Source organism: Lygodium microphyllum, chromosome 5 (assembly GCF_053477565.2).
Source record: "Lygodium microphyllum isolate KBCC chromosome 5, Lygodium_microphyllum_v1.1.10, whole genome shotgun sequence".
Classification (NCBI taxonomy): Eukaryota; Viridiplantae; Streptophyta; class Polypodiopsida; order Schizaeales; family Lygodiaceae; genus Lygodium; species Lygodium microphyllum.
In genome coordinates this window covers 106426858-106715215 of record NC_141139.1, presented here as the reverse complement: position 1 = coordinate 106715215, position 288358 = coordinate 106426858, and the positions used below count along the sequence as shown (strand labels likewise).

The window sequence follows — 288358 nt, the reverse complement described above, 5'->3', positions numbered from 1 at the left end:
TGGTTTTTCTACCATTCCCTTGCTCAATTTGCAGAACAAAAAAAGAGAGAGAAAAAAAAACAAAACATATCGGTCATGGGAGAAAAAGACTTAGGTCCCTGTCATGCCGACCTATTCTTCGAGAAAAGGTGGAAACACCCTCGGGAATAGGGGAAAATTAAAAAAAAAAGAGAAAAAAAAACAAAGAAGAAAAAAAAAACAAAACGAATCTGTTATGAGAGAAAAGGAAGCAATTCCCTGTCATAGCAGGCCTCGTGACAAGAAAAGGTGATAAACACCCTTGGGCGAGAAGCTAGCTGTGGAAAAGGTGGTAACACCCAGCAGTCCAGAAAGTGGATTCATTGATTGATATTCCCAGGATCCAATTCCGAAGCTGCCTTCCTTGGTACGCTGTGTCCTGGGTCTCTTTGCAAAGTGACTACCTGTCCTCTAGCAGACAACATGTTCCTATCCAATACAATAATCGATTTGATGGCTACCTCCCTGGGTACGCCTCTTCAACAACTGATGACGCGATCCTCATCGACAAACAATCGAGTGACGTGAGCTTTCATCCTAACCGGATGGGGAAGTGAGTATGGTTGCCCTCTGTATCTATCAACAGAGAGTGAGACAGAGGGTGGGTCGAGAGACCAGTCTTTTCCCTTCAAATCAAATGAGAGGTGAGAAGTGTGAATGAAGTGTTGCACGCATGGGATGGGCCTCTCAATGCACAAAGCACAATTTGTTCCTGTGCACTGTACCATAAGGCTCCCTGGCCTTCCTTCTCGCACCATATGCCGGCACAGGGCGGGATGCACTGTTGCACCATCAAATGCGCACAAGGCATACAATCTTTGCACAAGTGACTGTGAGGATTACATCAATGGGTTTCAGGAAAAGGCTGCCCTCCTGTATCTATCAACAGAGAGTGAGATAGAGGGTGGGTTGAGTGTGACTGGAGTTTCTTCAATCAATTACCGAGAGGTGAGATTGAGGGACGTTACGACACTTGGAGTCAGGTATGTTCCCGTTTCCCTATGCACCCACGGGATGGGTCTTTACCGTCATCACAAGACACGCCACCCTGTTCTGTACATTGCACTGTAAGGCTCCCTTGCCTTCCTTCTTGCACCTATGCCAGACGGGTTGGACGCACTAATGCACCATCAACTGTGCACCCTGACATACTCCTTCTGCACCATTCCCCCTTGTCGATTCCTCAACCGGGTATGAGATATGGGTTTTAATCATTCTTCCTCGAGTGATATTAGTCATGGGGCGAGTGATTGTTCTTTCATTTCGTTTGAGTGATTGTGAGTTGAGTGTAGTATCCCTCATTATCATCGACGAATTTCCTGCGCTTCCTTCCATCAGCTACCTCCCTGGGTGCTGCTGCGTGGTCCCTGCCATGACGAACATGTGCCGAGAAGATGCCTTGGTACCTCCAGAAGCCGGCAACCACATTGGACGTGCCGTCGACACTCAACCTTGATTCTTGACGAAATGGGGCAAGTTCTTCTAACCCTACATCCTGTTTCTTAGTGATGTTCATGTTTTAAGTGTGGGGAAGTTAGTGGATGGTCTGTGGCGTGGTCCTAGGTCCCTGTTGCTCGGTTAACCCTATCCGTTAAGGTTTTAAGTGTGGGGACGCGTCCCTGCGCGTCTACATTGTATATCCTCTGCATATGCCTTACCCTGTTCCTGCATGTATGCCATGACTTGCTTTCACCCTAATGGGATCCCTTCCCAACCACCCGGTTATGTTCCACCCACCCTTGGGGCTGTTCCCTTGCAGTTTTCCTTCATTCCCTGATTATGAGGTTTTTCCATGTGAATATACTCTACGTTCACCAAAATCCAAATCCAACCTTATAGCCCTGTTCCCCCCATTGAACTGATCATTTTTCCTTTTTACCTACCCCTGTTCCGGTGCACAGTTTTTGAGTTATTAATTTTTGAAGCATTTTGCGCAATTTAGCCAATTTTCCATGTGAACGCACTTTGCTTGCTTCGAAACCGTGATCTGACGTCATAGCCCTGACCAGCACTTTTCCCCTGACATTTTTCCTTTTTATTCCACATTATTTCGATACACGGTTTGTCCGTTATTAATTTTCCGGTTTTTTAAGACTTTTTCATGCGTATTTTTGACATTTTTCCATGTGAACCTGCCCTGTTTGCATCGGAATTCCAATTTGATTTGACAGCCGTGTCCCCTGTGCCTTCCCCTACCTTTTTCCTTTTTCTTCCACCCTTTTTCGACTTCCGGATTTTTATTTATTAATTTTTAAATGAGTTTTCGGGAGTATTTTTAGAGTTTTTCACATGTGAACCCCTCCTACTTCCGCTGGAACTGCGTTTTAACGTGATAACCCTGTGCCACCCCTTCCTGCGGACATTTTTCCTTCTTACTGCATGTCATTCCGGTGAACGGTTCGTCCGATATTAATTTCTGCTCCCATTTTCGGGTTTGTTTTTTGGGTTTTTCCCATGTGAACACGTCTTATCTCCGTCGGAATTATGTTTTGATGTGATAGGATTGTCGGGCACATCTTTCTGCACAGTTTTCCTTTTTTCTGCACCTCATTCCGATGCACGGATTTTTCAATATTAATTTTTAAATTGCGTTTTTGGTTCGTTTTTTGTGTTTTTTGTACGTGACTGGCCTTTCCCCCTCCCGGAACCTCCATCGCATATTTTCCTTGTTTTCCCCCTATTGTCCAGCCCACTTTTTGTTTTTACGCTATTTCGTTTTGATGTCCGGATTGGGAGTTATTAATTTTTCTTTATTTTTACGTGTATTTGCGCGCCCGTTTTGCGCGTGACCGCGCCCTTTTTCGCTTTTACAAGTCTCTACGCGCCCCGGTCGTGTCCGCATACTCCGTACCGTCTTCCCCGCGTCATTTCAATCCCGTCACGGCAAATTTTTTTACCCCGTCCCGCGCACGAGCGCGGGACGGGGGTACGCGCCCTTGCCCCCACACCTTTCCCCTAACTGCCCACCCCATGGCCCCCACCCCCTTTCCTCTAACTGCCCACCCCATGGCCCCCCCCCCCCCTTTCCTCTAACTGCCCACCCCTTCCCCCCAACTGCCCGTTTCTTTCTCTCTCTCTCTCTCTTTCTTTCTCTCCTCTCTCTCTCTCCTTCCTCCCCCCCGACGTCCGTGCCTTCTCCCTCCCTTCTTCCTCCCGCCAGCGCCCTCCCGCCCTTCTGCCCCCCGCCAGCAGCGCCAGCCCCCGCCGTGCTCCTCCCCGTCTTCCCCTCCCGCCCTTCTGCCCCCCGCCAGCAGCGCCAGCCCCCGCCGTGCTTCTCCCCCTCCCTCCCGCCCTTCTGCCTCCCGCCAGCGCCCTCCCTCCCTTCCTCCTCCCGCCATTCCTTCCGCTCCTTCTCCCTCCCGCCAACGCCGCCCTCCCGCCCTTCTGTCTCCCTCCTCTACGCCTCTGCCCGCCCCCCTGTTGCAGTCGCGCTGCCGCGCCGTGGAGCCGCCCCGCACCGTGGAGCTGTCGCCGCCGCCGCGTTCGTCGTCGCCGCCAGTCGGGCCACCACCTCCTCCTCTCTAACCCCTCTCTAACCCTAGGTTAGTTAAACTAACTCTAATTTACTTAACCTAACCCTAATTAAGTTAATCTAACCCTAATTAACTTTCACTAACCCTAAAGTAGTTAGTTTAACCCCCCTAGGTTCACCTAACCCCCTAGTCACCCTAACCCAACCCACCCCCTAACCAACTAACCTTAGGTTAGTTCCCACTAACCCTAGTTAGGTTCAATTAACCCCCCAGGTTAACTAACCCTCCTTAGGTTAGTTCCCACTGCCCAAACTTACCCTGACTAACCTAACTTAGTTGACTAACCTAACTTAGTTGACTAACCTAACTTAGCTGACTAACCTAACTTAGTTGACTAACCTAGCCTAGCTGACTAACCTAACTTAGTTGACTAACCTAGCCTAGTTGACTAACCTAAGCAACCTTGACTAACTTGACTTACCCCCGCTAACCAGACTTACCTGACTTATGCCTCACTGACTGATCTGATTAATGTGATTTAGGTGACTTAATTAATCACTACATTAATTTTTCCATAAAAAAAATTTAGAAAAATTTCTAAAAATTCATTTTGCCTTTTGCCAATTTTTGGGAATTTGTCTGCTGGCAATTGCCTACCCTAAAATTTCAGAAAATTAAATATTTCCTCATTTACTCCCCTAAATTGCCAATAAATGTAGAAAATTCATTTAAAAATTCTAAAAAAATTCTTTAAAAAATTCTAAAAAATTCCCCTCACCTCCCTTCATCATTTTCCCTTTATTCAAATATAAATAATCACAACTTTTTTAAAAAAAATCTATAATAATTAAAATAAATAAATTAAAAAACCCATAAAAAATAAAATACAATAAAATAAAATAAAACTAAACAACCAACACAAACCACATCCACCCATCCGCTAAGGTGTTGTCATTGTTGTTTCATCAGTGGTCTTTACTTTTCCTTTACTGGATTCACTTCTTTTGGGAGACTCTTCTGTGCGCATTCCTGCATTACATACACACCCCTTCCAGGTATTTATTTTATGTGCTTTATTTATTTTTATTTTCCCTTTAATCACAAAATTAATTGTTAAAATGAACCCTTTAATTCACCCACAATTTCCACGCGCATTCGCGCTCAACACACATTCTTTTTAATTAAAATAAACCAGCCGTTCACTTAGCACGCGCTACGTGCGCTAAAGAGGCACTTTAATTTTTTAATTAAAATAAACCAGCCGTCACAAGAGCACGCGCTGGCAAAAAAGCGCTCCACATCACCTTAATTTATAATCAATGAATTGCATTTAGAGACCCAGTCGGGAATCGAAGTCCGGGAATCGAATAACTGCACCGTTTTAACCTAATAATTGGTAATTAAATTTATAATAAGGAACCGTCGTTTTCTTGCTAAGGTTTATCACCTAATAAAAATTCACCCATTTTTAATAATTGATTAAAATCAACCCTTCATTCAATTAATTCCCCCCTCACTGCACTTAATTTCCCTTTTTAATGAACCGTTTCGTGGGATGGGTATGCGCAGTCATTAGAGTTATTTTCCATGGTCCAGTCTTGGTTTATCACAGATGTCGTATTGATATGTGTCGGATGTGGTCTTATTTTGGTTTCATGTCTTTGTTACGGTTACGGGTACGGTATGCAATTTTTTCTTTTATTGCCTGATACGGGGTTCAGGGTGTTTGTCTGATGCATCGCATGAAGCTTTCGGTCGCATTTGTCTCGAGGTCATGTCAAATTTTTTCTAGGCTGTGGTTTGCTTGGGGTTAGTTGGTCGTGTCACGTTTTATTGGTAATTCTCTTATCCTTGGTTTTTGTCTATTGCTTTGCAGGCATTCTCCTTGATTGTCTGTGTTTGTGGTGTATGTGTAACCATCTGAATGGCGCCTTCTCATGCTCCTTCCCCTATCCAGTACGTCCCACTAGTTAGTAGGGATTACTCTTCCCTACTTACTTTTGAGCCTCTCACGAAAGCGGGACTTGCTGCTTTTGTGGCCACTCCTTTTCCATTACTTCCAGAGGATCCGTCCTTATGTGATGAGTTCCTGGCCTCTTACAGCAAGAAGACAGGCGTAGTCCAAGGAATGTCTATGACTTTGACATCTCGAGGCTTAGGGAAGGCTCTGTCTTTACCCTCCAAAGGAGAACCATTTGTAACCACTCGTCAGCTCTTCTCTAATGAAGAGATTCTCAAGCTGTTGCAGAAGCAGACAAGGGAAATCCTTGATGTTAAGAAGGTGATAAACTCTTCAGGAGTTTCCTTTTCTATGATCACTGATCCCGTATGGAAGACGATCTGTCAGTTCCTTCAGGACAGGTTTATGCCTGCCAAAACGCCATCCCACTATTTGTCCAAAGAGCTTTTCACAGCTTCCAGGATGGTGCTGAAAGGAGTTGCTATTGATTGGAGCACTTACCTCCTTACTAAAATGGATCAACATTTTGTTAAAGTCACCAGGGGTAATGTTACCAATGTTACCTACGGATCATATTTGTCTGCCTTCTTGACCTATTCAGGTTTACAGAAGACTGTGCCTCCACCTCCTCCATCAGATCCAGTACCTCCTCCTCCACCTTCAGAGAAGTCAGAACCCATTGACATTGAGGATGATGATTCTCCGCCTCCCCTGGTCATACAGCGCAAACGCTTGAAGAGGGTAGCGGATAAAGCCCCTTCTGTACTTCCCTCCGTACCTATCCCTGCTACTTCTGGCAGTGAACTCCCTGGGTATCTCACTTGCAATAACCTGTTCAGAGCACATCGAGAAGGATCTTTGGAGATCTCAGTTCCCTCCCTAAACAGTCTCGTCTCAGGAGATGCCATTCCTTTCCTCTGCAAGGATATTCAAAGTTCCATTGAGTTGTCAGTGACAGCCTGTGTTCAACAGCTGTACGCATCTTTTTATGAAGAGCTCATGCAGTCCAAAGACCAGTTGCATAAGGCAACATCTGAGTTAGCTTCTGCTAAGGATACCCTAGTAGATTTATTTAAGCAAATGGAACAGCAAACCCAACTGGTTGCCACTCAAAGCGATGAGATTTCTTCATTGAAGACCCAGTTATTCGAGGCTCAGTCACAGGTTACTAGCCTTTCAGAGGAGAAGGAGAGGATGTCCAACGAAGCGAAGGAATTCCAAGCTATCTTAGATGACAAGCTTTCAGCTTTACGGATGGCTAATGACACAGTGGCCAACCAAGCCTCCCAAATCCAGCAGTTGCAAGATCAGCTTGCAAAGTCCCGCTCTGTTCCTCCAAGCCCTCCTGTTCCATTGATTCCTTCTCTTTCACAGCAGGACTTGGCTGCCCTACAGAGACAGGCTACTTTGTGCCCTCTATTCCAAGACAAAGTGGAAAGATTGCAGTCCAGAATGGACTTGTTATGGTCTACCTTTGAGCAGTTTCAGGAATATGTCTTACCAGACCATTCTTTCTTTGTCCACTACCACTTACAGAAGTTGGTCTTCTATATGAAGCTTTCCACGATGGATTTACCTTTTCCAGAGGATGGCTGGAGTGGGGCTTGGTCTGCTGAGTTGTTGACAGAGGTAGTCAGAATGGTCTTTGAAGATTCTGTCACGCCAGATACCATGTTGATGTCATACATGTATCTCCGAGGAGATTTGTTAATTCCAGATGAGGTAGATATGGCATGGTATGTGGGGGATGTGGTCTTACAGGCTGTTTTATATGTCAATCATTTGGAGTTGCGCATAGCTGATATGTTCCAGAGTTATTCCTCCAAAGTAGCTGATTGTTAGGATAATTCATGGCATCCCATGATTGATTCAGTGGTCCTAAATCAAAGACAAAACACAGCTCCTACCTTTGCCCAGAGTACTACCCAACTGAGGATGGATCTCTTAACCTATCTTTCCAAACATAATCCATTTGATGCTCCCTTCTTTGATGCCTATCATAGACGATCTCTCTTGGGACCTTCTGTTCCTACCCTCCTCTATTACCAACAAATGGCTCACCGCTATGCTATATATTTTTCCCTTTGTCAATCTAATTCCACAATTATTTTACCACTTCTTTTCCAACCTTTAAATTTCCCTCAAATTCCTATTTTCACTTACTATTCCTTTATTGAGGATAGGGTATTTTCCCCTTCTCCACCCTGTTCTTCACCCCTCATTAATGTACCCTCTACATTTCCTATTTATCAGTTAACACCGTTCCTTAGTGATTCCTTCCAAATTTCTGCCACTCCTTCTTTAACATTTTCTTCTTTTTATGATTTTTCCTATCCTTCCCTACATCCACTTTCCCTTATTCCATTACCCTCTCCTCACACTTCCATATCTCAACCACCTCAGTTGGTTAGTGACTGTGACGGGTTTGATAATCAGATTTCCAGAAGAAGGGGATGGAGTTCGGATGATTGCCTTACAGGACCGCAGATTAATTGGCCAGTAATTCTAGGAGAATGGACAGCTTCCAGTCAAGCTTATCAAAACTATGTTCATTTTGCCCAACAATATTCACAGTCTGCAGATCCCTTAGTGAGATTAACTGCTCACTTTGCTTGGTACCTGGAGTATATGCATATGCACTCTCATACTGATTCAAAGCCTATTCCAAAGTTGTGCATGAATGTCAATGTTAGCATTGATTCTCAACAGCTGGAGATACTGTATTTTCATGCCCTCTGTTTGCCTAGCAGATACTTGGTCCTGTTGGAAAGGATGTGTTGTCTCCAATTTTTTCAAAATCCTCCTAAAAACTTTGTAGATGAATCCTTATCTATGGATCGATTCCGACAACATCAATCTTTTAAGAGGGATCATCTTCATTGATACCTTTCCAATGTATGGTGGAAGCTTTTTAATGAACAACTCTCTTTTTGAAGAAGTCATTCAGATGGTTGTGTTGTGTATTAGTGTTTGTGTTGTGAGTTCATTTATGTCAAACGAACGTGGTGGTTTCCTATTGGATTTCGTGTACGAGCTATGTTTTGGAGATTTGTAGAGATGGGTTCGTGGATGGAGAGTTGAAGCTGATGCTGATGAAGACGAAGCAAACTTTTATATCCTTTACAAATTTGTTGTGATTTTTTATTTAGTTTGATAAGAGGTGTTAATGTATAAAGTGTTTTCCTTTCTTTGTATTTTTATATCAGAAACAGGTTATAAGTTGGGGTCGTGGTGGATGGATTCTTTGTGAAAAGATATTAAAGATCAAAGTTGAGCTTTTCAATGAACTTGTATTCCCTTTTTCCTGGGTCGCGGGGACGGTTCCTTATTAAGTGTGGGGATATGTTGAGTGTTGAAATGACTTGTTTTTTGGCTGATTTTTGTTGTTTTTGAGAGCTGAATGGTTGATTTTATGGGATGATTGATTGATTTAGAAGTGGTTTGAGAGTGTTTTAGATGATATTGATTGTGTTTTGGAAGTTCGTGATGTTTGTTGGTGGTTCTGTGATGTTCTGATAGGTTCTGAATGGTTCTGTATACCTTCTGTTTTGTTCTGTTTTGGTCTGTTTTGTTCTGATTGTCTTCTGTAAGGAGGGAAGGAGTATTGATTGATGAAGATTGAGAGCTTGAGAAAGCTTATTGAATGGTTTGTGAGAGTTTGAAATGGTTTGAGAGTGAGTTATGTGGTTTTGATGATCTTCTGTAACCTTCTGTAGGTCTTCTGTAGAGCTTCTGCTTCTGTTCTGCTTCTGTTCTGTTCTGTACTGTAGCTGTTCTGGTACTGTTCTGTAGACTGTTCTGTATGCTTCTGTAAGTGTTCTGTGAAATGTATATGTGACTTTGGGAAAGTTTTCTAACCTTGGAAAGAGGTGAATACAAGTGCAAAAGAGCTGAAAGAAGTGGAAGAAGTAGCTGCTGAAGACTCAAGAGAAGACTAGAGTGAAGTGACAGTAGTGAGCTGTGAAGAGACACTGTAGTGGCTCTGGTGACTCTTCATATCAGACATACCTCTTGGGAGGGGTATCCACGACCTAAGAGTGATTATTGAGAGTAATTTTGAGAGATTGTAGTGAGGATATGATGTATTATTGATGGAGTGTGAGAGAGAGAGTCAGAGATAGCCAATTCTACTCAAACAGAGTGATTGTGTATGAGAGATTGAGAGAGAAGACTATGAAGATATTGAAGATGAATACTATGTGATGTATTTCCATTAAAAGATGGTGTATTCTTTGCTTTCTTTGTTCTATAGATGGATTTTATGAAGATGTTGAAGAATATGGCTGATTCTATTAAATCCGTGGGAGATCTACATGATGCTGCATGAAGATTTGTTGTACCTGGTGTTCTTTTCTTCATTGTGATCATATGAAACATGATAAACAAGCTTGTTGATGTTACAAGATAGATTTTCTTGCAAGAGAATTCCCTTTTCCTTGGTGTTCCTCTCGGGGCTCCATATACTCAACGATCCAAGTATATTCGAGGATATAATAATGTAGAATGAAGCATTTGTCTATATGAGTAATTTTAACAGTTACTTTAAATTATTGAAATAAAGAAACTAAGGTAAGAGTTTTAATTTGAAAATTTAGGGTTAAAAAAGAACCTTTATTTAAAACCCTAGATACATAAAAGCTTTAACTCCAAACTCATTTTCACTTTCATTCTCTACTTCCCTACACTTGTGCTCTCCTTCCTTCTCTCTTTGCGTGTCATGGCTACTACTCTTGCCTTCATCACATGGATTAGCTCCACATGCTATGCACACATATGAGACTAGATATACCTTAGGTTTTGTGCAACCTTGAGTCTAGAAAGCTCGCTTTTCATTGTAGACCCTAGCTCTAATATATTGGCATCATTTTGTGATGCGGCAAACCCTTTCACCTACTCTATTGCAAACTCTACTCTCATATGGATCCCCATAGATTTATTATATAGTTTACGTGTTGGATCAAGCCATGCAAAGGTAATAAATCAAGCCCTCGTGCATGTGGGGCAGCATCTCCGCACCACAGCGGTGCCCACCTCATCCCAGGACCACGCCATGATGGATCTCATCGAGCATGATGCATCATTTGCCATATATGTTTTGTGCACTGAGGTACAAGAGGATAGTGAGGAAGAAATTGACGCACCCTCTCGGCCACAACTAGACTATTTCAAGAGGGAGCAGGAGGAGATCACACTCGATCTGAAAGTAGAGGTAGCACAAAGCTTAGCCATTGTGCACCCACCTCCTTGCCCTGTTGAGACGTCAACAAGTGATGAGCCACCCCTCACTTCTCTCTATGCTATCATCATCGAGGGGATGGAATATTTAGTTATGCAGGATGTACTAGAAATTGGAGCTAAGGGAAGAAGAGCTATATTGTATCATGGTGCGTGATGCACCTGATGATTTTATAGATATACAAGATGTGCCAGCATATGTTGATGAGGTGGCTCGATATGATGGCATGAGTGTCGATGACATGTCTACCATTGTGAGCATCCAAGAGCAAATTGAGAATGCAGCACCATAGTATGAGATCTCAGATGAGGAGTTTGTGTAGTTGCAAGAAAACATTTTTGGACCTCGACTCGCCGACTATGCAGTATCTTCCCAAGAGAGAGACCAGGGTGGCCCAATTGCAGGAGCAAACCTGGGTGCTCCAGATAGATGATGTAGAGAAGGTAATGTTATCAGATTTGTGTAAAAAATTCACCACTAGGGCCTCTAGGGCATCAGGAGTGAGCACATAAAATTTTGTTGGGATCTGGCCCCTATAGCAGTTTGGCCGGAGGCTTGTGTTTGGGGGCCTCAATCTGCATGTGAGTCTTCAGCCTAGGTTGCTCTGGGCGCCCGATCCTGGCAAAATTTTATGTGCACACTCTCGATGCCCGAGAGGCCCTATTAATAAATTTTTACGCGAATCCGATGTATATATCTTTAGCACACTCCATGCATACTGAGTTTGACACAGTGAGTCTAACACTGAACTTGTGTGATGCAGGACATTGTTTATGTAGATGAATTTTCATCTAGACAAGGTGGCCGATTTGGTAGCCAAGAAAGGGTGCAAGAATCGGCATTGAAGGAGTATATGGGCCAGCTTGTGAGCGACGTTATTGTATTCCATAAGACATGCTCTCCGGTTTTTACTGAGAACTTCTTGAAGTTGAGGGCACTAACAAAGGCTAGGCCCTTCAACACCATCCCAATGAACTCTAGCTTGGAGAAAGTAGTGTTTCTTTGACATTCGAAGCTCCTCTACTTAGTCTCTAGTACTAGGTCCAGGCCACTTTTTTCCATGGTGGCCCATGGCATGGTTGCTGGTGTTGAAGACCCCAATGTCATTAGGCAGGAACTACTAGGGCAAAATGTGTTGTTGCCTATGATCAAGAATAGCTCTGACCATGGGGATTCTAGCTCAAAGAAGCCTAGGAGAGAGTAGATGTACTTAGTGCCAAATGATATCTCATCACCAATGTAATGTAATTTTGTAATCTTCTCTTGAAGTAATAAAAACCGATATTTGTTGGATTTTCGTGCAATGTAGTTTATCATATGCATCGTTTATTATTATTATTTACTTGAATGTTACATTTATTTATCAAATTATATGCAACACAATTTGTAACCTAAATTTAATACATAGTGCTTTATAGAGTTCATGTGCAACATATATTCGTTCGAACGCATGTAACAATAACTCAAAGACGTGTCAAAAAATTTGTATTCATATTCATAAAATTTTACATGGGATCCATTACAACCGACGTTTTACAAAATCTCTTTGGAAGCTACATTCCGTATATATTTTGGTAGTACACCCCTATCATTGTTGATCTCCACAAGTTCTATCCTTCCATCATTGAAAGAACCTCACTATCCACAAATCCCTATCGATGACGGTGACTCTCCTTGCATGTACTGTTGCATAGACCGAGTCTCTGAACAAGTCGATGACATAAGCTTCGGCAGCTTCCTGTAGTGCAAGGAGAGCTTGGGCAGTCTAGTGATCGGGTTGTTGCAAGGATGTTCCTTCTAGGACGTGCCTCCTGTTGTTCTTAATAAGTATATTGTCCATAATCTCATGCACTAGCTTCTGGAATGGAGCCTTTGGTATCAGGAGGTGTGTGGTATTTTGGTAATGGTGGATCTCACGAAGAGCTAATGTGCCTGACTTCCATCGACGCTTGGGATGTTGGCATGGTGGTGGTGGAGCTAGGGGAGGTGGCCTATGCATAGGATTTCTAGGGGGTGTCTCCGGGCCGCTTGCTTGGTGCGTGCCATGTCTTCTAGGAGAGAAAACTCAAAACTCAAAAGTGAAATGTGTAAAATGAGATGAAACTTTAAACTTATAGAAAAACCTAAATTAATGTGTCCAAGCTTTGGAAAAATATGACCACTGATCCAATTGATGTGAAATTTTACATGTGGACTCCTCTAGGGTACATCAACTACAAAAAAAAAAAAAAGGACTCATCATAAGTCTCTGGGACACGAGCCTCCGGACAAGAGTGTCAGAGACTTTTGATGGGGCCAATTTTTTAATACCCATGAGTTTTTATGATGCTCGACATGTGGGTGAAGTTTCACCAGATTTTGATTTATAAAATTGATGATTCAATCATTTTTTGAAAATGCATTAACTGGATTATACTTCACTGATAACAGAAAAACTCACAACCACACCGAGTGTGTGCAATTGCATATTAAATGTGTGGTCAACTAAACTATGTGAAATATTGGAAACTTAAAAATTCACAAAAAATAAGTCATAGGTCAAATGGAATATCACATATCGGACATAGTGTTGCCAAACCACTATACAGATATAGTGCATCAGCCCATATACAACTGATCACTGATGTGTGCATGATTGCATATTGAATTTATCCTCAACAAAACTACTTTCAAAATTAGAAACTTGGAAACACACACAATGCAAATAATGGAAAAATAGAATATCAAATATGAGGTTTGGAATTACGAAACCATGAAATACACGGTAGATAGTGCATTGCACCAAGTATAACTAGAGCTAGGCAAAATTTAGCTCCATTTTGTAGACCACTGCTATCAAATACTTGAAGGTCTATTGGAAAGATAAACCAAAACTAAGCTCCTTACAATCTACAACCAACCTAAGCTGAAAACATAAATCCAATTACAAGGTAGCTTCTCAAAGCCTATTGTTGACATTAAGATTAAATGCATCCTTGTTGTTGCGGATCCTACGAACGAGAACAATATATATGGGCTTAATAGTGATATGTCAGGCATGAATGGCTAAAAGTTGGGAATCACCCATTAGATTAATCAAGTAACTTTCAGTTGCTTCTTGGAGAGCAAGCAAGGCTTGGCTTGACCATCGCCCCACATTCCTTGCCTGGTTCCTTTAAAAGAACTTGTGATGATGCCCTAACTGCAAATCTTGTAGTATTTCTCGCACCAACCTAAAGAATGCTGCCTTAGGAATAATCAAGTTGGCACTCTTCTGGAATTTCCTTATCTCACGTAGTGCAACTGTTCCTTATCTCCATCTTCGCTTCTTATGTGTTGGAGGACGTATATTACCAAATGGAGTAGTAGTGGGAGGTGGAGCAACTGAAGCATGTGGATCACCATTTCTGGACAATGGCAAACCATCATTATTGACCACACTAGGGCCACCATTGTTGGACACAGAAGTGCCACCATTATTAGCTGCAGTAGGGCCATTGTTATTGGCCACCAAGGGACCTTTGTCACTCACAGTACACTCACTAGATTCGGAAGAGTGTTGAGTTCTTGCTCTTGCAGGTGCCTTCTTGATAGGAAACTTGGAATGTGCCATGGTTGTGATGATGAAGGATAGAAAGTTGGAGGGTAGAGTGAAGAGTAATGGAAAAAAATGAAAGGAGAGACTTGACTTAAGTACAAAAATTTAAACTTATTGTGGTGTAAATGAAATTTAAAATTAAAAAACATAGTTCGAAATTGACTTTGAAAAACATAGTGACAAGCCTTCGAAAATTTAAACAAAATTTGCAAGACATCTTATGTTAAAGATAGGAGTATTGATGTGTCATATCCTAGGTACCTATGCTCTCTTGTGAACTCTAAATGCATCAAAATTATTATCTTTATCTAGGTCTCCATTTCTTGCAATCTCTCTCTTGGGTTGCGAACCATTTTCTGTGTGGTGTTGTCTAGATGTGTTGTTTTTATACCTTGCTTTTCTCACTTCATATATTGCCCTACTTATAAATTCTGCTCGAGTGGTTTTGGACTTCTTTTCTTTTTCCTCGTATTGTATCTCTAATCTCCTATACCACCATTATAATAATTGCCTCATAGAATTGGAATCATTGATGCCACCTCCATGATCAGTTGCCTTTTGAAAAGCACATCGAGCTTGCCAATGAGATCGTTCCATGCCTTAAGTTGACCATACTGCCAAACTTCCTTAATCTACAAAGTATGGACCATGTGCTTCAAGTATATGCTGCACAAGAAGAGAGATTAGAAACACAAACTAATTCGAAATGATGATATTTTTTTGTAATGGTGACAATACTGACCATGTAGTGTGTTATACTGTTTGTAGTTCATGTCTCCACCATGGACTTATGAAATTTAGCAACTGTCTCTTTAAATATATTAGCATCACCATCCCTAAACCTCAACTTTTGTAAGAGAGATGCTAATCTATCTAGGTGTATCCACACTTCTGTCTTTGCAATCCTCGTTCGTCCCTCATTGCTCCAATCTGGAACAATAAGGTGCAACTTTTCCATGCTTCATACTTCTCTGGTTGTTTTACAAGTATATTGCCTTCCTCATCTCGATGTGGAGATATAAACTTCATAGCCTTGGGTCTACCAAAGTATAGTTTACAAGGGATATTTCCACTCTTTCCTGATTTTCTCTCATCCTTTTTTATTTCTACTTGGTCCTCGTGTAATCCAACTTCAGAGAAGACTTGTTCTACCTTCTTGCATGTAGCATCGGCTTCTAACACAAGCTGCATCTTGTATGCAAAGCATATATATTCATATACTAGCTTCTCAATTATTCTAACCAAACAATGCAATGTGCAAAAGCAAACCCTTGCTAGTGGTATTTCCAAAATAGGGCATTGGTTTGGATCCACTGGAATTAGCATTCCATTTCTCATGAATTTTTGATCACATGTTGGAGCACCTTGTCCTCCTACATTGGCAAGCCATTTTTTTTTTCCATCTTTCCCTTTTTTCCTAATTTGCATTCAGTATATGCGCGAAAATTTTGCATTCGCTGCATTTGATAAACCAAACATACAGTTCAATGTTTTTAAATCACCTACAAGATGCCATTCAACTTGATAGTCCCCAAACCCCTTGATGTGTAAAATTGCTCCATTATTTTGTTGTTGAATAACATTGGGTATATTAGTGAAGGTTAAAAAAACTTTAAGTACTTCATGGTCCTCCTTTGGTACTTCAAATATTGCAAGCCACCATATTTCATTCTCTAACTGTACACTGAAGTATAAATGATGGTTTTCATTGATCCAATGCTCGATTCATAAGTGTTATACTCACACGTTTAAGTTTTTGCCCCTTAATAATCTCACTCTCATCAAGTTTGACGACACTTGCATCTACATTATTCCATAGACATATTGTAGAACTTGACCATAGCAATCTGAACCCTACATATATCCAATACAAAATTGTTGTATACATTCAATACAAATGCAACTTCTTTGGAACCATACTTTAATATTTGTGTATTTTCCAAATGTGTTGGCTCACCAATTAGTTCCAAAACTTTCTCATTTAGTTGTTTTCGAGCCTTCTTCATGTGAAATGGTTTTGGCAAAGGCATTACTTGCTTAGTTTTAAAGACTTGCTTAAATCCTATATCCAATTGTTGATAGAGCATACTATATGACTCAGAACTCATTCCCACCTTGTCACATAATCCCTGAGCAATTGTAGCAATAAACAAGTTGCTCACATCCCTATGATTTTCACTTGCGACACCATCTACAATGTCTCTGAATTTACGACTTTCCAATGCATTTTTTACCATATCCTTGCTTAGAACTTTGGCAACAGTATCATTCTCTGCATGAGGAAACATATTTTTCATTGTAGTAGATTGAGCATATATCCGTCTATGATATTGTCCACTTCCTTTGGTTAATTGATGAATTGGTTTAACTAATTGTATGCGCCGACGTGCTTCTTTGGTTTTTAAAGTGGGCCCAATCTCCAAAGTTTTTGTGAGCTTCCTCTTTATGTTTCGATTCTCCTTCTCCAAGTCCATAACTTTAGACTGTAACTCCATATTTTGCACATGTGTAGTCTACATAACATCTTCAATGACAAACATTGCTTGTTGTAGGCTCTGGTTCTCCCTATCCTTCTCAGCCAATAATCTATAATTTTCCATTAAAGCCTACATATTCCCTTGTAATCTTGTACGTATATTTGTCAAGGCTTGATGAACCCCTACTAATCCTTGTGTGACAAGTCTTCATGTGTATCCATACAATCCTTCATTGCCTTCACAAGCGAACTTTACAAATGATGTAAGCCCTTCAAATTATGGTGACCTTTGAGTGACTGGATCTGGTGGATAAATGCACCCATCAACCCAAAGGTCCACGTTTTTTTTCCTTGCATTTCTTTCTTGTTGCATCTTGTATCTTTTTGCATCATCCCTTTCTATAGTTCTTTTGAACATTGGTGCATATTCATCCTCCAATTGAAAGTGACTATCTCTCTTTCTCTTGGTATGTCCTACACCTGCATCCTGTGAAGAAAAATATATGCCAATTTTAACTTGGATTAACATTCAAATCACATAGTTACACCCCTTTGATTCACTATATATGTGTTCTTTTTTACCCAGTTGGATCTTGTTTCTTTCTCTTGATTTTGGTCATGATAGACCCTAATCTGCCTATAATCCTAGCTTTTAGTGTACCTCTAGTCAGCACATCGAATCTTATCTTATGTTCTATCCAAAATATTCTCTCTCTCTCTCTCTCTCTCTCTCTCTCTCTCTCTCTCTCAAGAAGAATTGATCAAAGATATTTAAACACATTTATACTGTGGGAGCTTTCACTCAACCACCAAGACCCACAGACCGCTTATTGTTTCAAGCATTCCAAGCTGAGCACTAATGGCTACCTCTCACATAGCCGACGCGCCATCCATATCTACAGGTGTAGTGAGATTACCTCCATGTTGTTCGAGTTACCTCCTCTCCCGCGCACTTCGGTGGCTCCATGATCCAAGTGCAAGCTTCAAGCAAGCTCTATCCTCTAGCTCTACACTGCAAGCTCCATCACCTTGAGCAAGAGAAGAGAAGAGAAGAAGGGAGGAGAAGATGGAGAGCTTCTCCACCCCACGGTCCCTCACCCTCACACACTCACTCCCTCACACTCTCACACTCCCTCTCTCAAGCACAAGCTCAAGCAAGCAAGAAGAAGAAGAAGAAGAAGAAGAAGAAGAGAGCCACTTTTTGCCACACACAAGAATGAGCTTCTCATTCACTTTCCAACTTTATATACAAAACCCTAAATCCCTTTTGGGCGATCATTCCCTTTTCCCCTTTTTTACATGGCCGACTGTAGCCTAGTGGGCCATTTTTCTCATTGTCCTTCTATATTCCTAGCTTCCTTTCCACCGCCCGTCTACATTTACAAATTGCACGGGTGAGAGCCTGGCGCTCCTTGAATTAAACCATGATGCGCTTGCGCTCTTTTACAAGAGTTTTGTCTTGCGCTTGTCTTCCATTTTAGCTTTTCGAATTTTCCACCGCCTGGCACTCTTTTACAAGATCTCAGGGTGCGGCTCTGTATTTTAAAATGCACTTTTCCCCTTTTTGCAGCTGCCTTGGACTTTTACGTTTGTCCTTGCGCTTTTGGCCTTTTCTCTTCTTCTTTCTTCAGTTGAGCTACCTTTTTTCCGCCTTTTCCCTGCATCTTTTCTATTTCCTTTTGCTTTCTTTGTGTTGGGGTTAACATTACCCCCCTCCTAGATGAGTGCCAGTCCCATGGCACTCACCGTCGTAGGTAACAGGCGTTAGCAAGCACTGAAGACGTGGGTGGCAAGGACGGCGAGGGTTGCCATGGCAGAGTGTCGGTAAAGGTGGGGAGAAAGGTCACTGGGGGCATGTTGGTGGGTTAAGTTGTAGGTGGTAGGGCAATGGGTGTTGGTGGTAGGGCTGTAATTTGGGGGGGTTACAGGGATGGAGTACAAGTGGCAATTTGCTGGGGATTCAGTGTATGATGATTCTGGGTAGGTTTACAGGGTGATAAGGATAGGAATTCAGAGTTGAGTGTTGATGAAGAGCGAACAACACCTTTGTTGGAGTCATCAATACCTGCAATTGAAAAACCTCCCATGTGGTCTCTCCCTAAGGGTAGTGCTAGTCTTTTTATCATGCGCAAGACATATTTTGATTAGGTTGGGAGATAGGTCGAACTCTAAGCAAGCCTGGAGTATTGTCCTGCACTTGAGGACCCAAACTGTGTATAGACTTTTGTGCAGATATTATGTGAGTGTCCGTGCATACTTAGATATTATGTAGGTAGAAGACTGCGGCCTGGTGGCTCAGAACGTCGTGTGGATGAAGCAGAGTGGTCCATGGTGTAAAGAAGTACATGTGAAGGTGGGTGCGCCGTTGTGTGCATTGTGATTGTAGACGTAGCAGGATAGGGCACAGGAATAGTATACGAGCCGGAGGTGGGCGACATTGGCCTGTGGATGAGAACGGTGTACCGTTCATGGCCCTTTGTGCGGTGCGTGCCCCAATTGGTTGCCATGGTTTTAAGACAGAGGGTGAGAGGGAATTGTGGGAATGGTGCAGGGTTACAGGTTTAACCACAGGCGAGACAAGCTTCCTAGGGCTGTCCTGCTCTTGATGTGCCCTGAAGTATTGTGGGTGATGTTAGGGGGCTAGGGGACTAGAGACGGAGCCAGCCGACGAAGGTCACTGGACGCACCTAATTTTGAGGACCCATAGGTACGGTGATGTGCACGTGGGTGTGTTTTTTATTTTCTCTTTTCTTTTCTTTTTCTTTTTCTTTCTTTCTTTCTTCTTCTTCTTCTTCTTTTTTTGTCCCCAGTACAACCATTGCAATATGCGGGGGCTGTGATCCCTCACCCTCACACACTCACTCCCTCAAGTACTCATAAGCAAGCAAGCAAGAGAAGAGAATGTGAGAAGAAGAAGAGTCCACTTTGCCACACACCAAAGAATGAGCTCTCATTCACTTTTTGAACTTTATATACATGCCCTAAAATTCCATGGGCATCCATCCCCCTTTTTTACATGATTGGCCATTGTGGCAAGGCCCTTTTTCCCATTCCCTTCTACTTGGCCTATTTCTTTAGTTTATGCCGGTCTACCCTTTTACAATTTGCACAGGAGCGAGTCTGGCACTCTTTTACAAAAATTTTGGGGTGCCTTTCACTTAAAAATGCACTTTTACCTTTAGCTTGATTTTAGAGGCTATCCTTGCACCGTTGCTTCTTCTCCATCCTGATTCTTCTCCATTGCCTCCGTATTACACTCATTTTTCTTCAGTCCCAAGTTGAAGTTAACATTACCCCCCTCCTAGTATAGTGCCACTCCCATGGCACTGATGTGAAGTGGTAGGAAGGAGGGATGGGTGTAGCCAGGATGGATTTTTTGAGTGTGTAGAAAAGCCCTTGCACAGGGTTTGGTATTGGGTGGACTAGCCCTTGAAATTGGAGATGAAATTGGGTGGGTTCCTCTTTTTCGTTGGCTATGAGGAGATTTGTCATTTAACATTGAATATCCTGTTGAATGGATCCCTATGTGGAGGGAGGCTGATGGGCGGATCCATCTTTAAAATTGAATATGGTGTTGGACATATTCGTCATTTGGCCCTCTGTGGTTGCCTTCTCCTACAATATTCCAAATGCACCTCTTCATTCACTTTTTGACTAAGTTTCCTCTGTCTGCCTTGTTTGCTTGTATGGTGACATTGCCTTATGAGATGACCCCATTCTTAAGCAGGTGTTGGTTCCAGGACACTTGCGATTTTGAGCTAGTGAAGGTTTGATGAGAAAGGATGGACATGCAAGTCGATGTTGATGGGATCTTAGGGGAATTGGGCTTGGGAAGAATTGGATTACCCAATTAAGGTGGTGTAGGCTGAGAGTGCATTACATGGATGATGGGGTCTCCGAAGTTGGTGGTTGGGGCCTTTGTGTGTATCTGAAAAGAAAAGAAGGTGCATTGGGGGTGTGCTTGGTTTTCCATGTGGTGCATTGTGCTTATGCAAGTGGAAGGGGGAGCTAGGCCAAAGCCTAGGGGTTGCCCCCAGTTGAGGACCCAATGTGTGCATAAGGAGGTGTGGTGCATGTAGCTTAGGGTGACATGTCTCTAGTGTTACCTCCCTAGGTATGTCTTGCCCTTGAAATGCCCTAAGTGTGTGTATAGTGGGGGATCAAAAAGGGCTAGGGGGTTAGACACAGAGCCGGTCGACTGAGGCCACCAGACACACCTAACTTGAGAACTCCTAGGTACAATGACTATGGTCGTTGTGCAGCTCGCAGTGTCTTGTGTGATATCTTTAAAAAAAAAAAATTACATAGTTGTGACAGAAGCTAGTCTTCATCTTTTGAGTGAGGCAGAGAGGGAGGCTTAATAGAATTGTTAAGGAATTGGCAGCTTTGGAGATACCTTTGAGGTCTAGATAGACTTGAAGGGTGGTGGTGGAGAGAAATGGATGATTGCAGCGGGTGAAGCGACTATCATTCATGTCTTCTAGAAGAGCTAAGAAAAACGAGGGTAGTAGAGTGGCTCACATCATTAATAAATCCATCATGCAACTATTTATAGTATTAGGATCAAAATGGAGGATGGGGAGGCCACATTCTTGGGGAGTGGGGTCCTACCTAAGGAGTATCCTAAGTAATCTAAGGTAATTACAAGTGGTAATAAAAGCGGGGTTAGGGCATGAAGAGAACTCATTAACAAAGTGGATTAGGGTATCATACAAATTTTTTGATGTGAAAACAAGGGAATCTTCATATGAAGTACAATGTAGATTATAAATTATTGGGAAGTCATAACAGTTGTGGACACTGGAGTCAAAATCCACTCCCACCCTTTGAGGGTATGGCATGAAAGTTGGGTCATTCCGCTCCAAGGGTTGAATGTTGCAAAAGGCCATCCAAGTGTCTATGTTGGCGTCATAGATTCGCCTTCTCAATGTAGGTTGGCATTCATAACTAGACACAAACCTTGGCACCTCAAAAACTTTGTTTTGCCAAAATTCTGCATCTTTAATGCCCCATAGTGTGGAGTTCTACTCTCTCTCCTTCAGCCACTTCTCCCCGAGCTTGCCTCCGATATGAATCACCTCCTCCACCACCTTGATGGGAAAAACTCTATGCAGGGTAGTGGAGAATTGGAATTTAAAGCTGAAGGGGTTCTTGGCCATTTCTTTCCTCTCCCAGATTACAAGGTCAGCGTGGAAGCTCATTAGGGAATCTTCCTCACAAGAGGGAATAGGTGTTGATGGTGCCCTTACTCCCTTGGCATTCCATTTTCTTCGTATTTCCTCCACCATTTGTTTTCTTCTTTCTCTCAGTGCCGCCTTCCTTTTTGCGGATGCATTTGCCTGATGTTGCTCATCAGGTTGTGGAGAAGGAGGCAGTGGGACAAGCTCTTCCTCATGCGGCCCCATTGCAAAGTTCATGTCTGCCTCCTCCTCCTGCCTTGGCTCCTGCTGTTCTCCTTTGGTGAGTCCAAGCGCATCCACTTCTTGTTCTTCTAGGCTAGGGCCAACTCCCACAGGTTGTGGCGGCTTCTGCAGGCCTGCTCTAAGGGTCTTGCATGCTTTTCCCAGCTTCTTCATGATGGCTTCTATGGACTCTCCCTCTTCTGCTTCTGTGACATCCAATAGGGTATTCAGGAAGGTGCATTGATGTGTTTGGAATCCCACCTGGGTGGCCTCTGCTCTGCTTTCAGCACGAATTTTGTCCTTCTCTACTTAAGCTAGACAACATGTTAGGGCTCTCGCCCTCCCTTCATTGCGGGTTGCCCACTCTTCTGCTCTCTTTGTCATCTCCTTAGTGCTCTCTCCCTGCCTCTATGTTAGGACTGTTAATTGTGTTGTAGCACAACCATCTCCTAGTTCTCATTTCGAGCTGTTCTCTCCAAGTTTTCTCATTTTTTCCCGGCGATGAGCTTGGCCTTTAGATCACTAATTTCCTTTTGGTACATGGCCACCTATTGAGTTTTTTCCTGTTGGCAGGCCGCCACCAACTCTTTCTTGACTTCCAACTCAGCCACTTCTATTTTCTTCCTTAGCCTTCTACAGTTTAGAAAGTAGCTTTGCAACGTAATCCTCGTAGTTTTTAGCGAGTGGCATCACAATTGTGGGGATGGTAATCATGGAGGCTCCCACCTTTTGCCGCTTAGGGTCTTGCCTTAACTCGACATCTGTTGTTGCTGCTACTGGTATTTTTTGCCCTATAGACGGGGCTTCCATACTCTTTGCATGAGCTAGTTCTTTGTTAACAAAATATTGCACCAGGCCATAAGATTAGTGGCATCAACCATGGTCGGGTTGCTTTGGGTGGGCATTGTCATTGTGAGGGTAGGCACCATGAGGGCTAGAATGGGATGGATGGGAGCTTTGCCCTTGCCCTCCTACACTGTGGTTGACATGCCTTTAGGTACTTGAGTGCTTGAACCTAGGCCCTCCTCTCTCCTTGGGCTCAAGGTGTCCATCTCGGCCTATTCGCCTTACTGCTCCATTGATCTTCATTTGGCTAGCTCAATGTCTTCCTCTTCCTTCTTCCTCAACTCCTCCTCTTGCTCGGTGGATTTTCTCCTTCTCTCTCCTTGGCTCTTATTGACTTATTCTTGGCTTTTTGTAGATCCACTTCCTCCTACTTATTCTGCGTCATCTTCTTCTTAGGTATCCTTGCCTTCCTTCTGTTGGATTGAGTTTCTTGCTCTCCCTCCTCTTCACTAATCGTCCTTTCACTTGAGTATTCTTTGTTGTGATGAGGAGGTGACCTATCAGGTGTTTCATATGCTTCCTCTTCTCCATCCTGTGCCTCTTTTATCGCCTCTTGGATAAGGGTGGTAAAAATTACTCCATACCCAATAAACGGGGCTTTGGATGAAGGATTCTTCCTGTCAGTTCCTTTCGATGCTGGGGACTCTCCACCCTCTAGTCTGCTTCCAAGGGCTAGTGCTTTAGTGGATTGGTCTATGGTCTTTTGCACGTAGCCATTCCAATCCACCTCATCCAGCAAGTGGGCCACCACGCTCTCCAGTGCACGGGTACGTTGATTCTATGCATAAGTAAGTTGTACCTTTGGTTGGAGAAGAGGGATTGGATCACCTTGGCCTACAATCTAACTTTCGCATCGGGGATGTCCTAGATGCTTATGCCATTGTTCATCAAGATGCTCTCCTTTCTCATCCTCAGCATGGCATAAATGTCTCTTTTCTGCCTCTTTTCCACTTTCGATTCCAATCCTAGTGCCTTCTTCTCCAAGGCCTTACTAAGTGGGACATGCACCTGCTTGATTCCTTCTATGCTTCCCATGGACACTGTCCCACACTCCTTGTTGGGATTATATATCCTCGAGAATTCCACACACTGTCTGAACTTTTTGATGTACTTGGTGAGGTTGCACTGGTCTACAATTCTCCTGACGGCCTCGTCACTGGTCACTACCTCTTTGATGTTGTGAATACTCTTGAATTTGATCTAGTTGTATGTCTGTTTTTGACGGAGAGGCTATACTTTGCTCTTTCCTCTTCCATGAAGGGAAGGCAATGGGCTCGGTCTTGCTGCGACATCTTCAGGTTTTGTCATAAGCCATGGTTTGTCATTAGTGCTTTTCAAAACAGTCAACTATTGGAAGAAAAAACTTGATGCTTTTGCTGAATTGAGATGTTTTTAGCATAGAAATAGACTTACCTTCCAAGCTTCATTTCAAAGGTTATGACAATTTCCTCAATCACTATTTAATTTTTTCCTTCCTTTCCTATTCTTAAATGTGGATTGAGGCTTTTAAGATGTGTTTTTCCTTTCCTTATTTCCTTAGGTATTTGATTTGGTTTTGATTCCCCTCACCCCCCTTCTCCTTTTGAAATGAGAAGAATCCTCCCTAGGATTAGAGGGTTAGAGGATGAAGGGCCTTTAGCATGTTATCTGAGTATTTTACTTTCACATGAGCCAAGTATAGAAATTCAAATTATATTCTAAATTAGCATAGCCATCCATGTCAAAAGGGAGGATGCCTACATGTGTAATGCAAGTGAGGACATCAAGCAAGAAGTCACCAAATTCCATTTTGCTAGCAATGTGTAGCTCCTCCTTGTTGAGGATGCGATCTAAATAAGGATGTCCCTTAACGTGTTCTTCCAGGGGTCGATTACGGATGGTAGTTGACACCCTATAGGAAGTTGGAGCTACATATGTTGGATCATATTCTGATGCCTTGATTGCGCATTGTTGCTAAACATTGGTCATTATTTTGCCTCCCTCTAGCTCCCATTGCAATCAGAGAGCATACCATTTTCACAAGAAGGAGGATTTGTTTGTCAGCAAGCTGTTTCAACTTCTTGATTTCTTGGTCTGTGGCCATGATTGCGGTCCTGTTATATGACATAATGAGACACTATTTGATTGCACATTCTTTGGATATCTCAATTGTAATTAACTCTTTAGCTGCTTCACGAGCATTTACGAATACAAATTCTGACTCCTCCCAAGAGCAAGGGAGTGTTCATACTTCCATTACTATAAGCTATTCCAAGAGACCTAAGTCTAGCTGTTCGTAGCTTTTAGTCAGTGTCATGAAGGTAGCGTCCAAGCATTTTAGCCAAGCAACCATGTCATCCCCCGTATTTTCAACTAAGTCTGCGGCCAAGTTTAGAATTGATCACTGCTCATAAGAGGGTCTAAAGCCAGCCAGGTGCTTGAGGTTTGATAGAACTAGAGAGTTCAGTAGCTAATGGTTGCTACTTGGTTTACTCTTGAGGTTGTAGCTTGGCCGCATCAATACTTATTTAGATCAGAAGCCCCTAATAGCACCTCAGAAGCCCCTTAGACCTAAGATGCAATCTAAATGTGTCACACTACTAGGTGCTTCTGAGGTCTAAGGGGCACTAGTAGCACTAGATTTGGGCGATTTATTAGTAACAAGCTCTGGTTTTGGGTGATAGATTGGTTTAGGCCTTGCTGGTCTAGGCTTTGGAGGTTCTATGGACTTAACGGCCCGATTCTCTTGTGGCCTAATTGCTAAACTTGCTAGGATGGTTCGTGTGGTCAAGTTTGAGGGTGGATTTTGAGGAGTGCCTTTGGCCATCTTGGCTTTAGGTACCCAGACACATGAGCATTGCCCTCATAGTAACCTTGCACTTGCAATAAGGTCTTTGGGATATATCGTGGCTCATTTATCGTCGATATCAATAGCTTCAGCTATGTCTCCTAGGCTTTGAGTGCAGGTCCTTAGCTTTGCGAGGTCATGAGTGTCTGCTCCTTGGTGGCGGTCCTCGATGTTTAGGTACCCATTTGAACTGGGGTTCATGGGCTTCAACATTGGGTTCAGCTAGTTGCTAGCATCGAGGCTTGGTGGGTTGTGACGAGTCATAACCCCCCTCCTTAGACTTGACAGTGGATTTCTTTACATCTATATAGCTGTGTGGACTTGGAAGGAGTAATGCCGCCCATGCTGAAAGCTGTAACTATGCGGGTGTTGCCCATGGCTAAGTGAATACATTGGAATGAGCTTGCTTCTTAAAGTTTCGTCCTAACAACGACTTTGTGCTTGCATATTTAGTGTTCGGCTACAAATAGAAGATCATGTGCATGCTTTCACACTCGATAGAAATTGGAGCCCTGCACTTTCCCAATTGTACATACGATTGGCCCCCATATGGGTTGAGCTTAGTGTTAGTGGGCTATAACTCTGCTTTGCCAATTTGGGTCCAATGATCATGATTAAGACATTAAAGTCAGCTCCCTCATCAATCAATGCATTGATGGTGCATGTGTGCTTGGCAATGATAGTTATGCTAAGTTAAGCTGGTTCCACAGCTTCCTCATCCTCATCGTCCATCTCATTGATAGTGGGCACTCGTACTTTGAGAGGGGATGCTAGCATTGGAGGTTCATGTAGTGGGTGCATGGGAGAGGGAAGTATTTCTTAATGCGGCTCCCATTGAAGAAGCCTATACCCTCACCTTCGAGGGTTTTGAGTTCTATGTTGCCAATTCAACTGATGGTTCAAACTTTGAAAGGGCCTAGCCCCCGAAACTTTATTTTCGTTTATGTCCCTTGACTGGGTACAATAGTACTAAGTCACCCTATTCGTAGTCTTGTTGCTTGACATGCTTGTCAAACCTATTTTTACATATTGCCTTCTAGCATATTAGCACATGGGGGGCTAGAAGCTGAGTTTTCGATAAGTGTGCGAGCTCAACCAGGTGTTTCGTCCATACCTCCTTCCCATCCCATCTCTCTTGAAGGGCTATCCTCATGCTAGGAACAAATAACTCAACGGGTAGAATTGTCTCATTTTTGTAGGTCAACCCAAAGGGAGTTTGACCCATAGCCATTTTATAAGCTAATTAATGTTGATGGTATAGGGGAGATGAGATTGATTATGAGGGCATGTGCAAGAAGGCATCACGAGTGCAATAACAAGATAGGAATACTACTATTACGGAATTGAAAGGGGTTAGAAGGATGGAGGGAAAATGATATGCTCAAGGGCATTCACTAGAGGAATATGTGGAAAGCTTTAAACCAACCATAGAAAAAGGTTGGTAAAAAATACAATTTTAAATTTAATGTTTATATTACTATTTTCATTAAAAAATGAAATTAAGGTTTTTGAGGATAATAAAATGAAGAGGAGCCAATTAAGATGCCAGACAAACGGGAAATGGCACAGCCTACGAGATTCTTGCGTGTTTGAAAGGATGTCACATGTGTAAGAAGGTAGAGGAGATGCAGAGGAAGCGGCACACAATGGGCTGACAGGCGGTGGTGGATTAGGGTTTCTCCTTGTCCATCATCTTCTTTTTCTTTTCTTCTACTGCGTCTGAGATCCTGGCTATGGCCGCATGGGGGGGGCAAGACTTTGTGTGTACACGATGTTTCTCTCTCTCATTTGTTCATTTGTCCAAAGCTTGGAATCAGCCTATTAATGTTGAGTCTCACCTTAAGGTTTATCATATCCCTACTCCTGTACAAGCAGCACTTTGCTTGAAGAGGGTTGTGAATCTTCAAGATCCTTACATAGAAGATGATCTAAGGGGCACTAATAACGCTAGATTTGGGCGGTGTATTAGTAACAAGCTTTGGTTTTGGGTTATAGATTGGTTTAGGCCTTGCTGGTCTAGGCTTTGGAGGTTTTATGAACTTAACGGCCCGATTCTCTTGTGGCCTAATTGCTAAACTTGCTGGGATGGTTCGTGTGGTCAAGTTTGAGGGTGGATTTTGAGGAGTGCCTTTGGCCATCTTGGCTTTAGGTACCCAGATACATGAGCATTGCCCTCATAGTAACGTCACACTTGCAATAAGGTCTTTGGGATCTATCGTGGCTCATTCATCGTCGATATCAGTAGCTTCAGCTATGTCTCCTAGGCTTCGAGTGTGCAGGTCCTTAGCTTTGACAGTGGGTTTCTCTACTGATATAGTTGTGCGGACTTGGAAGGAGTAATGTCGCCCTTGTTGAAAGCTGTAACTATGCGGATGTTGCCCATGGCTAAGTGAATACATTGCAACTCGTTAGTCGACATTGCAACGAGCTTGCTTCTTAAAGTTTCGTCCTAACAACAACTTTGTGCTTGCATCTTTAGTGTTGGGCTACACATAGAATATCATGTGCATGTTCACACTCGATAGAAATTGGAGCCTTGCACTTTCCCAATTGTGCATACGATTGGCCCCCATACGGGTTGAGCTTAGTGTTAGTGGGCTATAACTGTGGTTTGCCAATTTGGGTCCAATGATCATGATTAAGACATTAAAGTCAGCTCCCTCATCAATCAATGCATTGATGGCGCATGTGTGCTTGGCAATGATAGTTATGCTAAGTTAAGTTGGTTCCACAGCTTCCTCATCCTCATCGTCCATCTCATTGATAGTGGGCACTCGTACTTTGAGAGGGGATGCTAGCATTGGAGGTTCATGTAGTGGGTGCATGGGAGAGGGAAGTATTTCTTAATGCGGCTCCCATTGAAGAAGCCTATGCCCTCATCTTCGAGGGTTTTGAGTTCTATGTTGCCAATTTGACTTATGGTTCAAACTTTGAAAGGGCCTAGCCCCCAAAACTTTATTTTCGTTTATGTCCCTTGACTGAGTACAACAGTACTAAGTCACCCTATTCGTAGTCTTGTTGCTTGACATGCTTGTCAAACCTATTTTTACATATTGCCTTCTAGCATATTAGCACATGGGTGGCTAGAAGCTGAGTTTTCGATAAGTGTGCGAGCTCAACTAGGTGTTTCGTCCATGCCTCCTTCCCATCCCATCTCTCTTGAAGGGCTATCCTCATGCTAGGAACAAATAACTCGAAGGGTAGAATTGTCTCATTTTCGTAGGTCAACCCAAAGGGAGTCTGACCCATAGCCATTTTATAAGCTAATTAATGTTGATGGTATAGGGGAGATGAGATTGATTATGAGGGCATGTGCAAGAAGGCATCACGAGCACAATAACAAGATAGGAATACTACTATTACGGAATTGAAAGGGGTTAGAAGGATGGAGGGAAAATGATATGCTCAAGGGCATTCACTAGAGGAATATGTGGAAAGATTTAAACCAACCATAAAAAAGGTTGGTAAAAAATGCAATTTTAAATTTAATGTTTATATTACTATTTTCATTTAAAAAATGAAATTAAGGTTTTTGAGGATAATAAAATGAAGAGGAGCCAATTAAGATGCCAAACAAAGGGGAAACGGCACAGCCTACGAGATTCTTGCGTGTTTGAAAGGATGCCACATGTGTAAGAAGGTAGAGGAGATGCAGAGGAAGCGGCACGCAATGGGCTGACAAGCCATGGTGGATTAGGGTTTCTCCTTGTCCATCATCTTCTTTTTCTTTTCTTCTACTGCGTCTGAGATCCTAGCTATGGCCGCATGGGGGGGCAAGACTTTGTGTGTACACGATGTTTCTCTCTCTCATTCGTTCATTTGTCCAAAGCTTGGAATCAGCCTATTAATGTTGAGTCTCACCTTAAGGTTTATCATATCCCTACTCCTGTACAAGCAACACTTTGCTTGAAGAGGGTTGCGAATCTTCAAGATCCTTACGTAGAAGATGATCTAAGGGGCACTAGTAGTGCTAGATTTGGGCGGTTTATTAGTAACAAGCTTTGGTTTTGGGTGATAGATTGGTTTAGGCCTTGTTGGTCTAGGCTTTGGAGGTTTTATGGACTTAATGGCCCGATTCTCTTGTGGCTTAATTGCTAAACTTGCTGGGATGGTTCGTGTGGTCAAGTTTGAGGGTGGATTTTGAGGAGTGCCTTTGGCCATCTTGGCTTTAGGTACCCAGATACATGAGCATTGCCCTCATAGTAACCTTGCACTTGCAATAAGGTCTTTGGGATCTATCGTGGCTCATTCATCATTGATATCAGTAGCTTCAACTATGTCTCCTAGGCTTCGAGTGCAGGTCCTTAGCTTTGCGAGGTCATGAGTGTCTGCTCCTTGGTGGCAGTCCTTGATGTTTAGGTACCCATTTGAACTGGGGTTCATGGACTTCAACGTTGGGTTCAACTAGTTGCTAGCATTGATGCTTGGTGGGTTGTGACGAGTCATAATCCCCCTCCTTAGACTTGACAGTGGGTTTCTCTACTGATATAGTTGTGCAGACTTGGAAGGAGTAATGCTACCCTTGCTGAAAGCTATAACTATGTGGGTGTTGCCCATGGCTAAGTGAATACATTGCAACTCGTTAGTCGACATTGCAACGAGCTTGCTTCTTAAAGTTTCGTCCTAACAACGACTTTGTGCTTGCATCTTTAGTGTTGGGCTACACATAGAAGATCATGTGCATGCTTTCACACTCGATAGAAATTGGAGCCTTGCACTTTCCCAATTGTGCATATGATTGGCCCCCATACGGCTTGAGCTTAGTGTTAGTGGGCTATAACTGTGGTTTGCCAATTTGGGTCCAATGATCATGATTAAGACATTAAAGTCAGCTCCTTCATCAATCAATGCATTGATGGCGCATCTGTGCTTGGCAATGATAGTTATGCTAAGCTAAGATGGTTCCACAGCTTCCTCATCCTCATCGTCCATCTCATTGATAGTGGGCACTCGTACTTTAACAGGGGATGCTAGCATTGGAGGTTCATGTAGTGGCTGCATGGGAAAGGGAAGTATTTCTTAATGCAGCTCCGATTGAAGAAGACTACGCCCTCACCTTCGAGGGTTTTGAGTTCTACATTGCCAATTCAACTGATGGTTCAAACTTTGAAAGGGCCTAGCCCCCGAAACTTTATTTTCCGTTTATGTCCCTTGACTAAGTACAACAGTACTAAGTCACCCTATTTGTAGTCTTGTTGCTTGACATGCTTGTCAAACCTATTTTTACATCTTGCCTTCTCGCATATTAGCACATGGGTGGCTAGAAGCTGAGTTTTCGATAAGTAAGCAAGCTCAACCAGGTGTTTCGTCCATGCCTCCTTCCCATCCCATCTCTCTTGAAGGGCTATCCTCATACTAGGAACAAATAACTCAACGGGTAGAATTGTCTCATTTTCATAGCTCAACCCAAAGGGAGTCTGACCCATAGCCATTTTATAAGCTAATTAATGTTGATGGTATAGGGGAGATGAGATTGATTATGAGGGCATGTGCAAGAAGGCATCACGAGCGCAATAACAAGATAGGAATACTACTATCATGGAATTGAAAGGGGTTAGAAGGATGGAGGGAAAATGATATGCTCAAATGCATTCACTAGAGGAATATGTGGAAATGTTTAAACCAACCATAGAAAAAGGTTGGTAAAAAATGCAATTTTAAATTTAATGTTTATATTACTATTTTCATTTAAAAAATGAAATTAAGGTTTTTGAGGATAATAAAATGAAGAGGAGCCAATTAAGATGCCCGACAAAGGGGAAACGGCACGTCCTACGAGATTCTTGCGTGCTTGAAAGGATGTCACATGTGTAAGAAGGTAGAGGAGATGCATAGGAAGTAGCACACAATGGGCTAACAGGCGGTGGTGGATTAGGGTTTCTCCTTGTCCATCATCTTCTTTTCCTTTTCTTCTACTGCGTCTGAGATCCTAGCTATGGCCGCATGGGGGGGCAAGACTTTGTGTGTACATGATGTTTCTCTCTCTCATTCGTTCATTTGTCCAAATCTTGGAATCAGCCTATTAATGCTCAGTCTCACCTTTAGGTTTATCATATCCCTACTCCTGTACAAGCAGCACTTTGCTTGAAGAGGGTTGCGAATCTTCAAGATCCTTACGTAGAAGATTATCTAAGGGGCACTAGTAGCGCTAGATTTGGGCGGTTTATTAGTAGCAATCTCTAGTTTTGGGTGATAGACTGGTTAGGCCTTTCTAGTCTAGGCTTTGGAGGTTCTATGGACTTAACGGTCCGATTCTCTTGTGGCCTGATTGCTGAACTTGCTGGGATGGTTCGTGTGGTCAAGTTTGAGGGTGGATTTTGAGGAGTGCCTTTGGCCATCTTGGCTTTAGGTACCCAGATACATGAGCATTGCCCTCATAGTAACCTTGCACTTGCAATAAGGTCTTTGGGATCTATCGTGGCTCATTCATCATCGATATCAGTAGCTTCAGCTATGCCTCCTAGGTTTCGAGTGCAGGTCCTTAGCTTTGCGAGGTCATGAGTGTCTGATCCTTGGTGGCGGTCCTTGATGTTTAGGTACCCATTTGAATTGGGGTTCATGGACTTCAACGTTGGGTTCAACTAGTTGCTAGCATCGAGGCTTGGTGGGTTGTGACTCACAAACCACATTTGCATGCAATAAAAAAGAGAAGAAAAGAGATGAGCTTTTTGATTTGCAGCCTTAGGAATGAATTGCATTAAGGTGTTTCCACTTTATATATGACCTTTGGATTTAAACATTGGGTAGGGCGGCCTAATCCTTAAGGGTGCCTACTACTCATAGCTCTATTGAAGCCCCCATCTTTAGGTTTGTGTAACCTGTGGGACTCCGATTTTTTAAATCTTGACTCACTCCACTCATGCATCATTAATTATGTATTAATTTACAATTTTTATGAGAACGAGCTCGATGATCACGAAAAATTAATTTAACATTCTTGCTCAATAGGCCACTTGATGTCACAATGTTAGCACACTTCTGAGCTTTTTTGCTACACTTCAGACTTCTTTGGCCTTCTTGTTGTCTTGCCTACATGCATTCTTCAAACTTTTACTTTTTTGAATTTTATTGGCATCTATCTTTTCTCCAAATTTTCATGATTCTAGGCCATTTTTCTACTCCAAACTTGTAATTAATTAACATTACTATAGATGCTTTGTGCTAAATTGCACAACTATTATAAAACCAAATGGATCAAGAGTGTTAAAGAGCATACGAAGCCCTCAAAAAGGCTCTAATTACACCATCTATTCTACAAGTACTAAATTGGAAGGTTAGATTTCATGTTGACATTGATGCATAAAAAATTATAATTAGAATGGTACTTTTCCACCATAACAAAATGGGTAGGGCTAGTTATGGTACATGCCATAAAGAGATCAAACCATTATTTGCTTGCTACCCCCTTCACCTTCTTTGTACACTATCAACTCATATTGTATTGGTGAACAACCTTGTGCCAATGGTAGAATAATGAGATGGCTACTTCTATTGCTAGAATTTGATCTCAATGTAGTTGTGAGGAAGGAAAAGTAGGACTACATTGATCATACATTTAACAAGTGGAGAAAAGGTGACTAGAATCAATGATCACATTCCCAACTCCCATTTGTTCATGGCGAAGCAAGAGGCTCAAATTGTCAATGTTGATTTGATAGCCTGTTGAGTGGATGCCTTGTGCAAATACTAAGTGTCCAATAGAGATGATGGCCAACCCTCTTCAAACACTACAAGGAGTGCCAACACACCAAAGTGCCTATAAGAAAAGCGGATGAAACTCACAATTGCATTGGCCTATCAACCCTTTGAAAAAGGGGCAGTTGACTTCATGGTCCAATGAGCCCTACAACACAATACTCATAGGCCTATCATATGATAGTTGCAAAAGAAAATATGACAAAATATGCTAAAGCTAGAGCTCCATGCAAAACTGATGCTAAAGAATATCCAAGTTCATGTGAGACTAGGTCATATCAAGGTTTGGGTATCCCATTTAAATCATTTATGACTAAGGGATCCATTTTGTGAATAAAGTTGTGGGACATTTTCTTTCCACGCCTTTTTGGTCATCCATTGAAAGCTAGCTCTTTGTTACTTATAAGAAAATGTTCAAGTTGAGTTAATTATTATTCTAACAATGATACTTTCCAAATCATGTGTAGATTGGGGTAGTGACCTCATGGTTACTCTTTAAGCATACACAACAACATATAAAATCACCATGAGTTAATTAACAGCATTCGAATTGACCTATAACACCGATACCATAATTGCCATTGAGTTCTTGATCCCTAATCTATGGACATCTATGCAGAAGTGATGGGAAGAAAATAAAGTTTAGATTAAGTACCTCATTGAATTGGCGAATCCTCACAAAAAACTAAGCTCTTGGACACACACACACACACATTATTGGAAAGGCCTATCAAAAGGCTTGGCTCAATAAGTATGTGCAACAAAGAATAATCATGAGAGGGGACTTAGTCCTCCTATATGCTAAAGTTTAGGTGATTATGACCCTGCCAAGTCATACAATCAATCAAATTAGAAATATGGAGTGGAAACCTTGAAAGGGGAAGGAATTGGGCATTTTAATGGAAGCTATATTAAGGAGTTTTACCCCTTAGGACATCGTAAGTATGGATATCCCTTAATGTCAATAAAGTTATGGATGACATCAATACAATGATAAAGCCTTCACACCAAAATAATGATCACCTAGTAGAACTACTGAGCTTCAAAGTGAGGGTGGTGACAAGAAACAAGTTTGGCTCACAAATGAGAAGCAAATCATTCCATCTTCCTAGTAGTGAGGGTGGTGACAAGAAACAAGTTTGGCTCACAGATGAGAAGCAAATCATTCCATCTTCCTACTTTAGAAAGAGTTTGACTGGTCACTACTAAAAAAGTCAAGGTTGACAACCTTATGCTGAAAAGGATCTGAATTCAATAGTTTATCCTATTGATTTTATAATCAATTAGGCCAACCATCACTTGCACCAATCAACAAAAAACTTCATTCATATGGTATCAAATCCTACTTATTGGGCAAATGCTAACTTATGGTGGTAATAGAAATTGAAAGCATACTTGCCATCTTCTACATTTTTCCAAATAGAGAAGATATAGGGTGTGATATCCTATTAAGCTATCCATTGAAGCATCATCAAGCACAATCTAATGTAAACTATGTTAGAAGATGCATTCACTTGACACTTCCTAGAGCCACAGTGATATTTGCAATCAACATAAGAGAAATGGTGAATAATCACAACCCATCAAACCTACTCCACCATTCTCACTTAGAAAGGAGAATAAAAATCTGTTGTAATTATTAGAGGCTCAAGAAAAGAAGCTACAATTGATAAGTAGTAATAGACCCTCAGAGGAGCTTTACAAGGGGAGGACCAAAGTAGAATTGGATGAGAGAAGCATCTTCTTTTACGACCACTTTTACACACCACATTCTTCAATGAGAAATGAGGAACCTTGCCTAACCTTTCCCTTCTAGGTTTCAAGAGTGGAGAGTAGTCATTGCTAGATTCAAGATAAGCAAGTGTTACATGTGCAAAATGTTTTACAAGATGCAAAAATACCTAAATCCCAGCATTTTAAGAAAAAAAAAGAAAAATATCTATTTTTATGCCCATAGCCCTTTTTGTGGAGTTCTTTTCTAGCACTCAATTCATGACCTCAATGTTCATAATGAAGGGGTGAGAGACAAATAATATTGTACAGTTTGTGGATATAGGCTAGAATATAAAGGCACAAGATGAAATCACTTGCAAGGTGCAACTAGATTTTGTTGTCTGTAAGCATATGATTCCACCTCAAAACTTCATCATCACATTTTTTACAAAGGATGGCACCATGTTTGTGGGAAGTTGGTGCCATATACTAAGACATGAGGTAATTTTCTAGAAATTCAATACAAGATATTGATATTTGGATGCACGATGAAATTTTGATCAGTATGAAGCTAGGATCAATGTGCACATTATAAAAATTGAGGATATACTTGCACAATGAAGACAACCGGCTTCCTATTTTGTTTACCTTCTATGTTGATGATAAAAATGTACATTATTATTTGCATTGTTAATTTTTCTTTACATTCTCTTGATGCCTTCCAAGTTGTGATATGAAAAGAAAAGAGCTTTAAGTGTAAGGAGATAATAAACAATATTGTTCATCGGCTTTACAAAGCCATTAGTTTGACTTGCGAACTTGTATTTATAGAGGCCATTACACATACATTTTCAGATAAGAAAGACAAACATTTCATAAGCCTTTTATACTCAAGAAAGACAATACCACTAAATAAATGCAATCAACAAGTTTGGAAATATGAATGAGAACCTCTCTCTTTTTTTACATTTCCATTTTCGCATGACTTATTTACAATGTGATGAATGAATAGGTCATTGCAAAATTACATTGTGTCAAGGCCTTGAAAGCCATGCTAGGTCAATAGTTTTCTTAAGGGTGGGAGGTGGTTGTGTGGGTGGCAAGGTTGTGGTTGGGATTTATGGTGAGATTGTGGATGAAATTGGCAACATTAATGTGCCACTTCCTCCATATCATGTCACAATGCTTCCAATCTCTACAATCCCCTCTCCACCCCATGCAACCTATTATCCATTGTATCTGACCCCCTCTCCATAGCCTCCTCTATTCCAACCATTCCTCTATATTTGTGGTATTTATTGCATGGCCTCTTCATGCACTTGCACAATCCTTACCTAGGCTTCTTCAGCATTGCATCTCCTCTACTCTCTCTCTCTCTTTCTCTCAAATTCATCTCATATTTGGCAATTGATGATACAAAATCTTGGAAGGTAATAACTTTCAATTTTTTGACATCAAAATGTGAGTGCGTTAATACATTAACATCCTATGCAAAAGAAAAAGTTTAAAAATGCGATCTTGGATTGGAAAAACAAGTTTACATTATAAAAACCACTCACATTTGGAAGGTCATATATAGACTTCAAGAGAAGATATATGTTAAGGCACATTCTCCACCCACAAATTATGACTTGAGCATGCTATTGTAGGACTAGCACAATTCGTATAGACATATTAATTATAATGTTCCCCTCAAAAAGGTTGAAATGGCCTAGGAAGGGGTACTACCTACTCTAGCTTAGCCACACATTGGTTGAGAATGTTACTAAGCTCATGATTAAGAGAACGCTCCTCTTCCATCAGAATTGGTAGTTGTCAATGTCTGGGACAAGATAAAGAAGAGGCCTTGGCTTGTACCAAGGAAGAAAGTGAGGATGAGGTGGCACAATCGCAAGTTGGGGCTCAATCTAGATCTGGTGGGGCTTGGTTTGGGGCAGAGGGCTTGGTCTAGAGGGGCTCAGGAGGCGAATAGGGCTCTAGCTTGATCTAGTGGATATTGGTTTAGAGCTAGTGGGGCTTGGTCTAAACTCAAGCTCAATCTTGGGTTGGTGGGACTTGAACTCATGCTTAGTCTAGGGTAGGTGGGGCTGAGACTCCATTTAGTGGGGATCCATCTATGGCCAATGAGGCTTGGTATGGTTGGTGGTCTAGTGGGGGCTCATGGTAGGTTTGCCTTGGGCTTGTTGACCTTTGCCTCAAACTCAGGCTCAACTTAGGACTAGTAGGAATATTCATAAAGCAATATTTGCATATATGCACAATTTCTTGAGAATATATAACCATATTAACTATAGAATTACTTAGCCTGATCACATTTTCATTGGCAAAGGAAGCATGTAAACCACAACCTAATTTATGGGAGTGGTGATTATTATCTTGCAATCCCTTTGATAACATAGGAATTTTTTCCTATTGGTAAGATCACATTTGAAAAGTATCAAAATGAGCTATGAAAGTCTCACAAAAGGTAAAAGGCAAGAGGTGGTGCTATGAAGACTTCATTAGAAGAGTCTGCACTAAGTCTAGGAGTTGCATCTTAGCTTGCAATTTGTGTCTACAAAGAGGTGGTCTTATGAAGAATCCATAAGAAAAGAACACACTAAGTCTAGGAGTTACTTCATAGCTTGGAATCCTTGTCCATAAAGTGTAGGGTGTTGTATCCTATATTGCCTAGCAACTATTTACAGATTATATACCAATAGATCAAGAGAAGTAGTCCCTTTAGATGAAAGTTCTAGTGAGAATTGATGCAAAAACTCTCTCATATAGCCATCAAATATTTCATCCTAGAGGAAAGAAGAATTAAAACTCAATTGTAGCTTATTCAAAAGGCATAAAAAGGGATGAAATTGGTGCTTGAGCATCCTAAACACCAAATGCTGACCAAATGTAAGTGATCAAAGAGCACATAGGATTGCAAAACTTGAATTTTGAAAACCTTTGGAAAAAGGAGTCATCATGCATGACATATATGTGATAAAAATGGCTCCAAGTTTCCAATATTTCACCGAAGGAAAGATGTAACTATAGTGGTCAAGTGGAGATAATCAACCATAGATCCTATTTCAACACCAACTATGGAAAATATTCTAATCCTAGCATTCATGCCCATCCATTAATCCATGTATGGAGGTAGAATGAGATGGATCCACACACATATTAAAGTCCCCTAAGATTAGGCCTTCCAAGAGAAAGGCATGACCATAGCTACAACCATAATTTGCAACAACTAAGACATCATTGAAAGCATACAATACCGATGAACCATAATACTTTCCCATCACAAATAATCTCCACAACAAGGAAACTACTAGGCGCATGTTTCTTAATCAACAATAGCTTAAAATTCTCATGGATAATTAACAAAACACATGAATGAGATTCTGTACAAACACCAATGTAAAAGAGCTTAAAACCATGAAATGTAGAAACACCATTAACTACAAACTTGAATGAGATCCTACAAGAACACCAATGTAAAGGAGCTTGAAACCTTGACAATGTAGGCTTCTCATTGCTTCTTTGTGACTCATATGCTTCGTAGTATACAAAGCATCCCACTCATTGGAGTGTAGAGTTTTTCACATAGCATGTTGTGTGCTATGAGACCGAATACCATGGACATTCATTGTAGCCAACTTCAGGAAGAATGATAAGAAAGTCAAGTTTGAGGCTAAAAATGCTTCCCTTTGGCCTCATTTGCTAGGGTAGCAAAAATATATTTATCCAAGAAGTTACTGAGACAACAAAAGGATTATTTCGATGACTATGCACATCAGAATTCAAGGGCTAAATTAATAAGTCTATGATGTAGATATCTAAAATTCCAAGGAGTAATCACTTTACCATGTTTACCAAAACCAAGATATTTAGGAGGATTCTTTTCAAGGCCTCAAGTTATAAGTCATCCTAGAATCTAAAGGTGTATCACTAACTTAAAGAGAAGATTTATCCTTGTGATGTGTGTAGATATGCAAAGTATTATATACATATACCAAGAATCCATTGCTCAACACATAATCATTGTTTCATATTCATGTTCCAGACATGACCATCCTATTGCATAGCAAAAACATAATTCATGTGATGAGTCTCATCTTTGTTTTTGGAACACTTTGCCATAAAATGGCCTACTTGGCCAAAAGTGAAACAATATCTTGTAAAATCCCCCATTTAAATGAAATAATAGAGAAAAAATATTCAGAGAATTAACACACAACCAAGCAGGATGCTTCCAAGAAGTATCCCTAAGCGTGCAAATTCTATTTCTATTGACATCATGGATATCGAGAAAAACTAACGTCTTGTCAATCTCATCCATTGCATCAACCGAAAGAGCCCTATACACAATCGAATGGCCCTCAATCTCCACCCAAATTAGGCATTCTTGCTAAGTAGTCTTGTAAATTCATACATTGGCCTCCATGGAAGATGCACCAGCTTGGGATCATAAAATGGTAGCAACTTGCCTAAAAGCACATCTACCACACTCACGAGGGGGTTGACTTTCTAAAAGATATCATTGAGATTTTGGTAATTAAAAATAGGATGACCCCTTTTTATGAAAGGAGTGAAAGGAACACATCACCTTCTTCATATCCACACTAATATCTAGAACATTGTTTTCATCTAATTATGTTGTACATAATTATACTGCCCAAGAAATGTATATGAAAAATCCAAAAAATGCTCCCAATCCAATTCTTGGGAGTCATCTAGCTGCCTAGCTACTTGAGCATAAGATAATGTTTGGGATTTTCAAGGAAGTGATGCATTTGTCTAACACATAGAGGGAGCCTCAACATACTTGGTTTGCTTGATAACTGGTTCAACATGTTCAAAATGAGAGCTTGGTACCATCTCATCCTCACCCATATTAGAGCCCAAGGCCTCCGCTCCATGATCAATGAAGACTATACTAAATTCAACCATAAATTTGATAAGGGCTTATTACATAATATCTCTCCAACACACACGCACACACGTGCACACACGCACACGCACATGCACACGCACACACACATGCACACGCACACAAGAATTGTTTGTAGACTCTAGACCTGATTACCTACGCAATCACATGTGGAATCTCAAATTTGCAATTTGTCTACTATTTGTGAGTTGTCTACATGTTTGATAGTTACATCTACTTCTTATGAGTCACCAAGTTTATACCTCTCTCTCTCTCTCTCTCTCTCTCTATATATATATATATATATATATATATATATATATATATATATATTTATTTATTTATTTATTTATTTATTTATTTTTTTCACATGGAGTCTCACTACTTACCTCCATGCTTCTATCACAATATAGTGACAAATTGAGTCTTCAAAGTATTATATATATAATGTCTCTTTTGTATCTACCTAGCAATATAAGACTTTTAGCTTATGAACTTTTGTAACTTTTTCCACACCTTATTTTAACCTTTTAGTAAGACACACACATTACACATTTATGTGCACACATACAAACATTTGTATATATAAATACCTTGCATGTATGCAATATGATTATACATATGCCTATATACATAAGTAGTTTTAGTTATTTCAATTCACCTTCTTTAAGTGGATTGCTAAGACCTCTACAAAACTACTAATTTGAATATTTTTTTTGGAACCACTATGATTAACCTATGGGGCACAAAAAGGTATATCATATTACATATGTATTATTAGACTAAGCTAGAACACTTCATTCTACCTCCTTAGAATGCATGTGTAATTGTTATCACCTTGTTTTCTTGTGTGTGTAAGACATCAAGAACTTCACCCCTCTTTTCTAGGAACCCCTGAAAGTCAATTTGTAAGGGGGCTCTTTTTTTTAATTCTTTAAATATTGCTTATGCAAAAACAATAGTGAATCACTATGGATGGATGCAATGTAGCATATCCAAATTGGCATTAATGGGAGCTAGTTAGGCACATTCAAATTTGATTATATATAAAGAATAATCAAATAAAGAAATGTTGGATTATATAACTGAAGTATGAGAGCTAAGAGATAACTTGTTAAACATCTAATCTATCGTAATTGACATAGCTTACCTTGGCTCTAGCACCATGTTGAGAACATGGTGATCTAAAGCCTTGCAAACCTATGTTGGATATGATAAGTGAAACACACAAACATTACTACCTAGCAATGAAGTACTTTGTGTCAAACTAATTAACTCTACAATTGTTTGATAGTTGAGGCATAGAGAATTTTGACAAATATCACTTGATCCTATTGAAATTTAAGTGACGTACCTCAATACACTACCCTTAGATTTCCAATAATTGTGTATGTAACAAACCATTAAGTTTTAATTATGGCAAATATTATAAAAGACAAAGAAATTACTTTATCGATAAAAATGTGAACACATATTTTCATAGTTTGAAGATCTTTTATTTAGCCAAGAGATGCTTTCCATACTCCCTAGGAGGCAATTAAGTTGAATGCCACAATGGGAAAGTTACTTGGATGACCTGCATCTCTCAAAGCAAGCTCGTCAATGAATATATGCATATCCTTTACTAGTCACAATGATCAAAGGCAAAAAATTATTAGATAATAAAATTGTACGTTGTTCCTTATTAAGAGATATTTATGTGGACTTTTTTTTTTTGAAAAAATTGTCTTTCAATAGAATTAGAGGCCTTCATCATGAGTGGACAATTGGAAACAATAGCGGTAAGATGAACTTTATGAATGTCATATTATTCCATACATCAACTTTTATTCTCCAACATAGAGGTTCACATTCTTTCCGCCAAGAGGATCTTTAGGTATCTTTTAGCATATCAAATAACATGGAAGGCAAAAAAGGTACCTTCTTAGAGAAATAGTTAGATCTAAGGATGTTCCACAAAGTCCCATAACGAATACCTTAAGAAGTACATGTTACCTTGAAAATCTTATCCATGGGCCCACATGTGGTATTAATAAGGAACCAAAATTGTTGGAGGACTGTGGTAAAAAAGAGTACAAGAAACCCATGGTGTCCAATCCTAATTACAAAAGAATGATGCAGAAATATCTACAAGAAGGGGCAAGTCCAAATGCCCAACCAACACTACAATTCTATCTAAAGTCTCATTGTTATTTTTCCATCCACAAGGGGTGGCCACTTTCTATAACATATCTTATAATGTGAGCTAATTGACATGCAATTTTACTTACTATACAAAAATTATTTTATAGCTCAAGGCCAAAATGTCAAAGAGAGCAAAGTATATGCACAAGATCTTTAATAAAGGACACCCATCTACATTTAGGATATGAAAATCACCTCAATGATGTGTATAAGGGATGATTATACAAGAGCTTGAATATATGGAAGATAGATGAAGGCATGTTCAAGGTAGCAAAACAACATATCCATGGCATGCTAACAAGCATATAGCAACATGCATAGTCATGCATGTGGACACAAATATGCATGTGTGCATACATGCACACACATGTGTGTACGCATGTGCAAACACATGTCCACACACACACACACACACACACACACACACACACACACACACACACACACACAAGTATGAGACTATGACAAAATGTATACATCATACCATGTAAAAGATTGGCTTGGTATTAGCAAGCTATATAAATATAAGTAGACACTTTTTAATGTCAAAATAGTGTAGATATTTTATGCTTGTAAGCATATGTTAACAAACATAAAAGCTACTACCATGAACATGCTTTCATACATATAAATATATTCATGAGAATTACTCTACCTTGAGGCCACTCTTTGCTTTATACGCATACTACTTAGCAACATTTAAACCTAACATTCTATGTATTCCACATACTTATCTTTCATCATTTATTTGTCTTATTACATTCACAAGATGTGGTGCTTTAAGCTTTTCTTTTTGCTTAATTCAATTTTAGCATCAAAGTAATCAGCTATTGCATTGTAAATTTCATCAATTGCCTTTGATTGCTAACTAGACTCCTCATGCACTCTTTGGCAATAACTAGTAGGTGGCACAAAATTGGGATAGTCTCCCTCTAATTCCTCCAATTAAAAGCTTCTTAGGCACATCTCTATCATCCCTTTAATCACAGGTAATCCAATCTTTCATAAATCCTTCATTTCAAGCACTTGAGCATGTGGCTAGTTAGGTTTCTAAGTCCAATTAAGCATACATATAAAAGCAACTCTCAATTATCTTTTAAAGGGCATACACTTTTCTCACATAAAAACATTCACATTTTGAATCTCATAATTCACAATCGGCCAAGGAAGGAGATGCATTTTAAGTATTTCCTTTTTTTCTTGAGTTTGAGTATACAAGCAAAATAGTCTCCCCAAAAAACCATTTATATATGAAAGGCTTAGTCTAGTGAGATAATTTTGAGGTGACAATAAAGATCACATAGAAAATCATAGTGTTGATGTATATACAAGGCTTGATATAGTGACATGGATAATTTTGAGTTGATAATAGAGAAGACATAGCAAATCATAATGCTAAGGCATTCCCTAGATAGTAAATCATGTCTTCTAAAGTGCAATCAAGAAGTCATTATTATGCACGTCTTCTCTTTCCCTTCTTTAAGCTAGTACCATTTCTTAAAAAATATCATTCTTAAAAGTTGGAAGCTTAATGAAGCCAATTAGTTTCTCCTCATAAGAAGAGTTCTTACTGAGAGAGGATTGTGTGTAGGAACTTTTTATCATTTTTGAATATTTTATGTTAGCATTTTCCATTTCTTCACATACTCTTATTACAAGCCTCATTATAATATTTGAGTCATGGCATCATCTTGGGTACTCCTTGCAATTAGCTTCAATAAACCATTTGAACATATTCATAGACACTTACATCACGTAGAACTTGTTTCTCAGCAAATATTTTTAAGCTAGTAGGCTTACCAAATGTAACTCATTTTTCAAAGTAGTTTTTGTTGGAACAAGTTTATATTATTTTTCTCCCAATCTTCCACTTCTTTGCTTAGCAATCGATAAAACATTATTTTGTATGATTGTGCTAAGAGCTACAAGAATTTAGCAATGCATTGTATCTCTACTCAATCAAAAGTAAAAGAGAACAAAACTATAATGCCACTATCATAAGTCTGAACATGTATGTTTACTTTTTATGACTTCTTTGTTCAACACCTCAAAACAAAGCTTTTTGAACCTCTCACCTTTCAAATCACCTTTCAAATGTGGTATTTTTAAAACAACAAAATGAAAATTTGTTATCATGTCAAGATATCCGTGTACATTGAATCAAGTATCAAGATCCTTGTCAACATCTATACAATGCAGGTAGTGGCCGCCCATCATTGTCACTTTGTTCTTTATTTTTACTATGATGATAGAATAAGTGAAGATAAGTCACACATTGTGATTGTTAGAATTCCTAGATACTGTCTTGCTCTCTCTTGCTTGAAGCTCCATAATTCTTGCTTTTGCTTATGCTTATGTTTTCACTCTTGCTCCACCTTTCAATTAGTATCAGAGTAGGCATTCAAGGAGCTTCAACTAACATTGCATTTAGCTCAGAAAGAGAGCTTGACTTACAACTTTCATGGCAGCCCCATTTCAATCCATTTAAGGCATGCATTAGCTTCCTTACCTTCAACACTTATTCTAGGCTAGTTGAGGAGCTTTCCAAGGCTTTGTCGAGCCTTGTTGAGTGCTTATTGAGTTGAGAAGCAACCGATCTATCCTTTTTGAGTGAATACAAAGCATGCTATAGAAGCCATTGATAGTTATGGTAGCTTGACAACACTTTTGTATTTTGGCCATAATTTTGCGATAGGATATCGAATTGAGGTGTTATATAGCTAGAAACAAAGATGCAACAAGAAGTACAAATCTGAGCACTCAACCAAAGAGAGTTGACTCTTTGCATTTTTTTAGTTCTCTGTTTTACATACAATTGAATAATAATGGTTTGGATAGCAAGCTTCTAGATTACATAGCTTTATGTATTACATGCTTAGATGCTATTGGAGTCTTCATATGCTTATGTACTACATGTCTAGATGCTATTCAGGTCTTCTAGATTACATAGCTTTATGTATTACATACCTAGATGCTATTCAAGTCTTCATATGCTTATGTTGATGCTTGGGATTGATATTTATACATGGATATGTTTATGATAACCTTTAAAGCTTAGATTTGAGCTCTCTTGGATGTATATGAGTATTAGCTATTTTCTTCATTGATTCTTCACTTACGGGTTGAAGATATATTAGATGTATATTCTCTCAAATATCTCATTGATGTGCTTGGGCTTCCAGGATGTTATGTGCTCCATGTATTGAGTTTGGTTGTGCTCTTGGACATCCTGGATTTGCTTGAGGGCCATTTGTATTTATATTGTAGAGATTTGTTCTTTGAGTCATTGGGATGCTCTTTATGCTTTTTTGGTTTATGCTACATTGTTCATTATAGAGATTCATGACTGTTGGCTAATTTGTTTTTATCTTGGAATACCTATCATTGTAAGTGGGTTGTTAGTGGTGGATACATGCTTGATATGTATTGTTGTATGCATCTATGTATTTGACACCCTATATGTTTTAATGATTTTAGTACTTGGTTGTTACATTGCTAGTTGCATTTCATATATCCCAATTGCTACCCCCAAATATTCCTAGCAATAGGACATACTCCTTTGGTCATATGCCTATGGATGTATAGTCATTTATTGTAGTTTTGTGGACAACACTATTTGTGAGCTGTTTCTGCCTTGTTTCAGCACTCTACCACCTAATGTTTTTACTCTTTAGTTTCCCACTTCTTGCCCTCATGTTTGACTTAGTTTTAAGGCTATTTTTCTATAATTACAACAACCCATACTCTTGTACTTTGCAGTCCTTTACACACATAATGGTAAGTGCTTCAAATATATCTAATGACAGTGCTATTTTGGACATTGAGAAGTTGAATGCAACAACTTTCAATATTGAAAGATACAAATATGGAAGGTATTAGTGCCAAAAAGTATGTTAAGCCATTGAAAGGTAAGGGTATAAAGCCAAAAATTGTAAGGGTATAAAGCCAGATGAGTTATGTAAGTCTATTATCATATTATCTTTGTCTAAGCAAGTGTACTTCAATGTTATTTTAACTAATGGTGGTGCATATGATATAGAGAAGAAGATATGTGATCTTTATGAGCAGAGTCATGCATCTCAGTTGGATTGGTTGAAGAATCTTATGGACCTTACATGGAGAAATGTACCCCTATGTCTACTCATTTGAATGAGTTCCACTCTATTTTAGCTAGCTTACCTCACATGCATTCAATTCGAGAATAACATAAAGTATTTGTTTTTGTTTGTCACACTACTAAAGTCATGGGATACATTCTATACTTCTATGAGTGCTAATTCTCTTGAAGATGGCTTTAAATTCAATGATGTAGAGTGCTTTACTTATAGAAGAAGAATAGGAAGAATATCAATGTAACCCAAACTTCTCATGCATTTACAATGAGAGGTAGAAATGGTGAAAATGGGAATAATAACTGTGATAGAGACTCACAACCCAATAGGAGCAAGTCGAAGTCTCATAGACAATCATATGGTAAGTCCTACAGTCATAAGCCCTCTTTAACATGTCATTATTGTGGGCAACAAGGTCACATTGGGCCATAGTGCCATAAAATATGCAACGATAGATGCAATGAAAAAGGCAAAGAAAAACCACAAGATAATGCCAAATCTTTTGATAATCGCAACATTGTTCCTAATTTCAGTGTGAAGATAGAGGAGATAATTGCCTTGGAGTACAATTCTAATGATTACATACTTATTACGTCATCACTTGATGCTACTCAGTTGACCAATGCTCTGTTTTCTTACTCTCAATGTTGGCTTCTTAATTCGAGGGCTTCATTCCATGTTATCCTAAACTGCCATTGGTTTCATAGCTATTGTACAGTTAGACTAAGAGATGACAATGCATTGGATATATTTGACATAGGTAATGTTAGACTGCAATTTGGTACTGGTGCTCCTTTTGTGCTTCATGATGTACGTCATATCCCAACTTTGACAAAATCCTTATCTCAACTAGACAATTGGATGATAAGGCATACCATGTATTTTTTGGTGATTCTGTATGGAAGATTGTGGTAGTCTTATTTTTACTTGAGATGCCAAGGCTGGCAACCTCTATCCCTTGCTTATCTCTGGGTCTATTGATCATGTTGTGGCTGTGATTGATCATCTATATATATCTATTGAGCATTTTCGTCTTGGTGGGTATATATCCATGAAAGAAATGAAAGTACCTATTCATTTGTAGTATCTTTCGCCTCTTGATTACTCATGTTTTGATTCATGTGATTTTTGTCTTCATGGTAGGTAGATAGATAACTCTCATTAAAAGTTTAATTCTATATGTATGGATAGTGAGCCATTGGCTCTTGTGCATTCAAATGTTTGTGGTCCCATGTCTTGCTAGTCATTGGGTGGCATGAAGTACTTTGTTACATTCATAGATGATTATTCATATAAGGTTTGGACCTATTCTATTAAGCAAAAATGGGATGTTTTGTCTACATTTTAGCACTTTCTTACTATGGTTGAAAACCAATATAGGTATAGGCTAAAATACCTACGATTTGAATATGAGGATGAATATGTCTCTAAGGATTTTGAGTAGCTTTGAGATGAGAGGGGTATTAAGCATAAGTTAACTGCCCCATACACCTCATCGTAGAGTGGCATTACAAAGCACATGAATAGGATTATTTTGGAAAGAGATTGTAGCATGATATTAGGTAGGCTTACCATGATACTTTTGGATTGAGGCAATTACTATTGCAATTCATTTGATTAATAGATTCCCATGCATTGCTCTTGGTGGTCAAGTTATAGAGGAGGTATGGGCAAAGTATACTTGAGAGTCTTTGGATGTGAAACTTTTTACCATATTCCCAATGATAAACCCAATAAGCTAGATCCCAAGTTTGTCGAATGCATATTTTTTGGATATGGTGATATAAGTGAGATGGGCTATCGCCTTTGGGATCCACAAGCTCAAAATGTTATCCATAGCCATGATGTTATATTCCATGAGAAAACGATATATATGAGACCAGAGCAGGTGATCGAGGTACACATGGTTATCTTTCAGGAGAAGCCTCTTGTTACAGTACAAGCATTCCAAGTGAGACAACTTACTATATCTATTGATAATGTAATGGATTAGGATCTCAACTAGTAGTGCAAAACAATGCATAAACCACCACCGATGGACTGTCAAGACATCCAAGGTATTAGATATATAGATGCATACAATAATGCATATCAAGTATGTATCCACCATTGACAATCCATTGAGAATGATAGGTATATTCAAGTGAAAATTAAGATTAGCCCACAATGATAAATCTTTGTATGGACAATATTTACATAAACTAAGTAAGCATAAAAAGTTTCCCATGGACTCAAATGAACCAAGCTTTGTAATGTAAATACAAATATCTCCCATTGTAAGCAAATCAAGAATGTTCAATAGTACAACATGGCTTAATTTATCAAGCACATAACATCCATAAAACCCAAGCACATCAGTGATACATCCAGAAGCATATGCATATAATATGTCTTCAATCCACAAGTGAAGAATCATAGGAGTAAATGGCCAATGTTAAAATACATTGAAGCTCAAATCCAAGCTTCAAACGTCACTCTAAATATATCCAAGCATAAACATCAATGTTGACCATCGACATAAGCATATGGAAGATCTAAATAGCATGTAAATATATAATATATAAAGCTTTATAACCTATAAGCTTACAATCCAAACCAAATTTTTTATATTCTATATAAAATATAAAACTAAAAATTGCATAAAAATCAACTCTCTTTGGTTGAATATTAGATCTATAGTTCTCATTGCACTCTTCGTTTTTAGCTATACAGAACACCTCAATCTGATATTGTATGCAAAAGTTATGGCCAAAATGCCAAAGTGCTATCAAGTTATCAATAGTTATTCATGACTTCTACAACATGCTTTGTATTAGGTCAAAAGGGATACAATGCTGCTTCACAACTCAGTAAGCACTTAATAAGTCTCAACTAAGCCTTGGAAAGCTCCTTAACCAACCTAGAATAAGTGTTGAAGGTAGAGAAGCCAATAAATACCTTAAATGGACTGAAATCAGACTGCCATGAAAGCTGTAAGTCAAGCTCTCTTCCTAGGCCAGATGCAATGTTGGCGGAGCTTCTCAAATACCTGCTTTGATACTAGTTGAAAGATAGAGTAAGAGAAGAGTAAGATGGTATGTGAGAACTCCAATAGTCATAATGTATGACTTACCTTCTCTTATTCTATTGCCACTAAAAGAATAAAAAATAAAGTGATAGTAATGGGCATTCACCACTTGCAGTGTATAAGTGTACAAGTACAATGTATAAAGTAAATATAAGTGACTAGGCATAGATGCCTTTCACCCTAAACAACCCATCATTGTCACTTTACTTTATTTTCCTAGAAAATATCATATTTTGTCACTAATATCTTAGAATAGGAGATCATAACATTTTAGCTATGAAATAGAGACCTCAACACATTTACCATCACGTGTACAATTGACTTGCTCACCTTGAGTGGGAACAAGTGTAGATGGCTCAAGTATGGATTTTATGGTGGTTCACATTTAAACCATTTCACTAGGATATCAACCTTTAGCTTACGAATAAATATCAATCACTTTTATTTTACAAGTGAGGACTATATTTAACCTTTCTTTCACTTCTAAATAGACACACCTTGACAATGTTAATAACTAGTCGTGCTCAAACCCATTGTTAAGGGTGTTCTCATATTAGTGTTTCTAAAATTTAGGGCACCACCATCTATTCTTATAATATGAAATGGAGGTCCATATTATTTCCACTTCGTTCATGGCTTTGGTAGTTCTTTGTTTTGCTCCAACATTAAGAGTTATTTGTATTAGCTTTGTTTTATCACAAATATAGATTGCATTATAAGATACTCATTAGCACAATAAATTTTCACTTTTGGCACATCCAAGCAAGAGTGATTATAAACCATGGTAACTACTATTAAGAAACTAGCCGTATGAAGTCCATTCTAAGCATATGTAGATTTTTAAGGCTATTTTACTGGCCCTAATGAAGAAAATACTATTTATACTTAATCATTTTTAACTATTTTCTACCTAGAATCTTTCCACTCTTTCTCTCTATATAAGAATGTGAAAATGTGTCCCCAATGTATGTAAATATCACAAAAATGAAAAACATGTCACTATTTAACTAACGTGATATCATACATTTGTAAAAAGTGGCCATCTTGGATATTATCCTTCCATGTGCTTCTCAATAGCTTTACAAAAGCATGTCCCAAAGCCATTAAGGCCATTTTCTCAAACCCTAATAACCTTCACCACTTTCTAGATGGCTCTAAGAAGCTCATCCAATCAATCTTTTAGGTAATGAGCTCATTAGATCCAAGAGCCTAGTATAACCTCCATTGGTAAAGCAATAGTAGTTCAAGGAACTATTGATGTCATGATTTTACTCTAAAACCCTATTACCTATAGATCTTGCCACATTATACAAGACTATTTTGTGTGACTTTTGCTTACTTAGTCATATCACTATAAGTTCTTGAACAACTTCTTATGAGTCTAAAGTCCCTTGCCTTGCAATAACAAAGACTTGAATAGCCCTCCACTCGGTTTGAGGAAGATGTTAATATCATAATACCATTGGTAGGACATTGTAGATGTTGGGGTAAAGACCAATGGCCAAAGGCCAAGCGGGCATTGTGTATATAAGTACACACTATATAGTTATATATAAGTAAAGATAATGAAGAACAAGGATATAATTGTAACCACAAAACCCTCTTTTGTGCTACCTCTCTCTTACCCTCTTGCACTCTCACAACTTTGATTTCGCATACCACCATAGATTCCCCTTCAACTACTATCAAATCTCCATCCGAGAGCTTGTGGTTGGAGCAAGGAGGCCCATCACGAAGTCAAGCTTTGTTGCAAGGTTGGGGATTGGAGACTTAGTACAACGTTCATGCTTGTTGTCTAGATTGGAAAGAGATACTAATCTCATTTATCGAGCTCTCGCTTTAGGTCTGCTCAACTTTGGGAAGCCATTGAGGCTTAACTCGAGGGATGCATTTGGATAGCCAATAGTGACTAGATTCGAGGCAAAATAGCTTGGTTTTGGAATTGTTGAGAAGAGGTTTCGGTCTATGTATTCAATGTATGCAAGTACAAGAGTTGCTTAAGCTTAAGAACAACTTGGTTTTCATAAGTAGGGAGTTAGCTTGTGCTCCTAAGCAAGGGGCCTACTTATTGGACTATGTAGCAGCTTGCTAAGTTCAAGGCATGCTTGTTAGAAGCAAGGGGTCCGAACTTGTCGCATAGGAGAGAAGAAAATGAGAATTTTATTGCTTGTGGCTTGCAAAATAGCCTTTAAAGGCTCAAAAACTCATTGCCTCTACCACTTGAGTATACCCTCATTAGAATCTTCTTTGGCACTTAGAAATCTCTTTGCATTTTTTAAAATAACACCCCCTATTTGCACTTACCAAAATTAAGGAACTTGCTATTTTGTAGTTGAATCCACACTTACAATTTCTCTAAACTGGTTCAATCTTGAACAACTTGGCAAAAGAACTACATTTACACTCCAAAGTACATGGACCAATAATTATGTGGGCTACTTATTGAAATTGTTTTCACCCTAATGATCTAAATTGGTTATTTTGTAGAATTGTTTTGGTTGTATTATGTGTACAGTGCAATGATTAAACTGGTTGTATTGGAGATGTAAAGAGCTATTCATATGTAGTTGACTTGGCAACTATTCCATGCATGAAAAATGGCTGATTTTAAAAAAAAAATTACAAAAAAATGTATGCATTGGAAAATGGTTGGATATCAATATCGCATTAAATTCGGAGCATGTTGATGTTGCATTAGACATCATTTGTGGCAATTTTAGACCCTTTTGATGCTACATTAGCTATTGTTTGTGGCAATTGTGGTGGCACTCGAATTCTAATCATATTTGTCTCTTTGGATATGTAGTTGACAACATCTTAATTACTTAATGTTTGGCACATATTGCAATGGAAATGGTTTCTTCCTCTACTTCTAAAAATGTTTAACATTGAAAAATGGAATGGTATGAAGTTTTCATATTGGAAAAGTAAATTTACAATGTATTGTAGGTAAGAGGTAGATCAAGCCAATTAAATTACATGGTGCAAAGACTTGAGGACAAAATCAAGGATGCATGAGATGAAATGGATGAGCTTGCACTCTCTACCATCATGGTTACTCTCTTAAGTCATTATATCTCAATTGTAAAGAATACAAAAGTTGTGCATTTGGAATTTGGAAGAAGTGCCAAATTACAAATACATTGGCTTAAGAGACACATTGATCTTTCTAGGGAGAGGGAACTTCTATGTCCAATAATCTCAATGAGTTTAATACCATTTTTTGTCAGCAAACAATACAAAATATTACATTTCATGACTCAATGAAGATTGCATTTTTACTTGTCACCTTACTTGAAAGTTGGGATACTTTCAAAACATTCATTAGTAACTCAACACTTGCAAGTGGATTGACTAATACAAAAGTGAAAAGTAGTATGCATGAAAAACAATGCAAGTTTTAGGAGCTCCAATAAGATTCAATGCAAGAGAGAAGTCTTGTGATAGGGGAACTTGAGGAGTAAATCTTGCACTAGAAAGGGCGTTGAATGAAGGGAAACTCAAGGAGAAAATCTTGCAAGAAATGAATACTACTCCTACTACAAAAAGGATCATATCAAGGATTGTTTCAAGTGGAAAAGTAATAATAAAGGAAAGTAAAAAGGTGATGAGAATGGCAAGAAAGGTGAAAAAATGAAGGCAAAGATTGACGAGGTCAACACAATGAGCAATGATGATAGTGATGTGCTTTATGTCTCTTCACTTGGAGATGCATTCTTGGTTGCTATTGATGGTGGCATGTGTCAAGATTGGAATCTTGATTCTGAAGCATCATTTCTTATTACTTTCCATATGAAATGGTTAACCACATATGATGATGGAAGAAAGGGATGCGTCCACATGGGAAATAACTTTGCTTGTAGCATTGGTAGAGTTGGAGATATGCACTTGTCATTGGCTAATTATTCCTTGACCCAACTTGAAGAAAAGTCTAATAAGTACTAGACAACTGAAAAATTATTACTACCATGTGATCTTTGGTGATCATGCTTGAAATATGTATAAAGGATCTGTTATAGTTACCATAAGGCCAAAATCCTACACATTGTAGTCTTTGCATATATGTAATGTGAAAGATCATATTGTAATTGTCACCGAATCACTATCTATATCACTTTTGCACCACCATTTAGGCCACATGTACTATTAGAATGAAATTCTCTTACATTTACCGTATCTCTAGCCATTTGACTTTTCTGCCCTTGAAATGTGTAAGCATTATTTATATAAGAAATAGACTAAAAGTTTCATATAAAAAGGGTGTAGATACTAGAAAGTTTAGATGTTGGAAATTGGTACATAGTGATATATGCAGACCTATGCCTACACTGTATTTTCCATTTGTAAGAAGAGAGATGTCTTTGTTACATTGCAAAAGCTCTTGATCTATGCACAATATTAGTTTAGAAAGAAGTTAAAACACTTGGCCAGTAATGGAGGATAATATACCTCTCATGCATTTTCTAACTTTTGTGATATACATGGCATCAAAAGAGAGTTAGTAGCTTTAGGAAAACCAACTCAAAATGGAGTGGCTAAGAAAAAAATCAAGAAAATCCAAGAAAGGTTCATAGTGTGCTATCAAATATTGGTATCACTTATGGTTTTTGGGGTTAAGCTATTAAGCCAACTATTCATTTGATTAATTGGTCTCTTAGCAAGCCATTGGATAGCAAGATTTTAATAGAGATGTGATTTGGCTAGAAAGCTTACGCACACTTGTAGGTATTTGGTTATGAGACTTACATGGATATCTCTAAGGGCAAGCGAAACAAGCTTGATTCTAAGTCTAATATGAAGATTCATGTGAGATAGGTTACTAACTTTGGGATCTTGAAGCTAAGAGAGTAACATTCAGACATGATCTTCAATGAGAATAAAATGCATAAACAACCCAACAAGACAATCAAAATATACAAGATAGTACTCCAACAAAATGGGTACGAGTAAAATGTACATGTTCCACAACACAATGCATGGCTTAAATAGCTAAGTAATGTGGAGATGCGATTGGCATAGATAGATGGACAACCTTGCATTGGACAAGATAGCCAGTTGGGACAACCAGGAACTCAGGTTGAGCCAACATTGAGATATTCTAAGCAAGTCTCTAGATACCAAAGAGATACATGCCATCTCTTGATTATGTCATGGTTAGAGATTGTGGTAAGTCGTCATGCTATTTTGATACTATGACTAAGGATGACAATTATAAGTAGATGAAGGCTATACAATTTGAGATGGACACTCAAGAATGCTACTTGTGAGTAGATTTCTTTGGCTAAGTGTAAGCATGCATTACCATGCAAATGGGTCTACAAGTTGAAACTCTCGATTTAATGCATTGTTTAAGTATGATGTACAATGGGTAGCCAAGGGATTTAAGCAATAGAATGGAATATCATTTAGTGAGATATTTCGACTAGAAGTCAAGATGGCCACTCTTTGTGCAGTACTTACATTAGTTCCAAGGAAGATATGGAGTTTTGATGAGATATTCTCACCAATGGTCAACATGACCACATAATACTTTCATTGGTTCCAAGAAAAATATGAAGATTGTGTAAATGGATATTAAGACAACTTTCTTGCATGAGGATATTTATATGTAACAACCAAAGAGCTTTGTTATGAAAGGCAAGTTTAATATGCACAACCTCCATAATAGCTTGTATGAACTGAGACAAGCTCTTAGGAAATGATATCATAAATTCAATGCCTTCATGCATTTCAAGGATACACACTGAGTGAGATCAATTATTGCTTATGCGCATAGAATGCTATAGATTATAATCTTATGATCTTGACACCTTATGTGAATGGCATGCTCATTGTTGGGAGGTCACTTATACATGTAGATTCATTGAAGAAAAGGTTGTGTTAAACCTTTGATATGAACTTAGGGGATGCTCTTGGCATGAGGATTATGCAAGGCAAGGATGAGAAGATTATCTATCTATATTATGTTAGATATGCTCAATGCCCCATCCTCGTATGGTGCAACTAATGATCCATAGTGCTTTAAGTTGTAAGGCTCCCATTATGAGGAGAAGCCATGTGTGAACTTAGACATTGGTTGGCTCGTGACTTGTATGTTAGAAGAGGTTTGCCTGACCAAATGACAAAAGAGTGACCTTTGTGAATCTAGCCTCAAGGTTAGATTGAGTAATGTTGGTAGCAACTCCAGGGCATAATGCATCGAGTTGTGGAGTGTCGGAGTTATCAAGGACAGCCTATTTTGGAGTATGGGGACCACAGAAACGGCTCCTAATTGAGGGGTCTTAGGGAGGCCAATAGTCCCCCTAACAAGGATCGAAGGACAACGCCCCTAGCTTGACAGTAAAGGGAATATTCCTTGGAATGTTGCTTGGCCGACTAGGAATGGTTCATAACACATACTATATGGTTATATATAAGTGAAGAAAATGAAGAATAAGGGTAGCTCTAACTATACATCCCATCATAACTTTTCCCTCAACAAATATCGAAAAATCCTTAGACCACAGAACTTGAGTTTCTAAACACTTGTAACTCTCAACGTCTTACAGTCGAATAAAAATCTAATTCTGAACAACACATTGATAATAAACCTTACAACTCCAATATATGTATGCATAAAAGATTTGGGAGATCCAAGCCAAAAAACTCATATTGTACACCTACATTGTAGTATTGTTTATCAGGTAAGTCTTCAATGACAACTCTTCAAATGAAGAAGACTTTTTTGGTGGTCTGGAGAAAACCACATGAACCTGAAGATTCAAATATATATTAACGTTAGAGAGAGAGAGAGAGAGTTGTACGTGCTTCACGAAAAAAAAAAAAGAGTTTTACGTGCTACATCTCACTATTTTGTAATATTGATGAGAGAGAGAGAGAAAGAGAGACCTGAGTGTCAGCCTGAACACTTTTAGCAGGCTTGTCAAGTTCAGCTTTGGCTGTAAGGGAGAAGACCTTGCCATCTACAAAAGCTGTGTTGAACCAAAAATAGAAAATTGGCTGCACGAAGAGAAGATCCTTAGTCTGAAATCTACATGTAAAAATGTCGATAGCTTCTTAGAGGGGTTTCACACGGAGTGTTTCTAAACCAAAAAACACATTAATTAATATTTCATAAAAAAGCTTTCACACGCTGATTTGAAGGGTGGTTTCCTCGATTTGATGGTCTATTAAATTTGTGCATCGCAAACGGCAAAAGTTTGAAGCTTCTCCTTGTCAGTTTTGATGATAGCTAGTACGCCTGTCTGCAGGTAGAAACTTTATGTTGTGATGCTTTGCTCTAAGTGAAGAAAGTAGATAATGGGAAGCTAGTAGCTACCATGAAAGCTGTGACATATCTCATGTGATATGTCAGAGAAAAAACTATTGTGGGCTTGAATAAAACCAGACTTACACTCCGGTTTCTCACAGCCAACGATCAGATATATCAACAAAGTAAAAGTTTAAAGAAGCTTGTAAGTTCCTGGACTCAGTTGGAACCCAGCAGCAGCTGCTGTTGAAGTGCTGGCAGCCCTCTATCGTCCAGTGTCACCACAGTTTTGCCATCTTCAGCCCACCTTCTCATCTCTTCTCCCTTGTGCGGACCCCCACCAGCCAACCCGCCCCTCCCCCCCAAAGCACCAAAACCTCCTTCCAGCCTACCCGTGCAGCCCCTCCTTCCTCTTCCCACCCTGCCTGCTCCGCCCCTTCCTGTCCGTGCAACCCCCCTGACCCTCCCAAACAAGCCCTGCCATGCAGCCTCCTCCTGTTATTTCCTCCTCTGCAGCCCGCTCCATGGACCAAAGCCATAGAGATAGCCAGCGGTATGGTGGAGAGTGGTTAGAGACCTCAAACCAGCAACCAATGTGGTGGCACCTTAGCCTCACACGGCCTCTATAGACACTCCTATGGTCACCCAGGAACTAAATCCCAAAACCCCAAGTAGCAGTAGTTGCTCGTGTTGTGGCAACGCAGCTCAACAACTCAAAGGCAGTGACACTAGTAGCCCCTTATGAGGTGCCGCAGGCCAAGGGTAGCAGGCCACCATCTCTAGCACTCTTTGGTCATGGGACATAGCCCACGGAGCTGATTTCATCTCGGGTCTACAACACCCAGCAGGTTGGGATGGTAGAGGCGACCCAAGACAGTGAACAGGAGATAGAAGACTTGAATCCATATTTTGAGGGCTTCCCCCCCTTACATGCAGCAACAGAGGTAGTTGAGAGGAGAATTGAGAGGGTGTATACTAGGAGGTAGCAATGACAACCATGGTTTGTGGAGCCACACCAGTCTGAGAGACTTGACACACCCCGTGAGGATCCTCTCATGGAATGTACAAGGCTTTGAAGGATGACATTTCAAGCACAACTGAAACCTCATGAGACAAGACTTGCACAAAGCATTACAAGGAGAATCAATAGATTTTCTCTTGTTGCAAGAGCATCTCTTGGTAGCATTGGGATATCCAATGCTGTGGCATGGTATTGCTAGGATAGAGCCATACTTAATGGCAGTTGTGGCAGTCATCGAGATTCGGGATGGAGTGGGCATGTGTTGGGGAGGAGAATTGAGAGGGTGTATACTAGGAGGTAGTAATGACAACCATGGTTTGTGGAGCTACACCAGTCTGAGAGACTTGACACACCCCATGAGGATCCTCTCATGGAATGTGCAAGGCTTTGAAGGATGACATTTCAAGCACAACTGAAACCTCATGAGACAAGACTTGCACAAAGCATTACAAGGAGAATCAATAGATTTTCTCATGTTGCAAGAGCATCTCTTGGTAGAGAGGATATCCCAATGCTGTGGCACGGTATTGCTAGGGTAGAGCCATACTTAATGGGCAGCAGATGTGGCAGTCATCGAGATACGGGATGGAGTGGGCATGTGTTGGGGAGCAGTGGACCAATTGCCAGGCTAGGGTATTGTGATTTCAAGGAGAGCTGTGTGTGGATCTCTGCAAGTGTAGACAATACACATCTCGATCTACTAGTCATTTATGCCCTAAATGGCTTGTGAGCTAGGAGTCCATTTTGGACGGTCCTCAATCTACCATAGGTTGATCATTGGATAGTGGGGGCGACTTCAACATGGTGGAGCCATTAGAGGATAGGCAAGATAGATACATTGAGACCAGTAGAGGAGGAGAGCAAGCTTCCAGGGAGGAGCTTCTACTTCAGATTAGGGGATTGGACCTATGGTTCATAGCACTGTTTTGCAAGTTCATAATGGGTTTAAATGCTTATGCTATTAGGTATATTCTGGAAAGCATTCATCTATGCTAAGATATAAGCACCAATAAGATCATGTACTTGCTTAAATCTCTCCCATAGCTCATACTCTTCCAGGACAAAATATCACATGCATCACATCTCTTAGTTATGATTCCGCTATATTAAGTGAACCAATCACCCCAAAAATAAAGCATTTGGTGCTACTTTGCATTAGCTAGTTGAGGCTACAACTCTCTTCTCGTATGTGTCAAAATGCCAAAGCGATGGTGCTTGGAGACTTCTTGGGAGCTTTTTGTCATTGATAATAAGCAAATTTGAAATATTGCTTCATATTAATTTCCTTAGTTGGACACCATCATTCTCTTTTGGAGGGAACTACTGTTAGGCTAGTGCCCAAGCTACTGGGATCTTATCAATTGTAGATCTCATCTAAGCTTTCAAGGAGATTATGGTATCAAGGGTTATGCCAAAGAGACTTTCCCAAGGACTGATTAACCTCATTTTCACAGGAAGTGGAGACAAATTGGAGATCACGTAGTGGAGGTCGATGGCTTTGCTTGGAACTGTCTACAAGATCCTTGTAAAGGTAATCAATCTCATACTAGACATTGTCTACCCCACCTAGACAGTTTTTGTTTGAGAGCACAGCATCTTAGACATCATCTTCACTTTTGAGTGTCCACTGCTCTTGCTCGTTCAAGGAACCGGAATCTTATTGTTGTTCTTCTCGACTTTGAGAAGGCATATGATTTTGTGGACCCGAGTTCTTGGAGGGCACAATACTGAGGATGGGATTCCTAAAGCTGTGGGTTAGGGGAGTAATGGCTCTTTATTCCTTAGCACACAGCTAGGTTACGACTAGTGTGGCCAGAGGAGAGATTCAACATCCAAAGATCAGTGAGATGAGGCTGTCCACTAGCCCCCTTCCTGTTTCTATTTGTTGCAAAGGCCATGAGCTCCTTGAATGACAGATCCATAGGTACTAGAGGCATTAGGTTACCCATCCTTGAGTTTGAGCTCCTTATATGGAGTTTGCTGACAACATAGCAATTTTTTTAAACAGGGATGAGAGTAACTTTAGGGCCTTTGTAGTGGCCATGAAGACATTTTGCAGATCAGATCATGCCTTAATTGATTGGCACAATTCCTATGGATTCTGGATATGCGACACTAGGCATCTAGAATGGTGACCTCATGAGGATCTCACTCTAGTTCCCTATAAGACCACGGTGAGATATCTTGGATGCCTTTTGGGGATTGACATTATTTCAGAGCAGCAATTGGCACCTGTTCTTCTGAGCATCAGCTAAGCTCCTTTATTGGAGCTCCACAAGGCTTTCATTAGCAAAGGAGAGTGATGGTAGTCAACCAAGTTCTTCTTACCACCATGGGTACATCAGTTCCTGTTGGGCATTTGTAGGTCATACATTAGCCAGGCAAAGTGCCTCATCCCAACTAGAGTGAAATGTCACCATCATAAAACTGAGATCTAGAGGACGCTTGGGGATCATAGGCTTAGAAAGCTAAAGCAAAGCCTTGTTGGCTAAGCTCATTGTCAGGGATCTTCTAGGCAAGGAGCCTTGGAAGAAGCTTTTGATAAGGAGGCTCAAGTTTATCACACCCACACATGAAAGACCATCGCAGCCCAGCATTCATTTGATTTTTCTGGAGGACCAGAGACTTTTTGAGGTTAGATTTGCAGCTGAAAGTAAGAAACATAACAAACCATTAAATAAAGGCTTTTCAGGTGCCACAGCAGTGTACACTTACTGCACATTCTTCCAGTGAGATTCTTGTTATAAAACATTCGTCATACCTTTTTGGAGGAACTTGTATCATACATAGCTATTTTGACATCTCCTGAGATTCTTACTTTGGAGAAGCAGAAGGTTGTATTTTTCCCATCTTGGATGAGGTCCTTTAAGGAGCCTGTATGCTGGAAGAAAATATTTTCATAACTCAAACAGGTTTGTGGTTGATATGAGAAACTTCTAAAAGAAAGTGAAATGCCTAAAATATCTAGAAACATGGAATCTAAACCAGTAAAGAGCTAACAAGCTATTAAAAATCATTATTTGTATCAAAGCATGAAAGAGTCTTTGCCTAGCATTGCACCACTGGTGCAGCCCCTAGTCTGGAACTTTCTCCTGGTCAGATGCTTCTATATCCTGCAATTGGGTTCTAAAAGTAGCTCAGGGCCAGCCAATTTCTCAACACATTGGCTTTCATTCTCAGTAGCTTTCCACAGACATAGACTCATTCAGGTATGTCATTTCTAGAATCCTTTGAAAATGGACTGAGTTATGCTTGAGGTGGTACTTATACACGGAGACAGCAGGCGACTTTTAACATTTTGAAGGTGTACTTATACACGGAGACAGCAGGTGACTTTTAACATTTTGAATGATGAACAGCTTATAAGATGGATTTTGGGCTAGTTTCAACCTTCAGCAGTCCTATTTTATTTTGCACAAAGACTGTCAGAGATAAAGGAGATCTTTTGGCAGAGCTACAACAAAATGGCCCTGAGACTTTTTAACCAAAACATCAAGCATGTATGCTATCAAAAACATACGGGACTGAACATTTGCAAATAAAGTATAATGTCTTGGCATGCAAAGTCATTTTGCTCTTGACATATTCTCAGTAAAGCAGCCATGGACAGTTGTAACAAAGCATCTGTACAACATCGTTTAGGCTGAAGCTATTGGACATAGAAACTTATCAGATTTGGAAAACCTTGATGGGCTGTGTTGATCATAATTATGCATTTACATCAAAACTTATTAATAGTGCGTTGGGCATGCAGAGACCCTTGATTCTGGGGAAAGCACAGCCCAGAACTTTTCAGTACACTTTTCTCCTCCACCACAATCAGACTTTTCTTTTTCCATGAAATGAAATTTCTATTAATAACACCTCGGCGAAAAGCTTGAGGTAAAATACAAAGTACAAGGAACTCTGTGAAGAGTAACTAAGTACATCACAAATACAAGGGTTGTGTGAACAACGAATCTGGTGGGATGTAATGCCAAGCCATATGATGGGCAGTATGGAAACTGCCTGAATTTCATGTCTGCAAAAAAGCCTCTCTTCTCTTCCTCATCCTCTCAAAGCTGCCCTGCATCCTCTCCCATCTCCTACAAAGAGTGAATGATCTCTATCCAGATCCTTGGTAGTGTCTCCATTCTGGATATATCCAGAAGGTCAATAGCGTGGCTGCATCTTGCAGTCCAAATATACCAGGCTATGATACTGGCAATCAACTCCCTTCTATGGCAATGTCCCTGGGTCCACTAATGCTACAAGTAATCTGTAGTAGGGATCCTGCTCTAATGTTGTCCAATGATAAGAAAAGAAAAGCTCTCTTGAACATCCTTACAGCCACATGCTGGGTCTCTATCTGTGACCCATGAAACAACCCCCCTAGGTTGCCATTTGTGCCGTGAAATATCATCATACGGCTCTCCTCCAAACTTCAAGGGCTCCGGTGAAGTCCCATAGGCAATGTCTTTGTGTCTCCTTTGGTGTGCCGCATCTCCCACATGGTACTAGGTCATTGCCATATCCAAGCCACGTGCCAATTGCTAGGCTCCTGTGAGCTACAAGCCATAGGAAGAGAGATATCGTCCTAGGCCTAAAGCTGTCATGTGGCCTTCTCCAAAGTCATGTAGAAAGTCATCTATAATTCCCTCTTTGGGCCAATGGGGGGTGGCTGCTGGCTGTGCTCTAATACTACCCATTCATATTCTCCTCCCTACACTGTGTGGCCCATCCAGAGAATGTGCAAGTTTAACGGAGGTGGATGTCATGAGACTATAAGTTCAGTGAAGGAAAAGCTAGGAAAAGACATCCATGCAAATATTTTAAATATGTGCTTATAGATTACTTAAACAGGAACTTTACCGGATTTTCAAGGAGCAAAACTTGTCTATCAAAATAGTTTGAATATCCATTATTAAGTTCTAATAACTTAATAAGAAGTTTGGCTAGATTAAAATACATCCAAGGACTTACCTTAAGTGGTACAAGTCGTCAAAACCCAAAAATCTAAAAAAGTCGTGCATTTTACGAAAAGCAGAGTTTTTGGCTATTTTGAAAATATTTTTGTAATTCTTTCCGCATTAACTTATAGATTAAGGCTGTTCCAATCATTTTGAGTACCTAGATGACTATATTTGGAGTTCGTATAACAAAGTTATGGCCAAAACAAGTCGTAGCTAGACTCATAGCTTGCACAAAAATGAAAACAAGGAAAAGCAAAAAGCAAAGCATAAAAGGCAAAAGCCTATACTTTTAGCATGAATAGCAAGGCAATGAGCTTTTATATTGTTGAGACGGCAAGCTCAACACATGCGGACATTAATGATGGACCGCCTGGCTAGATGAGTTTGCACATCTACACTTAGCACGTTGGTGGTCATTATGATACTCACATGGCCACTGACTTATCACTTATTATATTTAGTTTGTTACACCTACCTACAGCTGGCAAAGATATAACACTAGTCGATTAGTGTAGTCGGTTATACACTGTTTGACTTAGAAGGCCACTTTCCTTTATGTTGTATCTTATCTATACTTTGTGTACATTGTATAGTGTGTGGAAGAAGAAGAAAAATCAGCAAGAAAACGTTTTGGTCTCCATCTCTCTTCTTGTGTTCTTGAGTGAGCTTCCTCGTGTATACAGTGTGTGTTTGGCACAGCAACTCAAGCAAATTCTCCCATCAAGCGATTCTTGACATGTTTCCTTTATGTTGTATCTTATCTATACTTTGTGTACATTGTATAGTGTGTGGAAGAAGAAGAAAAATCAGCAAGAAAACGTTTTGGTCTCCATCTCTCTTCTTGTGTTCTTGAGTGAGCTTCCTCGTGTATACAGTGTGTGTTTGGCACAGCAGCTCAAGCAAATTCTCCCATCAAGCGATTCTTGACATGGTATCAGAGCTGCACCACTGAGAAAGGTTGATTTCGAAGGCTGAAGTGAAGGAGAAAAAGCAAGGTTCAAGCAAGCAAGCAACGGGTAAGAAGCTCTCCCATTCTTTCACTCTCTCTCTTGGATAGTGTCTGTGGAGGCACCGAAAACAGGGTCGAGCAAAAATCTCAGATTGCTGTGAGATTTGGTGTGTGAGCAGAGCACTATATATTCTGTAAATTAGCCCTTTAGGGTTTTTCCGCAGTTATTTTGGGCATCTGAGGCCATTTCAGGCCCTATTTTAGAGCCGCAAGATTGCGGACAGTAGTTTCAGGGTACACTGTGATTTCGGCTGTATTGACCAAAAGTGGGTGCACAGGTTACAGATTGCGAATCTGTAATTTTTGAGGTGTTTGCAGAAAGCAAATATAAGGTTTATCTACAAACAGGTTGTAGATTACATGTACTATTGAGCAATCAGTAAAAAAGGTTGCTTGGTGTAGTGTTGTGCACGTGTTGTGAAAGATTGCAGAAGACTAGGCTATAGCATTGTATCCTTGTTTATGATAATGGTAAAGAACAATGAAAATCCCATTATTAAGAAGCTCGATAATAACAACTACCCTTCATGGAAGTTCCGTGTAACAAACTTCCTCATTGGAAAGGGCCTTTATGAGTTTGTTTCAGGTGAAGAAAAGGAGCCAGAGCTGGGTATCCCTCCGACTGCAGATGAATTAAAAACATGGAAAGAATGGAATGCGAAAGACAAAAAGGCGATGTACTGGTTATCTGCAATAATTGATAATACGATGTTAGGACATATCAGGAATGCAGAAACTTCACATGCAGCTTGGACAATTTGTTAGAACATATTTTCAGTAAATACAAAGGCACGAAAGATTCAACTCAAGCAAGAGTTCAATGCCTTGAAGAAAGGGAAAATGTCTGTCAATGAGTATGTGTTGAAAGTGAGAAGCATTGCAGATGCTTTAGCAGAGATTGATGCAATGCCTGATGATGATAATTTGGTTTCATCCCCTTTGAGTGGCCTTAACAATGAAAAGGCATGGAAATCATTTGTTACTTCAGTATATGCATAGAAGCCATTTCCAGATTTTGATGAGTTGATCTCTCTCATGATTACCGAAGAGATCAATATGCAGGGTGACTCATCTGAAAAAAAATAGTGAATAGGTTCAAGCATTTTACTCAAGTTCAGGAAGGGGACGTGATAGATCCTCTTCGAGAATCGAGAGGCCGTGGTATGAGACGTGCTGGTGATAACCAGCAAAACAGGTTCAATCAGCAATTTGGTGAAATGCAGGTTTCAAAAGGTTGAGGAAACTTTAGAGGTAGGGGGAGCTCTAGAGAAAGAGATGGATGGCAGAATAGAGGTTCTGAAAATTTTACTATTGTTTGCCATTATTGTGGCAAAACAGACCATATTGTAGCCCATTGCTATGCAAAGAAGGATGATATTTGCAGTGATAAATTGAAGCAAGAAAACTACGCATCGTCTTCACAACAGAATGAAGACAAAAATGAGCATATGTTTGTTATGCAATATATGATGAATGTAGTTACAAGAAAGGGGACACATGATGATGTATAGTATGTCGATTCAGGTGTATCTAATCATATGACCAGTCATATTGAATGGTTTGGAGAGATGCAGGACTCACAAAATCCAGGTTATGTGCAAACGGGTGATGATTCATGTCACTCAATTTTACACATTGAAAAGGTTCCCTTGTCCTTGTATGATGGCCAGACAAATGTATTACATGTGCCATCAATTACAAAGAATCTAGTGTCTGTTGGCCAAATGGTAGAGCAGGGGTTGCAGGTCCGATTCAATGCAAAAGGTTATTTTGTAGAAGACTTTAATAATAAGTGCAGGTTGGTTGCAAAAGGAAGTAGAGTTGGCCGAATGTTCACTTTAGATGTTGGAATTCCCGCAATGGATGCTGCTATGTATGCTAAAGGAAAAGGAGTAGTTACAGATATTGAAATATGGCATAAATGTATTGGACATGCAAACGTGCAAAGTCTGAAATTAATACAATCCAGAGGATTGGTTATAAAGTTGCCTTCTTTTAGAGTTGCAGAATTGCATAAAGTCTGTGAAGCATGCCGGTTTGGTAAGCAGGCAAGACAATCCTTCTCGCATGACAGAGAAGTGAGTAGAAAAATACTCGATGTAGTGCGTACAGATGTTTGGGAGCCTACACAGAATATATCTCTTGGTGGCAGCAAATACTTTATTACATTTATTGATGACTGTTCAAGAAAGTTATGGGTATACTTCATGAAGGAAAAGAGTGATGTGTTTGAGCACTTCAAATCTTTTAAGGCAGCTATTGAAACAGAAACATGCTTAAAAGTGAAGTGCTTGAGATCAGATGGAGGGAAAGAGTACCTCTCTAATGAGTTTACTGGCTTCTTGAGGACTCATGGAATAAAGAGTCAATTTACTTGCAGGTATACCCCACAGCAAAATGGGGTCGCAGAAAGAAAAAATAAGCATATTGCAGAAGTCACACGGGCATTAATGGCTGAAAAGAATATGCCCAAACATTTTTTGTCTGAGGCTGTCCATACTGCTATCTACATTATGAACATAACTCCCACAGCTGCAGTTCATGGGATGACTCCTGAAGAGTGTTTTACTAGCAAGAAGCCCGATGTATCGCACTTGAAGGTATTTGGATGTGTTGCACATATTCATGTGCCAGATGAGCTATGGAAGAAGCTTGATCCAAAGGCTGAAAAATGTATTTTTATTGGATACTCTTTAGAGCAGAAAGAGTATCGATGTTATAACCCTGTCACAAGTGAGTTCTGAGTGAGCAAGGATGTTATCTTCGATGAGATGGGCAGCTGGTATGCACCTGCTGGTGATGTATTAGATTATAATAATGATCATGACAGTAATGTGTAGAAAGAAAAACAAGAATCACAAAGTTTCAGTGGACCAGAAACATCATCTAGTACTATATCTATAATGAGCCCTTGGTCTGGGAGACTAAGGAGTAGCTCCACAACTTCAGGTGGATCTATAAGTGTTGCAGGGAAGGACAAAGGAAAGAAGAAAGTGCTAGATGGTAATGATGCATCTACTAGTCATTTGGGATTTGATGGAGATTCCAGTGGTTCAGAGAGTTTGGATGATAAGCTTGGTATTCCTTCAGTCAGGACACCAGGTGTACAGAGAGCTCATAGTAATGTAAAGGCTCCATTGAGTGATCCGATGGTACGCAAATCTAGCAGGGTCAGATACCCTGTTAAAAGATTTGGTTTTGAAGGTTATGCAGCTCACCATTATACTTATATGGTGAAACTAGTTGAGGATGTTGAGACCACTTGTTTTGAGGATGTTGTTGGTCATGCTCATTGGAATGTAGCAATGGATGAGGAGATGGCTGCATTAGAAGTCAATAAGACTTGAGATTTGGTACCCTTACCTAAGGGTAAGAAAGCTATTGGTTGTAAGTGGGTTTACATAAGTCAAGCATAATGCAGAAGGTTCAGTTAGCAGGTATAAGGCTAGGCTGGTTGCAAAAGGCTATGCTCAAACATATGGCATAGATTATGAAGAGACATTCAGTCGAGTTACTAGGATGGCAACTGTTAGGTATGTGATTGCCTTGGCAGCAGCCAAAGGTTGGAGTTTGCAACAAATGAATGTTAAGAATGCCTTCTTGCATGGTGAATTGCAAGAAGAAGTGTATATGGAGCAGCCAACAGGTTATGAGGATTTAGAGCATCCCACATATGTGTGCAGGTTAAAGAAGGCGCTCTATGGACTGAAGCAAGCACCTAGAGCATGGTCTGACAAGATTGGAGAGTATCTTGTTTATATTGGATTTTGTATTTCTGATGCTGATCGCTCACTTTATGTGAGAAAAGGAGATGCAAGTTTGGTCATTATAGTCATCTATGTGGATGACTTGATTATTATAGGTGACAGTGACAATGGGATTGTTAAAGTTAAGGACTTCTTGAAGAAGAAGTTTAAGATGAAAGATTTGGGTGAGTTGAGATACTTTCTTAGTATTGAGGTGATCAGATGTGATGATGGTATATGGCTATCCCAAAGGCAGTATAGCTTGGATATGTTATCCAAGTATGGTATAACAGCATGTAAGCCTCTTTCAGTACCATTGGAGCAAAATGTGAAGTTGAGTGCTGACGTTGGGGATGAGATAAAAGACCCTACTATGTTCAGGAGGATAGTAGGGAGTTTGATTTACATAACTATCACAAGGCTAGACTTGAGTTATGTTGTTGGCCTTGTCAGTCAGTTTATGCAGATACCTAGAAAGCCTCATTTGGATGCAATTAGACGTATATTGAGGTATGTGAAGTCCACTTTACATTATGGATTTTTTTATGAGGCAGGTAAGGACGTACAAGTCTTTGGATACACAGATGCAGATTGGGCTGGTAGTATGTCAGACAGAAGATCTACAAGTGGATTCATGTTTTCCCTTGGTAGTGCAACAGTTACATGGAGTAGTAAAAAGCAACCTACAGTTGCTTTATCGAGTACAGAGGCTGATTATAGAGGTGCTGCTATGACAGCATGTGAGGTGGTATGGCTGCAAAAGTTATTAGGTGATTTGGACGTGCAGGGAGATGGTCCAGTTGTCATTCATTGTGATAACATGAGCAGCATACAGCTAGCTAGGAATCCAGTGTTCCATGCTAGAACAAAACACATTGAGGTGCACTACCACTTTGTGAGAGAGAAGGTACTTGTAGGAGAGATTGACTTGGTATATGTTAGCACACAGGATCAGATAGCTGACATTTTCACAAAGGCATTGGGTGCAAAGAAGCTTCGAAAGTTTCGAAGCTTGGAGTTGCAGAGATAGAATTGAGCTTGAGGGGGAGCGTTGAGATGGCAAGCTCAACACGTGCGGACATTGATGATGGACTGCCTGGCTAGATGAGTCCGCACGTCTACACTTAGCACACTGGTGGTCATTATGATACTCACATGGCCACTCACTTACTTATTATATTTAGTTTGTTACACCTGCCTACAACTGGCAAAGATATAACGCCAGTCGATTAGTGTAGTCGGTTGTGCACTGTTTGACTTAGAAGGACACTTTTCTTTATGTTGTATCTTATCTATACTTTGTGTACATTATATAGTGTGTGGAAGAAAAAGAAAAATCAGCAAGAAAACGTTTTGCCCTCCATCTCTCTTCTTGTGTTCTTGAGTGAGCTTCCTCTTGTGTATACAGTGAATGTTTGGTGCAGCAGCTCAAGCAAATTCCCCCATCACGCGATTCTTGATATATATAAGATGCATAGTTTGATTTATAAAGGCTTGGGTAGGTTTGAGAGTTGATATACAATCATAGTTGAAGATTGAAGTGTTCACCTATGCTTGGGTTACTTCGGCCCTTGAAGGATCCAAGACATGAACATCAAAGGGTCTTTTCTAGGGTTTCTGGCTGAGATATTCTTCATCATATTTATAGTGTTACTTCTTGGAGTCAATTGCATTTTATCTTCCATCTTGTCTGAACTCATTATCCCTTGCGGATTGTGGCTTAACATAAACCCCCCAACACCAAAACCTATGCAGCCCATACAGATATGAATAACCATGTTCAAGATCAATAAAATACTCTTCTCTCTCAAATATCAATCTTGCATTCTATAAGAGTAGAGCAGCAAGGCATCAAGGCAGTCCACAAAATCCCTTGTGTCAGGACAGCCAAGAGCAATCTATGACAGCAGTAGACTGCATAATTGGTGCGCAGATCGGACGCAGGTAGCTCACGTAGTGAATTCCCAAAGGTCCCCAAGAACAAAGCACTCTACTTTTTAGCACAAAAACCAATGTAAAAACAAGCACGACATGAGACAAGAGACAAATTGGGTTGAATCTCCCCCATCCTTGTGTGAGCGCTTCACAAAGCATGTATTTAATATATATTTCCAATCTTTTTGCTCAAAAATAGCCCAATTACAAAAATATGACAAGCTTTTAGCTTTTGAGTTTGCTTTCTACCAAAAATAGGAAAATAAAGCTAATGGACGGTGCCCAAAGAGTCTGGCACGCCCAATCTTAATGTCCAAATAAAAATAACATATCCAGGCGCATAAGCGCATACAAAATAATAATAAATAATCGATGTCTCTATAGACATAATCAAAATATAGGCGTGACGCCTATCAAAATATAGTCCAAAGATCGGAAACCCGCTAGACTCCAATGCTTTCCTCCGCCACTGCTGCTATCTCTACACATCAACTGAAGCATTCACAATCGTTAGTAAAATAACACAATTAAACCGACAAAAGTGAATACCTAGCAGTCTTCAGCTACATAAATAAATCAACTGGTTAGAAATAAATCCTAACCTTAATTTATTACGAGTGCGCACTCTAAACTCATAAACGTTTATTAATTTAATATGCATTTTGCGGAATCACCCGCTATGGAATCACCCATGTACACACTAAATTAATGAAACGCCCGAAAAGGACAGGCGTCCCCATCAACTTCTCGCACAAAGAATCCTCTTTGCGTATAAGCCCCGGTCATCTAAGTTTACGGAATCCACCGTAAAACCTCACGGAATCCACCGTGGAATATGCCTCCTGGCATCATATCCCCGGGGTGGGATAGCAATTGACCTCAATTGCTATTAGCTCAATGTGGAGCTAACAGAGTGGGGAAAGCATTTAGGTCTCTAGCGTGCATCCATTGTGCTTCTTCTACAGGATGGTTCTTAAATTTCACTAGATATCTAGAATACCTTCGGCCAGTTCTAGTGGTCATGTAATCAGTGTCTATAATGGCTTCTGGTTCAAGGATTTCAGTCTCTTCTTCTAATAAAGGTGGGTTTTCATATACAGGGTGGATAGGTAATTGTCCTCTAAATGGTCTCAATAAACTAATATGAAATGTATTATGAATTTTCCAATGAGATGGTAGTTCTAACTTGAATGCATTGTCATTAATCTTATGAATAATTCTAAATGGTCCGTAGAATCTAGGGGCTAATTTGACAACTGGATGTCTATCTACACTTTGCAGTCTACGCTTTTCTATTCTAAGCCAAACATAATCATCAACTTTGAAATTCATGGCTTGTCTTTTCTTGTTGGCTTGTTTGGTATATGATTGTTGGGCTTTAGCAATCATATCTTTTACTTCATCAAAAATAGTATTATGCATAACAGCAATATCATCGGCACTTTGTATTCTATTAGACAAAGATGCAACAGGTGTAGATAATCTATGTCCATAAATAACTTCAAAAGGTGCTTTCTTTGTAGATGTGTGCGGTGTATTATTGTAAGCAAACTGTAATAAATGCAAATGAGTATCCCATGTTTGAGGTTTAGAGATAGTGTATGCACGTAAAAGATCTAAAATAGTGCTATTTGTGGCTTCTGTTTGTCCATTTGTTTCTGGATGAAATGCAGATGAAAAATCAATCTTTGTGCCTAGATTTGCAAACAGTGTAATCCAGAAATTATTACAAAATCTAGAATCTCTATCTGAAATAATCACTTTCGGCAATCCATGGTTAGTAAAAACAGTTTTCAAAAATAACTGTGCTGCTTGTGATGCTGTTAAAGTTTTCTTACATGCAATGAAATATGCTTGCTTACTAAATCTATCTACAATTGTCCAAATCATGTCATGGTTAGATTTAGTATTTGGTAAGCCAGTAATGAAATCCATAGATATATGTTCCCAAGGTTTAGATGGAATAGATAAATGCATTAATAACCCATACTGTTTACCATGATGTCTCTTTATTCTTTGACAAATCAGACATTCAAAAAAAAAATTAGACACATCTGCATCCATATGCGGCCAATAAAAATCTTCAGTTAACATGCGTAATGTAGAAATGATACCTCTATGACCTTGATATGGGGGACAATGAATTTCATTTAAAACAAAAGATCGGAATGGAATAGTAACACACAGTCTCTTTTCAAAGAACATGAATCCATCATTATATGACAATGAATCAACAGGAATGAAATTATTTTGAACTAATTTTTGCCAATCAGAATAAAAAGTAATATCTTGGTGATATGTGTCTTTCATAGCAATTAAAGAATCAAAAGATATGATAGAAATGTTATGAATTGCAGGTCTTCTACTTAATGCATCAGCAACTACATTTTCTTTTCCAGGTTGGTATTGAATGATAGGATGGAAACTTTGAATGAATGAAGCCCATTTGATATGACGGTCAGAAATTTGGGGTTGGCTAAGTAGATGTCTAATGCTTTGCTGATCGGTCTTTATCATGAATTCTGAACCCATTAAATAATGCTTCCATTGTTTTAATGCTTGGACAACTGCTAAGAGTTCCTTGTCATAGATGGAATATTTAAGCTCAGAGGGTTTCAGCTTAGAACTAGAATATGCTATTGGATGGTTGTCTTGCATTAGCACGGCTCCTATTCCTGATCCGCTAGCATCAGTCACAACTAAAAAGAATGGTCGGTTAAAGTCAGGCAATTGTAGAACAGGGGCATTGGTCAATGCACGTTTGAGTAAATCAAAGGATTTCTGCTGGTTTTCAATCCATTGATAAACAATGCCTTTCTTAAGAAGTTTGGTCAGTGGTAAAGCAAGTAATGAGAAATTACGTACAAACTTCCTATAGAAACTAGCAAGACCAAGGAATGAGCGTAGTTCATGTACATTTTTAGGAATAGGCCAATGCAATATTGCGTCAATTTTCTTAGGATCAACTTTTATTCCTTCTTTTGATACAATATGACCTAGATATTCTATTTCTGTCTTAAAGAATTCACTCTTGTCAGGATTTGCAAACAATTGATTTTCTTTCAGTAATTGAAAAACTAATGATAAATGCTCATAATGCTCTTTTTCACTTTGACTGAACACTAAAATATCATCAAAGAAAACAATCACACAATATTGATATTTTAGAAAAATACGATTCATCATTCTACTGAAAGTGGCAGGTGCATTAGTTAATCCGAATGGCATAACTAAGAATTCGTAATGGCCAAATTGTGTCCTGAATGCAGTCTTAAATATGTCGGATCTATCTAACCTCACCTGATGATATCCAGATTTAAGGTCAATTTTACTAAATATAGAAGATCCTTGCAGTTTGTCCATAAGGTCATCAACTCTAGGTATAGGGTACCTATTCTTTACAGTGATCTTGTTTAATGCTCGGTAGTCAATACACATCCGATAAGTATTATTCTTTTTCTTGACTAAGAGCACAGGTGCACCGAATGGAGAACTGCTAGGTCGAATTAAACCTCTATTTAGTAATTCTTCTACTTGAGTCTGGATTTCTTTTTGCTCTATTTGATTGTGCCTATATGGGGCTTTGCAAGGTTGTTGTGTGCCAGGTATTAGGTCAATCTTATGGTCTTCTGGACGTGATGGAGGTAAACCTGGTGGTAGGTCTTCTGCAAAACAATCCTTAAAATATGCAAGAAATTCCTTATGTCTAGGGTGCATATGAGTTTCTTTTGCGTGCAATTCATTCACCCAAATGAGATATGATTTAGTGTTCTTGCGTAGTGCACGTTTTGCTTGAGTATGCGAAAGCAGTGGAAACATATGAGATGCATGCATACCAAATAATGTAATAGATTTTCCTTGAAAATTAATATTCATTGTGTGCGTAGAATAATCTATATTGGGATTATGTTGGTGTCTCCATGGCATTCCTAGAATAATGTCGCTAGACTGTAATGGGACAACTAAGAAATTTCTTCTTTCAATATATGGACCAATTTGAATTTCTAAATTTTGAACTTCTTGTGTGCCATTGTACCTAGTGCCTAAAAATGCAGCTTTTATGCGATAGTGCGTAGGTACTGTATGCAATTTCAATTCCTTTACCAATTTTGCTGAAATAAAATCATGCGGACTACCGTCATCATGTAATATAATTCTTTCTTTTCCATGCACCATACATTTCATAGTCAACAATGAATGTAAAGTAGGTATACCTGGTAAAGTGTCGGAAGTAGTAGTAGGATCATCTTCTTCTTCAGTGAAATCCGGCATATCCTCATGCTCGTCTTCGTCCATAGCTCCAAGGTAGTTGATATGTGCTGATGGCTTCTTTGAATGACAATTTGCTGCGAGATGGCCTGGCTGGTGACACTTATAGCATACGATAGGCTTGGCTTTGGTCACATTATTTGCAATGGCTGGGAGTCTGGGTATATTTGGATTTGCTTGTTGGATAGGCTTAGGATTTGGATTGACAGTGGATGGTAATGCAGGTGGTTTAGGCCAATTCTTGCGGAAAGATGGTGATGAAAAACGACCTGGATTAAACCTTCTGAAATTGGAATTGAATTGTTTAGATCCATAATTACCGTTTGCTTGGAATGGCTGTGGTCGTCGATCTCTTCTACGTAACTTATCTTCAGTGTCGTGGGCTAAGGAGATGGCATCTTCAAGGGTAGCAGGCTTAAACATATTCACCTCAGCGTAGTAATGTCCAAGAAGTCCAGACATATACTTCCGCTTATGTGTCGTCTCTGGTACGTCTTCAAGCATGCGTAGTTGTAAAAGTGCATTCCAAAAACGCTCTGTATACTGTGGAATAGGCTCACGGTCGCGCTGTTGGAGTAAATCCCATTGCTTGATAGCCTTCTCATGAAATTGCGGTGGTAGAAAATTTTGCATGAACTTCTTCTTGAAATCTTCCCATGAAGCAGGACATTCTATGCTCTTGCGGACGACAGTCCACCAAAGTGATGCTCTATCTATCAGATGATTAGTAACACACTTGATTTTATATTTCTCAGGATAAGTTTCCTCATGGAAATAGTCATCAAACTGGCTAATGAATGATAAAACAGTCTTTCCTTCTCTTATGCCATTGAAAGTGCGAAACTTGAAACTTCGTTTACTTATCTTGGATTCCTTGCGAATGGTTTGTGCTTCAAGAGTGGCGTCGATGGTACGGCGTATCAAATCTTCAGCTTGAGGTTCTTCTTTATCAGTGGACGCTCCTTGTAGCTTTGTCAATTGCGCTTGCAAGGCTTGCCTAGCTCTTCGCTCTTCGTCCAATTGTAACATGATAAGATCCAGCTTTTGTTCCATGGTAGGCTCGGGTAGGTCGTCTTCAGCCATAGGATTATCCATATGTGGGGTAGTCATCCTGTAAAACTCAACAAACCTTTCTCACTCAAAATCAGTTAGCGGGATGAGCGTAGCTCAAATTTGGGGTTACAAGGCTATGTATTTTTGGGTATTTTCTTCTTCAATTTTCGGAAATTCTGAAATATTTCTGTCTCCGTTTGCTGAAAGTACTTCAACGAACTTGCAGATAGGTAAAACAGCTTGCTGCGAACAACTTTCCAGTTCTGAGTTTTTGCAAACGAACAAGTCTTCTAGGAGTTTCGTGCATTAGTCAGTTCTGATTTAGTCTGACTTGCAGAGTTGCAGACTTAACAGACTTGCAGGGTTGTGAACTTGCTGAACTTAGCCGACTTGCAAAACTTGCAGGACTTGATTAGTGTCAACTTGCGAAACTTGACTTCTGGAGTGCGTGACTGAGAGTTTGCAGACTTGTCTGCCCAGTAGAACTTGCAGAGTATAGAAGGATTTAAGCTTAATTAGTTAAGCTTAAAGCTTAATAAGCTTAAGTAAGTCCGCAGTTTTTCTGATCGTGGGGGGGGGGGGAAGGGCGTTTTTTTCTTCGCGCGATTTTCGGGGCTCCACTTCTTGATCACGATGAGAATTTTGAAGCAAATAAGCTTCTCTAATACCCTTAAGCTTTAGGATTAAGCTTTTGATTAATAGGATTAAGAGCTTTTCTCACAGTTTCATCACGACTTGTTCATGGAGTTGAGGGAGTGGTCCTCCGCCGACAGAGAGTGGTCCTTCGCGATCTGAGAGTGGAAATAGGGGTTCTTGATCGCCAGAAGTCTGCCTGTATCGACGGTTCGCGACGAGATTGACTGTAGAGGTCGTTTGTTCCTGGAGCTCCGCCTTCGCCCGAGATTGGTAGCGATTGGAAGCCCTTGATCTCTGCTCCGCTCTGATACCACTGGTGCGCAGATCGGACGCAGGTAGCTCACGTAGTGAATTCCCAAAGGTCCCCAAGAACAAAGCACTCTACTTTTTAGCACAAAAACCAATGTAAAAACAAGCACGACATGAGACAAGAGACAAATTGGGTTGAATCTCCCCCATCCTTATGTGAGCGCTTCACAAAGCATATATTTAATATATATTTCCAATCTTTTTGCTCAAAAATAGCCCAATTACAAAAATATGACAAGCTTTTAGCTTTTGAGTTTGCTTTCTACCAAAAATAGGAAAATAAAGCTAATGGACGGTGCCCAAAGAGTCTGGCACGCCCAATCTCAATGTCCAAATAAAAATAACATATCCAGGCGCATAAGCGCATACAAAATAATAATAAATAATCGATGTCTCTATAGACATAATCAAAATATAGGCGTGACGCCTATCAAAATATAGTCCAAAGATCGGAAACCCGCTAGACTCCAATGCTTTCCTCCGCCACTGCTGCTATCTCTACACATCAACTGAAGCATTCACAATCGTTAGCAAAATAACACAATTAAACCGACAAAAGTGAATACCTAGCAGTCTTCAGCTACATAAATAAATCAACTGGTTAGAAATAAATCCTAACCTTAATTTATTACGAGTGCGCACTCTAAACTCATAAACGTTTATTAATTTAATATGCATTTTGCGGAATCACCCGCTATGGAATCACCCATGTACACACTAAATTAATGAAACGCCCGAAAAGGACAGGCGTCCCCATCAACTTCTCGCACAAAGAATCCTCTTTGCGTATGAGCCCCGGTCATCTAAGTTTACGGAATCCACCGTAAAACCTCACGGAATCCACCGTGGAATATGCCTCCTGGCATCAATAATACCCTATTTTAAATCAGTCCACAACAGTAAGAATCCTCATGCATCAGTCCACAAACATACAAAAGTTGCTTCTCCTTGTTGTCTTATTTCTTTTTCTTGTATTAACTCTCACTTCTTCATGCATAACAGTATCCTTTTTCCCTTGCTGTCACCCAGCCCTATAGGTGCCGGTTCTGCCTAGAAAATGTGGTACAAAAAGTGGGCTTCATGTGCTCTAATCCACAAATTTTTCATGCTCAATCTCATGCCCCAAGTTCCCCAAAAGTCCATTTTAAGGTTCAATAAAGGCTCATGACTCCTTTCTCTTGTCTAAGGTATGAAATCAACCTAAACTTCATGAGAGATGATCACTGATTGTATGCATTCAGCATATACACAGGCAGGTCCAGTCTCTTAGGCATACAACTCAAATACTATCTATAATGATCTTCCTTAAGAGTTTTCTATCACTATTGTGAGATAGGAAGCTAGTTCACCTAGAGGGACCCACACAACGAGAAGTGACAAATTCACAGATCCAACCCATTGACACTAGTAGCATTGCACAGACAAAGCCACCCCACTAGACACATCCCATTGCACGTTGTGGAGTCACATTGGATAGAGCCATTTCACTTCGTCGGGCACGATGACCCCCTCTACTAGGATCACATCCAAGGAGGCCACACCACAATCAAATCAGAGCCATTATCACAATAAACCAAGGACTTACCACTAGACATATTAGTGGAGCAGTTAGGGACCGCATCGTAGCTGAGATCATGTGCAAACCTTGAGATTAGCTACAGCCTATAGTGTCCACCACATTTTTCTATACGTAGTTCTGTCAAATTAAGGTTTTCTTTTCTTTCTACCAATGGGACGACACTAGACATGGTTCTACTCTAGCACAGCCACATTGTAAAGTAGCACAGTCACATCGTAAAGTTATTCTTAGCATAGTTTCATAGGCCACTTGCTTATTTTAATGTTATCTTCACCTTATTTGATGGCATGGCATTAGACATGGATGTACTTTGGATTGTCTCATAGGCCCACATTGGCCTTATGTAGACGTTAATATATCTTTCTTTCTTTTCTTATCACTGGAGGGAGTAGTTGGAGTATAGCATCCATGGGAGGCAAATCCAGAGTGCTGAAAGAGAGCTGAATGTGTAAGGACAATGGGCTGGTAATCAAAACGCAACAGTCTCGAGGCTGAAATTTGGCAAATGTAGTAGTATACCACCTGTCACAAGCTTGAAACCCAATCACCGAGGCTGCAAACACCAAGTAACACCAAGCTGAAGGTGTGCTGATGCAGGGCAGTCTGCACAGCAGCAAAAATAAAGGCTGAACTAGAGATCAATTGATGTCAGCACTGGCAATGATGAGCTGGCATCTGGCACCTCTTGACAGCAAGGCAACAACTGAACAACACGTGCTAGGGACTAGAACAATTGTGGCTACAATCGATGATGGTTGGATAGTAGATAGGTGAGGGTTGAAGGCTGGAAACAAGATGCCAACAGAAGTGGTGTGTGTGGATTGATGTAACCTGCAAAACAAGGATGGGCTGAATGGTGGGCAACTTGTCAATTTATAGATAAGTAGATCCTCCTTAATTAGGGTTTGGCTTATGGAACACCAAAACTCTCTAGGAAGAGTTTCCTTTTTTATGAGATTTTTTGGTAAATACATGTTTTGGGACTGTTTAAAAGAGCTAATCAATTGGTAATGCATTTTTAGCTCAACACCCTCTCTCAAACCAAAAAGTGGAACTAGAAAGGAACTGTAAGAAAAGATTAAGCCCATTTCACCCCAAGGTATCGCACCCAAAAGTAGTAAGGGTATCGGACAAAGGGTGTACATCGGCTACCTAGTGGCCTACCAAGACTACAAAGGTGATGGTTATCTTACCAAGGAAGTCTAGGTGATTGCCCTAGAGAGGCCAAGGCATTCGACAAAGGGTGCTCATCGACTACCCAATGGCCTACCAAGACCGACAAAGGTGGATGAAACCACATTGATTTTTTATTTTTTTTTTGAGTTTTTTCACTAAGGTTTTCATATTATCAAGTCACTATGCCCCAAGGGGAGAATGAGAGGGTTAGATCCACCATATCACAAAACAAACAAGCTATCCCAACCATCTATAAGTGTCGGTAACAAAGTACAAGGGTAAAGAGGTATGGAGGTGTGGTAGTAAGGTAGTAAAACCACCGGTGAAAATAGATCAAGATCCACTTAGGGGTACTTTACACAATGAGATGCATAAAGTAATGCTACAATATGAGAATGCCTATGCAGAAGGTGCCATTAGACAGTGTCCCTCATGGGGAAATTGTTCACTTGCCCAAGCGCCCTTTTACAAAGATAAAGATGCTCCTGCAATGCAAAGGGTAGGTACAACAGAGAAGGGAGGCCAATCTCAAGGACAAATGCTAAAACGTATGGAATACTAAGAAAGCATAGAAACCCTTTCTCAGCCATGGATATCAATGTAGAGAATATACTATCCATCTCTTAGCTAGTGGAGGCAATACTCACCAAGGGAGAAGCCAAAAAAAAAACCCTTCAACCCAAGTAGAACCAAATCATATACTTGCAACATTAGTTATAACTAAAATATGAAACTGAACATGAAAGGATCAAGAAAGAAACCTATGTACTAGATGCTTCATATTAAGATGCTTTGAATGTTGTGCTAAACGAAAAAGAAAGCTTAAGTGAGTGTAGAATGCAGAAAAAGACTTGAAAGAATATGGCTTAGCCTAAAGGAAATATAGTCTAACTAGCCTAGGGTGCTTAAGGATAACCTAGGACTCCTAAGAGATTAGTCTAGGAAAGGGTAATGATTGAACCAGTCAGAGATGCTATGAGGCACTGACTGAGGGGGAGATCCAAGATCCACGGCACTAATGGCTAGCCACTGATTAACATGGATACTAGGGGATGGAGAAATTGTGCTACCTATCTAGGGAAAACCCCCCTCTCAACCTCTTTGGAGTGGCACTACCGCTGCCAAAAGGGGCTAAGATTGATTTAGAAATGGGGATTGGATTCAACTTTCATGTGGATAGAAGACCCTTAACTATGGATGAGATGATTTTGGGTGTGGGTCTAAGACTCTTAGCCTTTGAGCAACATTTTGTCATCTACATAGCTGGGTTTCTTGCAAAATGTTCAAACCCTATTCTTTTTAGGTAAGAAGTGCCACAAGGGTGTGTGTGAAGATGTGAGTGTACCACTAACTTTTTCCTTCAAAGGAGACTGACCATCAACATTTGAACATGGTCCATGTTTAGGGTCAATCCGAGAAGGCGGGATTGGATCTAAATATGATCCTTTCCACTCCTTAGTTCCTTCAAAGCAGGAGGTGACTCATTAGCACAAGATGGGGATTCGTGCGTTTGAGCAACCAAGGAGGGTGGTAGAATGATGCACTTGTAGGCATGGGTAAGGCACAATTAAAGGGTATCACTTTCGCTAACGATGTACTAGGGTGCAGAGTAATAAACCTCTGAGTGTCTAGTGATCCATCAACACAAAAGGATTGAATGGAGAGATCAAGTGAACTCTTTCTCGCAATGGATTACTAAGCATGACTTTGATGTTATTATTCCATCATGATCACAAGTTACATAGATGAAGTGGTTGTGACTTCTAGCACAAGCACTATTCATGTTACCTAAGGGAGTCAAAAATTATAATTCTGGTTGTCTAACCATAGTCAAATCAAGTACATACCCAAAATGCACTTATAGGTTTGAAGATGGTGGTATTCTCACCTTTTACTTTAAAAAAAACCTAAATACAAGGAAGTGCTCATGCTCAACTGTTGGAGCTCATGCAGAGTCACAGATATATCAAGTATACAAGCCTCTCAGGGCGGTCTAGGGGGGATGGGGGCCAGAAGCCATGGAGGGGGGGTGTATCACCATCTGGGGCTGCCTACCTACATCATGAAAAACAGGTCCTGGCCACCCCAAGTGCGCATGAAATGAAAGCGGAGCTCCTGATGAGCTCAAGACTCGCCCTATACCTGGTCCCATTGGTCGCAGAGGGAGTGGATGATGGAGATCTAGAGCTCTACTAAAGTTGCCTGTACAGAAAGTCTCTCCCTGCCAAAAACCTCCTGACACCGCGCCTTCCAAATATGCCATCCAGTGAGACTCCCTACAATCTCCCATACCTTAGAGCGGTCTGCTGTGAACTCCAGTACCTGGCAGATGGGTAGAGCCTCCAAGCCAACCACTATGCATGACCCGGCCTCAATAATGAATATCGTCTTGCATCCCAGCCTCATACAGAAGGTGACGGCCCTGGCTGACTGCTTGCTAGCAGAAAACTCCCCATGAGATAGATCCAAGGCTGGGTGCTATACGGCGAAGGATGTGGCATGCTCTTTTCCACAAGTTGAGTCGCCTCACACGACCAAAGGCAGTGCTTTGGAGTTTCATGAAGCTGCTGTGTGCAGCGTTTATAGTCTCCATCCTTCTGCATCTGGGCTAACCAGCTCCCCACCGCCAGGCTTCCATGTGCCACCAACCATAAGAAATATGATACCCTTCTCGGCCTCCAGCTGCCCCATAGGCGGCGCCAGAAAGTCCGTTGGAAAGCATCTGTGATATTGTGCTCCGCCTAGTACCTACTATGCGACGGCGCCCAGTCCATGTCCTCTTGCATCGATACGTGTCTGCCAATACTAGTTGTGTACTCCAGGAGACTCGATGGCTTCTCAACTGGCCTACCCTTCCAAATCTAGAGGCGCCAATCCCGGAGCTCCTCCCAGAAAGCATAAAGGTTCAACCGCTATGTCTTCCCTTGAAGACCAACCACTTGAATCCTCCTCCACGAAAGGACAACCATCCAAATACTGCTGCCCTCTATCAAGGGCCAGACATCCCCCCTCCTACACGGTGAAGAAAATCCCATGTGGGGCACCGCCCACTCTATCTTCCACCTGTAGGGGGATACTTGCTGGTGAAAACCCAATGGCCCATACCTCCCCGAGCTCTACCGGATCTCGTATCGAGGGGGCAAGCCACTCCTAAGGTATTGCTGCATCAATCCCCCTTCTCCTCAACTCAACTCCTCTCTAGCAACCTGATGCCCGCTGCAACACCTCCTCGTCCACCATCCTGTACACCTCCCGCCAAGTCCTAATGGTACGAGCCGAGCCGGCCTCCCAACCAGCCCATTGGATGTGGAGGCGCTCGCCAATCTGTACCCCATCCGGATCTCTGACCTGGGGGTTCCAAATCACCAGCTGGTGGTCTATTCCTCCTAGCAGCTTAGGGGGCTTTGAATTAGGGCCTTACAGAGGTGCTGCCACACATGAAGTAAGCTGCGTAGGAAGGGGAAATTGGGGGGTGTAATCTGGGCCGTCGTCAAGATCCATCTCAAGGACAACCTCCAATCACCGCCAAGCCTCAATCTACACTCCTAGAGACCCTCCTCCAATAGGACCTTCCAGGTCTGCCCTCCTGGTGTGAGACCGCGGACTACTAGCTTGCCCAAAAGAGCCAAACTCTGATACTCTGGGTCTATGATCCCCAAGCCCTCCCTCTGACCGATGCCGGATGATGGTTGCCCACGCCACCTTTGCCCAAGAGTCCCTGGAACCGTCTGACCCGGCCCAGAGGAAGTTCCGCACTAGGTGGCGAAGCTGAACTACACAAGACGAGGAGAAGCACCAACATGAGGCGATGTACCAAGCCGTCGCTAGGAGAACCTAGTTAACCACCAGGGGTCGGCCCGCTAGGGAAAGGCGAGGTAGGTAAGCTACCTCCGAATAGAGTCAAGGACTAGAAGAAACTGCTGGGCGGGAGTGATGTTGAGTCCCACTTGGAACCCTAGGTAACGGACGGTATGCCCTTTGCACACCCATCTAAATCCCAAGTGGACGCCCCACTCCGTGCTAGAGTCCGGATCTATAAGTAAACCAACCGACTTTCGCTAGTTGATTTTCGCTCCTCCCACTACAGTACAAAACACCTCGAGAGCTAGTCTCACTCTCTCCAACATCAACTCATCGTCCTCTATGTAAAGTGTTGTATCATCTGCATACTCTGAGTCTAACAGCTCCGTCCCCTCTCTTATTGGAAGTCGGAGGCCACGTAACCCGCTCATTCATGACCTGAGGAAGTGAGACATCACCTCTGCAAAAAAAGGAACAGATACGGGGCCAGAGGGCAGCCATGTCGGACCGATCTCTCTAGCCGAAACTCCTTCCCTCACCTGCCACCTATGAGAACCTTGCTGGTAGCCGATTTGTAAAGTGTGGAGACCCCGTGGATCCATGCCTAGGGGAAGGCCAACCTCACCATGGTCCCCTCTAAGAAGTCCCAGTCCACCCTATCATAGGCTTTCTCGAAATCTAGGAGTAGTACAGTCAATCCCTGACCACTATGCTGGGCCCACTCTATTGCCTCAAAGAAGGTGAAGACATTGTCTAGGATGCTCCTATCCTGGATAAAACCTGTCTGTGTGTCATGAATGATGTCTGGAGGCACAGGGCAGAGTCGCCTACCAATTATCTTTGCCAGTGCCTTATAGGCCATTGACAATAGGGTGATCGGTCTCCACTCGGATAGCTCCAACCTGTCTCCCCCTTTGGAGAGGAGACTGATAAGACTTGCCGATAGACTCCCTGGCATTCATCCTGAGCTGAAAATCTCCTGGAAGGCCAGTAGTAAGGGGTCCTTCACCACCTCCCAGTAGGTAGTGAAGAAGGCCTTAGAGAGGCCATCCTCTCTCGGGTGTTTTTGCTCATCCTGTGTATGAAAAGCCTACTCTAATTCCTTCTCTGTGAAGGAGTCTAGGAGGAAACGTCCCATCTCCTCTATGACGAGGGACGGGATGTGATCCCAGACCTGCTATCTACATCGCTATTCTCTGGCTGAGGTTGTCTCCTGCTAGAAAAGGCGTCTGTAGTGGTCGATAGCAATCTCCATCACCTCGTCTAGGCTAGAGCAAATCCTCCCATATTGATCCCGAACGCTGCGTATCTGCTCTCCTGAGGTGCAAGGCTGATGCACCTGGAAAAACTCCATGCACATCGTGTCCCCCTTTTGCGCCCAGAAGACTGTTGAGACGTGGAATGAGAATTCCGAGCACCTGTCCTCTAGGCCGGCGACGGCTGCTCATGTGCGCACCTCCTGTGCATGGAGGATGGAATCCCCTGGTGCCTCTTGTAGTAATCTTTGCGTGGCTGCTAGTCTTACCATCTTCATAAGGTGGGAAGAGAGGAAAATTAACATCACCAATGTATATGGTGTTAACAACAACAAAATAACAGGGAAGCAATGGGCTCAGTTGCTTGATCCTTATACAGTGCATTGAAACAAGTGAGCAATATTGTGCACATTAAGCTTCTAGGGATTCATACCTAGGGTAAACTCTTTTCGTTTTCTACTATTCTACATATCACTTCCTTTAAAAAACACTTGAAGTCAAGAACATTCTCTTCTCTCTCCAAAACATAGCAAAACTAGTGTTCAAACTCTAAAACAAATTGAAACATTATGGCAAAAAGGTAAATGCAAACACAATCTACACAATTTCAATACTAGCAAAAAAAAAATCCTAACTAGGTTTAGGTATCGTTAATGAGCCAAAACTTTGAATTTGCGGACATTTTATGGATCAAAAGTTGAATGAGAAAGAAATACAAGAAGAAAGCCTTGTCATGGCATATACTACATTTCATACAGAACTAACATTAAAGTGGAAAGGTCCTTTTAAAGTCTATCAAAAGTTTGCAATGGTACTTGTCTTCTAGAAAACATGGATGGGACTAGATATAAATCAAATGTCAATCAGTTTGGACTCAAACCATATGTGGAAAGAATACAATAAATGTATACAATATAGAGAAAGTTTTGCGTGTAACTAGGAATAAGAGAATAAGATCTAAAACTAATTAGAGAGGCAAATATATTTTTGTGCTAGAATAAAAGATATTGGTTGTTTTACCTTTTTGCCATAATGTTTTAGTTTGTTTAGAGTATGAACATTAGTTTTGCTATGTATTGGAGACACTAGGAAAAGTGGTCCGATCCTTGCAGTTGGTCCGATTTTGGGACTAGGATACGTGGTCTGATTTTGACACTAGTCCGATTCTCGCAGTCGGACGGTCCGACTCCAAAAATCGGGTGGTCCGATTCTGGGAATCGGATGGGCTGGTCCGACTGCGCAGACAACAGCCCGCGGGTTATGCACGATGCCTCAAGCTCAACCCCTACTCCATGGAATCATCCAGTGCCTTCCAAATAGGTGCAAAACACTACAAGAGAAAATGCAAGACATACCTGGAATCACTATGGTGCTCGAATCGATCGGCACTCCAAGGATCTCTCTCTCTCTCTCTCTCTTTTTCGTAAAAGATAATTGTATTAATTACGAAAAAAGGTACAAGATTACATGATTACATGATTACAAGAGACACGAGGGCCCTAGGCCAACGTGTGGGAAATCCCCGTACTAACGCACTAAAAAGGTTACACCAATCATGGCAACGACCCAGAGGCAATTGCCATATGCCAGGGATGCAAATCCTCCCGAGGGAGCAAGTCGGAGTGCCGAATGAGTTCTAGCTGCCAATGCAAGAGCCCTTTAAGCCTGGCAATATGTCTCGGTACATTAGAGGTCGAATCAAAGAGAAAAGCATTGCGCGTGGTCCAAATGTGCCAGCATCCCCAGTATCTGAAAAAGTGAAATAAGATCTTCATATGTAACTGTGGCGGTGTGGGGTACTTTGGGCGCACAAAAACCCAATCGAAAGGAGTTAGTGAGGACCCCACCACCGCGCGCCAGATTTGCGACAAGAGTAACCAGATATTCTTGGCGAGCGGGCAAGAAAGAAAACGATGTCGGGCGGATTCCGCAGTAGTGGTACAGAAGAAACAATTGCCATTCGAGATTCGACGCTTGGAAAGGGCCGAGGCAAGAGGAAGACCACCAATCATTACCCGCCAAAGAAAGACCTTGCATTTGAAAGGTGCCTTATTCAGCCAGCCCTCCATCAGCGTTGCCTGCCACCATGACAGCGATTTCCGCAGTCCCGAAACAGTATTAGCTTTCACACCCAGCCATTGGTGATCTTGAATGAGAAGATGATACACCTGATTAGTAGAGGCCTTTTCCAGACTCAACCGGCCTGCAAGGTCCCAGTCCTGCCAAGGACGATCCACAGCCAGGGCAGGAAAGGGTTGCCTACCCTGAAGCTCCAACAAAAGCTTTTCCCATAAACCACGGTATCCGCGCGGGATCCTGAAAAGTCTCCTAGCAGTCCGAAACGATGCGAGGACATTGCGAGTGGCAAGGGTAGCATCCGCAATCGAAGTCACACCTAAACGGGCCATGCGGTTAAATCTCGGTCTGAGCTGATGTTTGTCTTCCCATGAAAGTAATCTGGATACTGCCAACAATTCCAGTTGAAAGGAGTTAGTCTGCAAGCAGTCCCCTACTGGATGCCAACGGGCCTTTTGGAGCACCACTTTCCAAGAGCCGACCAAGTGCAGTAACAAAGAGGAAGAGGGACTGGAAAATCGAGAGTCAACATTAAGGACATGCCACCAGGAGGCCCGAAGCCGTGTGTTACCATGGCGTAGCCCGCTATCCTCAAGAAAATAACGGGCTATGATGGTCCACGGGTGATGATCCACACACATGGCACGAAAAAGAGACCAACGAAGAGCCAGCATATGAGTTTCTGCATCCAAAATAGCGCCACCACCCATGCGTTTAGGGGTACATGTATGTGACCATGAAATCCATGAAATGCCTGCCTGCAGTGAATCCTTCTTCCATAGCATGAAACGAATGGGGTGAGTGAGAGCCTTCAAAGTAGTAGGCGTCCACGGCAGCAATGGCAGAAAATACGTTAGCATTGGTAGCATAATTGTCTGAGCCACTTTGAGGCGCACATGGAATGGCCACGCTTGCGACTTCCAATACATAAACTTCGCCGCCAGTTTTTGTGAAATCCACTCCAGTAGGTCCTTTGGCCGTACATCCACCCCCAACGGGTATCCAAGATGCCTGACAATGGATCCACGGGAAACCACCTGGCCCTGGCAGCCTAATGACTGTAAATCAGGTTCCGTGCAACTGAGAATGGCTGACTTAAAGGCATTGATGCAAAGACCAGAGGCCTGACCAAAGAGCGTCCAAACATCTAATGCCTTTCGAATGTTGTCCCTATCTGCCCGCAAAATCATAAAGGTGTCATCAGCCAAAGATTGGCTAATGAAGTGCTGCCCCAAAGGAAGAGACAATCCTGCCAGCTGAGCAGAAGTCGCCATTGAGGATAACATTGAAAGGACCGGGTGAGTCGCCAGGGCAAAGAAGAGAGGACTCAAAGGGCAACCCTGTCTGACCGAGCGTGCAAGGACAAATGGCTCTGTAACCCCACCATTGAGCATAACTCTTGAAGAAGCCGCAGCACTAATGGTGTAGATCAATCGGGACATCCGGGTACCAAAGCCCATAGCAAACATGAGATCTGCAATGAAAGACCAGTCCACATAGTCAAACGCCTTTTCCAAGTCCAATTGAATCAATACCACTTCCTGACTGGAGTGCCGCGCATAGTCAATAGCCATTTGCACATTCAAGATATTATGCAGAATGTTGCGGCCCTTAATGAAACCATATTGGAGAGGATGCACAATTGCTGGAAGGTGCTTGTGAAGTCGATACGCCAGCACTTTGGAGAAGATTTTATACATTGAGCCCATCAAGGAAATTGGTCTCCAGTGTTGCAGCTTTGACGGCGAAGGGACCTTGGGAATCAGTTTGATAAAGCCTTCTTTCCATGAGGAAGGCATGACCCCTGTTTCCCAAACCTGCTGACACATGACCGCCAATGGCTTCACCAACTGCGTGGCCGAGTTCTCAAAGAATTCATTAGTGAGACCATCCCAACCAGGACTTTTATCCTTAGGCAGGTGCAACAAAACATCCATAACCTCCTCCTCGCAAATATCCGCCTCCAAAGTGGCTTGCATATCAAGTGGAACCTGCTGGCGGACCAGATGATAGAAGACCGAGCGGGCATGCGTAATCTGGCTAGAAGGCGAGGGAGAAGAACCAAGAAGTTCCATAAAATAATTTCTGCACATAGTGACAATGGTCTGCGGATCAGTGACCATGCGACCTTCCGAATCCTAGAGTCTAATCATATTTTCGCGAGCCGGAGAAGCATGCAAGGCGCGAAAGAACTTATGAGACTGGCAGGCACTATCTTGCAATGTGTCAGTCAAGTTATGCAGCTTGGACTGCTGATAAGATTTCAACTGAAATACTTGAATAAGATGGGCCAAACGCCTTTCCAGCGACAGGAGAAAATCATCATCTGGGGAATCCACGAGCAAGGAACGGACCAAAGCCAATAAGTCCTCTGCTGCATGTCGACGTCGCCGACAAAGAGAGGCATGATGAATCCCATACTGCCGAGCAACCCGCTGCACATTAGACAGCAGCCGCGCAAATGCAGCCAAGCCGTCAGAGGCGAAGTCCAATAAGAACCTCTCAATCAATTGCTGCATATAGCCCTGAAAAATTGGATGCTTCAAATAAGAGGAGTTGAAACGTAAAGGGAGCCTATCCAGCAACTGCATAAAAGGTGCAATAGATTGTGCCCGCATCTCAAGCTGGAGGGGGAAATGGTCCGACAACGCATATTGCTGCAAGACCTTCATTTCCAGCATCTCGGGAAGAAAATCATCCCCCTGCATGATATACATTCAGTCCAACCGCGACCAAGTAGTTGCATATTGTGCGGAATGAAAAGTAAACCCTGAAAAAGAAGGGTGAAGCCACGAACAAAGATCTTGCTTAAGTACGCGCAAAGCAAAGGATTTCCACACCCGACTTTCCGGCGTATCCATTACCGAATGCCCTGAAGTGGACTGAGAAGAGTCAACACACATATTGAAATCTCCCATCAAAAACCCCCTTCGGCCAAGTGACATGGAGCCCTGCAAAGTCGACCAAAGATCCCGTCGGGATGCGGGATCATTTGGAGCATAGAGGCCCAGCAACCATAAAATCTCTCCTTCAAATAAGACTTCGATGACCAGAAAGCGGCCCTGCACATCATTTTTAACAAGAACAGGCTAGTATTTCTCATGGACAATCATCAGCACGCCCGAATAGTGCGTAGCATGTGTCCCTGCATAAAACAGACGGAATCCATGACAATCCACAATTGTTCCTGCTTCAGCGTGACTTTTGTGCTCAACTGCACACAATACATCCCACTGGTTCTCATGCAAGACAGTCCACATGGCATGTTGCTTATGGCGAGAGCAAATGCCTTGCACATTCCACGTGGCTATCTTCATATATCTTCAAAAAAAGGAAGTCAGGAACGAGGCGCCTGTTGCCTCGATTTCACCTTTTCCGCGAGAGCATCTAGGACACCCTCATCCAGAAAATCAGCCAATACTGCAAACGAATTTTGGCGACCTGCTTTAGAGGTAGAAGGAAAATCCACTGCCTTGGGAGTGGGGCGGGGATAACGCCGATCCCAGGGTGTAATCACATTACCTTTTGTATCAAATGCCAGCTTAGCAGGTGGGCCCTTGGGACTGTCTATATAGACTTTCCTTGTAGACTGATTACGGGGGGCAGACGGGGCCATAGTACGCGTTGCCGGCTGTGAAGTGAACATTTCTTTCCTGCGCATATACGTGCGCACGGAATCCTGTGAAGTATTAGGCCCAGGATCCGCCAGGCCTGCATCCAACTTTTTACCTTTTTTTTTACGTGCCTCAATCCAATCAGTGCTACGAGAATCCAAACCCAGGACCTGTTGTTTGCCTTCATCCACGACATTAGGTGGCTGAAGGGCCTCCTGTGTCGGGGCATCAAGCACCATGTCATCCTTAGGCAGCACAACCTGCGCATCCTCGGAAGACGGTTGCCTTTCAGGGCATTCGGCCATAAAATGCCCCAATTTACCACATGAAAAGCAGTGGCCTGCAAAGTTGCCCCATTTCAAGCGAAAATGCAAAGGATACATGCCAAAACAATTGAGGCGAAGCCACGCAGGCCTTTTCCTGGCTGTGTCCCATAACATGCATAAACAGTTTCGATTCATAGCCCTGAGGCTTGGGGGCACCAGCACTGTTCCCACAACGGCCATCGCATCCTTCAACAATGGCCAATAGACCGCCGGACAATTTTCCACTTCCACCCATACCGGGCATTCTCGTTGAAGCAGACGCTGGAAATTGCCCATAGGGCGCCATGGTACCACATGGACCAAGCGGCGATCAAAGAATAATGGCAACTTGGACAGGAGCTCAGCTCGATGTGTTTCCGATTTCAACAGCACCTCATAAAAGCCGCGAGGTCCAAGGAAGATCTCCTCAACACACTCCCCTTGCAATAAATGGTGCATCCATTGGCGAATATGTGAAAGCACTGGGATCTTGCCAGTGAAGAAAAGTATAACTGCACGGTCATAAAACACCGAGAAGGACCGCAAGACTGATTTCGGGTCCACCGTGGCTTCCAGCACATCATCAGTTCCCGCGTCAGAAAAAGTTTCATTGTTGTGCTGGACATAATCGCCAAGCAGAGTATTGGCAAAGTCCAGCAAATGCTCCCAGTCAATCTCCTGCGAATCCACAAGATCAGAGGCAACCTGCGCATAGGAACGCTCCTGAGGACCCATTGGCTCGTCAGAAGTATGCTTGGAGCGTTTGCCCGCAGGCGGCAGTTCAGAACCCGGAGGCATCTCCTCCGTGCAGGGCACCATATCCTCCGGCTCCTCTGTATCGGAATCAGGGCCAAGGGCTGCCACCGTCCGGTCTAGAAAATCCATATCCAGGCTAGCCATACTGCTGTCTTCTCTCTCTCTCTCTCTCTCTCTCTCCTCGCTCTCTCTCTCTCTCTCTCTCGGTGTCTATGGAAAGGCAAGGCTGCACTGTCTCCGTGTGCAGGTCGCAGAACCCAGAGGCGCAGGCTCAGGCACGAACAGAGGATACGGCCTCTCGCTGGAGCGACGACCACGGCGGCTGGCTGGCGAGGGCAGCGTCCGACAGGCAAGGGTGGCGTCCGACAGGCGAGGGCGGACAGGTCTGGCAGGCGATGGCGGCTGTCAGACGATGGCGTCTGACAGGCGACAGGGCAGCAATCGTTAGGGGCGGGCGAGAGGACAGGCGACAGAGCAGGCTGTCGTCTGACAGGACAGGGCAGGCAGTCGTCAGGGGCGAGCGCGAGGACACGCGACAGGGACAGGCAGTCGTCTGACAGGCGGCAGGGGCAGGCAGTCGTCTGACAGGCGACAAGCTTCCGATGGCGAACAGGACCGCGAAGAGCAGGAGCCGCTGGTGTGACACGAGACAGCGAGCAGGAACGATGGCGGGCAGGGGCGACAGTCATCCGGTCGACGGCAGGGCAGAACACGCAGGCGGCGTCATCGCGATATCTCTCTCTCTCTCTCTCTCTCTCTCTCTCCTCTCAACTCTCTCTCTCTCTCTCTCTTCTCTCTAATGGCCATCCTTAACGGGCTACCACAGTGGCCAAGATCTAATGGCTTCACATGTTGGAATAACAAGAAGGGGTCAAGCACAGTGGACTATTTGATTGGATCACCCAACTTGCTACCTGACATTAAAAGTTTTGAAATCTCGGACAGACCAATTGGATTAGTAGCAGACCATGCTATTCTAGCTTTCACAATGCAATATGGGCATATACATGAAGCACAGTCACATATACCAAAATTACCACGCTATGATTTTGTGGAAGCGACCTCACACATATACAGCATTACTGTGCGAGATGCATTGAGGGAGCTAGACACACAGGCCTCTCTGGATGAGTTTACAGGACAGTTGGCCGAGATAATACACACTTCAGCAGCATACGCTTTCCCACACACTACACCGTCAGATAAACCTCCACGAGGTAATGCTCCACAGAATGGCTGGTATGATGATGAGTGCAGAGAGACACGAGCACGTTTTCAGCAAGAGCTGGCACTTGGTATATGCACCCATAAGCATGCTCGAACACTCTTCAGACGGTTGGTACGCAAAAAGAAGCAGGAATACCTGAGCAGACTAGAAACAGAAATGTATTCCATGTTCTTGGGGCAGGACAGCAAGAGAGCGTGGAAAAAGATGCATGAGAGCCAGCCACCCCTACAAATTACTAGACCGGATGATTGGCATGGATATGCTTGCACACTCTATGATATCCCTGGCCAAGAGCCTATGCCACTCCCCTCAACCTCAAGACCAGCAAATTGCAGATTTTTCACAGAAAAAAAAGTGAGGAATGCCATATGGAAGCTGAAAAATGGAAGAGCCCAAGACCATGAGGGTTTAGTGGCTGAACACTTCACGCATGCCTGTGATATTCTGGCACCAACGCTGGCTCACATCTTTAATAGGGCAGTTTGTGAGGGATTTCCAACCTGTTGGTCAGACCATATTATTGTGCCGCTCTTTAAGAGTGGAGACCCCGCGCTACCTAGTAACTACCGAACTATCATGATTGGACACATGCTGGCCAAGATATATGGCTCTATCGTGGAACAAGCGTTGAGTGAATGGGCCGAGATGCATGGCCTGAGGTCAAAAGGCCAGGCTGGCTTCAGGAGGGGACATACAACTCTAGACCATATCTTTACGTTGAGGGCAATCATTGAGGAAGGCAAGGCATTCAAGAAAAAGATCTATTGCTGTTTTGTGGACTTTCGCAAGGCCTTTGACACAGTGCCACGTGCTAGACTCATGAAAAGAATGCAAAACATTGATGTGCCCGTAGAGATACAGTGGAGTATCTATGCCCTATATGAGACAGTGACAGGCAGAGTACGAACACCTGAGGGCATCTCAGATACAGTCAATAGCACCATTGGGGTGAAACAAGGCTGTCCACTTTCACCGACACTTTTTGGGCTGTATATAGATGAAATTTCAGAATATGTGGATAGGACAGGTGGGGCCGGAGCCAGCCTAGTTGGAGTGCTGATACCATTACTGCTTTATGCCGATGATATTGTACTTATATCTGACTCACCTGAGGGACTAAATAGACACTTGGATGCATTATCAGCTTTTTGCAGAGATAGAGATCTTAAGGTGAACCTTGGGAAAACTAAAGTTATGGTATTTAACACTTCAGCTGCTTGGGTGACAAGAGCTGAGCACCAGTTTACTTTTGACGGAGAGCCAGTGGAGATGGTTAGGCAGTATGTTTATTTGGGGGTCACATTGAAGGGACCACAGTTCTCTTGGAGAGAGACATCAGAGGCTCGTTTGGCAAAAGCATATGCAGCCTTAGGGGCATTGGAGAGGCAATGTGCTCACATACAATTCCATGAGCCGCGCACCAAACTGTGGCTTTTTGACACCTTGGTTACACCCACACTCCTATATGGGGCAGCTATTTGGGGTCCGAGTCTGTTTCACACGAGGAGACAGCCTTTGGGAGACCAGGATGGACCAGAGAAGGAATACTATGATGGATGGGAGCATATGGAAAGACCACTGGTCATGATGATCTCACGCATGATACGAGCGAAGAGCTCGACCCCACATGAGATTATCAGAGCTGAGTTGGGGGCATCACCCATGGTGGCTGAGGCCTTGGTTCAGGCAGTGACTTTCATACATAGACTATGGGAGCTCCCCCAAGATAGATACCCACGGCTAGCCCTGGCCTCTTCTAGACAACTAGCAGCAGACGGTGACAGACACTGTTGGTATGCTCAGATGAGCACATGGATGCGTCTACATGGTCTGCAGATTGACAGACTACCCCCCTTTGACTATAGCCTGGATTGCCCTACACTTGACCTAAGCCGATCAGAGCTAAACCATGTGATTAGAGCAGACATACTGAAGTTAGATACGGAGAAGACCTGGATCCGACCCCCCTCGCCCCATGGCACGAGGATGGCACACTACCAGACCCACTTCCTCCAGGTATCTGAGGATGGTTTCATCACCCGACCCAATTACATGGACACACAGCTGCCTCATGGACTACGCACAGCTATTGGTCAGATCCGCACCTCATCCCACCACCTGAGGATTGAGACAGGCAGATGGGAGGGTATACAGACAGAAGAACGCATATGCCCACTATGTGACAGAGAGCCAGAGACAGAGGAACACTACATCTGCTGATGCACTGTATATTACGACATACGAGGTAGATACCACTGTCTGTTTCGAGAGGGTTTTGGACCCCTGAGACGGATCATGCAGTATGAGGATCAGAGATGCTTGGGATTTTTCCTCTTGGAGCTCCAGAGGCGCAGAGCAACAATTCTACGGAGTAGGAGGCCCCCACAGCTCGGCTCACATAGACAGAGAGCAGTCACTGACTTTTTCATGGATACACGACAGAATATGGCAGATACCACTACTACTGCCACACAGCCTACAGGAATACATCATCATTGGACCTCATCTTCTGTAGGTGTCCCTTTGGATAGAGCAGTGGCACTTAGCCGGTCTAGGCGCCCACGTCCACCCGGACGAAGGCCTAGACATCCACATTACAGACAAATTAAAGCCATCATTGAGCGCCACAGGAGACAGATGCCAAGACGCCTTAGCTATGCAGAGATACACTTCCCTAGAGAACAGACATATCATTGATGGAGGGTTTTCCTTTCTCTACTCTCACTTTCAGATCACTGACATGTTTCCCTTTATGGGACACTATTTCATTTCATTTCATTTCCTTTTCAGTCTTATAGGCATGTTCTTCATCTTTCTTCTCGTTCTAGATGAGAAACACACCATCATCATTGTATGTACTGTTTTGGTCTCATAGGCCACATTGGCCTTTTAGAGACGTTAATATACTCTCTCTCTCTCTCTCTCTCTCTCTCTCTCCTCTCTCTCTCTCTCTCTCTGGCTCTCAAGCTCACTCTCTTCTCACAAAGCAGAATGTCAAATGTGGTCTTTCCTGGTTCCCTGGGTCTCTTATTGCCCCATCCCAGTCTGCTGTAACCTCAGAAGCTAATCCCTCACACTCTTCCAACCAGAAATTTGAATTTGTGCCCCTATTTCCCTGTTTCCAGCAGCAATAGAACCCTTTCTGATTTCCTTCTTTTTCCTATCCTAATCTTAACCTAATGCAACAAAAATCAAAAACAGAGATGGAGATGGATGGTCCTATTCTAACATTCAACAACAAATCAAAATACTTACTTGCTCCAAGGATTAAAACCTCCTAAATCTCCTGACTATCTCGAGCACCAGTTCGAGTTGCAAACCCTAATTCTATGCTCGATTCGATGCGCGCAGAGCTCAAGGTTCGATTCCGTCGGTCCCGACAACGGAATCAAAATGAAGGGGAGCTACGGAGCTCTATCCCGAGACCTACAAACCGCTTATTGATCAAGCGTTTCAAGCTGAGCGGCCATGGCTACCTCTCACATAGCCGACGCGCAATGCCTGCCTTACGGGTGTAATGAGCTTACCTTGATGCTCGATCGAGTTCCCTCCTCTCTCTTGCACTCCGGTAGCTCCATGATCCTTGCGGCAAGCTCAAGCAACCTCAAGCCCTCTCCGTCAAGCTCCATCCTCCATAGCCGCGCGAGAGAAGAGAAGACAAGACAAGACAAGATGGGGAGCTTCTTCTCTACGATCCCTCACTCTCACATACTCACTCCCTCACTCCCTCACACTCCCTCAATCCCTCACTCAAGTACAAGCAAGAAGGCAAGAAACAAGATAAGAAAAAGAAGAAGCTTTGGCCACACACAAGAATGAGCTTCTCATTCACTTTTCAACTTTATATACAAAACCCTAAATCCCTTTTGGGCGGTCATCCCCTTATCCCCTTTTTTACATGGTCGGCCGTGGCCTAGGCCCTTTTTCCCATTGTCCTCCCATCTTCCTAGCTTTCTTTCCACCGCCCGTCTATATTTACAAATTGCACGGGTGAGAACCTGGCGCTCCTTAAATTAAATCACGATGCGCTTGCGCTCTTTTACAAAAATATTGACTTGCGCTTTTCCTTGTGCGCCTTTTCCCTTATTCAGGACTCTTATGCGCTTCTTGTGTTTCTAGATTTTTCTTGGTGCGCCTTCGTCTTCCGTTTCACTTTGCCTTGGCCTTTGTCTTCTGCTTTAGCTTTTCCAGATTTTCCACCTTGTTCGTCTGACGGTTAACAAAGGCAATAAAAAAAAGTGCTTATGCATCTTTTGAGTCCCATTTCCTCTCATCCTCAGTAGGAGGAAGAGGAGGGGCAATAGCAGTAGTAGCAACAATACGACCACCAACAACCTGTCCTCGAGCATTATGCTGAGGTGTCTGAGGTGCAAGACCTTCTGGTCACTGCAAATCCCTTGTAAAATAGTCCCACAAGTCCTTCGTCACAAGAAGGTTACGAACCATAAAACTCCACAGTGGGTAGTTTGAGCCATCAAGTTGTCCTCCTAAGTAAGGACATCAAGAATGTTGCTCTGATCATTATTCCCTTGATGTGCCATGCCGTCAATGATAGACAAAAATCAGCATCCAAATACATTAATGCTGAAGTATAGAGTATACTCCTCAGAGTACCAAAATCCCCCACGTGATTAAGAAATAAGTACCAAACTGTCACTCAAATGCCAAAGTGTGCACAATGCCACCCAAATCAGCACTTAGCCAGTAAATTATGGCACTATACTGCTATACCACACCCGCCTCGAAATGTGTGCCCACAAAAGTACAAAATACAACAACTTAATGCTGATTATTATCAAAATTTACTGAATTTTCCCAAAATTCTCTACTCAACTTGACTATAACAGCAATTAAATGTTGTTGTACTACTTATTGCTTGCCTTAGAGTGCATGTCAAGCAAACGTCCCAAATTTCTTAAGCCAATATGGAAGAAATTGCGCAATGTCTATGAGTTTGGTAACAATTTGCGCAAAAGGCCTCCAATCGAGCAAAAGCCCCAAATCTTTGGTGGGAATGTCGGAGAAATTGAAAAATTTCTTCGAATTGGTTGTCAATTCGAACTCCATGAGCAAAAATTAGCAAAAGCCCCAAATTTTTGCGCAGCAGAAAATTAGGGTTTTTTGCACTTTTTAGGATTTGCAGAAATTGGCGGACAGGACTGAGAAAATGGCAGGCAGAGCTGATAACAGCAGCAGCTCTTTCAAAACAGTAGCTCCTAGGGCTGTGTATGGGATTGCGTGTTGGACTGCGTGCAGGGCTGCGCGCAGGCTAAAAACAGCAGATCTGGAGCAGATGACTAAGCTGGACAGATCTGGAGCAAATGGACAGATTTGGAGCTGATGGCTGAACTGGACAGATCCAGAGTAGACAAGAGACGGCTCAGCTATAGCTCCTCCACTTCAGCAGCACCTCACAGCAGCTGAAAACTCTTCCTCGAGCTGAGAACCAAGCTGGCAGCAATAGGACCTTAGGCGGGATGGCACCGGCTGACGGTGGCTGAACGGAATCCGTGCTACCAAATGTTGGAAAATGGAAGCTAGCTATGGAGAGAGAGAGAAGAGAGACAGTCACAGCAAGAGAGTGAGTTGAAGCAAAAAGAGAAGAGTGTACTTGCAAGAATGAAAGATAGAGTGAAAGTACAACTTATGTTTAGGTCAAGGGTTGACCTAACCAGCCTTCCACCAACTAATTAGAGTTAGGTTTATTTTACTCTAGAGCCTAGTGTCACTACTTTAAGTTTCTAAGACACTAGGTGTACACACCTTATAATGATACTTTAATAAGTGTCCACACCACACAAATTACATTGGGCGCTGCCCATAGAATCGGTAAATTCTATCATATATGTCCTCTATGCTGAATTCTTTTTTGAAGCAAAAGGGCATTGTTCATCAGTTCACTACTGCTTATACTCCACACCAGAATGGGGTTGCAAAGAGGAAGAATCGGTCACTCATAGAGATGGCCAGATGTATGTTGAAAGCAAAGAGCTTGCACACAGTTTTTGGATAGAAGCCATAATGTGTGCTTGCCATATTTTAAAAAGATGCCCCACCAAAGCATTAAAGAATGTTATGTCTTTTGAGGCTTGGAACAGCTGGAAACCTTCTGTTGGACACTTTCGTATCTTTGGGTGTCTTGCATATGCACACATTCCCCAGGTACTTAGAAAAAAGTTGAATAACAAGGCTATCAAATGAATTTTTGTGGGATATAGTAGTGAGAGCAAAGGCTACAGACTCTATGATCCTGTCTCTAAAAAGGTGTTTGTCAGTAGAAATGTACTCTTCGATGAAAAATCAGAATTGTCCCTCGCTGGTTTTGACACATATCAAGCTGCCCGTGATGTATTTGAAGGGTTTCTGCCCATTTCATTTGGTGATTCAGCTAGAATTTCAGCAAGTGAACTTAATGTTCAACCAGCTACTCCATTGGAAAATGCAAAAAATCAGCCATTGGCTGATCTGAATATTCAACAAAGTGCTGAAACTGAAATTCAGCAAGATCTTGTGCACAATCAAGAGGCAAGACAAATGCCTAGATGGTATTTATAGACTGTGAAAGATAGTCATTTGGATGCACTCATGGCTGGTCGTACTAGAAGGCAAGCTTGTATGCATGATATTGCACATACCATGGAGTTTATTATGGTAGCACGTATAGTTGATGATGAGGAGCCTGAATGTTTTGAGGATACACAACAAAGTGTGCATTGGATGGCAACAACGCAAGCTGAATTTGATTCTATCATTAAGAATCAAACATGGGATTTAGTGTCTTTGTCCTTTGGGAAGAAAGCCATTGGAACAAAATGGGTCTACAAGCTAAAACGGAATGCAGATGGATCCATTGATAAATATAAGGCAAGGCTGTAGCTAAAGGCTATCCATAGAAAAAAGGCATTGACTATGAGGAGACATTTTCTCCTACCTCCCAAACGACTACCATCAGGTCTATGGTTGCTTTAGCTGCCATTTATGGATAGACTATGTATCAGTTAGATATTAAAACTGCATTTTTACATGGGAAACTTCATGAGGAAGTATATGTACAGTAGCCCATAGGTTTTGCAGTTGAGGGATCCGAACACTTGGTTTGCAAGCTGAAAAAGGCTTGATATGACTTGAAACAAGCTCCTAGAGCTTGGTATGCAAAGATTGATGCCTTTTTACTTAGCCAAGGGTTTATAAACACCTCATCTGAGTCTAACCTTTACGTATGTAAAGAGGGGGGATCCATGCTGATCATTTGTCTATATGTTGATGATCTTTTGCTTACAGGGGCACATGCTGATCAGATTTCAGCATGTAAACAAAATTTGCAGCAAACTTTTGAGATATCAGACTTCAGGTCTTTGCATTATTACTTGGGCATTCAGTTCATACATGATGCTAGAGATATTGGTTTATCACAGTCAAGATACATTGGTAAACTTCTTGAGAAGTTTGGCTTACAAGATTGCAAGCCAGTCTGTACACCAATGGAACTTGGACTAAAGCTGTCATTATATGATGACAGTGATTTGTTTGATATACACACATATGCTCCAGCAGTTGGATGTCTTATTTACCTATGCAACACTAGGTCGGACATACAGTTTGCAGTTCAGCCCTAAGTAGATATATGCATCAACCACGCATGTCACATTGGCAAGTTGTTAAGCGTGTCTTTCGTTACTTGCAGGATACTAGATCTCTCGGATTGCTTTATGTCAAGGGGGGACCACTGCAGTTACATGCTTACAGTGATTCTGATTGGGCTGGTGATTATGATTCACGTCACTCCACTAGTGGCAATTGTTTCTTTCTTGGCTCATCTTGCATATCTTGGCTTAGCAAGAAACAATCCACTGTTGCCATATCGTCATGTGAAGCCGAATACAAGGCAGCTTTCACTACCACAGTTGAATGTGTATGGATTAGATGCTTGCTAGTTGATCTGAATGTATCTGTAACGAAGCCCACTCCTTTGTTCATTGACAGTCACAGTGCCATTGCAGTGGCACGGAACCCAATGTTTCATGCATGCACGAAACACATTGAGATACATTATCACTTTGTCAGAGAGAGGCTACATGCAGGTGATATCAGCCTTGTCTATTGTCCTACCACCAGTAATGTGGCAGACATCTTCACCAAAGCTCTCTTTGTGACAAATTTGAAGCATTTCACAATGTTTTAAATTTGATCTCCTTTGGTGGCGAATGATCCTTATACTTTTGATCACTCTTCACTCCAGGGGGGTTTGTTGGGTTTCACTCATGCCTATGCTCACAGAGGAGTGTCAATGATTAGTAGGACACTGGGGCACTTTTTACTCTCGGTACGAGAGGTTTTTTCCCCCAGACTTATTGTCTTATTTCAAATGTGCTTATGTTACACACTTATCGGAACTTATCGTGTTCGGATGTGAACACCCCCTACAACCCTAAAGTTTAAGTGTTGTACTTGTACTTTCAGTCTATTGCATTGGGTATCGTGCTTCACTCTCCACACTGTCTACTACACTCTCAACTGAGCTTCAATCCTCTCAACATCTCACAAACTCAAACCCTAAACACAAAAATGCAAATGCAAAACTCAAAACTCAAACACAAAGACAAATACAAAGAAAAGAAACTCAAGTGAATGAATGTTGTAAATGAATATGAGAGTATATAGAATGACCAAGGGCAAAGCAATGGAGTGTCAAAGAGTGATGTCCACCCAAGAGGGATCCCAAGTGCTGTGACCACCAATCGGAGTGACAGAAGGCAAGGAAAACACCAAACTCTAATTGCCAAAGAGTCAAGAGACTGAGGGGACTATAAGGATGATGCTTGAGGAGGGTGGCGACACCAGATGGCTGCAAATGCGGCAGTAAGAGAGCCACCAAAAGGAGGATGCACTCCAACTGCTCCCTACAAAGAAGAAGATCAAACGCAAGCAATAGGAGGTCGCCAAATGGTGTGGAAAGTCACTATCAATTGTCACCTAGCTAATGGAGTATCAAACGCAAGCAGGAGGGGGCATTTCAGTGAGCTGGAGATGGCTAAAGCAACCAAAGGAAGCATGAGGGAGGGTACTACACAATGGGCGGCAACAGTGGATGAAGATGTCAAACGAGTTGTGGAAGATGTGGCAGTCGTCACAAAGGTCAAACCACCATGTGGATGAGCACAAGAGGAGTGAGAACTTGGACACAAGGAATGAGGCTAAATGGTGGGCATCTTGTCTATTTATAGATGTTGAAGGCTGCCCCAAAAAATTAGGGTTTTGGGGAACCACTGAAACTCTCTCGAACCACGTACCAATTTTGCATTTTTCATTAATTAAGCATGTTTTGGGGCTATTTAAAGATGCTAATCAATTGTAAAGCGTGTTCTAGGTCAACATGAGGCTCAATATTTTTGGTTCACTTAGGTATAGCTTATGAGGTAGACTTCAATTCCTTGGTTCACTCGCTCTGTTTACCATCTATATTGGGTGCAAGGATGAGGAAAATCTGAGTAGTGCTTCCAAAGTCTTGAAGAGTTCCTTCCACATATCACTCACGAAGCAACCATCCTGATTTGATAGAATGACTAAGGGCAGCCCATGTAACTTGAAGTCACGAGTAAAGAAAAGGTGGGCTACCTCCTTGGCATTCAATGGTGGCTTGGCCGCGGGGATGAAATGTCTGCTTGGAAAAATAATCCATCCCTACAAAAATAATCCATCCCATGGTATAACCATGGGATTCTAGGAGTTCCACAATGAAATCCATGTTGATGACATTTCGTGGGCGGCTTCGCAACAGCATTGGTTGAAGTAAGCTAGTTATCTTGATCCGTGGAGCTTTCACCAGTTCACAAGTTGGGCAAGTCTTGACATAGTCTATAACCTCCTCCTTTATGTTTGGCTAGAAGAATTGTCTCCTTTAAGGCCTCTATGGTCTTGCTTTGGCCTCTGTGTCCCCCTAGTTTCCCATCATGAACTACATGTAAAATGATCTTCAACTCCACACTATTGGGGATTTACAGTCTCTTTCCTACAAAAAGAATCCCTTCTTCAAGTGTATACATAGCATGCGGTGTTTTCCCATCTTTCACTTCTTCTATTAAGTTGTGTGTCCATTGAGATCTCGAAGGGCTTGGTAAAGTTTGGCACTTTGAGTACGAGGATCTTGGTCATACACTCCATCAAGTCAAAGGCTGCATGTTGATCACTCTCGCATGTGAATTTCCTTCTACTTTGGTTAGTTGAGATAGTTTGGCCGTGACTATATTGAAATCCTTCATATATCTTCTACAGAATATTGTGAAGCCTAGAAATTCTCTAGCTTCCAAGACTGTTTTCAAGATTGACCAATTTTTCACTACTTCCACTTCCTTTGGGTCTACTTTGATTCCTTCCTCCCCAATGATAAATCCTAGGAATTCTAGTTCTTTTACTAGAAACTCGCATGTCTCTCATTTGGCATATAGTTTACGTTGTTGCAGGTTCTGGAGTACTAACTTTAAGTGCTCTTTGTGTTCTTCTAAGGTTTTGTTGTAGACTAACAAATCATCTATGTAGATTATGATGAACACATCTGTCTCAGGCCTAAATACTCCATCCATCAATCCACAAAATGTTTTTGGCCCATTACTTGAAGTTTTGGTGCTTTGTGTGATGCCTCTTTCATAGGCTTTATCATGCAAAGATAAACCATACATTGATCTCTCCACTTGTTTGGTGCTAGATGTCATGATGCAAGGCTTGATGCTTATGATAGCTTCTTGGGTTGGATGATTTGGAGCTCTTGGTTTACTGGGTCTTGACTTTGTGGCTTGGCAAGAGACCCCTAGTTTGCTATCCTTCATCTGCACTTTAATTGGCATTCATCTTGGGAGTTTCATTCTCTCACATGACACTCGTACACCTTTTCCTTGCATATCTAGCAATATCATCTCATTGCCTCCTTTGCCAAACATTGCAATCACATACTTGTCATAGAACTGAAGGCCCAAAATGACTTCAAAGTCATCCATAGATATCACTAGAAAATTGAGCTTGGCCTTCCATTTCCTTGCTTCAACTTGCACTGCAAACACTTGTTTTACTTCTTTGGCTGCTGAGAAGTGGCAGTTTCTAAACCTTGGCTAATAGGGACCTAGTCAATTAATGTATGCCAAAGATTATCAAGATAGATTCAAATTATCCTAATAGAAACTATCAAGCTAAGATTCAACAAGATAGAGCCGAAAGGGCTAGATGTGGAGTAGGGTGTCAAAAGATGACGTACCAGCGAGACAGTAGGGTTTGTGGGGAGGAACATAGAGTGAACTCGGCAAACATGGAGAAGAGAATAAGAGAAAAGAAACTCTGATGAATGGAATGATGAAGATCTGAATCATGGCGTGAATGTGATACAAGGGAACAAGGGTGTCGTAGCACAAGGAAGATGATGATGACAGCCACGAACCACGAACCACAATGTCCTCCTGAAGGGGTGTGAGGGCAGTGGAGAGGCTAGAGAGAAGAGGTGACAGACTGAATGAATCAGCCGTAAGGAATGAATGAGAGAGTGGTCTATAAATAGGCACAATTAGTCTAGGATGGCACCCCTTTTTGGGGCTACAAACCCTAAACGCAAAATGCAAAAACGCAAAAACGCAAACTGCGGGGGAAGGGTGAAGGGTTTCTCAACACCCCCTCTCACGCCCAAAAAGGGGAACAAGAGAAGAGTGAGGTGGAGATGCAATGCTACATGCTAAAGAATGCTCATGCAGCAGGTGCCACCTGGACAGTGTCTCTCATGGGGAAATTGTTCACTTGCCCAAGCGCCCTAGTACAAAGATGATGAAAACATGCAATGCATAGAAGGAATATCAAACTTTGTGTGGTGCCGAGAACCATAAGGATATGCCCGTACTCAATCTTAGGAGGTGGCTCCATGCTAACCAAGTGACCAAGGCAAAAAGAGAAGAAGAGGAAGAAGATGTAGAGGATCCCTAAGATCCAAGATTTCCACCTGAAAGGTAACATGCAATAAAAAATAGTAGTAGATAGAGTGAATTGGAGAACCCGAAACACAATCTCCGCAGAGAAACCACTAGCTCCATGCATCCATGCTAAAAGGAATACGAAGGTCTCATCACCAAGTCGCGGCTGAACCTCCGAAGTCCCGATCTAGGTGGTACTTGAAGATCCTGGGTATCAATAGAAGAGATGACTGGTCGAAGACAACCACCCCAAGAAAGTAAAGGATGGGTGAAGAACTTCATGTGGAGTAGGTTCCCCCTCTAAGGTGGGAGGTGGAGGGGCCCCTATTGAAGTCAAAGAAGTAGATGTCCCCTCTGAGGGCAAAGAAATAACATCCCCCTTTGAATCCCCCTCTGAAGTAGAGAGGGAACCCAAAAACTCATGGATCACAGACTCAGAAATGTCTGAGGATGAAGGAAGTGCCGCCGGTCCTGCCAAAGAAGGTATCTGGGGTGCCAAAGAGCTCCCAAAGGTAGCCTCTCGAACCTAAGTAGTTGAAGGTGAGCAAGAGGTGGGCAACAGTCGCTATCTCTCAGTGGAGCGGACTGGGTAGCCGAAGAAGAGAAAGGAGTCAAGCAACCACTGTCTCTTGAAGAAGTGGATTGACAAGCAGACGATATCAAACAATCGCGGTCTCTCGATGGAGCGGATTGCAGTTCCGTAGGTCGTGGAAGCCACTGTACCTGAACATAAGTGGAAGAAGAGTGCCATTGGCATTGCAATGATCTCCAGGAGGTCGTAGTGCCAATCGATCCTCCATGTGCTCGAAAGGACTTAGTGCCCATCGGATGCATCTTATTGCCTTGAGCATAATACTCTGATAGCCGATGTAGAGCGATCTCTGTGGCCCAAAAAGGAGAGGTGGTACAAGGAGTGCCTAGTGGAAGACGCATATACTCCAAGGGGGTGGGGAGCAAAGGTCGAAGTTGGCAAGCATCGGTGGTGTATCCGCTGATGCCACAGTAGAAGCACCGAGTAGTCTGGTTATCTGTTGGTAAAGAAGCCGTGGGTACCAATGTGCCTTGTTGAAGAAGGAAGAGGTGAAAGAGTCAGCCACGAACCACGAACCACAAACCGTAATGTCTGCCTCAAAGGGTGTGAGGGCAGCGTGAAGCACGAACCGCAATGTCCACTGCAAGGGGTGGGAGGGCAGTGGAAGGGCTAGAAGTGAGCTGCCAGTGGGAGGAGAATGTGACCAACAGTAAGAGATTGCAACTAGTAGAAAAACCCAGGTGAGGAGAGAGAAAGACTAAAAACGCAGGAAAAACCAGCAGTAACAGTCAGCATGCTAAAATCAGCTCCGAACAGTGTGTGATAGACTGAAAACAAGCGCCAGACTATTGTAGACAGCAATGGCCAGCTTGGACTGTGATGTCCTCCGCGTCCGAGGTGTGGGCAGCAAGCTGAAATACCTGAAATTTGCAAAAACGAGATTGTTTTTTGAATGGAGAGTACTCAACAATAGTCACTCTGCTGTAAACAGCTGCAAACTGCGAGTGGAAGGTTGAAAACAAGCGCTAGACTGTAGATGACAGCAAGGAACAGTTGAGACTGCGATGTCCTCTGCGAGAGGGGTGTGGGCAACAAGCTGAAAACACCTGAAACTTGCAAAAACAAGATTTTGATACAACGGAAGAAGAAGAGAAGTGGATGCCGAACCTACCACCAATTTTTGCCATCACTAGAGCAGAGGATCTTTGCCGTTGTTTGAGCAGATCCAGCTCTAATACCATGTCAAAAGATGACGTACCAGCAAGATAGTAGGGTTTGCAGGGAGGAACACGGAGTGAACTCGGCAAACATGGAGAAGAGAATAAGAGAGAAGAAACTCTGATGAATGGAATGATGAAGTTTTGAATCATGGAGTGAATGTGATACAAGGGAATAAGGGTGCCGTAGCACAAGGAAGATGATAATGACAGCCACGAACCACGAACCGCAATGTCCTCCTAAAGGGGTGTGAGGGCAGTGGAGAGGCTGGAGAGAAGAGGTGACAGACTGAATGAATCAGCCGTAAAGAATGAATGAGAGAGTGACCTATAAATAAGCACAGTCAATCTAGGATGGTGCCCCTTTTAGGGGCTGCAAACCCTAAATGCAAAACCCAAAAACGCAAACTGTGGGTGAAGGGTGAAGGGTTTCTCAACACAGAGATCCTTCTGGTGCCTTGGACAATCTCAATTCATGCTTTGCTACACACATTGGCATGATAAAATTGTGAGTCATTCATGTATCTACCATGATTGCTTAATCTCGCTCACTAACTCTTCCCTTTAAGTGCAAATGGTGCACTACTACTCGTGTTGCCATGCATTGGAGACATGTACTCATTGTTTCTACTCTCGAGTGATCTAGGCTCTCCTCAATCCCATTGGGCATCTCCAAAATGCGTGGAGGTTGTGATTCATCTCCTCCATAAGCAGTTGTGGTTATTACCTTGGATTCGCTTATTGATGCTATGTCTTCTATGGGACATATATTCTGGTAGTGTGGGCTCCCATACTTGAAACATCTAACTCTTGTGGTTAAGGCTTGGGTCTCCACCATGATATGTTTGACCTGACTAACCCATAAGATGTGTTTGGGTTTAGTCTATAGTGATTATTTCTCCACCTTCCAAATGCTCCCCTTGGTATGAAGGCAAACTGTGGTGTGGCTGGGGTTACTTTTAAGACCCAACTTCTAACTTGAGAGATGGGTCCTTTTAGGGGGTTTGGTCTATTGGTCCAAGAGTTGGTGGTAAGGGTCATATTGAATATGGCCTGGCTTCCTTAATCGGTCCTCCTTCCTTCCAAATCTACTAGTCTCTCAACCATTCTTATGGTCTCAGCTAGACATGCAGGTTCTTGTCTTTCCACATCTCTTTTGGCCCACTCCTACATGCTGAATAGGAATCCATGCAATTTAGTATCTATGCCTATGGTTGAGACTTGAAGCATCAATTACCTATACTTACTAATTCAAGTACCTATGTACCTCTACGATCCACTTCTTCAAAGTTAGCCCATCTCTCTCCCTTATACTTGGTGGATTGTGGCATCTTGAACTTCCCATAGTAATCTCCTAAACTCACTCTCCTCTCCACCATTCGTACCTTGTCCCTTGTTCTTTTTCTTGTCACCTACTTTGGATTCCTTCTCTTTGTCCTTCTTCATCTCTTGGTACTTCCTAGATGCTTTCTCCATGGCTAGTGTATCTACCAATCTATCTATCCCCTCTTGTAATTGGCGTCTCTTCTCCTCCTTTTCTTGTTGTTTCATCCACTCCTTAAGCCATTGCTCTTCTTTAACTTTTCTTCTCATTTTCTCCTCTTCTTCCTTCTACTACATATACCTCCAAATTGAATCTAATAGGCATGACATGCCCTCTAGTTGCCTCTCTAATCTAGTTACTTTCTCTTCTTGAGCTTCTCTCCATTCTTAATCTCCGCTCTTCTTCTTGTCTTCAACTACGACACGTGGGTTGGATGCATTACCTACATTGTCCTCCATGTTGTTGTGGGAAGCCACATCTCGGCTCTGGGTAGTAGGTCGTGGGGGAGCCGCACCTAGGCTCTAGGGTTGTTGCTGTGGGAAAGCCACATTTCACCTTCGGATGGTAGTTGCACCATGGGGCAGCCACATATGCCTTTAGCCGGGATATTGCGCCAAGATTGCCGCATTGTGGGGTGATGCAATGTGGGGAGATACGACATGGGGTGTCACAACACGATTTTGAGGCACTCGATCTTCTCTCTTACTTCCATGAGTACTTCTAGACTATGAGCAAGAGTTTCTCTAATACCAAGTGTAATGCATCTACAAGCACTCACTCACTCAGCATAGCGTAGAAAGGTAACATGATATGTGAGAGCAAGCTCTTGCATTATTCAATGAAAGAAATGGTACAATATAGGCACACCCCCGAACTACAAACTCATGATGCCGCATAAGACCATTGGGTATAGAGAATCACACATAGAGTGAAAACTAAGTGGGCTCAGAGTCACTACTACTCCCTATATAGGTGCATCCATAGGCAACACCATGGTACACCTACAAAGCCCTTACCTTTTGTGTGTGTGTGTGTGGGAGGGGGGGGGGGTAGTAGGGGTGTGGGGGGGTGGTAGGGGTTATGTACAGGGGGTAAGAATAGTTTCATGATTCACTTGGAGAGATTAGGAAGAAAAGAGATTTTCTTTGGGTATACATGTATTATTGTCCCTTAACTCTAGGAAAGAATATTATAAGTATTATTTTTTGTTTCTTGTTAGAAGATAGAATTGGGCCTACTATACAAAAACTTATGTGATGGATGAGATTGTTAGCAAAGAATTACATATTAAAGGAATGGGGTTATTGGTTTGATTGGTGAGTGAGTGAGTGAGTGAGAAATGAAATACAATACTCTAATGTACAGGTTAAAACTGAAAGGTATGGAGAAGAACAAAAGAAGTCAGACAGAATGCTTTTTGCAATAGAGTGAAGATCAAAGGATTGAAGTCAGGGCTAATTTAGTGGGTCAAAGTTTGAAAGGATTGTTTTATCAGGTCATGCAACTGCATGTGAAGGAGAATCAAAGAAGAAGGTGGCTAGAGTCCGCTAGATTCGAGATAAAGGTAGTGGAAAGAAGGAAGAGTCGACTGCAAAGGGACACATAGCTTCTTCTTTCAAGAGAGAAAAGTGATTAGAGGACAGCCTGGATTAAGAGGAAGCAAAGAACGATGTGGCATATGCCAAGTGAGAAGCATTTGTGCTACTGCAGAGCCAGAAACTAAGACTTGGAAGGGAAGGCTCAATTAACAGCAGCAAAGGAGGATCAGCCACCTGAGAGGGTGGGAGATGGGGGCATTTTACAAATTGAGACTGAGGATGAAGCTGATTCTGGGGAACTCTTCCCTGCAGCCAAACAAAGCAAAGGCAAACAAGTACAATGCAAGCACCGGAGTATGTTGGGAGTCTGGATGACTTTTGTTTGCGTGACTCCCTTCACTCTCCACTTGCTCAAAAAAAAAGACTCCAATCAAGAGCCAAAGCTCATCTTAAGATAAAGAGGATGTCTAGTAATTATATTAAATCAAGTGGCTTTTTGAGCATATTCTGGCAAGGAGCGACCTGCAGCTTTCATGCTCGCGGGTTTGTTAGCAGAACAGTGTTTTTTAAAGTTCAAATTTTCGAAGTCCTTTTTATCTTTCTGGCATTATACTACTTTCATTCAATTTTGTGTCTACCTTTTAGATGGAAAGAAAGCAAGAAAGAAGAATATATTAACGTCTACATAAGGCCAATGTGGCCTATGAGACAAAATCCAAAATACATCCATGTCTAATGTCATCTCATCAAATAAGGTGAAGATAACATTAAAATAAGTAAGTGGCTTATGAAACAATGCTAAGAATAACTTTACGATATGACTATGCTAGAGTAGAACCATGTCTAGTATTGTCCCATTGGTAAAAAGAAAACAAAGCCCAAATTTGACAGAATTATGTACAGAAAAATGTGGTGGAGACTGTAGGTCATAGCTGATCTCAAGGTTTGCACATGATCTCACCTATGATGTGGTCCCTAGCTGCTCCATTGATATGCCTGATGGTAAGTCTTTGGTGTCTCGTGATAATGGCTCTAATCCGATTGTGGTGCGGCCTGACAAAGTGAAATGGCTCTATCCAATGTCACTCCACGGCGTGGAATGAGAGGTGTCTAATGAAGTGGCTTTGTCTCTACAAGGCCAGTAGCCGGCATAGATTGTAGACTGTAGCTGATCTCAAGGTCTACACATGATCTCACCTGTGATGCAATCCCTAACTGCTCCACTGATATGCTTGGTGGTGAGTCTTCGGTGTCTCATGATAATGGCCCTGATCTGATTGTGGTGCAGCCTGACAAAGTGAAATGGCTGGGAGGTATCTAGTAGAGTGGCTTTGTCTCAGCAAGGACAAGAGCCAGCATGAAATGGGAGGTGTCTAGTGGAGTGGCTTTGTCTCTGCAAGGCCAGTAGTGTCAGTAGGGTCACGGATCTGTGAAAAGTCTCACTGCTCTCTGTATGGATCCCTTTGGGGTGAGCTAGCCTCCTATCTTCTTAGAATATTCTGTGTGAAGATAGTGTATGCGGATCTTAAAGAAAAATTAAAAGGTGGAATAGTTTTTGAACAGGACTAATAAGTATTCAAAGAGAAACAAGGTAGCATCCATTGGAATTGTGAGGGTTACGAGTGCAAAAGACTAAGGTCTTGTATTTTTAAAGGGAAAAGAAACCTAAGCCAAGAGTGGCCTATGTGACATTGAACTATAGAGGCAAAACTAGAAAATATTTAATACAATCTTTATTGAGTCAAAAGTGAGATAAGTTACCATAAGTCAGGTTCAGAAAATAAGAAATCAACTACAAAAGAAGCATAGGCAAACAAGAAACCCAAGTAACATACAACAAAAGGAAAAATAAGGTACTTAAGAGAAGCTATAGAAAGACAAACAAGAGAGGAAAAGAAGATAAAAACAAACAAATCTATGGGTAGACTTATTCTTGAACTGGACATAAAATTTACTGTTTTTAATATTATAATAGGAAGGTGGACTGGCCAAAGATTGAGTTTTTTTCTTTCAAAGAAGGAGAATGGTGGTGGCATAGGGAGGTTTACTGTTATTATTGTGAGCAATTTTGGGACTTCTTAAGAGGTGAGTATAAGAATGGGACTTGGTTTCTATTAGATCACCCTAATGAAGCTATAGTTTATTAAGATCTACCTCCAAGGGGTTATTGGAAAAGAACTTTTATACTTATGGTGGGATTTTCTATAGTAGAGATTGTACAAGGAGAAGAGAAGACTGGAGCTTTTGTTGGTATATAAAGGTTGATTGTTGTGGGCTGGGGGTTTGTGTGCCCGTGTGAGATAGTGTGTATGGAGTAAGTGTGAGCCATTTTTGAGTGAGTAGGGTCCTTAGCATGATGTATATAAAGTGGTAGCTAGGCTGAAACATAGTTAAGGAGAAGAATCCCACAATAGCATAGCTCTAGCACAAACATATGAGATCTCTATTCACACAAACTATCCCAATTTCCGATACTGCAGCCTATTATTACCTGAACTCAAAGCATTCTTTCTCCAAATTTGGGAACTTCTGGCCAATCTCACTGCTTGGCAACTGTCCTTACTCTATATCATGTAGTGTTTAATCATTAGCATGTCTCCTATAGAACAAAATATAAGATCTAGCTAAAACTCATGCATACATCACAGTATTCCATGGAGTGCTGCAAGGATTTTTGTGCTGCTTTGACACCAAGCCCATTTGTGGTAGAGCATTACTATGGTGTTTAGTGTGAGATTCATCACTTGAGTACAATCCCCTACAGTGGTCGATTTCTAAGAGTATGGTGCTCATTTGGACACCATCACCCATAAAAGCCATTCCTCACCACTTTTCATAGCCTTTGGCCTCTTATAACTAGCTTAGCCACCTCTAGAGCAGCCAATTTGGGTGAACGTGTTTTCTCTTTCTTCATGCTAGTGCAATGTTTGTGTTCACTAATACAAGTTTTCTTCTTGAAAAAAGGAAAAATATATCATTTGCTGCGTCATTGGAGTAAGGTAATTAAAAAGCTTCTGGCAAGTTGAAAAATGATATCTACTAGATGTATTTGGTATCGAAAGCCAGTTGATAGTATGGACTATTTGCTATACGGGTTGCTGGGCCATTTGCTATGGGGGCTGCCTAGATGCTTTCTTCACAAGAAATCCGATGTCCTAAGAATCCAACTTGGTACATGCTTATACTTTCACATAATTCTGAATATTCTGCAGTTCTGATACATGACCAGAGTAACGTGCTTGACTGTTGGATAGCTTAAGGTTTTCAGCACTTTGGATAGTATGAACATCCCAGAACAAAGAGATGGGGAAGAAAATAATACCCTTGCTAAATTCAAACCTAATCAAACTGGTTTCGTTGCTACTATCCAAATTCTATGTCCTCTTTCACCAAAAACTGTATGCAGATCTAAGTCTGTAAACTTGTAAGTTTTGGTATCTGCATGAGTCCCTTTTATAGCACAAGTATTTTCTGGGTTTTTATTTTGTTTTGGGTTTAAAGATGTTCACGGCAAAGTCTGCTGTTATGTATGGGAAACAACAGAAGTTGGAAACCATCCACTTCATCAATCCCCCTTTTGACCTTCAGAAGAAAAATCATTTCTGTCCACCCAGTTTTATTTTGTCTAGTCAAAAATCATGAAAAGAGTTCTTACTTGTGTTTCCAAGATAGGATTCAGCTTATAGCTACCATTTCCTCCATTGCAAGAGATTGAAATTTGCATATCTGTTCTAGAAAAATACACATCCAGAAAAATCAAATTGGACACATATTGATGGTTATAGAATACAAAGACATAAAGCACACTTTATCAAAGTTGTTATTAAAATGATTTTTGCTGTTATAAAGGAAGAGATTGGAAGATGGATGGTAAAAAGAGTTCTAGGAAAGAGTTCAACCAAAACCTTATAACGGAGGGCAAGCAAATAAATGTGCATTTGCAACCAATCTAGGGAGGCTTGTAGTATGGAATCAGTTACCTACTACATACTATATACATCAACCACAACTTGTTGCAGGAGGTACCTCTGCCACTTCGACTCAATTGGAAGTCCTGTGTTCCTATCCCCTTGCAATCTCAACTCCTCTCTTTAGAGAAGTCATCAATTCTAATTGCCTCATTGAGCACCTTGTTGATGTTGGATTGGTCAATGGTTGACTGTTGACTATGGCCTTTTAGACTCTCTCGTCTCAGATGATGGGCTCCAACTCAGTGTAAGCAATATAAGAAAAAAAGAATTCGCACTTATTCTGTGCATCTAAATGAGTATGTGAGATTGCTACATCTAAACGAGCATACAGTCTTGTTGTTTGCAGATGCATAATCATAATTTTGTAACCCTGTTACATCCTTAGTCATGATGGATGGGTACTCGCAATGTTCATCATTGACCACAGACTATTTGGTCACTAGGGGTCACTAGCTGTGATTCTTGAATGCATACCTAATAAGTTAGGATGGCTGGAGGGCCTTGTAGTGTGAACAAGAGCAGGGCATTTTAGGGTTAGGATATAAGAGTTAGTGTTGCTGTATACATGGTGTGCACTGAACACATCATCAGCAAAGAAACTTGCATGGCCATGAAGAGGCCAGCATGTATTGCATTGAAATATCCAGCAATGATATTGGCTATCAGCTTCCATATATGACAATGTCCCTCAGTTCACTCTGTCTGACATTGTGGGAGTAAGGGAATGGGCTTCTAGTGTAGCTCTATGTCCACACAATAAAAGGGCCGGTGCCAGGTTAATGGTGGAGCGGAGTATGGTAATTTTTTGTCAAGTGTTGAGAGGTGAGGATAAGAATCATAATTAAATCAAGGAATTGTGTTTGCATTTGCATGATGCACGTGCACTTGTAGATAGACTAGACACTATTTTTCAATGCATCCATTTTTCTTCACGTGGAGCATTGCTTGTTTGATTGCATAGCATGGATTCAATTTGCATTTTTTCCTCAACTCGTATGTGATTGAGCATTGGTACAAATTTCAAAGCATATTCTTGCTAGGACATAATGCATGAACAAAAACAAGTACACTTGAAGCAAAAAAATACTTTCCGAAGATTTAAAGGGAGTGTTCGTCATCGTGGAGTCTATGGAAGAAGGCAAGTGGAGAATTATGAAGGAATCAGAATACAGAAGAGATGGCTTTGATTCAATGTTGAAAGTTTCCAACAGAGTGGGGAAAAAAAATGTCTATGGAGATGTCAGATGGGAGAGGATCGAGGTGCAGCTGAAGTGCAGTAGACAGTGTGAGAGTGAGAGACAGAGTTGAGCACGACACCCAATGCAATAGTACTGAATAGAGTGTACATTGAAAGTACAAATGATAACCCTTATACCTTAGAGTTATAAGGGGCTGTTCACACCCGAACACAGTAAGTGCCCGTAAGTGTGCACCACAAGCACATACAAAATAGTACACATAATCTGGGGGAAAAAACCTCTCCTACCGAGAGTAAAAAGTGCCCCAGTGTCCTAGTGATCACCCGCACACTCCCATATGCGCGTAGGCGTAAGTAAGGCGTATGAGATACCCAACAAACCCCCCTGGAGTGAAGAGTGATCAAGTGTACAAGGATCATCCGCCACCAAAGGGCATCAAATTCAAAGCATCGCGAAATGCTTCAAATTTGTCTCGTGGAAGAGCTTTGGTGAAGATGTCTGCCACATTGCTGGTGGTAGGACAGTAGACAAGGCTGATATCACCTGCATGTAGCCTCTCTCTGACAAAGTGGTAGTGAATCTCTATGTGTTTCGTGCGAGCATGAAACACAGGGTTCCGTGCCACTGCAATGGCACTCTGACTGTCAGTATATAAAGGAGTAGGCTCCGTAACAGATACATCCAAATCAGCAAGTAAGCGTCTAAGCCATACGCACTCAACTGCAGTAGTGAAGGCTGCCTTGTACTCAGCTTCACATGACGACGTGGCAACAGTGGATTGTTTCTTGCTAAGCCAAGAAATGCATGACGAGCCAAGAAAGAAACAATTGCCACTAGTGGAGTGACGAGTATCAAAATCACCAGCCCAATCAGAGTCACTGTAAGCATGTAACTGCAGTGGTCCCCCCTTGGCATAAAGCAATCCAAGAGCTCTAGTACCCTGCAAGTAACGAAACACACGCTTCACAGCTTGCCAATGCGACATACGAGGCTGATGCATGTACCTGCTCAAAACTGAAACGGCAAACTGTATGTCTGGCCGAGTGTGGCATAGATAGATGAGACATCCCACTGCTGGAGCATAAGTATGGATATCAAACAAATCACTGTCATCATGTAATGACAGTTTGAGCCCAGGTTCCATGGGTGTACAAACTGGCTTGCAATCCTGTAAGCCAAACTTCTCAAGAAGTTGCCCAATGTACCTTGACTGACATAATCCAATGCCTCTAGCATCATGTACAAACTGGATGCCCAAGTAATAGTGCAAAATACCCAAGTCAGACATGTCAAAAGTTTGCTGTAAATTATTTTTGAATGCTGAAATCTGATCAGCACGTGTTCCAGTGAGCAAAAGGTCGTCTACATATAGACACAAAATCAGCATGGATCCCCCCTCTTTATGTACATAAAGGGTAGACTCAGATGGGCTGTTTACAAACCCCTGACTAAGCAAGAAGGCATCTATCTTTGCGTACCAAGCTCGTGGAGCTTGTTTCAAACCATATAGAGCTTTTTTCAGCTTGCATACTAAATTTTCTGAGCCTTCAACTGCAAAACCAATGGGCTGCTGTACATACACTTCTTCCTGAAGTTCCCCATGTAAGAATGCAGTCTTTATATCCAGCTGATGCACTTTCCAACCAAAATGTGCAGCCAAGGCAATCATAGACCGAATGGTCGTCATACGGGAGGTAGGAGCAAAGGTCTCCTCATAGTCAATGCCCTTTTTCTGTGCGTAGCCTTTAGCTACCAGCCGTGCCTTGTACTTATCTATGGATCCATCTGCATTCCTTTTCAATTTGTAGACCCATTTCGTACCAATGGCACGCTTGCCAACTGGCAAAGACACCAAATCCCAAGTATGATTCTTATGAATAGAATCCAATTCAGCTTGCATGGCTGCCATCCAATGCACACTATGTCGTGCATCCTCAAAACATTCAGGCTCCTCATTATCATGAGTACATGCTGCCATAACAAACTCCATGGAATGTGCTGAATCATGCAGTCGAGTTTGCCTTCGAGTACGGCCAGCCAAGGGTGTTTCCAAATGACTATCTCTCATAGTCTGCGTGTACCATCTAGGCACCTGTCTTGCTTCCTGACTGTGTACAAGTTCCCGCTGAATTTCAGTTTCAGCAATGTGCTGATTTACTGCATGTTCCATAGGAGCAGCTGGCTGAACATTAGGTTCATTTGCTGAAGTACCAGCTGAATCACCAAATGTGATGGGCAGCAGCCCTTCAAAGACATCACGGGCAGCCTGATATGTATCAAAACCAGCCAAGGATAATTCTGATTTTTCATCAAATACAACATCCCTGCTGACAAAAACCTTCTTGGTCACGGGATCATAGAGTCTGTAGCCTTTGCTTTCGCTGCTATATCCCATAAAGATGCATTTTACAGCCTTGTTGTCCAACTTCTTTCGAAGTACCTGTGGAATATGGGCATATGCAAGACACCCAAAAGTACGGAAGTGGCCAACAGAAGGTTTGCGGCTGTGCCAAGCCTCAAAAGGTGTGACGGTTTTCAAGGCCTTGGTAGGGCATCTGTTCAAAATGTGGCAAGCGCACATGACGGCTTCCATCCAAAAACTATGAGGCAAACTCTTTGCCTTCAGCATACATCTGGCCATCTCCATGAGTGACCGATTTTTCCTCTCTGCTACCCCATTCTGCTGTGGAGTATATGCAGTAGTGTACTGATGGATAATGCCCTTCTGCTACAAATAAGAATTCAGCATAGAGGACATGTATTCCCCCCCTCGGTCCGAACGGAGAGTCTTAATCTTGCAACCAGACTGAGTTTCCACAAGTGCACTGAAAGCCAAAAATGCATCATACACTTCTGACTTCTTTTTCAAGCAGTAGACCCAGCACAAACGTGTAAAGTCATCAATAAATGTTACAAAATAGTAACAACCACCCAATGACTGTGTCTGCATGGGCCCACAAACATCCGAATGCACAAGCTGTAATCTGGCTGTTGCTCTAAAAGCAACATCACGGGGAAAAGAGAAACGATGCATTTTCCCCAAAATGCAACCCTCGCATAAATGCTCAGGAGGTCTCTCCAAGAGAGGTAATCCATCCAACATCTGAGTACGCTGTAATAGCATCAAGCTGCCATAGTTTACATGCCCCAAACGAGCATGCCATAACTCTGCCTCTAACATAGCAGGAGTAAGAGTGGATGTCAAATATGCAGACTGATCTACCGAAAGAGCATCCAACTCATATAACCCATGACACAGAGAACCTGTCAAGACCAATGTCATGTGTTCCTTATCACGGACCATGCAACGGTCATCATCAAAGGTGACCTGCAAACCACAACGTGCCATAGAAGAAATGGAAAGCAGATTCTTCTTAATGCCAGGCACATACAAAGCATCCTGTAGGCGGAGAATAGAGCCATCAATGGCTGTAAGCTGAATCTCCCCAATACCACGAACAGGGTATGATGCATTATTAGCACACTGAACAGACTTCCCAACGGGAGGTGCACCAAGAGAAGCAAACAAATCTCTACGAGATGTGATATGCCGTGAAGCACCACTGTCAAAGAACCAAGTGTCAGCATCTTCTGTAGAGCTAAATGCTCTATCAGCCCAAGAGACATCATAACTGCAAGTGTAAAAACAATAGTCCCTGTCTGCAACAAAGGACGCGGACTCACTAGCAGTGGAAGGAGCTACAGAAACAGACATCCCTAACTCCTTCTTCTTCTCTTTGGCGATGCGCTTCCTGCACTCAGTGATGTAGTGGCCAGGCTTCTTGCAGTAATGGCATTTTCCTTTCTTGGCTTGCGTGCCCCCCTGTTTCTGACTTGTCTGTGAAGTGTTACTACTACCAGAACTCTGCGAAGCATTTTTCCCTTGGCTGTTTTTACCCTTCTGCCTTGACATAAAAGCCTGCTCAGAGGCTATACCATCCACACCACTGTTCCGTCTAGTTTGTTCCTCCTCTAGAAGCAAACTGACAAGCTGAATGAAAGTGATGGGCTCTTTCGAAATCCTCATAGTGAGGTTCAAGGCAATATGAAAAGCCAAGTAAGAGGGAGGCAGTGAATTCAATGTCGTAGAAATCAGCTGCGCATCTGAGTAGTATTCATCCACATTCATGAGTTGCTCCCGCAAGTCCTGAATTTTGTTGAGATGATCCTGCATAGAATCACCCTCATTCATCTTTAGAGTCTCTAGCTCTTTCTTCAAGAAAGAGATGCGAGTCTCATTCTTTCCTGCAAACATCTGCTCCAATATCAACCAAGCTTCTTGTGAAGAAGCTGCTGAACGAATATGAGGAATGATAGAACGCTGAACTGCCAATGCAATCAGCGACATAGCCTGTGCATCCCGTGTATCCCAAGTTTTCTGAGCTGCAGTTCTTGGGGGAAGTGGCTGAGCGGGCTGAGGTTGCCCTCTTGCACGTCCTCCTGGAGGAGGAGTAGCGGGAGCCACAACTCCCGGTCGTGCTTCCTCTCCACTGACATAATCCCACAAATTTTTTGCCACTAATACATTCTTCATCATGAAAGACCAAAGGGAATAATTGTTCCCATCCAATCGGTCTTCCTTGGACACATAGGTGAATACATCTCCTCCCTGATTTGCCATTATTTCCCAAAAGGCAATTGAGCAATGTCAATGCAGTACGGGCTGGAAATCTGCAAATTTCCAGAAATTGCAGCAAACACAAGTCTACAATTAATGTGCAAAGGGTACTCTGTCACAAAAAAAAACTGTCACTGATGCACGCTTCCCAAGGTGCAATTAGTGCTCAGCAGCACTAAAACATCAAAAGCCCCAAAATTTTCTGCCCAAAATTTCTGTCACAAATGTCTGTTACAAAAGCCCCAAAATGTGCATTCAATGTGTCACAGACAGACACAGCACGTTTCCCAATGCTGAAAACTGAACCTGCTGTTCAGCACGTTTCCCAATGCTGAACCTGAACCTGTTGCACGAACTCCTGTATAAAAAAAATGCAGAATGTTACCTCTGCGTGTTGACGACGGGCACGATTCCCGAGGTAATGACTGCTGGGTACAGTCGGACTGACGCACAGGTACAGGCGTGCAGGTCCAGTGACACGCGCAGGCAGGACTGGGCGCGCGCTGGGCAGAGGAGGCGGAACCCAGGACTGGGTGGTGGAGACAGGTGGCACGCTGGCAGCTGGAGCTGACGGCACAGGCTAGCTCAGCGCAGGGAGGCTGCGCAGGCAGACTGACAGGCGAAGGGGCACTCTGGGCAGACACAGGGCAGAGGACTCGCTGGGCAGAGGTGGCAGCACGCAGGTACAGGTGGCGCGCTGATTGTTGGAGCTGCACGCTGGGCAGAGGAGTCGTCTGGTGCTGCGCGCTGACGGACTGACAGGCGCAGGCAGGACTGGGCAGGAACAGGCGGCTGGGGCAGAACTGGCGGGGGCTGCAGACTGCAGACAGAAGACTGCTCTGAGCTGAGCTCTGATACCAAATGTCAGATGGGAGAGGATCGAGGTGCAGCTGAAGTGCAGTAGACAGTGTGAGAGTGAGAGACAGAGTTGAGCACGACACCCAATGCAATAGTACTGAATAGAGTGTACATTGAAAGTACAAATGATAACCCTTATACCTTAGAGTTATAAGGGGCTGTTCACACCCGAACACAGTAAGTGCCCGTAAGTGTGCACCACAAGCACATACAAAATAGTACACATAATCTGGGGGAAAAAACCTCTCCTACCGAGAGTAAAAAGTGCCCCAGTGTCCTAGTGATCACCCGCACACTCCCATATGAGCGTAGGCGTAAGTAAGGCGTATGAGATACCCAACAGGAGATAGCATAAATAATAAAGCAAACTGCAATTTAGTTGTCCAATGGAAAAGGATATCACCTTATAGAGCTCCATTCCCAACTAGCTCTTGAAATTCAATAATTCGACTTCAGAATGTTCATGAATGGGTGTGGTGTGATGGATGTGAAAAGGAGCCAACTTCGATTGTCAAGGCTCTACTAATTAGCATCACTAATATCAAACCATCATTATGAAGATCACTCTCGTTATCATTGTGTTTTCGAACATTGTGCAAGGTGTGTGATGCTCTTCTTGAATTGTGTTTTTGATATTTTCGAGTTACAAGAGGCTTTGTGTGTCGTCTGGTGTCTGTGTGGTGTTTGCAAAATGTAAAATTTTTCGTGTCTATGTTGTTCATCAACAAAGTCAATTACCCTAATTGGCACTCCTTAACATCTCGTTATCAGGTTGTGAGTGAGGCTTGTACTCGATCACCGCTCACGTAACAACGGTGTGGGGAGCAAAGGTCAAAGTCGTCTGTCTACCATGGCATGACCATTCTTGCTGCAGTAGAAGCACCCAATGGACTGTCCATCAAGAGAAGCCATAGCTTTAAAGTGCCAACCTGTAAAAGGGAGGGTGTGAGGGAGGAGAAGAAAAGGATAACTCCTGATGATGAAGCAAAAATGGAGTAATCAGAAGATCCCTAGCAAAGTGATCGGTCTCCATTGAGTGATGTCTAATCCATCTCTACTTCCTTTGAGAATGCAGTCAATCAATCCCTTAGTTAGCCTCCCTAGCATGTCTCTTGATTCTGTAAACTGAAAGGCTAGAAGTCCTTCCCATTGATAAGATCTCAATAACTCAAGAAGAAAGATTGTGTCCAATCCGTTGTCACCTAAGTACTTGCCTGATGACAAGGCAGCTAGAGCTTTTGCAACACTCAAACTTCCAAGAATAAATGGAAAAGCCAACAATCTTTATTCTGGTTCAACAACAAAACCAATCTATGCAATGTCATTTTATAATGAAGCAAAGTTCACCTTTAATAAAACACTTGTCAATGCATACAAAAATGCTTGAATGGAAAATTTTTGGAAAACCATACCACATGCCAAAGAAACATTCGAATACAGGGTAATTTTCGTGATTGCCAAAGGTACTACGTTCCGAGGTCCATGTTTCCAAAGCTCATAAAAATAAAACAAGTAGCGTCTTTGACTTGGTATGGTCAAACCCTAGAACACAAAAGGTTAAAGTTTGTTACGACCAGGATTATTGATTTTTCTTACACTCACATATCACCCATATCCACATCAACTACAGACTCAGACTTAGTAGGACAATTTTGTTCTCCTCAAAAGGTAACAGCACTATGTTTAAAGAAAAAGTGGCATATTTCCTTCCACTACCATGAAAGCATGCCAATATTAGTACAATAATTGAGTCTGAAGAAATCAGAAGAAATTGTAAACAAGAAGGTTGGCTGAGCATGTTAAACTTATAGATCAATGACTGGAGAGCAAGATTACATTGTTTAAGATAGGGTAAATAATTGCAATAAAGAGAACTTAATTTTTCCCTTGTACCTACAATCTCTTTCATCTATGTCTATGAGTATGAATGATCTTCACCAATGGCCAGGCAATGGGTACCCTAGCAGCAAGGGATGGTAGCTTGATGAGGAAGTAAAAAGGACTCTGCACGAAGGGCACGTCTGATGTAGACTATAAACCCTCAAAGAGCTCCTCAAGATCCTAGGATTCCCCCTCTGAAACAAAGAAGGCCAGGAAATTCATAGTTGTATCACCTCAAGATCCTAGGATTCCCCCTCTGAAACAAGGAAGGCCAGGAAATCCATAGTTGTATCACCTAGATCATCCCCCTCTAAAAGGGATGGGGGAAATGGGGAACCACCAAAGAAGATGGCCGGGGACAAGATAAAACTTGTGGGATGGGAGGTGCACATCTGGGAACAGGTGTGGCAAAGAAGAAATGTCTAGGAGGCTTCTCAGAAAAGAGAACGGAACCAATACAGCCCTCTCACTTGCCAAAGTGACACAAGAATGGCTCCTGAGGTAGCATCCTCAAAAAGGTGGCTTGCTCGATGAAGACAACCACAGTACCAAGTCCAGATAGGCCATAAATAGAGAGGAGATGGAACCCCAAGTCCGGAACATGGAGGACTTCCATTACGGAGCTCGACAACGGATGGTGATAAACAATGGCAAGGCATCAACGCCACCAAGAGGAACTAATGAAACATCACTTACAATAACTTTACCCTCCTAAGAACGAAGATGCTGGAGCTAATCATCCCGATGAGTCATGTGACTCATAGCATCCCTATTGATGACCTAGGGCCTCTACAAAATGAGGTAGCTGAAGGAGACTGTAGACTCGACCATCTAATAAATGTGAAGGAATATTGACTCTATTGTAATGGTAGGAGTAGAGGTAGATGCTAACATAGGCTCCATCGGTCCTTCATTCTAGGATAAAGGTGAGGATACTTCTTCCATCACTTCTCCTTGGAGGCAAGGTCTTTCTACAATGTGGACACTTGGGATATCCTTACGCTTTCCCTATGTTTGAATCAGCGTCAAAAGATGATTCTAGTTTCTACATCTTCTTCTCTGTCTTTTTCTTGAGCTATGTCCTTTGCTTGATGAAGATGCCACAAAAGCATAGCTCTGTGCACTGGGTTCATGCCAATCTATCTTCTTATGGCATGCATCTTGCTCAAGCACCATAAGGACTAATTCCTCCCATGTGATGAAATCATGTGCATAAGAGGTGAGAACACTTGTGTAGAAGACATCATACTTCAGTGATGCGAGATGTGACAGAAGTATCACGGTTAGCTCCTCCAAAGCCACAATCTCCCCTAGCTCATCCCAAACCTCCTCCATCGGGTTGATGTGGCCCTTCATCATAGGGGAATTTGCAATATCGTAGCTCCAACTCCAGGGTCACCTGGTGTCCAAATGTCTAAACTTGGTAAAGGAATGCCAACCTAGTCGAGATCTGTGTGGTAGTATGGATATATCTTACACACATGAGCATAGAATCTGTACAACTCACAAAGAGACAAGAGCAGGCTCTAGCATTAGCCAATCCCACAAAATTGCAGAGTCCACATCTGCTCCAATCTGGATATCCACGGTAGGTCAAGGATGAGGGATAGTGACAAACTCCCACATGCCAAACATGTCAAGGATACACTTGGCTTTGCACAACCAAAGAGAGTAGTTGGTCCCATGCATCTTTTCAGAAGTGGGGAGAGTGTAGGACAAGCACCTGAAAAGGTGGTGCCATTTTGCAAATTTGTGGACTATTGATCATGAAAGAGGAAGTAGGAATAGAGTGATCTCAAGGGGTTCGCTCAGGGTCTGCTTGTCAATCTGATTCACAATCTCATGCAATCTTCGTGATGATCCTCATAGTCATGGCAGCTGGAATGCCCAATGGTCCTTGTGGTCTTGATCCACTCGATCCTGCTAGTTGAATTTGTCTACCATCGATGCCCTTTTGAAACCTTCAAAATAAACACAAATGAGGCTACTCCTGATGACAACCTGCCCACTGCTGATTACATCAACCTGACAAGAGGTCCACTAGCTCCTCAACAGCCTAAAAGATGATAACCTCAGCAGAAACGCAGCTTCCTTGAAGTGCTAGCTGCATCAAACACAGCAGAGGGAGAGGGCAGGCTGCAAACGCAAGCGGAAAGATGGCTGCTCATGAAACACGGCACTTAAGACCCTTCAGGGATGAAAACACAGCCTTTCAGCCCTATATGGATGGTGCCACAGCAGTAAAGAGCAAAGACGATGCTCCAATTCATCACATCCAACTCTCAACTTGGCGAATGATACCATGTGAGAATGTGCAAACGAAGGGAACACAAATGCGAAGTGAGAAGAGAAGATGGAGATGAGATGAACACTATTTAAACAAATGAACAAATGTGACTGAACACAGAATGCTGTCAGCCCTTTCGTGTTGTTGGGACACATCAGTGAGGGTGCTAGACGGAGGCAGGAGATGATAACAATGATGAGGGAGGACGGAACTGAAAATGATGATAAGCATGGAGGAGAGGGGGCTGGCAATAAATAGGCAACAGTCAAGAAGATGCTGATCAGGAGCTGAGCTGCTCGCTGACCTGCATCTTAATGCAGGTCGGACCTGTCCAAATGCTGCTGCCAGTCCCTAAGATGGCCACCCAGGTTTGCCCACCCACATGGATGATGTCCGGCCTGCAGAAGTGGCTACAATGGCCATCTCAATAGTGAGAAAAAGGCTGCTCAGACTTGCTCTCCTTCATGGGCATGCAGACAAGCTGTGAAATTGCCACAAGGCAAGAAGGATCTCCACCTAAAATGCCTAGGAGATACCAACAAACAAAGATTGTCAGAGCTCCTAATGCCCTTGTCTAACTCAGATTAGGACTCACAGGCAGGAGATGACCATACAGAGAAAAGACATAGACATGCATTTCTGCTAATAGGCATAATTGATGACCACTATCCAAATGTACCAAGCCATAATGCTAGTAGTGGACTCCATCTATGATAATGACCTTAGTTCACTTTATCTGTGAGAAGTCTCATGTAGAGTCTAGAGATACTACTAAAAACCTGCCTAGAGATGAGAAATGCATGACTTTTATTGAATATCCTCCAGCCACATGCTAGATCTCATTTTGTGACATAGGCTACAATTGCCGAGTATCACAATGCCATCTATACCACAAAAGACAAGCACATGATCCTTCCACCAAAAACCTCCTAAGCTCTAGGGAAATTCCAAGGTCACTGTCTCCATGCCTCCTTTGTCGCATTCTTCCATACCTAGAGTAGGTAGTTGAATCCAAAACATACCCAAGCCAAGAACAAACTACTAGGATCCCATGGCATCAAGCAAAAGGATCTTCCTAGATCTGAATCTATCAATCTCCACCAAGACTTAGAAGGAATGGTGAAGAAACGCCATCCATGGACCAATGCTAGGAGGTTGTTGGAGACACTCTAACCCTACCTATCTAGATCCTCCTTCCTATCCTAGTATTTATAGCTGAGAAGGCAAACATTAGGAGGTCTTCTAAGAAAGGATTCCTCTAGATCCACTGGAGTCACACAGTAGCCTCTGAAGGGGATTCTTTATCAGGCTCGGTGACTCCAATCCTCAGTCACACAAAAGACTGAGTCCAAGTGTATATACCATACCTCACATTAAGAAACCACTGTTATCCTCTACTACCACATCTTGCATAATGAGTCAAACCTACACCTTGCAATCCTCCTCAACAATGAAGATCAAGACCTTTCTCAATAGCAATCACCCTAAGAAGAATGTTCCCTCTAGAGAAGAGACCAATTGAGTTTTGAGTGACATCCCCAACTACCACTTTGCGGTACTCCTACACTTATCACTATCTTACTACTATTTTGGAAACTTGTAAAAGGGTCTGACCTAAGAGAGATGGCTCCTCTGCCCCATAGTGTGGCTCGATTATAGTTTCAAGTGGTTGTTGAAAAGCACTTGTCTCAAGTTCTCTTTAACAAAGGTTGGTACTACCTAGTGTACAGCATTGGGCTGCAATGTTGCTCCAACCAGAAGAGCGATACCCTCCAGATACTTGCATTTGGAAGGAAGCCTGTGGTGAAGCTCTACACTAACAGTCTTGATGAATAAAACCGAAGTCCCTCTCAATTTGGGCTGAATGAGGAGATCCTAGGCACCCTCTTGATCTAGGAAAGGAAGCCCCTTGGGACCGCTAACCGTTTCGCACATTTGAATTTCTGATTGTCATGCAATGATGGATCATCACATATCTCCAATGGTGGATGTAGTATGCCAGACACAGTCCAATCCCATCCATCAACATAGCACCCATTTAGAGAGAGATATAAGGTATATACATGATGCAATGGAGGACCATATGGCCTTTCTTGCTGTCTGAAGACCAGACTCTGTGGTCTGGTATAGATTGGACACATTTACTATTGTCTCACAATGGGTTTAGACTTATCTGATCCTTGTGTTCATTGTCCTATTTGTTTTCAGCTAGTAGAAGGAACTTCTGAAGGATAGAGAGATGTAGGCTTCTTTCCTTTAGGAGTCTCTCAACTGTAGTGTGTGAAGCCTTCTGACTTATGAACTTCAAGAAAGCACTTTTCACTTAGAAGACCTTATGACGTGTAGCTTCCTTACACTGGAAAACTTTTTCAGGTTCTTCCTGAACTAGTCTAGCCTATATACATCTTGCATCCACTTTTATATGCCATTTTAAATTCTCAAATACTGAACCCGTGCAGTTGGTCCTGTTTTTCAACAATACTTCTTCTCGTTCTCTACATAAATCAACGCAATGTTCTTCAAAAGCAAGAAGATTAATTGGGCATTATAGCTTGCTCTTGATATACTGCAATTTTCTTCAACATTAAGTCAAATATGTTGTAAAAAGTAAGCAAATGAAACAAATATTACCACATGAATGTGAGATTAGCAAACCTTCCCATTCTTTGTCCTTTTCTCTCCATAAAATCGCATGGCTGTGACTGGATCTGAACATTCCCGACTATATAACAGGTAAGCACAAATCATCAATCCTGTCCTACCCTGCAGCAACCCAAATGTACATTGTCACATCATAAAATTGAAGGATTAAGTTTACTAAATCCCTTTGACAAACAAAAATTCTGAAGATAAAATATGATATCTATCTGCTCATGTTAACATCAAATCAGGCATGCTTAATCTAAAAGATCCTTATAGTTTGTTTATACAACTGTAGCCTTCCTGGAAAGATCTCTAGAGGAGTTTAATTCACGGTCCAGCACAGTCAGTCCAACATTCTAATGGTAATGACTGGATGCTTCACCTTAAAACTTTTAATATGAGTTCAAAAGCACACTTGCCTTCCCTGCTTTGCAATGTACAATGATCACATTGTTTGGATTTGCCACGAGCCAATCGTACTGAAAAGATAGCAAGTAAAAGATCAAAAGTGCACAGAAATTTGCAAGGGTACACGTCTACTGCAACCACATACATAAGTTCTATACAGCTTTAAACACTTGTTCTGCTAAAATGATACAAGTGGACACTCCATAGTTGCATTATGAAAACCGGAAAGTTTAATTAACCTTTCATCATAAAAATTGAATTTATGTTAAATGTATAAAGTCACTGGACAATGAGAGGTTGTGGGGCACTTTCTGCTAGTTCTCTCAAGCACACATGTCATGCTACAGTTGAAATTCACTTCAACACAGCAGATATCAAGATGTAGGTGGTTCAAAAATCTTAAAACTACAGTTAGCAAGGAGACACATGACACATTCTATCTACAATACAGATATAATTTAAAAATCAGAGCTCTGAAAATAGAAAATATCTTCTTTTTTTGCAAGTAAAATGTGGCTAATTATATTACTCAGAAGGCTGAATACAACGAAGCGCACATGCTCAACTGACTAGTTGGAGTTGATGCAAATCACAAATCCATCATGTATACAAGCCTCTCAAGGCGGTCTAGGGGGGATGGGGGCAAGAAGGCATGGAGGGGGGGTGTATCGCCATCTGGGACTGCCCACCTGCATCATGAAGAACAGGTCATGGCCATCCCAAGTGCACAGAAAGTGAAGATGGAGTTCCTGACGGTGGGCTCGAGACTCGCCCTGCACCTAGTACCACCGGCCATGGAGGGAGTGGATGATGGAGGTCCAAAGCTCTACCAAAGTCGCTTATACTGAAAGACACTCCCCGCCAAAAACCACCTAGCAGTGTGCCTTCCAAATGTGCCATCCTGTAAGACTTCCTATGATCTCCCATACCTCTGAGCGCTCTGCTGTGGGCTCCAATACTTGGTGGATGGGTAAAGCCTCCAAGCCGACCACTGCACAAGACCCAGCCTCGATGAGAAAAACCGTGTCCTGCATCCCGGCCTCATACAAAAGGTGACGGCCCTGGCTGACTCCCTGCCAGCAAAAAGCCCCCCACGAAATACATCCAAGGCTAGGTGCCACATGCGGGAGAATACGGCAGGCTCCTCTTCACACGAGCTGTGCCGCCTCGCAAGACCAAAGGCAGTGCTTTGGAGTTTCCAAATGCTGCTGTGGGCAGTGCTTACAACCTCCATCCTATTGCATCTAGGCCAACCAACTCCCAACAGCCAGACCCCCATGTGCCAAAAGCCAAAGGAAATACGACACCCTCCTCGGCCTTAGTTGTCCCAAACGCGATGCCAGAATGTCCGACGGAAGGCATCCGTGATGCTATGCTCCGCCCAATATCTGTTGCGCGAAGGCGCCCAATCCATATATTCCTACATCAGTACATGTCTACCAATCCTCGCTATGTACTCCAAGAACCTAAGAGGCTTCTTGGCAATCGTAGTTGGCCGGCCATAGCCACTCTCTAGGATCCCACGCCAACTGTTCAAGTGGCCTGCTCTCCCATATCCAAAGGTGCCACTCCCAAAACTCCTCCCAGGGTACATAAGGGTCGAGTCGCTAGGTCTTCCCCTGGAGTCCACCGGCCACATGAATCCTCCTCCAAGAAAGGACAACAATCTCCTTATCCTGTTGTCCTCTGTCAAGAACCAGATGCCCCCCATCCTGCACGGTAAAGAAGGTCCTACAAGGAGCACCACCCACTCTACGTGCCACCTGTAAGGGGATACCTGCCGGTGAAAATCTAGCAGCCCACACCTCCCCAGGCTCCATCAGCTCTTGGATCGGGGGATCTAGCCACTCCTGAGGGATCGCTAAGTCAATCTCCCTCCTCCTCAGCTCAGCTCCTCTCACTGAAATCCTAATGCCTGCTGAAACACCTCCTAATCACCCATCATGTACACCTCTCTCCACATCCTGATAGTACGAGCAAGGCCAGCCTCCCAGCCAGCCCACTAGATGTGGGATCGCTCACCTATATCTGTATCCCGTCCCGATCTCTGACCTGGGGGTTCCAGACCATCGACTGGTGGTCTATCTCCTCCTGGCATCCTAGAGGCCTCTAAACTAGGGCCTTGCAAAGGCCCTGCCACACTCGAAGTAAACTGCAGAGGAATAAAGATCTTGGTGGCGTGATCTGGGCAGTCGTGAAGATCCATCTCAAGGATGGCCTTCAACCCCCGCCAACCCTTGGTCTGCACTCTTGGAGACCCTCCGAGAAAAAGGACCTTCCAGGTTTGCCCGCCTGGTGTGGGACCACGGACCACTAGCTTGCCCAAAAGGGCCAAGTTCTAGAACTCTGGGTCAATGATCACAAGCCCTCCCTCAAACCGATGCCGGATGATGGTCACCCATGCCACCTTGGCCCAGGAGTCCCTAGAACCATTTGAGCCAGCAACCCAGAGAAAATACCACACTAGGCGGTGAAGGTGAACCACACAAGACGAGGAGAAACACCAACAAGAGGAGGCAATGTACCAAGCCGTCGCTAGGAGGACCTGGTTGACCACCAAGGCTCAGCCCACTAAAGAAAGGCGAACAGTGCTCTAGTAGTGGATCAACTTCCACCTAATAGAGTCAAGAACTGGAAGAAACTGTTGGGCAAGAGTGATGTCAAGCCCCACCTGGAACCCTAGATATCGGACGGTCTGTCCCCTGCACACCCATTTGAACCCCAAGTGGACGCCCCACTCCGTGCTGGAGTCCGGATCTGTAAGAAAACCAATCGACTTTCGCCAGTTGATTTTTGCTCCAGCTGGAGTGCAAAATACCTCCAGAGCTAGTCTCACTCTCTCTAGCATCAACTCAACATTCTCTACGTAAAGAGCAGTATTATCTGCATACTCTGAGTCCAACAGCTCAGCCTCCTCCCTCACCAGAAGTCGCAGGCCACATAGCTCGGTCACTCCCGCAAAGAGTAAGAACAGATATGGGGCAAGAGGGCAACCTTTCCGGACAGATCTCTCTAGCCGAAACTCCTCCCCCCTCTTGCCACCAATGAGAACCTTGCTAGTAGCCGATCTGTAAAGTGGTGAAACCCTGCAGATCCATGCTTGGGGGAAACCCAGCCTTGCCATGGTGCCCTCTAAGAAGTCCTAGTCAACCCTGTCATAGGCCTTCTCAAAGTCCAGGAGAAGTATTGCCAATCCTTGACCACTATGCTGAGCCCACTTGCTAGCCTCGAAAAAAGTGAAGAAATTGTCTAGGATGCTCCTATCCTCGACAAAACTTGTCTAGGTGTCATGAATGATGTCTGGAAGCATGGGGCAGAGTGGACTCCCGATCATCTTAGCCAGGGCCTTATAGGCCATTGACAACAAGGTGACCACTCTCCACTAGGATAGCTCCAACTAATCTCCCCCTTTGGGGAGGAGACTAACAAGACCTACCGATAAACTCCCTGGCATCCGTCCTGGGCCGAAAATCTCCTAAAAGGCCAGTAGTAGGGGGTCCTTCACCACCTCGCAGTAGGTAGTGAAGAAGGCCTTAGAAAGACCATCCTCTCTCGGGCATTTCTGCCCATCCTATGCATTGAAGGCCTCAGCTAGCTCCTTCTCTGTGAAGGCATCTGGGAGAGAGAGCCCCATCTCCTCCGTGACTAGGGGCGGAATGCAATCCTAGACTTGCTATCTATATCGTTGTACTCTGACTGAGGCTGCCTCCTGCTGAAAAAGCTGTCTGTAGAAGTCAGTGGCAATCTCCAACACCTCATCTGGGCTAGAGCGAATCCTCCCGTACTGATCAAGGAGGCTGCGAATCTAGTCTCCTGAGGTGCGAGGCTCATGCACCTGAAAAAATTCCGTGCACATCGTGTCCCCCTTCCGTGCCCAAAAAGATGTTGAGGTATGGAAGGAGAACTCAGAGCACCTGTCCTCAAGGCCGGCGAGGGCTGCCCATGCGCGCACCTCCTGCATGTGGAGAGTGGGATCCCATGGTGCCTCCTGGAGTAATCTTTGCAGCTAGGTCTCGCAGAAGTGCTCTCTCCTCCTCCCAACTCTGTTGCCTGGCCTGTAGGGCTACCTCCTGGCAGATCCTGCTCGACTCGGCTAAGGCCTCTACAACCTCCTCTGCGATTCAATTCCCCCTGGCCCACTCCCTAGTCCAGAGCTACTCAACCAGCCTCCTTACTTCCTCCCTCCTATAAATCGAGTCTTGGATCCGACAAGATCGTGTGCCATGGGCTGAAGCTGGAGCATCAAAAGTGAGGAGAACCGGGTCAGACAAAGTGGTACTAGCCAACTACCCTACCTGGCCTCCACGAGAGCACCCCCCACTCTCCCACATAGATCCTGTCCAACCGCTCCAAAAGAGCTTCGCCGAGTAGCCTGTATCCTGAAGAGAATTCCAGCCACCTCTTCCTCCTGTGGAAAGCTCGGTCCCACCAAGCATCATGTACTCCTATTGTGAGGAGGAAGACCTCCCATGCCTCCTGCTCCTCCCCTGCCATACCCTAGTAATCCCTGCCTCTGCCCTATTGGTCCTCTAAGGCCTCCAGGTTGTTGAAGTCTCCTCCAACAATCCAAGAGTCCATCTCTGGAAGTCTTGCTGTGATCTCCACCCAGAACCTGTTGTGTGCCCTAACCTCAATAGGAGCATAAACATTGAGGGCTCGAAGGCACGAGCCCCCTATATCCAGTTTGATCCATAGGACCCTCCCTGCCACAATCATCCCATGGTCTCATACATAGGCGGTGAGGCTCGGGCCAATAGAGGTGCATACGCCTCCACTCCTGCAGTGGACACTGAGATGGAGTACTCCCAGTAGGTGTGTGAGCTGCCTAGAAGTACCTTCCCTACCCGATGGGCTTGAGAGGGGGTGAGCTTGTGATGCCAGGAGGCATATTCCACGGTGGATTCCGTGAGGTTTTACGGTGGATTCCGTAAACTTAGATGACCGGGGCTCATACGCAAAGAGGATTCTTTGTGCGAGAAGTTGATGGGGACGCCTGTCCTTTTCGGGCGTTTCATTAATTTAGTGTGTACATGGGTGATTCCATAGCGGGTGATTCCGCAAAATGCATATTAAATTAATAAACGTTTATGAGTTTAGAGTGCGCACTCGTAATAAATTAAGGTTAGGATTTATTTCTAACCAGTTGATTTATTTATGTAGCTGAAGACTGCTAGGTATTCACTTTTGTCGGTTTAATTGTGTTATTTTACTAACGATTGTGAATGCTTTAGTTGATGTGTAGAGATAGCAGCAGTGGCGGAGGAAAGCATTGGAGTCTAGCGGGTTTCCGACCTTTGGATATATTTTGATAGGCGCCACGCCTATATTTTGATTATGTCTATAGAGACATCGATTATTTATTATTATTTTGTATGCGCTTATGCGCCTGGATATGTTATTTTTATTTGGACATTGAGATTGGGCGTGCCAGACTCTTTGGGCACCGTCCATTAGCTTTATTTTCCTATTTTTGGTAGAAAGCAAACTCAAAAGCTAAAAGCTTGTCATATTTTTGTAATTGGGCTATTTTTGAGCAAAAAGATTGGAAATATATATTAAATACATGCTTTGTGAAGCGCTCACACAAGGCATGGGGGAGATTCAACCCAATTTGTCTCTTGTCTCATGTCGTGCTTGCTTTTACATTGGTTTTTGTGCTAAAAAGTAGAGTACTTTGTTCTTGGGGACCTTTGGGAATTCACTACGTGAGCTACCTGCGTCCGATCTACGCACCAGAAAGGACAGGCGTCCCCATCAACTTCTCGCACAAAGAATCCTCTTTGCGTATGAGCCCCGGTCATCTAAGTTTACGGAATCCACCGTAAAACCTCACGGAATCCACCGTGGAATATGCCTCCTGGCATCAGCTTGTGCTCTTGAAGAAGTAAGATGTCGATCTATCCGGCAAGAGCAAGCTGCAACTCCTGCCGAACAATCAATTTCCTAGAACCACGTGCCCCACTATAGTGGAGGCTGTTCACATTCCAGGATGCTAGGTGTAGACTCATGGGGAAACCTGTGAGTGGCTGAACAAGCATTTGTTCAATGTGCAAGCTTTTGATGAAGAGGAAGAGCTATGGGGCATGCGAATGTGCTTAGCCACAGGCTTGGAGGGTGAACTCCATTCCCCCATGGTGGCTCTTGGGCGGGACCATGGGGGTGATAGATGCTCCAGGCGGTACCACCAGGGTGTCTATCAACTAGGCCGAGAGACGTGACTCTGTACACCGGTAGAAGCAGACAGCCTGTGCGAGGAGCCACTCGATCACATCCATCGGTGAACTCCACTGTGGAGGGGCTCAAAAAATACTACTCAAATATGGGACCTCGGCTCCAACCCACCAGTTAATGTCCATTATGCACCCTCGGAAAAAAGTGCTAGTCCTCCCTCTCCCATCCACTAGGAGATGTGGTCTGCAACCTCGCCCCTCACCTCCTCCTCTATCTGTGTCATCATCCAATCTCCTGAATGAGAGATGTGAAAGAAGAAAGCATAGTTTGGTCCATCTGGTGGTGCTAGTAAATGGACCTTGCCACTCCTTGACTTGTGGACCATGAAGATCCCCACCTCCAGAGGTAGTGGAAACTCTCTGCGCTCCGCAACTCTCAAATAAGACCACGGACCACTACGTAAAAACTCCTGGGGGAGCAATTGCGCCTATGAGGGAAGGTGTGACGGGCGGCTGGACCAGATGAGCTAGTGACTGTGTGGTTGTGGTGGTGGTGGTTGGTGGGGGGTTGGGGGGGGGGGGGGGGTTGTGCGGTTGGGGGAACACATGTACTGGGTGAAGATCGGGGGTGCTGATCGGCGAGGGAGAAGGTGGGGAAGAGGACGAGTAAGGGGTGGTGGGGTGATCGGACATATGAGGCGGGTGTGAGGGGAGGCGACTAGCCCCACAAGGGGGAGGCTATGGAGCAGGGTCGAGGAGGGATCCATTGGGGGGAGGGGGGGCTGAGATGCCTCAATGGGTGGTGGGGGTAGAGGCCTGTGATCCTACTGTGTGGGACGAACGGGGGGGTGCTGCGAGGTGTTTTGATGGGGGTCGTCGCCCGCCCTCCTGCTCTCTACTGGCTACCGTGGTTGTGTCTGAGGGGCTGGCTGAGGCCCCCCTCCGCCGTCTCCCTCTCTATCGTCGTTGTGGACCCATGTGAAACTATGAGCATCCACCTGTGGTTCAGCCGGCTGAGCCGTCTTGGCTCTGAAACGCGTGCAGTCTGCTGCCTGATGCCCAAAGTCATGGCATCGCAAGCACCGGCTAAGCTGCCCTGTCTCAATAACCTGCTGCCTGAAAGAGTGTCTACCTGCCTCAATCTCAAGAAACTTGGGTATGTTCTTGTATCTTTTACAGCCACCTGTACCTTCCGGACTCCCATGGCTATCACTCCATCCACGAAGGCCATCCGCGAAGGAGGGAGGAAGAACTGTGCTGAAAAGCCGTCCAAAGTCCTCCACTAACTGACGATACTCTACCACCAATCCAAGGAATAGAAGGGTGACCGGGTGTCCAGGAAACCTGTTGTGGAGCGCGAACTCCTCCACTGTGAAGCCACTATACCAAGGAACCATGTAAATGACCCCCTTCGTGGGGGGGCATAAGGTGAGCTATCCACTAGCTCACGGGCTACATCCAGGGAGGGGAGTCGAACCATGAAGATCCCCTGACCCATGAGAACTGTCTCCGCAACTTGCGCTGTGCCAATGCATAGCCTGGAGTGAAGCCAATCCCGAAGCTGGGCCCTGGATGGAGAGGGTCCTATGACCTGTCCATAGATTGTTGTTTCTTTCAGTTCCAGTTCTATGGCACGGACGGAAAGGAGCTGTTCCTGAGAGAGGCCGACGCGCAAGGTGTTTGATTGGGGGGCACTCACAAAATGCTCCGGCATCTAACCAGAGGTTTCCATTGCACGTCACTGCTGGGGGCTACCAATCTAGCTGCTGTGATACCAAGAGGAATGTTGCTGCAGACGGAGGGAGCAACGAATGCTAGTGGTATGAACGTACAGCATAGGATGGAGGCACCGGAGCAGGTCGACTGGGGAGGTCTTTCGTGCGTGAGGCAGAGGGCGCAGAACCGCCACAGAAGGTCTATGGTCAAGGGCGACTGTCTCTTCCTATGCCCTGCAGGGGTTCCAGGACACAGCAGACAGGCATGCTCTGAAGGGGCCGCAGGACAAGTAGAAAATATCTTACAGATGAGGGCTAGCAAAGTCAAATAGATGTCTCATCATCACAGAGATTATGGTATTTTAAATATCTTTGGCACAAGCAATCAGACTCAATTGCTTTATCGTTTCCAGACCCGAATTCTGGATGTTTCCTTTCCTTAAACAAATGCAGTGATTGGTTGGATGTTGCACAGATGATACCATTGACACTACTATTTACAGTTTCATGGATGATAACAATGATAGTGACCAGGAGAGCAGCAGCATGGATCATAAAGAGAGGACCCACTTGTGGGAACAATCACTTTCAGGAAAGTACAGCCATCCCTGCCCTAGGCTTCTCTAAAATTGAGTGGATATTAGACAGCTGGACTGTCACAGATGGGAGCTTATTCCTAGCACTATTTGTTGGTACATTGACACACTAAGCTGCAGAAGGGCTTTATAATGGCAACATATTTCTATAGCCAAGACCCTCACCCTTATATGGACAGAGATCATTTGCACCATGAGAGATGAATGGCAATGGCTACAGACCCAGATTCCATGAGGGTAAAGTGAGAGCCCCTCCTGAATGCTTTTGAGACTGGACTGCCGAACTGGTCATTCTAGGACCTATAACATTTACTTAAAATCTCCCCTGACCAGTGGCATTAGACTCCCCATCCCACAGTTTGAGGAGCTGTTGGATGTAGAGTTTGCAGACGACAACTGTTTACTTGGATAAAGATAAGGAGAACTTCAGGTCTTTGTGGCTGTGATGGAGGTCTTCTGTAGACTCTTATCAATTGGCACAAATCCTACAGAGTTTGGGTTTGTGACGATCAGCAGCCAGATTGGACGCTACTTGAGAAATTCACTTGGGTCCCTTGCATCACTTCAGTCAGATACCTGGGTTGCCATGTGGACTATGATATCACCTAAGAGCAGCAGCAACCACCCTTAGTCTTGCGCATAAGACAGAAGCTACTGTGTTGGAGTACAACGCCACTGTCTCTAGTAGAGAGGATAGTATATTACTTCTTGTCGGGGCATCCTTTATGTCACGCATGGCCAAGTGAGCCACCTCATCAAGAATTTCATTTGGTCAACTGGAGATGGAAGCCCAACGAGGGCTGAAGTAGCCTAGGATGTATTAAGCTCAGATCCAGGGGTGGTTTGGTAATCATTCAACTAGATTATCAGAGTAGAGCATGGTGAAGCTTAATGCTAAGGGCCTTCTTCTGAGGCAGTTGTGAATGAGATAGAAGACTATAAATCGATGAAAAGGCCCTGGTGCATGGCTCATGGAGTTGATGATACCCATTCTATTGTATGAAGATGATATTGTGCTTATGCCTGACTCCTCTTAAGGGCTTACAACAATATTTGGATGCACTACAGACATTTTGCACAATAGAGACCTCTAATTGAACATTGGGAAAACCAAGGTTATGGTCGGCTTGGGTGACCCATTCAAAGTACCAGTTGACTTTTGGAAGAGGAGTTTTTGAGATTGTCAGATTGAATGTATACCTGGGGACCATAGTTTCCCGTACAGAAGGCAGCAGAAGCTAGGCTAGCACAAGGTTTTGCAACACTAGGGCACTTGAGAGAGAATGATCACATCTACAATTCCAAGAGCCATGCACCAAACTATGGCTTTTTTATCCATTGTTCACCACAACATCTTTGTGGAGTAGATATCTAAAGGCCTAGCCTCTACCACACAAGGAGACGGCTTCTTACAAAATAACTAGGACCAGAGAGAGACCTCTATGATGGATGGCAGCCCATGAAAGGACCATTGGTGCAATGACCTAGCCGTCCTCACCATCAACAAATAAGAGCCATCATTGCCCACCCACAAGAGACCCAATGAGATACCTAAGTCCCTAATGCTGGAGTAGTAGTTGCAAAATCCTATGAGGGAGATCCTCAGATGAATAGAGACTACATCATCTTCAACTTTCTAGACACATCCTACTTCTAGTTTTATTTTCTTTTAGTACTGTGTTTTACTCTAGGCATTGATCTTAGGTTTACTTATTACTTCTAGTTTTCTTTTCTTTCAGTACTTTGTTTTTCTCTAGACATAAATCTTTGCATATATTCTAATTATACTCTTTGACGAGACATCACTACAATTGTACTATATGCTCAAGGCTCATAGGTAACTTTGGCCTTTCGTAGATGTTTCTCTCTTTTTTTTCCGTAGATCTCTCTCTCTCTCTCTGGAGTCTTCAAGACAGCTTGCGATAGAGGGAGGTAGACAGTGTTGGTATGCACATATGAGCACGTGATTGAACTTAACATGGCATAAGTACAGATAGACTGCCACCGTTTGATTACAACCTCGACTGCCCTACTTTGAGCCCTAGTCGTGCAGAGTTGAATAGTGTGATCAGAGCAGACACCACTAGGGTAGAGAACAAAAAGGACTTGGTCCAAGCCCCCTTTCCCATTAGGCATGAAAATGGCACAATACCAATGTCACTTCTTGCAGCTTTCTCATGATGGTTTCATAGTGAGGCCGAGATACATGGATGCTCAACTTTCCCACGGACTTCGAGTTGCTATTGGTTAGATTCGCACCTCATCGCATCAAGTGATGATTGAGACATGTCAATGGAGCCATATTGCAACCAATGAGAGGATGTGCCAGCTTTGTGGATGGGAGCCAGAAACAGAGGAGCACTACATTTGTAGATGTATTGTATACTATGACATCCGAGGCCGCTATCATTGCCTCTTTAAGGAGAGGTTTGGACCACTAAGACAGGTGATGGACAATGAGGACGGCGCAGAGCATTATTGTTATGGGATAGGAGGCGACCCCAGCATCATCCACCCCTCCAGAGAGTAGTTACAGACTTCTTCAACATAGTTGAACCCCCAGCCGCTACCACCCCAAACACTACATCTCCTATTGATAGGCGTTGTGGAGGTACAACATCAGGCGGCATCATAGTTGACAATATGCATTACATTCGCATTACAATTGCTCATTACAGAGGCAGATTGGTGCACTGACTCAGTCGGAGATAGTTTGCAAAGTCTTGGTGGATTCCATAGACTAAGGGGGAGATACTCTATACTCTTTTTAATCTTTTTAAGCTTAGCTTTTCCAGCTTTTTCAATTTCCATACTTCTCATTCCAATCTACCCGACCTACACATTAATTTTATCTCTTCTTCTCTGATGAGAGATGATGATACCAATTGTATTGGTTATGGTCTCATAGGCTACTCTGGCCTTTTAGAGATGTTAATAGATCTCTCTCTCTCTCTCTCTCTCTCTCTCTCTCTCTCTCTCTCTCTCTCTCTCTCTCTCATCGCTGACGGGCGTGCGTGACGTGCGTGCTGACGGGATGCTGGTCTGACGGGCGTGCGTGACGGGATGCTGGTCTGACGGGCGTGCGTGACGTGCGTGACGTGCGTGCTGACGGGATGCTGGTCTGACGGGATGCTGGTCTGACGTGCGTGCGTGACGGGATGCTGGTCTGACGGGCGAGCGTGTCTGACGGGCGAGCATCTGACAGGTGAGTGTCCCACGGGCGAATGACGGGCGGGCTGACGGGCGTGCTGACGGGCGTCTGACGGGCGTGGACGAGCGTCTGACGGGCGTCTGACGGGCGGGACTGTCGTGAGTGCCGCCACCAGGGAGCTGCTCTGCAAGGTCACGTCTCTGCACAGGGAGACAGCCACTGTCCTGCAGGACACGAATGTACTTAGAATGACATGAATGCTGGCCTGTCTGCTGTGTCCTGGGTGAATGTTCTGTGGCAGCAGTGACGAATGCAGACACTCTCAGATTGCACTTACTCTCTCAGACTGACACAAATGCAGGCACTGTGAATGTACTGTGGCAGCAGTGACGAATGCAGACACTCTCTCAGATTGCAGACACTCTCTCAGACTGACATGGATGCAAACTGACATGAATGCAGACACTGTGAATGTATCGTGGCAGCAGTGACGTATGCATACACTCTCCCAGATTGCAGACACTCTCTTAGACTGATATGAATGCAGACGCTGTGAATACACTGAGATTGCAGATATACTCAGACTGATGTGAACCTTGCATGCTGTGTGGACTGGAAACCTACGGGATCTCAGACTGACGCACATTAACATTTCATGTTACAGTCATACCTTATGATGCAGTCACATTGACAGTCTATGATATACTGTCTCTAGTTCATGCTAGAGTGATAGTTTATGTCACTGGCTTACTACTCTACCCAGACTGTAAACAGTTTATGCTATAGCGCATACTATAATTACGATGGAAGAAACTGACAATGAAGGAATCACAAAACCAGCCATGGAGACAATGTTTCATACACCGCCAAAGAACACGAGATACAAAACCTATGGGCGTAAAACCCGAGATTGGAATGTCTCTCCAGGGTCGAGTAGATATGGGAAGACATCCCGCAAAATTAATGAAACACTATATGAGGAGATGTGGACCATACTCCGTGCTGAAATACGTACCATGAGGAAGGAAATGGAAAAGGACATACAAGAGCAGGTTCGAGCTGAAATGATGGAAGAACTAAAAAAGGAGATGCAAACTTTGGATGCACGCATGGCAGAGAAAGACTCATTGATCTCTAATCTACAAGAAGAACTAGACGAATGCAAAAAGAAACTGGACACACAAAAGGAACCACAAACCACACCGGAACTACAAAAAGAAATGGATGTTTTAAAAAAGGACATGCACACCTATGCAAGTGTGGTGGAAGGCACCCAAAAGAAAATGGAGAATGTTGAGAATACCGTCAAAGAAAATGCAGAATGGATAGATGTGGCAAAAAAGAACAAAGGAATGCATGGCAACAAAGTGGAAGTCATGAATGCCACCTTGGAAGAAGAGGCAAAAAGGCGGGTACGCGCACTCCACGTAAGAGTGGTTGGACTAGACGAGAAAAGCTCCCCAATTGAAGATGCTACAGCTCTTGCCACCAAAATTGGAGCTACAAATGTACCCATCGTTGGGGCTTGGCGAGTCGGGAAGGCTGACACAAAAACAAAAGTCCTCATCTTGAAGTTTGGAGACCTGGAAAAGAAGAGAGCCTTCCTCTCTAAGAGGATCGCTCTCAAAGGAGAAAAGATCTACCTAGATGAAGACCTCACCCCAGCCCAGTTAGCCCACAGGAGGGAAAATATGCCACGTGTTCTAGAGGCACGGAAAGCAGGTAAATGGGCTGTATACAGAGATGGAAGAGTCATCATCACAGAGAAAAGGACGGCATGACGGTGCGCGGCCTATGAGACCCTGAAGTTCACACTGTGGAATTGCAATGGCTCCCTTAAGACAGATGTAGGTTATTTTGAGGATACTTTCAAAGGTATAGACATTGCTATGTATACTGAGACACATCAATGTAAAGACAGCCGTTTACCTGATGTATATGGATACAGATGGGAAAGTGTATATCGCCCTCAGCCTAGACGGCCTGGAGGGACGAGGGGATCAGGAGGTGTGGCAATTCTATTTAGAGAAGAGCTCCGAGATACAGTCCAAGTGGTACATAGAGATGTAGAGGCAAGATACATGTGGATCAGGTTACGTACAAGCAGAACTCGCGACATGTATATTGCCATATGCTATTTTCCCCCTGCATACTCTAAGTTTGCCCCTAAAGAGGCATCCCCGTATACACCACTATATGAGGACATAATGGGACACATGAGAATTGGGGATGTTCTACTAGCAGGAGACTTTAATGCACGCACAGGAAACAACCAATCTGCTTTCTTTGACACTAGTGATGAGATGTTCAGAGATATTGCATTAGATGAAGTGGGATTAGTTAGATCAGCCCAAGATAGAGAGATAACAGAATATGGAACACACCTACTGGCACTAGGAAGTGCACATGGTTTGGCCATCCTTAACGGGCTACCACAGTGGCCAAGATCTAATGGCTTCACATGTTGGAATAACAAGAAGGGGTCAAGCACAGTGGACTATTTGATTGGATCACCCAACTTGCTACCTGACATAAAAAGTTTTGAAATCTCGGACAGACCAATTGGATTAGTAGCAGACCATGCTATTCTAGCTTTCACAATGCAATATGGGCATATACATGAAGCACAGTCACATATACCAAAATTACCACGCTATGATTTTGTGGAAGCGACCTCACACATATACAGCATTACTGTGCGAGATGCATTGAGGGAGCTAGACACACAGGCCTCTCTGGATAAGTTTACAGGACAGTTGGCCGAGATAATACACACTTCAGCAGCATACGCTTTCCCACACACTACACCGTCAGATAAACCTCCACGAGGTAATGCTCCACAGAATGGCTGGTATGATGATGAGTGCAGAGAGACACGAGCACGTTTTCAGCAAGAGCTGGCACTTGGTATATGCACCCATAAGCATGCTCGAACACTCTTCAGACGGCTGGTACGCAAAAAGAAGCAGGAATACCTGAGCAGACTAGAAACAGAAATGTATTCCATGTTCTTGGGGCAGGACAGCAAGAGAGCGTGGAAAAAGATGCATGAGAGCCAGCCACCCCTACAAATTACTAGACCGGATGATTGGCATGGATATGCTTGCACACTCTATGATATCCCTGGCCAAGAGCCTATGCCACTCCCCTCAACCTCAAGACCAGCAAATTGCAGATTTTTCACAGAAAAAAAAGTGAGGAATACCATATGGAAGCTGAAAAATGGAAGAGCCCAAGACCATGAGGGTTTAGTGGCTGAACACTTCACGCATGCCTGTGATATTCTGGCACCAACGCTGGCTCACATCTTTAATAGGGCAGTGTGTGAGGGATTTCCAACCTGTTGGTCAGACCATATTATTGTGCCGCTCTTTAAGAGTGGAGACCCCGCGCTACCTAGTAACTACCGAACTATCATGATTGGACACATGCTGGCCAAGATATATGGCTCTATCGTGGAACAAGCGTTGAGTGAATGGGCCGAGATGCATGGCCTGAGGTCAAAAGGCCAGGCTGGCTTCAGGAGGGGACATACAACTCTAGACCATATCTTTACGTTGAGGGCAATCATTGAAGAAGGCAAGGCATTCAAGAAAAAGATCTATTGTTGTTTTGTGGACTTTCGCAAGGCCTTTGACACAGTGCCACGTGCTAGACTCATGAAAAGAATGCAAAACATTGATGTGCCCGTAGAGATACAGTGGAGTATCTATGCCCTATATGAGACAGTGACAGGCAGAGTACGAACAACTGAGGGCATCTCAGATACAGTCAATAGCACCATTGGGGTGAAACAAGGCTGTCCACTTTCACCGACACTTTTTGGGCTGTATATAGATGAAATTTCAGAATATGTGGATAGGACAGGTGGGGCCGGAGCCAGCCTAGCTGGAGTGCTGATACCATTACTGCTTTATGCCGATGATATTGTACTTATATCTGACTCACCTGAGGGACTAAATAGACACTTGGATGCATTATCAGCTTTTTGCAGAGATAGAGATCTTAAGGTGAACCTTGGGAAAACTAAAGTTATGGTATTTAACACTTCAGCTGCTTGGGTGACAAGAGCTGAGCACCAGTTTACTTTTGACGGAGAGCCAGTGGAGATGGTTAGGCAGTATGTTTATTTGGGGGTCACATTGAAGGGACCACAGTTCTCTTGGAGAGAGACATCAGAGGCTCGTTTGGCAAAAGCATATGCAGCCTTAGGGGCATTGGAGAGGCAATGTGCTCACATACAATTTCATGAGCCGCGCACCAAACTGTGGCTTTTTGACACCTTGGTTACACCCACACTCCTATATGGGGCAGCTATTTGGGGTCCGAGTCTGTTTCACACGAGGAGACAGCCTTTGGGAGACCAGGATGGACCAGAGAAGGAATACTATGATGGATGGGAGCATATGGAAAGACCACTGGTCATGATGATCTCACGCATGATACGAGCGAAGAGCTCGACCCCACATGAGATTATCAGAGCTGAGTTGGGGGCATCACCCATGGTGGCTGAGGCCTTGGTTCAGGCAGTGACTTTCATACATAGACTATGGGAGCTCCCCCAAGATAGATACCCACGGCTAGCCCTGGCCTCTTCTAGACAACTAGCAGCAGACGGTGACAGACACTGTTGGTATGCTCAGATGAGCACATGGATGCGTCTACATGGTCTGCAGATTGACAGACTACCCCCCTTTGACTATAGCCTGGATTGCCCTACACTTGACCTAAGCCGATCAGAGCTAAACCATGTGATCAGAGCAGACATACTGAAGTTAGATACGGAGAAGACCTGGATCCGACCCCCCTCGCCCCATGGCACGAGGATGGCACACTACCAGACCCACTTCCTCCAGGTATCTGAGGATGGTTTCATCACCCGACCCAATTACATGGACACACAGCTGCCTCATGGACTACGCACAGCTATTGGTCAGATCCGCACCTCATCCCACCACCTGAGGATTGAGACAGGTAGATGGGAGGGTATACAGACAGAAGAACGCATATGCCCACTATGCGACAGAGAGCCAGAGACAGAGGAACACTACATCTGCCGATGCACTGTATATTACGACATACGAGGTAGATACCACTGTCTGTTTCGAGAGGGTTTTGGACCCCTGAGACGGATCATGCAGTATGAGGATCAGAGATGCTTGGGATTTTTCCTCTTGGAGCTCCAGAGGCGCAGAGCAACAATTCTACAGAGTAGGAGGCCCCCACAGCTCGGCTCACATAGACAGAGAGCAGTCACTGACTTTTTCATGGATACACGACAGAGTATGGCAGATACCACTACTACTGCCACACAGCCTACAGGAATACATCATCATTGGACCTCATCTTCTGTAGGTGTCCCTTTGGATAGAGCAGTGGCACTTAGCCGGTCTAGGCGCCCACGTCCACCCGGACGAAGGCCTAGACATCCACACCACAGACAAATTAAAGCCATCATTGAGCGCCACAGGAGACAGATGCCAAGACGCCTTAGCTATGCAGAGATACACTTCCCTAGAGAACAGACATATCATTGATGGAGAGTTTTCCTTTCTCTACTCTCACTTTCAGATCACTGACATGTTTCCCTTTATGGGACACTATTTCATTTCATTTCATTTCCTTTTCAGTCTTATAGGCATGTTCTTCATCTTTCTTCTCGTTCTAGATGAGAAACACACCATCATCATTGTATGTACTGTTTTGGTCTCATAGGCCACATTGGCCTTTTAGAGACGTTAATATACTCTCTCTCTCTCTCTCTCTCTGCCTACCCTGCCCCTGCCCCCCCGCCCTGTCCCTACCCACCCCCAGCCCTCTACTTGCCTTCCCTGCCCCCGCCCTCTACCTGCCTTCTCCTGCCCCGCCATGTAGCAACCCCGCCTCCTACCCTATCTCTACCGAGTCCTCTCCCTTCCCCCTGCCCCCAACAACCCCACCCTCTACCTGTCCTTGCCCTATCCCCACCCTCTCCATGCCCCACCCTGCCCTTCAACACCTCGCATTTGCCTAGTTTCATCGGCTCTCTGTGTGATCATAGTCTACTGGTCACATTCCACCACTTGTATATGACATTCTGATGATTGCTCGTTGTCAGAGGGGTTGTAGTCGAAAGGTCGTATCCACCGCGGATCAAAGAGAGAAGAAAGTAGAGAATAGGAGATAGAATAAAAGAAAAAGAATAGGCAAGGGATTCAAATCTGCCAAAGCCTTCATACAATATAAAGACAAAGCTCAATGATTCAGCACTATGTATTGATAGAACCTGAGAAGATAAACAAAATCCTTGTTTGGGACTACTCGGAAGAAATCTCTATGCATAAGATCTCCTGAAGCTTCTTGGTAGACCAAAAAGGTGCACCAAACACTAGCTTCTTCTGTGCTGCTCAAAGGGCAAAACTGATGGTTCCGTTGGCTTCGAAAGGGGGGTAAAACCCCACGACACCTGAACACAATTATCCCAAATCGCTCTCTCTTCTTCTTCCCATCCAGAGTGTTGTTTACTTCCTAAAAACTGCACTCGTGCACCATGCGAATTCAAGAGCCCTTCTTTTTTCTTTTAAGATTGTCCAAAACTCACTGAAAAGCAACTTGTTTTTTTTTACATGTCACCTTATTCTAGAAGTTTTCTACATCTTTTTAGGATATTTACAAGAGCTAATATCCAAAATAGACTAAAACTGTCCAAAAATCCCATATTTTTGAAATATCCACACTAACGCTAATCACTAATATAATATTGACTCTCTAGATTAATAAGAAAGCCAAATGATGATGCACTCCAAGGTTTTTCACATTGTGTCCACATAGTGGCACGACATCCACCCCCTCTGAACTTGCACATCCTCCGGTATGTGCCACCGATACACCACTCGAGTCAAACACCCATAGCATCAACTTGTCGCTCATCATGCACATAACAAGGCATCCCCCTGGATCATAGATCAAAATGACTAGCATTTACACAACTCTAACACCATACTAAGCATCCACTCGAAGGTCGTTAGGCCTTGGGTATGTATCATATACTAGAGGTTGTTGAATCTCCATATACAAGCTATCAATGCACCCATCAAGAGATACATAGCAACATGCCTGCTCTTTCAAAGTCCAGTGCATGGAAATATCCTTATACTACTGACAATTGTATACCACATTAAACATAAACTAAGCCTCACTTGCATCCAACACATGCTGACCATCACGGAAAATAGTAAAGCAGCCTATAACTTGAAGCATCTGTGAATTTCCTATCAAGGCCTCTGACAAAGCATCCAAAACATTCTCCATTTGTGAAGCATCACATCTAACATTCTCTAAAGGCATATTCTCGAGCTCATGAACTATCTCAAAAACTATAACTGTATCTTGCAAATCATGTGCATCCAACACTTCACAAATCTCCCTTTGAGTCCTTGTATCAAGTAAAATATGAGCTTTGTAAACCTCTTTAGATGCATTAAGAAAATCTACATATGCATGGGCTCACTCTTCCACCACATGATCTTCCAAGGCATCTGTGGCTGTCTCAATATCAAACTACACCTTATATCCTGGCTATTATCTCTTCTTTTTGCCATCTTGTTTGCTATCTTGTTCTTGCTCATGCCCAAACCTCTTCCATAACATGCTCCGGAAATGGCTGATTTGCAACTTTAGATTGATCCACACTTCTTCTTATCACTCTCTTAGATATCCCTGCTTTATCTTCATCTCTCTTCCGTTTCTCTTCCACAAGTACATCCGTTTTTTGCACTTTTGCTAAATATGCATCTACCGGTGATTCCCAGCTAGTTATGTCACGAATGTCTTGCCTTGCCCTGCATAAGACATTTCACTATTAGTAAATTTCCTTTTTTCAGTTCCATACAAAGCATGTGTCCATATTGCAACCTTCGAGCCAACCATCACACTTGGCCAAGCAGTCTATCCAACTGTTGACCAAAAGTAGCAACATGTACAGCTGCATAAGCACTTCAGGCAGCTAAGTCTTTCAATAACTTTTACATACATTTCTTTCCAAAATTCAAAGCAAGAGGCAATCACATTTCTTGTGCATAGATCTTGCCATCTTTCCAAAAGATGAGCTATCATGCCAAGGCCTCCTGATAAGCAGCACAATCCTTCCTTTCATACTGCAAACTATCATACCACATACATCTTTTCCCTAGTTTAGGGATTGCTGCCCGTTCCCTTTCCTCTTGTCCTTTCTCATCCAATTTTGTAACCTTTAATTGAAGATCCTGCATGCCTTTAATCAATTCATCTAATACATCTTTCCTAACAGTGGTGAGAACAACAGGTGCAGCCATAGGGTTAGCCACAGAAGCAGGTGGCTTACTAGATACATCAACTATTTTACCCGTAGCAGTAGGCAAGCTAGATACATGTAATCTTTCTCTTCTTCAATGCTTTTTCACCAATATAGTAACAACATCGTTAACATGTCTCCACTTTGTTTTAAGCTCTATCTTTGTAGTTTGATTCTCTAACAAATCATCAAGCTTCTCTTGAAGCTCAGGATCTGCCCTTCTTCAATTTTCTAACTTGCAAAACTTGTTGTTCTGCAAGATCTAACTACTCAAACTGACTTTCAAATCCTCTTAATAACTCTATAGGGCCACAAGACCCTTATTGGGTTGTAGAATCCACTCCTAGAAAGTCTTGCAAATAATCAAACTGGTGTCTTCAATGTAAAATTATTCTCGAAGTGTCTTCTTGAAAGCTACCCAAGCTGCATCCCGCATGTACAATTCAGTAACTCGGGCTTTCAATTCATGTACAGTGACCCATACAAAATACTAGCTCCATGCAAGTTGAGCCACCCCAAAGAACTTCATCTTTTGAGCATAGTATGCAAATATGCAGATACATTCTTGCCATTAAATAACTTCATTTCATGCTCTACTACCTACAGAGCATTCATCACAACAGTTTTTGTTTGAGCAGAAGTCTACATCACCTGTTGTTGTTGTACCTGCATAAGCATGTTCATATTCTGCACTAACTACTGCAAAACATCACTAGAAACTATACTTAAAGATTCTCCCATCCAGTCTTTCCTTTCGAAGACCTTTCACGTCGGGTTCACCAATGTCGAAGGGATTTTAGTCGAAAGGTCCTATCCATCAGGAATCAAAGAGAGAAGAAAGTAGGGAATAGAAGATAAAATAGAAGAAAAAGAATAGGCAAGGGATTCAAACCTGCCAAAGCCTTTACACAATATAAAAGACAAAACTGTAAAAATTACAAGGCGCAACGAACAGAATCTGAGAAAGAGATAGAGATAGAGAATACACAACAGATAAGAGAAGAATTAGAAATTTTCTTTAGCTCCAAACAACTGATACAGAGATGGCTCTGTCCACCCATGCGCTTCCACAGTGAAGCTTAGATGGCGATCTAGACAGAAGATAGGTGAAGAGCTTAAGGCTAGCTGGAACAACTCTGACTGGGTGAAAGATAGATGATCGATGGCTGTGAAGGGCCTTAGCTTTTATAGCGCGTGAAGGCGGTTAGGTTGGCATGACCGACCTACCATATGAGCCTCCACTAGTCAGCCAAGGAATATTCCAGGGAATATTTCCTTTACCGTCGGGCCCAAGGGGGCCGCGGACCCCAAAATAGGGGCCCCTTTTAACTCCCTCATCCCACAACTCGATGCAATGTGCCTCGAGTTGCTACCAGCTTAACTACTCAATCCAACCAAAAGATTAGACCCACAATGGGTCACCTTTTTGCCATCCAATCACATAGACCTCATCTGATATACAAGTCAGGACTCAACCAATGTCTGGGCTCACATTTGGCTTCTCCTCATAATGGGGGCCTTACAACTTTGAGCACCATGGATCATTGGTGGCACCTTATGAGGATGGGGCATTGAGCATATCTAACAAAGCTCAATGATTCAAAGCACTATGTATTGATAAAACCTGAGAAGATAAACAAAATCCTTGTCTCGGACTACTCGGAAGCAATCTCCAAGCATTAGATCTCTTAGAACTCCCTGGTAAACCAAAAATGCGCACCAAACACTAGCTTTTTCTCTGCTGCTTAGACACCAAATATGATGGTTTCGTTGGCTCCAAAAGAGGGATAGACCTCTAGGATATCTACTCAAAACTCTCCCAAATCGCTCTTTCTTATTCTTCCCATCCGGAGTGTTGTTTGATACTTGAAAATTGCGATCGCGCGCCATGTGAATTCGAGAGCCCTTCTTTTTTTAATGAGACTGTCCAAAACTAGGTGAAAAGCAACTTGCTTTTTTTTCCATGTCACCTTATTCTAGAAGATTTCTACATCTTTTTAGGATATTTACAAGAGAGAATATCCAAAATAGACTAAAATTGTCCAAAAATACCATATTTTTGAACCATCCATACTATGGATACAGACTTTGACTTTCTAGATTAATAAGAAAGCCAGATGATGATGTACTCCAGAGTTTTTCACACTGTATCCGCATAGCAGCATGACACCGTGAGAAGACAAATAGCCACAATGGGGTCCCTCAAGAAAAGCTAGGTATCCCTAACAGCTAGCAGCTACACAAGAGGGGAGAAAAGCAAGAAATACTCAATCATTTGGAGCAGCATTGACAAGGTGATGGACTCCCACAAAAAGAAGAGCCTAGAGGCGCTCCCAGACATGTGCAAAATGCAAGATCAAGATATGGGAAACATCAAAGAGATGATGGCAGCAATGTGTGATAAGGCCATACAACAAACCAGAGAGGAGATGGCTAAGAAGGTGCAAGAATGGAAGAATGAAATATACTACGAGATTACACCTCTTGGAAGGGAGACATTGAAGCCTCTCTCTGGGAGAGAAAAAGGGTGATTGAAGAGCTCCAGCATGAGATCACTGAATACTGAAGCCAAGTTGATCTCCTCGAGAGGGAGGAGGGGGAAATCACCAAAGCAATGCCCAACAACATGCAAACTGAAATAGATGAGCTGAAGACGCACATGACAAAGGACATTATCACATAGGCAACCATAGTAAAACAAGCACAAGTGGAGGTGGCTGAAAACTCCAAATGGATCAAAAGATGACAAAGAAGACACCAACAAAGAAGGAAGAGCTTGTGAATGCAGCACTTGAAGAGGAGAAGAGAAGGAAAATTAGAGCCTTGCACGTCCATGTGGTTGAGTGCAAAAAGGGAGACAGCCCTCTAGAATATGCCAAGAGAATATGTGAAAAAATGGGAGTAGAGGACCCCTCCAAGATGGACAATGCATGGCATCTAGAGAAGAATCTAAAAAAGGATTGGCGCCTTATCATCAGATTTGTTGATTTGGAGTTACAACGAGATTCTCTCTCCAAAAGGAAGGCTCTCAAAGGAGAAAAAGTATACCTTGAGGATGATCCACCCAAGTAGCCCACTGTAGGGAGTGAATGCCGCAAATTATGGAGGCCCGCAAAGTGGGAAAATGGATAGTATACACAAACAGGCACATCATTATCACATATAGGCGACAATGACAGGGTGCACCCTATAAGACATACTTCAAGTTCACAGTGTAGAACTGTAATGGAACCATGAGGAGGGATGCATGGCTATTCTAGGAGAACTTCACTAGCAGGGACATCATCCTATATACAAAGACACACCAGAGCCCAGGCACACGCTTGCCAGAGAGGTGAGAGGATATAGATGGGAGACGGCATGCCACCCTAAAGCCCAATCATGAGGGGGGACAAAGGGTTTTGAGAAGTAGTTATGGTGTATAGGGAGGAGCTACAGCACATGGTACAGGTCATGGGGAGAGACAAAGAGGCTCACTTCATGTGGATCTGAATACATACAGATCGCCCTCGCAATATATACATGGCAATGTGCTACTTTTCCCTAGCACATTCTCTATATGCACTGTAGGGGGGAGAGTCACCATATCTACCATTATATGAGGACATTATGCATTATTCCAACATTGGAGATGTCCTGTTGGTGGGGGACTTCAATGCTTGCACAGCACAGAGACAGGTTCCCTTCTTCGAGAGTGAGGATCACATGTACAAAGAGATAGCACCAAAGGAGATGGGGCTCAATTAGACACCACAGGACACAACTAAGTGCGAAAGTTCCATAGAATAGTTGGTATGACAAGGAATGCAGGAAAACCCGTCTTTATCTCTAGCAAGGTGAAGCAAAAGGGACCTATACACATAGCTAGGCACACTCGGACTTTCGCTACCTAGTGCGGCGGAAGAAGAGGGCATTTCTATCCATATTGGAGCATCAGTTTTATCAACTATTCTTGGGACACGATTGCAAGGAGGCATGGAAAGCATTCCAGGCACCCTAAACCCATACACCGATTACCTACCCAAAAAGATGGCATGCATATGCCACCTCATTATGCCATGCACATGGGCAGTCCCCCATTACCCTGACCACCAGAGGATAGAGCCACATCATCTACCTTCTTCAACACAATGATGGTTCATGACACCATCGATAGACTCCAAAAGACATCCTAGCACCCCTTCTAGCCCACCTCTTCAACAAGGCCCTATGTAAAGGCTTCCCTACTAGTTGGTCAACTAATACTATAGTACCGCTCCTGAAATCTTGAGACCCCATGGTTCCTAGAAACTATAGGATGGTTATGGTTGGCCACATGCTAGCCAAGCTATATGGATTGATACTAGAGCATGAGTTGAGGAAATGGACAAAGAAGCATCAACATTGGGCATGTGGGCAGGCAACGTTTAGAAGGGCTTACTCCACTCTTGATCATATCCTCACACTCTGAGCCATCATCAAGAAGAGCAGGGCACATGGGAGGTAGATATACTATTGCTTTCTAGATTTCCATAAAGCCTTTGATAGAGTACCACGTGCTGGGCTCATGTAGAGACTACAAGAGTTGGAGGTACCGATGAAGATGAGATGGGGAATATTAGCACTCCACATGCCTATTACAAGGCAAGTACAAGCACCAAGAAGACTATCGAAGGAGATCACCAACGCCATTGGTGAAATAGGAATTCCCACTCTCACCTACTCTATTTGGCCTCTATATTGATGAGATATCAAACTACATTGATGGACTTGGATGGAAGGAAGCTGGCCTAAGGGGGGCATTGATACCCATACTATTGTATGCCGATGACATAGTCCTCATCTCTAGCACACCGGAGGGATTGCAACGCCACCTAGATGCACTACAGACATTTGTCAAGACAGGGATCTCATTGTGGACATCAGGAAAACCAAGGTTATGTTGTTGAACACTTTCTCCTAGTGGATTCAGCAATCAATACCCCATTTCACATATGGAGAGGAGATAGTGGAGGTAGTCCTAAGATATGTTTATTGGGGATTACATTTTCAGGACCAAGATTCACTTTGAGGAGAGCACCAGAAGATAGATTGACACAAGGCTATGTGTCTCTGGGGGCAATGGAGAGCCAGTGTACATGGATACAATTTTAGGAGCCGCAGACAAAGCTCTAGCTCTTCAACACTTTGTTCACACCAATACTTCTATATGGGCCCCCATATGGGGATCAAGCCTCTACCACACAAGTAAAGCCACACAGGATTAGCCAGTCACTACCCAAGGCAGAGGAGATATATGAAGGGTGAGAGCAGATGGAGAGGTCCCTGGTACTAATGATGTCATGGATGGTTCGAAGTAAGCCCTCTATACCGCATGAGATTATTAGAGCAGAGATGGGAGCACCACCTCTAGTGACAAAGGCCCTCTTCTAGACAATAAGTTTCCTGCATAGGCTTTGGACCTTGCAAAATAGAGATACTTCCTGCTCGCACTAGAGTCATCTAGACAGTTAACATTACAAGGGGACACTAAGTGCTAGAATGCCCAAACAAAGACATGGCTACAATTACATAGATTACACATGGATCACCTCCCACGACTGCAGTATAGCTTGGATTACCCACTTCGAGCTCAACCGAGAGGAGCTGAACCGCATCATTAGGATGGACATTATTCAGATACACACAGTTAGGAAGAGAAGAGAAGCTTTTCTACAGACATGGGATTCATGCACTTTTTTCACACTGTCCCTCGAATGGTTTGGCATTACAACCCACCGGATTGGTTGTTCACACAACCATTGTATGTGTGATGTATTTAGTTACTCTTCACATAGTTCCTTGTACTTTGTATTTTATCTCAAGTTATTCGCCAAGGTGTTATTAATTGAAATTTCTTCTCTTGGAAAAAGAAAGGACATGGGTGACACCTACTGAGGATTTGGGGACAAAGATGGCTTTCTACCAAAAGCAACTTCTACACATATCTCCTGATGGCTTTGTTGTCCACTCGAGATACATGGATGCACAGTTGTCTCATAGTGTACCATGTGCCATTGGGTATCTTCGTACATCCTCACACCAACTCCGAATCGAGACATGTAGATATAGTGTAGATTCCCTGTGAAGATATGCTAGGGTTTACACTCAGGAAACACAGCATGTACGACCAAGACTAAAACACAAAGACTCAAATAGAGACAAGCAAAACGCAAACTCTAAATGCAAAACACAAAATGCAAAAACTCAAAACTCAAACACAGAGACAAACACAGAGAGAAGCAACTCTGAATTGAATTAATGTTGTAAATGAATGTAAGAGTGTACAGAATGCCCAAGGGTAGAGCAATGTAGTGTTGGAGAGTGACATCCATGAAAGACAGATCCTAAGTGCTGTAACCACTAGTCCGAGATGAGAGAGTGCTGAATAATGAAGGGCACCAGGCTGGTCACCAAAACACAGCAGTCAAATGTTGAAATCTGGTAAACGCAGCAATATAACACCAAAGAATGCTGAAAATTGATCACCTAGGGCAAAGAACTATCAAGCGACAACAAGAGAGGTGTTTACTAATGTAGGCCTACTAGACAGCAAAAATGCAGGTACTACAGCAATCGCCTAGTGGGAGAGATGGCAACAGCCTGTCGCCTAGCACCAAATGCTGAAAACACACGCTTATCAGGTGCTAGGATGATGCAGTAGATGGAGACCTCCAAACAACAAGGCGATGGCTGAAAACAAGCCACCTAGGGCTTGATAGCAATGGGCTATAATTGATGATGGTTGGACAGCAAATGGTAGATGGCTAATGGCTGAAATCTACACAGTAGAGTGAGAAACCTGCACAAAAGACTCGGACAGAGAGAAGCAAAACTCAAACCCTAAATGCAAAATGCAAAACGCAAAAACTCAAAACTCAAAACACAAAGACAAACACTAAGAGAAGAAACTCTGAAATGAATGAATGCTGTGAATGAGTGTAGGAGTGCACAGAATGCCCAAGCACCAAATGCTGAAAACACAAGCTTATTAGGTACTATGATGACATAGCAGATGGGGACCTCCAAACAATAAGGCAATGGCTGAAAACAAGTCGCCTAGGGCTCGATAGCGATGGGTTGCAGTTGGTGATGGCTGAACAATAAATGGTAGGCGGCTAATGGCTGAAATCTATATGGTAGACCTGCATAAAAGGGTAGGCAGCTGATCTATTTATAGATGTTGAAGGGTGCCCCAAAAAATTACGGTTTTGGGAGACCACTGAAACTCTCTTGAACCACCCTCCAAAATTTCATTTTTCATTAATTAAGCGTGTTTTGGGGCTGTTTAAAAATGCTAATCAGCTGTAAAGTGTGTTTAAGCTCAACACTCCCTCCCTCCGTAGGATAGGATTTACCAACTTTGTTAACTTGAGCCAAAGACAGAGGAGCACTACTTATGTAGATGCCCAATGTACTACTAGATCCGAGGACACTTCCATTGCTTGTTGAGAGAGGGATTTGGGCCACAGTCCAGGGTTATGGATTTCCAAGATCAGAGATGTCTCGCACTCTTTTTGCTAGAGCTACACTGCCACAAAGAGCATCTCTTACAGACCCTGCAGCAAAGACACGAAGCCACATACTAGCATGCACTCATAGAGTTCTATAGAGCATCGACTCCTCTCCACCACGGAGCCCTTCCTAGTTCGACTAACAACCCCACCACACGGGACCACCTTAGAACCCGAGATACAAAACTAAGGCACCCAAAAGAAAATGGAGAATGTTGACAATGCTATCAAAGAAAGTGCAAAATGGATAGATGCGACAAAAAAGAACAAAGGAATGCATGGCAGCAAAGTGAAAGTTATGAATGCCACCTTGGAAGAAGAGGCAAAAAGAGAGGCACGTGCACTCCACATAAGAGGGGTTGGACTAGATGATAAAAGCTCCCCAATAAAAGATGCTATAGCTCTTGCCACCAAAATTGGGGCTACACATGTACCCATCATTGGGCCCTAGCAAGTCAGGAAAGACAACACAAAAACAAAAGTCCTCATCCTAAAGTTTGGAGACTTGGAAAAGAAGAGAGCCTTCCTCTCCAAGAGGATTGCTCGCAAAGGAGAAAAGATCTACCTAGATGAGGACCTTACCAAAGCCCAGATAGCCCAAAGGAAGGAAAACATGCCACATGTTCTAGAGGCACGAAAAGCAAGTAAATGGGTTGTCTATAGAGATGGAAGAGCCATCATTACAGGGAAAAGGAAGCATGAAGTTGCGCATCCTATGAGACCCTAAAGTTTTAACTATGGAATTGCAATGGCTCCCTTAAGACAAATGTAGGTTATTTTGAGGTTACTTTCAAAGGGATAGACATTGTTATGTATACTGAGACACACCAGTGTAAAGACAGCCGTCTACCTGATGTACATGGATATATATGGGAAAGTACATATCACCCTCAGCCTAGGAAGCCTGGAGGGATGAGGGGATCAAGAGGTGTGGCAATTCTTTTTAGAGAAGAGCTCCGAGATAGAGTCCAAAAGTGGTACATAGAGATGCAAGGTAAGATACATGTGGATCAGGTTACATACAAATAGAACTTGAGATATATATATTGCCATATGCTACTTTCCCCTACATACTCTAAGTTTGCCCTTAAAGAGGCATCCCCATATACACCACTATATGAGGACATAATGAGATTTATGAGCATTAGGGATGTTTTACTAGCAGGAAACTTTAATGCATGCACAAGAAGCAACCAATCTGCTTTCTTTGACATTAGCAATGAGGTGTTGAGAGATATTGCATTAGATGAACTGGGATTAGTCAAATCAGTCCAAAATAGAGAGATTTGGTGAGATACAGTTTCGTCATCCATGCACCAAACTGTGGACCACGCACCAAATTGTGGACTGCCACAATTTGGTGACATATAGAGATATTGCATATAGGAGTGTGGGTGTAACCAAGGTGTCAAAAAGCCACAATTTGGTGCATAGTTCAAAAAACAATTAGTGCACGCTTTTGCCAAACGAGCATGCGATGTCTCTCTCCAAGAGAACTGTGATCCCTTCAATGTGACCCCCAAATAAACATATTGCCTAACCATCTCCACTAGCTCTCCATCGAAAGTAAACTGGTGCTCACCTCTCGTCATCCAAGCAGCTAAAGTGTTAAATACCATAACTTTAGTTTTCCCAAGGTTCACCTTAAGGTCTCTATGTCTGCAAAAAACTGATAATGCATCCATGTCTATTTAGTCCCTCAAGTGAGTCAAATGTTAGTACAATATCATTTGCATAAAGCAGTAATGGTATCAGCACTCCAGCTATGCCACCAGTTCTGTCCACATATTCTGAAATTTCATCTATGCACAGCCCAAATAGTGTCAGTAAAAGTGAGCAGCCTTGTTTCACCCCAATTGTGTTATTGAATGTATCTGAGATGCCCTCAGGTTTTGCTATACTCTGCCTGTCAGTGTCTCATAGAACGCATAGATACTCCACTATATCTCTACAGGCACATCAATGTCTTGCATTCTTCTCATGAGTCTAGCATGTGGCACTATGTCAAAGGCCTGTGAAGGTCCACAAAACAGTAGTAGATATTTTTCTTGAATGCCTTGCCTTGTTCGATGATTGCCCTCAACGTAAAGATATGATCTAGAGTTGTATATCCCCTCTTGAAGCCAGCCTCGCTTTTTGATCTCAGGCCATGCATCTCAGCCCATTCACTCAATGCTTGTTTCACAATAGAGCCATATATATTTAGCCAATCATGATAGTTCGATAGTTACTAAGCAGCGTGGGGTCTCCACTCTTAGAGAGCCGCACAATAGTATGGTCTGACCAACTAGTTGGAAATCCCTCACAGACTACCCTATTAAAGATGTGAGCCAGCACTGGTGCCAAAATATCACAAGCATGTGTGAAGTGTTCTGTTACTAAACCATCATGATCTTGGGCTTTCCCAAATTTTTAGTTTCCATATGGCATTCCTCACTTTTTTTTGGTGAAAATTTTGCAATTTGCTGGTCCTGAGGTTTAGGGGAGTGGCATAGGCTCTTGGCCACGATCTTTGACATACAGTTTCGTGAAAGGCGTACCAAAATGGGGCTTTTCGACACCCTGGTTACACCCACACTCCTATATTGGGCAGCTATTTGGGGTCCGAGTCTTTTCCACACAAGGAGATGGCCTTTAGAAGACCATGATGAACCAAAGAAGGAATACTATGATGGGTAGGAGCATATCAAAAGACCACAGGTCATGATGATCTCACATATAATATAAACAAAGAGCTCAACCCCACGAGATTATCTGAGCTAAGTTGGGATCATCACCCATGGTGGTTGAGGCCTTGTTCCACGCAGTGACTTTCATACATAGACTATGGGAGCTTCCCCAAGACAGATACCCACGGCTCTAGACAGCTAGCAACAAATGGTAACAAACATTGTCGATATGCTCAGATGAGTACATGGATGAGTTTACATGGGCCACAGATTGACAAACTACCCCCCTTTGACTATAGCCTGGATTGCCCTACACTTGACCTAAGCCAATCAGAGTTGGACCATGTGATCAGAGCAGACATACTGAGGTTAGATATGGAGAAGACTTGGATCTGCCCCTCCCCCCATGGCACAAGGATAGCACACTACTAGATCCACTTCCTTCAAGTATCTAAGGATGGCTTCATCACCTAACCCAGTTACACGGATACACAACTACCTCATGGATTGCACAGAGTAATTGGTTACATCTACACTTCATCTCACCACCTAAGGATTGAGACACACAGATGGGAGGGCATACGGATAGAGGAACGCATATGCCCACTATGCGACAGAGAGCTAGAGACAGAGGAATACTAGATCTGCCGATGCACAGTATACTATGATATATAAGGCAAATACTATTGTCTGTTATGAGAGGGTTTTGGACCCTTGAGACGAATCATGCAGTTTGAGGATGAGAGATGCTTGGGTTTCTTCCTCTAGGAGCTCCAAAGGCACAAAGTAACTATTCTACGGAGTAGTGAGGCCCCCACAGTTTGGCTCACATAGACAAAGAGGGGTCACTGACTTTTTCACCACTACATGACTGAGTATGGAACATACCACTACTATTGCCATACAACGTACAAAAGTACATCATCATTGGACCTCATCTTCTGTAGGTGTCCCTTTCAATAGAGTAGTGGCACTTAGCCGGTCTAGACACCTACATCCACCCGGACGAAGGACTAGACATCCACACCACAAACAAATTAGAGCCATCATTGAATGCCACAAGAGACAGATGCCAAGACACCTCAGCCATGCAGAGATACATCTCCTTAGAGGACAAACATCTCATTGATGGAGAGTTTCCCTTTTCTACTTTCACTTTTAGATCAGTGACATGTTTTCTTTTTACAAGACACTACTTCACTTTTCAATCTTATAGGCATGTTTTTCATCTTTTCTCATTCCAAATGAGAAACACACCATCATTGTATGTATTGCTTTGATCTCATAGGCCACATTGGCCTTTTAGAGGCATTAATATACTCTTTCTTTCGTTCTTTTCTCTCTCACTAACCTTTGAGGGCAATCATTAAAGAAGGCAAGACGTTCAAGAAAAAGATCTATTGTTGTTTTGTGGATTTTCACAAGGCCTTTGACACAATGCCACGTGCATGATAAGAATGCAAGACATTGATGTGCCCGTAGAGATATAGTGGAGTATCTATGCCTTGTATGAGACAGCATTAGGTAGAGTATGGACACCTGAGGGCATCTCAAATATAGTCAATAGCACCATTGGGAGGAAACAAGGCTGCCCACTTTCACCGACACTATTTGGGTTGTATATAGATGAAATTTCAGAATATGTGGACAGAACAAGGGGGGCCAAAGCCAACCTAGCTGGAATGTTGATACCATTACTGCTTTATGCCGACAATATTGTACTTATATCTAACTCACCTGATATTCAACACTTCAGCCGCTTGGGTGATGAGAGTTGAGCACCAATTTACTTTCGATGGAGAGCCAGTGGAGATAATCACACAATATGCTTATTTGGGGGTCACATTGAAGGGACCACAATTCTCTTGGAGAGAGACATTAGAGGCTCATTTGACAAAAGCATATGCATCCCTAGGTGCATTAGAGAGGCAATGTGCTCACATACAGTTTCATAAACCGTGCACCAAAGTGGCTTTTTGACACCCTGGTTACACCCACACTCCGATATGGGGCAGATATTTGGGGTCCGAGTCTCTTCCACACAAGGAGATGGCCTTTGGGAGACCAAGATGGACCAAAGAAGGAATACTATGATAGGCGGGAGCATATGGAAAGACCACTCGTCATGATGATCTCACATATGATACAAGCGAAGAGCTCAATCCACACGAGATTATCAGAGCTGAATTGGGAGCATCACCCATGGTGGTTGAGGCCTTGGTCCAAGCAGTGACTTTCATACATAGACTATGGGAGCTCCCCAAGATAGATACCCACAGCAAGCCCTACCCTCTTCTAGACAACTAGCAACAAATGATGACAATCATTGTTGTTATGCTCAGATGAGTACATGGAAAAGTTTACATGGGCTGCACATTGACAAACTACCCCCCTTTGGCTATGGCTTGGATTGCCCTACACCTGAACCATGTGATCAAATCAAACATACTGAGGTTAGATACGGAGAAGACTTGCATCCGACCCCCCTTCCCTCATGGCACGAGGATGGCACACCACCAAACCCACTTCCTTCAAGTATCTGAGGATGGTTTCATCACCCGACCCAATTACTTGGATGCACAACTGCCTCATGGATTGCGCACATTTATTGGTTAGATCTGCACCTCATCCCACCACCTGAGGATTGAGACAGGCAGATGGGAGGGAATATAGATAGAGGAACGCATATGCCTACTATGCGACAAAGTGCCAAACACAAAGGAACACTACATCTAACAATGCACAATATATTATGATATACAAGATAGATACCACTGTCTGTTTCAAGAGGGTTTTGGATCCTTGAGACGAATCATGCATTTTGAGGATTAGAGATCCTTGGGTTTCTTCCTCTTGGAGATTTAGAAGCACAAAGCAACTATTCTATGGAGTAGGAGGCCTCCACAGCTAGGCTCACATACACAAAGAGCAGTCACTGACTTTTTTACTACTACACAACCAAGTACGGCACATACCACTACTACTGCTACAACCTATAGGAGTACGTCATCATTGGACCTCATCTTCTATAGGTGTCCCTTTGGATAGAGCACTGGCACTCAACCGGTCTAGGCGCCCACGTCCACTTGGATGAAGACCTAGACATCCACACCATAGACAAATTAGAGCCATCATTGACCGCCACAAGAGACACATGCAAAGACGCCACAGCCATACAAAGATACATCTCCTTAGAAGGCAAACATCTCATTGATGGAGAGTTTCCGTTTTTTACTTTTACTTTTAGATCATCATGTTTTCTTTTTATAGGATACTTTCACTTTTTAGTCTTATAGGCATGTTTTTCATCTTTTCTCATTCCAGATGAGGAACACACCATCACTGTATGTATTGCTCTAGTCTCATAGGCCATATTGACCTTTTAGACATGATTCATGTGGTGTCAGGAGATATGTATGCTAGATATATGTGGGTAAGGCTAAGGATAGGATGCCCCAAGGATCTATATGTTGCAATATGTTACTTCCCACCTGCCTATTCCACATTTGCCCCTAGGAAGGGATCGCCATTTGAAGTACTACATGAGGACATTATGAGGTATGCAAGGATTGGGGACATACTACTAATGTGAGACTTTAATGCTCTAACAAGAAGTGAGCAGTCAACCTTTAATAATACTAAACATGAGATGTTAAAGGAGTTGGCATTGGACGAACTAGGGCTTGAGAGGACATCTCAAGATAAGGATATGACAACATATGGATCCCATTTGCTAGCATTGGAAAGTGCTCACAGATTACCTATATTCAATGGCTTATTGAGATGGCCAGGAGCAGATGCTTCCACTTGTTGGAAGATCAAAAAGGGAGCTAGCATTGTGGACTATGTAATGGGCTCGCCAGCATTAATTCCAAAAATTAAGCATTTTGAAATATCTAACAAGCTGATCGATCTAGCAGCCGACCATGCAATCCTAAAATTTACCCTACCATGTGGTCAAATACAAGAAACATGCACAGAAGTACACACATTCCCACACACTGAGTTTCTAGAGCAAACTTTGCATATCTATAGTGATGTAGTACAAGATGGGTTAAGCCAGCTAGACCAGCATGAACTACTAGAGGATGTCACTAAAGCTCTAGTGAAGGTTTTACATACAAAAGCTACAGAGGCATTCCCATGTAAGATGGGCTCTATTGCACCACGCAGATGCACTGCCCCTCAAAAAGCTTGGTATGATGATGAGTGCAAACAGACTAGGACCTGCCTACAGAGGGATATTACACTAGGGACATGCACACACAAGCATGCACAAAATGTCTTCCGTTGTCTTGCATGGAAAAAGAAAAGGGATTATCTAGCAAAACTAGAGTCTGAGAGTATCAACTTCTTTTCAGCAAGGACAGCAAGAAGGCATGGAGGAAATTTCATGGTAGACAATCCCCAATTCAATTGACATCACCTACGGTATGGCACGAACATGCTAAAGCATTGTATGATGTTCCATCATAGGAGCAAATCCCCTATCCATCAAACTCTAGGCCAACACAATGTGGATTCTTTATAGAAAAAATGGTGAGATATGCCATTTGGAGGTTAAAGAATGGGGGAGCACATGATCAAGATGGCCTTGTGGCAGAACATTTTTCACATGCATGTTATGCATTGGCCCTTTGTCAAATATCTTCAATAGAGCTGTGTGTGAGGGGTGGTTTCCAGCAAGTTGCTGTGACCACACAATAGTGCAGATTTTTAGGAGCGGAGATCCATTGGTCACTAACAACTACCGCACTATTATCATTGGCCATATGCTAGCGAAGATATATGCCTCTATTGTGGAGCATGAGTTGAGTTGGTGGGCTGAAACAAAGGAGATATGGTCTGCAAGACAAGCTAGCTTCTACCAAGGATACAATACATTAGCCCATATATTCACGTTGAGGGCCTTGATTGAGGAGGGACAATCACAATTGCAAAAAATCTATTGTTTTTTTCATGGATTTCCACAAAGCTTTTGATGCAGTACCACGCGTAAGACTCATGTAGAGGTTGCGAACCATTGGGGTCCCACTGGATATGCAGTGGTGTATTTATACATTGCATGAGACAATGACAAGTAGAGTACAAGTGCCTGGAGGCACAACAGGCTCACTGTCTAGCACGGTTCGTGTAAAGTAAGGTTGTCCGCTCTCTCCATTGTTGTTTAGATTGTACATTGATGAGATTTCAGATTTACATGCGAAGATAGGGTGGTATGGGAGCCAGCTTGGCTGGGGTATTGATATTAATTTTATTATATGCAGATGATATTGTGCTCATCTCAAATTCACTTGAGGGGCTACAGCGACATCTAGATGCATTGCATGTGTTTTGTGAAGAGAAAAGCCTCAAGGTTAATCTTGGAAAGACTAAAATTATGGTCTTTAACACCTCAACAGCTTGGGTGACACGCTCAGAGTATCACTTCACATATGACAATCAGTTTGTGGAAATGGTTAGACAATATTTATACCTTGGGGTCACTTTCAAGGGCCACAGTTTTCATGGAAGGAGACTTTAGAGGCTATGCTTGCACGCACATATGTAGCTTTGGGCACTCTAGAGAGACAGTGTGCAAACATATAGTTCCAGGAGCCCCATACCAAATTGTGGCTCTTTGTCACTTTAATTATGGCCACACTACTCTATGGAGCAGCCATTTGGGGCCCAAGCCTTTATCATACTAGACGGGCACCTCTCATGGACTGTAACGGACCTGAAGCACAGCATTATGATGGCTGGGAACATATGAAGAGACTGCTGGTCATGATGATGCACATATGAGCAGCCTAGCAAGGGTGTTGATACCAATATTATTGTATGCACATGGCATTGTTCTTATCTCAGGTTCACCAAAGGGATTGCAGCGCCAACTAGATGCTTTGTGCATCTTCTATAGTAGAGACAAAGGCCTCACAGTAAACCTTGGGAAGACCAAACCATACAAAGACCATTGTCTCCACCTCTAAAATAGCTCCACCACCCATTATTTTTGGAGTACAAACATGATTCCAGGAGATCCAAGAGATGCCCAATCATATATCTCCCAAAGCATGAACCAAATGGACTGAGTGAGCTCCCAAATACTAGACTTCAACCAAGGAAGTAACAGCAACTAATATGAAATCATTGGTATCATGATGGTTAGCCACTTTCAAGCACACATGGAAAAGCCATGCTTTTGATTTCCAGTACACAAACTTGTCTGCAACACATAGAAATACAGTCAAGCAACTTCTTGGTCAAAATATTATCCACCCAACAGATAGCCCACTTGCCTGAAAATTGTGCCCTTAGTCACCATCTTCCCTGGCCAACCCACCAAGCATGACAACATCATCAAAATGGGATGAGTGGCCAAAGCGAAGAACAAAGGGCTTGATGGGCAGCCTTGTTTAACAAATCGGCGAAGAGCAAAAGGCTCCATAACACCACAGTTAAGCAAAACTTTGGAAGAGGAACCTAGGCTGATAGAATAATCAAACAAGACATTCTAGGACCAAATCCCATCTCTTGCATCAATTATTCCAAAAATTACCATTCTAAATGGTCAAATGCCTTTTCCAAATCCAATTGAATCACCATCACTTGCTGATTGGTGTAGTATGCATAGTCTATCCCCATCTGGACATTAAAGATGTTATGCAAAAATTTCTCCCTTTGATAAAGTCATATTGAGCAAGATGCTTAATATCAAGAAGACATTCATGCAATCTATTAGTCAAGACTTTTGCAAAAATCTTATGCATGGTGCCCATCAAGGAAATGGGTCTCCAATACTCTAGAACAGAAGGGATGACACTTTTAGAAGCTACTTTATGATACCCTCTTTCCAAGAAGCTGGCATAATTCCTATTATCCAAGCCTACTGGCATAGACAAAAGCTCATCCAACTAAGTTTCATATGTCAAAGCTCATAGGTTAGACCACCCCACCCATGACTCTTATCCTTAGGTAAATGCAAAAAAATTCAATCATTCTAATCTCTAATATGTCCACATCAAATTTCTGTGGCAAAACTTCATTTTGAACCAATTCATAGAGCATAGAGCAAGGAGACAAGAGCCTGTCTGAAGCAAGGGACTGCAACCCAAGAAAATCCATAAAATAATCCCTACACATGTGCACAATAGCTTGGGGATCTGAAATGATTTCACTGGTAGAGTTTTGCAGTCTCACCACATTCTCCCACACAAAAGAGGCATGCAAACTACGATAAATTTTATGAGATTGGCAATTGTTATCCTATAGCCCCTCTGATAACACAACAATCTCAGCCTGCTGATAAGATCTAGCCGGATAACTATGCGTAAGCTCTAACAAACAAGCAAAGGCAAAGAGCAAGAGAGGATCATCTAGTGAGTCCATCAACAAAGAATGCACTAGCGCTAGAAGTTGTTCCGCAACATTCAATCTTTGTCTATGAAGCATAGCATGATAGATGCCATATTACCAAGCAACTGTTTGCACATAAGAGACTAACAAATCAAAAAAGGCAGCCCCATTCCATGCTAGATCGAGTGAGAAGTGATTCAATAACTGTCTCATATAGCCATCAAATACGTCATGCCGAAAAGGAATTACAACGCAATGGCAGCTTGCTCAAAAAACACCAAAAAGGGTAAATACGGTGTCTAAGCATCTCAAACACCACTGGGAAATAATCAAAAAGGACATAGCGCTGCAAAATCTTAACAAGAAGGAATCATCATGCATAACATACGTGCGATCCAAACGACTCCAAGCGTCCAAATGTTGTGCCAAATGAAAGAGTAATACTCCCGAATGACTTCTGACAAGAACTCTGGCATAAAAGAGCTTGAAACCATGACAATGCAGTATCTGTCTAGCTTCCTTATGGATTTAATGTTCAGTTGCACACAAAACATCCCATCCATTAGAATGCAAGTTTCGCCACATAGCATGATGTTTGCTACAAGAACAAACACCACAAACATTCCATGTCACTAACTTCATGAAGATCAGTAGCAAGATCAATCAAGGCTCAAGCTGCCTTTTTTTTTTTCAAAGAAAAGTAAATTCTATTAACACACCTTAGAACAAAGTGTCCTAAGGCTAAAAACCTAGTACAAAGCAGCCCTCTAAGGGGCTTCCATATCAAGAATTATATAAGAAGGGGAGGTCCATTACAAAGCTTGAGAGAATAGCCAGTCGAAAGGTCTAGAATGCCACAAACTATGTGGGTCTGGAAGAGGAAAAAGCTGCCAGAATCCCAAGTCCTGAGAAAAGCATCTCTCCTCTTCCTCATAGTCTATGAGCTCCTCTATATTCTCTCCCATCTCCCACGAAGAGTATGCACAATCCTTGTCCATATCTTCGAGAGTCTCTGCAGTAGATATGTCCAAAAAATCAATAGCCTAACTACATCTAGTTGTCTATATGCACATAGCAATAATGCTAGCTATGAGCTCCCATCTGTGACAGTGCCCCTAAGTCCATATTATCTGTGAGAAATCTAGCATGAAAGTCATGCTCACAAGCTGCCCAAGATGAGATAAGCCTGACACCCTATACATCCTCGTACCCACAAGTTGGGCCTCTGTCAATGACCGCTGCAACAACTGTCCCCCATGTAGCAATCATAGAATTTGTACTGCCATGAAACACCATCCTGAGGGCTCTCGTCTAGACCTCCTAATCCCATGGGCGATCCCATAAGCAATGCCTCTTAGTCTCCTCATGCTCCCCACATCTACTGCAAGGAATAGGGTCTCTACTATAGCCAAGCCATATACCAACTACTAAATTCCTATGTGCTAGTAACCAAAGAAAGAGTGAAATCTTTCTTGGTCTAAATTTGTCCTCCAATCCCCTCCAGAAGTCTACCAAGAAAGGTTGTGATATACCATGGATAGTCCAGTGCTCAACTCTAGCTAGCAGCACTTTGGTCTGACTCATCTATATTCTCCTCGCCAACCTAGTGGTATAGCCAAAGAAGGGGACATCGTGAGGCATTTCTACAAATGGATGTCTCCAAACCCACTCCCCAAGATCCCACTAAAGTCTCTGTAACAGCCTCGTCCTATATGCCCAATGTCTCCATCCATCTTTCATACAAGTCTAAGGGTTTATGTTATGTTCCTGGACATTCGGATGGGCACTAGTAGCACTAGTCACAGTGGTCATGAGGTGACTTAGTGCAAATGCACTAAGGGCGCCTTGGGATTAGGGCAGCCAAGTCCTATAAATAGGGCTCAAGGCCCTATTGTACACATGGATTGTGTGATCACTACTCTTAGACTCTTGCCTCATAGGCCAACGCATCCATACACTAGGATGGTGTGGACTAGTGGTATGGAACGCCAACCCTTGGGTTGTAGTCGTGGCCCAGAGTGCTGCTAGCTACCAGGCTCGGGGGTGAGCCCATTTGGCTCTATGGCGGGAGGTGAGTATGATGCCCAATCCCTTTTATGGTGAGTTGGTGGGCTTGTGTCGTGTCTTGTGTGTACGTTGGATCCTAGGGGGACGTTTCAGTTTGGGTCTAAGTACCAATTCCTATCAAAATGAGCCACAACTCTAATCCTTTGTCGAGAGTATCCTGTGAACTCTAACTGATCCAAATCCTCTCCCGTAAGTTTGCCATCCATCTCTACTCAAAAAATAAACACACTCTCTCCACTGGTGGCTACCACTGCAAGAAGGATCTCTCCTCTAGTAAAGAGCCCTATTCATGTCTAATCTATCACTGTGTCATTTCTCCATTCAAGGGGTACCACCCTTGATGCTCTCCATTATGACTCTAACCCCCCTGATACCTCAAAGTCTCTTTGTATCTAGGTCGGCAGCTCTTGAAAGGCAAACCACCCCCCATCACAGAAGCTACCTGTGCCGAGAACCAACCCCAAGATAGGAGGGTCCTCTACTCAATGATGTGACCTCTCTTTGTCTTGAGTAGCTAATTAAAAACAAGTGTCTGCCTCAGCTTCTCTTCAACACTTGCTGCATCCATCTGAGGAAAACCTGTAGATACTGATCTCCATGCCCATCTAATAGATGCAGCAAAATCTAACCTCAAAAATGTTCCCAAGCCTTGTAGCTTGGATATGCTGAAATAGCCACTGTGTGCTAGGCTGCCATGGCCCTCCATGAGCAGGAACAATGGTCTCTAAGCTCTATAAAAGTAGCTTCTTCCATGGCTCCTTACCCGAAAGAAGGCCCCTCACAATGAGCTTTACCATCAGTGCTCTACTCTGACTATTTGCATCAATAACCCCCCAACCACCCCTCGATCTAGGCTGGAGGATAACATCCCAAGCTACCTTAGCCCTCATAGGACTACCATCTCCACCTGACCAAATGAAATTCTTGATGAATCACTTCACTTGGCCAATCCATGACCTAGAGAAGGCCCATCAAGAGAAGGCCCATCAAGAGGTTATGTGCCTCATGGTGGCTAACAAAACCAGATTTGCAACTACCACCTTGCCTGCTAGTGATAATCTTCTTGTGCTCCAATATAGTAGCTTGTCTTATGCTAAGTAATAAGGATGCCAGCTATTGTTTTGAAGAAATATCAATGCCTACATGGCAGCCCAAGTATCTCACACTAGTGCCACGCGGGACCCAAGTCAAACTCTCGTGTGGTTTCCAAACTATCCGCCAAGCATAAAAAACCCAAAATCCATAGGATTTGTGCCAGCATAAGGATTTATGCATTGCTCTTGTACACTCATGATGTGGTTTAATGTTGTTTCATGCACCTCACATAAGGATTTGTGTCATCATACAACCTAGATCCAAAGGAGGATTGGGGATCGTAGACCCAGATAGTCAAAGCAAAGCCTTATTGATCAAGCTCATTGTTAAGGGGTCTGCTTCCAAAAGAGAAGCCCTAGAAGAAACTTCTAAGTGGGGAGGCTAGAGGACTTGACACCTATACATGGAGGACCATGGCAGCCCAGCATTCACTGGATATTTCAAGAGATCAGCACCAGAGATTTAGGGAGGACCTTCGAGGTCAAATTTGCAGCTGCCATTATTAGAGCTTGGAGATTTGTATCTCCAAGGCTCCACCAGCTCCCCCCGACTACTATTGAAGAGAAGAGGAGACAGCCTCTTCTCTTTAATCATTATTTGAGATCAGAGTCAGGCCACACCATTGGGCAGCAGACACACTTATCATGGGGGAAATTCTCTTTACATGTCGCTACATCAGTGGGGGAGTGGTTTGCATTTCAAGAGCTACCACACGAGACCCAAAGGCAAAGATTACATGGTCTTAGGGGAGCCAGGGCTATGATTGAGGCCGTGATGGAAGGGGTTCCACCAGATTGGCAAACTGAAACAGCTTCCTCTCAGACTTGGATTGGTCTTTTCTCTAGAGGGGATATCCTTCTAGCAGTCATTGCATCTTGCAGAGACAGGACATTCACTTTCACTGTCGAGGAGGATGGCCGCCTCCAGCAAGAGGACCTTGACCTTACAGCACTCAATGGCTGCTCTAGGTAGAGAATCACAGTAGTGGCACACTTTCAAAGAAAATGGCACATAGACCCATACCCAACCACTTGTCTTACAGATGGATTGAGATATTGGGCATACCAGAGAAGGCCTCTACAGAAACTTCAGTGGGATCCAGGAGAGTGGGTGTGGAGGGATCCCTTCCTTGATAGGCCATCCGACATCCCCTTCTTTGGCTACACTACTAGATTGAGACGGAGGATACAGATGAGCAAGATTAGAGCAGAGCCTGCAACCATCCCTCATTGCAGAGAGGGAGTCTTAGATGAGTTCCTATATGACTTTTAGAGGCGGCTACATGACAGCTTCAGGTCCAGGAAGATATCTCTCTTTCTATGGCTTTTAGCCCATAGGAGTTTAGCAGTTGGCACTTGGCTTGGATACGGCAGGGACACACTAGCTTGCGTGCGATGTGGCGAGCCAGAGGAGACATAGAGACATTGCCACTGGGACTATCCTAGAGCCCAAGAGATTTGGAGAAGAGCTCTTAGGATAGTATTCCATGGTACAGCAGAATCCATGGTGGCGACATGGGGGGCTGCAGCTTGGGTCACAGACAGAGGTCCAGCTTGCGGCTATGAGGACACTTAGGGGAGCATTTCTTTTCTCATCATTGGACAGCATCTGAGCAGGATCCCTACCCCAGACTACTCACAAACACAGTGGACTTAAGAACATGGTCACAGATGGGAGCTGATTTCCAGCATTATAGCTTGGTACATATGGACTGCGAGATGTAGCCAAGTCATTGATCTTCAGGATATACCCACTGGGGAGTCTTTATCGAGGATTTGGACAGAGATAGTCCATACTCTCTGTGGGAGATGGGAGAGGTTGCAGAGCAGCTCTGAGAGGATGAGGAAGAAAAGAGAGGCTTTCCTGAGGATTTGAGATTCAGACACCTTTCACACTTCCCCTCAGATGGTCTGGAACTTTAGCCCACCAGATTGGTTGTTTACACAACCATTGTATCTTTGATGTACTTAGTTACTCTTCACAGTGTTTCTCGTACTTTGTATTTACCTTAGGGGGACTTTCTCCGAGGTGTTATTAATAGAGTTCTCTTTTCTTGAAAAAAAAAAGTACACAAAGCATTCTACACTTCAATCAATCAACCATCCTACAAAACATTATCGGTCCCTTTCCCCTTAATATTATTTACCTCATGCCATGTATGATCCCCATCACACAAGGACAAAGCAAATGATTTCCCTTTCCCTTTTTTAGTGGCAGGCTGACTCAAAACGGTTCACTGCAGCTGTCAGAACTTTAGCCTCCCATTCAAAATCTCAGCAAAAAACTAGTGTAGAAGATCAAAATGAATATTACCGCATGCTCACAGAAACAGAACATAATTTCCATTGGAGCAGGATTGTGATCAGAAAATGGCATCCATTCAACTGCACAATCCAAAAACAGATTTTCTGTAGAAGCATTCCAAATGTGAAAGTTACCTAACAAACTGTTTAATGGATTAGTGATGGCACCTCCAAAAGTGAAAGGGAATCTAAAAATATGCATTATGTAACATAAGCATACCCAAACTTCTACTATATACAATATAAGGGTGTATCTTTCCATGTATCAATAAGAATATGAAACCTCTGGCAAAGCTAGAAATTGTACCCGTTCCTACAATTAACAAATTACCATGCTGATTAACAAGGGAATCAGAACTTTACATACCATTGCCACCAAGCTTAGCAGGGTCATAAGTTCTTTCTGCACATCTGAAACCCAAAAACAACATTAAACCACAGCATGAGTGTACAAGAGCAATGCATAAAGCATAGGAATGAAAACATTTCACAAAATTCTGCATTCCTGCTTGTTTACACGACTTTCAAACTTAAACATTGAAGGTGAACAGCATCAAAATGTAGCTCAAAACGTAAACCAGAGGCTGATTTATTTGGAAGGCCAATCCTGACCATAAGATCAAACAGATTCTGATGACTAACCCTCAGTCCAAGCAGAATTCCTCAGATTAAGACCAATATCGGTCTCTGCTTCGAGCCTATACAATCATTTGTTTTATAAATTCATTTATATGGGCAAGGCAATTAGCGGATTCAAGTAAGGATAAAAGGATATTTTGGACACAGTATTAACCAACTTTGTATGCTAAAACTGGTTGTAAACTTCAACAAGTGATAAAACTCTTTACAAGTAAAGACCAAAGCATATTTATATTCATAATTGGGAAGTTTACAAGGTAAAGGTGAATGCCTGTCAATCACTGCATGATCCTGAACCAAACTAGCTCATCTTCAGGCTTTTGATCATAGCAGCTATTTTCATCCTGCACTTCTCCGCATCCAGCAGTTGCCCTATTTTGACACTACCTATAACCATCTGCACTTCGGGCTAAATTGCATTGCCAATGCCCACCATCTGCAGAATCCTACCACAAAGCCATGTCCCAACACATGTTTTGCCAATTCCTCCTTCACAAGAATGACCTCATTGGCATTGGTGGCAATTTTTCTAACACAAAGGACCTTCAAAAGGGCCTTGAGGATAGATTGCTTCATGAAGGCATCAACAGTGAGGCCAGCATGGGCAATCATATCTCAGCAATGCAAATAAGAAAAAAAAAGAGAATCTAATAAGCACAATCCTCCTCTAGTTGGCCCAACAATAACATTTCAACATAGCAAATAACTGACATTCTCGTTTTTCTCATTCTGTCTACTTGTCATGGGATCTCTAGCTAATGACTTTCAAAGTCCATATAGCTTGAGCATATGTCACATAAAAAAGTGGAGCCTAATAGTCCCCTTCATTGGAAGGTCTATCAAATTATAGTTCAAACAAACTGTACATTGTATAACAACAGCATCAATATCCTTTCAAAGAAACACACATTTGAGTTGAGGACCATTGCTGGATGTACCCAGCCCCTTTTGAACAAATGCTTTATTGAGATTATTTTTCATATGGAATGTAATTGACACCCAAGCTCTAGTGTAATCAAGCTAGAAAATACTCAAGCTCAAGCGAAATTGAGCTAAAATAACACTTAGCTAGATTGAGCTAGAACTCAGTCTCAGCTTATACTTGACTAAATAATACACCAATAATTTGGAAATCAATATCCAAACTCAATTGAGCCAGAAGTCAAATTCCAACCTTGGGCATCAAAGTTCAACTAGTAAAAACAGCAGGCTAAGGTTGATTGAGCAAGATCAATTAATGTGATGATTTAGTTTAGAATATGATATGATGACATGATTCCCACACTGACTGCAATTGATTCCTTGTTTGTTCATTAGACAAGTGGAGTTTTCAATATCCTTCAACCCTCCATAAGAACTCAACCCCCAAGGCTTTCAAGATCTTTCTGTCACTAAATTGATTGCTTATTACGCATTCTCTATTTAATAAATTTATGTCAATAAATTAATGACTCACTTTTCTTTAAGTGTTGATGATGATCTAGCATGGCCATGAGACCATTTAGAGACCAGTATTCCTAGTGCATCACTTAATGGGGTGCTAATGTGGATCTTACATGTTCTATAAGGTGGGACCGCCGGGAATCCATCTTAGTGTTTGGAGCCCCAAGAGAGACACCAAGGAAAAGGGATTTCTACAGCAAGAAAATCTATCTTGTAACATCAAAAATTCTCTCTTTCATCTTTTATATGATCACAACAAAGAAAACAACACCGGAAACAAGAAATCTTCACACAATTTCATAGAATCCAATCTCCTCTAGAAGCCAACCAATAATAGTCGGCAAGATACCTTGCTAGCAACTAGCATAGTTGAAATCTTGCTCATCTGGATCTCCTCCCTAATCCTATATTGTTGAAATTAGCCTTCCTTCTCAGATAGTTTGGTAAATAACTTGATTCATCCCTAATAACAGCAAGCATAAAATACAAGAATCTAGAAATATGCACTTTAACACTTAAACTTGGACAATGGACACCTTGTTGGTCCAAAAAATTAATGCCCCTCGTGGTATTTCTTTAACTTGTATTCATAAAGATTGAAGTACATTGAGATCCAGTCTCATCTCCTTCAATCTTCCATACATCTCATAGTCCATAGCAACCAACAAGCCTTCAAACAAATTTGCCCCTTGGTTTGCTTGGGGATTAAACTTCAATTTGCTCCTTGGAAGACAAATTCTGCCCAAACTTAATGTTGATTGGCTAGCCTCTTGAAATTATTTGAAATCCCCAAATTTTAGCTATTGAATTTCAAGTAGTAGACCATGGAATCTTAGCTCTCTTCCCAAGGTGGCTGGTGAGCCCTAATTTATGCTGTAAATTAGAGTTTAGCAATAGAAATTCTTCCATTATACCCACACGGAACTGAATTTAGATGAGATCTCTTAAGAAAAGCTGTAAATTAGTTGAGAGAATAGAAAGGAAGTTGGAGAAAGAAATTACAAAGTTTCATTGCCAAAATTGGCTGAAATTTAATGCTTCCCTGCTGTGAATGGGTGATTACTGCAGCCCACCATCAAAAGGAGCCCCATGTCCAATTGCCTACCCTTGTGGATCCCAAGGTTGCTATCACTTGCTTGTAGACAGCCTATAAGATTTGTCTGTGACAGCCTCCAATGGCGTCCTGATCAGCTAGGGGCAGCTCTTTGACAGCCTCCAATGGCCTCCTAATCAACTAGGAGCAGATCTATAACAACCTCAAATGGCTAGGCTGATCATCAAAGCAACAGCTCTCTCTTCTCCTCTGCTAAGCTCTACAATGTTGGAATACGGTTCCACCGGTCTCTAACAGCCCTTGCCCCTCTTGCATGGGAACTTTTTGCCAAGTAACAGCCTTCTAATTGCATTTTTCAGTAATTTTCATCCCAATTATATTAATCTTCAGAATATTGCTTCTAAAATTAATTTAATTATTAACTCTTGCTCAAAAAAATAATTTCCCACCCAACAATTAAATTGGCTAGGCCAATTCATCATCCAAGTAATCATGGGCATTTAATAGCCCTTGAACTAGCATTAATTAATTAATTAATGCCTAGCTCCTAATGTCACCACTAACATTAATAGCTAATAAAATGATCTACGCCAAAATCCGTCACCACGTACCACTTGACTACTATAACTTATTACAACTTTTGCCTTTGATACCCACTAACATCTCAAGGTCCTTGGCTCGACATTGTGACTTAATGGTCTTGCACAACAGATACACCTCACATTTGCACATTTCATTGACAACTAAATCAAATGCTAAGCAAAGCATCAAAAATTCACATCCCCATAGGAATTGTATTCACATCTCCAAACCCACTCTCTAAGGTACCATTATAGTCTTTAAAGAGGCCTCCTCTAATATACCCAATACCTCCAACCATTCATTATGCACATTATTGAACATGAGTCTAAGTATCATCTATTATCACAATGACCAACAAACATATCCTCTCGGAACAGCACTTGATAAAATTTGACCAATCCAAAGCCTTTCTCACTAGTCTTCTATTTTCGTGCATTAAGGAGGTAAAGACTCTCTCTCCATGGTGGCGACTACTACAAGAATGTCTCCTTTAGTAAAAAGACAAATCCATGCCTAAAGAGTGTATGTAACTATCCTTTACATCTAAGATACTTCCTCTATTATGGTCCCAATAATGATCTTGGTCCCCCAAATAGCTTGAAGTCTATCTCTGAGTATCAAGTTTATAAATCTAAAAAGAAGCGATCCAACTAGAGAACCTCACAAGAGAGTCATGCTCTCTAACTAATCGTGTGACACATCTCACTTATCAATTGTGACAGGTGAAGATCGAAGCTCTCAGCTAAGAGTACACAGTTGACAATAGAGAATGAGAGAGAGTGAAGACATAGCATGACTCCCAATGCAATTACCAGGAGTGTAATGAAAGTACAAAGTACAACCCTTAAACCTTATAGTTGTTAATATGCATTCACACCCGAAAGGTGTAAAACATGATAAGTGACCAAACTGTGTAACATAAGCATATACAATAGAAGATAATGTAACTCGGGGAAACCACCTCTCATAAGGAGAGTAAAAAGTATCCCAGTGTCCTACAGCGGATCACCGATACTCCTCTGTGAGTGTGAGTCAAACCCAACAAACCCCCTAGAGTGAAAAGTGATCGGCATACAAGGATCATCCACCAAAAGAGATTAAATTTAAAGCATTGTGAAATGCTTTAAATTTGTCGCGAGGAAGAGCTTTGGTGAAGATGTCTGCCACATTGCTAGTGGTAGGATAGTAGACAAGGCCGATATCTCCTGCACGTAGCCTCTCTCTAAGAAAGTGATAGTGGCCTGAATGATTTTATACTACTCATTCCATGACCTATCCTAAAATTCAGGTTGCTCTTGACCTTCAAGAAGACCTTCAAAATTCTTTCCTAACTTGGTTTTGAACTGCATTTGGAATTGCTTGATTTTCCACAACTTCATTCCCTGGATTTATAAGAGGTGGATCTCTATGTGTTTCATGTGTACATGAAACATTGGGTTCTGTGCCACTACAATAGCACTCCGACTATCAGTAAACAAAGGAATAGGCTCCGTGACAAATACATCAAGATCAGCCAACAAATGTCTCAACCATACACATTCAACTGTGGTAGTGAAAGCTACCTTGTATTCAGCTTCACAAGATAATGTGGCAATAGTGGATTTTTTCTTGCTAAGCCAAGAGATGCAAAATGAGCCAAGAAAGAGACAGTTTCCACTCGTAGAGTGAAGTGAATCAAAAACACCAGTCCAATCTAAATCACTGTAAGCATGTAGTTGCAGTGTTTCCCCCTTGGCATAAAGCAGTCCCAGAGTCCTAGTACCCTACAAGTAACAAAAAACATGCTTCACAACATACCAATGTGTTGCGAGCCTCCAATACCTTGGGCATGTGTTCTCTGTGATGCGCTATTTGTGTTGGGGTAAGGTCCTCATCCAAATAGATCTTCTCACCCTTGAGGACTCTCCTCTTGGAGAGCAAGGCCTTTTTTTTCTCTATGTCCCCAAAGCGAAGAATTAGAGCCTTGTACTCAGAGTACTCTTTCCCCACTCTCCAAGCACTAACAATAGGTACGTCTCAAGCCCCAATTTTGTCAACAAGTGTCTTAGCATCTTCCTGTGGGCTACTCTTCTCCTCCCATCCTACTACCCGTACGTGTAAAACCCTAGCCCGTCTCCTAGCCTCTTCTTCCAAGGTAGCATTCATTACTTCAGTCTTGTTCACGCATGTTCCCTTATTCTTTTTTACTACCTCAATCCATGGGCTGGCTTCTTCTATTTGCTTCTATGTTGTCTTTGCTACTTCTGCCCATGAGTGAACCTCCCTTTCACATGCCTTCAAAGCCTCTTTCTCTTTTTGTAGTTCTTCTTGCACATTTATTTCTTTTTTCTTAAATGTATTCAATTCTTTCCCCAGTTCTAAGATTTCAGATTTGTAAACATCTACCACTTTCAACATTTCAGTTTTCAGCGTATGCATTTCAGACAGCATTTGTGCATGTAAGTCATTCTTAATCTTTATCTGCATGTCTTGCATTTTTGCCCTCTGATTTACTATCAGTTCGGCTTTGACCTGCTCTCGTATTTCTTTCTCCAATTCTTGTCTCATACTTCGTAGTTCAGAGCAAATCATGAGATGAATTTCTTCAAATTTCTTTTCATTCATGGTGCGTGAGGTCTTTCCATGCTTGTCAGATGCTGGGGAGACGCCCTACGGCCATACGTCTTGTACCGTGTGTTCTTAGAAGGGGTGTTGAACATTTCTTCCATGGACGGTTGTGTTAGTTCTTGATCAGATTCGTCTCCCAAATATTCATTTTCCACGGTTTGATGCTTGCATTTGTCTACATTATCCATCTCTTGCACACTGTGTGCAAAGCCACTCAGCTTGTACTTTGTATTGTCAAAATTAGAGAAATTTCTGTGATTCCTACAAATTTCCAAGGTTTCCCTAAACCCTCACTAAATTTTTGCAAGCCCAATAATCTTTTACAAGCCCAAATGCCTTCACACTATTTATAGTCACTTGCAAAGCAGCTCCTTCGGGTCAACACTCACACCAGTCCCACCAGACTACTATCACTGCAGTTGCTCCCACCAGACTGCCACCTCTTGTAGGACGGACATGACAATCACGTTAGCTCTTGTCACTCGCGCCAGTCACGTCAGCATCCCCGTCAGTATTTCGTCAGTATTTCATCAGTGATCACGATAGCTCAAGCGATCCCGTCACAACATCCCCGTCAGCGATCATAGTGTCACACTAGAGTCACGCCAGGCCCATCACATCACTCCAAGCCCGTCCCGTCACGCACACTAGTGTCACGCCAAAGTGACACCCCTCACGACACGCACGCCAAAGTGACGCCGGTTACGTCACACTAGTGTCTAAAGATAAACAATACAATAAAAGAGAGAAACATTCGCACATGCATGGAGATCTAGACCCTTCTCACCTAGACACACAGCTAGTGACTTGGATCAGAGCCTATAGGAGATTAGTTCCTTCTTCAGGGAGGAGGCCACAAGGAGGAGACTGAGCCTTCTAGAGAAAAGAGATACGAGGGCATCATTGGTTGCCTTACAGAGGGAGGAGGAGAGATGGCGAAGATGCAGATGGATAGTTGAGAGGATGCATGTTGTCAGGGCAGAGATTGACTCCATGAAGGAAGCTAGATTGGAGTACATATTTCATGCGAGAGACTCTTTTTGGACTCGGTCTGGCAAAAGGGTTAATAGGGAGTTTTTCCACACCACACGGCCCAAACACTCTAGACAAGGTGTCCGAAGAATCAGGAGAGCTAATGGATCCATTGCACAAGGCCTCTGGAGGCGAAACAAGTGGCCACATAGTACTTCACATCCCTGCTAGGATCTACCAATAGACCCCCTGGATATGTGAGAAAGAAAGAAAGAAAAAAAGTTATATTAACGCCTACGAAAGGCCAAGGTAGCCTATGAGACCAAAACGTTACATACAAAATGTCTGGGAAACTTTCCAAGTCCCAAAATGTCTGACAGAGAGAGAGAGAGAGAGTTTGGCAGAGCACGCACAGGGTGGTTACAAACAGGATGAGCAAACATCTTATGGCCCATTTTATAGAGGAGTTGGAGGAGGCACTTCGGGCACTACCCTCAGGCAAGTGCCCAAGGGTAGACCGACTAGATAAGTCCTCCTTTGTGAGCTACTAGGATCTTATCGAATCAAGCCTTCACTCAGCCTTTCAAGAGATTATGGCATTCGGGACTATGCCAAAGAGACTTTCTGAGGGGCTAATTCATCTTATCCCCAAAGGAAGTGGAGATAGATTGGAGATCACACAATGGAGACCGATCACCTTGCTTGGAACTACCTATAAGATCCTCGCAAAGGCGATTAGTCTCAAGCTAGCACCATTGATGTCAGATATTATACATCCCACTCAGACAGGGTTCGTCCAAGAGTGCAGCATCTTGGACAACATTTTCACCTTTTGGGAGACCACAGCTTTGGCTATATCCAAGAGGCAAGACCTTATTGTGCTCCTTCTTGACTTTGAGAAGGCATATGATCGCGTGGATTGGGAGTTCTTGGAGGGCACAATGCCGAGGATGGGCTTTCCAAAACAGTGGGTAGAGAGGGTAGTGGCTCTCTATTCTTCAGCACATAGCCAGGTCATGACTGGAGAGGCAAGAGGAGATAAGACAGGGATGTCCACTAGCTCCTTTCTTGTTTTTATTTGTAGCAGAGGCCATGAGTTCCATCTTGAGAGACAGATCTACAGGTATCAGAGGCATCAGGATACCCATCCTTGAATTTGAGGAGCTTCTTGATGTGAAGCTTGCTGATGATACAACAGTTTACTTGGATGGGAATGAGGGCAACTTTAGAGCCTTTGTAACAACCATGGAGACATTTTGCAAAGCATCAGGAGCACTAATTAATTGGCACAAATCCTATGGATTTTGGGCATGCGACACTGGACAGCTAGAGTGGCAACCACATGACGATTTCACGTGGGTTCCCCGCGGGACCGCTGTGAGATATCTCGGATGCCATGTGGAGATTGACATTACCTCAGAGCAGCAGCTGGCACCCCTCATTTTGAGCATCAAACATAAGCTTTTATATTGGAGCTCGGCAAGACTCTCATTGGCAAGAAGAGTAGTGGTTGCCAACCAAGTTCTTATGTCGACCATGTGGTACATCACTTCTTGTTGGGCATTCTCTAGGTCGTGCATCGGCCAAGTGAAATGCCTCATCAAGAACTTCATTTGGTCAAGAGGAGATGGGATTCAAACTAGAGAGAAGGTGGCTTGGGATGTCATCATACAACCTAGATCCAGAGGAGGTTTGGGGATCGTAGACCCAAATAGCCAAATCAAAGCCTTATTGGTCAAGCTCATTGTTAGGGGTCTGCTTCCAGGTGAGGAGCCCTAGAAGAAACTTTTGATGGGGAGGCTACAGGACTTGAGACCTACACATGGAGGACCGATGGCAGCCCGACATTCACTAGATATTTCAGGAGATTAGCATTAGAGATTTAGGAAGGAACTTCGAGGTCAGATTTGCAACTACCATTATTAGAGTATGGAGATCTATATCTCCAGGGCTCCACCAACTCCCCCTGACTACTATTGAAGAGAAGAGGAAACAACCTCTTCTTTTTAATCATTATTTGAGATCAGATTCAAGACACACCATTGGGCAGCAGACACACTTATCATGGGGGAGATTCTCTTTACGAATCGCTACATCAGTGGGGGAGTGGTTTGCATTTCAGGAGTTACCACACAAGACTCAAAGGCAGAGACTACATGGCCTTAGGGAAGCTAGGGCTATGATTGAGGTCGTGATGGAGGGAGTTCCACCAAATTGGCAAACTGACACAACTTCCTCTCACACTTATATTGATCTCTTCATTAAAGGGGATATCCTTCTAGTAGTCATTGCATCTAGCGGAGACAGGACATTCACTTTCACAATCGGGGAGGATGGCCGCCTCCAGCGAGAGGATCTTGACCTTATAGCCCTCGGTGGCTGCTCCAAGCAGAGAATTAGAGTAGTAGCACACTTTGAAAGAAAATGGCACATAGACCCAAACCCAACCACTTGTCTTATAGATGGATGGAGATATTGGGCATACCAAAGGAGGCCTCTACAGAGACTTCAATGGGATCCGGGAGAGTGGGCGTGGAGGGATCTCTTCCTTGATAGGCCATGTGACATCCCCTTTTTTGGCTACACTACTAGATTGGGAGAGAGAATACAGACGAGCAAGATTAGAGCACGTAATGTAGTCACCCCTCATTGGCATAGAGAGGGAATCTCTGATGAGTTTTTATATGACTTTTTGAGACAACTGCATGACAGCTTCAGGCCCAGGAAGATATCTCTCTTTCTATGGCTTCTAGCCCATAGGAGTTTAGCAGTTGGCACCTGGCTTGGATATGGCAGGGACCCAATGGCATATGTGCGATGTGGTGAGCCAGAGGAGAGTCCATGGTGGTGACATGGGGGGCTATAGCTTGGGTCATGGACAGAGGTCCAGCATGCGGCTATGAGGACACTCAAGAGAGCACTTAGGATAGTAGTCCATGGTACAACAGAGTCCATGGTGGCGACATGGGGGGCTATAGCTTGGTTCATAGACAGAGGTCCAGCATGTGGCTATGAGGACACTCAGGGGAGCATTTCTTTTCTCATCATTGGACAGCATCTGAGCAAGATTCCTACCCCGGACTACTCACAGATATAGTGGACTAAGAGACATTGTCACAGATGGGAGCTGATTTCCATTATTATAGCTTGGTACATATGGATTGCGAGATGTAGCCAGGTCATTGATCTTCAAGATATACCCCCTAGGAAGTCTTTATCGACGATTTGGACAAAGATAGTCCACATTCTCCATGGGAGATGGAAGAGGATGCAAGGCAGCTCTGAGAGGATGAGGAAGAAAAGAGAGGCTTTCCTGCAGATTTAGGATTTAGACACCTTCTTTCATACTACCCCTCAGATGGTCTGGCACTTTAGCCCACCAGATTGGTTGTTCACACAACCATTGTATCTTTGATGTACTTAGTTACTATTCACAGAGTTCCTTGTATGTTGTATTTACCTCAAGGGGTTTTTCTCGGAGGTGTTATTAATAGAATTCTCTTTTGTTGGAAAAAAAAATAGTAGTCACAATCTACAACAAAAGATACGGACTTTGTAGCAGTAGAAGGTGCATTAGAAACCAACATCCCTAACTCCCTTCTCCTTGGCAATGTGTTTCTTACATTCCATGATGTAGTGACTTGGCTTCTTACAATAATGGCACTTTCCCTTCTTGGCTTGCATGCCCCCTCGTTTCTTGTGGCTTTGTGAAGTACCTCAACTTCCAAAACTCTATGGAGCGTTTCTAGACAGGCTGCCCTTGCCCTTTTGTCTCACCACAAAAGCCTGTTCAAAGGCTATAATATCCACCCCACTATTCTTTCTTGCTTGCTCTTCTTCTAGGAGCAAACTAACCAACTGAAGAAAGGTAAGTGGCTGCAGAGAAATTCTCATGGTAAGATTTAAGGCCGTGTGAAAGGCCAAATAAGAGGGCGGCAAGGAATTCATAGTAGTAGAGATCATCTATGCATCAGAATAATACTCACCTACATTCATTAACTACTCACACAAGTCCTGAATTTTGTTAAGAATATCTTGCATGGCATCATCTTCATCCATCTTCATATTCTCAAGCTCTTTTTTCAAGAAAGAGATGCGTGTCTCATTTTTTCCAGCAAACATTTGCTTGAGTGTGAGCCATGCTTCTCATGAAAAAGCTGCACACCATATATGCAGGATTATAGACCATTGAATTACCAATGCAATCAGTGACAATGCTTGAGCATCCTGTGTGTCCCAAGCCTTTTATGCTACTGATCTTTGGGGAGGTGGCTGACCTAGAGCGGGCCTTTGAGCATGTCCTCCTATGGGAGGTGTTGCAAGAGCCACAACTCGAGGATGGACTTCCTCACCACTAACATAATCCCAAAGATTTTTTGCAGTCAGCACATTCTTCATCATGAAAGAACCACAGAGAATAATTATTGCCGTCCAGTCTATCCTCCTTAGATACATATGTGAATACATCATTCTGTCCTTGATTGGACATGGTAAATGTCACTATTTCAAAGAACACCAACGCAAGAGCCAAAGCTGGAACAACCTGGAAATCTGAAATTTCCAGAAATTACAGCATGCACCACCCTGTAATTATCAAATCTGTGTCACACTTGATCAAGACTGTCCAATGTACACACTATCCAATGCACAAACAGTGCTCAGCAACACAACCAATGCAAAAACCCCCAAAATTTTTCTGTCCAAAATGCACAATTTCAGTCTATTTTAGACTGAACCTGTAGTACATGTGCCAATGTTTGCTCAATACCCAAAAGCCCCAAATTTTCTAGCCCGCTTTCCAAGAAATTTCTGCTATAAGTGTGTCCAAGACACATCCAGGAGTAGAAATCAATTGCTCAGGCAAAAGCCCTTTGAGGAGCTGGAAGAGCCGCTGGTGCAGCAAAGCTAAAGTAGCGTTGGCGTCTGCAAGGCGGGGACTAGACCAAGGCGGAGTTGATAGGTGCTAGCGTAGTGGGCTGGCACTGGTGGCTAACAGACTAGGACGCAGGGGAGCTGACATTACTAGAAATTCAAAGAAGATCTAGCTGAACAGAAAAAGATTTAAGAAAGGCTTTCATAACTAGATGCAAAAATATGACACCTCAACATTATGCCAAGACTGGATAGAATACACATGGCACAACTATTTTTTAAATGAAAATACGGCTACACACGTAGCAGACGCCTAGCAAACTTACATACACGTCATTGTGGCTGTTTATTATCTCTCATTCTCACCTCCTCTCATAGGCCACAAATGGAGACAGGCAGATGGATAGATACTCCAGTAGAGAATAGGACTTGCCAGCTTTGTGGCCGAGAGCCTAAGATAGAGAAGCACTACATATGCAAATGCACAATATACATATGAGGATGGTACCACTGCCTCTACTATGATAATTTTGGACCTCTTAGTTATTTTATAGAGTACGAGGACCAAAGATGCCTAGGTATTTTCCTCCTGGAGCTCCAAAGGTGTTGCACAGCACTACTGCGAGACAAGAGACCAGCTCACCCAAAAGGACCCACACAAAGACAAGCGAAACCTTTTTCACAAATCAGACCCTATTGACACTGCTAGCCTAGCACAGATGGAGCCACTCTGCTAAACAGCTTTCATTTCATGCAGTGGAGTCATATTGGATAGAGCCATTTCACTTCATTGAGCACGATGACTGTCTACCAGGACCATATCTGAGGAGGCCGCATCACAGCCGGATCAAAGCCATTATCACAAGGCGCTAAAGATTCACCACCAAGCATATAAGTGGAGTACTTAGGAACCGCACCATAGCTAAGATCATGTGCAAATCTTGAGAGCAGCTACATTCTAGAGTCTCCACTACATTTTTTGTAAATAATTCTGTCCGATTAGATTTTCCTTTTCTTTCTACCAATGGGACAACACTAGACATTGTTCTACTCTAGCATAGTCCCATCATACAGTTATTCCCAGCATTGTTCCATAGGCCACTTACTTATTTTAATGTTATCTTCCCCTTACTAATGAGATGACATTAGACATGAATGTAGTCTCAATTTTGTCTCATCGGCCACATTGGCCTTATGTAGACATTAATATATCTTTCTTTTCTTTCTTTCTTTCTGTCTATAGCCTGCTTCTCTTCAAAGAGGCAAACAGGCTTACCTCTGTTATAAGTGAATCGGCACAACTCTAACGAGAAGACTCCCTGTTTGCTGCAGCAGGCTTTAACCCTACTCTTTGGAGTTTTCTACCTCTTTCAACAAGCTGAACTTATCCTGAAGGCTGCTAGTGACTTTGTGAGAGAATACAAGCTGAAGGTTATTGTGCTCTAAGTTTTTCTTTGGAGCCAATCTTCAAGATCAATTTCAGGTTATGCAGTTGCTGTCCACTGTTTATTGAACATTTGATCTCATAGCCCAATCCATTTACTCAAGTGCCTTGCATGCAAACACTCCCTATTTTAACTAATCATTTTATTTAGTGAAATTGGATCTCCCTTATCACTTGTCTACAGTGGTATCAATTGCACCAGTTTATGATTTGTTCTCTTCTGAAGACAAGTGCATAAATCTTCTAATGAGCAAAAATAATTTGTGTTTATTTCTATCTCCACATCACACTTCCAACATTCCTGGCACCCTAATCATAAAACCCACATGGATCTAAAACACACATTCGAAAGATTCATGCTACAAAATATCCAAGAAAATTTTGTCACAAACTGAAAAGGGAAAGACAATAATCAGTGAATGCAGTTGATAGAGGTATCTGAAGCTATAAAACAAAGCCAAAGCAGCAAAGTAATCAGCACAATGGGTCTTTGTGAACTACAATTTCAATGTTTGATATGATCCACGTGCAAATCTTACAAGTTGAAAACCTTGAAATGATTATCATGAAAAGTGGTTAGAAAGTCGTAGACTTCAGACATAGCATTTCGGTAAATGCCTTCGGCACCTTCTGAAGGAAATCCCATTGCGATAATTCGAGGTGTTATATCTGTGACAATTTCTGAGTGTAAGATTGTGTACAACAAAGTTTGTTCCTTTTCAAAAATGCAAATCTCATTGTTTTCTTATTTAAGGAATGGAATGAAGCGATTGTGTAAGTCAACCATAAATATTTTAAAAAGCATTCAAGTATCCAACATTTTCCACTAACAGTAAAAAACATTGGCAAGACGCCTAAAATGGCACCATATGCTTTGATGATTCATGCAAGTTAAGTTTCCAGAAATCATCATTATACTAACACAAAAGCATGTGTCACCCCAATAAAACAAGACAAAATTTCATGGGCATAGATGGGACAATGTTTCCTCTTACCTTAGACATAACGCTTACACCACATCCAACCCTATAGAAATCCCACATATGATGATTCCACTAATAAACATATAGCCAAAATTGTCAAGAGTTCATATTTAACTTGAAAAGAAGCACACTTTTTCTGCTGCTTTACGCACAACAGTTACCCCAAGTCTTAGCTACCAATTTGCATCTCATTGCATAGTGCACGAAGCGTCAACTTAGGCTAGTTACACACCAAATGATGGACACCTGCTTTGAAAGTTTTAACCAATTAAAGTACTTATTAAGGGGTTGGGCATCTACAGACCTTTACACATTGGGGAGGACATGACCCATTGTTTACCTATCAAACAAGTGAACTCCCCGCCTAGTTTTGGATGGGGAGTCTCCCAGCCCACTTTGTAAAGTGACAAACAAGGGTGCACTTTTTGCATTTGCAGCCAATCGAAAAAACTGTGTTTATTATTTTCCACTTTTTTGTAAACGGTGTTCTTTTGGTGTGTACAAGTATTGTGCCCATGTCCATGCCTAGTTTCAAAAAGTATGTACCCACAATTTGGTGGGCATCCGGCCTCCATGTGTAACCAGCCTTAGCCAAAGTGCCCTTTTTTTCCTTTTCTTCTTTTCACGCAAGCTATCTAACCATATATCCTCCCACAAGCTGCCCCTCCTCTTACACATTTTCTTCTTGTTCTTCCTCCTCTTCTTATCCACCTCTCTTCTTCATCCTCTTCTTTTTCTTCCTCTTTTTCTACCTTCTCTACTCTACCTTTTTTCCTCATCTCCATCTTCATCTATATCTACATCTGCTTCTTACTCCTCAGCACCCTATTACAGCATCGTATGCTTAACAAATAAAGTATTCACTTATTTCCATGATGAAATAAAATAAGGAAATTGAAAGAAAACATCTTGTAAGTTAGGATAAAATAATCAAAAACAACTACAGCCATGGACACATAAAGAGTTGGAGACAAATTAAGGCACAAAGTTGAGCAACAAGCTCTCTCCCTCCCACTCAATCTAAGTCCCTTCAGCAAGCTTTGAGCTCAGTTGCAATCAACCTCAGAGTGAGAAAAAGAACTAGTCACTCTTTAGAAATCATGCAAAGATGTATAGATGCCACATGCTTACATGCATGTATACACTATGCAACAAACCAATTACCCTTTACCATTTGATAAGTAGAAAAGAAGGAAAAATCAGCCCCTCTTTGTGGCAGATGAGAATTATTTTAGTGTGGCTTCCTTCACTATATCTAAGGGAGCAAGAAGCCAAAAAACAATTGCTACGAAACAAACCAAGTGATTCTTTACATTTTGAAAAGTCGTAATAAGGACAACACATTTCTTCATAGCCAATGAACAGTACCTCAGCTTGGCTTCCCTCATGACCCCAATGGTAGCCTATATTCCAATTTGTCATCTCTTGGTTGTAACCTCCATTAGAGTTTGTTTTCCAGCATCTCTTTTTTAGTATGCTGGCGGCTATGTTTATACCAGCAAATGAGGGCAACCAGCTGTTGATTTACAATCAGCATTTTCTCCATTATTTTAATGTTGATTTCAGGTCAGGCAGCACTTTTGACATGCTCACACAGCATTTGGCCAGTTTTCAGCTTTTATGGCTATTTATAGCCCTACCTTCAGTGGGCTGGTCATCATTCTTTTGCAAATTCAGCAAATTCCGACATTTGGTGGCTCTCCTCTGTCATCCAATGATCCCTTTCCTCATCAGCCTGATCCGGAACCCTCACTAGCACTTTGGGCTGCATCAAGGGACTGATCAGTCCTCATTGTACTCAACATTCTGACTCTATGTTCATGTTCTTCTTCCATTGCACACTCTCACATGGTATCATCACCAAAAGAGAGGACTCCGAGGTTCTAGCTAAAGAAGACCACGCTCTACTTACTGTTTGGAACAGATTTATCGTGAAGAACACAGATTTTCTACACTCTTTGGGCTTTACAAAGTCTATGTGGCATCTACAGTCAAAATATGTGATGATATAGAGAAAGAGAAGGGTTTGCAGAGAGAAACACTATGTGTACAGCAAACACTAAGAGAGAAGACAAACTCAAAAACACAAGAGAACAAGATGATGAAGCACTGAATCATGCTATGTGAAGAAAAGCTAATACAACATAGCCGAAGCCCAGAAGATAACTGCATTGTCCTGTTTGAATCAAGTGATAGTACCTGTGGGAATCTACACAATGAAGGGAGCAAAACACAATCCTTCGGGCAGTGGGCTATCGAAGTAATCATTGGAAGGTGAAGGATAGCTATCAAGGGAGCATAGCACAGTCCTCTAATGCTGTCAGGGAGGAAGAAGATGATCACCAATTGTTGAGGGAGCAAAGTGTAGTCCTCTAAAGCCAAGAGTGGACCAAGGTTGCAAACGCAAATGCCAAAGGCCGCAAGGTAGCAATACGCCATGCAAGAACTGACGTCAAATGCCTAGGTACTGACGCCAAATGCTGGGGGCCGCAAACACAAGGTAGAGGGGCTGCCAAACTGATGCCATGTGGAAGAAGAGTGACGCCAAGGCAGCAAATGCTGACGCCACGCAAGAGGGGATGATGCCAAACAACGGGGAAGCCTCCAAACTAAAAAACGCAGGTGAAGATGAAGCCTAAAGAAGAAGGGTGCTAATACCAAGCAAAGAGATGATGACACCAAGTGGAAGAAATGCTATGAAAATAGGGCGCTTGAAGCAAAGGGAAGTCATAGCACGAGAGTGTCAACCTCTAAAAGGGAGGGTGGGAGAAAGAGGAAGAGAAAAGTTATCACATACCTTCCAAATACAACTCAAAGTTGTTTACCTTGCTCTTCAATGTGTATTCCTAAACCATAGAAACTATCACAATCATGATATAACAATACAAGGGCATGGAATCCTCGATGGTAATCAATTATGTGAGTAATTAATTGAAATATAATTAGGACAATACCTACTATCCACCACGCAAAGGTCATTCAAAAATATCAAATGAACCTTTAAAGGGCATACTCACCAAGATGGGCAACACAAAAAAGAATTTAAAGGCCATGCACAAGATCTAGATTTACCAAATGTTTTTTAGATGCAGAGGTTGGCTTTAGACTTACAATAGCATCGATCCATTACCTGGTTAATGCATCTCTATCTCACAGTGATGCCTTGAAAATCAAGGGGGAAATCAGTAGATAATGCGAAACCCACAACCTGTTTTTGCCTTCTCTAAGGAGTAGGATCTTTAGCTCTCTAAGCTCTTGTGCTGATGCAATGAAAATCAAGGGGGTGTTGGGGGTAAAGGCACCTCTGCCTAGCCGCTCGTGTATTACTACACTAACAGTACCCACGCCTGCACACTACAGGCAGCGGGCGCCCATCACTGTCACTTTATTCTTTAATCTTTTAGGGACATTTTAATAAAGGGAAGACCAGTCACACATTGTGAGTGTTGGAGTTCCCACATTGTGTATCTCTCTCTCTTGCTCTTGCTCCTTCCACCATAGCTCTTGCTTCCACTCGTGTTTTCACTTCAAGGCTCACCTCCCTTCAACTGGTATCAAAGCCTTCTTCTTCGCAAGCTCGAGCTTGGTCTAGCATACTCTCAGCTTCCATTCGAATACCTACAACAATCATCTCTTTGTTGGCAGCCATAGCCACTCCATTCGAGCTTCCTATCGGTTGCATTCTTCTGAGGCACTCTTTGAGCCTTCTCGAGCAAGTTGGAGCAGCCCCCCCATAGCCCTCACCACCCTGCTGGTGCAGCATCACATTGTGTGAAACAGGCCCTTTTTTTAGCAACAGCTCACATTTTTCATCTCCTACAGCATATCTTCTTCATTGGGCAGCTATACAAGCATGTACACACTTGGTTTAGATGCTTGCCATTGATCCTTCCACTCTTGGCATTCGATTTGAGTACTAAGCTTCAATTTTGGACTATTACAACAGTCCACAGACTATCATTAAATAGGGCAGCACTTATCTTTTTAAGTCTACATTCGTTGCGATTGGTTGGATGATGCCCAGTTGATGCTTATATATTTGAGAATGCTATGTCATTGCTTGGAGTTGATTTTGGACTGATTTAACCACTTCATTTACTTTGTTTTGGCTGAGATTTGTTGGCTGGAAATACAGGGCAGCACTCTATTTTATGCTTCTATGGTCAGCTTTGTTGGTCTTATGATGTCCGGTAATGCTAGGGTAGTGTTTACATGTATGGGAATGCTATGCCCATGTTATAGGTTGGATTTGGAGCTGACTTTGTTACTGAAATAGCTTGGTTTGACAGTGTGTTCACTGCTGTATATAGCAGGGCTGAACCTCTTTTAACAGGGATTTTATTTGCCTATTGCTTCTCACTATGATTTGGGTGTTCTATATGCATTGTTGATGTGTACCATTGATGCTACTACATTGGTATATCATATGTCCATGATTTGAGGTGGCTTTGAGCTTGATTTAAGGACTGATTTACTTAGTTTTGACAGTGAATTTATTGCTGTGATAACCAGGGCTGAAGCCTATTTGGTCAGTGTATGCTCTACCTATTGGTCATGGGTGCTTCTTGGGTAACTTATATGACTATACAGATGTATACGGAGGTTGGCACATGTCTTGTATTGCTCCGGAATGCCTTTTTAGCTTTGATCGAGCTCCATCTTGGTTGGCATTTGATTGACATTGGTCTACAATGGCATGCTTTGTGACAGTCATTATGCCTATGGTCTATGCTTGACCCTTCGGTACATGCTTTGACGCATATATAAGAAATGCATGCTCCTTACATTGTTTGTGTTTGATTGCCACTTGGAGCTTCAGTTGGGCATTCATTTGCATACTTCGGAGCTCTTGGATTCTTATTTGGGTTATCAGAGATTTGACATTGACTATTACATGATGTACTGGATATTATAGGTGATGCTTGACCGATCCCTTGCTCTGGATGCTTCGTCAATATACGGTCTTGGCTCCATGATGCCTTATGTATTCACATGCTATCTTTGAGCTTGGTTACTCGATTGACATAGATCTTTCTGCCAGTGGGAGCTTCATGCTATCTTTGGATATTGCAGAGCTTGGGGTTTATGCAGTTGAGCTTCTTGAGTAGATGAGACTAGGATCTCTTACATGTCTATGCTCTTGATAGATACTTGTCTGCATTGGATGCTTTTGGGCTGATTTGATCCGTCTTCTCTTTGAGTATACACCGACCTTTGTCAGGTCCTATCAATTAGGCATACACCTAGCTTGGCTTACTGTCTGAGTTCTTTATGCCAAGGCTTATATCCTCCTACTGACATCGATTGCTCTAACACATTTGGGTGTTTGGCTCATGGTTCTTGGCTGCTACAGCGTTTGTTCCATGCCCGCTTCATGCAGGTTTTAACCAAGTTGTCATACTTGACTTTGGATCACTATTAGCTCATTGTTTGCTCTCTTTTCTCTCATTGTTGTGATTTATTACAGCAAGTTGTTTTATGTGGACTGTGAAGTATTTACTAAGCTTAATCATGTCATTTTGATGTACTTTTGGTACTATTTGGTGGACAGCTGATCATTTTAGCAGTTTCTCTCATTTTTAGCTTGTTTTGGCAGTGGTTTTGGCCTTTTATTGCTAGTTACAGCAGGCTGTTTTCTGCATAGTTTCCTCTATTTGACTCATTATGGCTAGTCATCTCAAAGATACGGCTTTTTTTAACATTGCCAAGTTGAATGGCACCAACTGTGGCTACTAGAAGTCTCAAGTATGGCAAGTTTTGGTGCAGAAATTGCAAATTAAGCCACTAAGAAACAAAGGTATTAAACCCGAGAACATGGATGATGATGACTAGGCTGATTTAGATGCACTATCTAAGTCCACTATCATTTTATCACTCTTTGAAGAGGTCCACAATAATGTTGTTGAAGATGAAGATCAGAGTGCATGGAATCTATGGGAAAAGATTCAGGAACTTTATGCAAAGCAGAGCTTTGCTTCGCAAACATATTAGCTTAAATAGTTTATGGATCTCCGCATGAAGGAGGGGATCCCATTGTCTGCTCACTTTAGCCAGTTTCATTCTATCATGAAGAATCTGCTTCAACAAGGTATTGAATTTCACGATAATCTGCATTATTTGTTTTTGCTTGGCACTTTACCTGAGTCTTGGGATGTATTTCGCACTGCGATCTGTACCAACAAACTTGATGGGTTGAAATTGAAAGATGTAGAGAGTGCGATCCATTAGAGGTGGCAAAACTGGCAAGAAAGATAATTATTGTCATGCGAAGGACTCTCAGAAGTCTCGGTCTAAGTCACGTGGACGTTAAGTCTGATCTTACATGCCATTATTGTGGGAAAGCAGGACACATACGGCTGCAGTGCCATAAGATGTGCGATGACAAGCACAAAGAAAAGGGGAAAGAAAAAGTGCGGAAGAAATCCAATGATCGTAGCATTATACCTGCAAAGTCCAGCGTAAAGATTGAGGAGATAAATGTCATGCAGCCTGAGAAATCTAATGGTGACTACATCTTAGCAGCCTCTTCATGTGATACCTCTCACCTAACCGAGGCTCAGTCCATGCATGCACAGTGTTGGCTCTTGGATTCGGGTCCGTCTTTTCATGTGACCCCCTACCGTGAGTGGTTTTATACCTATCGCAGTGTATCTGGTACTGTGTGCTTAGGTGATGATCGGTCTCTTGCTATTGTTTGGATATTGGTAATGTCACTCTACAAATTCCCTCTAGTAGCACTTTTGTTCTGCATAATGTACATCATGTACCTGCACCGACTAAAAGCCTTATGTCTATTGAGCAGCTTGATGATGCACGTTATCATATATGCTTTGGTGATTCTGCATGGAAGATAACTCGTGGCAAGCCTGTTTTTGCAAGATGTGCCAAGTCTAGCAACCTCTACCCCTTGGTTGTATCTAGTACTATTGACCATGTTTTGTCAGCGGGTTCTATCCCAAGTGTATCTCTCTGGCATGCTCGTCTCGGACATATATCACTTAAGGGAATGAAAATGCTTAGTGCTTTGTAGTATCTTGTCTTTTGACTACTCGCATTTTGAGTCATGTAATCATTGTTTATATGGCAAGCAGACTAGAAATTCACATAAAAAGTCTGATATTCCACATATGGATAAGCCTTTGGTTCTTGTGCATTTAAATGTATGTGGACCCATGACGTGTCAGTCATTAGGGGGTACGAAATACTTTGTCACATTTATTGATAATTATTCACGTAAGGTTTGGGCTTATCTCATAAAGTAGAAATCTGATGTCTTGGCAGTCTTTCAACGTCGGCTTACTTTAGCAGAGAACCAGTTTAGGCATAGGCTGAAATACCTAAGGACCGATAATAAGGGTTCTCACATACCTTTGAGCAATTTTGTGATGAGTGGGGTATTAAAAGTCAGTTGACCGCCCCTTACACCCCTCCCCAAAATGGTATGGCTGAGCGTATGAGTAGGACTATCCAAGAGAGGGTCCACCGTATGCTTGGCCAAGCAGGCTTACCACAACATTTTTGGGTTGAGGCAGTCTCTACTGCCGTACATCTCACTAACAAGTCACCTTGTAGTGGTATTGACTTCTAGGTTGCAGAGAAGGTATGGACAGAAAAGCCTCCCTCATATGCTCATTTGCATGTCTTTGGATGTAAGGCCTTCTACCATATGCCCAAGGACAAACGCAATAAGTTGGACCCTAAAAGTGTGAAATGCATTTTCCTTGGCTATAAAGATACAGATGAGATGGGATATCATCCTTGGGATCACAGGCGTGGAAAGCAATCCGCAGTCATGATGTTGTGTTCCATGAGGACAAATTGTATATGCAGCCTGAGAAAGTTATTGAGATACGCAGGGTTACCTTTTAGGAGGAGCCCCTGCTCCTGCACAGCCAGCTAGACAGCCTACACCAGCAAACGATCTTTATGGCCAGGATGTTAGACAAGATATTGGACAGGCAGCATAGCCTGCATTGAGGCGTTCTACTAGAGATAGACAACCTCCTAACCGTTATGAGCCCTCCATAACTTATGTCTTGGTTACAGATGTAGAAGTCTCTCACCTATGATAAGGCTATGCACAAGGGTGATAATCACTCTTGGGAGAGGGCTACGTAATCTGAGATTGACTCATTGCATAAGAATCATACGTGTGGGATTTAGTTTCCTTGCCTAGTGGCAAGAGGGCTTTGCCTCGCAAGTGGATGTACAAGTTGAAAAGTACCCCTAAACACCCCAGGCCGGCATACAAGGCTAGATTGGTAGCAAAGGGTTGTAAGCAGAAGCATGGTATTGACTTTGCTGAGGTCTTCTCTCCTGTGGTTAAGATGACCACCCTACGCTTAGTCTTGGCATTGCCTGCACATCTTGACTTGGACTTATATCAGTTGGATATCAAGACGGATTTTTTACATGGGGACTTGCATGATGATATACATGGAGCAACCTAAGGGCTTTGCAAAGCCTAGCAAGGAACACCTAGTGTGCAGATTAAAGAAGAGTCTTTATGGCTTGAAACAAGCACCTAGAGAATGGTACCACAAATTTGATGCATTTATGCAGTCACACGGCTACAGCCGTAGTGCTATGAATCCGTACTTGTACATGAAGAAATCCCATGATGGTTCATTACTAATTTTGGTACTCTATATGGATGACATGCTTTAAAAAGGGAAAGCTCATAATGAGCTAGATGCTCTTAAGGCTCAGCTCAAAAAGAGCTTTGAAATGAAAGATCTGGGCCAGGCCTCTCATATACTTGGTATGCGCATTACACATGACAAGTCTCAGAGACTACTCTATCCGTCACAGGAGTATATCCATAAAGTCCTTGAGCACTTCCGTATGTAAGATGTGAAGCCTATTAGTTGCCCATTGTCTTCTCATGTGAAGGTATCACACGCCGATTATCCACGGACAGATGAGCAGAGGGTCGAGATGGTCAAGATTTTCTATGCATCCATAGTGGACAATCTTATGTATGCCATGATAGCCATCTGTCCAGATATTGCATTTACAGTTGGTGTTATGGCACATTATATGGCTACACCTAGCAAGAGGCACTGGAATGCCGTGAAGGGTATCATGAGGTACCTGAAGGGCACTGCTGATATGTGCATATATTATGGCAGCCAAGATACAGGAGTCGTGGAATACACTGACTCTAACTATGCAAGACATGCAGATAGTAGAAAGTTCACTTTTGGCTATATGTTCACTTTTTTTGGAGGTGTTGTTTCATGGATGTCCAAGGTGCAGAAATGCGCGACCCTTTCTACTACAGAGGCCGAGTATATTACAGCCACTCAGGCTTGCAAGGAGGCCATTTGGTTGGGTCGTTTGGTTGCTAACATTGGTATTGCAGATGCTATCCCTACACTGCATTCGGATTCTATGAGTGCTATCCAATTAGCCAAGAATCCGGTTTTCCATGCAAAAACGAAACACATTGAGGTAAGGTATCACTTCATTCGTGAGGTCATTAAGGACAAGTCTGTTGACCTTCTCAAGATCTCAAATGACCAGATTCCTACAGACTTACTCATGAAAAGCCTCTCTACAGAGCGCTTTGCCTTCCTTAAAAAGTTGATGGGCGTTGGATGAGATGGCATCTTTCCTCATCCTATTGTATCTATATATATGTTGTATTGTCTTTTCTTTTTTTTCTTTTCACTCCTCACTGAGGCAGATTTGCCTTTAAGTGGAAGGTAGTTGGGGATAAAGACACCTCTACCTAGCCGCTCGTGTATTACTACACTGACAGTACCTGCACTTGCATACTGAGGCAACGGGTGCCCATTACTGTCATTGCATTCTTTATTATTTCAGTAACATTTGAATAAAGGGAAGGCCGGTCATACATTGTGACTGTTGGAGTTCCCACATTGTGTGTCTCTCTCTCTTGCTCTTGCTCTTGCTCCTTCCACCATAGCTCTTGCTCCCACTCACGCTTCCACTTCAGGACTCACCTCCCTTCAGGGGGAAATCAATATTAGATGATGCTGAACCCACAACCTATTTTTGCCTTCTCTAAGTAACATGATCTTTAGCTCTTTAAGCTCCTACGCTCTGATACCATATCAAAATATGCGACGATGTAGAGAGACAGAAGGGTTTATAGGGAGAAACACAATGTGTACAGCACATGATACCAAGCAAAGGGATGATGGCGCCAGGTGGAAGATGCTCCAAACGCAAGGCCTGATGCTATGGGAATTGGGTGCCTAAAGCAAAGGGAGAAGATGGTGGAAGATAGACACGAACCACAAATCACGAACCGCAATATCCACTAGAAGGGGTGTGAGGGCAGTGGAAGGGCTAGAGAGAGAAGGGAAGGGTTTCTGATGACGGAAGAAGAGTCACAAAGAGTGTGGATAGTGGTGTGTAAATGAGTGGAGAGACGGCCTATTTATAGGCCTCAACTGTCTAGAGTGGCACACCACAAAGTGCGCACTCACTAAAAAAGTGCCTAGAATGAGAGCAGCATCCCTTTTTGGGGTTGTCAGTGTAAAACCCTAACTAAGGTGGGCACACGAAAGAAGTGGTCTCTCAACATCTACAACAATAGAAAGTATCCAAAGTTTCTTTTCTATGGTTATTCAATGGGCAAAGGTGTTTTGTTGATTAGGAGAAGAGAGATTCATTCTACACACATGGACAAAGATAGAATCTTACATACTCGTAAAGAAAAAGGATTGGACTCTAGAGTTGAGCCAATCCCAAAGTGCTACTTGGTTCATTGTAGAACCAATATTGGGATCCTTTATTGAACACAAAATTGGGCTGGTAACAAATGCCCGTAAATCAAAGGTATCAAGTATGCATTCCACTTTGCAAGACCAAAGAGAGTAATTTAAGCCATCAAGGGAGCCTTCTTCAGAAAAGAAGGAAGAATGGGCACCTGTACTAATGGTGCTAGGACAACCACATGGGAACCTCCAATAGGAGCCCTCTTACAGATAGAGAAAGAAACAGTGCGCGGGGCAGGGGGGTCGGAAGGGCGCCACTCCAATCTACTCAATCTATCACAGTGACAATCCCAAAATGATCATGGCTCTAACCTTTGTTGTTTGCATCAGTCTTCGGAAGAGTCTAACTGGCGAGACCACCTATCTAAAGAATATTGGATGGACTCCTCATCCAAGCCATCAAACGCATCAAATAGGTACTCCATAACTCTTCAAAGAAATCTACAACAAACACACAAAAACTACCATGTTTCGGTATCACGCTGCTTGAATAGAGGAGAAATCAGCTACACCTTGTAAAAGGAAGTTGGGTCCCCCCTTAGAGCATTAGAGGATGATAGTCTCCCACGCCACCTTAACACAGGAATCCCTAGACACATTTGATCCTGCCCATAAAAAGTTGCACACCAAGCAGTGTAGCTAAACCACACATTACAAAGAAAACAACCAACACAAAGGAATGTACCCAGGAGTCACCAAAAGAACCTCATTAACCACTACGGCTTTGCCCACCAAGGAGAGGTAGACCATGCTTCAATAGGTTAAATTCTATCAGGTGGAATCAAGTACTAGGATGAATTGCTCAGCTGACGTAATATCAAGTCACACCTAGAAACCAAGATATCCGACTCCTACTCACCCATCTAAAACCCCAAGTGGATTTTCCACTCTATGCTAGAATCTAGGTTGCTAGAAAACCGACCTCAAAAGCAGTTGAGGTATGAAAAAAGAGCTCTGACCTCCTATCCTCTAGACTCACAAGGGTTTTCCATGCCTGTAGCTGCTATGTGTGGAGGATAGGATCACCGGGAGACTTCTATAGCAACCTCCCAATGACTACTGGATCCCTCCGAAGGGCCCTCTCCTTGCAACACTATTAATGGGTTTGAAGAGCTACATCCTGACAAATCCTGCTTGAGCTTGGAGGGCTACATCTTGACAAATCACGTTTGACTCTCCCAAGGCCTCTGATACCTCCTCTGCAATCCATCCTGACAAATCCTGCTTGAGCCTAGAGGGCTACATCTTGACAAATCATGTTTGACTCTCCCAAGGCCTCTGATACCTCCTCTGCAATCCATCCATCCTATGCAAACTCGCAGGTCCATAGTATTCACAGATATGTCAGCTTATGCGTGACTCTATGCATGCCAGACTGGGCTGGGCACATGATCAATATTTTAGGCATTTTATAGTGCATTATCTGAAGCATTTTAGGGCATTTTATACCAATCATCCAGCATTTAATGCTAGCCAACCAGCTGTTGTTTATGGCATATTTATTGCCTATATATTGTGCTCCTCCTCAATCAGTGTATTCATTACGTGGAGGTCCTAGAGGAGAGAGCAGCCATTGCAAGTTGCCTACACAGCCAGTGACTCACTATTGTATGCGACTATCTTGTGTCTTGGTATATGGATTCCATTTCTTGAGCATTCTTCCGAGTTCTCTTCTTTTGCAGTGTTATTCTTTTTTCACTGTCTTGTGTTCAATAGTCTATTTAAGCATATGTATACGCTTCCATTGCTACATCCACTTCTGACGCATAGCTACACAATATGTCTACTCACGTCCTTACACCCATAGGTCGAACCTTGGATATGACAAGAGCAAGGATCAAGGGCTGAGGTTGGAGCATCAAGTGTGAGGAGATTAGGGCATGATATAATAAAGTAGTCCCTCCCAACAACCTCTATTGCCCTCCCCATATACACCCCCACTCTCCCACTCAGTTGTTGTCTAACCACTCTAGGAGTGCACCACCAAACCACACATGTCCCCAAGAAAAATCCAGGAAATTGTCATGCCTGCGGAATGCCGGGTCCCTCCAAGCATTACAAACTCCTACAGCAAATGCTCCTCTAGAAGTAAAATGTTGATACATCTAGCAAGGGCTAGCTGAAGCTCTTGTCAAACAATTAGCTTTTTGGGACCTCTCACCACAATATAGTGAGCCTGTTCACATTCCAAGGTGCTAGGTGTATGATCAGCAAGAAACTCTAGGGTTTGCCAAATAAGCACATACTTGGCATGGTCAAAGATGAAGCAAAAGAGTTGTATGATATATGTAGCAATCTCATGGACTATGTATTGATGCCCTTTGATCCATGATTCGTGCTCCCTAGGCATTTAAATTGTCATTAAATGTCATTGTTGCCCCTAGTGTCCTAGAAACTAAGTGACACTAGGGTTAGGGTTTCCTATGACAATTAAGCCGTTTAGGGCTTCATTTTACTATAAAAATACACTTTGTGCATCATTAGTACACAAGTGCTACATTATTCATTGTGATCGCCTTGAGCGTTGGACTTTCTCTTATCTGTTAATACATCTATTGGGCATTGATTATTTCTTACATTATTTTTTCATTTACTATTTACTAATCATGCAATTACTTCATACTTGGTCCAATAATCATATCAAAGGCACTTACCTTCATCATTGCTAGCTATCACTAGTGGCCTCGCCCTGTGTACCTAACTCAGATCATGAGAATTTTTCAATGTGCCTCAACTGGCGCACCACTTGCAACCCATATACAGATACTCTTCAACTCTAGTATTTCAAATCATTGCCATGTCTCTCCTAAGTCACCAACCACTATCCATCCACTATCCAACATCATTCCTTCTCTGCCCACATGGTTGCATTCCTTGTAGCGCCGACCTATCCCACACGTGACTAGTTGCCTGGTCACCATTCTAAATTGGCTTGAGCAGCTACCAATTGCTACCTACCAATTACCACATGCTTGTCACCAACCAATTGCCTTCATCGCCACACTAATCCAATCAACAAGTCACCTCCCCTTTGGCAATCCTAGTTCCGCCAATAACCCCTATTACGTCGGTCACCTTCATTTCTACTGATAGCTCAAACCTTTTTTTTTTTAATTCTTTATTCTTTAGCTAGCTAAAGCCCCTATTCACATCCTCTACCCTCCCAAGCACAGTGTGGGATAAATCTGGGGATTTTCATCAAAATCATTCAATCCAGCTTGGATTCAATAAAAATTTTAGTGCTGCTCATTATTTCTCAATAATTCGACACCAAATTGCAGAAATTCAACATTGGTCTTTATCAAATTTGGGGATTTTCGTTGGCATCTTCAATTTTACTTCAATTTCCCCACCAGATTTGAGGATCTTTTAAAATTTGGCATTCATCATCAGAATTGACGCCCAATTCATCTTCACACGTGACATTTTCAAATCTCTCTTCAATTTCCCAATGAAATTTGGTGCTTTTTGCAATTCGAGCTCAATTTTTCCCGAATTTCTTCAACAAATTGGTGCTTTTCTAAAAGTCAGCAATTTTAATGAAAATTCAGCTTCTGGCACAACATTTAACATCGATTGGATAAATGATTCATCCAATTTCTTCAATTTCTCTTCACATTTTGGATAAAATTTGGGGTTTTTACCAAATCTCACCTTCAAGGCACTTGTAATTTGGTGCTTTTGTAAACATCCCAAACAACGTAGTATGCTCAACAATTATAATCTTTATTTTCGAGACTTACTATTTCAAGAAATGGAGAAAACAAGTCTTAAAGCTGAATATGCCAATTATTCGAAAAATTATAACCATGGAAACATAAAAGTAATGGAGACGAGATTGAGGGTTGAAGATGGGCAAACCCCCCAAAGGAATGTATTTTTGCTCAACCTAAGACCCTTAAGGAAGATCTCAATTACAATCAACTTGAGAATGAGTAGTAGTAATTCTCACTCTCACAAGATCATGTAAAGATGTACATGCACACATATATTACTTGCTATGCAACAAAAACAAGACACTTTCTGGGGAAAGTTGATAAGGCAGATATTCCAAAAAAACAATCTTTAAATTTTTTCAAGAGTCTAAGTTGCTCTTGATTTTCAGCATTCATTTTATCTTTCATAACATCGACATAAAGTAAACTACATTGAACACAATCCTTAATTGCCCTAGAGACTTACATATGGCTTACCATAGGTATGATGTCACCAAATACTCCAACATGAATCTTGTACTTCTTGTCTTTGTTGGTGAGTTCTACCTTATTATTTTGAGTGAAGATAGCTCAATCTACCCTATGATTCTAAAGTATATCAAGAATCACATCACAACCACCAAGATCTGCAATACAAAAGGTATCTTCATCACTATAGCCTTGGATTTAAAATTCAAGCTTGCCAATTTAGGGTACTATGGTCTTCACTATGTCACCTTCATCAGCATTTCAAGCTTGGCAAACTTCAACTAAAGTCTCCATCTCTTCATTCTTTAATCCAAGCTCTTAAGCCAAATTGAAGGAAATGAAGTTTTCATTCACTCCAAGGTCTATTAAGAATAGTGCTTGCTTACCTTGCAACAACTGTCCCCAAGCTTTTAATAGTTTACACATCTCTGGACAGTGATTTATATTTGCAACTACATCATTGATAGCATTGATTGTCATTGGCAACTTGGACTTGTTGTTGCTTTGTTCTTTGTTTGGACATTGCTTTGCTATGTAGCCTGTTTGTCCACATTTAAAACACTTTCCTTCTTTCAAAAAGCGTTGTTTTTCTTCTTCAAAAACTTTAATGGCTTGTGGATATAGATCCGAGCAAAATTGAGGAGCATTTGAAGGTGCATAGTGTTGAGCTAAAAATTCAATAAAAGGAAAGTAGTTCTAGAGAGTTTCTGCGTCCCACATACAAAATCCTAATTTGGGAGGGTCCTTCCACGTCTATAAATAGACAAGCTACCCACCATTCAGCCCCATACCTCTGTGCAAGTTTCTCGCATTCACGTGCAAATTTCAGCTATCACCCTTCCATTGTCGAGCCTCTATAACTGCTACCACCTCTCCATCATCCCTCCCAACACCTAGCGACTACCATCCAACTACCGCCCTACTGCCTAGCAACCTCCCCTTGCTGCATTTGGTGTCCTCCTACCATTGCCAACTCTTCCATCACCTGTTCTTCCTTGCGTTTGATGACTTCAGCACCTAGTGTCAAGTTTCTCTTTCTTGCGACTTCCCCCACAGCTACATTCTGCAATCTGGGGTGCCACCTGCATCATCTTCCATCATCTTTGCTATCACCTAGTGTTCCACAACCTCTGGTGACTAACATTTTCATCTTCTCCACACTCAGCTCCAACTAGTAGTTATTCCATTCGGGATCCATCTTTAGTGGACATCACAAGCGGACACTCAACCCTCTGCCCTTGCACAATCTGTACACTCTTACATTCATTTATTACATTGATCCATTCACTTCAAAGTTCTCTTCTTTCTCCGTCGATGTTTGTGTTTTTGTGTTTTAAGTTTTGTGCTTTGTGTTTAGGGTTTGAGTTGTACACATCACTATTTGAGTCATTATGTTTCAATCATGGTCGTACATTTTGTGTTCCCTTAGTGCAAACCCTAGCATATCTTCACATGGTATCAAAGTTGGTACTCTTGTAAAGAGTATCATGCGGACATTGTGCAAGCTTGGTTTTGTGCGAGATACATGAACGACATGTAACTGAGCATAATGTCTTAGACATCTTCTTCTCAAGATCCTACGATTTCTTATCAAGCTTCTCCATCATTGGAGGCTTTGAGGAGGCATTATGGACATGATGAGAATGATGACACCCCACCTTCACCTCCACCCTCTTTTTTTTTAATCCTGTTCCAAATTTCAATCTCTTGAAAAAGAAGTTTAAAGAGTACTTACGCATTGCATATAGTCGACCTTACACCCCTCCTACCAACTTTGCTACTCCATTCAGACCGGTTGGTGAGGCTAGCCATCCCTTCGATCATGGAGGACATATGACATTTGGGACAACTAGCAATCCATCTTTTTCATCTTAGCTAAGTCCAGTGTCAAGTTCATACAACCCCTTTGAGTCATATGAATCAAAACCCTCTCCTATTTCTCCTTTTGGTGTGTAGAATCCAGATCATTTTCAATATGTAAACTTCAATAGAGAGGGCTCTTGAAATAGACATCCTTCATGAAGTATATCTACATCTTCTGTTTCATTTGAGCATGTAAAGCACTCTTCTCAAATCCCCCCAGTCCCATCCTTTTCTAATCCACTCGTCGATTTTCTCTCTTCTTTATTCCAAAATCCAAAACCTTGGATTACACTCCATCTCCACATCTAGCACACTAGGAGTTGGATCCTCTATCTCCGCCCCTAGCACTCTCTCTTTCTCCACACCATATTCTACCTACCCTCGCTTCACTACCTCTTTGCACCATGGTACATCATTAGGGGGAATACCACCATTTAACACTATACTTCCATATTATGCAAGTGAGCACTTCTTTTTACCCTAGGATAGCTATGATGAGCATTCCCCTCACTACCCCAGGTAACATTCCCACTTATTGACCTTCCAAATGCAAGGATTCCCATCATTTCCTCCTGATGCATCATCGCACACTCCACAGGCCACTCCTATGCAAGGATTTCCTCTTCTACTCTATGTGTCCCTATCTCTCCTCCATGGGCTACTCATGTGATCACCATACCCATGCCTCATCAATCCATGCCCACATTTTGTGCCACGGTGCACACTTCCCGCATGTATGGTGGGCACTCTAGGATTAATCCCAAGTGTACTCCACTTCCCTAGCCTACCCACCTTTCCCATCCTACAACACTACCACTCATGTTGCTATGGCCAAGAATGCCTTCACATATAAGACTCATTTTAATGGGTCAAATTTCATCTCTTGGTCAAACTTCAGTCAACAAGTGCTTGAATCTCAAGGACTTTGGGACCTCATTGTTGGTCTAGAGTCTATGCCAAACTCTCAATACCCTGAGCACATTCGTCAATGGAAAGCCTGCAATGCCACAACTAATGTTGAGTTAATGCACGGGTTACTTTTTGAGTTCCATTCTTAGTTACAGTTTTTTCCCCTCCCATCTGAGCATTGGAGTCATATCATTGACCGCTATGCAGCACAAGATTGCACTCCACATATCAATCTTGACTTTGAGCTTTAGGTGTTTTCCATTAAAAAAGGGGATGATTTGAAAGTCAAGTTGGCCAAATATCGGCAATTACTCACTGAATTTTCCACTACTAGCTCCCGAAGACCAAACAACAATGAGGTTACCTTCTTTTTGAATAAGCTACCTGAAAAATATTTCCATTTCATTCAGCACAATATCTCATTGTCTCGATTGTCGATCTTCAAAGAGTTGGAGTGTCAATTCTCGCGTTACACAAGGCTACATAATGGAGTCCACAAGAAGTCCTCCACATACTCTTATTCAGAGAGGGTTCTAGTTACCTCTTCTTAACAAGGGAAAACCAGCGATGGCAAGAACTCACACGATGAGAAGGCAAGCCCAAACAAGAGTGACACCCCTTCCTCCAACGAAAACCCATCTAGCAACAACTCCCTAAGAAAAATAGATTTTGCACACACCACTAGAGATCAGGTCATGTGGATGAGGAGTATTGTACCAAGACCCAAGGTCTTCCTTCTAAGAAACCGCAACAAACCGCTACAACTACCTCCACTCCTACTAGACAATCTAGTGAGGCTATGTCTCCCATCGCTGCCCCATCTGCTCCATCTACCTCAATAGGTACTAGACATATGGCACACGGACAGTCTCAATATCCTATATCCATAGTCGTCAGGTACGAAAGGTACGGTATGATAAAATACAGTACTAAATGGTACCTTAAGATTTAATAAGGTACGGTACGATATTAGTACGAAAAAAAAAGTTAATTATTTTGGACTAAAGATAATAGATAGATATTTTAAGTCTAAGTAGCAATGCTATTAGAGCATATAAGATGAATGCTTGAGGGTAAAATACCAAAACCTAATGTTGCATGCGCAACATGTGCTACTGCTACCTACAACTTACAACTACATGATCATATAAATAAGAGAAGTGTAGGCTTGAGAGAGAGAAGGTTGAGAGAAATCGCTTGAATCTCAAATAACCTATCTCATGGGAGAATCATATTAATATAAGGAGCATTTAGCTCATCCCGTGTTGTTCGAATGGAAAAAGATGTATCCATTAAGTTGATACCTTATGGTACTAATACGTAAGGTACGGTACCTTAAGTATGGTATAGTATGAAACCTTTCATACGGTACTAGTGCAACTATAGTTGACAGAGAGAGAGAGAGAGAGAGAGAGAGAGTTGGGGGAGAGAAATAAGAAAGAAAGAAGAAAAAAAAAGAAATGAGAAAGAAAAAAAGAAAGTTGTAGGCTTGAAGGAGAGTGGCCAAAAAGTGTCTATTTTTTCGTACTAAATCGTACGGATACATACCGTACCGTATGAATCAATTCGTACTACGTACGAAGACAGCCCTGCTTATATCTTTCAGTACTCCTAAAGGATTATTTGACTAGTCTGCTAGCTCCCCACCCATCGCACTCTTTGCATCCATTCCTCGATCATCCTTTGCACCTTCACCTAGGACCACTTCTCCACCTCGTCAGGCATTTCATTGATAGAGAACTACTAATGAATGTACGCGATGGTGGCCCCATTGTTAGTCTTTCCTTCTTTAGTCTTCCATTGCATTTACTTATACACACACACTCATTGCACATCTTTCATTTAGCTTTACTTTTTTCTTGTTTTGGTTTGGATCATCTTACTACTAACCTTTCTTTTGTAGATTTTGATCTCTTTTGCAGGGTTTTCTATTTCAGTGTAGGGCTAACTTGCAAGTTTTCACCGGTCCTTCCTCGGCTGGTGACATGGGATGCACACCGTTCCTTTCATGGTTTCATCTTCCTCAAAGGTTTGCTCTTCTACAAGCATAGAGGCTTCATCTCCGAAGATGGATCTTACAGCATCTCTCTTGAGGCTATCATAGCGGTGGCTTCTCCCTTGCTCTTCCAATCGGGGTGCTTCATTCTCATCTTTATCTTCATCATCATGGTTCTCGACACCACAAAAAGACCGACATCAAACTCCTCTTCCTCCTTCAACATCGACATCCAAGGTTGAGAGGGAGTTTCTACCCTTTCTTAGTATTCTACAAGTTTAGTACTTATCTTCAACATTGCCCTCCCTTCTCTTTTGTATCTTCTCTTTGCATTGCATAATTTCATCATCTTTGTAAAGAGACACTTGAGCAAGTAAACAATTTTCCCACAAGGTATACTATCCAAGTGGCACTTGCTATATATACATTCTCATCATGTAACACACAATTCTATGCATCTCATTGTGCAAAGCACACTTGGGCAGATCCTGAGCTATCTCCACCGGCGGTTCTTCACCACCTTACCACCACATTACTCCTTTATCATCCCTTTTCTTGTCATCGACACCCTTGAGTGGTTGGGTTAGCTTGTTTATTTTATGATATGTTGGATCTAACCATCCCTTTCCATTCTTCACGTAGGGCACAGTTACTTGAAAGGCCACAAACCATATCTATTCTTACCCAAAACAAAAAAAGTTCATTATGGTTTCATTCACCTTTGCAAGACTTGGTAGACCATTGGACAGTCGACAAGCACCCTTTGTCCAATGCGTTGTCCTCTCTAGGGTGACTACTTAGACTCCCTTAGTAAGATACGATCACCTTTGTAGTCTTGGTAGGCCACTCGGCAACTGACATGCACCCTTTGTCCGATACCTTGGCTGCTTTGGGATGGTACACCTTGGGGTAAAAATGGGCTTGAGCTTTTCTTATATTAGGATAAAAGGCACTTGTGCCTAAACCGCCCTATATTTACTATATACATCATGACCGCACACTTATACACTGCAAGTAGCAAGTGCTCATTACTATCACTTTATTCTTTCATAACTACTGAATAATGAAAGGTCAGTCACACATTGTGATTGTTGGAGTTCCCATATACAATGTCTCTCCCTCTCACTGTCTTGCTCCATCTGCCATAGCTCTTACTTTGCTTTGGTTTTCACTTGTGTGCTTTCACTCGGGCTCTACATTTCAATTGGTATCAAAGTGGACATTCGAGGAGCTTCATCATCTTTTGCTTCAGCCCGGATTCAAAGCTTTAGCTCAAGGTTTCATGGCAGCCATTGTTTCTTCCTCTAGAGATATACATTTAATCTTTCCTTCTCCCAGCTTGTTTCAGCTTACTCTCGACTTATCAAGGAGGTTCCCATTGCTTAGCTAAGCCTTGTTGAGTGGTTATTGAACTAAGAAAAAGCCATTCTATCCATTTTGATTGGATACAAAGCATGCTACAAAAGTCATGGATAGTTATGGCAACTAGACAGCACTTTCATATTTTGGCTATAACTTTTGCATACAATATCGGACAAAAGCTACAGATCTGAGCACTCACAGAGTTGATTAAGTTCTCTATTTTACACAGAACAGAACAGTTCTAGTTTAGACAACGAGCATTTGATTGGTATGCTCTATTGATACTTATGAAGAATGTTTGCAATGCCCAGATGATCATCTTGATTAGATCAGTCATTGAAGTGTTTATTTTACTATAGTAATAGTTTGCGCAACAAGCATACAATAGTGAGCTTCATGCTTTGAATGCCTATTGTGCCTACATGGTATTTCAGGTATACTACATGTCTATGATGATGTCTAGTATTGATGTATGAGCCCAGATATGGTTATGACATGCTTTGACACTTGGATTTCAGCTACAATTAGTGTACTTGGACTTTGGTTAGTTTCTTTGAGTTTCTGTGCTTATTCACTTACTCGTATTGAAGATTCATTGGATACTTATGCTTCCAAATGTATTTGTGATACCCTTGGGCTTTCCACATATTTTGATGTATATGTCTTGAGCTTTGCTTGCTCACGTCGCATTGTGAATTTACTTCCTGCGGAAGATGCTTGTACTTGGCAAAGCTTGGTTCTTTGAGACAATGGGACTCTTGGTTCATGTGTATGCTCTCCTGTATGCTATTGGATGTAGGTACTCCCGCTTGTGGGCGTATTTGATTCCATATGCTTTGGACACTGGCCCTTACCTTTGTCAGCAATTTGTCAGTGATGTATATGCTTATGGGATGTATAGTTTACTAACACTTTTTGTGACAATCTTTGGTATTGGTGATCTATGCTTAGTTGCTGCTAGTTGCATTCTTTGTATCCCGGTTGCTACTCGGATATCCCTGGCAATGGAAGCTTTCTTTCTTGGCTGTTTGCCCACAACTGGATTGACATATACTGCTGTCTTTATTTCAGCATTGCTGTAATTACAGTCTTCAGCATTGTCTTGGAGTGCCCCTATTGTCTACAAGGTCTTCCCAACCAAGCAACCTGATTTGGAGAGCTTTCTCAGCTTCATCATCTTCATTACCACCTCAGAGCTCACCAGCCTACAGCCTGTTATCACACTAGCAACCTGATTCAGGTCTGTGAGCCACATCTGCATTTCATCGGCTACCTGGTCACCCAGCTGATCCACTCCATCCACAACAAGTTTGACCCTTGGTTTGCAGTCCACACTGACCACCCAGGCAGCTATTGACTTCTCCTCTAGCTTCTGTGTTTGCTGCCAGCAAGCCTGTTTCTTCATCAACACCTGCATTTTATCTTAATTCAGGCCACCCTGCTGGTCGCCTGCCACCTAGAGGACTTTTAGGCTGCTGACATCACATCAGCCTTAAGCAGTACTGTGTTTTGTTGCCTGACAGCTGACTACACTGCTGCCTCATCATTCAGGCATCATCAAACACCTTCAGACTGCTGCTGTATTTCGCGATCCATTCAAGTACAACACACTTCAACAACTTCTTCAAACACCTCTATCCCAGTCCTACAAAGTCATTATCATTCCGCACTCTAGACTTTGTGTTACCTGTTGAGAAACCAAGTCATTCAGTACATTTCTTCTCCTTCATTCCCATTTTGGTTTCCATTTACAGGCCCAAAAAGGCTTTATTCGAATCATTAGTTAGTGTCTGGGCACCATCCAAGAGAGCCGGGGCACCACTCAAGAGACTTAAGTGGGTGCCATTCAAGAGAGTTGGGGTACCACTCAAGATAGTCTATGCCTATAAATATGGCACTGACTTCCCTCGTTCTTCATCCACACATTCATTCCTTCTAACACTGTCCCTCTCACACATGTATGTCCTGCAGTTTCCTTATGCTTGGCTGAAAATTATGTGGCACTGGTTGACCTGATTGCCCTAGATATGGGCCCCATTGACATTGTCTTGGGCTGTGATTGGCTGAAACAATTGGGGAAGATTGCTATGGTCTTCTCTCAACTTTACATGGAGTTTATGATGCATGGACAGCCTATCCACCTAGAGGGATTTCAAGATCATGCTGATTTTCAGCTCATTACAGCAAAGCAACTCAAACGGGAGTTTAAGAAATGCTCACAAATCTTTGTTCTGCAATTAAATAAGGACACTTATATCCATCTCCACTTGTTGTTTTGCAGCCTACATCATCTAATGTCAACCCTCCTCATCTAGCATTATCATCAAGCTTACGTTTCTAGTAGTTTCAAGCCATCTACACCAAGTTACATCCTCTTATCAGCCCTACATCAAATACATGCATCTTTGTGCTTTCTTCCCTCCTAAAGGGCTGCCTAACTGTTTGCAGCCACTTACACAGATACCTTCATGAGATATTCTTGTGTTTTCTTCTCCAGCTAGCTGCCTAGCTGTCACCTTGATAGCAGCCATCATCTAGGATAGATTTCAACATATGCTTCATCTCTAACAGCTCTTGAGGACTGTGTTTTGCTCCCTCTATAGCTTGCTATCCTTTCCTCCACCATTCAACATTGCCTTTGATATCTTGCTGCCCGAGGACTTACTTTTGCTCCCTTCGCTCTGCGAATTCCCTCTAGTTGCTGCCGCCTAATCAAACAGGACAGCACAATCATCTTCAAAGCTTTGACTCTATTATATCAACTTGATTCACTTAGCATGATTCAATGATTCATCATTCATCATCATCTTCTTCTTCTTCTGTGTTTTCTATGAGTTTCTTCTTCTCTCAGTGTTTGTTGTACACACTTTTACAGTAGAGATCCCTTTACTATCCACCAAATTTGGTTGAGATGTGCTCAAAATGGCGGAGAAATGCTGAGACCTCTTGAGAATGGGTTGGAGAAGGTGAGAGAAAGCCAAGATGAGAGAGAAATCAGATTATCTTCGTGACAAAATCCTAAAATCTACTTGTTGCTTGCTCCAACCTGCATTTTATACACTCATCTAAAATATTGTCACCTAATCAACAATGTTGTTGGGAGCCTTGAAAGGTGTCTCCCTGCTCTTCCCTACTTGCTTGTAAACTAACTGAATGTTGAGAATTGAACTCGTCATCAAATTCCTCTTTGCTTTGCTGGTCATCAGCCTCGTTATACCTTGAAGGCCCTGCATCTTGCCCAATAGCAACATTTTCAGCTTGGTTTCCATGGTCTGAGCCTTGTCCCAAATTAGGCATTACATTTTCTTATTCTCCATGTGAATATCCATATTGAGAAGCATCATCACTGCTTGATTCCACCTCACTGTGTGAAGACATATTATTGTAATTTCTCAACTGAGAGCAAAAAAACAATGCTAGTACAAAGCTTTGGCTTGCAATCAACTGCCTCAGGCATAGAGACAGGGAACGCCCATTCTGGCACTTAGGAACAGATTAACGCGTTCCAGGAGGTCCGAGCCCAAGAAACACAGACGGAACGTTCCAGCCAGTTCCTTGTTTGGAATGGCCATTCCCACAACGAAGTTTTTTTTTTTTTTTTTTTTTACATCAATCCTGTCCTGTCCATTTAGGGTTGCCTGCCGTGATTACTGTCGAGTGTCGTGACTCTTGCCCCACGTCACACCAACTGGCCAAACTCCCGCCTCTCTCGCCTGCCTGGCCCGACTGCCTGGCCTGCCTCTCACCTCTCCCACCTCTCTCGACTACCTGGCCTGACTGCCAAGCCTGCCTCCCGCCTACCTGGTGCATTTCCCGCCTGCCTCTCTTGCCTATTTGGCCCGCCTCTCCTAGTTGCCTGACCCGACTCTCGCCCGCGATCAGGTGAGGACTCTCATGTAAAGCACCAAAGTATTTGTCTACTCAATACTGACTTTTGTTTAGTGGGATCATTATCTCCCCCAAATTTGGGGCATTTTGGATCAGTTGTTGGCAATTGCCCCAAAATTTGGGGCCTTCTCAAGGATTGGGGTCCAAATTTGGCTGCAATGTCCCCAAATTTGGGACATTGGGATCCATCATCCCAGGATCTAAAAGAGCCCCCAAATTTGGAGCATTTTGAATCAGTCATTGCCCCAAATTTGGGAGCTGAAAATGCGGCAAATTTCGGGGCATTTTCAGGAAGGGAATGTAGGTTGAAATCCCCCAAATTTGTGGCATTTTGAATCAGTCATTGCCCCAAATTTGGGAGCTGAAAATATGCCAAATTTTGGGGCATTTTCAGCAAGGGAATGCAAGCTGGAATGCCCCAAATTTGTGGCATTTTCAGTAAAAGGAATGCAGGCTGAAGTAGCACCAAAGTTTAGGCATTTTTAGCAAACATTTAACACGTGCATGTTGGAATTTTGACTGCAAATTTCTACAATTTCATTGAACTTTACTGATTATTTGTCACTTTTATATAGATGGCAACATTGACATCTATGGGATCTTCATCATCCTCAACAGGTACTTCGTCAACAACTGGACGAAGTCGAAGCACTACTTGGTCATGGTGGGATGAGGTAGATGCAGGGGTGCCATTGAGAGGTGGAGGGGCTCGCCCTTGGAAATGCAAACTTTGCTCTTGTTCTCGCACTAGTGGGGCTGATAATGTGAGAGCCCATCTTCTACATGAGGGGAAAGAAGTGCGTTTTTGTACCAATGTATCAATTGAGAAAAGGCAAGAGTTACTTGACTGCATAGCCACTTCTATGGGAAATGCACATGCCAGGAGGATGCCAAATATAGCAGTGGATCCAACAACATGGACTCCAAGGCTAGTAGGGTATGGTGCTTCATGCAGAAGACCACTAGGATTAGTGGCTATGCAGCCTTCTCATGGGCCATCAATGGTAGCAGGTCGTGGTGTTAGACAGAGTTCATTGCATACTTCATGGGAACCAAAAGAAAAAAGAGGAAACTGATGAAGCAATGGCACGCTTTTTTTACCATGACCATATTGCATTCAAATCAGCTAGGTCACCTTTTTTTTTAAATATGGTGACAAAGATTGCAGAGTATGGACCCACATATAAGCCCGCTTCATCAGAAACTATCACGACTACACTGCTTTAGAAGAAGAAAGCAGCCATAGAGATTGCAATAGCAAATATTCGCAATCAATGGGCAAGAAATGGAGTGACATTGATAGCAAATGGATGAAGTGACACACGCCATAGGTCCATACTGTCGCATATTCTCGTGGGGATTTATGCTTCATTGGTAGTCATGATGCTTCAGAGACTAGAAAGAGTGCACATGTATTGGCATCCGAGTGATGCGAGGCAGTGCAGGCTGTTGGGGCAAAAAATGTAGTGCAGTTTGTGGCAGATGATCAACCTACAAATAGGGCAGCAAGAAACATTTTAATGGCAATGTATCCACATATCACCTTTAGTCTATGCATGGCGCATTGGTTGAATAACTTGTTGAAGGATATTGGGGGCTTGCCATGGATTGCATCTCTTGTTGTGAAAGGCAACAAGATTATCACATTTATATGTAATCATCAATACTTGCATGCTGAGTTTCGCAAGAGAAATGACAAAGAACTTCTCAAATACTCGGATACACGATTTGCATATAACTTTCTTATGCTTGGTCAATTGCACTATTACAAAGGTTCAATTAGGGAGCTATTTATGAAAATTGGACTGGGACTGCCACTGCTACTACTGTGTTATGTAATGCATATGCCTCTAATAGAGATTTTTGGGATGAGGTGAATCGCACCAACCAAATGGTTGATCCTATTATGTACATGTTGAGTCTTGCAGATGGCATGGATCCATGCATTGGGAAGATCTATGAAGGTATGGATCGCATGATTGAGAAGTTGGAGAGTTTGGAACCAAATGCAAACAGATATGAGCAGATCAAGGAGTTATGCATCAGCAGATGGAATGAGTATGACTCTCCTATGCATGTTGCAGCACATGTGCTTGATCCCAAGTTTCAAGAAAAGATGCAAGAAAGAGACCTTGAGGTGGTCAAGGCTTGGAACACATTGTTTGCAAGGCTTAATCCTAGCCGTGAAATGCGACGCAAAATTAAAAATCAGCTCTTTGTGTATCAGCAAACATTAGGGATGTTTGGTACAAAGGATGCACTAGAGAGGACAGGACAAATATTAGGGCTGCTTTATGGTGGGAGGACTACCGGGTAGAAGCTCCAGAGTTGTAGAGTTTGGCTATTCGTATTTTTAGCCAAACAATTAGCTCTTCTTGTTTAAAGCAACTATGGAGCTCATTCAATCACATTCACTCAAAAGAAGAGAAATCATCTTGGTACAATGAAGACGAATGACCTAGTTTATGTGAGCTCCAATCTTCACTTGCTAGCTCGTACATCAGTTGCAAAGGTTGATTCTTTTATATGTTGGGAAAACGATGACGATGATGATGGTGATGGTGATGGTAATGGTGATGGCCAAGGTGTTGTTCGACAGGATGAGCATTCAGGCACAATGGAGCCATCTTCCATGAATCAGAGCACTTAGTGGCTAGTAGTGGCTAGCCTTTTGAAACTTTAGAGTATTGACTTGGAAATTGGAGCTCTTGTAACTTGGATCTTTAGACTTTAAAGTTTAGTGCATATTTTGTGTCTTTGCAATGCACACTTATTGGACTTGTTGATTACAATGTTGAATCATGAATGCGACAATCCATTGTTGATTACAATGTTTTGAATCTTTATTATTGTTGAAACTTGATTATTATGTCTCTAATTTCACGAATTATGGTTGATATGATATATATCTCTAGATTCTAAGACTCTCTCTCTCTCTCTCTCTCTCTCTCTCTCTCTCTCTCTCTCTCTCTCTCTCTCTCTCTCTCTCTATATATATATATATATATATATATATATATATATATATATATATATATATATATATATATATATATATATATATATATATGCCGTTCCCTAACTTTGAGCATTCCCCCCATTTCGGGGGATTCTGTTTCCGTTTCCATTCCCCGTTCTTGGTAACTATGGCCTGAAGCCTACCAAATCATGGGATTGAGTGGTTTCACAGCAATGGAACTATGAAACCAGCCTTCTTTCATGGAAAGGGTGGTAATTCCCTAATCAAGCACTTAATTACAACAATCAACAAATAAACAAGAATCGAAATGCACAATTTACCTTAATAATCTTAAGCAATAGACATCTTGTTGGCCCCAACATTGGGCCAAATGCCCCTTGAATTTCACCCAGCACTTGCTCCAAATTGGACCCCAATTAGCTAAATGCTACCTAAAATTTACAATGGATGGCTGGGCATCTAAGATCCCTGATAATTTATAAATTTCAAGTACTCATTTTAGTGTACGATGCCTTATCTTGTTGGCACAGGTCCTATAGTGGCTCCTAAACCCTAATTTCTTAAAAAACTTAGGGTTTACAACAGAGATCCCTCTACTGTCCACCAAATTTGGCTGAGATCTGCTCAAAATGGCTGAGAAATGTTGAGATCTCTTGAGAATGGGCTGGAGAATGTGAGAGAAAGCCAAGATAAGTGAGAAATCTGATTTTCCTCACAAGAAAACCCTAAAATATGCCTACTACCTACTCCAACCTGCATTTTATGCAGTCACCTCTACTACTGCCAGGCACCTCCAAAATGTTGTCACCTAATCAACATTGCCATTGTCAACTCCTAAAAGGTGTCCCCCCTGCTGTCCCCTATCTGCTAAGGCACCCAAATGATTGTCTTCTACAGCAAATTGCTGTCCTTTGATCATAAAATGGACCAACTCCTCCCTCTCTCTCTCACCCAAGCTATAAACTGACGAAATGGCTGAGACCTAGTTCCCAAAAACGTTTTCTTCGTTTGCATGGGCATTTTGCCAAGTGGCTGCCTTTTAAACCCATTTTTCAACATTATCCAACCACTAAATTAATTTTCATAATTAAATAATCCTGAAAATTAATTCCGGTCCTTCTAACCCTACCCAAAATTAAATGTGGCTATTCATAATTAAATTGGCTGGACCATTTGCAACGTGGAGTGGTCCCCAACCTAAATTGACCCTTAGACTGGCATTATAAATTAATTAACGCTAGTCCCTAGTGTCACCACTCACACATATTGGACAAACAATTGTTCTAGGTTCAAAACTAACACCAATTGACCACCAAAACCCAATTGACATAACTTATCACAACTTTTGCCTTTGACAGCTACTGCATCCTTGGGCTCCTTGGCCTGTTACCATGAAATAATTGCCATGTAAAACACGTGCTAAACAACCTTGTACATTTGATAATAACTCAATCAAACGTTATCAACAAGATTAAAGCATCTCAAAATTTCACATCCCAATGACAACATCCTCTACTCAGGTTTCGAGAGGCCATCTCTGGGACCTACCTAGCTTCTGTTTCTTTGGAGCCCTAGATACCTTCTTCAGCATTGCCGACAACACTTCCTTCATCATCTAACTCTTCGGAGGCCATGATCCATGAGTTTCTTGATTCCCTATCTTACAAAGAGGGCACACACCTTGTCGATAACCCTTTACCTTCTTGGGGGGGTTGGTATCTCCATCCCATCTCACTCATTGATTCCCCTTCCCATTGATTCCCAGTAAGACCAAGAATCTACATGTTCTTCCTAGTTCGCGGCTTTGGAAGTTTCAACCATGGCTTTGCGTTTTTTATGTTTGCCATACCATTTCTTTACAATTGCTACATTAAAACAACTAACACACAAATCTTGTATTGGAGCTTCAAATGTCCTCACCAACCAAGGCTCCAAAATAAGAGATAAACACAAAAAAAGACAAAGAAAAATACGTTTGCTAACTAGTACTCCTAGAGATGGCAATTGTAGATATCCATGCCAAAGAAGAACACAGAGAACAAATAAACAAAGAGCAAAGGTAATACACATGATCATTTACACCTCAATGACAGACAACAAATCCATATAATAAACCAAAGATGCAAAGCAAAGCATACCAAAGGTCACAGCTCTCCAAGAATGGAAATCCTCTAGCACTCCCACCACTATCTCTAAAATGGCTGTCTAAATCGAGCTCTTTCACAAGCACAACAAGAAGCTCACCCCCAAATGAAGAAGGTCTAAATAGAGCAAATGATTACCAATGCCACAACAAAGTCAAAGATGAGTACAACAATTGATTGAGTATAGTGAAGAGGCAGTCCAACGATAATATTAAAAAGCTAGATTGAAGATTGAAGTCCAAGATGAGGAGATTCAATCACTTAGGCAGCAACTCACTGAAATTCAGCTCAATCCCAAGCTAGAAGAAGGAGAAATTCAACCTAGCATGACCAAGGAGCTCTCAAAGAGGAAGTACAACTCCTCCAAAAAAAGGAAGAGAAGACAACGAAGGAGGCTGTTTCTTGGGCAAAGATGCTCAAGAAAACCCAACAACAAGTAGAAAAGGCAGAGCAATGGATCTACGACAACCATAATCAATGACACACTAGAGGAGGAACAAAAAAGGAAAATGAGAGCACTCCATGTTTGGGTGACAAGGCAAAGATGCATGAAAAAGTGAAAACGGACACCAAGGAGCTATACACATTAATGAATATCAAAAAAGGCACGTCTCTCCCTAGACAATGGGTAAGAAAATCATAGAAGGGGAGAGCTTGAAAGAGCCGGTACTCATCCTCCGCTTCCCCACCATGGAGGCCAGGAGAGACTTTCTAGCTCAATGTCATACATTGAAGGGGACTGGTGTATTCTTGGGTGATGACCAAATGACGGTGTGAGACCTATGGGACCAGCCTTGTATTGGCAATTTGGACCTGTAACAAGCCCTCCGACTAGATGTGGGAGCTCTTGAGAAGATGTTCAAAGGAAAAGATATAGTGTTCTACTCACAGACACATCAAGGACCACACACTATGCTCCCACAAGTGACAAGCTATAGGTGGGAGTCAACTTGCAGGAAGAAGACACATATAGACCACAATACCCGAGGGTCAGGAGGACCGGTAGTGTTATTCAAGGAGAAGCTACAGCAAATAATCCAAGTAGTCCACAAAGATGAGCAAGCTAGATATATGTGGGTGAGAGTGGGTGGTCAGGAGCACACCTTGTATGTCGTCATATGCTCTTTTCCCCCTACAACATCCAAGTATACCCCACCCAAGGGAAAATCGCCATATGTGGCTTTGGATGAGGATATTTGGGAGTTCTCAAAGAAGGGAGATGTTATCTTACTAGGAGACTTTAATGCCAGGGCAATGTGCCACCGCGTGTCTTTCTTTGATGCATCTAAGGAGATGCTACAAGAGTAGGATGTATCAGAGTTACAATTGGGGAAGACATCCCAGGATATAGGGAAAGTCACAGAATATGAAAGATACCTTGTGGAGATGGGCACAGCACATGGTTTGGCCATCCTTAATGGCCTGGGCCCTAGCTAGATACCCCCTATCTGGTGCTTCACATGCTATCCTCATCGACATAGTGCCAACATAGTAGACTATGTACTCGCTTCACTGATGTTGTTATCTCTCATCCAAGACCTCTCAATATCACCACACCTCCTCGAAGTTGTAGTAGATCATGCCTACCTCTTATTCACCACTGACCTCTAGGTAACATTGACATGTAGACCCATCATGAGCTCACCGACACCTGAGATACTTCTTTTCCAGCAAGGCAGAGGATATCTATGAGGTGGAGATCCTCAGACTTTTATATGATGCAAACCCCGACGTTCCATTACAGGAGCTGACTTGGTAGTTCAATGAGGCCCGACACATCATTGTGGGGTAGCCTTTCCGCACTCATGACACACACAAGAGAGCTTCCAATGGGGTGACACCTCGGAACAGTTGGTATGATGATGAGTGCCGCAAGACCAGAGCATGACTACAAAGAGAGATAGCACCGAGCTCCACTATTCACATGCAAGCACAAATACTCTTTGTTGAGCTAAAAATGCATTAGCCTAACTTAAACAGCCCCAAAATACACTTAATTGATGAAGAAACCATCTTATTTTAAAAAGAAACATGATCCTAGAGAGTTACTATGTCCCATATGCAAAACCCTAATTTGAGTCCCTAACTTTCTATAAATAGGCATGCATCCCACTACTATCCCTTAATCTTGTTTTTGCAAGTTTCAAGTCTACTACCCACACCCCGTTCGTGGAGGATATTCAAAGCTTCTCCCAGTCATCTGCTACCATCTGGCGTCTAATTTCAACCTTCGCTTTCACTCTACAGAGCAATTGTCACCTAGTACCCTAGAGCTATCGCCCACAGTCAAATGATGAGAAAGTTCGGAAAACAGTTTTTGCTGCCACTCTGACTTTCTCCCTTCTCTACCTTGTTGCGTTTTGAGATCAACGTGCTGCCTAGAGTTTGCAAAAATTAGGGTTTTGAACCCTAATTTTCAAAATTGCAACAAATCAATCTTTTTGTATATGGTTCAAGCACTTGGTGCTCGTGGTTTTATTTCAATAAATTTCTAAAGAATGGGGGGCGCCAGTTCCCCTCTCAACATGGTATCGACTCTTTTCTCTCTCTGTCTCACTCTCTATCTTCTAACTTTCATGGTGATACTTGATCAAGTTGGTTAAGTTCAAAGTACTGTCATTTTCACGTTCATCTCCATGCTTATAAACCCTATTATTTCAAATTCTATGCCAACTGATTTTGTATTTTCTGTTGGATCGGGGAATGCTTGTCAAGAAGAGACTCTTCAAAACAAACTTTAGTTCAATGGCGAGGCCAGACCCACACTACCATCAATCAATCATCACAATCGACGAGCTACTCAACTCCAGTGGGTTTGTTAGTCTGGTTTGCAGAGACCCACATTGTCCCTTTAGAGACATCGGATGCGAGTCTCGTTCACATGTGCGAGTTGCCTTCAATGAGGTATCTACAGAGGCCCACTTGTCACAGCCGAGCACCTCAATACCTATTTGGCTTAAAGGCAGAGAAGCTACCCATCACATGACTCCTAGAGCGGACATTTTCATTTCCTAACCCCTGCACCAAAAGTGTTCGCATAGAAAATAACTCCTCTATCGCAATTTAAGCCCAGGGTCGCGTCAGTTTTCGCACTGACCTCAGTTACGATCTCACTTCGCTAGATAATGTCTATCATGTACCCCATCTTGGAATGAACTTGTTGTTTTCAGCAGCTTTGTCAATTGGGGCAAGCTATTTTCACCGCAACCACAATCAAGGTCCTTGACTCTCAGACTAGTTAAGTGATTGCTCGATGCAAGACGCGGCCTAATGGCATTTACCACATGACACATTTTCTTACCGAGCCGACTTCTGATGATTCAGAGTTCCATCGCTTCCAAGCCTTAGTCACCACACGAGAGTCCACAGACTCTGAGTGTCTTTGGCATTTTCGCTTAGGACATCTAGGCTATGACTTTCTTTGTGAGCTGTTGCGTCAAGGAATGGTTGAGAGTCTTCCACACCTAAAACTATCTCGAGAGGTCTATAAAGCATGTCAACTAGGTAAGTAGCATCGTACACCCTTTCCTCAGCAATCTATCACTCATGCTACTAAACCCCTTAGGCTTATTCATGTAAGCCTTGGGAGCCTTTGAAGCTCCGACATCTGGAAAAATCTCCACCTTGCCAAAATCTAAGTCCCCTCTCCCCCTCCCCCCCCCCCCCAAAAGATGGGAAAGGAGCCAAAGAAACCACAAGTGAAGAAGGCAATGGGGGGCCAGGGGAAAAGTGAAAAAGGAACCTATGGAGTAGGAAGAAGGGCGGGTATCTTGGAAGAGAGAGGTGAGGCATTTAGCATTGATATTCCATGGGGCACGAGAATTTAATGAAGAAGAAAAAGAGGAATCCCTAGAAGAATGGGAACAAGAAGAGATAGGAGGAAGAACATCACATCTCAACTCACAATTACCTCTTGTGAACAATGTCAAAGAGATTATAGCCTTTGGTCTACTAACTATAAGCAACAAATTGTGTCACTTGAGTTTGGCATCCAACTTTCCCTCTTGTCCTTTGGCACATGCACATAGGCATCACATCCAAAGACTTTGCAATCAGCAATAAGAGGGACAGCGCAACTCTAATGAGAAAGAGAGTACCCACAGAACTAATACATGTTACAACCACGATCGTAAAGAAAGGGTTGACATTATGATCAACATGTTTAGGATTCACGGCTTATACAGTCTTATTTGTCTGCAGTAAGCATGGTCCGTGTGGCTGTTGTGATGGGCTGATTGCAATTATGGCAAGATGATATTGTAAACCGATAATGGCATAGCACTAAAGTGCCAAGTGGCTGGTCAACTAGCTTCCAAGATCTATAAAATGGTATACTATTCCGAAAACACAGTTCCTTTGAAATCATTGAATTGATACAAGATTGATATTCCCGATGCTGACAGTGATGGACAGCATCCATTTATACTGGGAGTATTACAGATAAGAAATATGGTGACACATTTTAGTTAAGTACACGTAATCACCAAGTTCATCCTCCAATGAACAGCTGCACCATTCCATAGGCGCAAGGATTGTCTCTAACTGGATGGCCACCCTATGCATCATCTAGCTCAGGGGTAGGCACGGCCCGATTGGCATGCAAAGGCTAAATCTTTACGTGCATCTGGCTTGTGGTATTTGAAGAAACTTTATTCAATGGATCAGGAGGTTCTGTCGAAAGCTGCACCCGTAGTTTGAGAGGGAGACTGCAACTGTCTGAAGCTGTCCAAGAAATGATCAAACATACAGATTCACAAAGCTTTGCTGAATTCTTAACCAAGCAATGGCTCGTCCTGCCGGTCATCTCCACCTGCAACGGTCTGAAGCTGTCCAAGGAAAGATTGAACACACAAATTCACAAAGCTTCGCTGAATTCTTGATCAAGGAATGGCACGTCCTGCTGGTCATCTCTACCAGCAGATGCAAAGTAAGAATCTGTGTGCTCAAAGCCTGACTCGTTTCTAGTCGAGTTTCTCGAAGCGAAGGGAGGAGAGCTCACAGCTGAGATCGAGGTCGAAGCCATGCTCCCTGAAGCGCCGTTTCTTTTTAGAGACGAGGCTTCTGGCTATGGATCGCATGCCTTCGAGAGGCGCCATGTTCCCCATCATGGAAAGCATTCGGCCTGGTCAGACCTGCAAGGACGGGTCGATCAGTTCACGGCTGAGCTGTTAACGCTCTTCCATGGATCTTGCGCGCCTTTCTTCTTCTTCTTCTTATCATAGTTGGTAGTCGCATTGCCATCGTCTGACTTGTATCGCGCATGGCGGAATAATAAACAATCAAATACATTCAGGCATTCCATAACACTCCAAATCTCGAAGCCTCCATGATGCCCATGCATGCGTACATGTCACGCATCTCACACCATACATACATCCGCATACACATAAATCCACAAACGCGAAAGGATACTACGCTATCTATTTGATGTTCGATTATAATTGACGGGCACCCCATAGAATGACTTTGAATTTTGGAAAAAAACAATTGAACTTTTTATTTTAAATTTTAAAAAGATTAAAAAATATTATCATTGATGGATCTCACAAACCTAAAACCAAACCTAGGTGTCACCCATAAGAGCTAAACTTTTCCCATAAGGGGTCTTGTTTGGCATTTTTAGAAGGGTTTTCAATGTAAATCCAAAAACCCCCAAGGCCACATGGGGTTAGAGGTTTCATATCGAAATCCCCCTAAGGAGGTGACCCTATTGAAAATCCACTAATAAAATAGTGGTGCCACATCATCAAAGGCTAGGAATGGGGAGAATCATCCTTGCATCTCTGCTTGTTAAGCCGCATGAATTGGCACTAGCTTTCTACTATCCACATGAACATATGCAAGCTTTTACATGAGAGAGAGAGAGAGAGAGAGAGGGGGAGGGAGGGAGGGAGGGAAGGAATCATTTACAAAATGCTGTCCATCATGAATTTCTTCAGCTTTTTTACTACATGTAGACTCTCTCTCTTTATTTTTTCGTGAAGATAATTACATTAAGTAGTAAATATTTACATCAGACCATCATGTCAGCATTGAAAATAACAGACATAAAGGAAAGTCCACAGAGACTCTAACACATAAATGTCACTCAGAAAGAACAACTGGCGTGGAGCGAACAATATCCAACCAAGGAGCCACAATGTCAGGAACAAATAGATTAGGACACCATAGAGGAGATTTGCCACAACACTAAACCACGAATTCAGGCCACATGACCATGAATGTCGGATACTCTCTCTCTCTCTCAGGCCTAAAACAATATGGACTATGCGGCTCCTACAAGCGTGGGATGAATTACTAATATCCATGCATACATCTTTGCGCTCTCATACGTAAGCATGGACTCCTCTGGAAAGTGGCAAAAAATGTGTTGCTGGCCAAATCTTTTGCATCAACATCTCCATCAAAGCTTCTACATGCAACAAAAATGGATCTAGACTCAGTAGCTACTAGACCTGTAAATGCTTCCAACTATTGCATACTAGCCATGTGATTCTATAGCAAGTTCCTTCTCCTTGAAAGAGTTCAACATGTCAAAGGGGGATGGGGTGGGCGGTGGGATGGGAGAGAGAAAGAAAGTCTAGCGTGTTGCTGATCCAAGTGATGACATCATTGAGACCCGTTGTGGAGTCCAGTGTGTTGTTAATCCAAGTGATGATGTCATTGAATGTGCTAAGTAGGGATCTTGAACTTTGAAAATTTGTAGTCAACTTCTAAAATTTTAGATCTCTTCCTTCATTTCAAATGCTACATTGTGTTGCAATTTACTCCATCATACTATATAGTTACATGGTTTCTTCTCATTTTTGTGTGTGATAGCATCCTCATCGAGACAAGAGATGCCTAGCAATGTGGAGAATGCTTCTTCGATGCCTATAGAAGGAGATGATAATGTCTTGAATGAGCCACTTACTCCTCAAACTTCTATTACCATAGGTTAGAAGCATCGCAAAACCCATTGGACCACCCTGGGCAAAGATTTAGTGGAGACAACCAATCACTGACTCATAAAGGAATCTAATGGATGCTGCAAGCTCACATATCACATAATTTGCCTCCCTTTCATTTTGCCTATGTGCTCGATCATTCTCAATCTAATGATATAGCTGCTCCCTTTGAATGGCAAGAGTTGCCTCCATTGATTCCTTCCGACTACCCAATGAGGCTTGCAAAGCCTTGCACTCCCACACCGATCATCTCTTCTCTATCTCCTCTTTTGATACATAAGTGAAGACATCACTCTATCCTTTATTTTCCATTATAAATGTCACTCTTTCAAATGCACAAGAGCGATAAAAAAGCTGGCATGACTTGAAAATCTGCAAATCTCTAGAAGTTACAACAAACACCAAGTTGTAATCAACTAAATCATATCCCACTTGACCACTACTGCCTCAATGTACTTAAAATTTTCCAAATTTCAGCATAAGCAACAATCTGTCCAATGCAATAAGAGTGCTCAACAACACTAAAAAACACAAAAGCCCCAATATTTACTAACCCAAATGCCTCTAAATTTTTGCAATTTGTGCATTGAAGCACTTGCTCAAGTAGAACTTTGTTTTGGTTATGAACCCACATAGGGTTCACCTCCTTCATTGCATTGTAACCTTTACATACCCAGTTCAAATGTTCCTCACAAACTACTATATGGAATCATAATTTATTTGGTTGTTCCTTCCAAATATGTAGATGTCGAGAAACATCTTGCTATACTATGACTCATTAATGGCAAAAGTGTTTAGCTAGTATAGCATTGCTAATATGAACTATGTTGTAATGTCCATGTTAGTATGTAAACAACATTACTAAACAAATGGATGCAATTGAATTCAAATAATTCAATAAACAATTTTAATAGACAGAACAAGCTGACATTTATATAGATTCATGATGCTTTGCCTCAAGCTACCCCTTGCACCACGTAACGTGCAAGGCAATGTCTTAGTATCTTCAGGTTGTACGATCACACGAGCCTTAGGAATAGAACCTCCTAATCTACAAATCTACTACATGCATGTTCAATCATGTCCTCTTCCTCAATATAGATGTTATTCAATGCACAACATACAATGATGCACTCGGCCAAGAATGTAAGGGATGGCCTCGATATCTTTCCATTCAAATAGTTCCATTGCTATTTCAAACGCCTAAAAGCACACTCAGTGACACTCCTGGTAGAAGCAATGATGTAGTTATAGTCTCTTGCCAAATCATTCTATGCCATTCTGTAAGGTGTCATTAGCCAGTCACGCATAATAAAATCACCATCAACAATTATATATTCCCTAATACTGAAATTGTCATCTATAAATTCTCATCCAAACAAATATTGCCCCCTAAGTGCTCTTGCGTGTAGAAACTTGAGTTTCTAAATATTTGATTATCATGCATTGCCCTTGGCCATCCTACATATACATCTAAGAAATGCATGTCCATATCTACAACACACTGGATTCACATAGAGTAATTTTTGTTTCTATCAAACCAATTTGCAACACTAATGACTCTCCTCTTATCCGTGTTAACTTGCATAACATCAAGTGCCCCATAGCAATTCCATAAACCCTAAACAAATGTAAACGCCCCGAACAACGTAGTATGCTTAACAATTATGATATTCGCTTGTTTTCGAGATTTAATATAAAAGAGAATGAACACTTAAAGCTGAAAATGAAAATTACTCACAAAATTACAGCCATGAAAATGTAAAAGTAATGGAGACAATATTGAGGGTTGAAGATGGGCAACCCCCCCCCCCCCCCCCCCCCCCCGAAGGAATGCATTTCTGCTCAACCCAAGTCCCTTAGGGAAGAGCTCAGTTACAATCAACCTGAGAGTGAGAAGAAGTAATTCTCACTCTCACAAGATCATGCAAAGATGTACAAACACACATGCATTATCTATTATGCAATGATAAGAACTGATTTCTTTACAGTATGAGAGAAGAAAAAGGGAAATTCAGCCTTTCTCCATCGTTGATCAGCAGTACATGGATAGGGCTTGCTTCTTGTAGCTAAAATGGAAGAAAGAGCTCGAGGAGGAGGTGTTGTAATGAATTTACAGGCTTGCTGTTCTGTAAAACAACAGTGATAGAAGAGGGAATATGGAGGAATTTGATAATGGAGAAGTGGGGGATGATGATGGGGATGGATGGGGCCAGTTTCTGGCTATCTGTGGGTGCTGTACATGAGTTTACAGCAAAGAAAAATGATGATGAATGAAGAAAAACGAGCTCTTATTTATAGGAGAGGGGAGAGCTAGTACAAAAGGGGAAAGTGGAGTAGCACAAGACAAGTGTCCAGCCACATGTCATGAGATGTGACAAGTGGTGGGACACTTGGAAACTTGTGTGACAAGTGTCTTGACACTTGTCTCTTCTCTATGGCCTTCCTTTTTGGGTTGAATACTGTCAAGAATAGAAACAACCAAATTTAGTAAGCACAGTCAGAGTACAGAACTTACTTTTTTTAGAATGACATCCCTATTTTTTAGGACTAGCATTTTTAGGCTAATTCGAGGCTCCTAAATTTTAGGGACCTCCTAAAATTTAGGGATCTCCTAAAATTTAGGGATCCCCCCAATATGGGTGTCATATGAAAGCTTTTTCCGTGTACATCTCAAAAATGGTATCCGAATCTTCATGTGACTTTCCTATGCAAAGAAATGTGCATTTCAAGCTTTCAGCCCACACATGCACATTATACAAGCATTTCATGATCATGCCATCTTGTTGATTGTAACTGTTTGTTCTGGTGGATCTAGCCCACACTTCAAGGCATCAATCCTTTCTGTGTGCGAGTCTAACCCTGATATGCGTGAGTTCTAGTCACAGGCACCCAATCGGGTCATATAGGTGGAAGTGTGAACTATCTTTTCTCTAACCCACCGCGTGGGTCCACCATAACCTGTGACCACTCATCAGTGGCCAGCTCCAATGCACTTTTCTTTATATCTAATTAGTGCAAAGAAAATTAATTTAATAAATCATTATATAGACAAATTAATGAAAAAGGATACAAATTCTGTTTCTATAGAGTTGTGACAACAAATTAAATCCATCCTTGACTCTCTTAATGCTCTCCACATTCCTTGGCCACTGTATGTAGCAAGATTTATGCATCAATACTACTTGTCCACAAACCTACAAACTATCTTTGACACAATTGACTTTCCCACACCAAAATGCTCTCCAATTTCAATGTAGTACCACATCTTGCTAGCGACATGAACAGAAATGGCCATTGTCTTCTCAATAACTCTTCCATAAATTGTTCTTAATAAGAAGGGAATGTTGAGTCCTTGCTTCATATGGTTGTGTAGTGGGTTTGATAACCACATGAATAGGCTTATTGGGAAGCAAAATACTTCTCTAAAGCATGCATCATCACCTCTAGTCCCACATATAGAAATTCCACCAATCTAGAGGTCGAGGCTTCATGTAGCAATCAAAAAGTAGGAACTTGGGATGCCTTTCTATGACCACTTTCTACATTGCCTTGAAAATCAACACGACACAAGCTTGGAGAGTGGTGCACTAAATGTGTTTGAAAGTATGGAAAAGCTATGCTGGGTGGGCATTTGTTTCCATTTCATCAACATGGACATCCTCTTTATCATCACGTATGGAAATCAAGTTCTTCTAGTACATGTAAATTACCATCAAGCAAATTGTGGTAGCATTTTTGACATGTGCGTAGGCTCCATGTTTTTTCGAGTCCTTCAACAATAGTTGGAATGTTTCTAATTGGTCAAAACGATTATGATTATTGTAAGTTGCATGATAGTGAATGTGGCCAAGAGAAATGCAAGGCTACACTTCGTTAATTGCACTTGTTTTGCATGCACCATGAGTTATGCATTGAAATATGGGGATTGATGATCATATCTTGCAAACAGTTACAATTGACATTTCTTTCCAATTCTATTAGTGTTGCCTTCCGCACATTTGCATAACAACATTTCCTGAAGGCACGGCTACTTATTATTACTATTGTTTGCAACCATCTTCACTACAAAAGCGTCTGCATCTAAATGTCTTTCTCATCAATGCACGAGTAAAATAATCATTGCACAGTTTTCAGCCAGCAAAATTGCATATGTATGCATGTGCAAATCTATATTTAGCATATGTAACAAATATTTCAGCAAGAGCAAAATGGTAGGCCATGTTTTATATCCATGTATGCATTCATTCACATAGGCATCCCATTCAAGTCCTTCAAAAGGAGTAAGTAGTTAATGTTCTCTGCACTGAAGCAATACCATGGTGAAGGTGTATTTGCTCAAGATTTGTAAGGAGGTATTACAGTGGTGCTGGTATGAAGTGCCATGAATCTCACTATTTTAGAATTGTCCATGCCTGACATATCCCCTCTTTTTCTATGTCTGGTTGTGCAGGAAGCACTTGGGACGCAAATCCCCTCTTTTTCTATGTCTGGTTGTGCAGGAAGCACTTGGGAACAATTTGCGTCCAGGTTAGCAGGTTGGATAGATGGTAGTCATACGATTTGGGCTTCTATTCAAATGAAATTCTGCAGTGCTTGTCCTTTTCCTTTTAGCCAAGTGTCTGCAGGCAACATTTTCAATTGGATGCAACAAAAATGTCTGATTCAAACGGAAGCGTCATTGAAATATTTAGTCGCACGCAGGTAAACCTACAACAACATCCTCATGTCAGTTCCATCCAAAAGCATCACATAAACGACCATCGGGACTGCACAATCATCTTTCGACTGTCAAAAACTGGCGTGTGATCGGAACCTGTTGCTATTTTGGTTTGCCTGTTCAAGCATGTTTTGCTTGGTATGATACATTGCCGGCTGAAGGAAAGGGCCCAACGCTAGCCAGTAGAACTCTACAATTTGAGAGAGTTGAATGGAGGCCGACACAGGCATTGAAGATAATGAAGCAAGGCAAAACGACTTGCTAGGAAAGGCGGCAGCTACCAGGCAGACTTTGGCTTTGACGAAGCAAGCACGAGAGAGAAGAGAATGGCACGGGCGATGGAGCACATGGAGGAAGGAGCATAGGCGTTGTGGCCGCCCTGCAGCCTGAGTCTCGCATTCAGCTCCTATGCCTTGGGGCTCTACCTATTCTACAGCAATGTCGATGATTGCATTGCATTCTATGGTAGGGATCCACTCTCTCCGACCTCTCCTCCTCCTGTGCGTGCTTGAACTCCTGTAATGGTGCCTTCTTGCAGCACAAGGGCCTCGACGAGGTCTGCGGATTCGACAGTCTTAACAGGACTAGTGCTAATGTAGCTGTGGTAGCCTTGTTGGATTGAGATGCTTTCTTGCAAGGTTCTTCACTCTTTTCGAAAACCATTGTTTTGTAAGGTTGGGGATTTTTTAAAAACCTCGTGTGGCCTGAAAACAAAAATGGCAATCGGTTTTACTTTGGAATCTCTCCGAAAACAATTTCCGTGGGGAAACCCCCCACAAGAACAAAATGACTTTGCATAATGAAAAAAAGATTTGAAATTTTTATTAAGAAAAAAAGCATGCCATTGTGTGTTTTGCACTCTCTCTCTAGCCCCACCTAACATCTTGCTAATTCCTAAATACCCCACATCACATCAAATCTCTCTCTTATTGCACCGACCTTAGCTTTGAATGCTCACCTTTAGTAACGTTCATCCTCTCCAATTACTTTGTTCGAGTTGCTTTCGAGTGATAGCATGGTAGGCAAATAGGAATCTTGGCACGTTTGCCATGAGATCTGTAGCATCTTTAGCACATAGAGTATGTGCTCTTTGGGATAGAATGAGAAGGCAAGTCTATGCAGCAACTAGGTTGCTTTCGTGAGCACTATCATCACCCATTAGAATGGAGTACCTGCTTTCGTAAGCATTTTCATCACCCAATACAATGGAGTACTGCATAGTATAGATGTTTGCTTCCACGATGAAGGGTCTTGGTCGAGGTAGAGTTGCATAAGAGGTAGGCTTCACCAGGCCTTGCAAAATCACATGGCCTGATGAAAATGGTGGCTGGTCTACTTACAGCTCTCTTTAATCTTATCTTCATGATTATTGGGGCTAGGGGAAGAGACGAGCTCGGGGGGTAGTCCAATGCCCACATGGCATTAGAGATTAGATACATGTTTTCTCTTAACTTCCTATATGAGAGATTAGATATAGATTTCATGCATCATATGTATATAACCGTTTGTCAGTGTTACACCTACCAAGGAGGAGCAAGGCCAGAGAGTTAAACAATGCTAGAGACATGGACAGAGGAAGTATTTGAGGCCGAGAATTCTTGCATGAGCTCTTTCTCTTTCTCTCTTTCAAAAATCCATTGGGCCCATTCACATCATTGCCCTCTTCATGTGCAATGACATTAGTATATCATTTGAAGAAGGAAAGACATATTACCCTATTAAAAGGATGCATCTTTTTTCTTGGTGTAGTTATGATTCTCCTAGAGAGAGAGAGAGAGAGAGAGAGAGAGAGAGAGAGAGAGAATATTTACGCCTCTAAAAGGCCAGCCTATGAGACCAAACCAATACATACAATGACATGCATCTCTCATCTTAAGTATCTTTTACCTATGTAAGACTATGCACGTGATACAAGTAATAATATTGAAAATAAGAAGAGAAAAATGATAGAAATTATTTTCCCTCAGTAAAGTATCTTTCTCAAGTGGAGATGTAGCTCTATGTGGTTAGGTTACCTTTGTATGTGTCTCCTGTGACACTCGATGATAGCTCTAATCTATCTATAATGAGGGTACCTGGGTCTCCTCCCAAGCAAATGTGGGCATCTCCCTCAATTGAGTACCATTGCTCTATCCAAGGAGGCACCTCCTGAAGATGAAGCTGCTTTGCAGTGTGTCCCAACTAACTGTTTATAAGCAATGGTGGTCGTAAACTATATGGTGGTGAAAAAGTTGGTAACAACCCTTTGGCTAGGTGGAGTTGATTGTGGGGGGGACTTCTCTCTCATATAATCACTACTCTATGTCTCTGAAGTTCTAAGAGAAAGAATCCCAAATACCTTTGGTTCTCAAACTACATTGCCTGCCATATAGGGCCAAAACCCTCTTGAAACAAATAGTAGTATCCGCCTCCAATGTTGTAGTATATTGAACATGGATTGATGTAGCGCTCCTTTGTCTCTAGCTCTCTCTTACAAAGTTGACACATGCAATCTTCTATCTCCATACATTCCCACCCTCCTATCTCAATTCTTAGATGATGTGTTAAGCTACCCAATAACTGTATGTACCCCATGTGATAGATAGGTATCCATATAGCTCAATCATAATGAACCCATCCTTAGAGAGCTAAATGAAGTGACTTTGGTAGTGTGCCAGCTTTGTGCCATGTGGAGAAAGGGGTTTAATCGAAGTCCTCTCGATTTCTAGTCTCAATATATCTGCTCTGATTGTTATGGAATTATGTTTGTCATGGTATTTTACCGAAATCTATTATTGTGGATTTTGTTTATTTGCCACATGATTTGTGGCTTATCACCAATAAATATTATCGAGCTATGTTTATTGCGGTATTTTACCAAAATATATCATTGTGGATTTATCACATGAGGTACATGTGTGATACTAGTCGCATTATGTTTGGTAGATAGACGAAAGGACATTTAATCCAAGTCCTCTTAGTTTCTAGTCTCAATATGTCTGCTCTAATTGTTATGGAATTATGTTTATCATGGTATTTTAGTGGAATCTAGTATTGTGTATTTTGTTTACTTGTCGCATGATCCATAACTTATCACAAAGAAATATTATAAAATTATATTTATTGTATTATTTTACCAAAATATATTATTGTAGATTTATCACACGAGGTGCACATGTGATACTAGTTGCATTATGCCTAACAGATAGATAAAAGGATACTGTGTGTTATTTTGTGATGATCAAATAATTAGATGGAATTATTATTTTTTTAGAGTGCGCAATTTAGTGAGTGGAATTTATGCACTCTATAATATTGAAAAATATTATCGAAAGCATTATATTTTATATGCGTCTATTAGCACAAGGACTTTGCGTATGTACATGTATAATAGATTTATTTTGGTGTATTTACTAGAGAAGACAAGATATTATTTTTCTAAAGCTATTAAAATAGAGTGTATTTTGACTTATTTGCACAAAAGCAAATCGTATAAGGTGAGAAAAAGGAGAGAAACACAAAAAGAATGTTTTTGATGTACTTTCAGCACCAAAGCTTATTCTAATATTATAAATACATGCATGGAAAAGATGCTCACCCATGTTTGGAGGGAGGTTGTACCCATTCTTGTGTCATGCATACTCCCTCTCTTTCTTTTCTTTTCTTCCAAGTTGTGTTTGAAAATTGACAAGAGGGGAGAGAGGCAAAGCAATCAAGAGCACACACATACACCAAAGCAATGGAGACTTGAGAACACGGAGAGGTAGGACTAAAATCTTTTTCTTCTTCTTCCACTCAAAAGAACTAAGTCTATAATATGATAAAAGACTAATATGAAAGTACACAACATATGTACACGTGATCACTAAGTGTGAATCTACTAAAAAAGAAAGAGGTGGCACAATGAATGTGCCATAACAAAGGATGGACTACGTGGGTGTAGTCCAATTGTAGAAATACTAGCGTATCCTCACGTTGGTTACTTAACACACTAATGAATAAAATCATGCCAAATCATGAAGGTACGTAGTGGATGCCAACTCATGTAGAGCTTGACATCTCAATACTCCCCCTCGAGCTCAGCATGAGCTCTTGAACTCCAAGCAAATAGCCTTGAAGCATCAAAGCTTCTTAACTCCCAAGGCCTTGGTAAAAATATCAGCAACTTGATCCTCTGTACTAACATAAACTAAGTCAATATCACCTACTAGGATCCACTTTCGAATGAAATGGCAATGGACCTCTATGTGTTTGGTTTATGCATGATACATTGGGTTCCTAGCCAATTGAATGCTGCTAAGGTTATCACAGCAGTAGATGATAACCTTCTTATCCACCTACATCCCTAAATCACCAAGTATCTTGTGTAACTAGGCTAGCTCACATGTTGCAATTTTAGCACCTTTGTACTTTGCCTCTATACTAAACAAGGCAACCATTGTCATGTTTCTTGTTTCTCCAAGTAACAACACCATTGCCAAAGGAAAATATAAAACCACTAGTAGATTTCGTGTTTGAAATACTACCAACCCAATTTGTATATGTAACCATGCAATTCTAATGGTACACGTGCACCATAAAATAAGGCATATTCTAATGTGACTTGACATAGCACAATGTACACCGTAGTACATCCAAATGTGGCTTCCAAGGAAGCTGCAGAAATTGACTCTTCAAACCAATTGTATAGTTTAGGTCTGGCCTAGTGATCATCAAATAGATAAGGTTGCCCACAATCTTCTGATACATAGTAACATTCTAAATCAAGTCACCCTCATGTGTAATAAGCTTAGCATTAATATCCAAAGGTATAGAAATAGGCTTGCAATCAACCATACCATACTTCTTCAACATATTCAATGCATACTATGTCTATGATAATTATATACCCTCTAGAGTCCTGATTATCTCTATACTAAGAAAATAACATAGCTCTCCTTAATCCTTCATCTCAAATTCAACCTTGAGAGAAGACTCTTCACATTGCCAATCTCTGTCTCACTATCACCACAATGATCAAATCATCCACATATATAGTAATGATCACAATACCTGCATCACTCTTACATACATAGAGTGAGTGGTCAACAGCCTATGCTCTACAAATTCCAATGCTGACAAGGTATTCTGCAATCTCATCATGCCATGCTCTAGGTGCTTGCTTCAGCCCATACAAGGCCTTATGAAGCCTGCAGACATAGTCTGGATGATTCTCATTCACATAACCAGGTGGCTGCTCCATATAAACTTCCTCTTGCAACTCCCCCTACAAGAAGGCATTCTTAACATCCATTTGATGTATGATTCAATGGTTTGATGTAGGCACTTCTATGACAACCCTTATAGTGGCCATTTTAGCCCCTGAGCAAAGGTCTCCTCAGAATCATACACGAGTCTACGTGTATCCTTTGGCAATTAGCCGTGCCTTATAAAACTCGATAGATCTATATGACTTATGCTTAACCTTATAAACCCATTTGCAGCCAATAGCTTTCTTGCCTTTAGGTAAGGATACCAACTCCCATGTGTCATTATCCATAAGTGCAGCCATTTCTTCATCCATAGCATGATCCCAATGCTCATTACCCACCACTTGCATCCTCAAACAGATGGGTTCCACATCTTGCACAACCTTAGCCATGTATGCATAGTGATGAGCTACATATATATCAAATGTCAATCGCTGCATTGGCTTTCTCGTTCTACTTGATTTACATGGACCTCGATCACTACCATGTGCTTTAGAATCCCTTTTTCCTTCCACATACTAGGTGTTTTAATAGATGGAATCTAAAACTTCTTATCCAAGCTTTGCTTAGAGCCATCTGAATCAGCACCAACATAAGAGAAACCTAATGATATATATGTAACAATAGGTGAGTCCCCAACTTTCTCTTTACTTTTTCTTGACATTTGTGATATACTTGTTGGAGTAACTTGTGACCTCAATCTGCCACTCCAAGGTTTATCAATAGAACCATGACTAGGAGACTCTTGTAGTCCACTCAATGTTTGTGGCTATTGATCTTGTTTTTTGCACAACCACACTCTCATACTCATCAATCCCAATTGCATTCTGCACATGACTAAGAATACAATTACTATACCACCTGCTCATTTCATAAAAAACAACATTCTTGTTAACTCTCAGCTCACATGTAATAGGGTTATACCATCTATATCTCTTCTGCTCAAGAGAATATCCAACAAATATACATTTTTCTGCTTTGGGATCCAATTTAATGTGCAACTCATCAAGAATATGCACATAAGCAATACATCCAAATATTTTCAGATGGGATAAATTTGATTTTCTGCTTGTAAACTTCTCTTCACGTGTCATACCATGTACAACAATAGTGGGTGTTCTATTCATAATGTATACATTAGAGTAGTAGCTGCTTCATCCCAATAGTAATGAGGTAAGTTTCTTTCTGACATCAATGCACGTGCCACCTCTACAATATACTTGTTTTTTTTGCTGCACAACTCCATTTTGCTATGGAGTATATCTAATGTATATGACCTATGTATGCCATTTTTCTTTAAAAAATGAAAAAAATCATTGGAGAGATATTCTCCCTCTCCATTCAACCTTAGGTATTTAATATACAACCTTGTCTCCTTCTCAACTAAACTAGCCTTAAAGCTTTTAAAGAGAGCAAACACCTCACTTTTCTCATGCATGGAGCAAACCCATACTTTGTGAGTATGATCATCAATGAAAGAAACATAAAACCCACAACCACTCTAGAAATGTAGACATCCCTAGGTCTAATTGTATGCACTCTAATCCATATTATCTTGCTTCCATATCTCTATGCACCACATGGACCATGTCTCGAAGCTCTTCGCTAAAGAAATCAGTTACATCACCTGATTCCCTCATCCCTCTAGACCTCCTAGACTGAGGTTGGTATGCACTTTCCCATCAATATCCATGTACATCAAGTAAGCTACTACCCACACACTAGTGTGTCTCTGTGTACATAGTAATGTCTAAGTTTTGGAATGTGTCCTCAAAGTACCCTACATCAAGTCTCAAAGATCCATTACAATTCCAAATTGTCATATGCAAGGTCTCATAGGTTGCGCACCGTCATGTAGCTTGTTGCTCCGTAATGATCACTTATCCATCACAATATACAACATAATTTTCCTCCTCCCTTGCTTCAAGAATGTGCAGTATATGTTCTTTCCTCTATGCCACTTGGGCAAGAGTAAGATCCTCACTCAAAAATATTTTTTCTCCTGTGAGTGCTTTCTTATGTGCCAAGAATTCTTTCTTCTTATCCATATTTACAAATTTGAGGTTAGAATCTTCCTTTGACTATCCCTATTTTTAGCAACATACCACGCATCCATGATAGGAACCTCTGTTGCTCCTACTTTGTTGCTTAAAGATTTTGCATCCCCACATGTGCTTTTTTAAACCCATCCTACAACCCTTACTTAGAGTGCATGCATTTTCCTTTTTGCCTCTTCCTTAAGTGTGTCATTTAGCATTTCCACTTTGTTTTTTGGCACTCCTTTGTGTTTCTTGACTATTTCTATCCATGGGGAATTTTCCTTCATCACATTTTCTACAATTTTCATTTTTTTCTTTGCTCCTTCTAGCACATCTGCCCATGTATGCATATCCTTTTTCAATCCCTCCATTTTTATTTTTAGCTCAAGCATGGTTGGTAGTTCCCTTTGTAGTGCTGTTTGTTGTTTGTTATATGCATTTAGTTCTTCTTTTCATTCTAAGAGTTCTATTTTACAAGCATCTATGGGTTTTTACATTTCAACCTTCATAATGTCCAATTCTATTTTTGCTTGCATTTCTATTTTTTAAAAAATCATAGTTGCATTTATTTCATTATGCATTGTTTTCATTTCATGTAGAAACTCGACTCAAACCTTTTCATGTGTCTCTTTCTTGATTTCTTGTCTCATGATTTATAGCTATGTGCGAATCACAATTTGGATCTTTGTATACACGATTTCATTAATGGTATGAGATGTTTTTCCATGCCTTATTAATCCAAGTGAGATTGTCCATTTACAGACTTTTCAGTCATAGGCTTTATACCTTGTGTTTTTGGGTGGAGTACGATATACCACTTCCATTGTTAGATATGCTCTCATTGTTCAAATTGTCCCCCATGTATGCATTGGTCATAACCAGAGTTGTTGCATTCTTGAGGTTGTTTGGCATGTTTGGTGGAGTATGATATACCACTTCCATTGTTGGATATGCTCTCATTGTTCAAATTGTCCCCCATGTATGCATTGGCCATAACCAGAGTTGTTGCGTTCGTGAGGTTGTTTGGCATGTTTGGTGGTTTTGCTAGAATTGGATCATATTAGCGCATTAAAACTACATATACATTGCTTTGATTGTGTGAAACTTCAGTGTGTGCAATATACTATCCTTGTTACTGTAAACTATGTAGTTCGACATAATTGATTCTTATGTGGAGTTGTAGCATTACATGTAGGATGTAGATAATTCTAAGGTTATCACATGCATGCCAAATTCAAAGGTAGGTCAACAGGGTCCTTTCTAGGTTATTAGAAGGTCTCCATGGGTCACCTAATGTATGGTCTTTCACTAGTATACAATCTCCCAATTATGACAATCACTACATCTCTACCTTAAATGAGTCACAACCAATATATCACTACCTCACCTGAGTCACAATTACATAGTCACTTGAGCTAGCATCACTTTAATCACAGTCATTGTATAAGAGCATCACATCACTATATCATTGCATCATGGCATAGCCTCACAGTATCACAAACTTGTTAGAGCATCCTGTCATTCAATCACAGTCATGAAGTCATATCAATCAGGGTCATTGTGTCAAAGCCTCATGTCACTACATCTTTGTATTAGAGCATTCCACCACTAGGTCATTGTGTTAGAGCCTCACGTTGTCATGACGCTTTGCCTCTACCACTACAAACCTGAGGGTGGAGTTTTATGCTAGGATTTTGGACTCTTTAGTCAGCATCATTATGTGTTTATTTTCCATTGTGTGTATCTTTTGTGTTTGCACTTGCATGACGCACGAGCACATGTAGTTAGGCTAGCACGATTTCTTCAATGCATTCATATTTTTTTTTGTGTGTGGAAGCATCGCTTGATTGATTGCATAGCATGGGCTCTAATTTGTAAACTGCATGAGTGACTGAGCACGAAGTTTTAAAGCAAGATCTTGATAGGACACAATGCATGGTAAATGGTTCACATGAAGGTTTCAGTTTTTGAAGACTTAAAGACTTGAGGAAAAGATTGTAATTCGGATGTTGCTGGTGAGGATGTTCACTACAAGATATAGGCCTTATACCGACGTTTAAAGCGACGAAAATACAAACAACAAAATTTGCCCCCGTCATCGCAAAAAGCTTCGTTATTAACAACGCCATAGAAATGTCGATATTGGCGTCGCTATACACGTCCCAAACCGTCGCTATCAGCGTCGGTATTGGCGTCGCTATCAGCGACGCATACCGATGCTGATAGCGACGGTTTGCTACGTGTATAGCGACGTTGATAGCGACAGTAACAGGGAATTTTTTTTTTGTGGCAGGGCAGCACATATAGCACTGTGTGCTTTATGAGAGCCATACAAAATAGTTTCTGCACTATTGTGTACAATGCGCTTGCAAATAAAAACAATGTATACTGAAATCATAAAACTCATACATGAAATAAATACATGATCGCATAAAAGCGATTGGTACAATCATGACAGGATATCACTAATACATAGAACATGTCTACATAGATCAGGCGACTTAAAAATAAAGGTGTGTGAGCTCCAGGGATCCAAGGGCGAGCTACGCATCCTCGTTCCCCGAAAGCTCGTCCTGCCGCAAAGGAGCATCGAACGAACTCTGTAGAAAAAGAAACAACACATCAGTCCACCATACAATAATGCATTCAAATATCTCATGGTAACTACGGACAAGAAAGATGAGTGACTTACAGGGCCGCTGCATCTATACAATCAGTCGATCAATGCATTGAGACCATGCTTCTCTGCATATCGAGTCTCAAGGCCAGTCGGATTGCGATTTGTAACGGAGTGCTGCAAAGAAAACAAAATGCTAATTGTTAGAAACATGATTGTCAGTACAAAGAATATTTCAAAAAAATAAACAAGCAAAACAAAAGAAAAATTTACAAAGTTCTCCAAATATGTCATGTGGTTGCTACTCCCAAGATGATGGACCACTTCGGCCTCGAGTTGTGCCCTCGCCGCCTCGCGCTGTCGACTCCAACATCTTGCAGAATCTGTGGCCTCCTCCCTCAGTCGGAGCCAGTCGTTTGCATCTAACCACTCGGGCTTTGCAGCCCCACTCTTGATTTCCTTGCGTGCGTCGGATCGTTTATGTGACATATATGCACGCATGCAATCCATCATCTAGCCGGTAGAGAATCTATCTACTATGGCTGGCACCGGAAACTCCTCGTGCAAGGATGCTACTATGTAGTCCTTGCTCCCCTCCGGTATGTTCTTCCAATGATCCAAGACGTTGTGCTGAAAAACTTGTTGGCACAACTCTCTCATGCGAGCCATCACCCTCCTCCCCTCATCATTCATGATGATGGCTCCTGACCTACTATCAACCAGATATCCATAACCCCTAGGAGTATACCTAAGATGGGTCCTCTCCCATCTGCGTCCACGCTCCTGGGCATATCCAGGAGACCCCTCTGCATCCAGTGTACCGATAGGGGTAATCTCTCTTAGAGTGGCACCCAAAGGGGTGTCACCTGCTGGCGGCTGCGCAAAAGCCGGAGTAACTGGAGTAGACGTTCCCACAGGTGTGACAAATCCTGAAGGTGATGCAGCTCCAGCTGAACGACGAGATGGAGACATCGCGTTCGTGTCTCCACAGCATCCACCTGAGCCACGAGAGCGAGGAATCACACCTGTATCTCGTGTCGACCGCAGGCTCACTGCCTCTGTATCTCTGTAGCCTCTCCCTGATCCCGATGCACTGCCTCCCTCTAGCCCAAGTTGTGAGCGTCAAGATCGTCTGCTCGAAGTTGAAGCATCCGATCGCGCTGAAGTAGATCTAGCAGAGCGCCCTGATGAAGAATGAGACAGCTCCTGGTCTGCCATCTCTCTGAATCTGGCGATCTGGTCTGGAGACATGCGTGCGAAGATATCTTGTAACTCCTCATTGCTCATCCCTCAACTCATCCTGAAAATGTCACCTGCATAGACAAAAAATGATGTTAGAATCATCAATTTAAATCATACAAAGCATGGTAATATAAATCATTTAAAAAAAATCTCACTTAAAATGCATATCTTATGTACCCTTATAAGCGATTGGTCAACGAATTGAGTAAGTGGATGCTTCAAGTATGAAGTATCCTATGGTCCCATGTTAATCTCTTGATACAACTCCGCATACACTAGAAGGTCGATAGACATGTCACCACAAAAGAATGAGTCCGCCTCATTCTCAAAGAATTCTTGGACTCCTGTATTTCCATCATTATTTATGCTGGCTCCAAGCTTTCGACGGCCTCCACCCCTTGCAATATCAACCCCTCTATTTGCATATTATCTTCATCTATGCTCGGAACATCGCTTTGATCATATGCTCTCGCACTTCGGGGAGTTGAAGGTATAACATACCACCATCGAGGTTGTTGGGGGTTTGGATAGAAGATTGCCTGTTCACAAACACGTATAAGAGAGTTCAAACCATTGTGACATAAACCATGTCGTAATACAATTAGCAAGCAAATGACTCCATGCACTTGTTCACAATGGACCGCAACACAAAGGTGTCGCGCAAATCCGTCCATTTTTTTTCGGAATCTATTTCGAGAAATCCAGATGGACCTCGTCGAACTGTTGCTCTAGCTCCTCCAAGTACCACTTTGAACCACTGCATATCGAATAGTATCATGGAGAAGCTATGGTAATCCACCGTAATAATACTTTGCAAGTTCCCAAAATACACTATCTCATCCACAACCATGTTTGGATTCGTTGCTCATCGCCGGCTCTCTTGCTCGAACCTTGCCATGATACCACAGTCCATTGTGGAGCGTATTTTGTCAATACGCTCCACACGAAAATGCCGTCCGCGCGACCACGCTGCACTATATATTTTGTACTGTACATTGAAACACTCAAATTAGATGTCGCATATAAAATTTAGATAAGACAGATTCTAAACCCCTCATCACCTTTGGATTACATCCCCTCAAGAATTCCCACTTCTCCATTGAGACCTCTGTCCCTTCGCGAGATGCTGTGGTCAAGGCTCCATGCAACCATCGTATTGACATAAATCGCGGCATCTCCTCCATGCCTTCGGGATATCGAATCGGTTGATGATGCGTACTACGTCGGAATTCAGCTCACGCTTCCTCTCGATCTTACCTAGCGATCTGGTACTTAGCAAGCCACGTCTCCATAGAGGCATGGTGCAACATACAAAAGCGATTCACATTCTCTTCCATTGAGGCATCCATTATTTTTTATACCCCATTTCCAACCACCACATCTCCAATCAGTCTATCATCGTCCTTCAGCGACGACCATAGCATTTCATTGTCTGGTTCCACTGTTGGTAGCCATTGTGAAATATGTACTAGCGCCTCAGACACCAACCAACCTTCGGCCATGCTATCTTCTGACCGAGCTCGTTGTCGCACAAAGCCTTTCAGGGTTTTCATGAAGCGCTCCAAGAAGAACATCCATCGCGTATGGACAGGTCCAACAATCTCCACTTCATCCACAAGATGCACAAGAAGGTGGATTTGTATCGTGAGCATGCTGGTGGGCAGGTATTTCTCAAAGAGCAGACCGTTTCCACTGCTCCCCGCCTCGCGGATTCAATAGAGGATGTCTTAATCTCCTTGTGTGAGATCCATTGCACCAAAGTCCACAACTTGTAAATGGCCCCGCAAATTTCTGGAGTAAGACATCCTGCGATCGTGATTGGTAGTACAAACTGCCACAAATGAGAAAGCATTATGAATAATGGCTACATTCCAAATAGCAAAATGCCCATGCTAATTACAATCCATTCATAGTACAAACCCGACATATCTTATGCCAATCATGGGATTTTAGCCCTGATAATTGGTCGTCTTTAGAAAATGCGGACCTGAGAGAACGCATCATATCCGTTGGAGTGTGGATAGACTTGATTACTTGCTTCACAATGCGATCTTCTTTAGTGGAAAAAACCCAAGGAGCATGAGGAAGCTGCACGCGACCATCAGCACTCGACTGCGGCCAAAGCACCTCCATCTTACCTACCTCCTTCAAATCCATTCGTGCCCCTATAGTGTCTCTCTTTCCTGTGATGTGGTCCCATAACAAGCTGCCCACATTCTTGAAAATATGCATGGGATCCAACAAGTGGTTGACCTGTAAGTGGGTCCAATATGGCAACTTGTAGAAAACTGAGAATCGTCGCATTCCATTTGGATGTGATTCCACATGGACCATTTTCGGCTCGTACCAGCTTGCGGCGTTCATACGTGTTGGAGCTCGTCCAACGAAACCTTCCCTGAGTTCATGATCCTCTAGTAAGAAAGCAGCATGTCCTCGATATACCATCTTCTTCATGGTTCGTGACCTTCGGGAGTCTAACTGTGGCCTGCACAATGGACATGCATGATAACCTGAGGTAACTAGACCCGTTCCAACACTACGACCTAGTGAATACTTGATTGAATGAGATAAAATATAGATATTACCAGCGAGAACGGAGGCGTGCTCACCTGAGCACTCTCCCAATCCCGGAAAGTCATGCATTGTCCACATGAGAATGGCTCGAATATTGGCTGACCACCACTGACCATCGCGCCTGCTCATATCTTGCATAGTGACCCCCTCCTCCCACAAAATCTTAAGCTCATCGACTAATGGACAAAGATACACGTCCATATTTTTTACTTTGTAGCGGCCTGGGACGAGCAAGCTAAGGATGAGATGTCCTTTCTTCGTAGAAAGCCATGGAGGGATGTTGTAGTTGACAAGGACTATAGGCCACACACTGTAAGAAGTTGAGCGCAGACCGAATGGGTTCACGCCATCCATTGCGAGACCGAGCCGAAGATTCCTTGGCTCTCGGGCAAGGCCTGGTAAGGTAGAGTCAATGTGGCTCCATGCGCTCGAATTCGCTGATATTCGTTGAACTCCATCCGTGGACCTATTCTGCGCATGCCACGTTGTCAAGAACGCCATGCCGGATGTACGAAACATGTGGTTTATGCGGGGGATGAGCGGAAAGTGTCTGAGAACTTTTTGAGAGATGGTTTGCCCTTGTAAGTCCTGTCGATACCTGTGAGCACCACACTTTGGACATGTCTCCATAGTCTCATATTCTCCTCGAAACAGACAGCAATTGTTGATATATGCATGGATGTTATTGTAGTCCATGCCAAGCTTTTGTAAAACATTTCGTGCATCATCACGAGACTCAGGCATGGTATTTGCAGGTGGTAATATATGATATTTCAATAACCTGAAAAAAATCATAAAACACCTTGAAAAAGCACAAATTTTTGTAATAATAGTGCCGAAAAAAATTTCAATGAAGCGTATGTACAAGGTACCTGAACAACTCGGTCACACTCGTATCGCTCCACCTGTATTTTGCTTGCACACTTAAGAGTGCAAGCAGTGTCTTCAGCCGAGATACTCGGTACCCATCATATAATGGTATGGATGCTTCCTCTCTAAGTGGATCATAAGTCTCGACATCCATGGGAATCAATGCATCGATCATTGCCTCCATCTCAGGCTCCAAGCTTGTAGGTAGGTCTGGAAGGTTGCCTATCTCCTCTTGTTAGAAAATCAAGCTCTTTCATGTGTGTTTGACCGACATGAGCTGGACACAGCTAGTCTAGCTATATTAGTCAGGTATATTAAATAAGTTGGTACTCTAGTCTTTATGGTTGGTGTGAATGGTCCTTCGTGACTTGTAAATACTTGACTTATGTTCTTTCAGTAAATGAGAATAATGAGAGAGGAAGCATGTTGCTTCACTCTGTGTGTTCCTCTCTATCTGCATCCATGAAAGCGAACATGGTATCAGAGCCATGAATGGGCTCACTGGTGGAATGCACTGGAAAAAAAGACTTGAAGCTTGAAGACAGAGTGTCTCTATGAAGAAGAAAGGCTACCATTGTTACTCTATCAAGGTATGTGTCAGGGTTTATGCATTCTATCTATGCAAGAGCTTGCTATAGCTTGTTGGGCAATCTCTCAGGGCCTCATTGAGCACTAGAGTGTGCTCTGTGATCATCATCGTCATCGAATGCAACTGCTGTATACTCTAAACAGGTCTGTGTGTTTGCGCCTGTTGTGGGGGCTGAAGACATATCTGACTGCAAAACAAGGCATCGGGAGCTTATCAAGCAATCTATATCTTGCATATACACCTTGGAAGGTGGTTGAAGGTCTTGGCATACTAATACTTGGATATGTGCTTAGTTATGAGCTACAAATCTAAAACAGGAGCAGTCCAGCTGTAAACAGTGATAGGGCAGCTTGTATTTGATCTTGGTTGGAGCTTGAAGCTCTCTGACATGCTTTATGGACTTCATTGAAGCCTAGATGCACTCTGGAAGACATATGTATCTGTCTTCATGCTTTTGAGCTGAAATTCCTTGAAGAAAATACTCAGATTTGGAAGTGTAAACAGGCTGGAAAATTGTCAAAATTTGTGGGCAACAAGCATTGTCTTCATCTGAAGCATTACATTACATTAGTTAGTTGGTGTCAATCGGATGTATGACTTAAAATATGTCTGACAGTTACTATGCAACCTGAGATGAGCATTGAATGCTCTTGAAAGACTGAAATCTGGAGTAGAGAATAAATGTAATAAAAATGTATGGGCTGGTTACAAATAGTTGATGCATCTCCTGACTTGGTTCCTTCAAGACGGGTTTGACTCCTTGAAGACGGGTTGTTTGTGGTTACCCGAATGCTCATATATCGAATTCGTCATCAAGTACTGAATGTGTGGAATGTATTTGGAGTTCTTGGACTGAAATACATGCACTGTGATTGAATGTCTTTGGTTGATTGAAACCTGCAGCCAGATTACTATGCTTTTGTACTTGCAGTACATGTATAAAGTGTCAGATTGACTTGTTTGGAACCTCGTATGCAGAGGTTAACATCTGAACTGCTATAGGTGTATTTTGGATCATATACCACTTAGTTTTGGGCTTGAAACCAGTGCTGGTCACTCACAGATTACAATTTTCAGACTTCATCTATGTACCCTGGCAGTGAGGTTGCAGGAGTTTAAACTGAAGCAAATACATAGCATATGTATTGACTGTTTTACCTACAGGTTAGGACACTTGTTAGTGGGCTGTTTTGGGTTGTTAGTGGGCTGCAATACCCTGGTTTTTTACTGCAATTAATTGTAGAAAATTGTCATAAACAGTTGCGGGCTGAAACTGAACTGTTAAGAAGACCTTGGTTTGCAGGTAGTCAGGCAGTGTCTACAAAATGGCAAATGCAGATAGAACTGACAACATAACCCAGATTGTGGGGGAAAAGCTTGATAGCAACAATTATGCAATATGGAAGTTCCACATGGAGAACTTTCTGATAGGCAAGGGATACTGGGACTTAGTGACAGGTGTTGAGGTTGAACCTGAAGTTCTAGAAAGGAATCCTACAGCTGATCAAAGACGAGCACATCGAGCTTGGACGGAAAGAGCTCGCAGGGTTTTACATTGGCTGCCATTATGCATCTCGGATGCTATGGTGATGCAGATCATGAACTGTAAGTCCCTAGCAGATGCATGGAACATATTGGTCAAATATTATGGCACAACCACAAGTGCCAGGAAGATACAATTGAAGCAGAAATTCAATAACATGGAGAGAAAGAGCAGATCCATACAGGATTATGTCACAGAGGTTAAGACCATAGCAGATCAGCTGGCATCTGTTGGTTCACAGGTTGAAGATGAAGATATGGTTGCAGTGACTTTGAATGGCTTGGGTCCTGAATACAAGTCTTTTGACACTTCAGTGTTTGTGCGGGCTGAAATGCCTAACTTTAATGAGCTGGTTGCATTATTGATTCATGAAGAGGTGAAGCTTGGCTTAGCTACAGGGTCAAGCAATTCAAAGAATAAGGATGCAGTTTTTTACTCGAATTAGCGTGGCCATGGCAGCCGTGGTAGGGGCTATGGATCTGGCAGAGGAGGCCAACAGAATGCATCCTATGGTAATAGCAATTAGCTGTCATCAAATGCAAGAGGTGGTGGAAATTTTCAAGGCAGGGGGAGATCTAACTCCTGTGTGGCAGAGGCTCATGGCAGCAACAGCGTTCGTCTGACAATCCGAACAAGGATAAGGATTGTCATTATTGCGGAAAGTATGGGCATATTGCAAAGGACTGCTGGAAGAAGCAGGGAAACCAGAAGGGCAAACAGCATGGACATTATGCTACGTCTAGTCAGGCAGATGACTCTGGTGATAGACTGTTTGCCATGCAATATGTTAAAGATAAGGCTGCTGAAAAATCATTTGATGATGCAGTGTGGTACATTGACTCAGGAGCGTCGAATCACATGACCCCTTACGGTGACTGGTTCATTGATATGGTGGCTAAAAAGCATGGCTATGTATGCACATGTGATGACACGCAGCATAGCATTGAGCATAAAGGCAAAGTGCCTCTTGTGGTTCATGATGGCAGGAAGAAAAATTTGCATGATGTCTTGCATGCCCCTTTAATTACGAAGAACTTATTGTCTGTCGGTCAGATGACGGAGCAGAACTTGTAGGTTAGATTTAATAAGCATGGCTGCTTTATTGAAGAATTTGGCAATGGTTGCAAGTTGATAGCTCGTGGTCACAGGAATGGCAGAATGTTTACTCTTGATGCTTCGTTGCCAGAGCTGAATTCAACTATGTTTGCCCATGGTTCTGGCACTGTTAGGGATTTGGAAATATGGCACAAGAGAGTGGGGCATGTCAATTTGCAAAGGCTGCAAATTATGTAGAAAAAACAGCTGGTTATAGGTTTACCCAAGTTCCAATATTCAGATATTGGTCATGTATGCGATGCTTCCCAGTTCAGTAAGCAGTCTAGATTGCCGTTTGTCAGGCATGTAAGGTAGAGTACACGTCCATTGCAGTTAGTGCACTCTGATGTTTGGGGGCCAGCTCATAATGCATCTATGGGAGGTTACAGATAGTATGTATCTTTCATTGACGACTATAGTCGCTATACCTGGCTTTACATATTGAAAACAAAAGATGAGGTCTTTGGTGTTTTTCAGCAATTTAAAGCATAGGTTGAGAAGGAGTTTCAATGCTACATCTCTTGCTTGAGATCTGACAGTGGTGGGGAGTATGTATCAAATGAATTTGATGATTTCTTGGCTAAAAATGGCATTCGTAGGCAGCTAACCTGCAGCTACACTCCGCAATAGAATGGAGTAGCTGAAAGAAAGAACAGGGTTCTGATGGAAGCTGCTAGGGCCATGATGAATGAAAAGCATATGTCGCTTTACTATTGGGTAGAGGCTATTATGACAGCCGTATACATTCTGAACAGGACTCCTACTGCAGGTATTCATGAGATGACAGCATTTGAGAAGCTGTATGGCTGGCTATAAGCCGGATGTAAGTCACATGAAAGTCTTTGGATGTCTTGCTTATGTGCATATTCCAGATGAGAAAAGGAAGAAGCTGGATCCCAAAGCGCATAAGTGTGTTTTCATTGGATATTCACAGGAGAAGAAGGCGTACAAATGCTACGATCCCTCTACCAGGGAGACTTTGGTGAGCATGGATGTTATCTTTGATGAGATGGGCTCTTGGTATGTATCACCAGTTGCAGTGCCATCGGATATGCCTTCCACTCATGTCTCTATAGTTGGTTTATAGCAGAGCACTACTATGACAGGACCTAGTAGTCAAACATGATCCCCATAGACAGGGAGATTGAGGAGCTCATCATCCACTGACACCACTATGTCAGTGAGGGGGAGATATGATGTCTTGAATAGCAAAGGAAAAGAGAAAGCTACTGAGGATGCATTTGGTATGATGACACCTGGTAGAATGACTTCTGGCTATGAGTCTGCTGATACTTTAGACATCGAACTTGGTATTCCGACTGTCTATATGCCTGGCACAAGGCAGAGCAGGTATATTCTGCCTCATGAGAGAGGGGAATCAAGTAGTGCACCACAGATTAGACTCTCGCAGAGGGTCAGATACCCTGTTGACAAGTTGACATATAGTGGCTACTCCGCAAAGCATTATGCTTACATGACAAAAGTGATGGAGGTCAAAGAACCAGGTACATATGCTGAAGCAGTGAAAGATGAGAACTGGTGTGTAGCCATGAATGAATAAATGAATGCCTTGGTTGAAAATAAGACATGGGATTTAGTGCCACTGCTTGAAGGGAAAAAGATCATTGGCTGCAAATGGGTCTACAAAATCAAATGCAAGTCAGATGGCAGTGTGGAGAGATACAAAGCCAGGCTTGTCGCAAAGGGGTATGCCCAACAGTATGGACTTGATTATGAGGAAACATTCAGCCATGTTGCCAAGATGGCAACCATACGCACTGTGATTGCCTTGGCTGCTGCTAAAGGATGGAAATTGTAGCAAATGGACGTTAAGAATGCATTTCTTAACGGTGACCTAGCAGAGGATGTCTATATGGTTCAGCCGGAAGGGTACGTTCACCCTGATTTTCAGCATTATGTATGCAGGCCGAAAAAGGCATTGTACGGGCTGAAGCAGGCTCCGAGAGCTTGGCATGCTAGGATCAGTAACTACTTGTAGAGATTGGGTTTTGCTGTTGGCAGGGCTGATCGTAGCCTATTTACAAAGAAGACTGACAGTGGCTTGGTAGTGCTGGTCATATACGTTGATGATTTGATAATCGCTGGTGATGATGACTTGGGCATACAACATGTACTGAAGATGCTAAAATCTAAAATTGACATGAAAGACCTAGGAGAACTGAAGTATTTCTTGGGCATTGAGGTAGTTCCAATGCCATGGAGACGCTGAAGAAGTATGGCATGGCTGAATGCAAACTGTTGGATACACCTCTTGATCAGAATGTCAAGTTAGACATGAACACTAGGGCTGAAGTAGAGGATGTGACTATGTACATGCAGATGGTTGGCAGCTTGATTTATTTGACCATCACTAGGCCTGACTTGAGCTATGCTGTAGGGCTCATAAGCCAGTTTATGCAGAAGCCTAAAAAGCTGCACTTGGATGCAGTTAGACGTATTATGAGATATGTTAAGTCCACCGTAGAGTATGGGCTGTTCTATGTCAGAGATAAGCCCTTGACATTGACTGGATACACGGATGCAGATTGGGTAGGTTGCTCATATGACCGTAGATCTACGAGTGGATATGCATTTGGATTTGGTAGCGGTATGATTAGCTCGAGCAGCAAGAAGCAGCCTATGGTTTCTTTGTCGAGTACTGAGGCAGAGTACAGGGGTGCTGCATTAGCATCATGTGAGATTTCATGGTTGCTCAAGCTTATGGCTAATTTGGACATACAGGTAGATGCTCCAGTGAAGTTACTATGTGATAATTTGAGTAGTGTACTTCTGGCTATGAATCCAGTCTATCATGCCAGGATGAAACACATAGAGGTACATTACCATTTCATTAGAGAGATGGTTCTTGCAGGATGAGTTGATCTTATGCATGTAAAGACAGATGAACAGGTTGTGGATATCTTTACCAAGTCCTTGGGTAAAGATAAATTTTGTGGTTTTAGGCAGATGCTTGGTGTACAGATGCTGTCTTGAGCTTGAGGGGGAGTGTTAGAAAATCAAGCTCTTTCATGTGTGTTTGACGAGCTGGACATAGCTAGTCTAGCTATATTAGTCAGGTATATTAAATAAGTTGGTACTCTAGTCTTTATAGTTGGTGTGAATGGTCCTTCGTGACTTGTAAATACTTGACTTATGTTCTTTTAGTAAATGAGAAGAATGAGAGAGGAAGCATGTTGCTTCACTCTGTGTGTTCCTCTCTATCTGCATCCATGAAAGCGAACACCTCTGGCATTGACGGTATAGATTGGCCTTGCGAGTGGTGGATTGGCTCCTGCACTTCATCCATCACATGCCCACGAACTCTTCTAATTGGCCGCAAAGGGTGCACTCCCCCTTGGGATGAGACATCACCTCCCTGGATAGAAAATTTGCCAGCAAGACCCAATCTTATTGTATATGGTATTCAATTAGCTTGTGAGTACAATGCATGATTGATATTAACTTCAAATTACCGTTTGCTGAAAATCCGCAATTGCCTGATCAATGATCTCAGATTGAAACTCGCCAAATCATCGTACGTGTTCTATAGACAATCGACGTTTTCGTCTAATTGCCAACTTGTATTGAGAGCAAGGACATGGGACACGCTGATTAAGATACGCCTCGCGATCTTGAACAACAAGACCTTCTTCATTTTCCATCTTGTCTACGTTACAACAAGCAATTTAATGAATTGTAATACAATTTGGGAAAACGAGGCTCAAATGGATAGCTTTATGGAGATGTATGTCAAGTTGCAAGTTGACCATAAGCTCTTGCTTGAGAGGTTTTAGCCTCTGCAAGAGATTGAGAAGTAAATTTTAAAAAACATTGAGGTTGATATTGATGCATCCATGGTGTTGAAATCTAAACTTCAAGATATAAGAAATGCTTTACTGATTGATGTAAAAAATGCATGGAACATAGTAGTTGAGAGATTTATTGACGTTATATCTCGGCCATATACCATGCTCAAGGATTTGTTTGTCCCGGTAGATAATTATTCATTATTGTAGAAAAAAAAGGCATTGGTTCATAAGGTTCATGAGTTGGAGATTAAATGTTTGGACTTGACTAAAAGATTGGATAATGCCTTAGATGCTAAACGAAAATATAGAGTTGAAGGGGATGTAACACGATTCTTCTTTGGGATTTAGTGGTGATCAGTCAATTATTGAGGTGTCTTCTTGTATGGCCATTATACCTTATATACCTAGCTACAGTCTCTAGGTTATGTACTTTGAGTATCGTAGAGGGGCTCTACTAGGATTACTTATACAACTGCACTAGAGGGCTTTGAGTATAAGTAATCCTAGTCAACAAAATACAACTTTGTCAACAAATCCTAGTTGTATAAGTAATCCTAGGTGCCATTGATGAATATCACTTTCCACTTTGTTTCATCATAGTTCTTTCTTAGTCTCATTTTATTGACACCTAGGATTACTTATACAACTGCACTAGAGGGCTTTGAGTATCTTAGAGGGGCTCTACTCAATGTTGCTTGCTCAGTGTGGTTTATTAAGGGATGCAAGGCCTTTAGCAAGGTATAACTATATTCTATGCGTTAGTCTTCATGCTATATACTACTTAATTGCATACTAGTGGGTTTTGAGTCATGACTATCCCAGTAATACACTGAGTTGTGCCATGTGTTAGGGCTCAAATTGCATCATCTACCTTAGTACTTGTAAGCATGTAGGTGCATGAAATCAATATATGTATCTTTTCAGTCATGACGAATGAAAGATCTTTAGGGCAGTGCCCGTATAGGGTCGATGATGCTTGATTCTAAACCTCTGTTCTTGTTTCCTAGAAATTAGTCCTATCTATAATAAGTTATTTGTTCAAGAACGATCGTGCTGAGAGTATTTTGATTCATAATTTTTAGGTGAGCAATGCTTTGTAAATGATTATGATGTATATCTTGTGTCTGCATATTAGTCCTAAAGAATTAATGATCAATATGTATGTAAATCAATTCAAGAAGTTATATGCAGTAGTAGGAATATTTTAGGCAAACTAGTGTTTTTGTGTTTCTATTATGGTCTATTGAGGCCATAAAATAAACTAAAGAAAATAATCATCAATTAAAGAGAAATACAATAGGGAACATTCATACTCATCCCTCAAATGTTACATATATATCATAATATGCATTAATCATGCATGTATGTGTGTGTGTGTGTGCGCACGCGCGCGTGCATGCACGTGCATGTGCGTGTGCATGTGCGTGTGTGTGTGTGAAGTAATATCATGAAGTAGCGATATGTGTCAGCGTACACCCTAGTTATGGGATATCAAGATGTCAAGTAAATTCTATATGCTTATGTACACTTACCCATATATTCATATATTCTTTCTAGCACAACATCAACATTGATGGTATAGAAAATTTATGAGTATCATTGAGGATCTCTTAGTCTAATAATAAACCAATCTCAACAAAAAGCATCTTAGTAATGTGTTTTTTTTGTCCTAGGTCCATGTATAAAAATTAATGCCATCTATGAAATTTATCAACTTTTATTGTAATGATTGGAAGACATTAAATGCAACAATGTAATACAAGGTTACCATGTCAAAGACAATATCAAATAGTAAAAATGTTTGTGCTTGTGTGGGGGTGTGTGTGTGTGTACCATAGTTATAAAATTTATTCCAATCAATTATACTCATAGTCATAACCTTCGAAGAAAATATCCTATGCTCAATTTAAGGGATTCTTCTTCTATGGGAACACTTTTGGGTTCATTTTGATAAAGTACCATAATGACCATTAGCTAGGGGATCATTTTCTTTTAGTCCTTCTGTTGACTAGTTGGCATGATTACTAATTTGTTATGCCTATAAAGTTAATACAAAAACAAGGAATTATGCATATCACAATTAGATCCCCTACTTGGACATTATGAAGGATATGACCAATTTTAAGCCATCTTAAAGAGTCACCAATGTACGTGGCCCATGGTAAAGCACATTGCATACCATTATCGATAAGTCCATTATCGTGCATCTTAAATCTCCTAATTAGACTTTATAAAGTGTATGACCAATTTTTAGCCCTCTTAAGGAGTCATTGATGTAATGGTACCCATAAAAAAGTAAAGTGCATATCATTACCATAATCATGGATATGTTATCGTTCCAATATATACACACAGGTGGATTACATCTTGAGTAGACAAAAGCTATCCATTTGAGTAGACATACATCTCCATAAAGCTATCCATTTGAGTATACATCTACATCTCTTTCTCTTTCTCTCCCTCTCTCATTTGCTCCCCCTCCCCCTCCCCCTCCCTCTCTTTCTCTCTCATTTCCTCTCCCTCTCACAATGTATCCTAACACTCTCCAAAAGCAAAAGGGAGAGGGAGAGAGAGAATGCACTCTCTCTCCCTCTCCCTCTTCCTCTCTTTTTATTTCTCTCCCTCTCTCATTTCCTCCCCCTCCCCCTCCCCCTCCCTCTCCCTCTCTTTCTCTTTCTCTTTCTTTTTCTCTCCCTCTCTCTTTCTCTTTCTCTCCCTCCCTCTCCCTCTCCCTCTCTTTCTCTCTCATTTCCTCTCCTAAACAAGCAAAAGAGAAAGTGATTTAAACCCTAAACAAGCAAAAGAAGGAGAGAGGGAGACTCACCGATGAGATATGGTGACTGTGGGACGGCTCCTCTTTGCGATGAAGGCTCCTCCTCTCCTTCGCGAACAACGGCGGCGGCGGCGGCGAGCCTTCTTTCTCTCCCTCTCTCACGATGGTCGCTCTCTCGCTCGCTCTCGCTCTCAAAACATAAGACGCAAAAACGCAAAATAAACCTGTGCTCGATTTTGGCTTGTTTTTTTTCCCTTTGGAGCGTCGCTATTTGCGTCTCAAATAGCGACGCAAATAGTGACGCTCGTACTCGCGTTGCTACCCATCGTCGCTATAGGCTTAAATCCTTGTAGTGGTTATGTCACTTCATAAGCACCATTGGATCAATATTTAATAGACTATAGAAGCTAAAAGTTATCCACTCATATTGTGGACATTTAAATGGAGTATTGCTACATCCGACACTTGCATTCTTTGTGAAGATGGTGGAGTCTTGCTATGATGTCATCATTGTTTCTCTATCTATTACGTATTCTGCTTATAGATACAAGAAATCTTGAAAGGAGATTGGTTTTGGCCTAAGTGACAATGAGAGCATTGATAACATGAAAACAACTTGCTGCACTGTAAAAAGATATATTCAGTTTTGACAAAACTTATTGGGTTTATATATACCTTGGACAAAGGCCTCTCTTGATGTTAATTGCAATATGAAGAAAGAGACTGGTTTGAATTTCTACAGCAATCTTGTTGTTGCACTTCATGTAATGGGAAGGTGTTTGATACCCATGGATGATTTTAGCACAAACACTAATATGTTGTACGCACTTTGAAACCAAAATGATTGGTCTACAAAAGTGTTTTGCAAAAGAATCTAAAACTATCAACCCTTAGTACAATAATCTTGATTGTTAGCTTATCTTAAAAACAAGCTAATAGCTTGGTTAAAAACAAGTATGAAGAGGTTGATAAGGTTGAAAGCTTCTTCAGATAAAGAATAAACTGATGGAAAAAAGATTGATAAGAGATTTGTGCTGCTGGTCAAACTGGAGTGGCATATTTGACATCTGACATATTCAATTATGTTAGACCAACAATATGTGAAAGCATGATAAATAACACAAGAGCTTTGAAAAAGTTGAAATAGAAAAGCTATGTGATAATTAGACGTGGAGATAGTTATAAAAGCATGAAGAAGCTATCGCCGAGGCAGGTGGTGAGGTGAAGCTGATATGGAAGATAGTAGTAGAAGAGATGAGCTCTTCTGAAGTTAAAGGAGGACAGAAGGAAGCACGAAGGTGGACACTACTACGACAAAGGCGACGAAAAAGAAGCTATAGTTGGTGACCTGCAATCAGAGAGGAAGAGAGATCATTGGCGAAGGCTGTTGTGGCAGAGGTGACGGAGGATAGGAGGACGATTGCAACAATGAGGCTGCGAAGAACTGGAGTGGACGACAGAAGAAGACAAAGACGACAGTGTTGAAGACAAGGTCAGCGCGGAGACAAAGCGAAAATGAACCAGCAAGTGCTCTTTGTTCTGGAGTATGTTAGTAAGTTGCAATTATCGTAATCAGAAATTACTTATTACTGACGAGTCTTTGAAGACTCAACCTTGAGTGTGTCTTCCTGAGAAGGTGCTGAGCCGTTTGGTTCAGTAGAAGTCCAGGGTGGCTGATGCCTATTGTAGTGGCAGCTTGGTATTTTTGACGAGCGCGATAGTTGATTGTCAAATGCCAACAGAAAGACAATGACTGTGATATTAAGCAGATTATGGTGATATTGCTTCTTATTTAGGGTGATCGTTACCAGTTTATGCAATGTCTGTGGGAACCTAGAGTAAAGTTCAATATGAAAAGGGGATGGTCGTCTACAGCAACGGTGAAGGTCTAAGTTTTATGATTGGATATGAGAACCAAACAAAATTCTATTCTAGAAGAAGAACTGCTAGACGAACATGTCTAAAGGTTGCACTTGCCAGTGGATTTTTGAAGTCTTGGAATCTAAGATTGTGTATTGTTGTTCCACAGCATCACTTCTTCCTTATATGATGACAGCTCTATGACTTGCTTATACCGACAAAGGCTTCAGAGGCAGTAATCACTTCTCTTTCATGCATATCCATGAAATATTAAACTCTTTTGTGACTAAACTTGGGAGTTCTCTTGTGAATTGATTCTTCTATTCTATCCCTTGTGAGTAGTAAACAAGAGATGATCTATGTATGAAAATATACCAAGAAAATTGAAATCTATGTATCATGCTAACACATGAAATTGTTCGAATGAGAATCCTAACCATTCCTTCACTCCATGTATTTATCTTGATTTGAGTAATCTTGATCTATTATTCCCATCTCGCGTGACGAGTGACATTCACGAACTCTCCACACAAATTTCTGTGCGACAACGCCACTACATCATTGTGTCAAAGCCTCACATCACTACATCACTGCACTACAATAGAAACGAGGCATAGACGCGCATGTTAGACGCGCAAAGTCGAGCGCGTCTATCACAGCGTCTATAAGTGCGTGTAAATGTGTGTGTAAAACGCGAATTTTGCGTCTATATATCCACGCAAATAGACGCTAATATAGACGCATCAGCAAACGTCGCACAATTATTTAACCACCTAAAATTAGCAATTCACATAATTAAAAAACAAAAGTTAATAATTATTTAACCACCTGAAATTGATTGTTGAGCATACATGTGTGCGCATGATAAAAACCATAGAATTAAGAATACACATTGAATCATTGAATTAAAAAATAGAGTTAATAATTACTTTTTCATTGCTCTCTAATGAATGGCAGTTCCTCGAGTTGACAAGCCTGATATAAGTAATTAGCGGCAAGCGACAGAAACCTTACAATTAGTAGCAAGCATTGCAATATGTATCTCGTAATTTCTCTACGTACTTGAAGATGATAAAAGATACTTCCGTTTTATTATGGAAAATTCAATTTAGCTTTAAAATTGACTATTGATTCTTGAGTATGCACGTGTGCGCATGATAAAAACCATAGAATTAGGAATACACATTGAATCAATAAGCAAATTAAGTATGTTACAGTGAATGATCCATCTCATCTTCAATGAGATCAGCCCTTGCTAAACTATCTACTTCTAGGTCTATGTTACCAAGAGGTAACGAAACAAATAAGTCTATCCCACTATTAGATGTGTTGCTATATTGCTCAATAACTTCATCAATATCATTGACAATCACATTATTGTCTTCTTCTACGTTTCCTTGAACATCCTCGCGAGGTTTATCTTGTACTATATCATGCATATCATCCATTATGGTGTCATCATGCACATCATCATTAATTGTTGGATTGTCATCTGCTATCTCCATGTCGGTAATATTACCATATATTGGTTTTGAACGATTAGATATAGGGATGACATACCACCATTGGTTATTGTTTACCATTGGATGATACACAACCTGTATTTGAAAAACAAAAGAAAAAAACTTAAGTACTTATTATATTGTGTATATATATCACATGTATACATATAAAAAAATTAGCTTTTGCATATATACCTGCTCGCATTGTTGAGGTAGTACTAATGTGTCATTCTTGTTTTGGTGAAATTTTATAGAGTCAATGATTACAAAACCACTTGGATGACGTCTGATTGTGCAATGCTCACCATTTGTTACCACTTCTTTAAACCACTTCACATCCAGTACATATATAAAGAATCGTCTGAAGTCAAGCTTCAGAATATCTTGGATCAAGCCACAATAACCTTCCATGGTACCATTGGCATCCTCGAAGTGAGCAAGGACACCACAATCTTGGGTATTTCTCTTTTCATCTATACGTTGAGTTCGAAGATGTTTACCCTCACACCAAATTGCATTGAATAATGTGCACTAGTAGTAAAAGATAAAAGATCAAACATGTCAATTATTTATATAAAATAAAACTTATAGAAACAAATTAATTGATAGTATGTCTCACCTTTGATAAGCAACCTCGTGCGTATTCCCACTCTTCTTGAGATATATTAATTTCCTCCTCTTTTTCCATTCTCTCCATTTCCTCATGTAACCAATCTATATCAATATGACGTGGGAGCACATTTAGATGATCTGGAAATGAGACATTACGTCCATATCTAGTGCGAAATTCTTATCTTTCGCTTTTTCTTCTTGCCCTTGCTTCATTATATAGTGTCACCCATTTGCTCATTACATCACTATTGAGCACACAAAAACTATTTAACTTACGAAGTTCTTCTTTTGTTAGCACTTTACTCATTCCTTTTCCTTGAGGTACTATAGAGGTCATCCTCAAGTCTTCATCATCTTTCCATAGTCGTGGTTGAGAGGGATCCACTTCAGCAAGATATTCAGAGATATAAACAAGGGATGATTGGACTAACCAACCCTCATCCTTGCTTCCCTCAGGCCGTGCTTTTTGCTTCACAAAATCTTTCAAGGTTTTCATGAAGTGCTCAAGAAAAAACATCCACCTTACATGAACTGCCCCACAAAGTGCGATCTCATCAATCAAATATACGAGTAAATGTAATTGAGTAGTTAAAATGGATCGAGGAAAAATTTCCTCCACCAAACAAACCACCTCAACAGATAATACTCGAGCATCTTGCAATGTGTTTGGATCAATTTCCTTCGAGCTCAGGTATCTGTCAAGATGTATGATGTGCTTGTTTATTTTTGTGTAGAAATTCAAAGATATATAATGAAAAAATACAATGTATACACACCTCACAAGCTCTCCCATCTTGTAAATGATATCACGTACATCTTTGGATACACAATGGGATATGCTAGTAGGAAGTACGAAATGAATGTAAACAATAATCATAGATCAAATGATTAGTTGAGGAAAAAGTCATCATACCCCAAAGTTTACACATAGTTACTCCACTAATTACTATATTCATGGTTAGAGATACCCTTACTTGAATCATTTTGTGCCAATCGTGGGACTTCAAACCAGATAGTTGCTCCACACCTCTTTTCTTTTTCTTTATGAAGACTCCCTTGAGACATCTCATACATCCTGTGGGTGTTCGAAAGCTATATATTTGTTCCTTCACTATTTTTTCCTCGTTCTTTGACAACATCCAAGGTGCATGGGGTAGCTCAATCTTTCCTCTGGGTCCAATGCGTGGCCAGGCTTGTCTCATGCGACCAATGTTACGTAAATCCTCCCTTACATTAACTGAATCACGAGCCCCTATCAAGTGATCCCATAATGTAGATACAACATTTTTGAATATGTGCATGGGGTCCAACAGGTGATTGATCTTGAGTTCAGTCCAGTACGGAAGACGAAAAAATATAGAGAATCTAACAAACAAACAATATATTATGTAAACAATTCATCATGCTAAATACTTTAAAGTCAATCGAGAGAAATGCACTTCTTACCGACTCATGCCGAGTGGAGGGTGGTTGTCGGCATTAATCCATCTCTCCTTCCAATCTCGAATGGTTAAAGATTGTGGAGTCATTCCATTAGTAGGGAGAACATATTTGAGATGGTCAATAGGAAGAAATCGATGATGATTGTCGTAGATAACCTTCTTTAAACGTGCCGGCCTAGAGGAAACTAGAGAGGGACCGCAAATAGGACATGCATGATATCTTGACGTGGTTAAACCTGAAAAAACAAGTGAATTAATAAAATGCAATTGATTCAAGTCTTGAATTTCAAATATAGAGTTATATACATGTACCTGAACACTCTCCGTATTCTGGAAAGTCGTGCATGGTCCACAACAACATGGCCTTCAATGTGAAATCTCTAGAGGATGCATATGCACTTGTATCTTGCACCTCAATACCTTCCCATAACATTTCTAACTCTTCAATTAAAGGCTCTAAGTAAATGTCCATGTTTTTTACCTTGTGCTTTCCAAGAATCAGAAGGGACAACATTACATGTCCCTTTTTAATTGCCATGGATGGAGGAATATTATAGTTCACCAATACCACTGGCCATACACTGCATGATGTGCTTTTGATGCCAAATGGATTGATTCTATCCATACCTAAACCAAATCTCAAATTTCTTGGCTCTTCTTTGAAAACGGGCCACAAATTATCTATATGTTGCCATGCTGGTGTGTCTGCAGGGATCCTCCATTTTCCATCACTTGAACGATGACTACCATGCCATGACATGAGCTTTTCAATAGACTTACACTTGAACATAAGTTTTATACGTGGAACAATAAAAAAATGTCACAAAACCTTACGAGGCACATCCATTGACTTCATCTCCACTTCGTATCTTGATTCGCCACAAACAGGACATTCTCGTGCGAACTCATGAATCCCACGAAATAAGACACAATCATTGACACATAAATGAATCTTGACATAATCGAGGCCTCCCAGAGATGTCAAGTAATGTCTTGCTTGCTCTCTCTTAGTTGGCAATTTGTTTCCTTTTGGAAGCATTTGTGATAATAACCTACATATATTTTTAAAAGTGAGTTAAAAAACCACCAACATATATTTCTGTCTGATTGCGAAATAGAACAATTAATATTATGATTCATAAGCCAAACTGAATTGATACCTACTTCAATAACGCATCCAAACTAACATTACTCCATCCATAAATTGTTTGCAAGTTAAGTATCTCGAGGGATGCACGAAGAACGGAGTACGTACAACCTTCATACAATAGAGTAGATGATGCTACATATAGTGGATCATTTGGCTTCGTAGAGTGACCTTCTCCCTGAACCGATTGCGAAAATAGATGGTGTACCATGTTGTCCAAAATCTCATCCTCTATGACTTGATGGGGCATTTTATGAGGGCTACTATCATGGTCGTCAGTCTTTACTCTTCTTGAAGACTCTGCCTCCTCGCGTCGACGTTTTGCAGCCTCTCGACGCCCAGGAGGGAGCATCTGAGGATGTGGCACCGCATCCTGCTCAACCACAAAAGGGAGTTTCATGTACGTTGATATATAATTCCCGTAACATAGACATGCAATCTTAGTGGTAAAAAAAAACAATGAATACCAGTGATTTTTCTCGGTCCCGTTCTCCATACAAGCTGAGGTGTGACATTGCAATTCGACGTGCTCGAAAAATACACCCTCGACAACGATCACACATGCATTTAATTTTTCATCGTAGCCATGCATCTCGATTATGAAGACACAATGTTTCATCCTCACTTGAGGATGTGCTCATTGACTCATCAGCTTGCACCGCACTAGGTGATGACGACGTCGACATGATTAAACCTAATTCATGACAACATCAAAATATTTGTCATTCATATGTTTACATAAGATCTCAATTTTAAATACACAAAAATCATCATAAATACATTAAAACTTATGATAAAAATTCACTATCAAAACTTATCTTAAAAATAAAAAATTATGACAAAGCCTAAATGCGCGTCTATATCCACCTTTATCTACGCATCTATATTGCATCTATTTCCGCGTCTATGTTCGCGTCTATACTCGCGTCTATCTGAACAATAGACGCACATATACACATAAAAATAGACGCACACGTCAAAATTCAAACCATACTTAAATCATTTCTTTTCAAACTGCGCCTTTCCTTTCCTGCGTTTTTTGCGGTTCTGAAGCTTGAGTTTAGCCGACATGCAGTCTCTTCATGCCTCACCTAGTCTCTTCATGCCTCACCTTCTCATGACTCACCTATTCTTTCATTTCAAACACACAAGAAGGGAAAAAGGAAAGCCAAGGAGAGGAAGAAAGAGAGAACAAGAAGAAGCAGCAAGCAAGTAAGCAAGCATCAAGGGAGGGTAACTTACCAAGGAGAGGAAGAAGGAGAAGGAAGAAGCGCCACCACCCGCCACACCAAACACCCAAGGTGAGAGTCTCTCTCTCTCTCTCTTTCTCTCTCTCTCTCTCTCTCTCTCTTTGTTTCTCTCTTCCTCTATCTGCTCTGTCTGTGTATTTAGGATTTGTGATTCCATTATGTATTGCATTTTGTAAATCATCAATGGTGGTCGTCGGCCTAAAATGAGCCGACCGAGCGCGTCTGATAGCGCGTCTACATCTCAGTGTAGACATGGATATAGACGCGAAAAATGTTTCCTCTCATAGTGTCTGAGGGCGCGTCTTAGTGCGCGTGTGCTCTGCAGTGTACACGCGATGATACACGTGCTGCACAGAAACTTGACATGCAGTCTACACACGATTATACATGCGCATTGACCTGGAATGTGCGTCTGACAGCGCGTCTGTGCTGCATCTTAGATGTGCAGATAGACGCACTGGACAGAAGGTTCACTCTGGAGCGTGTCTGAGAGCGCGTCTAACCTGCAATTTAGACGCGGGGATACACACTCCAGGTCTCCCAATTCTGATAGTAAACAATATATTTTTGCAATGATGAATGTGACCAATCCCATGTTTGTGTTTATCAGTTTTCTTGTTTATGAGAAGCATTAGCACTTAAGTTTTATGCTCAATGTCTAAAGAAAGCTCTTTGAAAATGTAGGTAATATATGATTTTTTGTATGTAAATAAATTTATCTTTTTCCTGTGTTTTTTTTGCAGATGTCATATCTTGGTTCATCTAGCAATGACCCGGATGTGGATCGCATGAATGATACATTGGCCTCCTTTGGCAGGGGGCTCAATGCATTTTTTGGAGGTTTTCCTAGTAGGGAAGTCTTCATGGGAGAGATGACTAGACACCTTGGCCGCTCTCCCACAATGGACGAGGTGTTCAGTGTCATGTCTGGGACGCCTCTGACGTCTTTGCCTGGCACTACTTCCCAGACTCCACATGCAGGTACTCCATATGCAGGTACTCCACATGCTCCACGTGCATCGGCTGAAGCGCAAGCATCTACAGAAGCACGTGCATCTGCAGAAGCTCGTGTGTCCAGCGAGGCAGAGGGTAGTCGGCAGAGAGGGAGGAGGGAGAGTCGAGGGGGAGGACGAGGCTTGTATGGGGGTTGCCTAGGAGGTGGCAAGCGATCACCCTCACCAGTAGATCACGTAGAGGAGGTTGTACGCCAGTACTATAGAGTTACAGATGCTGGTGGTATCTTTCATGATGATGAGGGAAGGGATATAATGGCATACATGAGAAGTGTCGTGCATGGGACGTATAAAGATTGTTTCATTGCCTTCAAAAATCAGAAAAGTGGCTTGTGGCAGGAGGTGTTGAGGGCAGTCCATAGGAGGTACCCAAATCCTGAGGGTCAGTGATTCTCGGATGATTGGGGACGTACAAAAGTGAGGGATATGCTTCACAACAAAAGATCCCACCTCATGACACGGGCTAGGGACTCACTGTGGAGGCTGGAGGAGGGGCATGGAGCCTATAGCCAACCACCTATGTGCCACCGCATAGAGTGGAAGAAAGCCAAGAAGAAAGCAACAAAGAAAGTGAAGAGTCGCCAGCACGCAGAGGCGCGACAGAACATTCAATGTGCACATTGATGCATTAAAGTTTGCTGTGGGAGCTGTTTTGTTTCAACTTGGTGGTGAACATAATCTGGATTATCTTGTCAACTTTGCTAGCATCTAATGCTTGGAGATTGCTTTCGAGTAGTGCCAGACAAGGAATTTGTTTATATTCTTTGATTCTGTCAATACATAGTGTTTTGATTCATTGTGCTTTGTCTTTATCTTGTGTACCTATTGTCTATTCTTTTTCTTCTCTTCTATCTTATATTCTCTACTTTCTTGTATCTCTGATTCCTGGTGGATATCTTTCAACAAAAAGCCCTCCGATATTGGTGAACTTGACGTGAAAGGTCGTAAGAAGGAAAGACAAGATAGAAGAATATTCAAGCACAATTTCTAATGATGTTTTGTAGTAGTTAGTGCAGAATATGAACATGCTTATGCATATAAAACAACAACAACAAGTGATGTAAGCTTTTACTTAAACAGAAACTGTTGTGATCAATGCTTTGTTCTGGCAATAAAGCATGAGATAAACTTGTTTAATGGCAAAAATGTATCCACATATTTACATACATATGCTCAAAAGATGGAGTCTTTGGGGTGGCTCAACTTGCATGGAGTCGATATTTTGTATGGGTTAGTATATATGAATTGAAAGCTCGAGTCACTAAATTGTACATGCAGAATGTTGACTGGGTAGTTTTCAAGAAGACACTCAGGGAAGAATTTTACATTGAAGATATAAGTTTGAGTACCCGCAAGACTTTCTAGGAGTGGGTTCTACAATCCAATAAGGGTCTTGTGGCTACAAAGTTATTAAGAGAATTTGAAAGTCGGTTTGAGAAGTTAGATATTGTAGAATAGCAAGCTCTTGCAAATTAGAAAATTGAATTGTTTCTACAATCAGCAAATCTCGAGTTTCAAGAAAAGCTTGATGATTTGTTAGAGGATCAGACTACAGAGATAGGGCTTAAAATAGAGTGGAGGTATGTTAAGGAAGTTGTTACTGCACTGGTGCAAAAGCATAGAAGAAGAGAAAGATTGCATGTATCTAGCTTGTGAAAAAACATGGAACGCATCATCGTCCGACTTTCTTATTGATCTAGAGGGTCAATGTTATCTTAGTCATTATTGCTAGTGCCCGTGGTATGAATGGTTCAAAAATTCTAGATTTTTGGACAAGTTTAGCCTATTTTTGATATTTTTGATATTATTTATTGTAAATATCCTAAAAAACTGTATGAAACTTTTAGAATAGGGTGATATGCAAAAAACAAGTGGCTTTTTTAATCAATTTTAGAGATTTCATGAAAAAGAAGGCGAAATTGCAAGCCGCATGATTGCAGTTTACAGGTAGCAAATAACACTCTGAACTAGGAGAAGAAGGAGCGATCTGGAAGAATCGTGACTAGGTGTCTTGTGATTTTACCCCTCTTTTGGAGCCAACAAAACCATCAGATTTGTGGTCTAAGTAGCAAAGAAGAAGCTAGTGTTTAATGCATATTTTTGGTCTACAAGAGGGAGCTCCAAGAGATCTAATGCTTGGAGATTGCTTTCGAGTAGTGCTAGACAAGGAATTTATTTATCTTCTCAGGTTTTATCAATACATAGGGCTTTGATTTATTTTGCTTTGTCTTTATCTTGTGTACCTCTTGTCTCTTCTTTTTCTTCTTTTCTATTTCCTATTCTCTACTTTCTTCTATCTTTGATCCCCGGTGGATATGACCTTTCAACAAAAACCCCTTCGACACCGTGTTAGCTCCTCACTAGTCTTTTGTATCCCAGTGCCATGCATCTAACCATGCAGATTCTTAATCTAAGTGATGAATGCTTCAATTGTTCTCCTTCAGCAAACATCTTTGTTGCTAGTTGATTCTTCAAGTTTTGAATCCTTTGCATTTCATACAGACTCCTTAGTACGTTCCAAGTCTCTGATGCCTTGGTTATATGCTTAATTAAGATCAAAACATTATCTAGAACAACTTGTAACTAGGGCACACAATGTATCTATATTTCTTCGTTTTCAAGCTTGTAGAAAATCTGCATTGGAGGAATCATGACACTCAAATTTGATGGGTCGAGGGTGGGTTATGGTTCTAGGTCAATCCCTAGCACTGCCCCAAAAGCTCATAAGAATCAAGGTTAATTGTGATTTTAAACTTCCATAGGGTATAGTTTATACCATCTAACTTGCCTTCGCTAAAGGTTGGTGGATGAATCCTCAGTGTTTGAATTATTGGTATAATAGTACCACTACTTGATGCAATTGATGACATTTCTCCTCTTCCTTGTTGAAGCCCTTGCCTCTGGCATACTCTTCACTCCTCATGACCCCTTGGGCTTTAATACCATGTAGAAATTACATGGCACAATAGATAGAATCTAAGCAAGGAGTAGAGAACACACAACAAATATGAGAACAATAGATATTGCTTTAATTTCAAATGAATTGATACAATGATGGCTCTGTCTACCCATGCACTTCCATTGGAAGCTTAGATGGCGATCCAAATATATGATAGGCAAAGAGCTGAAGGGTAGTTGGAAGAACTCTAACAAGGTGAAAGATAGATTGATGATGGCTCTAGAGGGCCGACCATATTATGAATCTTTCCTAGTTGGCAAGGAAATATTCTAGGGAGTATTCCCTTTACCATCAGACCTAGGGCATTGCCCCTTATTAAGACCCCCCCCCCCCAGCCAGGGGCCACTTCTGAGACCCTCGGACCCACCCCAAAATAGGCCCCCTTGATAACTTCAACACCTGCAACTCAATGAATTGTGCCTCGATTTGCTATTTGTATAACTACTTTATCTAACCCACATGCTAGATCCACAAAGGTTATCTTTTTGCCATCGGATTACATATAGCTCATCTGATATACACAAGTCAGGACCCACCCAATGTCTGTGCTCACATATGGTTTGTCCTCATAATAGGGGCCTTACAACTTAGAGCACCATGGATCATTGGTGGCACCTTACAAGGGTGGGGCATTGAGTATATCTAACAATAAGCACTCTTAGTCCCTCTGTTCGAGGTGCTAATATAGATCTTGGTGATGATTGAACGGTTGCTGCTAGTTGATTTTGCACCAGGATTTTCAAAACCTTCGATTCATCATTATTGTTTCTACCTCATTGTCTCTAGATATGCTCTTTGCTACATCATTACAATATCTACATCACCTTTCAAAACCTTCATACACATACGTGCGTGTGTGTGCGCACACACAGAATGAATATGCATCTTAAGCTTTATGCAATCAAACGTGGATCACCAAACACAGGCTACAATGGTATGCATAAAGAAATTATTGCATATGCAACTCTTAGATCTTGCATAAATCAATCCATATGTGATGGAAAGCTTGCATCTCTTCTTAGTGTGGATTGATTAATGAATGAGGTATGGTTGTGAGAAGTCTATATAAGATACAATGAATGTCATAAAACTATAAAACCATGAAAATATAACATAATTTTAGTGGATATTATGCATTACTTTTGTGTTTTTTTTAACTTTTGAGGCCATCGAAATAAACACTAATAAATATGCACATCATGTACATATGTAAAGGATATGTGTGCAATTAAGATATGGGGCATTTTCCTCTCTCCGCTTTCCTAACCCCCTTCTCATCCTCACAAAGCTTAACATATGCTTTACATTCAAGTTTTACATCTATAATGAGTTATGACTTGCTCTTTATCATATTAATATAAACGCTTGCCCAAGAGCATCCAAGATGAAGTTTGTTCATGGAAAAAGATGGTTTGTACTTGACCTTTGCATAAAGTGAAAAGGGAATGAGGTGAACCCTCATGCACTTTGCAAGTTTGCAAACTGCACAATGCAGGATTAGCGGGTTTGGCCAAGAACATCGACCAAACTAGTTAGTAGATTACAATTAACCACGAAATAATTCATGCATAAGATTACAATTTATGAGGCACTCATTATTCAAGCAACATGTTTTGTAATCTGATAGATTTTTTAAAAGGTGGCAGACCTCCCATCCAGGTGAGGCAAATTAACATTGAACCATTTTTGGGAAAAGAACTCAATCGAAACACATACACACTTTGTTAAATGTCACCTTTTAGGTCATTGGCAATTGTTTAAGCAAATAGGCTAACTTAGCAATATCCACATTCTCTAACTTCCAAAAGCTCTAACATCTATACATGGTTCTGGGTGGAGGCAAATGAACCTAATTGTACTCCCTCTCAATTTGCCAGCAAAATCACATAACTCCAAGCTTGCCTTGTCAAGAATGGAAACCTCAATATAGCGGAAGAAACTCCTCCAAACATCCTTAGCCAATACCCATTCCAAAACACATGTTCCATTATCTTTGACTCTCCACATTGGCATCTTCTATTAGTGAGCCCTCTCTGGCTCCAACTTGTTGGGTAGTTAGGAGAGCCTCAAGCCACAACAATTCTTTACTTTAGGGGATTTCACAAATGTGAACCTATGCTCATTTATTGACATGCCTAACAATTGTGGGTTTGCTTGTCAAACCAATAGGTATGTTCCAATGAGTTCAATTCAATCCTTGCAATGTGCACTTATGTGTGCCTTGTTTTGATTTAGCTAACTCATAGTTTGACTTAGATGCATTTCAAATTGGTGCTTGTTTGTTGACTTGACCTCATTGTTGAGTCTCAAAGATCATAAGTATAACTTTTGAAATTGATAATGGGTAGCCTTACGTGCCTTATTGAGTGGTACAATTGTTAAATGAATCCATACTTGCACATAACATGTTGTTGTCTATTAGTAAAGTAAATCTAATGGAAGGTGCTCACCCCTTGACCCACTAGTATCTACTAGTTTATTTTGAAAGGATTCTATGGGTTGTTTATGTGAGTATCCTTGCATGGGAGATATTGTGTGTGCTTTCAGATACAATTTTTCCATGATGCAAGATAATGTTACAAAGAGCCAAATAGATGTGTTTGTTTGAAGGTCTTTATCTTTGCCAAGATGTAAGATGACACATTATAAAGAGCTAAATAGATGTGTTTATTTGAAGGTCTTTTATGTGTGCCCATTCATAGCTCAATGTATGCATTTATCCCACTCTTAAGGCAAGTATAACAACCCAATGTTCTCAACAAAGAAATCATTGGTAATTGTTGTACTCTTCACCACAAATGATATATGACATTAATTGATATGTTAGAAGATAGAGAAGTAAACAAAGCAAGATCATCTAGGCAATTCTTAGGCGTTAAATGAAAGTGAAGGAAATATAAATAGAAGAAATAGAGATGACACTCTCTTGTAACAATAAAAGGAGCAACATAAGAAAGAATCTGAAAAGTGATATGTTCGGGAACTTAGAGATGGAGATCAAAGTGTTTGTCTTTCTTTCTTTCTTCTTCTTTACATAATACAATGTGGATAAACTTATGTCACTTAAAGTACAAGTCTGAATACTTACATGTGTAGAAAGATTGGTGTAATAATTATACCACATATAGTATGTGTATAACCACATTAGTAGCACATATCATCCATGATGCCCTAGGTCACATATATGAATATAATTATATGTATTATACAAAATATGTGAGATTTATAATGATAGGGAGCAAAAGTATAACATCTTTACACATTAATGAGATACCATATTAGATTACACCAACCCATCATGTAGTAGAATATACTCTATTGTATAATAGAATGCATCATATTGTTTAAAATATACATCGTATAAGATAATGTACCCACATAAAATATATCAAATTGGCACATCACAACCAAACCTAGTGCATGCTAGCCTTTGGCTAATGGGATTGAGCTCAATCACTAAGGCTTAAAACTTGAAAAGTGACTAAAAATAAAACTAAAATTCTAATTCACAACAAATAGAAGTTAGAGTTTGTTTACAAATTTGAAGTGAGCTCTTGAATAGGGTTGCTTAATATTTTTAACTCCTTAGCTTTTGGAATATATATTAAACCTTGAAATGAAATATTATAAATTCTAGTTGAATATTAGAATTAAGTCCTTAACTTTGGAATTTAGAGGAAAACTTAAAAAGAAAGAGTTTTTAAACGTAAAAAGTATTATAATTCTAATTAGCATATTAGAATACATTAAGTTAACAATAACTTTTATAAATTCAATTTTTGTGAAATATGTTACTCTATTTGTTTTTCAACACTCTTTTTCTTTATGAGGACATATGCTTTCATTAAGCGACTTAAATACCTATACATATACATGTCATATGAAATGCGAATAGCCATTAGCTAACTTAGGGTCTCCTCTCATTAGATTGAGATAGGAACAGCATCTTGCATCCCTAAACTTGAGAGGATTTGTAGACTATTCCAAGAGGATGTGGAGAGTGAGGAGCTCTACATTTGTATATGTAGGGCCTAGAGTACTATCCAAACTAGATATCCCACACTGGGATACATCCTTCTCAGACTAGTCATGGAGTTTCTAGACTATGAGCTAGTTCCTATTCGAATTTTAGAGGCTCTACACATCATTACTCTAGCCAAACACCTTGTAGAAAGGGGGTAGACAATCATAGCTCACCAATTTGTTTCATACAATGACCACACACACTCCATCTACATAAAAGGAATGTCAATTTAGAGGGTTGAGGAGATCAAATTGGCATGTCAATCAAGGATGCAAGGATACCAATTATGGAAACTACATTAGAGAGAGATAAGGGAGATTCGCCAATGACATAAGCAATACCTAATACAATTGAGGGACCGATCGAGATATTTCCCACATACTATCTCATTATGAATGTACGACCAATTGGAGCTAGTCAATAATGTAATTATTCAATCACATATCTGGCCATGTATTACTCCATTCATTCACCCCACCTTCTTATCGTATCCTTGTATCGCCATTGTATCATACATCACTTTATATTTCTTTTCTTACAATGTATATCACATATCATCACTTAGCATATCACACCTTGATGTCCAATAACACTTACCATTTTAAGTGGTTTTGTCTCATAAGCCATTGTTTATGTCAACAAATAGCAATATATCTTTCTTTGTGCTTCTGTGTGTATTTATGCATGCGTGTGAGTCTCAGTGAACTCTTGTACTGCATTTTCCACTTGCTCTTTTTTCTCTCTCTACTCTTTATCTGTATGCGCACACTTTGTGTGTGTGTGTGGAGAGGGATCTAGACCATTATCCAAGGTGATGGACTTCCTAGATCAATGTTACCTTAAACTCTTTCTCTTGGAATTGCAATGAATAAAGACCACCTCTTATAGTCTTGATTAGAAAGCTTGGGAATACATAGCAGCACACTTTTATTGACTTTTTTTTAGTGCTATAACCATGTTTGACATTTCAATGGTATTCTAGATTGAATTTTGGTTCCATTTTTTGGAGTCACCTTGGACAAAGCCATTGAAATATGTAAAGTACGCCATCCATAGTTTGTTGCTCTCCACGTTTGCACTCAAGGCACCATCAAATGATACATATGATACTAGTACACCATTGAATATCTCTACCCTGATGCTTCATCTTGTTGATGTTGGGTAGTCCCATGCAAGATATGAAGGGATGATAATGATCTTTATATCAATTGCACATTGCATTAAACCACTAATAGTTTTGCATTTTTAGTTATGCATTGTTTCCTAGCTAAATCTTTCCTCTTAGGTTGTGGTTGCTTTGTTTTCCTTCAAAAATACTACAGTTCCTTAAATTTTAGATGAAACTATTTTTATATCATAGATCAATTGTACACACACACACACACACACACACACACACACACACACACACACACACACACACACACACACACACACACACACACACACACACACACACACACACACACACACACACACACACACACACACACACACACACACACACACACACACACACACACACACACACACACAGAGTCTCTCTCTCTCTCTCTCTCTCTCTTTGTGTGTGTGTGTGTCTCTCTCTCTTTGTGTGTGCCGTATATGTATGTGTGTTCCAAGAGGGATCTAAACCATTATCCAAGGTGATGGATTTCCTAGATCAATGCTACCTTAGTTTCTTCCTCTTGGAGCTACAATGACATAGATAACACCTCTTATGGTCTCAGGGGAGGCACCTTGGGGATACATGACAACGCACCCTTATTAGCTTTTTTAGAGCTACGACCATATTTTGACATTTCAGAGATACTCTAGATCAATTTCGAGTTCCAGTACAAGGAGTCACCTTAGATAAAGCCATTGAAATATAGAAAGCATGTTGCCCAGGGTTCCTCAGTCCATGTTTACATTGGAGGCACTGAATCCCTAATGTTTTTGCATTTTTAGATCTTTGTTGTTTCCTAAGTAAGCGTTTCCTCTTAGATTATGCTTATGGTTGATAGGTTGATTTGTTCTTTTGTAGATGATAATACAACTTTCTTTCTATCTTTCATCTATCCTCTTTTCTCTATTTGTTCTATTCTCTCACTAGTTTCCCTCTCTTTCTCTCTTTCTCTCTCCTCTTCTCTCACTAGTCTCTCTCTCTTATTGTATTAAATATTATTTATAAATTTTTGAGGAGAGAGAGTGTGTGCATGAGAGAGAGAGAGAGAGAGAGAGAGAGAGAGAGAGAAGAGAGAGAGAGAGAGAGAGAGAGAGAGAGAGAGAGAGAGAGAGAGAGATTATCAAAAATTTTGGACAAAAATTTGATAACCCTCTTTATCTTTTGCATCTCACTCTTGCCTCCCTTTTGGGTAGATAAATTTCATAACCCAGACACTGTCTTTTTCTCATGTCGTCTCTCTTGTCTCTCTCTTCGGTGGGACCTTAAATTTTTTTTTTCCACCTAAAGGGGGTGTTGACACTTCCCTTTTCAAGGAGAAAAATTTATCAAAATCCTCCCATTCTCTTTTCTCTTTTTTGTGTGTATGTGTGTGTGTGTGTGTGCACATGTAGGTGTTGTAAACTTCACCATACAATAACCAATTATTAACTAAAAATTGAGAGAACACAAATTGCAAGAGAGACAAAATCTTACCACTATATTATTTTAGCTATAGGTTCGGAAAGCCCCGAACTTCCAGAGGGCTTCTCGAACCTACCCCCTTTTCCAAACCTCCCTCCCCTTCCCCTCCCTTCTTTCTCACGTGTAATATCTCATTTTCTCTTCCCCTCCCTTTTTTCATTAAAGCCTCCCCTCCCCCCTCCCCCCTCCCACCTTCCTTTTTTAAATTAAAACCCCCTCCTCTCTCTTTCACTTATAATAATCTCTCTTTCTTTTTTCCCTCCCCTTTTTAATTAAATTCCTCTCCCCTCCCCCCTCTCTCTCTCTCATGTGTAGGGCTTAGGTTCTCTCTCTCTCTCTCTCTCTCTCTCTCTCTCTCTCTCTCGACGCTGCACGAGGATCCGTGGGTTTCGGACCCCACAGCCACACCGACAGGAGATCCGGAGGATTCTTGATCTACATCGACAGCAGACTGAGATCCGACGACACTCGACACATTGGATCTCAGATCTCCAATTTGCTCTTTCTCCACCGTCGATGTACCACATCCTGCATCCAGGAGGGATCACCTGCTATTAGCGACTTCGACGACTGTTACTACATCCCAGGATAGTATATCTCCCTGCATCTGTTACATATACACATCGCACCACTTTATCACAACCGACAGTTGTTCCCCTATCACAGCCGACATTTGTTCCCCTTTTGTAGCCATTATCTGGAGTACCAGAGCTACATACGCACATACACATACACGACACTTATCACACTCACAGCACCGTATTTTCAGTTTCCAGTTTTTAGCTTTTCATTCAGCACTTTTATTTTGGATAGCTGGACCTCATCGGTTGTATCACAGTTTGTCTCATAGGCCAGTTTTGGTCTTTAGAAGACGTTAATATAACTTTCTTTCTTTCTTTCTTTCTCTCTCTTCTTATTTTAATTAAACAAAAAGCTTACATTTAAAAGTTTAATCTAAGAGAGAGAGAGAGAGAGTAATATACGGAGTAAAAAAGAAAGAAGAGAAGAGGAAGGGAGAGAGAGAGAGAGAGAGAAGGGGAATAGAGAGGAATATAAAATTTAAGAGAGAGAGAGAGAGAGAGAGAGAGAGAGAGAGAGAGAGAGAGAGAGAGAGAGAGAGAGAGAGAGAGAGAGAGAGAGAGAGAGAGAGAGAGAGAGAGAATAAAAAGAAGAGAAAGAATTCGAAAACAGTGAGAAAATTATAGAGAGAAAAGATAAAATTTAATAGAAAGAAAGAGAATTATAGAGAGATAAAATATAAAATTTAAGAGAGAGAGAGAGAGAGGAAAAGAAAAAAGAAAAAGAGAGGAGAGAGGGGCGGAGAGAGATAGAGAGAAGAAAATGAGAGAGAAAACAAGAAGAAGAAGAGAAAGAATTTGAACACACAGAGAGAATTATAGAGAGAGGAAAGATGAAATTTAAAAAAAAGAGAAAAATAAAAAATTTAAAGAGAATAAAAAGAAAAAGAAAAAAGAGAAACTTTCTTTTTAATTAAAATAAAGAGAGAGAGAGAGAGAGAAATATACAAAGAGCAAAAAAGAAAGAAGAGGAGAGGGAGGGGGAGTAGAGAGAGAGAATTATAGGGAGAGAAAATGTAAAATTTAAGAGAGAAAGAGAGAGAGGAAAAGAAAAAACGAAAAGAGAGGAGAGAGGGGGGAGAGAGACATAGAGAAGAAAATGAGAGAGAGAAAAGAAGAAGAAGAAGAGAGAGACTTCGAACACAGAGAGAGAATTATAGAGAGAGAAAATATAAAATTTAAAAGAAAGAGAAAATAAAAAAATTGAAAGAGAAAAAAAGGAAAAAAGAGGAGGGAGAGAGAGAGAGAGAGAGAGAGAGAGAATAAGAATAAAAAGAAGAAAGAGGAAGAGAGATGGGAAAAAAGAGAAAAGAGAAAAGTTTTTATAAAATTTAAATACTTTTTGAGAAAGAGAGGAAGGAAGAAAGAAGGAGAGAGGAGGAAGAGAGAGAGAGAGAAGATATAATTTAAAAGAGAGAGAAGGAGAGAAGAAAAATATAAAATTTAAAAGAGAGAGAGGGAGAGAAGAAAAAACGGAAAATTAAGGGAAAGGGGAGAAGAAGAAAAGGGGGCGGAGAGAGAGAGAGAGAGGAGAAGAAGAGAGAGAATATAAACATAAAGAGAGAATTATATATAAGAAAAATATAAAATTTACATACTTTAAGAGAGACTAAGGGGGGGAGGGAAGAAAGTGAAAGAAGGAGAGAGAGAGAGAGAGAGAGAGAGAGAGAGAGAGAGAGAGAGAGAGAGAGAGAGAGAGAGAGAGAGAGAACATGTAGAGAGAATTATAGAGAGAAAAAGATAAAATAGAGGAGAACGAGAGAAGGAAAAGAGAGGAGAGAGAGAGAAGAAAAGCGCAAAGAGAAGAAAAGGAGAGAGAGAAAAGAAAAAATTTAAAAAGAGAATGAAGAGATAGAGAGACAGAGAGAAGAAGAAAGAAAAGGAAAAAAGAGGAGAGGGAGAGAGAAGGAAGAGAGAGAGAGAGAGAGAGAGAGAGAGAGAGAGAGAGAGAGAGAGAGAGAGAGAGAGAGAGAGAGAGAGAGAGCGGGGAGAGAAAAAAGGGAGAGAGAGAGAACTAGGAGAGGAGAAAAAATAAACTAAAATAGAAGGCAAAGAAAGAGAGAGAGAGAGAGAGAGAGAAAGAGGAAAAAGAGGAAAGAGAAAGATGAGAAATGGATTGTTGAGCGAAGTTGCCGTGCGATAGCATAGCTACTTCACTCGTCGCTTTGAGGCAGCAAAGCTATCGCGAAGCGGCCTAGCGTTCCGTGCATGCAAAGCACGTGTGGAACGCTAGTAGAGACAAAGGTAGACAACAAGAGAATGGGCACAATTGCCCCCTATGCATAAGGGAGCATCTCCCTCATGTATTTATTTGCACAACTTCATCTAATAATTTTCTCACAAAAAATACAACACATTTGTTTCCTGCCATCTATCTACTTAGCATAATGTGACCAATGTCAAACACAATGCTTTGCATAACAAGTTACTATTATGTGAAAAATAGACAAATGAAGATTTTTAAAAAAAAAACATCTTATCTTCATAGAAATGAACAAACTAATTATCATAATTGTGTGTATGTGTGTCAACTTTTCTATGAAATTCTTCTACTCTTTTACACACACACACACACACACACTCTCTCTCTCTCTCTCTCTCCACATGAAGTGCACATGTCGTGCATGCATACACACACACACACACACTCTCTCTCTCTCACTCTCATGATTATCATGAGGCTAGAATATTAGGACATAATGTTGGCTATGCATTCATGCAATTTTCAATGAGTAATTTGGAAAGCTCCCCTATGGAGCAATCATACCCTCCTTTATAAAACTAATAAATTGTCTGGGGGAGAGGACGATTACTTCATTAGAAATCTCTCCAAATTATTATTGATAACTACATGGATTAGCACCATGTTCTAACATCATGGTCTTGTGATGATGTGTTGGTTATTCACATGGATGAAATCAATAAGCATCACATCATCATTCCATTGCAATACCAAATGGTATGTATTGTTCACACACTTACCAATTTGATATAATTATATTGTTCTATTATATGATAGAACTCTATCATATCATACAATAGAATCTATCACGTGATAATTAACAAAGATGTGGTTTAATACATATGATATATCAACTATGGGTGCATTGGCTAAGTAATGTGCATTTTGAAAAATAAATAGCATATAAGTAGCTTATCATTTGTGCTAGTCTCATAAGCATGTAATGGTCAGTTTGGTGGGTCCTTCATATATAGTGAGCTTGACTTCTCAACACTCCCCCTCAAGCTCAATTCCATGTTTTACATTCTAAGTAACCTCATAAACATATGCAACTTGTTTACATCCAATGGCTTTGTGAAGATGCTAGCTACCTAATACACAATCATCTATTGATATACACCAAACCAACCTATTAGAGCCTTTTCTCACACAAAATAATAACATACTTCTATGCATTCATAGCATGAAAGATTTAGCTTTGTGCTAATCCAATCTACAATTGTGTAGTCATTATAAGTTGATCTATCCTCAAACCTCATATGCTAAAGAGTGGAATTCGCATATCCCAAGTTCTAGCTTACTACATCCAAGTGCATCATTCTTCAAGCCTACATGAACCAATTCACTAGATTAACTACATAACTCAACTCTAGGCTAGTTAGAGCTATATGAATCAAACTTGCTATTATCTACCTATGCATAGTAGGGTTTTCTAAAATCTCTCCTACATGAATACTTAGCTTCACATTCTACTCCAATAGATAGATATTATTGTACAAGTAATCCCATATATTGATAGCATATCTAATATGTATTTCCTTTACCTATGGTCAAATCCCATATCATTGAAATACCTCAATGCCCAAGGTATCGTAGATCACCCAATCCTCCATTTCAAGTTGTTATTCAAAAGCTTCTTGACATCATCAATGTCAACATCATGGTTACTATTAGCTAGAACAATCAAATTATCAACGTGGATAATAATAACAAACACCACACTATCCACTTTATTCACATACAATGAGAAATTCACATGTGGTGCATGAAATTCCAAGTGTAAAGATATTCACCAGTATTATCTAACCATTCTCTAGGCACTTGCTTCAATCCATACAAGGCTTTTTGTAATCTACACACTTGCATTGAGCATGTAACATCCTCATAGCTAAGTTTTTCATTGTATTAATAGAGTCATCCTTGCAAGAAGAATGAAGGTCTCCTCATAGTTTATGCCATATGCCTGTGTCTATCATGCATAACCCTTTGTTGCCATAGGCTTGGCCTTGTACTTAGAATGCCAAAAATGCCCAAAAAGTATCATAGATAACTCAATCCTCTATTTTAAGCTCTTCTTCAAAAGCATCTTGATATCATCAATGTCAATATCATGGTTACTATCAGTTGGAATAATCAACTTATCAAGGTGGATAACAATAACCAATACTACACTATCCACTTTATTCACATACGATGAGAATTTTTTTGAAAAACACGGATCTAGAGCATGGCAGCTATGGAGGTTGGAAGATGAAGACTAGATTCATAGTGATATGGACAATGAATAGACCAACTGTTACACAAGTGAATTAGGTTCCAAGATGGAAGCTTGGATTCATAAATAGAACCTTGTGTAAGAGACTGACAATGACAATGACACTAACTAAAAGGACAAAGCATCATGATATTGCATTCAAAAATTTTGAAAGTGATAGTCAAGTACAATGCTTTATAGTAGTTGGGTTGTTCCACTCTCCTCACTGTGCATATGGGATTCAAGACATCTCTTCTTGGAGCTACATCATTTGTCATATCTTTCAACACAATTGACATGCGATGTATGAAATTCCAAGTGAAAAGATATTCACTTATCTTGTCTAACCATTCTCTAGGAACTCGCTTCAATCCATACAAGGCCTTTTGTAATCTATGCACATGCATAGAGCATATAACATCCTCATGGCCAAGTTGTTTCATTGTATTAATACAATCATCATGGCAAGGAGAATGAAGGTCTCCTCATAGTCTATGCCATAAGTCTATGCTTACCATGCATAACCTTTTGCCATAAGCTTGGCCTTGTACTTACTAATTAATTCGAGTTGTGCTAAACTTTATAAAGCCACTTACATCCAATTACCTTCTTGTCCTTAGAAAAAACTACGAATATCCATTATTCTTGGCATTCAATGCAATCATTTGCTCACCCAAAATACATATATTTTCTTATGTAAATTACCATTTAGAATGCAATTTTGATGTCCAATAAATGTATATTTCAACTGTTATTTCCTACAAAGATACAAATGCAACGAAAAAATGTCATATTGCAAGTGAGAGCAAAGATCTTATCAAATTTAATGCGATTTTGTTAAGTATAACCCCTTGCCATAGGTCTAGCTTTGTAGCAATCAACACCACCATCTAGCTTACACTTTAACTTGTAAACCCATTTGGTACTAATGGTCTTCTTGCTAGGAGGCAAATAGATAGGAACCAAGTACCATTTTTGACAATAACATCATACTCAAATTGCATAATAACTATCCAATTTTGTGAATTTTGTACCTTCAAACATAGGGCCATCCTCATCACACATACTAGAAATAGCCAATGCATAAGAGGCATTATGAGATCCCAAATGAGTATGGCTAGTCAACATTGCATCCCCCATATTGTTACACAATATTTACACCAACCATTTTGGCATAGACTTGGATGACCCAATCTCTACTTTCTCATCAAGAAGTGCATCATTCACATTGGCAAGATTTATGGTATCATGAGAAACTTATGCAGTTTGAAAAACTACCTCATTTGATACTAGATGTGACTATGCACCATTGAAAAGAGGCAATAAAGTGTCATAAATATCTTGTGAGATGAAGGGAGCTACAAGCTCAACCCCTGAGACCACGGACCACTTATTGGTCAAGCGTTTCAAGTCGAGTAGCCATGGCTACCTCTCACATAGCCGGCATGCCCTCCCTACCTATGGGGTGTAGTGAGCTTACCTTGATGCTCGATCGAGTACCCTCTTTTCCCATGCACGCTGGTAGCTCCACGATCTTTGAGGCAAGCTCAAACAACCTCAATCCCTCTCCAACAAGCTCCATCCTCCATAGCCACGCGAGACAAGAGAAGAGCAGAGAAGAGAAAAAGATCAAGAGAGGAGATGGGGAGCTTTCCATCCTCGGTCCCTCATTCTCACACACTCACTCCCTCACACTCACTCACTCCCTCTCTCAAGCACAAGCAAGAAGGCAAGAAGAAGAAGATTTTTGCCATACACAAGAATGAGCTTCTCATTCACTTTTCAAGTTTATATACATGCCCTGCTTCCCATGGGCAGTCATCCTCAATTTTTACATGGCCAACCATGGCCTAGGCCATTTTTCTCCATTCTTTCACTTCCTAGCTAGTCCTACTGCCCTTCTAAGTTTACAATTTGTACAGGAGGGAGCCTAGCGCTCTTTTACAAGGATTTGAGAGCACATTTGCATTTAAATGTGCACTTTCTTGCTTTTAACTCCTCTAGACTTCGGCGGATGCGCCTTGGACTTTTGGCAGTTGTTCCCATGCTTTTGGATTTTTTCTGGACTTGTTATTCTTCTGGGCGGCTTCTCCATGCTTGCCCTATGCCTTTTCCTGCTTCTCAAATTTTTCTATTTTCTTGCTTTTTTCCTGTCACTGGTGTTGCAGTAAACATTATCCCCTCCTAGCCGAGTGCCGGCCCCATGGCACTGATGGGTGGTAGCTTGGAAGGTGGTAGTGTTGGTGGTCGGGTGGCCTTTTGAGTTTGTATACATGCCCTTGTCGAGGATGGTGTTGGAGGGATTCATCCTTGAAATTGAAAATGGTGTTGAATTGGGTCCCTCTAGAAAGGTGTATTGACAAAGATCTACTTTGTCTTGACGAAGATCTGCCCTTGAAATTGAAAATGGTGTTGGGGCGGATCCATTGGTTGATGTGCTTTCTCCTTTATACGGCCCGATCTTAACCTGCAAGGCAAAGTTGTGCACTTCCTAAGGGGTGTGTCTGCCTCTCCGTGGTGCGTGTAGTGCACGTGGCGGTGGAACTGGGAGTTAGGTCAAACCTTGGGCAAGGCCATGGTGTTGTCCCACACTTGAGGACCCAGTTCGTGCATTGTCATGGGTGCGGTGGAGAGCTTAGGGTGACAGGTTTGGTATTCTTGCCCTTGATGTGCCCTAACCGTGAGGTGGGGAAGGGGCTCGGTGGAAACCCTAGGAGCAATGAATGTGGCACTCAAGATGTTTTATGGGGAGCTCAAACCTTTGCTTTTCTCTTTCTTGCACCTTTTTGTCCTCTAGTGCCCTCTTTCTTTTCATTCTTGGTACTGGCCTCTTTTTTTTCTCTTTCTCTCTCTCTCTCTCTCTCTTTTTTGTTTCCTCTTTTTTTTTTCTTTTGGATGACTTATTGATCATGGCTGCGACTCGAATACAAAAGGAGTTCTTATGCTGCATTCCTATCATCCTCGAATGGTCCACGAGGTGGCCTCAGGCACTTAGTCAAAAATGTGTGGCTTTGCAGTTATTCTTTGATGCTAGCTCTTACCTTCAGAGGAGTTGATGACAAAAAGGGATGGTTACACCTCATGAAGTGGGTATCGCTCATGTCCTCTAGGATTTCCATGCAGGAGGGGAGTAAGGTCGCCCTCATCATGGGCCTAGCCATGGCACGACTATTGATGCCTAAGTTGATATTAAAAAAAAGCGGGGGAAGGTGATCGAGGAAGTGCTTGATGGATGGAAGGATATCCTCCAATCTAAAAACCAAGCATCCCTCGGGAGTTTGTGCATTGACATTATAGATTGTTGGAAAGTCAAGGGGCCCATGCAGATTCCTGTCATGGTCGACTCCATGTTTGCGGGAGTAAGGCATGTAGATGGGGTTGTTCCACTCTTCAGGCAATGAGCTGCAGAAAGCAGTCCAGGCATCAAAGTTGGTATCCCAAATCCTCCTCCTCCACTTCAGTTGCACCTCATAGCCTTGGACGGTCTTGGGAACCTGGTTCACCTTGTCCTGGCAATAATCTGCTGGTCCCTATCTCTAGCTGGTAACTACAATGTTTCTCTCCTCTATCCATTTATTGGTGAGGTCATTAGCCATTCTATTGATTCTTGCCACCATCTTCAGGGGTAGAACATGATCCAAAGCTCGTGGATAAGAAAACGATAGCTCAAATGGTCGTGTCTGGAACTCCCGCTGTCGCCATATAGTCAACTCGTGAGACCAGTTGATGGGATGGGGATCCTCGCATATCGGCATGGGCTCTTCGGGGAGTTGCTGTGGATGTACTCTCGCTCTCCTCTGGGCTTGCTCCGCAAGCTCTTGCCTTCTTCCTTGGGCTGCTACCATGTGTTGAGGAGTTTGTTCCCCTTCTGGCTCTTCCAATGGCAATTCAGGCAAGGGCGGATTGGGCTTTCTGTGCTGTTATTCCTCGAATTCTTGCTCAAAGTCCGACCCCTCTTCCGTGGCTTGCTCTACCGATGGCTGGTCTTCAGGTGGTGGCTGTTGCACTTGTCCTTCAAACCCTAGTTCCCTGAGCTCATCAATGGAAAGGCCAGCTTGCTGTAGGTAACTGTATTGTTGTGCCGCAATAATACGTATGCCAGTTGGAAGGGTGTGTTCTTGAAGGTTGTATCTCAAAGCACGAGATGTCAATTCTAACTTCCTCTTCATCCTTTCCATTGAGTCCTCACCTTCAACTTGGGTGACATTCAACACCATGCTCAAGAAGGCTTGTCTTTGAGTGTCTGAGCACACTTCGACAGCCTCTACTCTTGATTCCGCAAACACTCTTTCGCATTTACTCGCTGCCAAGCATTCTGTTAGTCCATGCACTCTTTCGAAGTTGTGCCGCTTCCATTGCCATGCCTTCTCTTCCATATTTTTCCATCCCTCCTCCATTTCTCGAGACAACATTACTTCCACCTATTGCTGCTCATTCACTAAGTCTAGCATCTACGTCTTCTCCTTATTGCGGTGGTTCAACTGTTCTTCTGCTATTTTCCTTCCTTGTTCTGCAATGGTAAATTGCAGTTATGCCTCTTGCAAATCTCTCTGATAGTTCTTCCCGGATTTGCTCAAGGCTTTCTAACTTTGCAAAATGCAGTCTTCTTTCTGTTATTGCCATAGCAATGAGAGCTTCCACATCTCTTTTTGTGTTTTCCAAGTCATCTTTCAGCTCCTATGTGCTTCTTCATGTGGCATCCTGCCTTTCTTGCTCTAGGACTTGGATCTCTCTTTCTAGTCTTCCTTGCTCCTCTATTTCATACCATAGCGGAACGCCAGGGCGTCCTCTTGCTCTTGATGTTGCTCTTTCGACTCCTGGCTTTCTTCCTACCAGTGTTTCTCCAAGCAAGCGGTCCTTTCCATTAGATTATCGTACTGTTGAATTAACATTTTCTAACCCTTTAGATGAACTAGTAGATCCTGTTATTCCTCCTCCAATCTTCGCCTCAAATGATCCTCATTCTCTTGAGCTTCCTTGGTCTTGGCATCCAACTGCTCTTTTAGGGCCTTAAGCTCTTTTTGATGATCTGCAACTTGCTTGGACACGTTGAGCCTCAAAGCTGCTGAGGTTTCCTTTTCAACGTCCAACTCTGCCAAGGTCTCTTTCTTTTCCTCTCTAGCCTTGCTCAACTGAGTGAAGAGTTCAGCCACATATGCATCGTAGTCTGCTGATGACACTGTGAGAGGGACCGTAGTGGTTGATGCTTCCAGCTTCTGCCGCTTAGGGTCTTGCCATGATTCTGCATTTGCATGCGACTGGCCTCTTGTTCCTGCTTCGGGGGCAACCTCTGCCACTTTGTTAGCCAAGAGCTGTATCATTGCCAATAATTGAGCCGTGTCCATAGCTAGCACTGACTCCTGTGTCGTGGTGGGTGTGATTTCAGTTGGGAGTGGCACAAGGGAAGAGGGAAGGGGGTGTAGCGGGGCCTTGCCCTTTCCTGCAACCATCGGGGATGTTTCTACATTGCCACTAACTCCAGCCTCATGATGCTGGTTGAGTGGGCTCATCTCTCCCCCTCCACGGGCCTCTTCGATAGACATGTGAGTTTCCTTTGCCAAATCTGCAGCTTCCTTCCTCCTCATTTCTTCAGCTTTTCTCTTGCTCTCCTCCTCGGCTCTTCTTGACTCTTCTCTAATCCTTTCAAATTCTTCCTCTTCTTTTGTCCTTCGTTCCTCCTCCATTCTCTTGGACTCTTCTTGTGCTCTTTTCAACTCAGATTTCTCTTCATTGCTTAACTTTTCCTTCTTCTGTTTTTGGATCTTGGCAGTTTTCACCTTCCCTTGTACCCTAGCTTTAGCTTGAGTGGATGGTGCTTCAGGCTCTTCTCTGTCTAATGGTGTGTTCACTGGATTTGTCTTCCTCACGGTGCATTGGTTGGGAGGGTGCTACTATCTCTTCAATTCCCCCTACTTTCTTGGTGGCCTCGTGAATAATGGCCATCGATACACCACCGTATCTGATGGTAGAAGCCTTGGTTGATCTCGATGTAGAGGCTGGAGACTCTCCTCTAGCTGCTGCTGCACCTGTACCAAGGGCCTTTGCCGCTGTCTCAATGGTCTTTATGATGAACCCGTTCCAATCCACTTCCTCAGGGGACCATGCTGCTATGCTTTCCAACACCGGGACACTGATCGTGTTCATCAAAGCATTGTATCTCTATCCTAAGAAGAGGGCGTGGACCATCTTTACTTGGATTTTTTCTTCCGGATTTGGAATGTTTGCCAAACTTACTCCATCCACTGTGTGCACCTCACTCCTGTTCATCCCCATCATGGTATATATGTCTCTTCTATGATGCTTCACAGCCTTGGGGGCCAAGCCCAGGGCCTTCTCCACCACTTCAGTGTTATGCAATAACTCCACTTGGTGGGGCAACATCCCCTCTTCTTACTGTCACTATGCCATAGTTCCTACGAGCATCAGAACTCCTCAAGACCTCTGCGCAAGCACTGTAATCCACCACCTATCCCACTTTCTCCACATACTTCCGGAGAGTACACTTGTCCACCAACTGCTTTACTGCTGGCTCCTCTAGGATGGCTTTGTCTAGGTTTAGAGTGTGCTTGAAGGTGAACTGATTAAATCCTTGTGTCTCCACACGTATCCTGTACTTGGCTTGTTCTTCTTCTGTGAATGAAAGCTTACCGCCTTTTTCCTGTCTTGCCATTGTGGGTATCTACCATGCAATAGTATCCATAATTAGTATTGATGGGGTAGGCAAGACTGAATTATGGCATTATGAAAGAATTGAACAATTAGAAAAGCTGCACGAGAACATGAAATTTGAGAAATAACCAACTGAAAGAAAAGACATGAATTTTCCAAGTGCGCTTTGCTCTTAAGTTTTTATGCGTAGTTCAACTTTTCATTATGTTTTTCCTTTGTGTTATGTTTTCTTGATCACCTTACCCCCCTCCCCCTCGTGGAAAGATGAAAATCCTTCCTAGGATTGAATAGGACGAGGCAAGGGCGTTAAAGCACAGCATGGTATGTTTTATTTGACAACAGCCACCACTGGTAGAAATTCGGATTGTATTCCAATTGGGCATGACGGTCAAGTTCATGCGGTCTAATGGATGCTTGCATGATATACGTTAGGACATCGTGTAGCACATTGCCAAATTTGAGGTGGCTACCAACGTGTAGCTCTTTTTCTGTAAGGACTTGGTCGATGTAAGGATGGGCCAATAAATGGTCGTCAAGCAATTTGTTACGCAGGATGGCCATAACCCTAAAAGAAGTAGGAGCTACGTACGTGGGGTCATATTCCGCAGCCTTGATTGCACGTCTATGCTCAGCATTCGTCATAATTTGGCAACCTTTCTGCTCCCATTGGAGGTGTAAGGTATACCATTGCTGTAAGAAAGAAGAGGTAGAGTTTGCAAGACTCGCGGGCTCTTCAAGCTCTTGGATTGGTGCATAGCTCAGTAGGCTTTCGGTATGAAGTCAGCATCCTGCCGATGATTACTTGCTCCTTTGAGACTTCACCGCTAGCGATAAGCTTAACTGAAATCTTGGGGAATTTGATGGTCATGAACTCGTACTCTTCCCACGTGCATGGTAAAGCACGGACTTCAGAAGCAAGTGGCTCATCAAGAAGGCCAATGTCTAGCCGCCGCTGATAACTTCGGGCAAAGGTCATGAATGTGTTGTCCAGCATTTTAATGCAAGTAACCAAGTCATCACCTGAATTGGCAGCAAGGTCCTTGGCCATAGCAAGAAATGGGCGTTGCTCATATGAATGCCTAAGACTTGCTGGTGGCTGCGGTGGAACAGAACTAGATGGATGCATTAGTGATGATGTTCCGCAAGATTGCTCCTTGGGATGAGCATCTGCTTAAAAGGTTAGTTGTGTGTCTTGCGGCTTGGATGACGTGCAACCTTCATCGTGAGCTGCTTTGAGCATGCAAGAGTTGGTCACATTAGATGATTGCGAGACATCTAGCTACTGCGTAAGTTGATGGGTTTGTGAGATCTTGAGAGACATAGTGGATTCAGGCTGCATGAGACTGATTGGTCGAGTCTCTAGAGACTTTGCTCTGGCATCAGTAGTGACTGCTTTAGAGCCAGTGGGTTGCGGCTTTGGCCGATAGATGGGCTTAGGTTTTGCGGCTTCAGCCTTTGTGGTTGTCATAGATTTGACAGCTTGGGTCTTAGGTATGACTGGTTGTTTAGTGAGCATGATGCTTGAAGCAGGTGTGGTCGCAAGTTGTGTAAGGGGTTTGTTCTTAAGGACTGATGTCTTGGACACCCAGATCTAGCTGTTGCCCTCATAGTATCCTTGAGCACGTAATAGGGTTATGGGGACTCATTGCAGCTTAAGGGTGCAATTACAGCTTTGGCGTCTAGGCTGCTTTCTAGGCTTTGCATGATAGTTCCTAGGCCTGCGGGGTTGCGTTTGCTTATTGTGGGAAGGCTTGCCTTGATGTTTAGGTACCCATTGAAATGTAGGTTGCTTAACCTTAGGAGTGGGTTTGAAGGGGTGGTGTTTTGTGGGCTGAGTGGGGTGTGACACATCACGACCCCCCTCCTTAGCCTTAGTCATGGTCTTCTCTATTGGTGGAGTGGCAGTCTTGGAGGGACCCGCACTGCCCTTGTTGAAAGTTGTTACGATGCACACATTTCCTATGGTGAGGTGGATACGCTGCAGGTCGTAATTGATGTAACAATGGGTTTGCTTTTTGTGAGTGTGCCCTAGCAGCGACGTCTTGCCTGCCTCCTTCATGTTGGGTAACACATAGAAGATGATTGGCAAACTTTCAGACTCAACAGAGACAACGACTTTGCAATTCCCAAGGAGTGCATAGGATTTGCCCCCAAATGGACTAAGTTTAGTGTTAGTTGGCTGCAACTGGGGTTGACCAATGAGGGTCCAATGAGCACGGGTTAAGATATTGAAGTTAGCTCCCTCATCAATCAAAGCATCAAAAGAATGTGTCTTTTGGGCTGTGGCCGTGATTTGTAAATAAGCTGGAGCAACGGCTTCCTCATCATCCTTTATCTCGGTGATGGTTGCAACATAGACATTGACAGGGGCCTCTATCATAGGGGGCTCATGTAAAGGATGTGTGGGCGGGTAGTACTTCTTCATGCGATTGCCATTGAAAAAGCCTATGCCCTAGCCTTCTAGTGTTTCAAGTTTGACATTGCCCCTTCTACTGATGGTACGTACTCTAAAAGGTCCTAACCCTCGAAACTTCATTTTCTGCTTATGGCCCTTCACAAAGTACAACAACACAAGGTTGCCATGGTCAAAATCACGTTGTTTGACATGCTTGTCAAACCACATCTTTCTTCGTGCCTTTTCACAAATTAGAGTGTGGGTGACGATGAGTCTAGTTTCAGTGAGGCGTTCCAACTCGATAAGACATTTAGTCCAGGCCTCTTTCCCTTCCCAATGCTAATGCACCTCTATCCTCAAGCTAGGGATAAAAAATTCTTAAGGCAGGATAACCTTGGTTCCATATGTCAGCCTGAAGGGCGTTTGTTCCATAGCCATTTTATAGGCTGTTCGATAGACCCATAAAGCTGCCATGAGCTTGTTATCCCAGTTGCTTCGAGAAGTGGAAACCACCTTTGTGAGCACGTTGACCAGGATCTTATTTGTTGATTTTGCCTGGCCATTGGCTTGGGGATAGTACGGTAAAGACTTCCTATGGATGATCAAGAAGGTTGAGAGCAGGTGGGCAATCACCTCATTGATGAAGTGGGTACCCTGGTCGCTCACTATCTCAATAGGGAAACCAAATCTCGAGATGACCTGCTCCCATAAGAACTTCACTGTGGTCCTTGCACCATTCTTCCTTGTGGCTCTTGCTTCAGCCCATTTCGTCAAATAGTCAGTTGCTACGATAATATATCGAGCCTATGAATACTAGGCCATAGGACTAATGGGTCCAATGAAGTCAATGCCCCATTTCTCAAAAGGTTGTCGTTCTATTACAGGGGTCAATTCCATTTTGTCCTTCTGTGTGGGGACCTTGGTCCTTTGGCACTCATCACAGTGCTTGACAAATCTAGCTGCATCACAGAATAGCGTGGGCCGCCATAGTTGAGATTGCAGCACCTTGCGGGCTATCGTGTCTCCTCTAAAATGCCCCCCAGCGATTCCGGAGTGGGCCTCTCTCAATGTGTCGTACATCTCATGTTTGCACACACGCTTGCGTAGCAACTCGTCTTGCCCTAACCTATAGAATTGGCCAGCAATCAGCTGATAGGGTTGGATCTTCACAATAAGCCTCCTAAGCTTGGCCTTCTCGATAGGTCTCTCAGGTAGACCATGTTCGAGCATGTGGATGACATCGTCAACCCAGTATGGCATTGAATCAGCCTTGAATAATTCCTTGTTAGTGGACATGCCAAAGAGATGCACATTTGGAAGGTCATCCGTTATGCCTTGTCCAGCGGATTTACCTATGGGTATGCGGGACATGTGATCTGCCATGTAATGCTATTTCCCTTTTTGCATACAATCACAGAGAAGCCAAACTCTACAAGAAGCAATAACTATCATGCAATGCGTCTTGTAGCACAAGGCTTGTTCACTAGATAGAGCAATGCTTGATGGTCAACAAGAAAGGTGAAGGGTGTGGCCAAAAGATAATGTCTAAATTTCTTAATGGCAAACACCATGGCCAACCCCTCCCTTTCCGTAGTGGAATAGTTCATCTTCGTGTTAGTGAGCTGCCTGCTAGCAAAGCTCACTGGGTAATCAAGGTTGTGTTCTCCAGGTTGGCACAGAACAACTCCAATGGCAAACTTAGATGCATTTATATGCACATGGAACGTTCTGGTCCAATTTGGGGCTCATAAGATGGGTGCGGTGGTAAGAGCCTTTTTCAATTCTTCGTAAGCACGTTGGAGTTCTTTGATCCACTTGAATACAATTAGCAGCTTGTACAATGGTCTTGTGATTAGTGCATAATTCAGTACAAAGCATCGATAGTACCCTATGTGACCTAAGAAGCACTGAACACCCTTATAATTATTGGGTGGTGGTAAGTCGACAATAACCTTGATCTTTGAGAAATCAGTGTGGCAATGCCATTCTTGGACACCATGTGCCCTAGGATGCATACATGCTTCACCCAAAATTGGCACTTCAGGGGGTTCAACGAGAGATTATAAAGTTGACACCACTCAAAGACTACCCATAGTTTCTCTAAGTGTTCCGCCCATCTAGAGTGTATGCATAGATCATCCACAAACACCTCTAGCTCACGCCTGAGTATGTTTTTGAAGATCATGCACATCAGGTGTTGGAAGGTTGCAGGTGCGTTCATTAGCCCAAAAGGCATAACGATGTAGGCGAATACCCCCCACTCTGTAGCGAAGGCAGTCTTGTGCTTGTTGTTAGGGTGTACTCACACTTGATTGTAGCTTGAGAAGCCATTCAAAAAACTGTAGGCTTCTTTACCTGCCACCCTCTCAAGCATGTGCTCGGTGTATGGAAATGGGTAGTTATCTCTCTTCCTAGTGGCATTGACTTTCTTGTAGTTGAAACACACTCGGATCTTTCCGTTTTTCTTCATAACGATCACTATTGGTGATACCCAGTCCGTGTGCTCTATTTCGTAGATGAATCTTGCTCTCATGAGTTTATCAATCTCCTCTTTTACTGCATGGGCATGCTTTGGATTCATGGGATAAGGGCGTTGTTTTACAGGGACAACGTCAGGGACCATAGGGATGTTGTGGGTCACAACCCTGGGGTCGACTCCCTTAAGTTCATCCAGAGACCAAGCAAACACGTACACGTACTCTTGTAGGAGAGCAACAAGGCTAGCCTCCTCATCCTTGGTTAGGTCGTCTGCTATGAATACAAGTTGAGGCTTCTCACCTTTCCCTGCCAGGTTGACTTCCATGACCTTGGCGGGTCCTTCAGTAGGCTCACTGGTCTGGCCCTACCTCTTTGCTCCTAGCAAGACCATCACTTTGTCACCCTTCTTGAACTTAGTGAAGCGTTTGGGTAGGTCCTGCGGTTTTTTCTGTCGTTCTGTGTTTGACTCTTTTGTTCATTTCTTTCTTTCCTCCTTTAGTCGATTGCACCTTAGGTGGACCGGAAAGTCCCCCTTGGTGCATTTGGTTTTGGATTACATGGGTATTTCAGGGTCACTCTCCGTACTGACTTTAGACTCTGAGTTGAACTCACAGCCCTCACTGGAGGAAGGAGTCTTCCCGGGTGGTGGTAGTTCAGTAGGTGCGTCTGTCCTAAACACAAGTACCACTAGTGGTTGGGCAATTCTAGCCTACTCATAATCCATTGCCCCTATGCGTTCCAACCAAGAGAGATCACAATCCAATCTCATAACTCTTCTCTTGATCTCATATGCATTCCTTTCTTGGGGCATGGAGTCTACTCTTATATGCTCTATCACCCTTCCATCAGTATTGTACTCCACAGTATCTATTTCCTCCTCGCTCTCCTCACTAATGGAGGAACAATCCTCTTATTCATTGTTAGAACCATCACTCCTTGATTGCCTGTTGTCTCCTGGGTCCTCCTTTCTATCCTCTTTCTCGTTGGTGACTAGAGCCCAATTATATAGCAAGTTCAGGTCGTGAATTTTGGTCCACTTCCACTTGTGCTCACCTAGGAGGTCTCTGAGGGGGCAAGAGATTAGCGAAAGGATTGCCCTTCAATCTGGCTATTCTATGGTATTGCACAAAGTACTTAGATCGATTTGAGTGTGCCACTTTCGGCTTTTAAAATATGGATTTACCTGATAAGCTACATATGACTATCTGGCATCGGACGTAGAAGTTTGCCTGGTGCATTCTTTGAGGTCCATTGCTTGCGAAATCCAGTTGGAGCATCCTTTCTTTGAGATTCACCGCATATGAAATCATTCGATCGGTCCCATGGAATGTATGCGATGTTCTGGATGTCAAATTTCAATGACAGATTTGAACGTGCCTCCCATTGAAGATTTGAGGCATCAAAGGGATCGGATGGAAGATTTTAGACATAAATTTTTTGATTGGCAATAGTGGATGTGGAATGGTTGACATTGATGGGAATCATGGTGATAGGTAGAAATGGTAGCTTCAAAAAATAGTCAAAATGTGTGTTTTGTTACGTGTGGGTAGCTTTGTTACATTGCTAAATAAATGGGTAAAAATGGTAGATTGATGGATGACTTTTAGAAAGGGAAATGGAGGAGGGGGAAATGGAGGAGGAGGGCGCTATCTTGAGAGAAGAGGAAGGAGAGCAGATCACTCTTTTGAGAAATCCAACCAGTGTTGTTAGGGGAGCCAAAATGGAGGAGTGATTCTTTTTTTAAAAGTTATTCTTTAAAGTTAGTTAAGTTTGTTTTTAAACAGAGGAGTAACGATTCAATTAATAGAGGGAGAGTGGGGGATGGAATCGTAGCTGCAGGTTGCAGGCTGCAACGCCGTCAGACGTAGACCCCACGGGCCATGGATGCAAGCTCAATGCCATCCACCATCCATTCTATAGTTAATCTCAGTTTTACTCTAAATGTAAAGAAAAGAATGGTTCGCAAGTATGGGGCCTGTTTGCGGCCTCTTCATCCTACGTGCACAAAAGACAAGAAACCCCGCTTGAAATCTATCCTGAGGCCATGGTGATGGTGGTGTGATGAGGAGGTGGAGGAGATGTAAATCAATGATGCATGATCAACGCCTCCATATTCTTGTGGCCATATTTCTTCATACATTCGCCATAGTCTTGAGTATTATTAAGATCCATTAAATGAAAATAATCTTAAATCCGAGTCTCCATGGAGGTTTTGGAAAGAGAAGATGATGAAGAGGAATCTAGGGGGAGTTCCAGCGCCGCTATCCATTCTGGGAGCTCACATTGGCGTGGTGGCAAGCTCCAGTGCCACTATCCATTCTGGGAGCTCACATTCAAAAAGCGCTAGTGGTGTTGTACTCATTCAAGGACGACCCCTGATGGAGACTAATCCTTTGCGTTGTGTTAAAAGCATGCATGCTTTCATGTCCTTTACAAACGATCATAGACATCATGGATGTTAACTGCATCTATACATTCTTTGCATGCATGCTTGCATACTCTTATGGATACTTATTGACTATTAGAATAGCATGGAAGAAACATTAGAAACCTTGTGGATACTTATTGACTCTTAAAATAGCAAGGAAGAAACATTAGAAACCTTGTGAAAAAATATGTTGAGTGGGCAATGTCATGATGTTTAGTTTTGCCAATACACTTGAATGCAAGTTTGAGAGGCAAGGATTGCCCCACCCAAGTGCCATTTGCGATGGCCAAGGGAGGGCCACCCTTTGCAACGACATTGGTGAGGATGACGCTCATGATCTATGAGTAGAAATCATACAAAGAGGTGTCCATTGGCAAGCAGAGGCAAGATGTCATTTGCTAGAGAGTGGGGCCCTTAGCACCAATGCTTGCCATGACCAACATAATGGAGATGCTGATAGGACAGAGTGCATGACATTGCTACTAGCTCGAGAACTCAATTGCTCAAAAGCCATAGCAAGAACTCGAAGGGGCATTGTAAGTCCAATGGGGTGGTTGGATAGATGGAGATTCAATGCTTTTTGATTGAATAAATCTAGCTAATTTACAAGATGTAGAAGTAGACCACTATCACCATCCATCTACCTAATTTGAGCAAGTTGAGTATGAAGTAAGCAAGGTTTTTCATATTCTAACCATCTATTTTAAGGAAATCACAACTAGGTCTGCTAACTTATAGCTTAAGAGTTGAGAGAAAATATAGATCAAATAGTTGAAAATGGGATGATTTGATTTGCAAGCTCAGTCAATGGATTATAAACTGCTTTAGTATCCATTTAGTTTATAGGTCTTCATTTGCTCCAAGTGCTAGCACTTAGCAATTCACATAAAGATAAAGCAAGCCCCTTGTAGAAGTTTCTAACTATCAATCTTTTTAACTTAATGGCATACACATGCAACACTATAACTTGACATACTAGTACCATGCTTACTAACATGGATCAAAACCATTTCTTTACTAGTGCTTTTTATGCATTCTTTGGTTTGTAGTTCTTAAAAATGTTCCTTTGATGTACGTATGTATAAAACACATTTTCCTTTGTTATGATGTATTGGAATTTTGCATTGAGCCCATGGTGAACAACACTTTAGTTTCTTAGGTCTTATTGAATCTTGAGTTGAGATGTTATCCTTAGTATGGATCTCCAACAATGTTGGCCTTACTATTTTTGTGTATATTATTAAGATGTTTTTTACTTTCTATAATGGCAAATAGGATGTGATGGTAGATATAATATAAGATGGAGAGAGAGAATGGTATTGTA

General features: G+C 42.0%; 1 protein-coding gene across 10 annotated transcripts; it reads right to left on the bottom strand.

Annotated features, from left to right (window-relative positions):
- Positions 1-55975: 55975 nt before the first annotated feature.
- On the bottom strand, positions 55976-218857 carry LOC148036253 (uncharacterized). 10 transcript variants are annotated; one of them, XM_087678269.1, is made up of 12 exons: positions 218506-218857; positions 182989-183118; positions 169204-169247; positions 168847-168941; positions 168680-168751; positions 125901-125960; positions 125494-125601; positions 120083-120212; positions 111680-111750; positions 60530-60649; positions 56387-56497; positions 55976-56250 (listed from the first exon to the last, which is right to left on the bottom strand). In XM_087678269.1, the coding sequence occupies exons 1-12, from the start codon at positions 218621-218623 to the stop codon at positions 56158-56160; spliced, it is 1152 nt and encodes a 383-aa protein (XP_087534395.1). In that variant the 5' UTR covers positions 218624-218857; the 3' UTR covers positions 55976-56157. The 10 variants fall into 10 exon arrangements, with proteins under 10 accessions (XP_087534395.1, XP_087534396.1, XP_087534399.1 ...); XM_087678270.1 differs by having other exon boundaries at positions 168847-168917; XM_087678273.1 differs by having other exon boundaries at positions 183000-183118.
- Positions 218858-288358: the final 69501 nt, after the last annotated feature.

Coding starts and splice junctions, on each gene's coding strand:
- LOC148036253 (XM_087678267.1), bottom strand. CDS start 74,789: ATGACTACCCCACATATGGATAATCCTATGGCTGAAGACGACCTACCC. Junction 60,650..73,624: donor TACTTCCGACACTTTACCAG/GTATACCTACTT, acceptor ATTTTCTTCCAG/CATACAGGCTCCTTAAAGGA.